The sequence below is a fragment of the Sander lucioperca genome, chromosome 20, assembly GCF_008315115.2.
Source record: "Sander lucioperca isolate FBNREF2018 chromosome 20, SLUC_FBN_1.2, whole genome shotgun sequence".
In the NCBI taxonomy this organism is placed as follows: Eukaryota; Metazoa; Chordata; class Actinopteri; order Perciformes; family Percidae; genus Sander; species Sander lucioperca.
Genome location: NC_050192.1, coordinates 28,445,424 through 28,701,043, shown reverse-complemented (window position 1 = coordinate 28,701,043; position 255,620 = coordinate 28,445,424). Strand labels below are relative to the sequence as shown.

The 255,620-nt window shown below is 40.9% G+C and overlaps 10 protein-coding genes, 3 long non-coding RNA genes and 2 other non-coding genes across 30 annotated transcripts in view; 6 read left to right on the top strand and 9 right to left on the bottom strand.

The window, feature by feature from the left end:
* Positions 1–24,853: 24,853 nt before the first annotated feature.
* LOC116062232 (nucleoprotein TPR-like) lies at positions 24,854–30,689 on the bottom strand. The gene is made up of 7 exons (XM_031316879.1): positions 30,492–30,689; positions 29,168–29,298; positions 28,494–28,689; positions 28,229–28,378; positions 27,805–27,876; positions 27,349–27,561; positions 24,854–24,979 (listed from the first exon to the last, which is right to left on the bottom strand). The coding sequence occupies exons 1-7, from the start codon at positions 30,687–30,689 to the stop codon at positions 24,875–24,877; spliced, it is 1,065 nt and encodes a 354-aa protein (XP_031172739.1). The 3' UTR covers positions 24,854–24,874.
* Positions 30,690–33,059: 2,370 nt separating this feature from the next.
* On the bottom strand, positions 33,060–65,735 carry caprin2 (caprin family member 2). Of its 4 annotated transcripts, none has more exons than XM_031316895.2 (21): positions 65,564–65,735; positions 64,090–64,347; positions 61,282–61,344; positions 60,631–60,717; positions 56,644–56,882; positions 54,509–54,591; positions 51,772–51,885; positions 51,518–51,555; positions 51,199–51,416; positions 46,740–46,785; positions 46,534–46,662; positions 46,315–46,399; positions 44,580–44,629; positions 44,367–44,474; positions 44,180–44,281; positions 43,128–43,268; positions 41,274–41,409; positions 40,999–41,175; positions 40,726–40,787; positions 36,921–36,975; positions 33,060–34,330 (listed from the first exon to the last, which is right to left on the bottom strand). In XM_031316895.2, the coding sequence occupies exons 2-21, from the start codon at positions 64,330–64,332 to the stop codon at positions 33,756–33,758; spliced, it is 2,751 nt and encodes a 916-aa protein (XP_031172755.1). In that variant the 5' UTR covers positions 64,333–64,347; positions 65,564–65,735; the 3' UTR covers positions 33,060–33,755. The 4 variants fall into 4 exon arrangements, with proteins under 4 accessions (XP_031172755.1, XP_031172751.1, XP_031172750.1 ...); XM_031316891.2 differs by having other exon boundaries at positions 41,274–41,418; positions 64,090–64,345; positions 65,547–65,734; XM_031316890.2 differs by having other exon boundaries at positions 41,274–41,418; positions 65,564–65,734.
* Positions 50,814–58,852, top strand: LOC116062257. The gene is made up of 3 exons (XR_004107905.2): positions 50,814–50,826; positions 54,610–54,612; positions 58,628–58,852. It is a non-coding gene; the product is annotated as an uncharacterized LOC116062257 (long non-coding RNA).
* On the bottom strand, positions 56,992–99,686 carry recql (RecQ helicase-like). Of its 5 annotated transcripts, XR_004107900.2 has the most exons (16): positions 99,409–99,686; positions 98,504–98,595; positions 95,516–95,752; positions 95,139–95,318; positions 93,611–93,717; positions 90,526–90,724; positions 89,127–89,293; positions 88,355–88,478; positions 88,076–88,224; positions 85,995–86,112; positions 85,749–85,887; positions 84,568–84,659; positions 84,251–84,467; positions 81,387–81,513; positions 74,499–75,361; positions 56,992–57,004 (listed from the first exon to the last, which is right to left on the bottom strand). XR_004107900.2 is itself a non-coding variant. In XM_031316897.2 (15 exons), the coding sequence occupies exons 2-15, from the start codon at positions 98,526–98,528 to the stop codon at positions 74,693–74,695; spliced, it is 2,550 nt and encodes an 849-aa protein (XP_031172757.1). In that variant the 5' UTR covers positions 98,529–98,595; positions 99,409–99,686; the 3' UTR covers positions 74,461–74,692. The 5 variants fall into 5 exon arrangements, 4 of the variants coding, with proteins under 4 accessions (XP_031172757.1, XP_031172759.1, XP_031172760.1 ...); XM_031316897.2 differs by lacking the exon at positions 56,992–57,004 and having other exon boundaries at positions 74,461–75,361; XM_031316899.2 differs by lacking the exon at positions 56,992–57,004 and having other exon boundaries at positions 74,462–75,361; positions 88,397–88,478; positions 99,409–99,685.
* On the top strand, positions 73,157–93,063 carry LOC116062255. Its single transcript, XR_004107903.1, has 3 exons — positions 73,157–73,167; positions 83,094–83,100; positions 92,874–93,063. It is a non-coding gene; the product is annotated as an uncharacterized LOC116062255 (long non-coding RNA).
* A 2,212-nt stretch (positions 99,687–101,898) lies between the features above and the next one.
* Positions 101,899–108,230, top strand: golt1ba (golgi transport 1Ba). Of its 3 annotated transcripts, XM_031316919.2 has the most exons (6): positions 101,936–102,088; positions 103,472–103,563; positions 105,021–105,199; positions 105,604–105,685; positions 106,141–106,175; positions 107,443–108,230. In XM_031316919.2, the coding sequence occupies exons 1-5, from the start codon at positions 102,064–102,066 to the stop codon at positions 106,147–106,149; spliced, it is 387 nt and encodes a 128-aa protein (XP_031172779.1). In that variant the 5' UTR covers positions 101,936–102,063; the 3' UTR covers positions 106,150–106,175; positions 107,443–108,230. The 3 variants fall into 3 exon arrangements, with proteins under 3 accessions (XP_031172778.1, XP_031172779.1, XP_031172776.1); XM_031316918.2 differs by lacking the exons at positions 101,936–102,088; positions 106,141–106,175 and adding an exon at positions 101,899–101,929; XM_031316916.2 differs by lacking the exon at positions 106,141–106,175.
* A 4,888-nt stretch (positions 108,231–113,118) lies between these two features.
* On the top strand, positions 113,119–117,701 carry spx (spexin hormone). The gene is made up of 6 exons (XM_031316920.2): positions 113,119–114,940; positions 115,693–115,782; positions 115,895–115,952; positions 116,473–116,535; positions 116,745–116,831; positions 117,515–117,701. The coding sequence occupies exons 1-6, from the start codon at positions 114,935–114,937 to the stop codon at positions 117,577–117,579; spliced, it is 369 nt and encodes a 122-aa protein (XP_031172780.1). The 5' UTR covers positions 113,119–114,934; the 3' UTR covers positions 117,580–117,701.
* A 4,054-nt stretch (positions 117,702–121,755) lies between these two features.
* Positions 121,756–152,543, bottom strand: gys2 (glycogen synthase 2). 3 transcript variants are annotated; one of them, XM_031316904.2, is made up of 17 exons: positions 152,449–152,543; positions 151,635–151,768; positions 145,499–145,680; positions 143,237–143,428; positions 142,881–143,066; positions 136,323–136,467; positions 134,281–134,398; positions 132,998–133,118; positions 132,709–132,815; positions 129,526–129,585; positions 129,354–129,432; positions 127,015–127,128; positions 125,442–125,568; positions 124,894–124,989; positions 124,588–124,751; positions 124,035–124,115; positions 121,756–122,049 (listed from the first exon to the last, which is right to left on the bottom strand). In XM_031316904.2, the coding sequence occupies exons 2-17, from the start codon at positions 151,756–151,758 to the stop codon at positions 121,828–121,830; spliced, it is 2,118 nt and encodes a 705-aa protein (XP_031172764.1). In that variant the 5' UTR covers positions 151,759–151,768; positions 152,449–152,543; the 3' UTR covers positions 121,756–121,827. The 3 variants fall into 3 exon arrangements, with proteins under 3 accessions (XP_031172764.1, XP_031172765.1, XP_031172766.1); XM_031316905.2 differs by lacking the exon at positions 152,449–152,543 and having other exon boundaries at positions 151,635–151,922; XM_031316906.2 differs by lacking the exons at positions 127,015–127,128; positions 152,449–152,543 and having other exon boundaries at positions 151,635–151,923.
* Positions 152,544–156,357: 3,814 nt separating this feature from the next.
* On the top strand, positions 156,358–158,075 carry kiss2 (kisspeptin 2). The gene is made up of 2 exons (XM_035996088.1): positions 156,358–156,590; positions 157,701–158,075. Exons 1-2 carry the CDS (start codon positions 156,488–156,490, stop codon positions 157,943–157,945), a joined length of 348 nt encoding a protein of 115 aa, XP_035851981.1. The 5' UTR covers positions 156,358–156,487; the 3' UTR covers positions 157,946–158,075.
* Positions 158,076–162,208: 4,133 nt separating this feature from the next.
* Positions 162,209–183,827, bottom strand: ldhba (lactate dehydrogenase Ba). The gene is made up of 8 exons (XM_031316913.2): positions 183,613–183,827; positions 169,687–169,823; positions 167,198–167,315; positions 166,408–166,581; positions 164,779–164,952; positions 163,876–163,993; positions 163,236–163,359; positions 162,209–162,637 (listed from the first exon to the last, which is right to left on the bottom strand). Exons 2-8 carry the CDS (start codon positions 169,813–169,815, stop codon positions 162,470–162,472), a joined length of 1,005 nt encoding a protein of 334 aa, XP_031172773.1. The 5' UTR covers positions 169,816–169,823; positions 183,613–183,827; the 3' UTR covers positions 162,209–162,469.
* A 26,055-nt stretch (positions 183,828–209,882) lies between these two features.
* On the bottom strand, positions 209,883–220,849 carry slc25a3a (solute carrier family 25 member 3a). 3 transcript variants are annotated; one of them, XM_031316911.2, is made up of 8 exons: positions 220,603–220,849; positions 219,920–220,091; positions 218,937–219,061; positions 216,756–216,935; positions 213,924–214,105; positions 212,343–212,515; positions 211,926–212,036; positions 209,883–210,356 (listed from the first exon to the last, which is right to left on the bottom strand). In XM_031316911.2, exons 2-8 carry the CDS (start codon positions 220,059–220,061, stop codon positions 210,196–210,198), a joined length of 1,074 nt encoding a protein of 357 aa, XP_031172771.1. In that variant the 5' UTR covers positions 220,062–220,091; positions 220,603–220,849; the 3' UTR covers positions 209,883–210,195. The 3 variants fall into 3 exon arrangements, with proteins under 3 accessions (XP_031172771.1, XP_031172770.1, XP_031172772.1); XM_031316910.2 differs by lacking the exon at positions 218,937–219,061 and adding an exon at positions 217,641–217,765; XM_031316912.2 differs by lacking the exon at positions 218,937–219,061 and adding an exon at positions 217,641–217,765 and having other exon boundaries at positions 219,920–220,086; positions 220,603–220,721.
* Positions 211,664–211,866, bottom strand: LOC116062273. Its single transcript, XR_004107918.1, has one exon. It is a non-coding gene; the product is annotated as a small nucleolar RNA SNORA53 (small nucleolar RNA).
* Positions 213,593–213,795, bottom strand: LOC116062269. The gene has a single exon (XR_004107914.1). It is a non-coding gene; the product is annotated as a small nucleolar RNA SNORA53 (small nucleolar RNA).
* On the top strand, positions 217,015–225,678 carry LOC116062256. Its single transcript, XR_004107904.2, has 3 exons — positions 217,015–217,143; positions 220,375–220,379; positions 225,668–225,678. It is a non-coding gene; the product is annotated as an uncharacterized LOC116062256 (long non-coding RNA).
* A 12,954-nt stretch (positions 225,679–238,632) lies between these two features.
* tmpoa (thymopoietin a) overlaps positions 238,633–255,620 on the bottom strand; it is a 36,157-nt gene continuing 19,169 nt past the window's right edge. Inside the window, exons 4-8 of one of the 3 annotated variants that reach the window (XM_031316907.2) lie at positions 255,542–255,620; positions 254,113–254,241; positions 250,197–250,289; positions 240,913–241,013; positions 238,633–239,725 (exon numbers count right to left, since the gene is read on the bottom strand). The exon at positions 255,542–255,620 is cut by the window's right edge and continues 49 nt beyond it. In XM_031316907.2, coding sequence (XP_031172767.1) covers positions 239,350–239,725; positions 240,913–241,013; positions 250,197–250,289; positions 254,113–254,241; positions 255,542–255,620 — 778 coding nt within the window. In that variant the 3' untranslated portion in view covers positions 238,633–239,349. The remainder of the gene's footprint in view (positions 239,726–240,912; positions 241,014–250,196; positions 250,290–254,112; positions 254,242–255,541) is intronic. The other 2 variants (XM_031316908.2, XM_031316909.2) reach the window with 2 other exon arrangements.

The window sequence follows — 255,620 nt, the reverse complement described above, 5'->3', positions numbered from 1 at the left end:
GCACACACACACATATACACACACACAGACACATACGCACACACACACACACACACACACACACACACACACACAGCCACACATATATATACACACTGAGGTACATCAATCAATGTGTCCCTGAAGTAAACACTTAACCCATACTTGCTCCAAAGGTGTGTTACCACTGACATATATGCTATTGAAAGTTGATTCCTTTTCTCTTTTTTCCTCTCGTTTTATCTTTCCTCTCTTTTTCCTCTCTCTCTCTCTTTCTGCTTGTTTGTTCTATGCAACGGATATGGCTGATAATAAGTCTTCTTAGTCAATTCATTGAAACGTCCACTTTTGACAGTATTACAGTTTAGCTTCCAGCTTTTCTAAAATGTATTTTAGCTCTTCACTTGGTTAATGCAGTTTAGCTTCCAACTCTAACAATTTTCCTGATTTTTTAGCGTGTAGTGCATTTGAGCTTTAAGATTTTTCGTACTATTTGTTTCATATTTCTGCATTTGTGAGTGATTATCGGTTAGAAAATGAACTCAGACCTCACAATGTTCTACGTGTTTTGTCATTATTCAACTTTTGAAGCCAACAGTTCAGTTTAGCATAAGCTTTTAACTTTTTAATGAAATTCATACGTATTAAAACGATTTCCACTTTTTCAACTATTCTCACTACTTCAACTTCTTCTTAATGATTTAAGCTATTCAACCAGTTTAGCTTTAGCAATTCAGCTATTCAGCATTCCCACGCATTTTCCGCAGGAAATGCATTTTCTAGTTACATGTTAAGACCTATTCCCAAACTGAAATAGACGCAATACATTAATGAATCAGAATCAGAATGAGAAAGGGTTTTATTGCCAAGTATATTTTTTAACACATACAAGGATTTTGTTTTGGTGTTGTTGGTGCACGTCACAAAAGCCATAAAAGCCAGCACTGTTGTGATACAATTAAAATATATGACTCTAATAACTCTTGTGCTTTTTGTTTGTCACGTGCAGAGAGAGACTGGTGGACCCAAATGCAGAGAGCAGGCAAGGAGTAATGAGCACGAGGATTTATTAAACACAAAAAGCAGAACAAACCAAAGGCGGTCCAAAAATGGAGCAGGCAGATAAAACTGAACAGGCTATGACGTGCTGACAGAAACAAAACCAGACACAAAACACGCAACATCAAACAATGATCCGACACCAGACAAAGAACAGCACAGGAACTAAATACACCAGGTAATGAACACTAACAACGGACAGGTGATACAAACAGGTGGAACACATCAGGGCGGGGCAGAACAATCAAACAGGCGGGAAAACAGAAAACAGGAAGTAAATTAGACAAGACAAGACAGACAAGACAGACTACAAAATAAAACAGGAAACCAAATACCAAAACCCTGACATTGTTTGTTTTTTGTAAAAAATGATTATAATGCCAAAAGGGATGGAAAGTCACCTCTACAGCTTAGCAGAAAGTATGAAGATGGAGAAAACGGTCAATCAACAAAAACAAGAAATCAGGGGTATACAGAGTATATAGTGATTGCATAATATGCCACATAATATGGTAATAGTTTGGTGATAATTAACATGTACTTTGACAACTATAAGCAGCAGTGTGCAAATGTGTCAAATGTCAGGTTTTGGTGTGCAGCAATGCAATATTGCTTGACATGAAGGTCTACAAGAATACCCAATTGATTTTGTTCCATGTTTACATACATTTTTGTATTGTTGTGCCATTTTTAAGGCATCAAGCAGCATATCTTCACTGAAAATGTAGTAAGTGCCTCCTCAATTAATATAAAAACTAAGTGATTATGATCACTTGCTACACTTACTGCAATATGTTATTGTATGGCCATGTAAGTATAAGCAGTAATGCAAAGGCAAAGCGCAGTATAGCCTATAAAACTACCAAAGCTTACAATTTCGAGGCAACAGTGTGCAACTTTTGTTCACAACAAGTTCTGGTACACTTTTCAAGATAACTTTATACTTCCAACTGTTGCTCACAACGTTTTAACAAAAAACCAACAAAACAATCTTACACACCTCTCTCCACTGCAGCTGATTGCAGACCACGCCCATCTCCACAATGGTGCCACAGCACAATAACGTCAAATTACTCCAGTTTAGGATAAATCAGCTCATGTTCAAAGTGAGAAAACAAAAGTTGAACCATAATAACATAACTAGATCTAATGTCACGGCTCTTGCAGAAAAGGTGGAAGCTCACAAAGAGACGGTGAAAGAGCTTGAAATCAAACTCAAGTTCAGCAAAGATGAAGCAGACAAAATGAGCCTTGAGAATGCACAGTTGCAGATAAATTTGGAAAAATGCAGACTACTAACTGAAAAGCAGAACTCTGTTATAGCGAGATTGCAAACAGTAGTTGAAAAGTCAGTACTTATGCTTGAGAAACAGAAAAAAAACACCAGTGGTTGAATTAGAAGAACGTAGATATACTACATTGCCTCGAGTGGAGATACAAGTGGAGTGCAAACCACTAGAAAGAGACAATCTCATTGCTAGAGAAAAAAAGATAAAGGATGATAGACAAATGGAAGAATTAATTAAGCGTAAAAACCTGCAGATTTGGGCATTACAGCATGCAGTGAAAGACAAACAAAATGTAATTGATCAAAGGAATCTGGAGATATCTAGTTTAATGGACCATAAACAATTAGCACAGGATGGCGCTAAACAAATGGACAACACTGTTCTACCTGTTAAATTAAACCAATTGAATGGCACACTCAAAGATGTTGAGGAAGATTTGAAAATTACACAGTCTGAGCTCAAAGAGACGAGAGAGGAGATGAGAAAGGCCAACCAAGAAAACACCAACCTGGATGAAACCGTCACACATCTACAACACAAAGTAAAGGCCTGTAATCCAGACCTGATTAAGAAGAGAGAGAAAAACAGAAACATGAGAAACTGTATGATGTGGTTCAAGGCCAAACTGCAGGCCTGCATGGGTAATACCTCTGACCCCAAGAACTGTATACAGAAAAGCATTGATGTCAAAAGACACTACATCGACAATGACACCAATGTGCAGATGGATGGAAACACTGAGGCTGGTCTTATAGAAACGGTTGCCAATAAAGACGTAATTATCAGCAGTTACAAAAAGTGCCTCAACGGTTCGTCCAGGGCCCTGAAACGTTGCGGACTACATCAATACTTGGACAGTGTCATTCACGTGAGGCCAGAGAGTAGTGGTCTCCCAAAAGTTGACATCTAAAACTCCCCTTAACCCTCTAGCAGTCACTACAGTGGACAGCTGTTTAAATGTAATTTTCTCCAAAATGCAATAGTTCCTATGGTGGAATTGCATATCAGCCATTAGAATGCTCTCTGCTGCCCTCCTCCATTGAGGTTTATTCAGTGGTTAGTTGTTGTAACTACAAGTGAACCTCCTCTGAATCCAAGATGGCCGACAGACAGTCACACTTGTTGACCACTGCTGGAATATCCTAGCCTGGTTCCGCCCTCCTACGTACTTCCGCTCAATTTTCATTTCCCTTCAGTGCTACGTCTGTGTTTGCGGTGTATTCGCGGGTTTTCTCCAGCCAAATATTTACCGGTCCAATCAGCGAACAGAGGAAGTGCCTGAGAACGATGACGTTGAAGTTGTGCGCTAGTTTGAGTTGTAGTTCCGTAATGGCAACGGAGAAAGATGCGAGCAAAGCTATTCGGTCCGTTGTGGCAACGCTGCCGAATATCCAGAAGTTAAAGCAAGAACAATCTTTGCTGAGTTTTGTTGGTGGCCATGATGTTGTGGACCTCCTCCCCACGGGGTTCGGGAAAAGTTTGATTTTCCAGCTTGCTCAGCTAGTGGTGAAGGAGTTGGCTAAGGCTAACGAAAATCTGGACTAACTTATTCTAGAGAGGCTAAAGATTCTTAAAAACACAGTTTCAGATTTGTGAAAGCTTTATTGTATTTGTGAAAATGCAATAAAGGGAAATTTTACAGGTTTTTTTTATCAGGCTCACAGATGTATGGACCCACAAATGCATGACTCAGGTACGTTGGAATGCCAAAAGTTTATTAAAGCAGACAGAATAAACTTACTGGCAACAGTGTCCAAAACGACAGGCAAAAGGGAGAATCCAAAATACAGTCAGTGGTCAAAATTTAAGGGAAACAATCAGGTAGATAACTCAGGACACAAGGAAAAACGCTCGAAGGCTGTACACAGGGGAAGCAGACAATCTCGCACTGGGGTAAGAGGAAGACTGAACTTAAATACACAAAACAGAGAAGACAATGAGACACAGGTGCAAAACATTAGGGCGGGGACAGGTAATCACTAACGGTGGGAAAAGGAAACAACAGGAAGTAAAACAAAGACAACACAAGGAAAACAGGGAATCTAAAAATAAAACAGGAAATGTGAAAACAACCCGAAAAAATGAGAATCTACAACAAAACAATAATTTGACATAGGAGCGGAATGTGACATTTTTCATATGTAGACCACATTAGACCAGGTCCAGATCCAAAACCACTGTACCTAGACTTGTCAAATCTGGAATAAATTATTCTAGAGAGGCTACATATTCTTAAAAACACAGTTTCAGATTTGTGAAAGCTTTATTGTATTTGTGAAAATGCAATAAAGGGAAATTTTAGTTTTTTTCATATGTAGACCACATTAGACCAGGTCCAGATCCAAAACCACTACACCTAGACTTGTCAAATCTGGACTAAATTATTCTAAATTATTTTGGCCGATATTTGGCCGATATGTGCTTGTTTTTAAATCTCTATTTGAAAGATAAAATGTAACACTAATATACACAGAATTTCTCAACAAAAACATTTATTGAACACTTCACCAATCTACACGTGTATACTTCAATTAAAAATGTATAATGTAAAAACATACTGTATATTCTATAAATAATGTATGAAAAATATATTAAATAAACGAAACAGGTAAGAAGAAAATAAACTTTGTCAAATAAACTTTTCAATGAAAAAATAAAGTTTAGTGCACTTAGCAGCATTTATTAAACTTCTGAGAATACAAATCTGCTTCACAGAAAGTGACATGTTATTATTAATCTCAACATAGCGGTTGCTGCTGCAACAGAGAGAGAATTGGTGTGGGAGAAAATTGCTGCTCGAGTCAATGCGTAAGCATTAACAGTGTATTAATTTCATATTTAATCACAGTTAACGTATAATATTACTAATGAAAACTGGAATTGTATTACACCTATAATTTCATTTGGGTGCAATCCTGCGGGCGAAAAAGTAAGATACTACTATATCCCATTCTGTGGCTGCAGCACCATGATCATTAACTATAATTCATAATCATTTATTTATTTTTAATGGCTCTCACTGGTTTGTGTCCAGGGAACAACTACAAAAAAGTTTCAGAGCGAGTCACTTTTCTGACGGCTACAGTGGCTTTACTATTACAGTATGATCTGCATGACCGCATCACCAATAAAGAAAACTGCCTTTTGCAAAAAACGTAATGCGACACAAAGAATCTGCTGGGATGTTAAAGCATGTCCACGATGGTGGATGTTAGTGATATGAGGACAGGTAAAGTATCTACATGTGTCGGCACGAGAGCAGACAGAATAGAGGAGGTGGTATTCTAGATGAAACCTACCTCAAATACACACCAACAACGCCACCCTGGGAATTTCACCCAGAGAATGATTTCAATTACTAATGAATGATTTTACTTCCAATTGCAAGATTATTGATATATTTAAGGTCACACAGGTAAGTATACAACGCAGCCAGAGACAAGGTTAAATTTTTAAGAGAAGCACATTTTATTTCAATCAATTTAAAAACAAAACAGTTTAAAACACATTCTTACCAAAAGGGGGAGAAAATAATTGTGACAATAAAAAATAAAATAAAAAAAATAACCAGTGGATGAGAAGGGAATACGAGGGCAGTGAGGGATCCCAGTGGGTCCAGGTATCGTTCGTTCATTTGTTTTTGCTTTCACATATGAAAACGAAAAAACAACTCCTTTTCCCGTTTTTTCGTTTTTTTTTTTAGAAAAACGAAAAAACGACTTGATTTTTGGTTTTCCCGTTCTTGCACGGAAATCAGAAAAAGCACTTGATATTCCGATTTTCCCCTGTGGGTGGTGCTAAATCTGATTGGCAGGATATGCATTCATTGTTTTTCAAATTAAGAGTTTACCCACACTGTATTTGTTAGCCTGTAAAATTAATAGTTTATATGCATGCTATTTGTCACCCAATTATTTGGCTTAACTGACTGAAAAAAATCTATTGAAATAGCCTAAATGTAAACATGTTCACGAATTGACAGTTGTCAGAAAAAAAGGCACGATCTGTTTTTGTAGGAGAGGGGAAGACCCATCTCATCGTTTAACCCTGTTGTGTACAATGTCATGTTAAACAATTTTTTGTTCCCGGTCAAAAATGACCATTCCATTAATACTCATAAAAATTTAAATAATACATTTATTCTTTGTTTTAGATGTTTTTATTAACTTAAATTCTTATGAATAATAAAAAAAAATGTAATGTCTATTTGTTATTTATGGCCTGTATGCCACATTGATCTGAGCTTATACATCTTGAATTCGAGTACTAAAAAACATAATTGCTGGATTATTTTGACTATAATAAGGGACCGTTCGGTATTTATGGAATGGACCACCGGAGGAAAATAGGGGAGGGTCATGTATTTTTATATTTTGCTGAGGGGAGGGTCATCCAACATTTTTTAGTCTGGGTAGGGGGGGTCACCCAACTTTTTTATTCATGAAAAGAGCAAAATTTTAAAGTGGCTTGTTTGGTGCATATTTATCCATGTAGCTCTCAGTCTCGGCCCCCTAGCAGATGGGTCTGACCGCATACGCGGAGTTTGCTGGGGGGGCAGGAGGAGCACTGCCCCCCTGGTGGCTCAAACAGGTAATTGCATTGTTTAAAAAATTAGTGGAATAATTACATCTGGCATGACCAGATATTAAATAAATATCTTAAATAACACAAAACAACTAAATGGTGATAGGTAATACATCTGATTTCATATACTGCTTTAGTAAAAAAAATATTACCTGGCTGACGATGGGAGCAGCAGGACGCAAAAAAAGAAAGTTACTGTTGCACTAGTCTGGACATCTTACCGTGCCAACCTTGCAATAAAGGTTTCCTAAATGCCCTGTATATAAATGTGATGTCAGCTTACTAATTGATTGCGGGTTTTGTGTAGATTTGGACTTTTATACGTTTATTCCACTTTGATTAAACGGCGAAGTGGCGAGGCCTCGTTCACCTGTTTGGAGCTGGCTGGTGAATGTGACGCTCATATCGGCCTTGCTGGATACACCGTGTCATTTACCTTTTTGTGGATCTACTGATTGCTGTGGATTACTTTTTTTTCCTGTCATTGCATTATGACAAAATGCGGATCTTTCTTCTCAACGTGTCTTAACGTTTTATGGTGTGACTGCGCTTGGTTTCTGCGTTTGGAGAGGCATCTCAACAGACTGGAGGTCCAACACTGATTGTTCACCGTTACATTTTAGTTGAATTTAAGCATCTGTCTATTGAGTTCCAAAACAGCCGTGCTGTGATTGGATTTCATAAGGGTGAATTGTTAAATTGTTACAATGTAACTTAAAAACTTTAAAAGTAAACATATGTGTTTTGTAATATAATGTTCAGCTTCGGCAGCTTTACCTATGTTCTAAAATATACAATGACGATAGTGACAAGTCCATAGCAACCAGTGTTGAATTGGTTATATCCCAGCGTCCTTTGCTGAATGGTCTCAATGTTTTATTGTTTTATTTCATATGAATACTAGTTTACTAGAGGAGTAACTTAGTATTTGAAGTAATGCAGTAATGCATGAAGTGTGCATTTAGTTTCCATGCTTATTGTGTTTCCACAACAATATTAGTGAGTAAATCTACTGAAATGGCCACCACACCATAACAGAGGAGAGTGATGTGTAAGATGAGAATGCAGAGGTTAACTCCTGTACATCATGGCTGTAAAAATCAAATGGTATCTGTATTTCTTTGCTAAGTGTAAACTTGTACGCAAGGGGAGGGTCATTCCTTTTTATCAAATCGTTTTGGAGGGTCATAGGAAAATTATTACTGATAAGTCCCTAAATAATCAGATGATTTATGTGTCTCTGATTATTCTTTCTGTACAAAGTAAATATATTTTTTCTCCATAAAACGACCCTGTGAATAATGTCTAATATGGATACAATGACAGTAAAATTATTTATTAATGGTAACAAAATAGGCAGTTGACATTTTTATAGTGACACTTATATACACATATAAAGTAAAACTTGTATGGTAAATACTATCAGGGTATACTTACACCATCTGCTGTTGTAGTAGTAACTGCATAATGGTGTCCACAGACACAGATGTCCAGCAATCCGTTACAAGGCTCCTCACAATCCAGTGCACATGAAATTAGGAACAATTCTTTGTTACATCAATGAGGTAGATCAAGGCCTCTTTGAAGGGAGCATAGTTGTAAAGTTGAAAAACAACTGAAAGGTCGGGGTAACAATGTGCAAAGTGCTGCTCTGCTCTCACTTTGTCTGCCTCAGACAGAAAGGGGTCACTTCCAAATGAAGATACTCTGGTGAGGGAGGATCCCATGTCCCTGTCATACATGTCAGCTGCAACTGTGGCATCTGGTAGAAGAACGGTTGTGATTTTTCTTGGTGTTCCAGTCCCTGCTAGGTGATTTGGTATCCCTCTCTCTTTAACAAAACAAGAAATGTTTGTTGTGATGTTCAATGATAAAACACTTAAACTGAGTAACCTGTAAGGGAAATGTGACATACCTGGAATCCTGTGAGCATTCCATGATTGCACAAATCTGTTTATGCCAATCTGGCACATCTGGCAGGTCAGATTAGATGTGCAGAACCTTGTCAGACTGTCCTCCATATCTATTGCTTCCTGATCTTGTAGCTGGATGAGGGCCTCCTTTAGTGGATAATTCACTCTGTATTTTTAATTTCTGGCCTAATCCTTTCCACTGTGTGATTCTGTGGTTGTTGTTTTTTTTAAAGGAGATGATAGAGGTCTGTTAACAATGTGTTTCTATGTTATTAACAGTTGGAAACTAGTGAATAGACTAAGAATAACCTTGTTGTGTAAAATCCCCAAGACCACACAATGTTGAAAACATCATAAGAAAAAGTTCTGTATTCAAAATCCTAGAATAAGTATTATATGAAGTACTGATTGTAACCACTCTTGACAGTTGGCCCAGGATATATTTGAAATTATTAGATTACTCATTATGTAGTGGAGTATAAAGTAGCAGGACATGGATATGCTCAAGTAAAGTACAAGTTCCTCAGACTTGTACTTAAGTGCATTACTTGGCTTAATATACTTAGTTACTTTTCACCAATGGTGTAATGTAGATGCAGATGGTTGACATTACCCTTGTTGACTGTGTTTGGAGGTATGGCTGTCTTTGCTGGTTGTGTCTATATTCTGACAGCCTCTCTTGCATGTAGAGGCACAGGTAAAACTCTTTGCTATGATCCACACAAAGTTGATCCCACATTCCATAATGTGTTACTGCAGGTCTACATAAACACATATGAAACGCTCAATTATTAATATTATTACAATTGATAAAATATGTTCGATCAAACATAACATACAACACTGACCTGTACACCTCTTCATAAATGGCAAGATTGTTTTTAGCAGGCATAGTTGCATTTGCAACCATTTTCTTGCTGTATCCATCTACAGCAATCACATGAGTCACTCCAAACATGACCAATTTTTCATTTTGGTCCATGTGCATCTTGTGTCCCATATACTCAGCATTATATGGGATTGGGTTAAAGTTACGGGAACCCTATGCAAGCAAGAAATATAAATATATTAGTCAGCATTAGATGTAGGCTAGGTATTATTAGGTATACATGTGCATGGTAGGCTACATGGCCAGAAGGGTCTGCCAGCAGACCTCTGTGGGACTCATCCCATCTGTCAGGACGGAAATTACATCAGAATCACTCACAACTCTGTAAACTAAAGGTAACCACCGTAATACATAAACAGTTCATGTCAAATATTTAAGTTGAAACAATAATGCACAGAATTAATTATTATATTATAAATATATAAATATATTATCTGGATGTGCACAGTTAAAAGGCCACAAAACACAAAGACTAATTCCATAGATTTCACGACTGGTTGACTGTGATTCAGAATATGTTGATATAGGATATGATTTAAAATACTATGTTGTGCAAGGTATTTTAACTGCAGAACTTTAATGTTAACTTAGGCTATATGACGGTTTAATGATATGACTTTGCGTTGGCTAATGAAATGCACAGGAGGTGTATCATCCCAATCTGTTATCTTAAACCTTTATAGAAAGGGGCATGGGGGGGGGGGAGTACTGCCCCCCCTGGCGGCTGAAGCGGGTAATTGCATTGTTTCATGGCATGACTAGATATTTTATAAATATTTTAAATAACAAAACAACTGAATTGTGGTAGGTAATACATCTGATTTCATATAGCCTAGGCCTACTACTTTAGTAAAAAAAATATTTTTCAGGGCTCTGGCTCTCACCTGAGACTATTGTTGACGCATATGCAGGACGCAAAAAATGAAAATGAATGTTGCACTAGTCTGGACATCTTACCGTGCCAACGTTGTAATAAAGGTTGCCTAAATGCCATGTAGCCTATATAAATTTGCTGTCAGCCTACTAATTGATTGCGCGTTTTGTGTAGATTTGGACTTTTATACGTTTTATTCCACATTGTTTAAACGGCGTGGATCTTCTGATCGCTGTGGATTACTTTTTTCCGTGTCATTGGATTACGGCAAAATACGGATCTTATTTCTTAACGGTTTATGGTGTGACTGCGCTTGGTTTCTGCGTTTGGAGATCATCTCAACAGACTGGAGGTCCAACACTGATTGGTCACTGTTACATTTTAGTTGAATTTAAGTGTCGGGGCATTCCGCCACATCTGTCTATTGTGTTCCAAGACAGCCGTGCCGCGATTGGATTTCATAAGGGCGAGTTGTTAAATTGTTAGAATGTAATTTAAAATCTTCTTTAAAAATAAACATATATGTTTATTTAGCATGTTTGTTTTATCCATATGTGCTCGTGCTGTGTTCCCCAAGTCGTAGGCCAGGTCTCAGCTTCTAATTCAATTCAATTCAATTCAATTCAATTTTATTTATAGTATCAAATCATAACAAGAGATATCTCGAGACACTTTACAGATAGAGTAGGTCTAGACCAAACTCTGTACTTTACGAAGCCCCAACTATTACAGTGGTTGCCTCAAGAGCAAGCATTAGCAGTAGCTATTGCAACAGTGGCAAGGAAAAACTCCCTTTTTTTGTTAGGAAGAAACCTCGGACAGACCCAGACTCTTGGTAGGCGGTGTCTGACGGCACCAGTTGGGGGAGTGGTGAATGGTGGCAATAATAGTCATAATAAAGATAGTGAAGCAGTGATCACAATGGTAGTCATAGTAGTTCATGTCATAGTAGGGCACAGCAGGGCGTTACGGGGTGTAGTGTGGCACAGCAGCCTGGGTGGACGCGGTTGGACGCGGCAGGACGCAGTCGGACACTGCGGGGAAACGCAGAGCGTAGCAGGGTGTAGTAAGTCCATAGCGTCAGCTGCACCCAGGACCCCGGTGTAGGTGCCACCCAATTCCAAGGCGATGTTCTGGGTGAAGAAGAAGCAAAGGGACTCCGGGGAGAAAACTCCCCAGAGCTAGGTTAGTAACAGGCATTTCTGGGACTAAGATGCACACAAAAGGAGACAAGTGAAAAGAGAGAAGAGGGAGCGGCTCATTGTGTCCTTGGAAGGAGCTTCCCACAGCAGTCTAGAGTTATAATAGCATAACTAAGAGAGGCAGGCTAAGGAGAGGGGCCCTGGACCGGGCTCGTACTCTCCCCTGCCGGAACGGGCTTGTACTTCCTGCCTCCCTCTACTCTACTATGCTGCAACTCCTCACTCCCTAACTATAAGCTTTATCAAAGATGATGGTTTTCAGTTTATTCTTAAATGTGGCGACGGTGTCAGCCCCCCGAACCCAAGTTGGGAGCTGGTTCCACAGGAGAGGAGCCTGGTAGCTGAAGGCTCTGGCTCCCATTCTACTTTTAGAGACTCTAGGAACCACAAGTAGCTCTGAGTTCTGGGAGCGCAGTGCTCTAGTGGGACAATAAGGTACTAAAAGCTCTTCTATGTATGATGGTGCTTGACCATTTAGTGCTTTGTAGGTCAGGAGAAGGATTTTAAATTCAATCCTGGATTTTACAGGAAGCCAATGCAGAGAAGCTAATACAGGAGAAATGTGATCTCTTTTGTTAGTTCTTGTCAGAACACGTGCTGCAGCATTCTGGATCAGCTGGAGGGTCTTGAGGGACTTATTTGAGCATCCTGATAGTAAAGAATTACAGTAGTCCAGCCGGGAAGTTACGAATGCATGGACTAGTTTTTCAGCATCGTTTTGAGACAGGATGTTCCTGATTTTGGCAATGTTACGAAGATGGAAAAAGGCTGTTCTTGAGGTTTGTTTTAAGTGGGCGTTAAAGGATAGATCCTGGTCAAAAATGACTCCTAGATTTCTGACAGTAGTGCTGGAGGCCAGGGCAATACCATCTAGGGTAGCTATATATTTAGATAATGAAGTTCGGTGGTGCTTGGGTCCCAGCACAATAACTTCCGTTTTGTTTGAGTTCAACATCAGAAAATTGTGGGTCATCCAGGATTTTATATCTTTAATGCACGCTTGAAGTTTAGCTAACTGACCGCTTTCGTCTGGCTTGATTGACAGATATAATTGGGTGTCGTCTGCGTAACAGTGAAAGTTAATTGAGTGTTTCCTAATAATATTGCCTAGAGGAAGCATATATAAAGAGAATAGAATTGGTCCAAGCACTGAGCCTTGAGGAACGCCATGGCTAACTTTAGCGTATTTGGATGGTTTATCGTTAATATTAACAAATTGGGATCGCTCAGAAAAATAGGACTTAAACCAGCTTAGTGCGATTCCTTTAATGCCAACTAAATGTTCCAGTCTCTGTAAGAGGATGGTATGGTCAATAGTGTCGAATGCAGCACTAAGATCTAATAAGACAAGTACGGAGACAAGTCCTTTGTCAGCAGCAGTTAGAAGGTCGTTAGTGATTTTCACCAGTGCCGTCTCTGTGCTATGATGCATTCTAAATCCTGACTGAAAGTCTTCAAATAGACTATTTCTATGCAGAAAGTCACACAATTGATTAGCGACTACCTTCTCAAGGATTTTGGAGAGAAACGGGAGGTTAGATATAGGTCTATAGTTGGCTAAGACCTCAGGGTCGAGGGTGGGTTTTTTCAGAATAGGTTTTATCACAGCTACTTTAAAAGACTGCGGTACGTGACCCGTTAATAAGGACATATTGATCGTATCTAGTAATGTGGTATTGACCACGGGTAGTGCTTCTTTAAGTAGCTTCGTTGGAATGGGGTCTAAGAGACAGGTAGTTGGCTTAGCTGAAGAGACCCTTAACATTAATTGTTGGAGGTCTAAAGGATAAAAGCCGTCTAAATAAGTATCAGGTCTTATCGTTCTCTCTAGCCCTCCTGCGCCCAATGGTGAGTCGTTGGAAGCTGTGGGCAGAAGGTGATGAATTTTTTCTCTAATTGTTATAATTTTATCATTAAAAAAGGTCATGAAGTCATCACTGCTCAGAGCTATAGGAATAGATGGCTCAATAGAGCTGTGACTATCTGTCAGCCTGGCTACAGTGCTGAAAAGAAACCTTGGGTTGTTCTTATTTTCTTCTATTAGTGTTGAGTAATAGTCTGATCTGGCATTTCTGAGGGCCCTCCTATAATTTTTTAGACTATCTTGCCAATCCACACGAGATTCTTCCAGTTTGGTGGAACGCCATTTACTTTCAAGTTTTCGTGAGATTTGTTTTAATTTGCGAGTTTGGGAGTTATACCAAGGTGCTAGTTTCCTTTCCTTCATCATCTTCTTTTTGAGAGGAGCAACCGAGTCTAAAGTAGTCCGTAGGCAGGCCGTAGCAGCGTCTACAAAGTTATCAAGTTGGGAGGGACTAGAGTTAACATAACAGTCCTCTGTTATATTAAGGCATGACATTGAGTTAAGTGCTGTTGGAATAGCTTCCTTAAATTTAGCTATAGCACTGTCAGATAAGCATCTAGTGTAGAAACTTTTATTTAATTTCGTATAGTCTGGTAGTAGGAATTCGAAAGTTATTAAAAAATGGTCTGATAATAAAGGATTCTGCGGAAATACTATTAAATCGTCAATTTTGATGCCATATTCTAGCACAAGGTCGAGGGTGTGGTTAAAACAGTGCGTGGCCTTATGCACCCTCTGACTGAAACCAATTGAATCTAGCAGTGAATTGAAAGCAGTACTAAGGCTATTGCTCTCAATGTCCACATGGATATTAAAATCACCTACAATAAGTACTTTGTCTGATTGAAGGACTACGCATGATAAAAACTCTGAGAATTCAGATAAAAACTCAGAATATGGACCTGGTGCTCGGTAAACAACAACAAATATAATTGGCTGTACTGTTTTCCATGTTGGGTGTTGAAGATTAAGAACAAGGCTTTCAAACGAGTTATAATTTAGTTTAGGTTTAGGATTAATTAACAGGCTCGAGTCTGTCTCATTCTACAATGAGTTTATTTATTTATTTATTTTTTTGCCCCCCCCCCCCCCCGGCTCGAATGTCAAACTCCGGCTATGCTAGTAACTAATGAAAAGGTGATCTCTACAGAGCCCTATAGATTGCAATGTCAAAAATGTGCAATTAGTTACTAGTAACTGATGGAATAGTTAGCCTACTAGTAACTAAAACGTGCTAGTATATAATCAAGTGTTACTAGTAAAACGGGAATACGTATTAGTAGTTAATGGAATAGTTAATAGTAACTAATAAGTACTAGTAGCATTTAAATAGCAACTAGTAAGTTTGAAAGAATAAATGGTAAAAGGGCTTGCCATAAAAACCTTGACATTTACATCCTGACAGATAAGTTGACACCCAGATTGCCTGAGCTCCACATAGGAGGTCTGCAGTCAGACCCTATTGGGCAAAACCCTGCCAGATAGCCAGAACGCACCCAACGCAGCATTCCCCTGCACGTACCCCAACTGAGGACAGGTAGCCTGTCATCATTTTACGACCATATGTTGATCCAGTCTGTTAAAACACACACATACACAGGCACACAATTGTTTGTCTACCATCAAATAGCCTAGGTCTAGTACAGTGGTATAGTCTAGTTTTTTGTAGTGAGTATACTGTGATTTTTCCCTCTCAACCTCAAACACCCCGTCCCAGAGCGACGTCCCATAAGCACCACTACACTGTAAACCCTATATGGGTACAGCAATCAAAACCACATATTTTGTTAATACAACTATAAACTACTAAGTCCTGTAAACGACAAATGTGCTTTTAATTGTATGTGGATTAATGTTTTTCAGTGTATATCAACATATTAATGACAACTTTTGAGTAAACAGGTGGACGAAACGTCTGACGTCATCAGCGTCTCGACGCAACTGGCTTCGTTCAAAACGATTCAAGAATGCTACCCGATGCGAGCGACTTCGCGGCTAGTAGCCATATGCAAAATCGGCAAAATAATGTCGTTGACGTCGGATTTGCAACAGTCATCAACCTTGGTCGTTTTTTAAAGTGTGTTGCTGCTGCTTCTGATAAGTGCTGTGTTGTGGTAAGTAAAAATAATGACGTTTATTTTGTCCGGTGCAATGAGAGAGTTGGAGCTAACTACTAACTTAGCTAGCTACGTTTTCAGTTGTAACCATGGTTGTAACGAGTAGCTAACTAGATCTTTAGAACTTTAGATCTTTTGCAGTCTCGTTATCCGTAACCTCGTTATTTTTTAATTGTATTTTTATTAATGCGTTTACGTTACTTCGTTAGAATAGATGAAGACGTTTATTCTCTACCATTGTCATTAACTTAAGGAATGCGCGCGTAACGTTAGGTCGGCTAGCAACATCTTAAACATAACGTTAGCCTTTTACATCGGCGAAGTAAGTAACAAATTGACCCAACTAGCTTGTATGTTGAATCACGGTATACTGTATGACATTGCATGTGTTTTTTTGTATTGTGCCAACTGCGTCGACTTTGTATGTAACGTTACAGTCTGTGGTGATACGTCAGAATGCTAACATTAGCTAGTGGCTATTTATGAAGGTAAATATGGTGCAAAAAGGGAGAGCTTGTAGAATACAATGTGAGAACTTGCAGAACAAAAAATCTGAACTTGTATGTTAAAATTTGCACTTGTAAAAATTGAATTTGCACTTGTAAAAATAAAATTTGCACTTGTAAAAAATATTCACACACATGTGATCTGAATTTGAAGTCATACAAAGAAAAAAAACATGAGAGCTTGTAAAAAAAATCTGAACTTGTAAGTTGAAATTTGCACTTGTAGAAAATGTTCACACACCTGTATTCTGAATGTGAAGTTACAGAAAAAATATTCACAAATGTGTAGATTGATATTTACATGAACACAATGACAGCTGCAAACTTATAATGCAACATTTACTCGTATACTTTTTTTTTACTCTGGTTCATTTTCCATCACAACCACAACTCAGTGATTACAACCTCTGGAATCTGTCACTGCAACTTCACATATGAGCTCTCTCGCATCACAAAGTGGCCAATCTGCGCACCTCGACTTTCACAACACTCTTGACGATACATTTGGTGCAAAACTAATTTGTACCTGTGGACTTAGGCTGTGGAGCTCTGAGCTAACAGAACGGGAAAAGCCTTCTTATATACAGTCTATGGGAAAATCAGGGTTTCTATCGCCAGATGAGGGACAACTCTGTCTGGCTTATTTATGTAGCATGGAAACTTGGTGGAATAGCATGCTAGCGTTAGCTAGCTAACTAGCAGCCAGCCCGCTTCTAAATAAATACCTTTTAATTGTCTAAACACTTTTTAACAGTCAAACTAAAACACTGGCGGTGAGCTCCACGGCCTGCAGCCGCAGACGGACCGTCATCAGTGGGGATCGACCAGCGTAGCAACACTGCTTTTGCCAGAAAGCTTTGCTGCCGACCTCGACCTGCAGTCGGAGCTCCAGCGGGACACGGAGAGCCCCACATCCGGTAGCAGCGGCCCATCCCCCGGCCATGACCAGAGCTTGCTTTGCTGATGTTGTGCATCCCTGCTAAGAATTGCACCCGCTTGGGTAGAAACAATAATTTCTGCAGAATGCATTGCTGCCGAAAATTGTATCTAGGTAGCAAGGAAATGCTACTACAGAGTCTGATAAAACATTGATGTCTCTAAACCTTCTAAAATTCTAATCATTATTGATGAACATGACAAAGAGATTTACTATTGCCTAGTTTTTAAACAGTACTTTGCCTTATAAAATCATTATTTTCCCTAGTGGATGCAATTCTCAGCAGGGATGCGAAACTTGGCACCTGTTACCCACTGATGACGGTCCGTCTGCGGCTGCAGGCCGTGGAGCTCACCGCCAGTGTTTTAGTTTGACTGTTAAAAATGTTTAGACAATTAAAAGGTATTTATTTAGAAGCGGGCTGGCTGCTAGTTAGCTAACGCTAGCATGCTATTCCACCAAGTTTCCATGCTACATAAATAAGCCAGACAGAGTTGTCCCTCATCTGGCGATAGAAACCCTGATTTTCCCATAGACTGTATATAAGAAGGCTTTTCCCGTTCTGTTAGCTCAGAGCTCCACAGCCTAAGTCCACAGGTACAAATTAGTTTTGCACCAAATGTATCGTCAAGAGTGTTGTGAAAGTCGAGGTGCGCAGATTGGCCACTTTGTGATGCGAGAGAGCACATATGTGAAGTTGCAGTGACAGATTCCAGAGGTTGTAAGTATACGAGTAAATGTTGCATTATAAGTTTGCAGCTGTCATTGTGTTCATGTAAATATCAATCTACACATTTGTGAATATTTTTTCTGTAACTTCACATTCAGAATACAGGTGTGTGAACATTTTCTACAAGTGCAAATTTCAACTTACAAGTTCAGATTTTTTTTACAAGCTCTCATGTTTTTTTTCTTTGTATGACTTCAAATTCAGATCACATGTGTGTGAATATTTTTTACAAGTGCAAATTTTATTTTTACAAGTGCAAATTCAATTTTTACAAGTGCAAATTTTAACATACAAGTTCAGATTTTTTGTTCTGCAAGTTCTCACATCGTATTCTACAAGCTCTCCCGTTTTGCACCATATTTACCTTCATAGCTATTGTCGCATGTACGGAGCACCGTTCTGCTTTTTGGGCTTCGCATCGAAGGCTCCAGTTTTCTCAAACTATGGGTCCAAAAGACAGTTATCAGATTGTAACCCAATCAATGGACATTCCCCCCCAAGAATGAGCTCACGAACGTTTTTGTTTAGCTCTCAACAACAGAGCAGTGCTTGCTGAGGTGTGCTGAAACGCGATAAAGTTAAGTGTATGAAACAGCATTAACATTACAGGTTTCAGATTTTTCATTGTCTTTAAAACAAGAATAAAAGTTGACTTTCAGATTTCAATTGATTGTATATGAATGTGTATGTGTTTCTTAAAGCATTTTATATTCGTATTTTAAGGTAACCTTGACTAATAGATTGATCTTTCATTGCAGGTGTTTGCTGAGTTCCATCGCCTTACAAATGTGAACCTTCGCAACCAATTCTACTGTGAGCTTGACCGACACACACTACGACTGATTGCCCTGTACAGGCAGAAGGCCTCCATGACAGGCAAGACGGCAGATTTGTTGAGAGAGATTTTAAGGATCTATGACCTGCAGGTGAGAATAAAATAAACATAGACATGAACACAATGTTGGGACTTTGAATGAAGTCTGTACTGAGTTCTAAATCCCTTGGAGTGTCATTTTTTGTTGTTGTTTTTTTAAGTATTTTTTTCACACTGGCCCTTCGGGCCCTCCCACTGTATCTGCGCGATGATGCCTCGGAGTTCTAAAAGACCTGCAATGTAAGTACTAGCATATATGTCAATTAATCACTACAGTATTAACATTGTATGGGAAACCAACCTTAATCACACATTATTCCCATCTGCACATACTACAATTGCAGCAAGTTGAAAATCAGCAAAATATTGTGTTGGTTTACTTAGTGCTGGGCGATATATCGATATACATAATTTTGACATTGTCCCTCGTGGTATATTGTTAATTGCTATATTGCAAATACCGATATGATGTCACACAATTTATTATGCCACTGACATGACAATCACTAGTGTTTGGCCTTTCTATCTCTCTCCTATGGTTCTCCTATGAATCTGTATGTGACTCGGCTCCGGCGAGTCACATACAGATTCAGAGTTTCATCTGTCAGGGCTCCAGACAGCATTTTGCGACCATTTTTTGAGACAGTGCAAGTAATTTTTAAAACTAGTCGCACATTTGCGACCTGCAAATTAGGTGACTTTTTTTAATTTCATGTTGAAAAGGAGGAGAGAGCGAGTCTGCCACAGGTGGCCAATGTGTGAAAGGGGGAGGGTCCATGAGTAATTGCGTGGTTAACGTCATCTAGACTCGTGTCTTGCTTTCGTACTCATCGTCTGCACATTGTTGCACAGCGCTGTTTTTACCATGTTTCCGTGAAAATCATGAGGTTGCAGTCCATAATACATTAACGTTAAATTAAACTTTGAAATGAAACACTTATTTTTAAGGGTCTTTCTTGAGCTTTTTAAAACAAGGCTGTATGGAGGCATAAACATGCCAAGTTATTTCTATTTCACTTCTTACAGTTTAAAAAAAAAAAATCAAATAGAAACCACTAATGAATATAAACAAATGTTATAATGCAAACATGTTGCCGAAACAACTAGAATTCTTATACAGGTGTGACTGTATGAACCAAGAAGTTCAATTGTGCATTTATGAGGACAAAATATTTCAAAACTATCAATACATATTTTGTATATTGTGGAATATGCTAAATATATCAAAATATTACGTCAAGGCCATATCATCCAGCACTAGGTTTTCTTGTTTTGAAAACAAAGCTACACTTGATTACTAAAGTTAGTGATGTGTGTTCTTAAAGACACCTCACCTTGTGGGGCCATGCACTGATGAGCAACACGTGGCTACAAGCACTAGGTATGCGGGGCCCCCTTGATTCCCACTCGCAACTGCAAAAGCATCGTAATAGCTTGTACTGATCTTAAAGTGTGGAGTGAGCACCGATGATCATATTGCAATATTTTAAACCTTGCATTTGAAATTATTCTCATATTTGGAATTGTTTGTCATTTGCAGCAGGGGGATGAACCAGATACTCCTGACACCCCAGTGGCTCTCCTTACCATGGTGACTGCCAGCACTTCTGCAATCCACTTCAACCCTGAGAGCATTTCTGTTGTCATTGAAGATGACATTGTTGTGAAGGATCTCCCCCAGTTGGCCGATGGGTTCGTAGTGTTGTTTGGTCTGATTTACGCATTGAATTTAGAATATCCAAAAAAAGTCATCCACACATTAACCTTTATTCAGAAAATAGTGATGTGTCTTGATGATAACAAACCACTCAAACCGTGCCTATTGAATCTGAAAAATGAGTTGTTCAAAGAGTGAACAAAGCAAGAGCTCTGAATGCAGACGTGCATTCACTGTTAATCCTCGTATGTGCCTCCAAGTGATAATGTTCAAGATGATGTAAATCAAACACTGGATTAAGTGCGTTCCTTAATGCAAATTTTCATATTAAATGTATAGTTTTTATACAGTTTTCATATTCATCTGCCTTATCTACCTCGCCTAAGAATGCACTTTGATTTTCTGTTTATCAACCGTTAATTAGTGGTTAACAAGGGAGTGATGTTGGAAAATCCAAATTAGCATTTTCAGTGACAACTTGAATTGTTTTATTTTATTTCACTTATATTTATTTTATTTGCCTTTTTCCAAGCACCTTGTTTCCGTAAGCTGAATATTTTGTGCATGGTCATTGCCTTAAAGGACATTCCGGGCCAAAACTAAACTAGGGGTTATTAACAGATGTGTACCCACTCGATCATTCTCTGGGACATGTTTTCATGCTAATCCAATGTGTTTGTAGCTTGAAACAAGCTAGCGCGAATCACTGCTTAGCTTACAACGCTAGTATTCGGGGCACAGGGAAAGTAAAAACAAATCACTATTTATACCACTAAAAAGGCTCAAAATATCACCACACTTCAACGGTAGCATAATGAGGGTCCATAAATGTTAACCGAAGCATTGAGAACTTTGTAACTGTACAGACAGGTTAGAAAGACTGTGCCTGAATACTAGCATTGTAAGCTAATCAGCGGTCCGCGCTAGCTTGTTTCAAGCTACAAACGCATTCCATTAGCATGAAAACATGTCCCAGAGAACGATTAAGTGGGTACACATCTGTTATTAACCCCTAGGGCCATTTTGCGCTGGAATTGTCCTTAAAAAATATTGAAATACAGTGCAGGTAGTAAAGGTAAAGTCCAGCTGGTAGGATTTTGCTGTCAGAGCAGTTTCTAATGTGTTTTTTGAAGATACTGTTTCACTAGTATGCTATTGGAAATTGTATTTTAATTGTTCCTGGAGAATATATGACCATAGGTGAGGGTAGGAACGAAAACTGACCGGTAGATTGAGAGCTTTGCCTTCTGGCTCAGCTCTCTTTTCGTCACAACGGTGTGATAAATTGAGTGTAATACCGCACCCGCTGCGCCGATTCTCCGACCAATCTCCCGCTCCATTGTTCCCTCACTCGTGAACAAGACTCCAAGGTACTTGAACTCCTTCACTTGGGGTAAAGACTCATTCCCTACCTGGAGAAGGCACTCCATCGGTTTCCTGCTGAGAACCATGGCCTCAGATTTAGAGGTGCTGATCCTCATCCCAGCCGCTTCACACTCGGCTGCGAACCGATCCAGTGAGTGCTGAAGGTCACAGGCCGACGATGCCATCAGGACCACATCATCTGCAAAAAGCAGCAATGAGATCCCCAGCTCACCAAACTGCAACCCCTCTCCACCCCGCCTACGCCTCGATATCCTGTCCATAAATACTACAAACAGGATTGGTGACAAAGCGCAGCCCTGGCGGAGGCCAACTCTCACCTGAAACGAGTCCGACTTACTGCCGAGAACCCAGACACAGCTCTCGCTTTGGTCGTACAGAGATTGGATGGCCCTGAGAAGGGACCCCCTCACCCCATACTCCTGCAGCACCTCCCACAGTGTCTCCCGGGGGACCCGGTCATACGCCTTCTCCAGATCCACAAAGCACATGTAGACCGGTTGGGCATACTCCCAGGCTCCCTCCAGGATCCTTGCGAGAGTAAAGATCTGGTCCGTTGTTCCACGACCAGGACGGAATCCGCATTGTTCCTCTTCAACCTGAGGTTCGACTATCGACCGAACCCTCCTTTCCAGCACCTTGGAGTAGACTTTACCGGGGAGGCTGAGAAGTGTGATACCCCTGTAATTGGCACACACCCTCTGGTCCCCCTTTTTGAAAAGGGGAACCACCACCCCGGTCTGCCACTCCTTAGGTACCGTCCCCGACTTCCACGCAATGTTGAAGAGGCGTGTCAACCAAGACAACCCCTCCACACCCAGAGCTTTAAGCATTTCTGGACGGATCTCATCAATCCCTGGGGCTTTGCCACTGTGGAGTTGTTTAACTACCTCAGCAACTTCCACCAGGGAAATTGACGACAATCCCCCATCATCCTCCAGCTCTGCCTCTACCATAGAGGGCGTATTAGTTGGATTTAGGAGTTCCTCAAAGTGCTCCTTCCACCGCCCTATTACCTCCTCAGTTGAGGTCAGCAGCGTCCCATCCTTACTGTACACAGCTTGGATGGTTCCCCGCTTCCCCCTCCTGAGGTGGCGAACGGTTTTCCAGAAGCACCTTGGTGCCGACCGAAAGTCCTTCTCCATGTCTTCTCCGAACTTCTCCCACACCCGCTGCTTTGCCTCTTTCACGGCAGAGGCTGCAGCCCTTCGGGCCCTTCGGTACCTTGCAACTGCCTCCGGAGTCCCCTGGGATAACATATCCCAGAAAGACTCCTTCAGTCGGACGGCTTCCCTGACCACCGGTGTCGGGTCATGACCGAAAGAACGAGATCCAGGGTACAAGCGGCCGAAATGGGTTTCCTCAGGAGGGTGGCTGGCGTCTCCCTTAGAGATAGGGTGAGAAGCTCAGTCATCTGTGAGGAACTCGGAGTAGAGCCGCTGCTCCTTCGCGTCGAAAGGAGCCAGTTGAGGTGGTTCGGGCATCTGGTAAGGATGCCCCCTGGGCGCCTCCCTAGGGAGGTTTTCCAGGCATGTCCAGCTGGGAGGAGGCCTCGGGGAAGACCCAGGACTAGGTGGAGGGATTATATCTCCAACCTGGCCTGGGAACGCCTCGGGATCCCCCAGTCGGAGCTGGTTAATGTGGCTCGGGAAAGGGAAGTTTGGGGTCCCCTGCTGGAGCTGCTACCCCCGCGACCCGTTACCGGATAAGCGGAAGAAGATGGATGGATGGATGGAGAATATATACATTTGCAGAAACATTTGCATTACTTTAGTAATGATTGTTAAGGGATTTGAAAAGGCAAACTGTTATTCCTTAATAAAAAAAAAAACTTGAATTGTAACATTGAAGTTGTATTTCTTTTGAGGATTATTAAGGGGAAATGTGGCATCTTGGTTATTTTAAATTGAGTTTTGAAAAACTTTATTTTCAGTAAGTTTGTCATACTAATTTGTACAAAATGACAATTATTCAGTTAAGGTATAGTCGGTAAAATCTAATCTTAATAGGTGTAATGGAATAAATGTTATTTAGTTGGCAGCACTGAAAACTATTAAAATAAATAAATAATACTTTTAAGAAATTTAAAAAAAAGTATAACAAAAATATGTTTTATGTCAAGAAAAATGTAACCTTTTAAGTAAAGAAACATTAAAAAAATGTAAAACTAAAGATACATTTTAAGTTAAATGAACAAATATGTTTTATTTATTTTTATTTATATATATATATATATATATATATATATATATATATATATATATATATTCAAAAAAATTAAAAGCATTACTTAAATATTTTCGAGTAATCAGTTACGTCAAATATTTTGAGTACTGTGAACTTATCAGGTTTTACAGTGTACAGTCACTAATACATACAGTATGCATGTACATGTAATATAGAGCATTCTGAAGGACCGCTTAGGCTGTGTGTTATCAACACTGCAAAGACTTTAACAGCCAATGACAGTTACAGGTGGGCAAGGGCGTCACTTTGTGTTGAACAGTGTTGGGGACATTTAACGGCTCAGATTAGAGTTGTGACAAAACACAGCATATGATAGACTACGTTACAATCGTGAATATTGGGGTCACAAGAACAAGACTAAAAGATGTTTTAATGCTATTTAAAGAAATATACGACTGGGGGATCTGGGGGTCCTTCCCCAGAATATTTTGAGCATTAAACACTTAATTTCCTGCATTCTGGAGACATTTTCTGCACCAATGTCTTTATTTATATAAAGGGAAACACAAAATTCAGTGGCAGGTGACAATTCAGAATATAAAAATATAATTGAATATAATGCAGTAATCAGTAAATATTTTTCTTTTAGCTTAAGTAATTTTGAGTTCAATCACTGATTAGTAGTAATTCAAAATCAGTTCATTTTAAAAGTATTAAACGCTAACATGTAATTGTAAACTCTTGGCTTACTAATTACACTCAACCCATAGCAAAGAGCTTCCATACATTCAATTCACATATAGTATATTATCCACACGTATCACCAAACATCATTGCACAGCACTTGTGCATGCAGTGCTGCTTCTAGATAAACTGACTGTAAAGCTTTTCCCAACCTTCTGCAGGCTGTCCAGTTGGCTCTGAAGCTCAGTCACCTGTCAGGAGGTAATCACACATCCACTACTTATTAGTTTAAGTATTGCACAAAATAATCCCAGGTTTTAATACAACAGCAGCAACCATTGAGGAAAAAAAAAAATCTGAAAATGACTTTTGTCTTTACTCACACAGAGTATTTGCAGTATAAGCATTAAGACTTAAACAAGCACTTACCAAATGTGCACAAAAGAAATGCATTACGCAGAATTTGTGCAGTTTCTTTTTTAGTTTTTTTTTTAAGAAATATCAAGGTAACAAAGTCTGCTTTTTTTTCGTCAGTGGAATTTGATGTGTTTGGATCTTAATTTTAACAAGTTTGTTATACATGTTTTGCTTGTTTACATTAGCTATCCATAAGTAGTAACGGTCACCAGCATCATTTAATGATTTACCTCACTGACATTGAATATTCATGTATCTTATGAGTAGGCCTGTCGCGATAGTCAATAAATCAATTAATCGCACGATAAAAAAAATGAACTCGATAATTTTTCCGGCCGCGATAATTTCCATTTGCATGCTTGTTTGTTTTCCTTGTCTCTCTCTCTCTCTCTCTCTCTCGCTCTCTCTCTCTCTCTACCAAAGAGACTGGAGGACCACTCTCGGTTCCTTAGCGTAACGAGGAGTGAACCCTCTTGTCAGTCAGTCGCATGGTCTTTGTGTGGAGGCGGGACTCCTGGCGGAGAGAGAGAGACCGAGAAAATGCGAGTAGTTGGAGCGGGGTTTCCCGCAGCACTTTGCCGTTAAGGCGCCGTCAAAAAAAGAAGACGTATATGAGCAATATCCGCCGTGTTACTCGGCGTCCGGTTTTCTCCCTTTCATTCCAAACCACGCAGTTGACAACCTGCAGGTGGAGGCGGTGGAGACAGGCTCGGACATACACGCCGCTGTGGACTTGTCAGTCTCGCAAGCGGTTTCAGGAAAGTTGCTGTATGTGTCCGACAATGCACAGAACATTAACCGGTACAAGCCTACAGCTGTCAGTGTGTCAGAGGCTCCCGGACGGGGAACTGAGACTCCGTTACCTGCTTGTCAAAAATTGCCACTTACTAGCTAGCTTTAGGGGTGGCAGTAGCTCAGTCCGTAGGGAGTTGGGTTGGGAACCGGCCAGTTCAAGTCCCAGTACGGACCAAAGTACAGAGTGTGGATTGGTAGCTGGAGAGATGCCAGTTCACCTCCTGGGCACTGCCAGGTGCTCTTGAGCAAGGCACCATAGCCCCACAACTGCTCAGGGTGCTGGTCCAGCACTGGCAGCCCACTCACTCTGACATCTCTCCATTTGTGCATGAATAGGTCCTGAGCACGTGTGTGTGTGTATTTCAGGCCTGTGTGTAGTGATTTCTAACAAACAGAGTGTAAATTGTAATTTCCCCACTGGGGATCAATAAACAGTATTAAAAAAAATTAAATAAAAAAAAATTGAATTAATGAATTAGCTTGAGGTAAACGCAGCTATCAGTAAACAGAAGTGACGGTGTGTGTGTGTGTGTGTGTGTGTGTGTGTGTGTGTGTGTGTGTGTGTGTCCGTGTCCATGTCCCGCCCCCGCAAAACTCCTACCTGCAGAGGAGCAGAAGAAAGTATAGCTGCACCTTCGCCAAAATGAAGACTGAAAAACAGAACTATTTTGGTACAAACATTTACTCGCCATGTGGCAGATAGCCATATAGATATTTAATTTATTAATTATATATTATTTAAATGTAATATTTAGTGTTTAATAAATAATTGTTAAATGCAGTACAGAGTCTGTAGTCTATCTCACAAACACTCGAGGAATGCTGCAAACATTTGACAGCCAGTATGAATTACCTGGGAGAACACACGTGTCACAAACGGCAATTCCACAACTGTAAACAGCGTGAAAGGCGACATACTGAAGGAGGTCAAAGACATATTGTGGATATTTAAAATGTCTTCCAGTTCCAGCGTTAAATATTCTTTAGAAATAAAAGTATATTGATCTTTGAAAAGGTGTACCTGCATTATTATGCCATTATCATTATATTAGATGAAAATGGTCTCAGAACGACAATATTATTTTTAGTTTATCGCAATCATTTCTGGGACAATTTATTGTCCAGCAAAATTTGTTATCGTGACAGGCCTACTTATGAGTCTTTAATAAAGTCTCTGCTGAAAAAAACTGTTGTGTAGGGGGTTAACATTTTCCCATTTCTCTCCATATGAGACAGCACGATTCTTTCCCCCAAAATGGGTATTGCCTGTCTGGTGTATTTTGTATAAGAAAGAACTATAAATGCTATCTAAATGTAAGTATGTATTGTAAGTATAACTATAAATATAGGTAAGTATTTAAACAAAAACAAACAAATCTACTCAGTAAAGAGAAAGAAGCCTCCTCACCTTGCTCTCTGCTTGGCTGAGAGCAGTCTTGATGTTGCTGATTTCCTGGTTGTGGCTCTGTTGACTGCTTTGTTGGATCTGCTGCAGCTCTTTCTGATTAGTGAGGTTCTGCTGAAGGGCTTCTTTAGCCTGCTGGAGCGCCCTCTGGATCTGCTGAATCTGGTTCTGACGGGCCTGAGCTTGAGACTGAGCTGATTTTAATTGGTTCTGTACCTTTAAATGAGAAAAGAGGAGGTTAGGTTCTGTGGGTCTATTTTCAGGTGAATCATCATAAAATCATCATAAAATCATCTTTATCAGGATGCATAGTATCCAGGATACTGGATACTTACATTACTATTCCATATTGGTGTTAATACCACCAAAATAGCCCAAAAGTAATTAACAGCAATTAACATTGTGTTTTTATTTGTATATATTATTGTGGTTCATTTTCTGTGTCAGCTGGTTTTGCACCTCCTGCAACTTTTCCACGGTCTGCTGGTTTTCCTTCCTGTACTCCTCAAACTCCTGCTGGGACTTCTGGGCCTGGTTGGGGAAAACATTATTTAAAAGAAATATAATCAATGTAAAAGGGGTCTTTACTGTACTGACAAGACAAAGCAACAAATGCATTATGTGACTACTGATATGTCTTGTTTTTGATATATCACTGTTTGTGTGTGTGTGTTCAGTTTAAAAATGGCTTTGTGCAGACAGCTGTTCCAGCAACCCGGCAGCAGAGGCAACTTTGCGCATAAGGTCAGTGCTAAAAATGGAGAAAAAAAAACTGGGCAGCCACAGACTGACAACTATGTGTACTCCATGTAAAGCAAAAAACTCATGGTGTTCTATATTTGTATGTTGGGTTAATAAAGACCTAAAATGTCTTCCTGCTCACCTCCTCCAGTTTTTTCTGCAATTCCGCTTTCAGTGTGTTTAGGTCCTCTCTGGCCTTATTGCGCTCCTCCTGGGTTTTAGTCAGCTCCTGCTGCACCTCCTGTCTTGGACCTGCCTCACTTCCTGCTTTAGCTGCTGTTTCCTCAACCAGCTGGAACACACAGAGAACACACAGCCATCACCATTTCACCCATACTAAACTTGTCTACTGCAGACTTTAACGTGAACCGATTCCACAACCGCAGTTCCACCTTGTCATGCTAGACTTTGAGCTCCTCATACTGGGTCTTGTAGCGTCGTCCAATCTTCTTGACCTGGGTTATGGTCTTGTTCTTCTCTAGAATGTCTGCTTTTTGTGTTTCCACGTCTTTGTTCAGAGTGTCTCTCTCCGCCGTCAGACGGGCCACGGAGTCTCTGAGGGCTTGCAGCTGAGACTGAGCTGAGTTACTGCTGGCACTGGATCTGATGCACACATAACAATAATTTCAGTATTTCTAGGGGTGATTGATCAATCTGCCACTTAGCATGATAGCTTCTAGAAGTTCTGATCTGGTCATTATAGCAGTCAAATTACAACAGTCTGGTACAAGACACAGGACACGTATAACAGTAATGAGACCCGAATAGAAAATATCTATTATTCCATCCTTAACAGCAGCAGATATTTTGCTGATTTCAGTCCAGCTCTGTGTCATGGCAGTGTGGACGGTGTGTTTAGATAAACAGTGTTTGGCTTCCATCCGTGTCGCCAGTGCACGTAACTCTCAGAGGAGCAGAGCAGGGGAGTTCTGTTGAGATCCGAGCTCCGTTCACTGGCGCCACGGAGGGAAGCCAAACGATGCTCATCTAAACACACTTCCCACATAAAGATGACACAGAGCTGGTTTAAAATTGGCATCTCTTTAACTAATACAAAATCAATGGTGTGTGTGTGTGTTACCTTGCCAGTTTAGTCTTCAGCTTGGCTCTCTCTTCAGCTAGCTGTGTGATGCGTTTCTGCTGAGCGTCTTTCTCAGTGGCGAGTTTCTGTCTCTCCTCAACATCGCCATCTTTCTGTTGGCTAAGCAGTTGCTGCAGATAGACAGTCAAGTTTAAGTTATACTAATAAGTTAACTGTAGACATTTGAAGTTAAAACTGACAAAATGGAACACTAAGCTGTATTAAAAACAACTCCAAAACCCTAAGCTGTATTAAAAACAAAACCCTAGAATGTATCAGGTAAATAATGATGGAAACACATGGAAAGTATATAAGAATGTGCAATAAAACAAGAAAATATAACAATATAGTGTATCTGCAGTAGGAATGGGAGACAAAATGCTATAAATGCAGGCAGAGGTGGACTTTACCATTAGGCAAAGGTCAGCAATTGCCTTGGGCCCCGAGCTACCTAGGGGCCCCCAAAATGCCCCATTAACTTATGCTTAAGGTTTTTTTTTTTTTTACTTTTCGCAAATTATATATTTCTAAAACTCCATTTGCGAAAAATGGCATCAAATCATTAGTTTCGCAGACCGGAGGGGCCCCCCCCACCTCACTACATGATTGGACTATTCCATTATCTCACTTACTGCGCATCTGTGAAAGTGACAAGGCTGTAATGCGCCAAAATACGGAGAAAAAAAAGTGACAGACAGACAGGGTGCGTGTGTAGAGTAACAGGCAGTGTACAGAGTAGAGCTACAATGAAGCCAAACTACCCAAGTGGTGCTGAAAAAAGGAGGAAGCGGGAGGAAAGCAAAACGTTTTTAAAAAAATTGCCGAAGTTAACAAAGTTTTTTGTGATGCCCGCCGCTGACAATGACAACAACGCTACAACCCATGCTACAACCACCATCACGACCGTTAGCACTGCTGCTAGCGAGGAGGAGCTACCTGTTGCTGCCGACAGTGCCAGCCCAGGCTGCTCAAGTCATATTGCTGCTAACGTTATGGATATGGAATCAGTGATAGCAAGATTTGCTGAGGCCAAAGCTCGCAAGGTCAGATTATAGCGCTTTAGACATGACAATACAGACACACACAGACACTCACAGTGAGTGTGTCTGTGTGAGAGTGTCTGTGTGTGAGTGAGTGTGTCTGTGTGAGTGAGTGAGTGGGTGAGTGTTTGTGTGAGTGAGTGAGTGAGTGAGTGTCTGTGTGTGAGTGAGTGTGTGAGTGTGTCTGTGTGAGAGTGTCTGTGTTTGAGTGAGTGAGTGTGTCTGTGTGAGTGAGTGTGTGAGTGAGTGTCTGTATTGTCATGTCTAAAGCGCTATAATCTGACCTTGCGAGCTTTGGCCTCAGCAAATCTTGCTATCACTGATTCCATATCCATAACGTTAGCAGCAATATGACTTGAGCAGCCTGGGCTGGCACTGTCGGCAGCAACAGGTAGCTCCTCCTCGCTAGCAGCAGTGCTAACGGTCGTGATGGTGGTTGTAGCATGGGTTGTAGCGTTGTTGTCATTGTCAGCGGCGGGCATCACAAAAAACTTTAACTTTGGCAATTTTTTAAAAAACGTTTTGCTTTCCTCCCGCTTCCTCCTTTTTTCAGCACCACTTGGGTAGTTTGGCTTCATTGTAGCTCTACTCTGTACACTGCCTGTTACTCTACACACGCACCCTGTCTGTCTGTCACTTTTTTTTCTCCGTATTTTGGCGCATTACAGCCTTGTCACTTTCACAGATGCGCAGTAAGTGAGATAATGGAATAGTCCAATCATGTAGTGAGGTGGGGGGGGCCCCTCCGGTCTGCGAAACTAATGATTTGATGCCATTTTTCGCAAATGGAGTTTTAGAAATATATAATTTGCGAAAAATAAAAAATAAAAAAAACCTTAAGCATAAGTTAATGGGGCATTTTGGGGGCCCCTAGGTAGCTCGGGGCCCAAGGCAATTGCCGACCTTTGCCTAATGGTAAAGTCCACCTCTGCCTATGGTATTGCTGGTATATTGTAATGATAGAGATGTACCACTGTGGTTGCTAGATTCATTCTTTTTAATTTATTTTTTTTAAAATCTTTTACTATTACCTATTTTGATTCCGGGTGTATGTATGGGACTTTATACATAATATTGTACCACAACAATGCCGTCAGTTCTGTTCTGATTGATTGACACTCATGTCAAAGTAAAAACTTGAATTATAAAAAAAAAAAAGTGACAGCAATGCCACAATAAGAGCCACTAAGGGTACACCAGTCTTATATGACTCCATCACTTCATTTTTTACCTGCATTTTCTCCCGCTCAGAGTTCAGAGCTTCCTCTAGCTCCTTCAGTTGTCTGTCTTGGTGCTCCACTCGCTGTTTGTAGCGAAGAGCTTCTCTATCAGACGAGTCACACCGAGCCACAGCAATCTCCTTTTCACTCCGCACAAATGTTCAGCTGATATTCCAACATTACTAAACGTAGATCAACCTTCTATTTCTATTGTGTGGTTTGAAGAAAAGCTTTGTGGAGAAATACGTAACGTATGGGTCACAGAGACCCAAAGGCCAGAGCTGTGGTAGTGGAGAAATACCATTGAATACTGGCCAGGGTCACAGTGACCCGAAGGCCAGAGCTGCGGTAGTGGAGAAATACCATAGAATATCGTGCGGGTCACAGTGACCCGAAGCGCAACGCCAGGCCAATACAAAAAGTCAAATAAACTGAACGGGTCATTGTGATCCGATGGACAACATAAGGGTTAAAGTTGTCAATTTTAATATCAATATTTCTTTTCTGAAAGGTTTCAATTTCCTAACGCATTTTTATTACAGAAGGCCACTTTTCATCTAAAAGGCTTAACATGACTGGCTCTGTCCTGTTTGTCTTGTGTGTTCCTAAGACCCAGGGCCCTCATTTATCAACAGTGTGTAGAAAAGGTTCTAAATTCTGGCTTACCAATGAAATGTAGTATGTGCTTTAGTAAAACAACAAAAAAAAAAAATCTGTATTTATCAAACGTGCCCAAGCCAATTGTATGCATATCAGTAATCAATCATGATAAATCCCACCTGCTCTTGACGACCATGCATGTTCACAATTAGGCCATTTGCATTCAGAAACGCCTGGTACTGGTAGATGAGGCTGAATCCAATCAACAAATATTGTTTGGTTCACTCAGTGCTGGAGGAATTACAAAAGAAAAAAATGTGCATGGGAGAATATAAACAATGTGGTTAATTCCGTTGGGTCTGAGGAAAGAACTCTCCCAGAAAAAAAAAAATGGTTTGACATTAAAGTAAAACACATCACAGTGGAGCACATTGTTTGCCAAGTCTTCCAGTAACACAAGATAAGCCATTGCACTTATATTTCAAACATTTGTCACAGCTCTCTTTTATAGGGTTTGACACCAATTAGGCAACTTGTCCATTTAAAACTAGACAAATTGAGTGTTTTCTAATTAAAGGAAACAGGAATATGTTGATTGCTTAATGCATACTGTGACACGCAATGCCTTTTCATTTGTAGTATCTCTATTCTACCTAGATTCTGTTCATAAGCAGGGCCATAGCTGTGCTTATTACACACATTCCGAAGTGTAAGTACACTTTGGTAAATTCCACACATTGCAAGGCAATGTTCTCACGCATTACATGTGCACACATCTGTTTGTACGCACGGTTGATAATGAGGCCCCCAGATTATCTTGTTGAGCAATGCTTTGACAATTCGTTTCTATCGCAGTACGGAAATTTAAGATTTTTAGCTTTGCAGCCCTGTCAAAGCATGAACACTAAAAAGGCCTACAGCCCCAGTGCTTGGAATACGTCAGCCAAGTAAATGGACCCAGCTGAAAGTAACAGATGCATGTCTAATTTAAACAAAACACCCATCTTCCATCCAAATTAAAGATTAAGCACCCAAACTTTACAGCGTATCTTTTATTTAGGCACATCAAGGAACCACTTCCATCTCTCCACAGTAGTCTGTTAGTGCAACAATTTGGCCTTAAGTGTTTAACACCATACCCACCACCAAGAACACAATCTTTCCTTCCTCAGCTTCACATTCACATACAGTAAGGTGAGACTGAATGCATAGGAGCCCAGCAACAAGCGAAGTGCTGACAGTAGGGTCAACTATTATTCATTGGATAAACCAGCCAATAATTCAGTTCATTAGCCATTTAACATCTGGTCAGTCATCCAAAGCCATTCAGAAAACAAGGCACAAATTCACAACATTGCATTTGGAGTTCTCACTGAAATAAGTGACCTGTGGGCTGAACAGGTGATATACTATGTGTTGATTCACAGCAAGATGACATATCAGTTGTACTTATTCACAGGGAGCACCACCATCATGTATACATTCACATGGAATCTTACATTTGGTTTATGTCAAGTAGTCAGTCCCCATTTCAAATATAGATAATGGCTGCGAGGACAGATCATACCATTTGGCAACTGACAACTTATTTATGAATGAGCTTTATGGTGAAAAGGCCATTGCCATGCAGCCTGACCACAATACTGAAATGTCAGTTTAAATCACCATTTAGTACAAAGTAAACAGTCCACACACTGGAAGAAGAAAGCCATTTGTTTGACCAAAAGTTCAATCCTGGTACAGCAGGAAGCCGGAGAAGGTGCTGTACTTCCAGGTGCTGCCATAGATGGCACCACGATGCAACCGGAGCCACACCTGATCTCCTTGGAAGAGTGGCAGGATGGCGTGGTTGCTGGCCGTCTCGTGATCTGGGGCTCCATCGTTGGCGTACGCTGACACCATCACCTCTTCGTTGCGCATGAGGTTAATGTAGAGAGGCACATTGATGGCAAGCTTCAGGATGTGGAAGATGAAGACATAGGTTCCGTTGACGGGGCAAGTGAAGCGGCCGATGTGGGTGTCGTACATCTCCCCTAGGTTGCTGTGCAGCTGGTCGAACACGATTGGCTGGTCGAGGTTGCCTGGGGCAAAGTTGGCAGTGCGAGAGGCGTTGAAGGCCACTCGCATTGGCTGGGAGAGCGGGTAGAGTTGCATGGGAAGCAGGGCGTGATGGTGGCCGTGGGGAGTGAGAGGGACATCCACGGTGGAAACCGACAGGGAATCCCCATGACCCGAGTCACCCACAATTGTAAACGTTCCCTCCCTGTCTGGGGTGCTCACCTGGGAAGAGTCACTCCAGGCTGCTGCGGGGTCGAGACAAAAAGCAGATTAGGAATGAACAATGTGGACTCTGTGCAGTACAGGGTGTTTTCAAAATTGCATTTAGTCTGGTCGGAATGTTTGCTTTCCTCTTGGTATGCTTACTTGGCTGCAGACCAAAATAACTTCACTGAAGAGCCTTTAGAGGAAGAGGTCTCCGTCCAGTCACTTACAAATTCTGGAGGGGTTTGTTGGAGGTGGGAACAGGACTCAACTTTGATCTGAGCAAACTACAAGGCATTAACCGGACATTTCAGCCAAACGGAGGTTTTAACACCCCATTATGCAAGCAGCTAGCCAGAGAATGAATTTGGGTCTGGTCTGGATTAACAATGAAGTATGCGGCCTTCTTGATATTTGGAGAGATAGGACGTTCTTCCTGAGGTTGCTTTCTCGCTCCCAGACAAATTTAACCAATGAGTGGAGTGAATGTTCTCACAAGGCTTTTAGTGATGCATTTTGGTTTGCTTGAATTTCTGAGTGAAGAAACTGAGCCAAAGGAAAATGCAACACATTTACCAACTCTTCCGCTGATTAAGACTAAACTATAGGTTTAAAAACAGCCTTAGAAAAGGGATGTCCAGCAAAAGCCAGAGTTTAATGTTACAAATCTATCTTCCAATCGTTTTTCTTTGTGTAGAAATACATCTATGACATTCACTTTGGCTCTAACAAATGGCTGATACTTTAGTTTAAAAAGGTGGCACCTGACGTGCAGGATGTTTTGAAGAAAATTTGGATCGTGCAACAAGGCAGGCCTGCTTAGTTCTTTCGGGGCATGATTGTAAAGGGTTTACAAAGAATGTTTACGACATTTACGGTTTGACATTTGGGACCGATTGTTGGGATTGCTGTGGACAAAGTACACACGCCGTTAAATGATGTTTAACTCTGTATCTAGCCAATTTAAATATTGCACATTATTGTATTGTGTGAACAGTTAACTTCCTTTAACTTTGTATGTGGCGTCTTCTTTTGCGGGGAGCAAATGTTCCACCAAAACAAGTTCCTTCCCAAAACTATTTTGCAGAGGCACCGTTCTGCAGCTGCCTCTGGATCTCAGCACCGCCCCAGACAATTGTATTTGGTTTCAGGAAATGCAAACAACCCAGGGCGTTTTTTTTTCCTCCTATCCCAGAATGTATGTGTGGTGTAGCCAGACTTTACTCCATAGCACTGTGGAGAAAGAGCTGGCAATGAGACCTATCCCTGTGCAATGACCCTATAACACCAAGCATCTACATCATCTCAGCATCTACCTTTCAATAAATGATATATCCAATAGTGTTAAACATGTAAATATCTGTCAAATACATTGTACTGTACATACTGTCATATCCATCTACCTTAGATAATAAGCAACCAGTTATATTAATAATTCTTTACTCTAGCACCATTTGCATTGCCCATTCTTATGGTTTACAATCCTCAGAGCTGTGTGTATGCATGTACATGTATATGTATACATATTCACTTCATAAAAACGTATCTGTACATAGTCAAATGTTTACCTTGTTCAGCTTGGTTGTCCTTGTTTTTAGCCATGTGTCTATTTCTGTGTATGTACTGTGAGAGCAACAAAGCTGGAGTCAAAATTCCCTGCACGTGTTCACTCTTACTTGGCCATTACAGCCGATTATGTTTGGAGAGACATGAGATGAAGCAAATAAAATGAAGCACATTTAACTTCATCTCAAAAAAACATTTTCACCTCCACAAATGCCGTCACTTATATGTATGCCCATACAAATGTTGCATTGGAGATATGAATGACATTTTGTGCATTTAACTACCAGGGCTGGATATCAAAATATGTTCTTCTGCTAAGAAACCATAAGTAGTAACAAACTACCAGACAGATAAGCAGTGCTGATAAGAGTGATAATAGTAGTATCTGTCGGTACACGATCCGTTCTGCCTGCACGATCCGTTCTGCACATGCGCAAGATAATACTGTTTTACGTATCCATACGACCTGCACGATCTGTTCCACGCTAGCCTATGGCTAGCCTCCACCGGGAAGCTAACGTTAGTTTAGCTAACAGCTAATTCGGCTAACCGCTAGCTGACAGCTAGATTCAGTCTAAAATAACGTTAACTCAAACGTAATGGGAAAAGCAGGCTACAGCTAAATTAAGACTTCACAGTAATAACAATAAAGACAAGTATTGAGTGATTGTATTTTAAATGAGCACAAGTAAAGTAGAACTGACGTAACAGCTGTTATATATGTTAGGTGTTTGTTATATATGTCAACATTTATTTTCAAGTTTTATTTTGAGGGTCTTTTAAAGTTATTACATGCTGTCTCAGCTAGCAGTTAGCCGAATTAGCTGTTAGCTAAACTAACGTTAGCTTGGCTGTCGACCGGAAGCGTGGAACAGATCGTGCAGTGTCGTAAATCCTCGTACAACCGCGCATGCGCGAACATTTTGCGCATGTGCAGAACGGATCGTGCAGGCAGAACGGATCGTGTACCGACAGTATCTTTTTGGGACAAAATTAGCATGTGTATGCTACAAAAGCCCTTCCCTGAGCAACAGATCAGTTTAGAGCTAGCACTTGTGTTCTTACCACTGGAGTGACGCCTTCCTCCTCCACGTCTATAGCTGTGTTGATATCCAGAGTCCTGAGAAAATACCACAGAGGAACTATAAAAACAGACAGACTGGACTTGTTAAGGGTAACTGGTTTTGTTTTTTCAAACTGGACCCCATTTTCCTACATTTGTGTCTAAGTGACTGATGGGAACAACAATCCTTGACATTGGTCCAGTATTAAGCGAGACGGCTGCAGTCGGCAGCTGTGAAACAAGCTACAATGTAACGTTAATGGGCAAATGCGCACCTTCAATTTACTACTAACTTACTAAAAATTGCTAGTTTTTCCACTGACATTCTTAGATTGTTATTCTAAGTTTTTAATGTTGTCAAAGAGTAAGATCCTTTACGTTTAACATGCAGAAAGAGTTCATTAAATTAAACTTATTTATAGGGCTGGGTACAGAATTTGACTTTTTAGGCACCGGCCAAATTGCCTCCTTAGTATCAAGTTTCGAATAAGTGCCTTGTCATTCAATAACCACATTTCAATACCTAACTGTGGATTTCCACAGGATGCAGAACGTCTGCGGACCGGCTCTGCTGCGGAACGGCTGCGTGCTCCGCCGTCCGCCAATACCCACCAGGTCCGGATTTGTTGCGGCCAGCTGACCACGAGATCTCGCGAATTCACGTATGTTCGCGCGATATAACAGGATGTAGTTTCTATAAACAGAACCACAAAACCAACAACAGTTTGTTTCCATCCAGAGAAGTAGAGGGGAAACAACTCTGTGCTGTGTTTTCAAGGTGTAGTGCAGGGAAATACGACCTGCTGTAAGCACGGTGTATTTTATTTTGAAAATTAACCGGATGCTTTATTTTGTTTCTGTGCTCGACTTCCTGTCCCGCACTATCTGCCGTGTGCTGAATTGCTGCGGAGCTCTCCGTCGTCCGTCAAAAATAGAAGCTCTGCGTATCTGCTCCGGAGGGCTGCGGGCTGACGGAACTGCGCCGGACTAGGGATGCAGACGTTCTGCAGTCAGTGGAAATACACACATTGACTTTAATGGAAACCTAATGACTCCGTCGACGTTCCGCAGACGTTCCGCATCCAGTGGAAATTGCCGGTGAGGCGCAAATGTCATCAGCGTCAGCAAGCCAATAAGCATGTAGCATGCTTCTACCAAGATCTAATAATGCTGGTGAATGGTTGCAGGGGAAATAGGGTCCAGGTTGAAAACCCCAAAATTACCCTTTAACACAGTATGCAGTTGCCTGTAGCATACTATTCTACATTACATACTAGTAACATGGTACTTTCAGTTTTGACGATATAGCTGGGGTCAGTTTTATAATGGGAGTGGGAAAAAAATATATATATACATTTTCCCTAGAATTGTGATTTTTTTCCCCCTCTCTTCTTTACACCAATGATTGACCTAAACATTGTGTTAATACGGTACCGTGGTCAGCGAATCATATTCGTTTTCTGACCGAATGACATTTATAACATAACATGGATTTTCTGCAGACTGACCGACATTTGTTTTTGTCTCTAGAAGTATATTATTCAACTTTTGTTTTTGTTAAAGTAAAAATTAAATGGCAATACTCAACAATATTGAATCGCAATACTTCTAGAATCACAATAAATGAAAATCACAATACAAATTGAATCGGCACCCATGTATCGTGAAGGAATTGAATTGGGCCAAAAGCATATTGTCCCAGCATTAGCTTATAATTCTGCTTAATTATCAACGATGGCCAAAACTATGAAAATAGGCCTCAGTTGCATCCGTTGTGATAACCTTGTATTGGCCAAAATAGAGAAAAAGGCAATGAGCAGTCATATGATCAGACAGGTTGTTCAGTCAATTTAGCCACATTTTCTAAACCACTTCACTATGTTGCTTATCTGCTGTCACTGCATATAGGGCTGGGCGATATGGCCCGAATCTTCTATCCAGACATCGGTCATTTCGTATCTCGATAACGATATCATGATATACAATGTTCTCTTGTAATTTAATTGTCTATATGAAATAACCACATGGTTAAGCCTAATTTTGTATACTTCTGTGTGAATTAAAGACTTGACAAATTTAAAGTACTAAGAATTTTCTAATTTAATTAAGAACTTTTGTGCAAAACGAACAGTGTCAAGTGAAGTAATAGAGAAAAATACAAGCAAGAAGAATTCTTGGGTGTAGGCAGGAGTCACTGCTGTTGGAAAACACTCACAATTTACTTTAAAAAAAAACAAAAAAACATTTGAGTTCCAATTGGACCTTTACGGATTATTCTCCACCATTTTTATGCAGAGAGAACAGTGTCCTGAGCTGTATGCACAGTTGTGTTCTGGGGACATGGAGCTGAAAGGTTGGAGAAGCTTGTGACCGGAAAGTTGCCATTCATAGTCCAGTTTATTATATTTAACCGAGTAGTGCTGTAAAAACAAAACGGTAACCTTTTCTTTAAATATTTCACATCAGATTTTAGAAATGTTAGAATTTGCTTGTTATCAATTGAGAACAATTATGTATCACTCTCGAAATATAAATACATTTTTAAATAAATAAAATATTTCCTCACAATAAGATTTTATTGAAAGAAATTATCACTGAATTATCGCATAGCCCTAACTGCATAAGAAAATCAGTTGAAGCTCGAACTGTAAACTCATGGATGTGTACAATGGACAGTTTGGGCATTCATTGTTTATTTAACCTTCATTTATTCAGGGAAGGTTCACTGAGAGGAAGTCTCCTTTGCAGGAACGCACTGATCACATTCACACAGTTCCACATTCATACCTGGAAGCTACCCGGTACAACCACAGTCTGATCTGCTGGCCACTGAGCAGCTCCACTGGAGTGGTTGGGGTTAAGGGCCTTGCTCACGGGCACCTCAGCGGTGGTAATAAGGGAGGGACAAGCGCTGCTCTTTCACTTTCCCCACCCAGATTTTATCTTGCCGGTCTGGGGGATTGAACCGACGACCTCCCGGTCACAAGCTTGCTTCTCCAATGTTACCATTTGCCTCAATTCTTTCTTCCAAATAAATGTACGTGGGACTTGGTGTTACCACATATTATGCCGACCTTACAAATGACTTTTCAAGTTATTCCACTGTCGCAGACTATTTTCCAATATCGGGATGAAAGCCTGAGTCTTGCTAGAGTTTGGGCTTTCCCGTCGTCTCAATTGTTTGGTGGGCATAAAACTCAGTCCCAGTCAGTGTTTTTTTTTTTTATTTTATCGTAAGTTTTAAGTCTTGGTAGGGAAGTTGAAGCACATGAACATTGTCAACAACCAATCTGTGCGCTCCCTCCAGCACCAAACAGGAAGCAGCAAACTGCTGAGCCAGTGTTTATGGTTGCTATGGCGCCATGCTAACTAAATGCTAAAGAGGGAAAGGTGCCGATTTTCAACTCTTCTGAAGCACATCATCCAACGGGAGTTTTACTGGCAGATAAACACAGACCTCTGGGTACTGGAGACATTCATCTGCATGTATGACAGAACAGAAAATCTGCAAACTTTCCATTATGCAGCTAATGCTAGCGGTAGCTGGCTACCTTGGTTACATTTTTCAGAATTAATCAAGTTGTAGTATTGCAATTTTTGACCCTGCAAGATCTCCAGTCTTCACATATGACAGTCTTTAACGTTAGATGATCAACTTTGATGTGAGATGGGGTCAGACTTTCGTCTTTTCAAAGTCTGCTCAAAGTCTTCTAGTGTATGATAGGCAGTAGTTGCAGTTACTTCCTCAGCCCCAAAGCAAATACAGTACGACTACTAAATAGAGAACATGGTGAATTATTTACTTACTCTAGCAGCATAGAGGACAGGTCCAGAGTCCCTTAGATGAGTCTGTGGGAGGTAGGATCCTCCTAAGGAGTAGATATCAGTGGTAAGCTTCAGAACTAACTCAGTCAGATCCATTTTAGCCAAACTTTAGCCAAGATGTGACAACTCCACCCTACAACACCTGATCCTAAACAGATATTTAGCAAAAATAGAGGAGAGAAATGCAAAAGGAGGAGAGAAATGCAGAAGTGTTGAAAACCCCAAAAGAGGAAAAGGAAAATTGAGGATAGATACCTCGATGCCAACCAGAAGAGCGAAAGGTTTGTGCCAGTCCTTTGGCGCCACGTGCCATACCTCTCACAGATCCTCTGGTGTAATATGACTGGCCAGGACGACCCACGCTTCCACTTGATTGGCCAGGGGACAGGAAGATCTGTCCACCGTTACCCACCGTATAATCTGCCTGGTACACTAGAGAGACACAGCAAGAAATGTGTCTTAGACAACTGGCTGTTGGACCATTCAGCCAATGCCAGTTGAGTTTAGGAACAAACATTTGATCAACATACCCAGCTGTAGTTCTTCTTCTGAGGGAGCCATCTCTGGTGGTGTTTGGGTACTGGCAGTGCTGTACTTGGGCTCATTGAAAACTGCAGAATCTGGTTTGTAGTTCAATTCCCCATTTTGAGGTAAAGAGGCATTCACCTTGAAGGCCTACAGTGAGAAAAGAAATGTCCATTAAAGAAGCTTGCAGACTGTGACTGCAAGCTTTTGTTCAGATTACATCTAGATCTAGTTGAAGCTGGGGTGTGGAACTTGTGTCTCCCCCCCTCTGGCGGTAAGACTTATTACACAAACACTAAAGCAGTCGGATTCAAAGCTGTGTAGTTGTGGTCTTTCAACCCTGCCTGTCAATGTATTGGGTAATACAGGTAGACTGACATACCGTGTAACCAATTAGAGAGCCAGAATAAGCAGCTATACTGTAAAGAACGCTCAATGGTGTTTTAAGCTTAAAACACAGATAAAGGTGAAGAACTGCAAGTGAGTTAGCAAGGTTGGTTGATGGCACTTTGTTTACTGTGCGACAATGTTGTGGAGTTAACGTCTCACTTTGAGTAAAATAAGCAGTATTGGCATCATTCTTGTATAAGAGCTAGGCTCAATCAGCACTGGGAACACGTTGGCAAGGGCTTGAACATAAGACGATCATCATCATCAAAAACTCCACATGCGTTAAGACTGTGGTTCACATCTGTCATCAGAATGCATCTTGAGTGATCACATGTAATTTGTTTATGCTTCTGTGCTCACATTTGTTTGATTTGTTCCGGTGGATTAAGGACATTTATAAAAATGGGTAGCTCAAATCAAGCCATGATAACAACCATATATGGCTATGAATTCTAATTCCTTTGCCCAATACATATCACTCCGCATCTAAGATTTTTTTTTTTTTTTTTTTTTTTTTTTTTTTAATGTTAGACAAAGTTCGCCAGCTAAAACCCAAAAAAAATTAAAACATTTACGGTTAACTTCGACCTCCCGAGTGGCCCAACGACGGAGGAGTAGCCCACACTGCCATGACACAGAACTTGTTTAAGTATCCCTTTAACTGTACGCTAGGGATAAAACAGTTAAAGGTTTAATGATAAACTATGGTGAAAGTCCTGACTTTGTATTACCATTTCAAATTTTTAAAATCACACTTTAAACCATGCTTGATTATAGTTACAAGTTCCTTCCCAAGACTATTTTGACGGTGGCGGAATGCCCCGACACTTAAATTCAACTAAAATGTAACACTAAACAGTCAGTGTTGGACCTCCAGTCTGTTGAGATGATCTCCAAACACAGAAACGAAGCGCAATCACACCATAAAACGTTAAGACACGTTAAGAAAAAACAGCCGTATTTTGCCGTAATCCAATGACACGAAAAAAAAGTAGATCAGTAGATCCACTTCACCGTTTAAACAATGTGGGGAAAAAAAAAAAAAAGTATAAAATTTCAAATCTACACAAAACACGCAATCAATTAGTAAGCTACAGCAAATTTATATACATGGAATTTAGGCAACCTTTATTTCAACGTTGGCACGGTAAGATGTCCAGACTAGTGCAATAGTAGTTTTTGTTTTTTGCATCCTGCATAAGAATTTTTTTATTTTTTTTACTAAAGCAGTAGGCCTATATGAAATCAGATGCATTACCTACCACAATTTAGTTGTTTTGTGTTATTTAAAATATTTATAAAATATCTGGTCATGCCAGAAGTAATTATTCCACTCCTTTAAAACAATGCAATTACCTGTTTCAGCCACCAGGGGGGGGGGGGGGGGTGTATGATCAGATATGTAAAGACAGAGCCTTAATGGCATAAAACCCAAAAGAAAAATGACGCACACTTTTGGTAAGACTTACTGACTGGATGTTCTCAAACTGTGCAGACGTCAGAGTTCGCCTGGTGGGGGGTGTTGAGAAACTTTGTCCCTGAGGGGGGGTGGAGGTGCCAGATGCCACCCCATTACAGGGGGACTGCTTCCCTGACTCAGTTACTGGTGTCTGGACACCAAGAGAGGAGGAAAATTCCATTAAAAGCATAGACAGACTTCTGGAAAGAGGTAGCGCAAATGATCTGTGTCTGTACATTTTCCTCTCCATCCCAAAGTATTTATCCTGGGGTTGTACCCAACTATCCCAATTTAACCCTTGTGTTGTCTTCCCGTCAACCTTGGAAAAAAAAAAAAAAAAAAACACTTTTTGATGCCTTTTTTCCACAGTTTGTTTTTGCTTTATCCAACGTTTTAAACTGTTACATTTTTTATTTTTTTTTATTTCTATTTCCCATATTTTCTGATATAAAACAAAAATTGAAAACTGGTCAATGTGACCCAAAGTCAACACAAGGGTTAAAAAATAAATACAAATAAATACTTCTAGACATGGGTTTATTGCAAGCAAAACAGTCGATTTCTCTCGCTTGGAAAAGTGTGAATAGGCCTAGTATTGCCGGTGGCTTAGAGAAATGTCTTTTTGCCCAACAATGGAAAGAATAACGTACACAGTTAAGGATAGACAAGATACTTTCAAACAGGTTTGGGGACCATTCTTGGACTTTGAACAAAATGATGTGGGTGATATACTGGCAAATGAGGGGAATTCTGAGAAATCTAGTATTTTTCATGTGGGAGAAAGAAGTTTATATTGGCTTGTGACAGTTTGATTTGTTGGATCAAGCCACTGTAAGGTCATTTTGTTTTCTTTATAATTTGTTGTTTTTATATTATAAAAAGGTTTTTCTTGTATTTTGTCTGTTGCTGTGATCGCTGTCAGTTTTTCAGGCTATGTCTACATTTCTGAATGTCTTGGTTAAAATGAAACTCAATTAACATTGTTTATAAAAAAATATGCATCAACACTTCACATCAGCCTAAGTACTTGGTCTGACGAAACGGACAAGAATGCTCATTTACCTGAGGACGGCTCTTCTCCTCCTGACCAACAGAGATGATCGACTCTCTGCGGTACAGCGGCGGTGAAGAAAACTTCTTTATTTCAGCCAACTGCAGTGGCTCCTGCAGAGACAAGACAGCTTGAACTGCTTAGTAATGCAGGCTAAACAATTTTATTGCATCTTATAGCCAATGTGCCGTTTCTCACATGAGGTAGGTCCATTGAGGAAAACGTCAGGTCACAGGTCTCCAGGCACTGATCCCCATTGGTCAGGCTGGCTTTGCGCTCCATAAGCCTGGCAGGCAGTGGGGTGGACTGAGTGGGGGATGAGGATGAAGTGATGACCAGTCCAAGTGATTTCAATTTTGATCATAACAGACTTATCGCAGAAAAATAGCAAGATAAGATAAGACAGCTTACATGCATTGGTTCGGACAGGTCTTCAACTGGGCTTCTCAAGTCTGTGTGACCTGGTTAGTATGAGGACATATCAAAACAAAAAAAGTTGATCAAGAAATTACACAAGACAAATTTCCATATACATTTTACTCCTCAATTGCATTTGCAGTCCATACCCAGTACCCTACCCGTTTACATTAACCATTATTTTGGAGAGGTCTGAACAAGTCTACAGTAATTTAATACAATACCATGGTCTGGCAGCACTGGGGGAGGCAGGGATGGAGTCTCCGGAGCTAACCCCCGTCACTCCACTCAGCAGCCGGGGAAACAACACACGGTACACCTCCGCTGGTCTTGTGGGGCTGCAGAATTTATTTGGGCGCAAACTGCAGACTCCAGCTACTGTACATTCACTTGATATCTTCACCGCTAGATGTCAAGTCTCCTGCTCCGATCGCTCTCGTTCGCTCACACCACATCTCCTGTCACTTTCTGCTTTTACAAGCAACCACAGAAAGACCTCAAACTGTCCCACTGACATGGTAGATAAGCTGATGCAAATATTCAAAAACTTATTTCAGCAAATGTCGCAAATTTGTCGCATTTGTGTAATTTATTCGTCATGCCCCTGCAGAGGCCTTGAGGCTAATGGGAAACCCATTAGTTTTGCAGGTAAACCAAAGTTTTGGGCAAATTGTATTGTGGTGGCACTAAAGGAAGTCAGGGGATTAATCAAGTCAGGATGTATGGCAATCCATCCAATAGATAGTGAAGATAGATTGCTAAACTATGTTAAGCTAGCCATCTTCGTTTTAGTGCATTTCATCAATAGTGTGAAATCTTTGGTTAGAATGCATATTTTATGTGGTACAGTGGTCAAAAACTCCACAGGGTACCTTTAACTTGACCATTACAGAGCCTTAGCATTGAAGATCATTTTCAACCTCAGAAATAGTTTGACAAAACAATCCCAACTAGTCCTCACAGCTCCCCCCCACCCCCCACCAATCTGCCTCTACCACAAAGAGATTAGTAGTCATGCCAGGCTTTATGGCTCACTTTTAACTGGGCTGGATCACCTAGGTAACCTATGTGGCATGGCTACCTTGTGGAGCACATTCATTTCAGATGCTCAAATCAAAACCTGGCAACAGCCCAACATCTGACCAATAAGACACTGAAAAAACTGGGGCATCATTCCTACACAATACCAACATAAGAGTTTTAAAGTAAAGTGACAAACAATAAAGAGCAACAGATTTTTTTTTTTTTATAGATCAGTACAATAATTTTGCCGTTCCAGGCTTTCCTCCTTTCTGGTTTTAGAGCATCTAAAGCTAGACCTCATCAGGCATTTGCAGCAGAAACTTTCAACTTTATGTGAATCACATATTAATACTAGAGTTTAAGTGTTTTTGCTTTGTCTGAAACCCTGCACTAAAGACATATTTCCTGCACACATCTATAGCCTTACTTTAAGGTTTAGAATAAGAAGCGGTAGAAATAGAAATATCTTCAAGTTATGTTATATTGTTTACATTTCACCTTGAATATCACGCATAGTCAATTGTCAAATATTGTTTTTAAGACCATTCCATTTGGATTTTAATTGGAGATTCAGTTCCATGAGCAATCTCCCATCAACTGATGAAGACCATGTGCTATGGGTTTACAGCTCCAGAAAAGTTAGTGAGTGGACCAGAGTTGCAATTGTCTGGCAAATTAGAAAACTTGTTGACTTGTTCCAAGTTACCCAGAGGAGATGGAGATCCAGACGGCCGTCTCTTCAGTCTGGGGTGGCCATTAGTGGGGGGGACCTCACCATCCAGAAGAGAGTCCTGAAGAGGACAGGATCATTTTAAAAACTTAGCTCCAACAACCACAAAGCAAACTCAAATACTCAGACCATAGTTTCATTTTGTACTGGTTGGTTAATAAGATTTCCTTGGGTTTGCAAACAGCTAAACTGCACCTGCATAAAACTGAAGGAACCATGGATCTTTGTCATGAGGTCCTCTAGGTGCTGCTTCCTCAGGACAGGGTCTTTGGGCAAGGTATATGGAGAGTTGAAAACCTCCACAGGAATATCCATGTCAACTGCCTGTTAGGAAGAGGATCGTCGCAAATGGTTTCCAGTAGAGATGTCTGCATATTTTAAACTAACCATTTCGTACTCACCAACTTGGCATGTTGCTCTCCATTGGCTCTCCTTTGTTTTCTCTGGGGAAAATATCACGCTATTAATCATTAAGTGGACACCATTGTTGAAAAATACACTTCTTGTACAATGGAGTTACAAATCAGACCAGCTCCACAGTTTGCAGGCACAGACAGACTATTTCTTTCCCCTCATGAGTTCATCGTGGGTAATTACTGTACAGTATAACCTATAGTCTTTCCATTCAGGGCAACTCCTGCATCTGCTGCTGAACCTAATCCTTAAAGTGCCCATATTATGCTCATTTTCAAGTTCATAATTGTATTTAGGTTATATCAGAATAGGTTTACATGGTTTAATTTTCAAAAAACACCATATTTATGTTGTACTGCACATTGCTGCAGCTCCTCTTTTCACCCTGTATGTTGAGCTCTCTGTTTTAGCTACAGAGTGAGGTATCTCACTTCTGTTCCATCTTTGTTGGGAGTCGCACATGCTCAGTACCTAGGCAAGGACTACTAGCCAGTCAGAAGCAGAGTATGAGGGAGTGCCATGCTAGCAGCTAGGCGAGCATTATAACGTGTGTTACAAAGTGACCACATTTGTCTCTGAAGTAAAGGCTGGACTACAATAGAGCTGTTTGGAGCAGTTTGTGAACAGTGTTTTCTGTTGGAGATGGTAAGTCCCTTTGGGGGAGACTTTGGGCTTTTTCACTTTGTAAACCTATAACGTGCATAAAAAAAGATAAACAATAAAAGGTAAGGGAAAAAGCAAAAAAGCATAATATGAGCACTTTTATGTCAGACCCACATATTTGTTTGCTGAGGTTGTGAGCAGACGACTGTTTCCAAAATAAGTTCCATTTTACACAGCTATTGCTCTTGAAAGCTAGAAATGACCACACAAATAGGGATTTCTTAATGTTTTTTTGTAGAGTCTCTTACATTAGGGTATACCAAAAGATACCAAATACTGAGCAGGACACTAAAGCTGCAAAATAAACTTCAGTCAGTGCTTCCGGTTGACAAACTAATGGAGCCACTAAATTACCTCAAACAACAAGCAATTTCTTAAAACTATATCATTCACTTATTGGGGGTGGCAGTAGCTCAGTCCGTAGGGAGTTGGGTTGGGAACCAGAAGGTCACTGGTTCAAGTCCGAAATACAGAGGTGGACTGGTAGCTGGAGAGGTGCCAGTTCACCTCCTGGTCACTGCCAATGTGCCCTTGAGCAAGGCTCGAACCCCCCCCGAACCGCTCAGGGCGCCTGTTCAGCAGTCGCAGCCCACTCACTCTGACATCTCTCCATTAGTGCATGTAAAAGGACCTGAGCATGTGTGTGTGTGTATTTCAGGCCTGTGTGTAATAACAGTGTAAATTGTAATTTCCCCATTGGGGATCAATAAAGAGTATAAATTATAAGTTATTATAAAATTATGCAAATAGAGCCTGTAAGGCTCAATGAGTAGAACTAGAAAACGCTATCGTGGCCTTTGACAACTCACTCTCTACCAACCAATCACCTGACTTACATAAAGACAGGATGGTACCTCTTACTGAGCTCGACCTCCTCTTGACAAAGGAAGCTGAACAAAACCTCCTTCGTGCGCAGGGATATATGTATGAGCATGGGGATAAAGCAAGTCTCCTCCTGGCCCACCAACTGAAGGCCAAGATGGCCTCAAATCAAAATTACACAGATAAAAGACGAAACTGGCTCCCTTACATCTGACCCAGAAACGATTAATGGTACTTTCAGAAAGTTCTACTTCCAGTTATATAAGTCAGAATGTTCTTATGATGAAGCTCAGTTGTCTTTTTTTTTTTTTTAATTTAAATTGGCCATGCCCAAAATATCTATTAGCGACTGTTGCAGAGGTGGAGCCGTCTACCGCTATCCCTAGCCGGAAGAGTACAGACTGTTAAGATGAATATACTTCCTAGATACCTATATTTTCCAATGTCTGCCCATCTTCTTACCCAGGTCATTTTCACTGCCATAGAAAGTATTATCCCTTTGTTTATTTGGGCTGGCAATCACGCCAGAGCCGGTAGATCACTATTGCAGAGGAGCAGATCCCTTGGGGGTCTTGAACTGCCTAGCCTTATTGGTTATTACTAGGCTGCAAATGCTCATAAGATTATGCTTTGGTTTACCTAAACTCATATGGGATGAAACCACAGAAGGCCATTTCTTTTAAAGAATTGTTCATTCTGAACACACAAAATGGATACTTATATTGTACTATGTTGCAAATATTGTTTGAACGCTGTATCCAATAAAACATATGAAAAAAACAAAAAACAAGCAATTTCTTGTTACTTATTGGCCGACAAACTTCTTTACATGCGATTTGTGATTTTTGTTAATATAACTGCCTGACCAATTTATTAGTCTGACTTGATTACGCAGTAATTTAACAGGTGTGCTTCTACAAGCACACCACTTTGCATGATTCATCCAGGAGTTACGACAGAGCAGAGACACTTGCCTTTAGATGTGGTTGAACTATATATTGTACAAACTTGTGTTGTCAACTGTCATAGCTTAATACTCAGACTTTGAAATTCCATTGTTATGATTTTTAGTGGCAGTTTCATTCCATAACTTTTCATACTAAAAATGACAATTTAACATTCAGCTGTAGGGCTAATACGTGTGAACAAAGCGGAGTGAGCAGAGTGCAAACTCTGTAAATGAAAGCCAAGCGGTTCAGGCTTGATGCAGGTCTCCATCCCAAAAATCATTGCAGAGAAACATTTAAAAAGGGCAGAATAACAAACTGTCCAAAACCCCCACGTAGATTATTTTGCCCATCTACAGTCCCTGAGGTTGCTTTGTCACTCTGGTGAAAATTAAAGCACACCGCAGGATTTGACTATAATGAGTGAAAAATACTTCATTATCGTTTTAATCAGGCTTTTATTTCAATCAGACATTAATTTGATTCCGTACAGACATTTGTCCGTTTACATTTGGCTAGTAAATGCCATCCTGAATGTTTATGATACAATTTATAAGTAGATAAAATGGTCTTTTTTGCTCCTACCACCACTAGAAGTATTCTACAGATAGGGCTTCAGGGCTTTAAGTTTAAATCCTTATGGAAGCCAAAATCATGAATGTGATAAAACTACACATTAAGTTATTTTTTTGTCCAACACAATTGCAATGCCAAGTTCGGTGCACCGATGGTTTGATGGTACCTAGTCTATATCCTCAACATTCCACTGCCAGGACTGCTTGTGTGCTGCAGGAAATTCCGTTGCATGAGTCATGACTAAAAACAACTTTTGAACGTACACGTTCCACCACAACAAGTTCCTTCCGAGCCCATTTTGCAGCGGCACCACGGCTTTTCTTCAGTGCTTAGCTCCGCCCAAGATGATTGTGATTGGTTTAAAGAAATCATACAGTTAAAGGGATACTTAAACAAGTTGTGTCATGGCAGTGTGGGCCACTCTTCTGTCGTTGGGCCACTCGGGAAGTCGAAGTTAAGCTTAAATGTTTTCATTTTTTTCGGGTTTTAGCTGGCGAACTTTGTCTAACATTTAAAAAAAAAAAATGATTAATAGCCATATATGGTTGTTATCATGGCTTGATTTGAGCTACCTGTTTTTATAAATTTCCTCCACCGGAACAAATCAAACAAATGTGAGCACAGAAGCATAAACAAATTACATGTGATCACTCAAGATGCATTCTGATGACAGATGTGAACTACAGTCTTAACGCATGTGGAGTTTTTACATATAATAATAATAATAATAATAATAATAATAATAATAATAATAATAATAATAATAATAATCTTCTGTTATGTTCAAGCCCTTGCCAACGTGTTCTCACAGTGCTGAGCCTAGCTCTTATACAAGAACGATGCAGATACTGCTTATTTTACTCAAAGTGAGACGTTAACTCCACAACAACGTTGTCACACAGTAAACAAAGTGCCATCAACCAAACTTGCTAACTCAGTTCTTCACCTTTATCAGTGTTTTAAGCCCCCAACGTTATCTTCCAGGCAGCGCTGCCTGGAAGGCACTAGGATTAGGGTGGTGATGGTGCAGTGGATATGACACATGCCTTTGGTGTGGGAGATCTGGGTTCGACTGTCACTGCGATACATCAACCAATGTGTCCCTGAGCAAGATACTTAACCCCTAGTTGCTCCAGAGGTGTGTGACCTCTAATATATAGCAATTGTAAGTCACTTTGGATAAAAGAGTCAGCTAAATAACATGTAATGTTAACGTAATGTAATGATTAGGCAATGGTTAGGGTTAAGGTTAGGTGCCTTGAAGTCAACGGTCGCAGCGCTGCCTTGAAGTAGACGTTGGGGGATTAAACACCATCGAGCACCAATAAACCAGGGCACATTGCTCTCCTTTCCTGGAATGCTGTGTGGACTAGCCAGACCCTCCTCTGCAGTGCTGTGGAGGAACGTCTGGCAAAGCGAGACTAGATGGTACCTCACCTTGCAGTCAGCATATTGCTTCTTGGTAGTGACTGGGACTTTGGGGATAAAAGTGGCAGCTCCTCTCCATGGTTTGTGGACTGCAGGTTGGGGTGATGTGGGTCCATCTGAGAACTCCATATCCCAGGAGTCAGGAGGCTCCCTCGTGGTCTGGAAGTCCCCCTTCCAGTTCAGAGTGGGAGGAGTCTCCGTATCGGTCAGGTACAGTCTGTTGAAAAACTGCCATATCACCAACAGAGCATCAGTGAATCCTGGAGCATGCTTACAAACAAACAGCACTGAAATATAGCTTTGAAAAACAAACTGGATATTAGTCTTACCTCCTTAGGAACTTCATTTGGTTTTGACTTTGATGTGGCTGACAGGAGCAAAAAGAAACAAATCCACAGTTTACCATATTTATACTCAGCAAAAGAGTATAGAGTAGTTTCAGTAGTCAATTAAAAGTCATACTGGCAAAGTTTTTTAAGGCCTAGCCCTAATCTTCAGTTTCACTAAATTATCCGTTTGAATAAATTCTCCCTCTTCACCCACAGGTGTTTTGTCACAGTAAATGTAAGCATGATCATCTTACTGCTGTGGCCGTTTGACTTCAGCAGCACCTCTGGAGACTTGTTGGGTGGAGGTGGAAGACAACTGAAGTACTTGCAGTTCAACAGCCTGGTGACTTCTTCTTTGAACAGCTTAACTGAAAAGTCCGTAAGAAAATCCACTTCAGATGACCCAAACAAGGAAATGTACGATTTATTAAAAGTTGGTTTGAATTTCTGTAGCTTGGGCCTTGCTTTCATCAAAGGATACTTTTCTCATATCTTCTAAGTAAGTTTTGTAAAGTATATGCCAAATCTGATGTTTTCTGATCTAGGCAGCCCACAAAAAAACAAAATTGGTCTTAGTACAGTTTGTGGGTTGGAAGGCACTCCATGTCCCCTTTTACTACCACTCCAACATAAAAAGCACATAGTAATCCCAGGATAATTACATCCAAGAGTGATAACTAAATTTGCCATCTACTGTACTTTTGAGGTTTGCCGCATGAGGATTAACAAATCATTAAACTGGATTAGTAAGGATGGGTGCTAGAGACGATATGCAATATAAACGATACAAAATTGGCCTACAATAGAGATTTTAATTAGATTGCACTATCGCGATAATTCATGTTGATGAATCTACCCGCGAAATTTAGAGCCACAAGCTGCAACGCGTCATCGTCATCTTGAGTAAACATGGTTGAAAGCAAAACAAGGAGCTGGTGAAAAAGACCGGTGCAACGTCCATTATTTGGACTTCGTTTGGATTTAAGCAGCTACAACGGACCTGTGGTCGAGCCGTACCATGAAGCCTTTCACCAGCCTTTCAATTTACTATATAACGGACGATTGGAATCTTGGCAGCCGGTGTTTGCAGACATCGTACTTCCCCGCTGAACATACGGCCGTGTGTGTGTGTGTGTGTGTGTGTGTGTGTGTGTGTGTGTGTGTGTGTGTGTGTGTGTGTGTGTGTGTGTGTGTGTGTGTGTGTGTTAGGGCTGTCAACAAATATTCTAAATTTGAATATATATTCGAATAGTTTTTAAAAAACAAATTTCGAAGGTGAAAATGAATATTCGAATAAAAAAAAAAAAAATGTGGAAAAAAAACACTCGTGGTAGCAGAGGCTGTCTGGCTAGTGCGCCTGAGGGTTCAGGGACAGGTCACAGGAGTCCCACTGTCTGGCACAGCGTCACTGCTGAAAGTTGACTTGTCTTGCATGGAAGATGGCAGAAAGTGCAGAGCCCAACTCGACCGCATCAGAGAAAGCGATTTTAACCCCCCAAAATCTAAAAAGCCATGTCTGGAAGTACTTGGGATTTTGGTCGGTAGGAGGTAAAATAGTTAAGCCGCGAGATAAAGTTGTATGCAAGCTATTCGACCACTAGCAACATGAGGTCACATCTCGAAAATGTGCACCCAAATGAGCATGGCATAATGTGTGGAACTCCAGCCAACAGTCACGTCTTGACATGTATTTTGCACCGCCTGCCACAAGCTCTTTGTCTGCAACACGACAAGAGGCCATAACGGAGAAATTAATTTCGTTCATTTGTAAGGACATGAGCCCAATCAGTGTCGTGGATGGGGCAGGCTTCAGGGAGTTCTGTCAAGCAATGGAACCAAGGCACCGTATCCGTGTAAACTTCAATTAATGTTATTAATATTTGTTTCAATCACTGAATGAAGCCTGCTATATTTGGGACAATAGTCGCGACCTTAAATTGCTTGCACAAAACTCTTGATCAGCACTGAAAATGTGTTTGTTGTTCATTTTAAACAGTTATGCGCACAGCCGCACATTGCGCAGAGAGCGTGAGGGCGAGAGAGAGAAAGTGCTCGAGTGAGCGAGCGAGCGTGAGGTCTGCGGCCTTGGCCATCATTTGATTTACTTGTTTTTGTGTAGGTAATACGTTGTCAAATATGTTTAAACTTCAATAGACTACCTATACAAATAGTTATGTCTCTTTGTATTAATTTGTCCTGTTATTCACGTAATGCGCGTCATTGACAAAATGTGCATGCACAACCAGATGTTCGAATAGTTCGAATATTGTTTCAATGTTTTTTTAGAGGGAATATTGGAACGTCACTTTTGAGCAATTTTGACAGCCCTAGTGTGTGTGTGTGTGTGTGTGTGTGTGTGTGTGTGTGTGTGTGTGTGTGTGTGTGTGTGTGTGTTCAAATGAGTTACATTAGGCTGCAGGTAAGAAATGGTTTGAAATATGTTTTTATTTAAATTATCTGTGCATCTTTGCCTAATACTGAAAGTATTTTCAGTACTGTGTCTGTTCCTTAACCAAACAGACACCAGTTTTTCCTGTTCTCTGCGTCTTAGGTGGCATTTAAGAACCAAGGACTTAAACTAACTAAGTGTAGTGCCTTTTAGAATGGTTTGCACTAAAGAGAAGACACCCAAAGCTTTTTCTTTGTCAAAGTCTCTGCAACTAGTGTACTTGAATTTTATTTATCTAACATTATGTTGTATAATTTCAGTTTTGAACAATAAATGTTCTCAAAACTGCATACTACGTTTCTTTCTCTTTAAAAATAAAATACATTTAGCAGTTTGGCTTTCCTTAGGGTCTATGTAACATGGTCTGAAATGGTTCCATTATAAATTTATATATCGCGATATATATCGTTATCGCAAGAGGCTGCAATGTATATCGCAATATGGATTTTAGGCCATATCGCCCATCCCTATGGATTAGCATAATGACATACAAAGTATGGGGCCCAGCAACTAAGCTCAGAAGTCTATGCTTTTATACTCACATGTGGATCCAGCCACAGGCTTGTCTTTGCCGTCTAGCAGGTCCAAGTAGGCCAGAGCCGCTTGCTCCATCTGCTCCTCTAAACTACAACAGTGAAGATAGAGGGTCCATGTGTAACAAGGAGCTCTGCTGTGGAGGCTTTATACCATCGTGTTTTTTTAGCTCCAACTACAATTTATATACAATAGCGCGCACACACACAAAGTTTAGTCCATTCAAACAAAACCTTAATTAGCATAATCCTCCACACGGAGCCACAGTGCCTCTGCAAAATAGTCTCAGGAAGAACTTGTTTTGGTGGAACATGTGTACATTCAAAAGTAGTTTTAGTCGTGCAACAGCAAACTCAGATTGGACAGATAGTCTAGCTAGCTGTCTGGATTTACCCTGCAGAGATCTGAGGAGCAGTTAACCATAGTCCTCACAAATCCAGTTTAGAACGCCAACACAAAAGAGGAAGGTAACAAAAATAAGGCCAAAAGGACATAAGGCAGAATTTCTGGCGGCAATGGAGCAATCCCGGAAGTGGAAGGTCGTGGATATGTACTATGCAGTGACTGACAGGGTTGGGTCAGATTACCTTGAAATGTAATCCATTACTGACTACAAATTACATGGCAATTTTCGTAATCCGTAACGTAATCAGTTGGATTACCCAAAACATGTAACGTAATGATTACTTTAAGATTACTCTTAGATCACAGTAACTTAGACTACTACCGCAGAACACTGCTGTATTAATGTTACCTAAGCTAACTAACAAGTCGAGTGATGTTACAATGAATCCCAGGATAACGTTGAGATCCATAAAAAAAAAAAAAAAAATCCAACATTATGGGCAGTCGACATAACGTTTAGCCTAACCATTGCTACCATGGTCAATACTGATGTGGCAAATGCAAATTTAACCTTCACGAAATGGTTAAATAACTGAAACCATTAGTTTATCATGATTGGATAACTTGATAGCTAGCAATGTTTGAACGATGCCGAGCATGTTCCTGTAATGTTAAAGTGCTCATATTATGCTTTTTAGCTTTTCCCCTTTCCTTTATTGCGTTATACATCTTTTTGTGCACGTTATAGGTTTACAAAGTGAAAAAGCCCAAAGTCCCCCCCAAAGGGACTTCCCATCTCCAACAGAAAACACTGTTCACAAACTGCTCCAAACAGCTCTATTGTAGTCCAGCCTTTACTTCAGAGACAAACGTGGTCACTTTGTAACACGTTATAATGCTCACCTAGCTGCTAGCATGGCACGCCCTCATACTCTGCTTCTGACTGGCTAGTAGTCCTTACCTAGGTACTGTCAGGGCACGCCCTCGTACTCTGCTTCTGACTGGCTAGTAGTCCTTACCTAGGTACTGTCAGGGAACGCCCTCATACTCTGCTTCTGACTGGCTAGTAGTCCTTACCTAGGTACTGTCGGGGAACGCCCTCATACTCTGCAACTGACTGGCTAGCAGTACTTACTGTGTGACTCCCAACAAAGATGGAATAGAAGTGAGATGCCTCACAACCGCAGTACAACAAAAATTATGCTTTCTGAAAATTAAACCACATAAACCTATTCTGGTACAACCTCTAAATACAATTATGAACCTGAAAATGAACAATATGAGCACTTTAATGTTAACATTCAATTTACCTGCAAGTGTCTCTTCAGATTTGAAGTAGATGTTAGCACTGTTGACAATACTTGCACTTTTGGTTTGCACAACTTGCACAACATACAAATTATTTCCCACCGTCTTTAAATTGAAGCTGTGGCGATATTGCCACTAGTAAACGCATTTTTCCCCAACTGAAACACGGCTGTCTTTCGACGTTGGCGGTTCCTCCATCTTGAGTTTTGATTTGAACCTTTTTCTTGTCAAGAAACTACACAGGCAGTTGGATGATAGTGACATCTAGTGGACAAATGAATGATCTGCTTGTGAAATTAAAACAGGCCATCACAAAAAAGTTGCATTGTTTGCATGATAAAATGTAATCTGGTACGCCTCAACAATGTAACTGTAATCTGATCACACATTTTATTGTAATCAGGTCTGATTATAGTTCCTTGATTTTTGTAATCTGATTACAGAATCCAGATTACATGCAATCCATTACTACCCAACCCTGGTGACTGACCTCAGCCGGTTATCCCTGTTGACTCCCAGCAGGGCAGCGAGCTGACCCAGGCTGTGCAGCCGTTGGGCTGGGATGAGGGGCGCCTGGTTGTGTCCAGCCAGCAGGTCCTGCCTGACGTGCTCCTGCTGCATGCTGTGGAGGAGGTGCTGGACCTGCAGCACGGTGCTCAGACGCCTCCTCTCCGCCTCCTCCTTCACCAGCAGCTGCTTCTTCACCACCTTCCTCTGGGCTCTCAGCAGCTGCAGTGGCAGGATGATTCAGGCAACGGTTTGAAAACATGGCATTCAACTAGTCACATTTACATCTGCAAAGATGAATGAATTAGTGGTCAAAAAATCCACTTTGACCCTCTTAAAATAATCTGTCTGGCTATCATTAAACTAGTCTGGACCCATCTTCCAATGTGCTTATTCTCCGATTCCAGCTTGTTAAATGTGAATATTTTCTAGTTTCTTCTCTCCTCTGTGACAGTTAACTGAATATCTGAGTTGTGGACAAAACAAGACATTTGAGGACGTCCTCTTGGGCTTTTTGGAAACACTGATCCACATTTGCGAATATTTCCTGACATTTTATAGACCAAACCCCTAATTGAGAAAATAATTGACTATTAAAATAACAGTTAGTTGCAGCCCTAGTCACAATAGAGACATTTGAGTACTACATCTGTTCATGCAATGTTTGGAAAGGCCACTGCTGGATGTTGGAGCACAAAACTCAAGTTTAAAAGACTAAACCCAGTGGTGTTGAAAAAGTAGAATGTTGGGCTGTGACAATAGTCGTTTCTTATTTAGTCATTTTTAATTGAAAAAGAGCATGTGTATCAATTTAAAGTAAATAGTTTGTGTGTGAAACTGACAGTCTTGTTTAAACGGTCCAAATTATTTATTTTTTAAGCCAATTAGTTAGCTAGCTGCTAACAGCACAGGGATAGAAAAAAAGCAAAGTCTTATTACTCTTTGAAACTGTCTTTAGTAAGCTAATGTTAACCAGAAGAAGTAGGCTAGTCTCAGGCAAAACACCCAGGCTTCATGTTGTGCCATCAACTCAGAATTGACATTTATTGGCTACAAAAACTCCAACAACATTGTCATTTTAGCGGACAGTCTCCAGCTAAAAACATGGCTGGTAACATTAGCCCCTTTGGTTATTTTAAATGCAGTGTGATCAAGCACCATGTGACTACCCCTTCCCATGAACGGGTTGATATCCTACGAAAATAGGCGTCCTCCGGCTGGTCACGCAACGCTGGCTAAGGAAAGCCATCGGTCATATCAGCGGCACTTGGTAGTAGAGTTTAGCCGAGAAAGGGGTACTGGGAGCAGGCTACAGGGGACTGCCAGATGTCATTTTAGGGGCCATGGCTGTTGAGTTTAGCTGACAAAAAATTTTGTGCCATGCGGCGACGACAATTAAGTTTAGGCACCAAAACGACTAGTTCGGTTTAGGAAAAAAAAAAATTGTGGTTTGAATTAAAACACTCCTCAGGAACACTTTTCCAGGGTGAAAATCTTGTGCTGAGTGTTTTCCTTGGGAAGCCAACTCCACCAGGCTACTGAACGAGACCGTAAGGACCGTAACCGAGGTTACTGCACGAGTCTATATTCAAACGGGTGTCTAGGTTCTCGGCAAGTTTGAGTTATCAACCGATCCCAGAAAGCCTTTATGTCTCATGCATTTTAGAATTGTGTTCATGGAAATTCATAGGCTACATTACCAAGGGGAAAGTATTATATCACATACAAATACAGGTAATATCATCTTGGTAGTTATGTTAAGTTAAATATTAGAAGTGAATGTGGCTACATGGTAGTTAGACTGTCACGAGGAGACTGCACACCAGGCTACCGAATGTAACCGTGGCCAGTGCATGAGTCTAGAGTAGGTCAGTATAATATGTCGAGACCGAATGTAACCGCAACCGCTCGAGTCTAAGGGTTTCTGGCGGGGGAAGTAAACGCGATCACCACCCCCCACGGGCAAGCGAACCGGTGACCGAATCTATTAACTCGGTAGGCCAACCTACGACCGTCCGGTTGAACCAACTCGCGTAAAAGAGTCGGTTGTCCCATCACTAGCCACCTCCACTCAGAAAATGTGTACATTTACAGTGGCGCCACTAGGTGGAGGTATTAAACTTTAATGAGATTGAGTTGTTGGATGACCGATGCTAACGAAAGGACAGCACAAACTGTAAAACAAACGCACCTCCCTGTCCTCCGAGGAAGAAAGAGGCAGAGTGCCTCATTCTGCTCCTGTTGATGAACTTGTGAAAAATTCATGAGACAAGGGTCTTGTGTACAGTTCTCAAGTCTGTAACTTTGATCTGCCTATTTGACAAGCCATGGCAAGTGCTACCTGTACGTCCTATACTCACATGCAGGTTTGTTGCTGTGACAAAACACTGCATTACACATACAACAAAAAAGATACCCATTTGATTTGGCCAACGGAGTCTGCTGAGACCTCATTAGTGTCAGCTACATTTTTGAATGCATATTTCCTGGAAGGATGACTGGATTTTGAAGTCTTTGCATGTGACAAGACAGCAAGGGGAAAATACTAAGTGCCACACTACATCCATGTTTCACCTTAGTCCATTCCTAAAGCCCAAGGTGATGTGCTGATATTGCTTGCTTTGCAGCAGTCCAAAATCCTAAAATATACAGTTCCATCACATCAGTCGATAGTCACATCGAGTAAAACCGCAAATCCTCACAATTATGAAGCTGGAGCTAGACAGCATTTGCCATTTCAGTTAAAAAAAAAAAAAAAAAAACAGTAGTTTTATAAGTTTGACAAGTACTGGATCAACAATGCAGTATTCCCAAAAAAAAAAAAAAAAAAAAGAAAAGAAAAAAAATCTAAAAACTTGATTGCAGATGTTCAACTATCAGGTCTGCTAACAGACATCTCCGATGCTCCAAAGCAAAGGTGCTTTGTGAGAAGAGGTAGGAATTCCAAGTCATTTAGCCTTTAGTGTAGGGCAGATATGGACGATTTATCAAAAATGCATCAACATTGAAATCCTGAAGCTTTTATCAACGCATTTTTCCCATGATAATTTCGATAATTTATATCTGTTGATAGGCCTACTTTCTCCTTAAAAACATTCTACTGTGTGTTCTGGGTCCAAAATAAAAGACTCAGTCGCCAAATGCGGGGGCGGGCCGACACGCACACACAGGCGCACACACCAGACACTACCTTCGGTTTACTGATAGCTAGCGTTTAACTCAGGCTAATTAATTAGCTAGTAAGTGGCATTTTTTGGCAGCCAGCCTTCCAAAAGAAAGCACAATGAAATTAAATCTTAACCGATCATTAACCGTTGACCAACAAGCAGGAAACCGAGTCTCAGTTCACCCGTCCGGTAGGCTCCGACACACTTTCCACACTCCGGGTCTGCTGACAGCTGTAGGCTTGTACCGGTGTTGATGTTCTGTGCATTGTTGGACACACACAGCCACTTTCCTGAAACCGCTTGTGGGACTGACGCAAGTCCACAGCGCCGTGTATGTCCGAGCCTGTCTCCAGCGCCTCCACCTGCACGTTGTCAGCTGCGTGTCTGCCTGCTATACTCTCAGACGGCCCTCATCAATATAGTTTCATGTGTCACGTAGCTCTCCACAAGCAGAAAAAAGAAGAGCTTAAAACCAAACTTGCTGGTTCAAAGTTAGGACTAAGTTAAGTAGCAGTTAAGAAATAGATTGTATGACCTATTTACATTTTTATCACACAAAGATGTTTTTTAAAATTTTGCAGTGTCTGTCGTTGAATCACAAAAAAAATTGTTCATTTATCGTTGGAGGTTGAATGTGCAATTAATGGTGATTAAAGGTCATATCGTGCAGCCCTACTTTAGTGCCATGTAAAATTACTTTTGAACTGAGAGCAGAGGATCCCCACTATGCTTGACATGCCAATACAACCCACCTGTTCTCACGCAAAAAGAAACCAAAGTAAAGAGTAGTCCGATTGCCATACCGTCTGAGTCAAGGTATCCAGAGTTTTGTGCAGCTCCCGTGCAAATGCCAGGTTATGCAGCACCTCCTCGTACTTTTCCAAAGCCGCCTGAAAAAACAAAGATGATACAAGATCATATTAATAAGTTGTGTCAATAGAGCTTAACAATGACAGCCTTCCTTTTGAAAGGCTCTGGAAGTGAATTTTCCTCTTTAACATCTCCATTGACGTTGTTGTATAAAGAGTTTTAAGCCTGGAACAAAGTCAACCAGCTGTGAGATGAATTGTGAGCATCAATGATTCAGCGCAAAAAAACATTTTTCAAAACTGAAAAAAAGGCAAAGGTACAAGACTGTGTACATCATGGACTTCAGTGGTAGCAGCTAGCTATAGCCGCTCACAGGTTCTGTAAATATTTCCATGGTAACAGCAAGCTCCACCAATCAGATGTCGCTGTCACGCTTAGGATCGTGGGTAGTGTAGTACTAAAACAATGTTGATATCATACAGACTTGTGGCTTCTACAGTGGCATAAACCATCATTTTACAATCTCGTAGCTCATTGGTCAGTCTACCTTGGATGGTTTAGCTATATGGCTTATAATCAAAACCCTTACAGGATTTTTGCTTCCGGAACCACACTGTTGAGCTCCATACATCGCCAGGTCTTACCATCTGATCCTTGTTAAGTTTCTTGCCCCAGTTCAGCCTCTTCTTGTAGTCTTCGAGTTTCAGCTGTGGGCACACAAGACACGTCACAAAAAATAAAACCATCTCACATGGAATTACATGACACCAATACAAGTAATTTCACTCACACGCACGCACACAGTAGTGTAACCCATAAATTGTCCAACAAGAACTAAAGTAAAATGAAACGGGGAATGTCACTTCCAGACAGAATCATCGATACAAAGCAGTCTTCCTTTCAGACCACACTTGTTCTAAAGTCTGCAAATATAAATGTTTTATGTTCAAACAGCCAAACTAACGGCTCTATATCATGCCTTCAACTTTGTTAAATAATTGCAATCTTAAAATCATGATAATATGGACAATACAAAGCTAAATTAACTTAATTTTCAATTTCATTGAGATCACATTAATAACAGTCTGTCTCCCTCACTAGTGCCTACGGAAGAGGATTAGGGCCACATGTGAAAAATGTATTTAAGTTTAAAGTCCGAAATCTTTTTTTTTTTTTGAACGTGTTTTTATTTGAGAAAATAAGTGTTGGTCACAGATATTCAACATACATAATTTTTCTTATTTTCTTTCCCCCACCCATCCCTGCCATGCAAAAAAAAAAATTTAATAATTAAAAAATATTAAATAGTGAGAATAAACTTGAAAAGCACACCTCCATCATTACACTGAAATGTTACAAGCATGAAAATATACAAGATTGAAACCACCCACCCACCCCCACACCCACACCCACACAAAAGTGGATATTGAAGTCAGTACAAGTAGGCTATATGCCTTCTGTGATTATCACTACGCAGGTTTTCTGAGGTCCCTGAGTCTCCAAGGAGGTACAAGCACAAACACAACAGGATTTATTCCTGATTAATTTTCAGTTTTGTGGGAGGACTTCAAGTTTCTCAAAATAAAACAGTAGAGGGGCCCATGTATCATGGAATTTTTGGGTCGACCCTCTAATGCAATATTTTATCTTTTCTAGCTTAAGGAATAGGATCAGGTCTTTCATCCAGGAGGAGGCTTTGGGTGGATGTGCTGCTTTCTGATTCTTCTCCGGGCCAGGAGAGTTGAGAAAGCAAGCACATTTTTAATTTTTATTTGTCATTGATATACCCTCCCCTGGAACTCCAAAAATAGCCATTACAGCACTGGGTTGAATATCTCTGCTAAAAGCTTCAGATAAAGTTCGAAATATTGTAGTCCAAAAATTATATAGCTTATTACAGGACCAGAACATATGGGCCAGATCGGCCTTAGCACCATGACAACGTTCACATTTTTCACTTACATTAGAATATATCTTAGAGAGTCTGACTCTACTATAATGGATTCGATGGAGAACCTTGAACTGAATCAATCCAAGGCGGGCACATGAGGTGGACCCATTTACTCTATATAATGCACCATCCCAGGTTGCATCTGAGATATTTATTCCAAGTTCTTCCACCCAATCTGCTCTGATCTTATCGAGCGATACTTTATTAAGTGGTGTGATACTATTATAGATTTTTGAGATGAGACCTCTATGATGCATGGGAATTTGCAGAATGATATCTATTCCTTTTTTTGGAGGTAAATTAGGAAAGCATGGGCTAATGGTACGAACAAACTGGCGAATCTGAAGATAGCGGAACAGGTTAGAGCGCTGTAAGTTAAATTTGGAGGAAAGAGCATCAAATGTAGCGAAAGTACCATCTATGTAGAGATCAGTGAATTTACTTAATCCTGCCCTCTGCCACTGGACAAAGACAGGATCTAATTTGGCTGGGAAAAAGACATGATTATTGCAGATGGGACTATAAAGAGAGAAGTCCGTCAAATTGAAATTTTGTCTAAATTGTGACCAAATTTTTAAGGTGGAGATTACAATAGGACATGAGGAGTATTGTTTAGGAGAGGGGGAGCTTCGAGGTAACTAATGCAGGGAGTGATGATATACACGCATCCATTTCTGATTGGCACCAATCAGCATCTGGTCTTTGAATCCAATAAACTATTTTTTGTAAGTTTGCTGCCCAATAATAATAATACATCAGATTGGGCAGGGCCATACCTCCCTTTGTTTTAAGCCTCTGAAGGAATGTCTTACGAATTCTAGGATGTTTGTTACCCCACAAGAATGAAGACAGCAGTTTATCAACAAATCTGAAGAATGACTTTGGGAGGAAGACTGGAATACTCTGAAAGAGATATAAAAACCTTGGCAATATGTTCATTTTAATACATGCTATTTTGCCTGGTAGGGATAGGTTCAGAACACTCCACTTCTGAAGATCGCATTTAAGATTATTTATCAGGGTAGTGAAATTTTTGTCATACAGACCAGAGAATGAACGGGTAACATTGATTCCCAAATATTTAAATCCTGATCTAGAGAAAGTGAAGGGCAAGTCTGTTTCTGCAATTTGGAGGGCTAAGTTGTTGATTGAAAAACATTCACTCTTTAAAAAAAATGAGATTTATATTCTGAAAACCTGCCAAATCTGTGTAGCATATTCACAATGTCAGAGGCAGATGACACTGGGTCTGAGATGTAAAGCAATAAGTCGTCTGCATATAAGGACACTATGTTCTAACCGTTTTCTGTAGATTACCTTAAAGCAATGTGGTCAGAAATCTTTTTCTCTGAATTCTGACTTTAAACTCAAACTATACATTTTTTCCACATGTGGCCCTGATCCTCTTCTGTAAGTGCCTGGCCATACCTATCCATTTAAAAAAACTCAAAAAAATAAAACCATCAAACCATAATTTACTCTGCCCTAAAAACAATCCTACCTTCTTTTTCTCCAAGTTGCGGACTTTGTGTTTGAGGCAGATGAGACCATCTTCTATGTAGGCCTCATAGCCGTGGTAGGTGGTGCAGGCCTCCAGGCTGAGCTGCAGGGCACTCAGACCACCGGGCGAGCCCACCTTGGGGCTTTCAGCCATCACCTGGTCCTCCAGTCTTTCCTGCCCCTCCTCCGAGCGCTCAGGTGGAGGGGTGACGTCCAGGGTAGGGGAAGGAGACAGCTGCACCATGTTGAGCTCCACACTACAAAGGGAGGGACACATTTTAGCAAAGAATTTAGTCATAATTGCAAATGTGGAGCCATGCGGTTTCTGTGCCATGCAGCTGCAACAGAGAAAAATAAAGGGGGGGGGGGTACCACCAATTATTTAGGAGAGATAGTATTGTCCCCCATCAAAACAACCCACACCCCAAAAGAGGTAAAAATAACCATTCAGGGGGCTCAAGACATGTACTGAAAACAAGAACTGTGTCTACATTTGGGGGGTTAAAAGACACAAACTAAAGAGATTTAAACCAAAGATTTAAACCAAAGAGATTTAAACTTTGGAGCTTCTGGCTTTAACAAGGCCCCCCCTCTAGATTTGCTGTTGAGATGTACATGATGATTTCTAAAAGAAAATCTTCGAAACACGTGATGTTTTGAATATGCAGAAAGTTTTGAACAATACAGGAGATAATTTACACCATAAACTGTAACATTAAAATTCACCAGAATTAAGTGTTTGACACATAGGTGTAATTTACAGTCAAAACTGGCCAGTGCAAATGTTTAACCTAAAGTTACGCCCTTGGATTTGACATGCAATTTTTTTTATTCTATTGGGGACGACGACCCCCCCCCCCCCAAAACCTACGCCCCTGGCTGGTACCAAGCTGAGTGTTTCTAGAGAAATGGAGCTGGACTCAACCCAGTTTGGGCAGCCGCCAACGCCGTGACGCTGCATTTCCAGCGGCTACAGAACTGCGTGTTCATTCTGGATCAATCATGACAGCAACAGAAGCCACAGCTCAAAACACCAACATAAACATCGTGCAAAAATAAAAACTACAAAAAAATGTAAGTAGCAGCTTCTATAGATCCCTGGTCTACCCTGAAATACATTCCCCAGCGTGCATGTGATACATCATTTTCCGCGAGTCATACTTCTGAGGGTCGGCTGTGGATTGGAGTATGGAAGTAGCCAATTAAGCAGGATATAATGCGCAATGTTAGCCTCGGAACGGGCTTGATCATGCTGCAGTCATGTCCTGATCATGCAGTCGATTAAAAACTAACTTTGCTGCAGAGATCCTTTAACAAGACAAGACACTCACGTTAGCATCTTCGAAACTTTCGCTCCTTATTTCCATTATTTCAAGTTTAATTACAACACACATAAGCATTTTATTAAAGACAAACGCCACGCTGACAAACTAACAAACAAACAAACAGCTGACGCACCTTGTAGCTTTGACTCGTGTGCGTTGGATCCTCTCCGGAGAGCCGCTGGATATCCGACAGAGCCGAACTGGGCGACCCCTCTCCAGCCGTGATGTCTGACTCGTAGAGGCCACGCCGGCGTCCGCTCATAGCTTTATATACCCGGCCACCGGCACACACACTCTCCGCCGGGGGCGAAAAGATCCACATCCGGTTCTGGCACCTGTCACGGTGCACGCACACCTACGCACGACTACACAAAATGCATCATAGGCCTAAATCTTTTTATTATTTCACATTCACAAAAGTAAATCATGTAACAGAAAACCTTAATTTTTTTTTAATGAATGAATCAACAATACTTACAAACCATTCAGCGCTGTACAAACCCTAACGCTTTAAAGACTCATATCAATTTCTTAATTGCATGAATTGCTAAAATATTAAATATATGTATTTTTCTTTTCTTTTTCGTTCATAACATATGTATCACTTAACCCCTGGTATAGCCTATTTGAGTTTTGGAATTTGTCATTGTACTTGTTTTGCAATAAAGATTTAAAGAATAAAAAGAATCACATTATTATAATATTAAACAGGGATTCACTGTTTGGTGATTTAAAGTGTACTTTTTATTGATTTAAAAAAAATAATTGTATTGTATCACACTATATGAAGGACAAAGATATGTTTACACATAAATAGTCTACATTTGGCATAACAAGTCAAAGGGAACTAAAACATTTGAATGTAGGCCTATGCTGTGCCTTTTCTTGCAGCGCTGTGAAGATAGGGCTGTGGAATTAAATTTGTGTCAATATATTCAGACAAAACATCTTAAAGCTATAGTGTGTAGTTTCTGTCGCCCCCATGAGGAATTCTAAGGATTAACAATTAAACTTTCGGCGTGTCCACATGATACACTCAGTTACTAGTAGCCGAGGAGGACACGGAGGATTAAAAAACATGATGGACTCTTCAGAAGAGGTCATTATCTTCACTTGAGTTTCTGCGCGGGAAAGTCGCCGGACGACACAATCTTCTGAACATAGTCATACTGAGAAATCCAGAGAGAGTTGTGTGGAGCTGATAGTCTTAATTAGCTTTGTAGCAAGTCATTTGGCAATGGCTTGAATGTAACGGCCGTTGATTAATATCAAAAAGTTACGCACTAAAGCTTTAAGTATCAAACAAAAATCCCTAACTGAAGCAAAGAAAACTCAACTCAAAAGTAAATATATATATATATATATGTGTGTGTGTGTGTGTGTGTGTGTGTGTGTGATGTAGCACAACGCTGTAGAGTAAGGTCTGGCATTGTGAGACTAATTCATATTGACATGAGGGCATTTACATTTTTAAATTCAAAATAAGAAACAACCTGACATTTTCCACAGTATTGATATTCTTTCTTAGTTGTTTTCTGATCAAAATGGTTTCTTTTTCTTGCCCACAGTTCACTATTAAGAATCGCCTAGTCATCGTGTTCCACAGTTAACAGAGACTCCTGTGACTAAACGTTCTCTTGGAGCTCCAGGCATGGCGTCCGCATGAAATGCTGTTTACCATTCCCAACTTACTTTGACAGGAATTTTGGTGTTGAGCTCAGAGAAGACATTACAAGCATATTCACTCTGTTTTGGCGGGGACTACATTGTTCAAAAAGCACAATTAATACATCAGACATAGAGACAGACCCGGTCTACTCGGAGGCATCAAGTTGATCTAATGATGCAACTAATCCAGAGGTGGATTAGTTGCTGCTGCTGCAAATCACAAACAGGAGTTTCTTTTACACAGAGAGATGACCACTGCCTAGCCTTTATCTTGCAGCGCCTGGTGTAAATATCCTTTAGGCAGGGTAGGGCACCGCCTACTGTATGTTCAGATGAACGAACCACTCTCTGCAGGGCCTTGCAGTCCTGTTCGGTGCCGTTTCTGTACCAGGAAGTGATGTTCCCCACCAGGACGCTCTCAAAGATGCAGGAGTTGAAATTCCTCAGTATTTGAGGGGATACCCAGAATTTCCTCAGGTGTCTGAGGTGAAACAGGCTCTGCATTGCCTTTCTCACCACTCTGTCAGTATGCAGCGCCTTAGTATTTCATGTATACAGGCAGGCACCATCTTGAGACAACAGTCATGACCAGTCGAACGACGAATGCCGTGTAATCAGTAACATAGCTCAAGCACGGCGTTCGTCGTTCGACTGGTCATGACTGTTTCCCCAAGATGGTGCCTGCCTGTATAGTGAACGGTACAGTCTTTATAAACTATATTTTTAATAAACTGTCTGTACACTTACAAAGTTATGCTACCGTGTAAGTGTGGTGCTATTTTGAGCCTTATTAGTGGTATAGAAATAGTGATTTCTTTTTTCTTTACCCGTGCCCCGACTACTAGCGTTATAAGCTATTTAGCGGTTTGCGATAAAACTGGTCACATTAGATTAGCATGAAAACATATCCAGAGAACAGTCGACTCAGTACACACGTGTTATTAACCCCTAGGTTCATTTTGCGCCGGAATTGTCCTTTAATTGTTGTCGTTGCATGACGCTCACGTTTTGTCGGCTAAACTCAACTGCAACGGCTACTGAAAGGACCATCACCTCAGGGTGCTCTGTACCCGGCTCACAGTCACCTTTTTCTCAGCTAAAGTTCACTGCAGGGTTCAACAATAAGGGTGTCCCGATGGCCCAGGGCAAGTAAAACACCACGTCGGGAAAGTAAATATAACAGCCCGTTCTCCTGCCCCCGTCGGAGAATGCTTGTTGAATGATTTGATTTGAATGTGCTGTTAGCCAATAAGTATTGAGTTGGTGCTTGACGCTTTTGACTTTTTTTTCGACATTTTTTTTTTTAGGTTTTTGTTTATGTTTTTGATGCCTTTTGAACTTTTTTTTCAACATTTTATTTTCAAAAAAAAGGGGCCAGTAGAAATTGACTTGGAGCAAGTAGATTTTTTTTCACTTGCCCGACCGGACAAGTGAAAAAAAATCTTAACATTGAACCATGAACTGTAGAGAACGCTCAAATTAACTGTCATGTGACCGGTCGCCTTAATTTCGTAGAATATCATACGAATTGCTGTGCATTCATTTTCCCATTCATGAGAATGCGTTGAACTGCAACAGGCAGATACAGGGGGGCCTTCAGTTTCAGCACCACTTTTTGTTAGCCTTTAAATGACAAGTCTTATTCTATATTTTTCTTATTAACAAATCCCATGAAAAACACAAATCAACAATGAATCCTACGAACAAGTAATGTGAGCCACACTGTGGCACTGGGGGACATGTTCCTTCAATACCATGAAAAACACACTGTAGTTCATTTTCAGTCAATCCCACATACACAGTCCTGCTGCCACAAATACTCACTAAAACACCAAATGTGGATTAATCCGCCGCTGAAAGTAGTCCCCAACAAATGGACTATTTCCTCCTGTTTGAGTAAACTTTGATAAAAAACGTCGGTTTAAAGGAATAACTGAATTTTTTAAATGAAAAAATGATATTTGTGAGGTGTTTTCAGAGGTACATGTTCAGAAGGAACCAATGGGCTTCGAGCTGTCAGACAGGGTAGGGAATTCAGAAAAGAAAGTATAAACAAAAATAGAAAAAGACCAGACATAATTGATTTGATTCAAACAATACAGCTGACTGAAATATGGACTCCTGTGTACAGTGGATCAACAATTTTTTTGTAAATTCTAATCTCACTGAGAACTCCAAATGACCACATGCATAGATAGTAGTTTCCAACCTTTAAAGGCAGTTGTTTCCAATCTGGGATTATACCTGAGGGGCAACGAGATGGTTAAAACAACGGACAGGAAAGCAGAAAAAAAAAATCATATTTCTGCTTTTAAAACTTATCTTTATTTTTTCAGACTTTCTTTGCTTTTCTCCCCGTGACCTCCTGGATGTTTTTACCTCATGCAGGTCCTACAAGTTACTCAAATAAAACAAGAGAGAAACAATCATGTGGTTAAACTGGTCATACTCTGGGACATAAGCAATGACATGGCTTTGTTTTCAGCAGTCACAAACCCAAAAGGTTGGGGACCACTGGTCTTATACCTGCCACAGAACTGCCGTTGTTGGTATGAACCTGGCAGGGGATTTCTGTTGCATGCCATGTTCTCTCCTGACATCCCAGAGTAAATAAAGCCTGGTTGCACTGACATTCATATACGGTGGCCGACAGGGGCAAACGCACTGCAACTTAATGAAACACACGCAAATAGACAAAACACAAGCAAATTAAGAAAACATCTTCATTAATTTGACAACACATGCGCAGCATTTAACAAACGCTCTGCAAAAACACACAACACAACCAAATACACAAACGCTCTGCAAATACAGAAACGATGCAAAAAGAAAATCACACAAACTCCGAAAACAGAAACAATGCAAAAAGAAGAGCACACAATCCCCGAAAACAAATGCAACAAAAACACTGCATCCAGATTACACAACGGAAGTTCTCCAGGCCTCTAGGGGAGCGCTAAGTGGAACAGCAGGGGCACGTTCAATCTCAGAGCGGTGTGCACCGTTGTGAAACGGTGTGTAACTGCTTTGAGATCATAGACTGTAAATATTAAGTCTATGTTTGAGATATGTTTTCTCTCGTTTGGTGGGTGTGTCTCTAGTTTATTGGCTCAGGTCACAGGTGATACCCAATCAGCAGAGACGTGTCTGTAAACTAAAAAGGCAGAGACCCTGTGGGGTCGAAAATCAAGCTGTTCCACTTTTTTGTTGCATTTGTTTTTGGGGATTGTGTGCTTTTCTTTTTGCATTGTTTATGTATTTGCAGCACGTTTATGTATTTGGTTGTGTTGTGTGTATTTGCAGCGCGTTTGTGTATTTGGTTGTGTTGTGTGTATTTGCAGCGCGTTTACTAAATGCTGCGCATGTGTTGTCAAATTTATGAAGTTGTTTTCTTAATTTGCTTGTGTTTTGTCTATTTGCATGTATTTCATTAAGTTGCAGTGCGTTTGCCCCTGTCGGCCACCGTATTAACAAGCTTGAGGATCCAGCTGTGGTCAAAGTGAACAGTCCAAGCACAAGATGATGGCAAAAGCAGAGTTTAGAACCTTTATGCCGTTATTTACAGGTCCCATTTCCTTCAGCTGTAACTTCAGTTCAAGAGAGCACACACTGCTGTTAGGAATGAAATATAATAACAAAAATGTCACAAAACCTAGAAGTTTGCCAAATTAAAAGATCTCAAGAATGGCATTATGAAATGAACAAACATTTTTACTTACTGTCTAACTGACAGTCATCCCTTTTTGTAGTCAAAAACATGTGATTTTTAAATGTATAGTATTTCTGTTTTTATTATTAAAAAGGAAGAAAAAAAGAAGAGATTTTGTCGTATTGCAGAATGTCTGCAAACTGATGTCAGCAGTCCATTTTTTAGCCTGGTGGATGTTTGGTTAGTAGCGCGTTCGACACGATTAGGAGCAACACAACGCTTCTCCTTTGATTAGTCAGAGGCTTGTTGTGTCTCAGGGTCAGGTTATGCTTCATCAGAACGTGTTTGTGCAAAAAATGTGTTTATATTTGCTCCCAACAGCCACAGTAGAAGGCAGAGTGCAAAGCCGACTGTCCTAGAGTTACGGGAGACAATACTGTTAAAACATTTTTAGACAGTTAGACATTCATCGTGTTGCAATCTGATATTCACATCAAAGGTGACATATTGTGTCAAGAATTAAAAAAAGAAGGCTGGCAAATCACACTGACAAATCACAGCATGGTTTCCAAAGCTAATTAACCATCCAACAAGCAGAAGCATATACTGGCAGCGTCAGGTTGCTGTCTCATTGTTATGCCGGCTTCAGAATACACAATTTTTTTCTGATACAATGGTCCCTGTTTTTAGGAAATTATATACTCTTCAATTCTTGCTTGAATTTGGCTGAGGGACTTGACGTACTACACAATGGTCCCTGACCAATCAAAGCTTGCCATCTTTCAGTTTAAGTATAAGACTTTACATGTTCTGGTTTCTCAGTAACTCCACTACATGTATGTGAAATCATCCCAATTATTTTAATAACCCTTGTGCCTCCCTTTAAAAACGATTCCTCTAGCGTTGCTAGAGAACAAAAATTTCCGCGTCAATAAAACTGCCATGAAAATATTATATATTAATATACCATGGTCTGGGTGAATTCTCGATTCTGATTGGCTGCAGGGTGTCAATTAAAAAGTGATGTAGCACACCTACTAAGAAACTGACTGTTAAACGTTTTAAATTAATTGCACTAAATTAAATGAGAAAAATGTTATTTCCAACTCTGTGTAGTTCTTCAGTGCCTCGTCCTCTGAACACCACAGGATGGCGCCAACACACAAGCTGCAAGAAGTACGTTACACTGCCCCTCTGAACTAACTTAGTATTACAATCAGAGAGTAAAGAACTAAAACTGCTATACAAATATTATATGCAGGGTTTTCCCTACCATTATAACCCTCAGGTGCAGCACCCAAGCCGTTTTGGGGACCACCTCAGCTAAACGAATGTGAAATCACTGTAAAATCAAAACAGACTCTTCTCAGATCTAATGGTTGTAGTCGGGTTAGTCTCGCTTTGCCAGACCCTCCTCCAAAGCACGCTGGAGGAGGGTCTGGCTACTTCTCATAGCATTCTGGGATGGGAGGAAAACGTGGTCTGGTTTATTGGCATTTATTTAAACCAATCACAATCGTTTTGGGTGGTGCTAAGCACCGGAGAAAAGCCGCGGTGCTGCCGCAAAATAGTCTCAGGAAGGAACTTGTTTTGGTGGAACATGTGTACGTTCAAAAGTAGTTTTAGTCGTGCAACAGAAAACTCAGATTGGACAGATAGTCTAGCTAGCTGTCTGGATTTACCCTGCAGAGATCTGAGGAGCAGTTAACCATAGTCCTCACAAATCCACCAGAGGTTAGAACGCCAACACAAAGGAAGCCCAAGGCGACAGATATCCGGCCTAAATGAGTGAAATCCGGCAAATTTTCCGGCAGCAATGGAGCAATCTCGGAAGTGGAACGTCAAGTATATTGACTATAGTCAGGTTAAAGAAGTCATTATTTTGCAAGTTTTGCCTTGAAGCTTTTTGAGTGTTATTCATTTATTTGCTCTAGCTTTTCCAACATTTAAGACATCATAATTATGGTACAAAATGTCAAAATGCATACTTTTTAATTGAAACACGTAACATTTTCTTGAGGGATTTATACCTAAACCCCCTGCCAAATATGTGCACAAAAGTCTTTCACAAACTAATGGAAACACTGATATGTTAAGTGCTCATATGTTCATTTTCAGGTTCATAATTGTATTTTGAGGTTGTACCAGAATAGGTTTACATGATTTAATTTTCAAAAAACTCCATATTTTTGTTGTACTGCCCATTGCTGCAGCTCCTCTTTTCACCCTGTGTTCAGGTCTCTGTTTTAGCTACAGAGTGAGACCTCTCACTGCTGTAACATCTTTGTTGGCAGTCGCACATGCTCAGTAGCTAGGTAAGATCACATTATCTAGCTGCAGGATAAGCCGGGAGACTTCTTCTAAACAAGAAACACTTCCAACTTTGCGTGGAATACCTGCAGAACAGGGACATGGAAGTAGTTATTTTGTAGATTGTGTTGTAGCAGTGTTTTGTCATTTAGAACAAGCTAGCATGCTACGGTTAGCCACCTCGTTTTGGCTAGTGACGTAGAAAGCCGTGCCGATTTTGACCAGCTCGGCCTGTAAATTATAGTGTCTATCTGTAAAGTGTCTTGAAATAACTTTGGTTATGATTTGACACAATATATAAAATTGAGTTTAGTTGAAATTGAATGTTTTAAATGATAGAAACACAAACCTAGAGAATGCTAGGGGGATTTTTGGGGGGGTTTAGAACAGTGTGGTAGATGTCAGTGATTAGCAACAGTAATTTTGATGCATTATCATTTTTTTGTGCAGTATATAATATCCAGTAAAATATGAAATAACTTCAAGTAAAATGCCCATTATTGCTTTATTACTTATATTACCCTTCAAAATCCTATAGCCTAATAACTTATTTTAGAAATTAAACAAAAATACAAGATCACTTTGAACAAAATATATATTTTTAAATGCCCAAAGTTTATCTCAATCTGTAATCCAAATCCTGCCCCTTTTTGGCATTTAGTCAATTTATTTAGTAGATGTTCCTTTAACAAAGATAAAGATAAAAAAGAGAAGTACAGCTTTAAATCAAGCTCCAAAACTTGATATTGTATTCATCAAGACATTCACATCATTGGCAACACAGCAGGTGAGGTATGAAAAATATCCAGAAGTTTATGAAGGGCATTTAAAGGCACTATGTGCTGATTCTTTGTGTGTGATTACAGTTTAACAGTCACTGTAACAACTCCTTGATATTAAACCTATCAGGGAAACTTCATTTTGTTTCAACCTGGACCCTATTTTCCTTTTTGTGTCTAGGTAAAACAATCTTTGAAATTGGTCCAGTATTACAAGAGGCTGCTGCGAAACAAGCTTCAATGCAAGTTATTTGGCAGCTGGTGTCTGACAACATTATGGCAAGGATCCCTACAGAGATAGACCTTTTAATATAAAACTGCTCCAAAATGGCCATCGTTAAACCCACCAGACTCCATGTAAATCAACAGTAATTTTATCATGGTAAAACACACTTCATTCAAAGTGGACAGAAACTAAATCAAACTATCAAAAGCCGTCTTGGTTCATCTTTCCACTGTTCCAACAATCACCACTCTGGTTTGGTTGAAATAAACCGTTAATTTACCCATTTACATGTGGAAATATGCTGGCTCTATACACGCTAAAAGTCCTGATTATTTACATGGAGTCTGGTGGGTTTGGTGATGGTGATTTCGGGTTTCACGTTAAACAAAAAGGATCTTACTCTTTAACAAAAAGGTCTATATCTGTAGGGATCCTTTCATAATGTTGTCAGACACTTAGAATAATCATCTGAGTCTGTCAGTGGCAGAAACAGAACTTTTAGTGGACGGACATTCATGGTGAACTGTTCTATATAATTACATTGCAGCCCATTTCACAGCTGCCACTTAAACACCAACGCACAGGAAAATAGGGTCCAGGTTGGAATAAAAAACAAAGTTACTCTTTAAGTCTAACTGCTGCTGTCACTAGTGAACCAGCTTCCGCCTGCCACTGACTCGAGTCCACAGGCTGCGGGCCGTCTGGGCGATGGTCACCCTGCGGGGCAGACGGAGGCTCCTCAGAGGCTCCCTGATACACGCCAGGACTCCTGGCTCTGCAGGCTGCCCCAGGTATTCATGGGAAATGTAGTTGATTCTCCTCAGCTGTTTGCTGTAGTAGTTCCTCAGGTCACAGAGCTCTTCGGCTGCCGTCTCAGAGATGATGGAGTTGTGTGACGGAGAGCTGGGCACGGTGTCACCACCCGGGGACGGAGAGGGAACCTCTGCTGCTGGCACGTCACTGCGGGGTTTCCTCCTCACTCTCTGAGGGGTGGTGGATTTGCGTTTGGAACAAGGTTTAACTGGATGTGATGGCGCTTTCTGACTATCGCGGTTATTCACAATGTTTATTTCAACATCAACCTCAATTTCATGTTGGGGCATGAAGGACCTCCTTTTATTCTCCTCAACCTCTGTCAGCTGTTGGTTTGCCCTCTGTGTCCATCTGTCTGTCTGGCTGACTGGCTTCAGGTCTCGTTTCCTGGACAGGTTCCTCTGCTCTTTAAATACTTTCTGTTTGGGCTGTGGGGGACAGCGGTTGTCCATGACAATGGGGTCAAAGGTCACATCAACCTCCTCCTCATTGGCTGATGTGTCCTGGAACTATGTGAAGAGATAGTGTCAGTGAACAGTGTCAGTTCAATCCGTCATCATACTATTCATTACTTATTGTCCTTTTAGAGTAATATAATATATAACAATTGATTATGTTAGCAGAGCCAGTGTGATGAAATGTTAGTGACAGTTAGTGGAAGCATGCTACATTAGCACCAGAGATCATAAGTAATAGGCTTGGGCGATACTAACATTTTACAACTGTCAGAATGTCAGAGTCAGGGGGGATCATTTATGCCCCAAAATGTCAGCAAACGGTGTTGTAAAGCTGTCACTTTTTATTCAAAAATTCAAAGTACTGTTCGCACGTCAAAATAAATTACATATTTGATTTGTAATGATCTGTTAGAATTTTAAATTCACAGTTTATATCTGCAAGGCTGTGCCTGGTAGACTACTCCTAAAATGCATTGTCTATCTGACCCACTGTATGTCCTGTTACAAGCTCTTGTTTTCTAATTAAAAAAAAGACATTTGGCGAAACAGATAATCATGAAACCAAGCAGTATGAGAAATAATGAAAGTAATAGCTGTTTTTAAAATGCAATTGCCAGTCACATTAACTTGTCACTCAAGCAAGGCAGCGGAGAACCCACAAATAAAAGAACATTCATTTTACATTAACATGTAGTTTAAGATTAGACTGCGTATGTTGCGTTTCTATAATTCAAACAAATAACGCTTTAGTTCTTCGCTGTAAATTATTCGGTTACACTTTACTTGAAGGTATCTACATAAGAGTGACATGACATTGTCATCAACGTGTCATAAACATTATAAACAAGTCATAAATGTTTATGACATAACGCTTCTTTTAGTAAGTGTCATTCGGTTTTTGTCATGACAAATTATGGTTAGAGTTAGGGTCCATGTGTCATGACTGTGTCATGTGTTCATGACAGTGTCATGTCACTCTTATGTAGATACCTTCAAGTGTTACCAATTATTTTTTCTAAAAGTGACAGCCTATACATAGCCACAGAATAATCTGTGATTCAGCAGCATAGCTTTCTTTATTTAGCCTTCATTTAAACTTTAACTATGCATATACAGTTCTAATGGGCACTGAATATTTGTAATCATAAAGCTGTGCATCTTTTTTTCTTTGTAAAAGGCAGCATCTTTAGACTATTGGTGACTAGCATGCTGAGCGACACAACGCATCACAGTTCCATTTTAAGCGGCCACATACAGCTGCACAACGTTTAATCATGCTAGCTGGCACCCTACATCCATCAGAAGAGCCAATGAATAAGAAGCCGATTAGTTGATCTTACATTTTCTTGCAATTAGTGCCCCCCAGGAAGATTGATCTAATTAAATTAACTCTTACAAAATAGCAAAAAGATGTTGCGGTGCCAATAATGTCCTTTTATCGCCCAAGCCTGCTGGTTAGGAACAATAAGATGATATCATGCTTATTATCTTACAACATTAAAAAGCACTTTAAATTACGTAAAGAGAGATTCCAATGGTACGTGTCCACTGACAAGCGTCATTTCCACGCTAAGATTTATTTATATATTTTGATTAGGACAATGCACATTAATCAACATTTCTGTAAATGCACCAGTGTTAGCCAGTTGGCTAATTTTCAACTGTAGTCCCAGTTGTATGCATGTCTTTATGGTGGGAAGAAACCGGAGCACCCGGAGGAAACCCACGCAAGCACGGGGAGAACACGCAAACTCCACACAGAAAGCCTGAGACGACCTGGGTTTGAACCTAGAACCTTCTTGCTGTGAGGCAGAAGTGCTAACCACTGAGCCACCATGCTGCCATTCATTATTTTTGTGTATTCGTAACGTCGTAACGGTAACGTCGCAATGACTCTCGAGGAAGCAGAGCGCTGTGTTCCCCGCTCCTAATTTGCATAAAGTTGAATCCAGGCTACAAAACAGGGTCGTCCAGCTCGCCTCTCGAAAACTCACAAAAATCTTTTAAACTAACCGGTGGAAATAAGGGAAAAAATCTAGTTGCGATTATTTTGACTGATATTGTGATTGTGATATGATTCACAATATCGGAAGGAATTATCATTTCTTTTAAAAAAATATTAAAATAAAAAAAAATTAAATGATCATAGTGGGATTTTTGTGAGGATTTGTACCAAACAAAGATTTTTCTTTAGTCTGTAGGATAGGCCTACGATTTGTAGGCCGGGACGTCTCTGCAGCACAGAAATACTTAATTCAGAATGGTTTGACACATATTTTTTTTAACAAATATTGCGCCCCCCTGCAATTTGGATATTGCACTAGTCCCTACTGCGATTTTGATAAAATTGCGATTAATTGTGCAGCCCTACCGGTGTCCATCTAAAATGAAGAAAGATTCAGCAGCTACAGATTATCTCTCGTGTAACATGTTTTTAGAAACACCTTTTGGTGAACTGTTTTCATAAAATAAGATAAAGTTTCCAAACGAGCCGCCATGTTGGTCTGTTTTAAAATCCGGGAGCAGACGGCGCCACGAGTAAAGTGTTGGTCCAATCAGGTGCAGCCATGGCCGTTGTAGGAGGGTGTAGTCTGTATTTTGATATCTGCTAGTGCTAGAGCAATGCTGGAAAGTGGTGCGATTCTCGCCGTCAAAAAAGGCCGCTGTGGACATGTACCATCAGTGTTTTTATCAACCCTTCAGCGCTAAGTCTGATCCAAAAGTGAAGCATGAAGTAAAGGTCTGAACAGTGTTATGCCGACAGAAGCAGTAGTGAACAGAATAAAGAATGATGGACTGTACTTTTTTTTGGGGGGGTGGGGCATTGTTAGGGAAGGTCTGTCTTGACTTTCTTGGACACAGGGGCGTCTCCACCACTTTGAACTGATCTCTTTCCCTCTTTGGCTTTGGCTTTGCCCTGGCCACCCGCAGCTTTTACCTGCAGGTCATTAACAACAGTCTTTATCTGAGAGGGTTCAAAGACCTACAGGGAGTGGACCAGGGAACACTAGAGGGGACACTCAAGTCTGCACATGGACATAAACAACCGGATCCTCCATTCATCATCACAATGGCCGAGGCTGGGGATCCCAGAGGCCTCTCTGTACTCCGATCATCTTTCAGGTTCCTTGCTCAATCTGTCCACATCTACATGGAACAGTTTTAGGACATGAGCTCAAAAATAAAATAAAATGGTCAAGAATGGTAGTCAAAAATGCCTATCGTAAGGGCTTAAGTGGTCTGAACAACCCCAAAATATTCCATTTAGAATAATATAAAAACAGACAAAAGCAGCTGACGGTTCCATTTGGCCTGCTGACTAAGGGAAAAATAAATAAAAAATAATCCATGTCCAAAACTTTCAACCCCATCTCATGGTCTTCATCATTATCACCATCAGTTCATACTTTGATCACGTGATGCTAAATCCATTACAATAGAGCCAACTTCAATTTGATGATGAAGACCGTGAAAAGCGTTTAAAAGTCCAGAAACAAAAAAAAAGATATTACGTGGACTATTCACTAAGTCAAATTTTAAAAATTTATCGTGTAAAATTGATCATTTTAAATATGACTTTTAAATTATTAAATCGAGTCAAAGTACTTAACAGACCGATAATTTCATTAGGGATGTCAGCTGGTCACTACTTGTGTACCATGATATAAATATATAAATAAGGTAAGGAAGTAAAAAGCCATAGGTAAACCTGCGTTCTATGCCAGTAATAGTTGTCATACCTTTTAAACAGCTGTGCAAATCAGTGGCAAAATTAAGATCAGCAGTGGAATCTACATCTACTATTTAATCTATGATTAATCATGTTATGGTACTAATGATCATTATCAGTAGCTGTGTGGTAGTGGTGTGAAGATGATTTATTTCACAGATTGTTAAATCTTGAAAACAAAAACACAAAAAACATCTAATCACAGTAGCTGTGTTTCCATTCAATTCAATTCAGCAATTCAAGCGAATTCCGAGCAAACTCAAAAAAGAATCGCGAATTAGGGGCGCTTCTATCGACTGGATTGGAGTGAATCCACTCGGCTACAGTATAGTTTGGTCAGAAGTTGGTGCCATAGGCTACGCATGGCTGTAATCCGCCAGTAAAGAGAGTGGAAGAAGTAAAAGGTTGCTAACCGGAAACAAAGCAAGTCGCCTTGGTTATCTAACCCATCTTTTATGTCAGCTACTATTGGCCATGTTTTTTGCTGTCCGAAGACGAAGACACGTTATGGGAATATCTGGGAAGACGCCGACAGGAAACAGCTGATCAGTCCTGTGAGTTAAATATTCGCTATTTCAGAACTTGTCCTGCAAAGGCGTTATCATATCTCATTTAGTGCATCAACTCTTTTTCGACAAAGGAAAAAAAAAAAACTCAAGGGAGTGGAGTCTCTTTTTATTGCGCAATTGAGGAATGATTTATTGAATTTTGCCGTTTTCGTACAGATTTTGAATGCGATACTTTAAAATGCGCATACAAATATGTGAATGGAAACGCGGCTACAGTATGTGGACAAACAGGCTTTTGTATAGACTGAATGATTATCAGTACGGTGTACAAATCCCAACATTTCGCTTCAATGACTTACCTCTATCGATTCTCAGAAACAATTAGATGCGTGACAACATTTTAAAATGACATTAGGACACATTGGAAGAAGAGGAAACTGGTTAGAGAGACTGCACAAAGAGAACAAAGAGAACTGGAAGAAGAGTCACATTAATACACAAACACAGGAGATACAGAAAAATGTTCAGTGGAGCACTAAAGAGAGGAGCCCGACATCTGCTGTAGTCACACTGTTTTTTCCCATTATTTGCTTGTCACAGCTAAATTGGTTTTACAGTATATGGTGGCCAATATGCCTGGCTGAATTGTTTAAAGCACGTCAGCCGGCAGAGAAAAGCAATAACTTTACTCATATGTGCATCATTATCAGACTGTTTTACACCCAAAACATGTCTGCTTTACAATACCAACAGCATCAGTCGGACTCTACTAAAGTTTTAACACTTTGCTCAAAAACACGTGAACTACCAAGCTGGCTCATATAGTAGCAGCTGCAGAGAGTAACAGATGCTATACTGGAAAACAGGACTCCTTCAAGTCAGTTAACATCTTCTAAAATCAATCTGAAAACAAAGTATCCCAACGCTCATGATATAGTGGGTTAAAATGTAACTAGAACTATCTGCAAAAGCTATTTGAACCAAGCCCGATGTTCACACGTATGATTCTAAATTAAAAAGATTTTTTCTGCCTAAAGAAAGTTTTTCCTCGCCACTAAATGCTTGCTCTGGGGGGGGGGGGAATTGTTGTGTCTCTGTAAGTTATAGTGTGTGGTCTAGACCTACTCTATCTGTAAAGTGCCTTGAGATAACTTATGATTTGATACTATAAATGAAATTGAATTGAATTGATTAGGGTTGGGCAATATTTTAACATGTATTGTCTTTTTTTTATATAGTAAACACTAAATAAAAAAACTAAACAAAAATGTTGCTGTTCAAATTACCACTTCAAAACAGTTCTTAAAATCCGACTATTCCCAGTGTGATTTCAACTTTGGCTCACTAACTTAAGGTGGACTGACCTTTAAGGTGGACCAGCTGAGTTTTGCTCTTCTCAGAAAGAAGAACAACAACAACACACTTTCAGTGGGAATCCTGAGAGTGATGATGCTTGATAAATATCCTAATCCAAACTGGAACCCGCTATCAGAGCCCAATCCTACACCCAGAAAATTCAAATGTGTATTTTCTAAACTGAAACAGACACTACGAATGACACCATTTGAAGGTCTTATGCTCATCTTTTTTTATTCATATTACCCAACCTTTACCAAAGGGAGGCTTTTTAAAAGTCACAAATACCACTTTGAAATGTTTTTTTCTACCCTGAGGACATAAAAGGGAGAACTGTAGATGTCTGAATAATTGGCACTTTTTTTTTTTAACTCCTTAACTCCTTACAGCAGCCTGTACATGCATATGATGCCATATGCCAGACACAGTGGAACATCTGTTTTGTAATATATCACTGTGGGCAGCATTTACTCACCACGGCAGATGCAGTCCCTGTTCTCATCTTCATGCTGAGTGTGTGAGTCTGGTTCTTCAGCAGAGGAGCTTTGCGGCCCAGCTTCATGTAGAAGTAGGTGGTGTACGGAGTGAAGCTGAAATCCTCTCTGAAGTTAACAGACAGAATTACATACCTATGTCAGACAGTCTAAACTGCCCCAAAAGATGTTCTTATCAACATCATGTAGAGGTGTCCGTAAGCAATGGAGGGACATTAAAACATTTCCAGCCAACTTTAGTCAACAAGAGCTACTCGGAGCACACGAGGAGGCCGTCCCTCCCGATGAGTGAGTCAGTTTAACACAGAACAAACCCCTCTAGAAGTAGGAAGGACATGCACTCATCCAGGCAAGCCAGTCTCGTTCTCACGTTGAACGCAACACGCAGGGAGAACGAGACGGGGGATTAGTGTTACGAGCTAGGTTAAACTTTAGAAGCTCTGTGCCTTTGTGTTTTAAGCCCACGATTTTTGAAATATTGAATATCTGCCGATACCAAGTCCCGATCCGTTTTTTTTGGTTCACAAAGTAAGCAAAGTAATTAAATATGTCTTAAGCTTTAATACATGTAACTTTTTAAACTTTTTGTAAATTATTCTTTTCTCTCAACACCAAAAACAGTTCTCTTTAGATCCCAGCAAACCCCAGACCAAAAAATTTTCCCCGCTGGACAACAAAAACTACACTTACACTTGCGCTCAATAGTCAATTTTGGATCAAACTAAACTAGTGACACCTCTTGCACTAAATCAAGCTTTGATTTTCTTCTTGTGTACTGATGTCGGCTCCAGGGAATAACAGCCTGTAAGTGTAGTTAAGAAGTGTGGAGAATTGGAGTAATCCGCTTCTGTAAAACGGATGACTAAAGACGGACTTGTTGCCCAGGGCTGGCAACATGGCTGGCAGGCTATGAGACACTCTCTGGACAGACACTGGTGTGTGTCCGTGCGCCATCTTGGTTTGAAAGTGCTGGCAGCGTTATTATGGATCCCACGTAACTTCAAGGCCCACCCTATGAAGTAGCTTGATTGGTTGGGGTTAGGCATTGACCTTGAGTGGTTAAGGTTAGGATAGCCAATTGGTCAGGGGATAAGACCTGAACAAATCGGGTTACGTTACCTTGCCTTAGCATGGCCGCCTGGCCAATAGTAGTGCGTGAATGCTGTTTAAGGGCGGGCCTTGCCTAGAAGTTGTGTGGGTTCCATAATAACGCGTGCAGGCATCCAGGCAGTCTGGCGGTGTGTCTGTGGTGCAGGGCGTGTGTGATTAGGCCTGTCGCGATAGTCAATAAATCAATTAATCGCACGATAAAAAAAATGAGCTCGATAATTTTTTCGGCCGCAATAATTCCCATTTGCATTCTCTCTCTCTCTCTCCCCCCCTGAGACTCCGTTACCTGCTTGTCAAAAATTGCCACTTACTAGCTAATGAATTAGCCTGAGATAAACGCTAGCTATCAGTAAACAGAAGTGACATGGTGGCTGGCATCTGTGTGTGCGCCAGTGTTTGTTTGTTTGCGTGTTTGTGTGTGTGTGTGTGTGTGTTGGCCCGCCCCCGCGAAGCTCCGACCTGCAGACAGCAGAGGAGCAAAAGAGACTGAAAAACAGAACTATTTTGGTACAAACATTTACTCGCCATGTGGCAGATAGCCACATAGAAATAGATAGATATAATTTATTAATTATTAGTGTGTCAGTTAAACGCGTTATTAACGGCGTTAACGCAAACCCATTTTAACGGCGTCAATTTCTTTATCGCAAGATTAACGTTCTTTTTGGCCTTAGTTTTTTTCACATGCTGTTGCAACAACTAGTAACGTTAGAAAAACTACAACACCACACCGGATCTAGCTAGACTGGAAACAAAACAACAGGCACACACTGGTTTGGGCTTGCGAACGTTACGTTTTGAGTGGATGGCGAGCGCGAGACGCAGAAATGGATGCCAATAAGATTCTGAATGGAAAGTTTACTTTTAAACTAGTAAAGTAAAGTTCATAAAGTAACTTTCTTTGCATTCATTTGATTCCCAATTAAGATACACTGGTTAGAATGGCTTTCCATTGTTAATATGTACTTAAAAACAGTTCTGAAATGCGAAATAATAGAAAAAATAATTTTATTCATGTGGTAAAACATGCGATTAATCACGATTAACTATAAGAATTTGGCTGAATGAATCGTTTGACAGCCATATTAATTATATATTATTATTTAAATTTAATATTGAGTGTTTAATAAATAATTGTTAAATGTAGTACACGAGTGAGTCTGTAGTCTATGGCACAAACACTCGAAGAATGCTGTAAACATTTGACAGCCAGTACGGCAATTCCACAACTGTAAACAGCGTGAAAGGCGACATACTGAAGGAGGTCAAAGACATATTGTGGATATTTAAAATGTCTTCCAGTTCCAGTGTTAAATATTCTTTAGAAATAAAAGTTTGAGCTTTGAAAAGGTGTACCTGCATTATTATGTCATTATCATTATATTAGATGAAAATGGTCTCAGAACGACAATATTATCGTTTATCGCAATCATTTCTGGGACAATTTATCGTCCAGCAAAATTTGTTATCGTGACAGGCCTATGTGTGATTAAAGGCAGCGATCACTACAAGCTGATGTACGTGATCGGAGTAAGGTAAAGTTAAAAAATGCCCATATCGGCTCCAATCCGACACCTGCAATCTGGATCAGGACATCCCAATTCAATAATCAAGTTGGTGGTAAAAACAAAACATCTTGTCCATGTCAAGCCAAAGTATGTTATCCCACTAATAACTTTAAACAGAAATTTGAAACAATCAAGCATGTAAAAATCCTAACAAAATGACGAGTCACCTGAGGTATCCCTGCAGCAGCAGCCGCACAATCACCGCTTCAGCCTGCAGCCGAGACAGTGTGGTGGTCTGGATCGTCTTCCTGTGCTTGGCTGGGCCTTTCCCCATCCACGCCTCCACCAGCTTCAGAGGAGTCAGCTTCTCATCCATTGACGCTGCTAGCTCCAAGATTTGCACCACCTGCTTGGCATGCTGTGTAATGTCCACGGTGGTGTAGTCTGGAGGGATAGAGGTCAGACGATTACTAACGCTTTTCACATCCCTAAAGGACACATGCAACCATGGATTTTATAAAACATATCACACACACACACACACCTTTTGCATGGCGACAAGTATCACACATCTGGTTGCATCCTTCATCGTCCCACACCTCATCAAAATGAACAGCCATGAGAGAGCGCCGACACCTTCATGCAGCAAACATGAGACATTCAAGTCATGGTGCGTAGGCACACACAAAATGTCACTGCATTACAACAAAGAGTGTTACGCTATGGCTACATTGAATGCGTAACATATGCGGACCGTTCGTGAAGCGGATGTGCCACGGAATGTATGTTTTATCTGTCGCCACCTGCAGCGCCACACAGCGTAGGATTGTGTGAGTCACAGGCGAGACGGAGAGCTTTTGCTTTGGGATTGTTGTTTCTTTAGTTTTTGGAGCCAACATAGCGCTGTGATACATCAATCTACTGTCAGCTGTTATCAGAGGACGCAGGGGAGGGAAATAAGAAATCAAAACACAAACTCTCAAAATGAAACTGCTAATATGCTCATTGACAACCATTAAGTCGTTTCCTGTATATCTGTAGTTTTTTTTTTTCAAGAAATAATGACACTGTATGAACCATTTCTGGATAAATATAAATAGAAGACTGTCCCATTTTTACACTTGTAGAGCGGATCTCCGCGGAGCATACGCACCACTACGCGCTGCTCTCGTGTCCGGTGTCGCCAGTTTCATTGATTATAGTGGAAGCATAGTGTTGGAGCGTCCGCTCCGCATACGTTACGCGTGTCCTTAGTCTGTGAACCAACTGTGACAATGACCTAAAACATGTAACAATTTATCCAAACATAAAAAACTCTTCAGAAACAAAATATTGAATCACTACGAGCTGGACCAGTGACTTCTTGTGTGGCTACTTCTTGTTTGTGGACTTCTTAACGGTTATTTGGTGTATCTGTACAGATCATTTTGTTCTTGTGTTGTCTAAAAGAGTTGATTTATTCAAGCCGACTGAGTTAAACATGGACACTGATGGATGCAAATTGAATTTCTAATATGAATAATGAAAATCAAGAGGGGGTAGGACTAAAAAAGTTCTCAACTTCTTCCTACCCCTTTTGAACATGAATATTATTTGAATTGCTTATTTGTCGCTGATGATCTTGTTTCTTTTTCTTTGCTGTATTTTAATATGTTCAAATAATTGACTAAATAACACTTTGTGAAGTACCGACAATGTGTGTGTGTGTTTGTGTGCGCGCACTACCTGTCGATATTCTGGCAGTAGTCGACCATCTGCAGCAGCTTCTGCTGACCAACGTTCTCCATCACCACCATGGTGCTGATCCTGAAGATATCAGGGAAGCCAAAGTAGACGATGCAGTCTGCTTGGCGGTCGTCTCGACCTGGAGATACACACACACACAGAGATTTTACAGAGAGATTTCTGCAAAAAAATACTAGAGCCGTATAAACTAGTATTCTGTCCTGATGGAAGTGAAACGGTGTCTACCTGCGCGTCCGCTCTCTTGGTAGTAGTTCTCGATGGACTTACTGATGGTGTGGTGGATGACAAACCTGACGTCAGGCTTGTCGATGCCCATGCCAAACGCCACTGTGGCTACCACCACCTATAGGACAACAAAATCACATGCTGTCACTAAGTGTGTGTGTTTTTAATTAAGAAGACGACACAGCAAATCAAAGCAAAGCAGTTTTTTTAATTGAGATTTAAAATTCACTCGTGCTGATTAAAGCCTCTGAACAGCACACAGGTGAATTCAGTTATTCTGGCTGATTAGACCTCTGCTCAGGTTAATGGTGGGCCGGAGCTTAGATGGGAATTCATTAGGTCACAAGTAGGCCTGTAACAATTCAACATTTTGCTGAACAATTAATTGTCTCAGAAATAATTGCGATTAACAATATAATTGTCTCTTTTAGTGAAATAATACATTTTTTTTAATTATTTATTACTTTTTCAAACAAATGAAAGTTTAAATGAATCCCAGGATACATCTTTTGTTATGACTGTTATGTGACCCAGATACGCAGGTTCACAGCCTATGAAGTAAACCACGCCTCTTTATTATCATAAAACATTGTATTTTTTGCTGAAATGAACAAAAAATTGAAAATAGAACATGTATTCCCATCAATAAAAAACAAAGAATTAATCATAAACAACAAACAAAAACAAAACAGCGTGTTTAATTTCTCTGTCTTTAGACGGCCACAAGTGACAGCTACAGCTAGCATAGCTTTAGCTAAACAGTCCAACCAATAATCACTTATATAATTACAATTTGGCACATCTAAACAAAATCAACAGTTACCATCAACAGTCATACCCCTTAGGACCTGAGCAAAAGTTAGCAAACAAGTTGTTCTTTTTTATTAGAAAAATAAAAGTAGAAATCCCCGTGGAACTACATTAGCATAATGTTAATGAATGGCGCTACAGCGTCGTCATTTACGGTAACGTTACTAATCAAACAAAACACCGAAAGCCGACTGGACTTGCAACTGCGGGCGGGGCGTCCTCTGATAGGAATCCATAGTATCATAGGCTAGCTAACGTTACTGTTAGGTGATGTGGTATTGCAAATGCATTTGATGGATCCAAACAATTTTGTGACCAATCTCATAAAAAAATGCTCTAATACTTTTTGTGGTTATTTTTTTAATTAATTTTTTTTATTAACCTTTATTTTACCAGGAAATAATCCCATTGAGATTCAGAATCTCTTTTTCAAGGGAGTCCTGGCCAAGACAGCAGTATAATAGTTCCATATTAAAATATCCAGTGAAAAACAGACAACATAAAACAGAAAAAGACAGTTGGCAATTTAACATCATCTCAACATAATCACCAGCAGCGCTCAGTAACAGCACATATGCATTTAGTACTCAAATAGTCCTTTATCCTAATTTTAAACTGTGTCATTGTTGGAAGGTAGTCTAATTTAAACTGATTCTGCAGTTTATACCAGGATGAGGGTGCAAAAACTTTAAAGGCACTTTCACCGAAGACAGTTCACGTTCGGGGAATGTCATACATGATTTGCCCATATGATCGAAATGCAAAATAACCGTGATTATGTAACAACGATTATTTATTTATATATATTGTCATAGGAAAAAACAATCATCGATCATCCTTTTAACCGTCGCTATACGATCTGATCTAATCCTTGTCATCCTTGGTTTGTTAAGCTTCATTTTGTAGTTACTGCATGCTGTTTACACAGAAATTATACATAGAAACAATTATCCATTAATCGGTTGGTTGATGGACTGAAAATGAATCGGTTCATTCATTTAATAAAGTTAAATGTTGGTTCAACCTTCTCCAATGTGAGGATTTGCTGCTTTCCTCTGTTTAAAACAGAACTTGCTTAACTATTTTGTGGACTTTTTATAGGCTAAATGATACATGGTAAATCAAAGATTTAGGTCATAATCAATTTTGACCAAATATGCAATTACTGTGTTTTGACTGCGTAATGATTCCTTCATGTGCTGAGGTTGCTGAACCATTTACTGGGATCATCCCAGTCATCATAACCCAAAGACCCCCCCCTCCCCCCTAACCTGGATTTTGTTGGAGGTCCATTTGCGGTGAACGCGGGATTTATCGTCGGGGTCCATGTGAGCGTGGTAGGGATAGGCCAGGATGTCTTTCTTCTGGAGTTCAGATGACACAGACTCTGCATCCTTCTGAGAGAACACATACACGATCCCTGTGGCACACACATCAGGAAATATTGAGTAGGACTGCTCTGTATGTGAATATATACTTTAAATCTAATCAGTCATATCTCATAATCACTTTGTAGATTTGAGCATATGGGCCTCTAAGTGATGCATTATATTTGCTTTTCTTTGAGTGTTCAGTCTTGCTTGCTGCAGTACCTGACTGGTCTTTGTATCTGTTCTTGATCAGAGAGGCAATGTCACTTATCGATGTCTCAGAGTTAGAATCTTTAATACGAACCTGAGAAACAAGCAGACTGTTAGGGTCACTGTAACATTTTAGTTTGACAGGTGTGAGGTAGTATTTATAAATTAATGTTATAGACATTTTAGGCTAATTAATTAATAGGCTAAACATGCAAATACACTAGTATGGTCTTTCATGTTTTATAAGCAGATGCAAGGCAGTGCAGATGATTTTACAGGGTCTGACAGGTGTGTTAGATGTGTGCAGAGCACATGAGAGCGTGTGCTTGACAAAGAGACATTCACTCATGACACAGGAATATGTGTATTTTTTTATTAAAAAAGAAGACACAGCAAACTGTGTTTTAAGTGAGTATTTAAAATTCACTCATCATTCGTTCTGATTAACGCGGCATAGCGGACGGACTTGCTGCTCTCCCAGAAACATCTCTAAATGCACAGCAGGGCGCAGATTCTAGATTATTTTATAACATCCAAGTTCTGACAGTAACTTAGTTAAAATCGCCTTAATATTGGCGAAGTAAAAAACATCATTGGTCACCCCTTTAATCGTTGATATACAATCTGATCGCCAATCGGCATAAGCCTACAAGGCAGCCATATAGTCCTTGTGTATGTGTTTGTGTAGGAAGCAAGTGGCTGAAAGGTGTGTGTAACAGAGTGTAGCAGCCATGGTTACCACCTCGTAGTAGAGATTAGTTCGGTTAAAGGATGCAGAGAGTGTGATTGGCCGGGGCACACACAGGATCTTCTCACAGTCCTTGAGGACGCTGCTGGTTGCTGTGGCTGTGAGCCCGAGCAATGGGACTTTGGGGAACTGCCTCTTTAGAATGCCCAGCAGTTTATAATCTGCACAGGGACACAGGGACATACACACAAATCAACTTTGAAGTAGAGATGCACCGATTACAACTTTCTAGGCCGATTCAGATTTCCGATTTTCTTTGAGTTAGGCCAGCCGATACCGATTTTAGCCGATTCCGATTTCATTTTTTCTAACCACTTTTTTTTTTTTTTTTTTCTAACCACACACAAATATTTATTTTCTATCTTTTCTTTAATAGAACATTTGCCACAGAACATAGAACATTTTTTTTGAACAGATAATGGATCACTATAAAATAGAACTATATAAATTACTCCTGGTGTGGGAAATTCACACACATCTAAAGTGCAATGTTAGAACCATTTCCTTCTTTTCATATCCAATATCCAACTAAAGAAATGTGATTTTGGTTTTTGGTGTCGTCCCTCCACGCCCTACTCTTTCCTTGCAGGTGTTGCATATTGCAAACTTGTTATCTTCTGCACACACGCTGAAGAATTCCCAAACAGCTGACATGTTGCAGGTTAATTCACGAGGTTCCCTACATGTGCGAGAATAGCGCGGATACGCGCTTCACACCACGAGCAGGTACACGCCACACACGGCGGAAAAGTTGAGAGAAAGGAAAAAGTGACTGTGCTGTCGCGTCCGTGTGTGCGTGTGTCCTTGAGAACTGTAACTGGTATAACTTATGTTGTCAGTTAATTGTAGCATTGACCAGCATGACATCACCATATGTCAGACTGACCTGCCGGTCACCGGTCATGGCCGAGCACGTGAAAACCGGCCAATTCCGGTCACCGGCCGGTCTATCGGTGCATCTCTACTTTGAAGATAAACCTAGGGGGTAAGTTAGGTTTCCTTAGAACAGGGGTGTCAAACTCAATTTCACTGAGGGCCACACTGGAAAATATGAATCACAATTAGCAAAACAATGCATTCTGATTACATTTTTAAAAGTAGTCTACCAGACTAACAACAACCTGTTTCACAGGCTGTGTGGGAATTTCTGCGTCTCAAATTGTGCTTTGAGTGTGGCGTAATTGCAGTTTGAAAAACATTTTTCTGTCTTTTTCGGTTTGGCGCACAACTACTGTATGAGGGCCAAAATGTATTGTGAATCTAAATTGATATGCGGGCCGGATCAGAATTTGCAAGGGGCCTTTTTTTGGTGCGAGGGCCTTGAGTTTGAAACCTGTGCCTTAGAAGAACTCTACATCTGCACCCCGCCATCCGAGTGAAGGAGACCTCTCACCTGGTCTGAAGTCATGTCCCCACTGGCTGCAGCAGTGCACCTCGTCCACAGCGATACGACTCAGCAGGTTTACGTTGTAGGCTTTCTCCAGACGAGACATGAACAGCTTGCTCTTGGCGATCTTCTCTGGAGTCACGTACAGCAGCTTGAAATCGGCCTTGGGATCCATCATGCCAGCCATGACGGTCTTGGCATGCTCCTAAAAGTTATATATATTTTTTTTCTACAATTTGCTTTTTCATTTTTTTCACACTATGAAAGCTGTCACACCAAAACATTAATATTATTCATACAAATGTATGTATATGTATAATATATATATGTATATGTATAATATATATATATATATATATATATATATATATATATATATATATATATATATATATATATATATATATATACATATACACACACATATACATACACACACACATATATATATACACACACATATACATATACACACACATATACATATATATACATATACATATACATATATATATATATATATATATATATATATATATATATATATATATATATATATATATATATAGTCTGGCTAGTCCACACAGCATTCTAGGGTGGTAAAAAAAAGTGCTCTGGTTTATTGGCATTTCTTTAAACCAATCATAATCGTCTTGGGCAGCGCTAAGTGCAGTACGGAGCAACTCTGCTAAATAGCCTCAGGAAGGAACTTGTTTTGGTGGAACATGTGTACGTTCAAAAGTAGTTTTAGTCGTGCAACAGAAAACTCAGATTGGACAGATAGTCTAGCTAGCTGTCTGGATTTACCCTGCAGAGATCTGAGGAGCAGTTAACCATAGTCCTCACAAATCCACCAGAGGTTAGAATTTAGAACACAAAGAAAGAGGAAGGGGACGGACATCCGGCGGAATTTCCGGCGGCACCGGAGCAATCCCGGAAGTGGAACGTCGTGGATATAGACTACAGTTGACATAATACAACAAAGTTCACATTTGTCAAATTACTCTACTGAGGCGGCTTTAAGTGATCTATTGCCTTTCAGCTACACTTTTTGTGGGCGATGCTACTTGGTAATACTAGCAAAGAGACAACCATGTGATTCACTGACACATTTTGATCAATGGCCAGTTGTAAAAATAAGACAAAGCACATGCATGTGTTCAGAAAGTAGCCTACAGACCTAAATAGGCCTGTCGTGATAATAACGTTATCGACTTATCGTACGATATATGGACATGACCAGGCTTGAACGCTGCGCCTAAGCTATTTTTCACGGTGCCTTAGCTGAAATGACAGACAAAAACGTTTTGCTGACACGCACACACACATACATACACAGCAACAGTGAACCAGGTGAACTGAAAATAACGAGGCTAATAGGTGTTTTTCCTGACGGCTACTGACCAGCCAGAACGTTTGGAAGAATTAGTATAAATGGACACAGCTCCGGTGTGAGAGCATTTTGGGGTTAAGGCGGATAAAAAGAGAGGCCATTAACGTGAACGAGCCGCTATGTCGACTTTAACATTAAAAGCAATGCCAAAGAAAAGTGGAAATACAACTTATTTTTGTGATCACATTTTTCTTTTACTGACATTTGTTTTTTAACAACATGTAACAAGCAAAAAACAATGCACAACAGCCTTTTTCAGACTGCTAGCCCAAATCCATTTTTTGGCATATCCAGACGGTGTCCAGATTGATTTTAGATGGTCTGGTCAGCAATAAACCACATTAACTGTGATTTTTGCAAATCGGGTTCAAACCACATTCGGAGGTGGTTTGAATTGCGATTCAGTCCGGCAGTTCTGGCCGCTCAAATCAGATTTCAAAGTCTTTTTCGTGTAACTCGTGTAGCTGAGGGTTATGAATTGTGCCTATAATTGTGCAGATAATAAAATAAATTCAAAGAGACTCTGTAGTCCGAGCCAGCGAGAAGTAAGAATTTATTTGAATTGAATTGAATTTATTTCAGGATAACCCCTTGAGATGTAGCATCTCATTTTCAAGGGGGTCCTGCACATATATACAAACACAAAGATTAGACATACAGTACATATACAAAAAAAAGAATTTACTTTACTTCCACATTGTCCACGGCAGCGCAGCTGTACTCTGTTTTTACCTTTCACAATAAAAGTCCAACTTAAATTCACTCTGAGCATTTCGCTAAAGAGGCAACTCAACAAAATAGAGACACACAACAACAATGTCAAGTCCAGAGTAACTAAAATGCTGAACAGATGCTGACAACATCAGTCCTGCACCACGACTTCACCGGGGACTTTGAGGGCGAAATGATGGACCTTCTTTTCTCAAGCTTCCTCGTTGGAAAGCCGCGTCAACCAGCGGAGCTACACTGACGCCTATGTCGTTACCACAGCAACCCATGCAGATAGGTTGGTGATGTTTGGACACACAAATCCCACTTGGATCACTTGAAAAGATCACTTGGAAATAACGAACATGTCGGATTTTCCTGCAGTCTGAATGTAATATAAAAACTCATCTAAAACAAAAGCATCCCATCCAGTATTCCGACCTGGGAACAAAAAACGCAGTTGGAGATGGACAGTTGGCAAAAATAGATGCATTTGCCCGAGTGCAAATTTAAATGTGACACTGTAAAAAGGAGAAGACCTTAACTGACATGTTACTTTGTTGTACTTGTTGTATTTACCTATATCTTACATATAGCTAATATATACTGCAGTTGTTACTTTGCACTTTTTATTAACAAAGGTCCTAACCATTGAGGAACTGGATTGGCAGTGTATAGCCTGTTAGGGAATGAATGACTCTCTATACCCCTGTGCCAAATGTCTAATATTTATTTAAGTGCAATTTAATTTAAGCCAGATAGTCTGTTTTGTTTACTGTTTTGCTTGTGTGGTTTTATTATTTATTTAGGATTTTTTTTCACATTTCAATTCCAATATGGGAATATTTTCAAGAATGAAAAGTGAATTGCTCTTTAAAAGGGTGTATGCGAAATCTAAGGCTCATGCAGTTTTGTCAAAGAGTAGCGTTGGAAGAGAGAACAGACTAAGAGGTGAGATGAAGTGAAATGAACACGTGAATACGTTGTTACCTTGCTACTGGAAGCATTCAGCATTACTGCGGACACATCAATGGACTTCAGGTACATGATCTGGTCCTCCATCAGGGACACCAGGGGAGTGACAACCAAGGTAAAACCTGACACACACACACACACACACACACACACACACGATTACATGTGATGTGATAACAGTAGGACAGACTGAGTCAATAAGCGTGTAGGTACTCCCAGGACAGAATTATTTTATAAACTGCAATGGTGGTGTGTTACACCGGGAACACACCGCAGGCGTAAGCGTTGCGTATAGCAGCATAGCACCGCTATTTTTATAACAGCGCCCATGTTATGCAATCTGCAATCACACCGGGCGTGGCGCGCTGCATATGCCCGCGCGCTGCAGGGGTAGTTTCGGCGTCTCCTCTATTTTTTACATGATACACAAGCGTATGTGTCAAGCCAGGCAGGTACTTACATACAGGAAGACCACAGTGCAGCCAGATACTTTACAAAAATAAAACACATTTCAAAATAAAACACCTAGGTTCATGGTGATTATGGCTGTCTTAACTTCTCACAGCGAGACACACGATCAGGCACACGGAGAGAGAGAGTGACGGACAGACAGAGAGACGCGCACGCACGCACGCACGCATATTAAGTGGCCATGCTGGGGGGAGGAGCCGGTTTGTCTCCGGCAGCAGCTAAGTTTCCAAAGATTAGTAGCAAACTAATAAACAGTTAGACTACAAACCGGAAGCTTTCCTTTTAGCTTGTTGGTAAAACATGGCTATTTGCAGAGTTGCATGCTGTAGTTGTGTAAAACAGCGCGGTGGACGAGAGCAGCAGACATTAGTTAGCTACCTTGTGTCTGGTTCGCCCCGTGGCATGGATGAGTAGACTGGATGTTTTTTTACAGAGATGATGTAGCAGCATGTTTGCAGCTTAAAATGATCCTAAACTTTCGGTCGTTTTCTCTCGCCTGTCTCTGTCTCTTCTCCTAACCCCTCACTATATTCGCCGTCTTCCTTCATTTTGTAATCTACGCTGTCAGTCTTGTGTCCAGCGTCAGCCCGTTGTGCGCTAGTAATAATTGTCCGTGCGGAAACACAGTGAGCCGTACAACGTTAGTTACACTGATTAAACGAAGCTTTGAGGCAAAGAATTTAGCATCAAGGATTTTAAGTAATTGAATTATTCGAGTTACTCAAAGAATCATTTGAGCCCTAGTTACAGCTCATTTCCATGTATTCCTTCAGCTGAGAATCTGTATCGCTCATAGACTGTATATTGACTATTGAGCGATGCTATTTCCAAAGCACTTGATAAGTGAAAGGAGCTTTGTAGCCGATATCAAGACAAAACCCAGAACAAAAACTGATCCGGACCAGGTCAGCGGAGCGACATAAGTTACCCTGGCGATATAGCCAGGTGAAAAGAGAGCCTCCTTCATGACACGGCAAACCCTGGCTTTAGACTCAACAGACTTCGCTAACCCTCTCATTAATCAGGTCACCTCAGTTTAGATCCAACACTGTGTATTTGTGTCTCAGTGTACCCTTGGAGCAGACTGCAGGCAGCTGGTAGCAGAGGCTTTTCCCTCTTCCTGTGGGCATCACCAGGTACAGATCTTTGCCTGACATGGTCAGGTTGATGGCCCTCAGCTGCAGTGGTCTGAACGTGGAGAGTTGGAACGAGTCCTTCAGGTGCTGCTCCACTTCTTTGGACCATGGAAAATCTACCAAACATCAAATGATCAGAATCAGAAAAGGGTTTATTGCCACAATAAGTTACACGTATGTGGAATTTGCCTTGGAGAATGGTGCATACATGAAAAAACAAATACATTAAACAATAATATAAAATAAACAATGAATACTTATGATTAACACAAGTCAACAACGTATTGACTAACTGTATATGTGTGTAGAGTACCTGTGCCATCATAGAGCTGCATCTCCTGCTTGCTCATTGCTGGATCAGCTCCAGATGATTTTGAGGAAGATGAGGATGAAGAGGAGGACGGCTGTGCAGCATCGCAGGCCTCCTCCAGCCGCTGCAGCAGTGCGTCTTTACGAGAAGTCAGCTCCGCCTGCTTCTGCAGGAGCTCTGCGATCTGCAGCTCCACCAACTCCAGCTCGGCCTCCACTGAGTCCAGCTCCGCCTGCACATCTGAACAGGAACAAACACAGCAGGAGAACTGTCAGCGATATGTTGATTCACTCTGCTCAGAGGGGGATTGGCTGCAATTTGCAGTTCCTCCAGCACCCTGAGGCGGGCAGGAAAGATTCCATCCAACGGTTGTCTATGTGTGTGTGTGTGTGTGTGTGTGTGTGTGTGTGTGTTTGTGTGTGTGGTCTGTCTTTGAACTATCTCATGAACCGTTTATCCAATCTACTTCTCACTTGGTTTCCTGGGTACCCAATGAACTTGGGGTTTGGAATTTGGAGCAGTTTGGACAGCATTGGATATTAATGTGAATAAACCTAAAAGACCACGGAAAAAGGGTGAGGGAAAAAAGCGCTGCCATAACGCTGGCTCTTCCGTGTCTACCCTTCACAATAAAGGTCCAGCTTAAATTCACTCAGCATTTCGCTAAGAGGAAACTCAATCAAAAGGCATTTTTGCTGACACTAGATCGTATAGATACAATGGGCCCTATCTTGCACCCGGCGCAAGTGTCTCTGCTATTTTAAGTGCCCTCATCGTTTAAAGAGGCGCTATGCAGTTTTGGCCATTTCTTTGCTGTTTTCTCTCTTTTTGATGGCAGGTTTCTCTATAGAGCTCCCCCTACAGCTTCGGAATAGATATTTGTCAGCTCCAATGTTTACTCGTGTCTGACTCCTCTCTCGGTCAGTCTGCCGTTTTCTCTTTCTCTGTTCCTCCGACAATGCTTTCCCAGCTTTCTGCTTCTTTTTTTGCCGGCTCAGCCATGACGATAGTGTGAAAAACTCCATCGCTACCTTGTTAGCCGGTTCCTGTATGTGTGCAGTGCCGTGAAGCAATTTGTTACATCGCAAGACCTGATATCACGCCATACTTTCTGACACTGAGGCCGCCGGCTCGCCGACTGAAAGTTGCAACGGCGCTAGGGGGAAGCGAGACGACCACCATTCAACTCGAAAAAAGTCATATAACCATTCCAATGACCCTGAAGCTGTTCAGTTAAAGTAAATTAAGCTAAAAAAACTGCATAGTTCCCCTTTAAATAGCAAATGCACCTGCACCCATCTGTGCGCCCATGGGCGTGCTGCTCTTACAGGGAGGTGTGTTCAGCCTTAAACACTGTTTTGGTCAGTTTGGCAAATTTTGTACAATAAAAAAAAATGGGTTTGTAGAAAAAAATAATAATTGAAAAATGTCGTTTTGGTATTGTTACTTAAACTAGTGTCACAAGCAGGGGCTGAAGTTAACTTGTTTGGCCACCAACTACTGTCTGGCAAGTGGATTTTTTTAAGATCCACTAGCCACACAGGCTATTGTTTTTGCTTCATACTGTAAAAGGTGAAATATAGGAAATGCATGAGCATCGTTCTTCAACTTGTTAAAGATACACATTAAATTGTTGTCAAGTCAATGTCACTGCATGTCGTTGTCGCCAACTGTCCACTTGGTATTAAAACGTCTTCTTTTACTGTTCTTTGAATCATCCTCTTCTTTTTGCTGGTTGCTTGTTTCAGCGGGACTCTTCACCCCTGTAATGTGTCGCCACACTTTTTTGAGCTCCAATCCAAGGATTGGATGGGCAGACTTGGTTGAAATGTGAAAGAACAGTGGCAAAGAAAACTAATGAATCACTTAATTCTCACTGGCTTCCCAAAATTTCAATAGGAGTGAGTTTCACACTACTTGTCACCAGGGCCTGAAATTAACACCCAACCACGCGCCAAATGCGGGTAAATGTTGCCACTGACGGGTGAATCTGTCAATCTACCTGCAACGTTGGCGGGCAGCCAATGAGAATTAAGTAATTCATTAGTTGTTGTTTTTTTGCCACTGTTCTTTCACATTTCAACCCAGTCCGCCTATCCAATCCTTGGATTTGAGAAACTTTAAGGCAGTTACACACCAACCAGACAGCTGACCGTTGGCAGAAAAGGCAGTTGGACTGATCAGTCTCCCCGAGTTGGTCAAAAAAGTGCCTCGGAACACACCAAAGAGACCAGACGTAATACGTCTCCATAACAGCATGCGGCGCTAATCTGTATTGTCGCCCAAAAAATTAAAACCGGCAGCTGATTGGACGAACGCGTCTAAAAGATTTTCGTCAGATTTTGAGAGGCTTAGTCACGCTCATCCCGCTTGCCATTTCCGGGTGAGTCCCGACTGCCCTGTCTCTGACTGAGCATGTCAGGTCAGCCAAAATGAAGGCCAACAGATCCTCCAACGGACGACGGCACGGAACACACCGAACAGACTCGAGTCACCGACCTCGCCAGACTGTCAGATGGCTGACTATCGGCCCGGTGTGTAGCTACCTTAGGCTACTTAGTCCTAGTGTTAAATTAGGAAACACGAATAGACAGTATGTTATAGAGTAGCATGTGCAGGAGGTTCTCTCAGTGGAGTTATCCTGATAGTGTTGACAAGGAATAAGACTGTCGGGTCTCACACCTGCACAGGTAGTAATCCTATGAGGATCACACCTCCACAGCTAATGACCTTCTCTTTGCACCTCCCCCGGTGTTTCTTTAAAGCTGAGGCAGGGTGTTATTTGTCATCAGTCCCCACAAAATCCCCATTCTCTCATTCAAAAACAACTGCAGGCTTATCCCAGAGGACCGTGCAACTGTTTACATCTTAGCACTGTTGGGTCTTTAATGAAGGCTGGCTCGTTTTTCATGCAAATAAAACTGACGCAAAGTAGTTTTGTGACAAAATATATCAACGGTTTGTTTCTTGGCATGGAAAGAACAGACCTACCTTTATTTCCGCCACCACCATCCATATTTCTTAGACTGATTTGCTCAGAAAGGAGCCAACCATCAGACTGTCAGAGATGTTGATATCATTTCCTGTAAGACAGAAAGGCATGCTAAGCTAAACTCCATTTTAAAGTACGGTTTCCTTTTAACATTGAACTGACTTTTCACAAATAAATATCTTATTTTTTATGCTGGTCCCTAGTTTGTTCAGATGAGAGGCACAAACTGGGGCTACTTCGGACTCCATTCATTTACAGTTATCTGACGGCAATTTTATTATAGGTGCTCATATTTACTATTTCGTTATTGCTTGTTTAAGTAAATGAATACCCTACTTCTACTTTTTGTTTAGCTAGTGTTTTGCATTCAGTAATTAGATTTTTATATAAATTATTCAGTTTTTATACATTAGATACATTATTTTCATTATTGTCCTGTGGAACATTCATATTATATTTAGCAACTGTCAGTTCCCCTATGAAGGCGCAATGTAACCAGAACAAAGATAACCAAATATGAATTGTGGTTACAACGTTAAATGCCACATTTTGTCTCATTATCATCAATCCACATAATTTAGCTGACCACAACTAGCTAGTTATCTTAACATAAGCTAATTTAGCTAATAGTCGACAACGCTGCACCTGTTTCATCCCACAGGGTGCAGCGAGTTACCGTTAACGTTAGCCGTTAGCTTGTTAATTGATCATTTACCCTTACAGAAGGATATTGGAGCATCATGTTTAAGCACTGCCATCTTCCCCAGCCAACTAGATTAAGCTAAAGATGCTCTAAACCACCTTCGCTACATGAAAAATACCCCTCTCTGTTGTGAGCAAAGTTAGCTAACGTTAATACGTCAGGGACAAGACTTTGAAAAAAGATAAAATACAAATGACTGACCACTTAGCAACCTCGTCCAGGTCAGTTTCTTTCCTGTTGGTGAGTCCACTTCACGGTTGCTATAGCAGACCATAGACCACACACCGCCCGGCAGAAACGATTAACGCCCTGAGTTTCACTTGCCAGGCTGCCTACAACTCCCGCCTCCTGCTGCAGGATTGACAAAATAAAAGTATATCATGAATAGAGCTTGTGCAATCTGTGTTGAATACATAACCTGGGAGACCAAAAACATCCTGTTATCTCATGTCAACATCGGCGCTGCCTGACAGACCAAACCCGGGAAAAGTGCATCCAAACAAATGTGTGTGGTGCATTCAACATAGGCTAGACGTTCAGTGGGAAAATGACCTTTCTAATTGAAATGTTGTAAATATTCATGTCATATGCAATTCAGTGCGCTATGTGTGCGTAGATGAAGATATATATTTCCAGCAGAGTATATATATATATATATATATATATGTTAAAAATGATTAATTATAACAAGTTGCAAAATGGGAGGAGTCGTTTGTTCCTTTTATAGTCCCATTCCGATTTGACTTTAAACGATATCCTAAATGTTACAGAGAAACACGAGACTCTCCCTAATGGGAATTATGTTATGGCCACCGATTTTAACTCGTTCAACTTTGTTTCTGAAAAACCATGTGCTGTCCAAAAGTTTGGCATGCTGAGACTTCCACAGAATGTTATTAAGGAGACAAGGCGCTTTACAACTTCAAGTCTCATAATTTAAAAAAAGGACTGTTGAAAAAAATGGAGGTCTGGAGATTCTAGATGTTAGTACTCTTAATAATTCTTTTAAGATTAAGTGGATTATTGAATACCTAAAAAACAAGGATAGCATTTGGAATATTTTTCCCAATCCAGATGGTGGTATCGATTTTCTACTAAAATGGGACTTCTCTGTTGATAAAATCCAGGGTTGGCAGATTTTCATAGGCAGTAACAGACACTGTGGTTACTAGCCTACAAACATAACTTTCCTCCCCATAGGCACTTCATATGGAACAATAGAAACATCTGATATACAAAATAGGACTATCTTCTATCACATGGTTTAAAAATGGAATACTGACAGTTGGTCAATAATCAAGATAGTTATTTTTATCAAATTTAAAATACATATAAAACCAAAAGACTATGCTATATTGTTTTCAATGCTATACCAGACGGTGTACTTATACTTTTACGGAACTCTGGAGCTGTACCTTTCAATTATGAAGACTTTGTGAGAAATATTTATATTAGTGGAACTAATATAAGCTATTGAAAGATAAGTGCTCTAACAAACATATTAGGTTACTGTCCCTTCACCTAGATGTTTTTGGAATTCCTTATTTAATGATATGCAGTGGGAGAAAGAATGGACAATTTGTGATAAATACTGTATCAATAACAAGATTAAGGAATTGTCTTTCAAGATATTACATAGAATTTACCCAGTTAAACTTGTGTTACCAAGATACAAAGTAAATATTGATTTTATGTGTGATTTTTGTTGACTAGAAGAAGAGAGTATTTCCTATTATTTTTTCACTGTATATGTACAAGAATATTCTGGATGGATGTAAAAAAGAAACTTAAGATAAATGTTGAAATAAACATGTTTGATGTGATGCTCTATTTTAGTCAAGAAAAGATTAAAAAAAAATAATAATAACATGATGTATTGTATATCATACAACTCTTTAGTATTTTTGTAAAATTGCCAAACCATAAGAAAAATGGCCAGGAACCAAGCCAACCTTCATGCACTTTATCAATACATTTAAGCAATATAGCACAATTTTATTTAATATTAAAAACAAAAAAAGCCATAAAGACCTTTAATTTATTAAATGATTACAATATGAAATTATATGACATAAACTCTGGCATTATTAAATGTAATTGTATTTTTTCATTTTGTTTATGGTACTGTCTTTTCTTTTGTTCCTGTTTTGTAAGGTCTATTCTATGTACATGTACTGCCTATGTTTGTACCTTTATGAACTTCTGTACAATAAAGAATTCATTGAAAGAAGAAAAAAAGAATCAGCGGTAAAACCATAGCAAGATGTTAAACATTCTCCTCAGGATAGTCATATTTGTAAGATGGGCTGTTTCTTACCGAAATGTCGATGAAAATCGTAGTAAGTAACGTCTATTGAGATGTTTTATGTAGGCCTACCAATACTTCTATCTTATTTTTCTTAAAGAACCCCCTAAAATGGAACCTTTTGAACAGGGGTTTAGAGGGGATTGAACCTGAGCCGGAGAACTCCGTAACGTTACCATAAACAGCTCCAACTGTGAGTCACATACCATTGTCTGGGAGAAACCATGAAACTTATGGTAACCCGGCCCATGTTCAATACAAAACGAGGGGCGTCCGAAATATCTCCTCCCACTTCGCCAGAACGAAGGTGTTTAGAGGATATGCCCATAGACAGTATATAAGAAGGATATGCCTATGGATAAAATCGCCACGTTGAATGCAACACGGCGCTGTTCCGGAAGATGACATCGCTAGAAGGTGTGTTTCCGGAAGACGTGGCTGTTGCTGCAGTGAGCAGCTGTCATCCAAATTATTGTTAGAGAAGTACTTGAATGCTACTTTAATATTTTCTCTTTTTCTATATTATCTTCACCCGTTTATTCGGCGTCAAGATGATTTCGCTCACGGACTCCCAAAGTAAGAGCCTTTGTATTTGAGCATATATGTCGCTGTCCCCTCTATGAAACCGGCTAAATCGGAGCTGCAGCAGTTCGTTAACTAGCGTTAGCAATTAGCAAGAAAGTTAGCTTGATTTTCTCTCTCATTGTGTTCCATAACCTGTAGCCCAAATAGCATAACACCAAACTCCCACTAACGTTACTAGTTGTGTGGCTCCATGCCAAGCCCCTGATTTGAAAGTAACATAAGTCCATGTTGTAAGTCCGTATTTAAAAACCTTTAAATAGAAAGTAAATACCCGAGGTCCAGTGAAAGCTCAAGTGAAATGAACGTTACTGTTTTCATTTTCACTGTGGCTTTCATTACAAATATTGACTTTAATTTGTTTTACCTTCTTGTTTTAATATGTATTAACAGGTTTGCTTGTTGTGGTACTTAAAATAAGCAAGCAGCCTATGGCATGGAAGTATGCAGGACCAGCTGTCCTGGCTTTATCACATCTATCTAGCTGGGAAGTTGATTGTGGTTTGGCCAGAAAAGCAGGTCATACAGTACATCATAATATAGATAGCATATAGCATAGATACATAATAACAAACACTTGATTTTGTTTTTGTGTTAACATGTCCGAAAAGGAGTGGGAAGAAGTATACACTTATTTAATCCCACCCCTTCGCTATAAATCCTAATTAATTTACAAACTTCTTCTGTCATATTTTTTTGAATCTTTAACTTTACCTAACAAGTATCTTACAAAATACAATTTATTTCTCATATATTAATATCAATTATATATTATAATTCCTTGCATATTTATTTTACTCAAAAATACTCATTGATATATTTTAGCATCAAAAATAGAAATTTGTTCAGAAATTCAAAAAAGAAATAAATATAAATACATTAAAATGAAAAGGGAAGCTTAGAACAAATCTAAATAAATAAACAATATACAAACAATCTTAATCAAACCCATTCATCCCCGTCCCCTGTGGTCATATGCACCTTTACAGTTTTACATTACATTTTACATTAATTGTGCTGTTTGAAATTGAACCAGATCTGCCAACTTTAATACTTCTAACTATAGGAATAATTCATTTATGTGATCCCTAATACCCAGCATTGAAAATGATAAACAAATCCTGACCTGTTCTCCCTCCATAGCACATCTCTGTGACAAGAAGTTTAGTTTATTCCTAATTGGCCACACATAATGCAATTTCCCCTTTCTAGGTGATTTTAATGTGTGCTTCAGAGTAAAACAATCAGTGACATGCAAACAAATTTAAGGTCAAATGGTAGCCAATCATATATTGGTTACCATATTGTCCAGCTGTCCACGTAAGGGACAAACTGGGATGGAATAATTGAACCCTGTGGTATTTGTGTGTCCTGTAGAGATTGGAATGGGATTAACAGGCTTCGGCGTGTTTTTCCTCTTCTTCGGGATGATCCTGTTCTTTGACAAAGCACTCCTGGCTATTGGAAATGTGAGTGTTCCTGCTTCATTAAACTGAAATGATGTGATGTTGAGAAGCACACAGTTAAACTTTCTTTTCTCCATATTAGCTGGTGCTGACACTGATTGCATTTCACTTGGTGTAAAATAAGTCTTAAAGTGCTCATATTCTGCTTTTTGGCTTTTCCCCTTTCCTTTATTGTGTTATACATCTTTTTGTGCACGTTATAGGTTTACAAAGTGAAAAAGCCCAAAGTCCCCCCCAAAGGGACTTTACCATCTCCAACAGAAAACACTGTTCACAAACTGCTCCAAACAGCTCTATTGTAGTCCAGCCTTTACTTCAGAGACAAACGTGGTCACTTTGGAACACACGTTATAATGCTCACCTAGCTGCTAGCATGGTACTCCCTCATACTCTGCAACTGACTAGCTAGCAGTACTTACTGCACATGTGCGACTCCCAACAAAGATGGAACAGAAGTGTGATGTCTCACTCTGTAGCTAAAACAGAGAGCTCAACACACAGGGTGAAAAGAGGAGCTGCAGCAATGTGCAGTACAACAAAAATATGGTGTTTTCTGAAAATTAAACCATGTAAACCTATTGTGATATAACCTCTAAATACAATTATGAACCTGAAAATGAGCATTATATGAGCACTTTAAGGATTTGGTCTAACATATCAGCAGTGTTTTGATGTAATATATTATCAACATGGAGACCCATCCTCTGCTTTTCCCAAAGTCAGTTGACGACTACCGGTAGTCTCGTTTTGCCAGACCCTCCTTCAAAGCGTGCTGGAGGAGGGTCTGGCTACTCCTCATAGCATTCTGGGATGGGAAAAAAACGTGCTCTGGTTTATTGGCATTTCTTTAAACCAATCACAATCGTCTTGGGCGGTGCTAAGCTCTGCACAGAGCCGCTGCAAAATATTCGTGCGAGAGAAAACTCAGATTGGACAGATAGTCCAGCCAGCTAAAATGATGTTAGAAATGATTTTATTTTAACTTTAAGAAATTTGCTGTATTTTAGCAGAATACTGAAAGCAACAGAGGCAGAACTGAGTACACTTTAATATCTGTTTATTTATTGCAAATAATATCGGGATATTCAACAACGTTATCGCATATTTTCGTTGTATCTACATACTTTGCTGTGAGCAGTTTAGCAAACCTTTTTGAGTGATTTGGGTGACTTTTTTTTTTTTTCTTCTTTCATTTGCACTGCCACCCATTCTCTTAGCTCCCTTGTTTTTAGATTATTCGAGTGCTTAGCTACACCACTGTTTAGAACATCAGTAACGTTAAATTCAGTTTCACCCCTAGTCCTAATATCACCAACCAATGCTTTCTTGCAGTCTACCCAAGATACTGAAAAAAGACTCTTTAGTCAAGATAAAAGAAAAGGTGGCGGTGTTCCTGCAGTTTCAATTGGCCTGTTTTGGACCACTCTCTAATATTGAACAACCCCCTTTTTTTACTACAGATCCTGTTTGTTGCTGGACTTGCCTTTGTCATCGGGCTGGAAAGGACCTTCCGCTTCTTCTTCCAGAAGCACAAGATGAAGGCCACCAGCTTCTTCCTGGGAGGTGTGTTTGTGGTGCTGATTGGCTGGCCCATTGTCGGAGTCGTGCTGGAGTTCTACGGCTTTTTCCTCCTGTTTAGGTAAGAGGAAACCAAGGCACAAACTGAGAAACGGACACAGCAGACTGACTGTGCTCACTGCACCTGCACAGTGGGGTATGGAACTGGGGGTATGAACCTCCCACTCAAGCTGTGTGTACCATGGACGTTGCACAGGATTGTCTTTACCCAACGGTGGATTTTGGAGTGACCCGTTCTGCCCTATTTGCCATGTTTTGATTGTGTTTAGAAGTTAAACTCAACATTGTAAGCTTAACGCTACTGAATTTCTGGGAATCATTCTAATATACACTAACAAATAATGGTCTTAAAAACTCTTAAATTTGACTTGGTGAAACCTGCAGAAACTCTGTGTTAGGACTCTGACTAACTTGTCTTTCTCTGTCTCCCCCCCCCTTGCTCTCTCTGTCACTCATCACACCCAGGGGTTTCTTCCCAGTTGTCGTGGGCTTTATCAGAAGAATACCAGTCCTGGGCTCCATCCTGAACCTGCCCTTCATCAGTGCAGTATGTATTACCCAGCACTGCAGCAGTCCTGCCTCTCTGCTTTGTTTACACACAGCATGGCTTTTTCTTGTTTATTAATCACCCAGGTTAAACACCAGCAACTATAACGGATTATCCAAAGGGCCCCCGATCCAGTGACCGCTCAGCTCCTGCACATTACAGCTAGTTTAATAAAACGATTTTTTTCTGGATTAGTGTCTGAATGAAGCTCTTACTACATTTACAAAGGACTCAAAATCAGAGTATTTAAATAACAAAAGTAGTCTGGAAATGAAGAGGTCAGGGTCATCTGGGTGTTATGTCTTTAAGATGTATGAAGTCTCCAATGGAGACTGTCACTGTTGTAGCACATAGTGAGTTTTGTGGCTAATAGACATCATGCTCCATGCTGTTGTGTGTGTGAAGCTTTGTTTTGAGGTGAATGTCTCTCTGTCTTTGTTTTTTTGATATTAAAGCCTTCGTAAGGCTCTGAGGACAATCAGCAGTCGTGGTCAGTCACTGCCGATTTTCCCTTGCATGCTAACCTATTTAATTCGCTTTACAATATTCATAAAACAAGTATCTCATGATGGAAGAGAAAGCATATGCTTTTGTTTAGCGAGCTGGTAACCCTTTAAATATTTTCTTATCTTAATTTACTCATTAGGCTTTAAAGGCACACACCGCAGGTAAAACAAGATTCAAAGGCAACTTTGAACTCCAAGTAATTCATTTAATGGTACTTTCAACAAGATAGCAGATTTTCTTGGCCCACTCTGATCTCAAATTGTTTTGCCGATTCCAATTTTCTTTTTTTCCCCCTAAGAGCTGTAACTGACAGGATACACAAATGTCTTTCTTTAATAGAAAATTCACTTATATGTTCATAATAAAACATTGACTATTTTCTACAACTCTGCACCAGGGTACAGGACCTTCTCTCACTTAAATACATCTCAAAATAAAAACGTGCTCCAGGTTAGTGGACAGAGCTTTTTTTTGTACAAATAAAATCCAACTGGAAATTAATTGCAGTATATCCCACTTTCAAAAATAATAAACAGATAATGAAAATATGAACTTTACATTGGCCAACATACACCTATCTAAAACTATGTATTTATCATTTATTTAAACAAACTATTTATGAATCAGTATCCAGGGCATGCTGGGAAACGCCTGGCTCTCTCAGCTGATCTATCAGCTGATTGGTTCAGAATCGACTCAACGACATTTCATTTTAACATTTAATTTGTTTTGATATTTGACTGCTTGAAGGCTAATTCTGTTAACAGAACACATGTTCAGATTACAAATCCTCTTCAGTCTGTTGTATATTAACATCAGCAACAGATCGCATGTAGAGCATTTTGACAGCTACTCTGTAATAATAAAAACAGCTAGAGACTGAGTACAAGCTGGTATATGGATCTGATAACATTTTATTAAATCAGACATAATAGGATGTGAGTGTTTCTGTGACTTTCTGTTCAGACTGAATCCCCAAAAAGAGACCAAAAATGAACCAAAATGACAGGAAGTAATTGTGTTTGTCCTGTTCACCTGAGGTGTGTTCCCTTTAGTCACGCATGCTTTCCATTTAAAAATGCTTTAGGATAGCGGGCAAATATTGTCCTCCAGGCATCGGTTTAATCCACTCTAACACTTTGCATCTCATTGGAAGCTCACAGCTCTGTGTGTCAGATCATGCTTTAGAAGAGAAGCTGAAAAGCAACCAGATTACACTTAACACGTTGTCTTTTTTTTTTTCCTTCCAGTATGTGGACAAAGTGGGCGAGAGCAACACCATGGTATAACGTTGACTTTTTGTACCCAGAGAAGGCTGTTTGAGGACAGCAGGTTTTTTAAAGCAACGCGATCTCCCATCGGGCTGATTTAAAACAGCTAAGGTTATACATTCAGATTCCTCCCCCCTCCAGCAGGCAAAGACTGCTTTCTGTCGGTCTGCAATTTCATTGGTCAGTGCTACCAATCAAAGGTTCATCAGAGAGAGCGTCGCACCACCAGTCTGTTACTAAAGGGTGGAGTTTCTAAGGTCACTACAATAAATATTCCAAATGCTATTGATCCTTCACCGTTGAGTGCATCTGGCATGAAAATGGATGGAGGGTGGAAGACCCCCTCAAAGCACCTTCGACTCCGTCTGCGTGACTTTCTTACTCTGTGGAACAAAAAGACAAAACCACTGACCCTCCACAAGGATGAGAAGGGGATCGACAGCTTGCCATGTTGCCACATTTCTGTGCCTGTGCTTTGACTTAATTTGGACAAAAGCTTTTAAGTCCAGCATTTTGTCTCTTTGCAGATATTCTGTGACACTTTGTTAATTTTTGTCCCGCAGCTGTTCAAATACCAAGTGTGGCGAGTGTAATATTTTCCCTTTGTTACATGTCATTTCTGTTTTACGGTTGGCTAATGAGTACTTCTGTATAAATTATTTTTTAAACAATCTGTGCTTTACTTCATGTATGGTGAGGTGCTATGGTAACATACTAGTATTTGTTACTATTGTTATTACTAATACTATTAAAGTCTGGTCACACCAGAAAATGGCAACACATGAATTCATGATGACACGTGGATGGTGAAGTTAATCCAGGTGGTGCTAGAAGCTTGGTGATATAGTGACTACTCATAAGGCTAGGTAGCAGGGTACACAATTAGCACCATCCACCAGCCAAAACATGGTAAAATATGCATGTGGCTGGTAGCTTTGCTTCACTCACCAGCCAAAAAAACAATGGTAATCTAATGAGTAGCTGGTAAAATTTGAACATTCACTAGCCATTTGGCTGGTGGACAAAAAAGGGGACTACAGATGAAAAATAGCCTTTTGGCTAATTCTGGCTTTTTTTTTAACCCATGGGAAATCATGTGTGTTATTAATTTGCGCTGTCCCCTTCCATAAATAAACTAAACTCAAACTCAAAAAATAATGTTGCACCCTGCTAGCTAGCAAGCTACTGTAGCTGGTGAGCTAACGGCTAACATACTAGCCAGCAGGGAACCAGCTAGCGCAAGTCGGTAATGATAATGCTCTCCAAGCTAGCTGGTTTGCCAACTGGCAGTAGCAAGCAAGGTAGCTCAGTCATTAACCAGTAAAAATACTGAAGGTTCAGGTTATTCAAGAAACATATTTGTAATCATGTCTCATAACTGTCTACACACCATGTCTCCTTGTAGAGCAGTTTACACCCAACCAGAGCTGGGTTACATGCAAGTGGATTTCTCTCCAGCTTTTATCTTTTTTAAATGCTGGTGTTGCCAGGCATTTTTAACTGTTTTCCTAAACCGCATCATCAGGTTTTGGACTTCCTGTCTTCCAAGAAGCAGCCATTGGTTTCACTTAATTGTACTACACTACTAGCAGACCCTTGAAACATGCTGCTTAAATCTAGTCTTTCACTGGAAACATGGTCATATTGGCAAAGTTAGCTTATTTCATGGTAAGTAGCAACCCTTCTAGTGCAAGGACAAGAAATGGGTGTCTTATAAAATGTAATAAAGTGCCTGTGATGAAGTACTCCCTACGGCACTGGTTCCCACCGGGGGGTCCCGACTAGCGATAGTCAAAGCTTCAGAGGCCTTTTTGATTAGTTTGATTGGGTGTAAGACAACTTTTTTTTAGTTGGCCTAAATCTCAGCATTTCATTAATTTCTGTGAAGAAAACTAAATGAAATTGTTATTTAAAAAAAGTTATGATTGTTATAAGAGATGTAAACAGGATAAGGGCACAGTGAAGATCTGAACACAAGCTACCAGCTTTCCCTCTCTGCTTAACGGCCTTGTCCTGCATCAGAAAAGTATAAACAACCAAAGAGCTAATAGAACAACGGCCAAGCATCACTGGGATGACAACACTGAGTTTGTCAATAAAGAAGCCTATTAAGTATGTATGATTAAAAAACAATTACAAAAAAACACAAAGAATTGTATAAAACATTCATAAAAATAAGAGGAAAACTCATCCTGCAATATTCACAGGAAATAATCTGAGCAAAATTCATCTAAATTGCTTGTTTTACACAAACCTGCAGATATTCCTTCACTATCTGGGGTAATTGTACAGTTTATCAGTTGCTCTGTATTGTTATGCATTAAAAATATATGAAATATCTATAACATATGTCACTGGTTCCAGGGTCGTCAGTTTACTCAATGATGCTCTTGGTTGTCCTTAAATGGAGAAAATTGGCAGAACAGGCAGTGACAGTACTCAGAGCCAATGAAAATCCTAATTGTCAGATTGACAGCACTCTTAGGGGGGGGGGCAAATCAGATTTAATGGGGGGCCGGTGCCACCCCATGCCCCCCTATCTAGCCCCACCCCTGATCTGGAAGGCACAGTGAATCCTTAAGCTTAACTGTACTATAGTGGCTACATTACCTAGGTAAGCTTACATTCAATGTGTAAATATTTTTTTCACAAATAGGTCAATGTATCTTTGCTATTGATATGTTGGATTCATATTAATGTACACTCATCTAAAGGATTATTAGGAACACCCTACTCGTGTTTGACCCCCTTTCGCCTTCAGAACTGCCTTAATTCTTTGTGGCATTGATTCAACAACATGCTGGAAGCATTCTTTAGAAATGTTGGCCCATATTGATAGGATAGCATCTTGCAGTTGATGGAGATTTGTGGGATGCACATCCAGGGCACAAAGCTCCCGTTCCACCACATCCCAAAGATGTTCTATTGGGTTGAGATCTGGTGACTGTGGAGGCCATTTTAGTACAGTGAGCTCATTGTCATGTTCAAGAAACCAATTTAAAATGATTCAAGCTTTGTGACATGGTGCATTATCCTGCTGGAAGTAGCCATCAGAGGATGGGTATATGGTGGTCATAAAGGGATGGACATGGTCAGAAACAATGCTCAGGTAGGCTGTGGCATTTAAACGATGCCCAATTGGTACTAAGGGACCGTTCAGTATTTATGGAATGGACCACCGGAGGAAAATAGGGGAGGGTCATGTATTTTTATATTTTGCTGAGGGGAGGGTCATCCAACATTTTTTAGTCTGGGCGGAGGGGTCACCCAACTTTTTTATTCATGAAAAGAGCAAAATTTTAAAGTGGCTTGTTTGGTGCATATTTATCCATGTAGCTCTCAGTCTCGGCCCCCTAGCAGATGGTCTGACCGCATACGCGGAGTTTGCTGGGGGGGCAGGAGGAGCACTGCCCCCCTGGTGGCTCAAACAGGTAATTGCATTGTTTAAAAAATTTGTGGAATAATTACATCTGGCATGACCAGATATTAAATAAATATCTTAAATAACACAAAACAACTAAATGGTGGTAGGTAATACATTTCATTTCATATACTGCTTTAGTAAAAAAAATATTACCTGGCTGACGATGGGAGCAGCAGGACGCAAAAAAAGAAAGTTACTGTTGCACTAGTCTGGACATCTCGCCGTGCCAACCTTGCAATAAAGGTTTCCTAAATGCCCTGTATATAAATGTGATGTCAGCTTACTAATTGATTGCGAGTTTTGTGTAGATTTGGACTTTTATACGTTTATTCCACTTTGTTTAAACGGCGAAGTGGAGAGGCCTCGTATGTGACGCTCATATCGGCCTTGCTGGATACACCGTGTCATTTACCTTTTTGTGGATCTCCTGATCTCTGTGGATTACTTTTTTTCCGTGTCATTGGATTACGACAAAATGCGGATCTTTCTTCTCAACGTGTCTTAACGTTTTATGGTGTGACTGCGCTTGGTTTCTGCGTTTGGAGAGGCATCTCAACAGACTGGAGGTCCAACACTGATTGTTCACCGTTACATTTTAGTTGAATTTAAGCATCTGTTTATTGAGTTCCAAAACAGCCGTGCTGTGATTGGATTTCATAAGGGCAAATTGTTAAATTGTTACAATGTAACTTAAAAACTTTAAAAGTAAACATATGTGTTTTGTAATATAATGTTCAGCTTCGGCAGCTTTACCTATGTTCTAAAATATACAATGACGATAGTGACAAGTCCATAGCAACCAGTGTTGAATTGGTTATATCCCAGCGTCCTTTGCTGAATGGTCTCAATGTTTTATTGTTTTATTTCATGTGAATACTAGTTTACTAGAGGAGTAACTTAGTATTTGAAGTAATGCAGTAATGCATGAAGTGTGCATTTAGTTTCCATGCTTATTGTGTTTCCACAACAATATTAGTGAGTAAATCTACTGAAATGGCCACCACACCATAACAGAGGAGAGTGATGTGTAAGATGAGAATGCAGAGGTTAACTCCTGTACATCATGGCTGTAAAAATCAAATGGTATCTGTATTTCTTTGCTAAGTGTAAACTTGTACGCAAGGGGAGGGCCATACCTCTTTTTCATATTGTTTTGGAGGGTCATAGGAAAATTATTACTGACGAGGGGAGGGTCATGTCTTTTTAGATTAGAGGCCACAAAACTCCTCCGGTGGCCCCTTAATTAAATAACAAACAGTCCCTAAGGGGCCTAAAATGTGCCAAGAAAACATCCCACACACCATTACACCACCACCACCACCAGCCTGCACAGTGGTAAGGCAAGACAAATCCATGTTCTCATTCTGTTTACGGCAAATTCTGACAGAAACAGAAAATTGAGACCAGGCAACACTTTTACAGTCTTCAACTGTATGGCACCTTTGTAAATAGCTATGGTAGTTAGCTTTTTATCTGCCATCCATCTTGCTTCTGGTCATTTATTCCTGTCTTGTCATTGACTCTTTATTGATTAATGTTATTGTAAATCCAATTTTTCAATATCCACATACCCAATATATATATATATATATATATTTGCATATAGTTCCACCACAAGGGGTGCTGATTTATGAATCAGCATTTATCCTTCCCTTAATTCTGACCAGTCTCCCTGTCCCCGGTGCTGAGACACACCATCACAGCATAATGTTGCCACCACCAGGCTTATGGTATTAGCTAGGTGAAGAGCAGTGTTTGTCAGACATAGTGCTTTGAGTTCTTCCCAAAGAGTGCAATCTTTGTGTCATTATGCCAGAGAATCTTTTTACTAATGCTGTCAGACTTCTTTATATGCTGTTAGCCAGTACAGTACAGACAGGCTGTCATATGCCTTTTACTCAAGAGTGACTTCTGTCTTCCCACTCTACCATAAAGGCCCGATTAATGGAGTGCTGCAGAGATGGTCATTCTTTCGGCAGGTTCTCCCATCTCTGCAGATGCAACCCATTTTCTCTCCCAACTCGTAAAATACTGACTTGTGGCTCTCAGTGTCAGATACTGATGCAGAAATCCCACTAGCGTATGTTTGGAATGCACCAGGCATAGCAACAGTTCTGACTATCTATTAAGGCGACAACGCTAGCTGGTAGTATGAAAGACAGAAAGGGAGCAGGTTGGAGTGGTGGAGGCAGGTTGGGGTGGTGGATGGATCAAACAACACAGGACTTTCACCCAAGAGACATGTCCAGTTCTTGTCCCGTGTGTCACTGAAACGAACATTTTGTAACCCCACCCAAACCTCAAGAGACCCAACCAAGCGCATCTAAATATGACGCCGAAGGGGTTGACGCTAAAGGAGATTTTTGCGTCAGTAACAAATGCCAAAGGCACGTGACCAAGCATTGCTTTTTGAGTGACCGCTGGGTTGTTGGTCACCTGCCTGACCAAGGCTATTCTTCCCCAGTTACTCAGTTTGGCCAAACAGCCAAATCTAGGAAGAGTCCTGGTGGTTCCAAACTTTATCCATTTCACAATTATTGAGGCCAGCTTTAAGAACGTTTTTATGCCCTTGCTCTGATCTATGCCTTGCCACAATTTTATCGTGGAAGTCTATAGAGAGTTATTTGGACTTCACAGGCAGACTCCAGTTCTCCAGTTCTACATCTTCATTAAAGCAACAGGATGCACCTGACCACAATTTGGATTGCCGTAGCAAATGGTTATGTAAATCAAAGATTTCAGTTTTGGATGTTTGATAGATTTACGGAATCCCCCAATATATTTCACAGATTTTAACAAAACCAACCAAAATGAAATGAAAAATCCACAGCGCTCTCCACCATCTGGAAACTCAGGGCACCCCAGTCCCACCTTCTGCTCCTCCTGTACAGGAGCATCATAGAACCAATCCTCCTCTACTGTTCCGCATACTTTACCATGGCCATTGTCACTAACAGGAACAAACTCAAAATCACACACAACGCCTCTAAAACCATTGGTTTCCTTACTCCCAACATCCCAGCCCTCATTGACACTGCCATCACACAATGCACTCACCATAGCACACGACCCCAGCCACCCTTTGAACTCATGCTTCATTTTACTCCCATCAGGAGATCTCTGATCTGTAAAAAAGCATGCTACAGCAAGAGCTTTGTGCCCTCTGCCATCACTGCCCTCAACAAACTGAAGCAATAATACTCAATGGACTCATGTTCTTGTGAGTACATTGTGTACATTGTGTTACTTGTGGCTATGCTTTTTTGTCTATCTATCTATCTCTCTATACATAATGCATTCTCTGGAAACAAAGCTACCCAACCACTTCTATATTTTTTGGTAAAGAAATGCAGCTTTTGTATGACAGTTTAATAAACTAATGAACTGTATCTGTCTTGGACTCATGACCTCAGTATTTCTTAAAGTCCTGGGGCTGCCCTGACAGTTAATGGTATCACTGTAGACTCTCTCACATCATTGTATTGACAGGAAAATGCAGTGCTACCAGTCTCTTTCACTCATGCAGGCTTTGGGTAATTACATTCATAATTGGAAGTGTGGCATTTTGATTCATAAAACCCAGCTCTCATCTCTCCGAGTTCTGCTCCAGTGAGCAAGGTGCAAACACATCAATATTCCCACAGAGGGGGAAATATAACTCCTACTCATATCGACGGTGACAGCAAGAGCTAATACACAATTAGTCAATAACGGCCTGAAGATCCAACATGTGTAATTTTGAAAAACTACATCAGGAAGCTGAAAGTGCTTATGGCAGCTGTTTTAATTCATAAGTATTTACAGTACACTACAGCTCTCATTGAATGGAGCTGAATCGATCGATGGCTCCGTTCATTCACTCTTCTCACCGCCCCCGTTCAAACAATGCATTGGCGTGACCTATTGCTGCTGGCATCATGAAGGAGAGCAGAGCACAGAGGGTTCCCCGCCCCAGAGGATATAAATACAGGGAGAGGGCAAGTATCCTGAACCTTTTACTTTCTCATCCTCTCTGCTGGACACCGGGCTCACAGGATCTCCGACACCATGAAAGTAAGTACTATTAGTTTAATTTGATGGGGGCTGCAATAAAGGAAATACGATTTTAAGAAATCACTATGTTAATTGCATTCTAGAAATTCTAAATGGGAGCCCAAGATTCTTTTGGCAAATAATGCATCATCTGAATGCTGATGAAAAAAAACATAATAAACTATTTTGCCCTTTAGTTTCAAAGTTCCTCCATGAATTAATTGCTTGGTTAAATTCTTCGGAATGTCTCCCTACGCGTTAATTATGGTTCATGTTTGAACTTTGCAAAGTTTTATCAAAAATAAAATGCATTGGAACATTGAAATGTATTGTTTAATTTCTTCCATTTCAGTTTGTTGAAACAAATGTATTTAATACAATAATCTGAAGGGACCACAAACAGCACTTTTTATATGAACAAATTATTTGAAGTAGCGTTAAGTAATGTTTAGTTTTGTGTTATATATTTCTTTGCTTGTTAACTTAAAATACTTATTTTAGACAAAATGACGTTAACTAATGATTTTGAGTAATGACTACTAATGTAAACCTGATTTGTCCACTGCATCAACTTAAGGTTCTGTGTTAATATAACTAAACCTGTTAAGTTTCACCTTGTGTAAAAACTCAAATGGTTTAATAACGGGTATCCACGCAATTTTGTAGTAAAGTCAACTAATTTGGGATAACAGTGCAGATTGAGTCTTTCTCTATGTTGCTGTTCCAAATTATGATTTTAAAAGTTTGTTCCGATATGACTTTATCTTCCACAGGGTTTGAGGACAATCACATTAACTTATGTAGGCCTACTCACCCTTTTACTGCTGGCCTCATTTATCTCGCAGTCGTGGAGCGCACCGAAGGTAAAGCTGCTCTATTTCTCTTTATTCAAATATAGACTGTGAGGTTTTCACTCAATATTTGAAGGAGAGGCATTACATGTATGCAAATTTAACATTTGTTTCTTCATTGAAGGGCTCTTTCCAACGGAGAAACTGGACCCCGCAGGCTATGCTGTACCTCAAGGGCACTCGTATGTGTTTACCGTATCTCATGATCCCATGTCTGTATGGAGACCCAAAGTATTCAATATTAGATAAATAAATACGACAATATGAAATAAATAATCATATGAACAAAAAGACCAACAGACACACTGTAATACAATCATGGCATTTTATTTAAAAAATATTATATATATATATTTCTTCTTCTAAAGTCTGTTTTATTTCATAATGCCAGTCTTTGTCCATCAATCAAGAGAAACAAGGCAGAGTTATGTTTACGTGAATTTGTAAAGTAAGTAATAAAAGTAATAAAACAACTCTTTTATTGTGCAAAGAATGAACTGATTTTGAAAAACGTACACAAACCCCACATAAACTCCACATAACCACTGAGCCACCGTGTCGCCACAATGTAAATGTGTTTTTATTTAAGAACACTCTGGGTCCCATATTGCTCGAGCTATACAAAGATAAAGTTCTTTAGTATGTGTTTGAACATTACATTCCAAAGTGTGGGATGCTTCTTTTTTTCTTTTTTTTTTCCAGAGGGACGAAGATTCATCTCAGAGGACCGAAAAGAAGGCGATGTCTATGACACATTACACTTAGGTAAAACTAATGTTACTAAGCAAAATTGTTTGTGTATTTTTGGAAATACTCTGTCAACCTTCTTTATTGGATGGGGATACTTAATTAGAGGGTTTGCCCAAGAGCATCCCAAAAAAGTCTTTGAACTGAAATCACCTATGGCCCATTATTAAGCAGGATGGATAATCAGACTGTAAAATAATCAGAGTTTGGTGTTTATTCCCTGTCAGAGACCCGCAGTCAGAACACAGAGAAGCTGAGCGTGGACCAGGCGGCCACCGTCCTGCTCAACTTCCTGCAGCAGGCCAGAGAGGCAGGTGAGAGCAGCATCAGTACCAGCTGCCACACAGCAGCTACATCCAGACTTAAGGGCTGCGGTTTGGTTTCAGTAGTGAGGGAAGACAATTAAGTCTGTATATTTATATCAATCTAGCATATAGCACATTATCATCACAATGATTATCATAATAATTATAGAAAACATTTTTTGAAAAGAAAACAAATGAAAAATCTATGTAAATTATTAAAGGGTAACTTTGTTTTTTTTCAACCTGGACCAACTAATCTGCATGTTCATGCTCACAATGTTTGTAGTTTGAATGGTTTTATACAGAAAAGCATCTGACCGTCTCTCTGGTCAGCCATTAAGACAGACTTTTAACAGGGGAAAGAAGCACAGGATCCCCACACACAGACATCAAATTTAAGGATCTTTCCAATATTTCAAGATTCATTTCATTTCATGCTTTTATTGATTAAAATTTAAGGAAACTGGGGTAAAAACATAACGAGGGTTATGAAGGTCTAATTTCAAATCACATAGAGACAAAATAGTTTCAAAAAAATCTATTTAATCCACATTTTAAGGACTTTCAAGGAATTCAAATGAAATATTCTGTGTCTTTTGCTCTGTCATTGACAACACTTATATTTTATTTACTATTATTATATTGGATATTCTAATTCCATAATTTAATGTTAATGTTTTTCTTTCTCATAGCCGATGAAAACCCAGATGAGGTGTATTTCCAGGAGCTGCCAGTGTGGAAGAGAGAATACTTCTGATCGTCTTTCATACATTTCTAAAGCTCATAGATAACACATCTTTGTTTTTGATTCTAAGCTTATGTAAGGGAGAAGAACAGCTGTTTTGTAAATATGAATTCTCTGACTATGTTTGAAATGTGGTGTTTTAATAAAAAGAGTTTGAAATCATAGCACTATTGGTCTGAAATTGTCTGAGTTTTTGAAACTTCCTTTTCAAAAATATGAAGGGTATCTTTCTCCCATTACTATCACAAAGTGTCAGATAAAAGTACATGCATATCAAGTATATAAATGAATCAAGGATGTAACCAAAGTGAGTTTCTGCTTTTCATCATCTATTTGTCACTTTTTAGGTCAAATTTATGTAAAGGAAAGATGCATTACATGCAGGAGTGGAGCCAGATGTTATAGAAATACAAATTATTTGATTGGAACAATATATCCAAATATTAACATTACTTCAACTGTAAGTTGTGAATGTGTGAAAACTACATGTAGTCAGTTAGTAGTAAATATAGCTAAAAGTAATGAATAAATGGTAGAAATAAATAGCTAAAAGTACTGACTAAACAGCTCGAATGATTAGCTAAAGTAATGGAGAAATGGTTAAAAAAGCTAAAAAAAATCTCCAAGTAGTAGTATCCTAGAAGGCTTGAAGTAGTAGGATTGCTGACCAAACCAACCTTAATATTGACAGTTCAATTGCATGAAAAAAATTAACAATATCCACTTTTATATAATGAATAGTGTTATACATTTAGAACATACATTCTGAATTGATGAAGGGGTACACTGTGTGTGTGGGGGTAGTCAGACATAAAAGGTTGGGAACCACTGCCATACACTATGGTGAAAAGTATACGGACACCTCTGTCCACACCCGACATCAGTGTTGGACCTCATTTGTTTATCAACCATGTAGTTTAACAGGAAAATTATTACATATAAACATACTTAAAAAATACTTTTTGACATGTATTTGACCAAGAGATAACTGAACAATAATCATTATGTATCATGAGCACACAGGGTTGAAACTTGAAAAATTGTAATTTCACTGTTAAAGTAACATTATTTTTTGCGATTTAGCGCCTCTACAGAGTGCAATTTATACAGCCGTATATTTACGACAGTCGTACACATGCATTTCTTATGATTACTCATGATCAAAAACTAACGAGCACAGCCACCTGATCTAACTAGCTGACAGCAGCTACAGTTAGGGACCGTTCGGTATTTATGGAATGGACCACCGGAGGAAAATAGGGGAGGGTCATGTCTTTTTATTCTTTGTTGAGGGGAGGGTCACCCAACATTTTTTATTCATGAAAAGAGCAAAATTTCAAAGTGGCTTGTTTGGTGCATATTTATCCATGTAGCTCTCAGTCTCGGCCCCCTAGCAGATGGGTCTGACAGCATACGCAGAGTTTGCTGGGGGGGGCAGGAGGAGCACTGCCTGGCTGAAACGGGTAATTGCATTGTTGCAATTGCAAATGAGGCGAATAATTACGTTTAGCATGACCAGATATTTTATAAATATTTTAAATAACACAAAACAACTAAATGGTGATAGGTAATACATCTGATTTCATATACTGCTTTAGTAAAAAAAATATTACCTGGCTGACGATGGGAGCAGCAGGACGCAAAAAAAGAAACTTACTGTTGCACTAGTCTGGACATCTTGCCGTGCCAACTTTGCAATAAAGGTTTCCTAAATGCCCTGTATATAAATGTGATGTTAGCTTACTAATTGATTGCGGGTTTTGTGTAAATTTGGACTTGTATATGTTTATTCCACTTTGTTTAAACGGCGAAGTGGAGAGGCCTCGTTCACCTGTTTGGAGCTGGCTGGCAGGGGCGTAGCAAGCTTTTCAAAAGTGAGGGGGATGGATGTGATTTGTTTATTAACAATAAAAACAATGGATTGTACTGTTTGTTAACATGGGCAAACGGAGCATAATCTAATTACGTATGTGCTAATTTGCATAAATAGCACAACAGATCAAAACATTGGGTATAGCCAGGTGAAAATGTCTTGTTGACATAACAGGAAAAGACTTAATATTAAGGTCTGAATGGAACCCATTTAGGCTACCCATGAGCATGAATACATAGAGGCAGGAAGAAGTGCTTTAAACCAGCCTTTATTAATTAGCCTATTATTGCAGAGATGGGGTTTGGGGCTGGGTCCGTGGGGTTTCTGGGGGTTCACTTTTTATTTTACCTACCTTTTGTTTTCTGCATTCTCCTTACCCTTGTTCTTCCCTCAGACTCATCCCCCAGAAACAGTCCCACTGACCCAGCCCCAAACCCCATCTCTGCAATAATAATATAATACTATACTATATAATAATAATACTGGTTTAATACACTCAATAATCAATACTGGTTTAAAGCACTTCTTCCTGCCTCTATGTATTAATGCTCATGGGTAGCCTAAATGGGTTCCATTCAGACCTTTACATTAAGTCTTTTACTGTTATATGTCAACAAGACATTTTCACCTGGCTATACCCAATGTTTAGATCTGTTGTGCTATTTATGCAAATTAGCACATACGTAATTTTATTATGATCCGTTTATTTTTTTTATTTATTATGAATGCTATAACGTAGCTAATGTTACGGAACGTTATAATTCTTACATGGGAAACTACTCGTACATAGTAGCTTTCATTTAACGTTGTTAGTGAAGTTAAAAACTTACTTTTTATATGCCGTTACTGTTAGCAGAGATTTAAAAAATGGTGTGTTTATCAGTTGTAACTACAGGATGGGAGGTAACTGCACCTTTTTAACTTCACTAACAACGTTAAATGAAAGCTAATATGTACGAGTAGTTTCCCATGTAAGAATTATAATATTCCGTAACATTAGCTACGTTATAGCATTCATAATAAATAAAAAAAATAAACGGATCATAATAAAATTACGTATGTGCTAATTTGCATAAATAGCAGATAGATCTCTGCATAACAGATCTAAACATTGGGTATGTACATATATGAGACAAATACATTTGCGAGATGGATATTATTTTCAGGAGTTATTACGCTGCGTTGAAGTGAGCTGTCCTGTTTCTGTTCCCGTGGTCAGAACCAGAACCAGAGACGGTACGGACAGCATGTATGTCCCAACAGGTGACGGTACGTCAGCGGCTGACAGATATAAACATGTCGGGAATTAATGTTGAGGCTTGCTACACGTAAATATCATTGCATTTTTATCAGCCGTGGAGAGTAACTATGCCTGTAGTGGAATGGCTTCGAATGACGACCAAAAACGCTTGTCTTTTACTGTGACCATTTACTGTTCAATATGTTGCAGTTTTACAAACAAGAAAGTGAACAACTTGAGCCTGACGGACATGTTGCTTCTCAGTAAGCTAGCAAGAGTAGGCTACACAACAGACAACTTCCGTGTAGCCTACTTCAAAATAAAAGCACTTTAAATAAGGTTGTGTAGGCTACCTTTTCATAAATCAGCTGTAAATCAAGTACTGTAAATAATGTTAATAGTGAGTTTTAATCACACTATAATTGAACATTTCCTTTAGAGTGTTTTAACCTAAACAACATGAATTTCTTATTGAAGTGCTATAAACAAACATTTTACAACAATGCCATACTTTTGAGTATTTTTATTTTCTCCTACTTGCCTATTATATGTTTTACTTATCTATTTTGTATAGCTTTAGTTACTTTGCATATTTATATTAATTACACAAAATATGAATAATCTATGATGTATTAAAGTGGATAAAGACGAGACTTTATTGATCCGGTAGTGAAATTCACAAGCTAGCTGCCAAATCAAACTTCCCCTGTTATTTTGGTGAAAGTAACTCAAAAGTAATGCAAAAGTAGTGTAACGCATTACAATTCAGAGACAGTAATATTGTAATATAACTAATTACTCTCAAATGACAGTAACTAGTAATCTATAATGTATTACATTTTGGAAGTAACTTGCCCAACACTGTTGAAAACCATAGTGGGCCAAGAATGGAGCCTTGGGGAACACCACAATTAAACTGAGCTTCAGAACAGGAGTCTGGATTTTGTGATGGACCTGGATCAGGGTATATTCCAAAACAGCACTATCAAGACCATCCATTTTCACAACATGTTCAGGCCTTTTATTTTTCTTAAATCCACAAACTTTCAAGAAACTTTTTTTTTTGTTTATTCTCTATAGATTCATCAGAAATGCTGGGTGACTGACTGTAAACCTGTGTATAATCTGCAGCTACTCATGGTAAATCTCAGTTTCCCGACTCCTCAGGTTGCTTATTCTTGCCCTCTGGCACAATGCCCAGCACAAAGGGAGCCTTGATGTTAAGTCGGTCCCTCTCAGCCTCCTCATCTTCATCGTAGGGCTCATCATCATCATCGTCCTCCACATCACTGTGGTGGGGAGTGGAGTGGATGGAGGCAGAGGGAGAGGGGGGCACCGAGTATGGCCGGGGGTAACGGAAACCCTCTGTCTGTGGATACAAAATGACTTACTTAATTACTTGCTAAACGTTTTATTAAGTATAACGTAAGATTTTCTGTCTTCTAAGCAGCTTTCGGTTTATGTCTAAACCACCTGGCAGAGACCTCAAACTTGCTGCAAATAGATTATCAGTTGCTTCGTGGATTGTAAATAGCTCAACAGTGACAGTGCACACTTTTTGAACTGCTCTGGTTCCGGAAGTGATTTTCTCTTTTCAGAAAATGCTTAAATAAAGAGTTTTAAGCTTGGACTTGTGGCTTCTACTGGGGCATAACCATCATATTAAAATATTGTAGCTCGTGGTAAGTCTACCTTGGATGGTTTAGACATCATGGCTAATGATCAAAATCCTTATGGAGAAAACGAATGGGATTTTCACTTCTGGAACCACACTGTTGAGCTCTGTTGTCCTCAGTTGGTGCATCCATGTGCTGAAGTTGAAACTTCAGAGATCTCAGACTATTTCAGTCTTCTCTTCTCATTTTCCCATCACTTTCATTCATCCCTTCTTTTCCCCTCTATCTTCCTTTCTCTCCCTTTTTCTAGCCCTCTGTCCTCTTCTTTTTTCCCTTCTTGCGTTTCATTCTATTTCTTACCTGCCCTTTCTTGCCTTTTGCTTTTTCCTTCTTTCCTTTCCTCCTTCCTTCCATATTTTTCCTTCTGTCGCTCCTTTCTTTCAATTTTTTCTTCACCTCCTTACTGCCGTCCTCCACTCCTTATTCCATTTTTCCTTTCTTTCTCCTTCATTTCATCCTCTTTCCAATCCTCCTTTTTCTCTTTGTTTCTCCCCTCTTCCCTTTTCTCTCGTTCCTCCCCTCCTGCCTTCCTTTCCTGCCCTCTTTCCTTCCTATTTCCCATCTTCCTTCCTTTCCTTCCTTTCTTATCCCTTTTTCTTTTTTTCCTTGCTTCTTTCCCCCCTTTGTTTTCAACTAGATAATTATAACTCTTGTATTGTACCGTTCATGTTAATGTCAAACTAAAATGTAATTTAATTGTGACTTTAAAATTAAAGTTTGTATCAAACCTGAAAATTGTGTATCAGATATCAGTCATAGTAATTGAATCAAAGAAGGAAGAGCAAAAGGAGAGAGGGGGAGTCTTGTTTTATGTAACTCTACAGGGATCGGCATCAGCACACTCCATGATGTCCTGTCAATCATCCAAATGTTAGACTGTCAATTAAAGCCTGACAAATCCAAAACCATCCACTGTGTGCATCAGTCACTACATGAGAGGGATTCTCATGTACATGCATGTGCAGTTAGAGGAAGACATTGTTACGGGTTCTCAGAGAACCACCAAAAGATGCTTTTTAGTTTGTAGCACCATTGAAATATTGTGTTTAACAACCCAAAGTTGTGTCAAGTTGTTACTTTTTTCCAGTCAAAACTCTTACTATATAAAATGAATAAGTCTGGCAGGCACGTAGCACTTTCATGCTTGGAAATTAGTATAATGTGTCTCAAATTTAAAGCCCAAATCGGACACAGACTTTTAAAAGACCCCCCTCCTAGTTGTAGTCGTTTTGTGTCTCTTTGTGGACAATTGATTGAATTTTTAACAACTAACAACAATACTAACAAGCAAATTACCTGCCTTATCTGCCTGTGTCATCCCTGGGCACCCCTCTGGACCCGTGTCTGAGCACTCTTAAGCAGTCACAAGGACTGCAGGAAAGGGGCATTGGGCATTTTAAATGAAAGGGAATAGGGGACAAACCCCCACATCCAAGAATTTTTAAAATCTTTTCTTAATATACAGTTGATGTGGCATTTTCACAAATTTCCCATGATACAGCAGTTGAATTGTACACTGTACAGTTGCCATTTTTTGTTGCAGATGCAAAATGTCCAAACTATTACCATTATTAAACTAACTAATTTAGATGACTTTGGGGCCTTGGTGGAGGTAGTCATTCTCTAGTATGGTCACTTATTCACAAACTCCCTCATTTTCTTGCACAGTATTTCTCACCTTCAGAGGAGCCATGGGGTCGATCTTGAACTTGTCTGGGAAAGCTCGGTTAAGTGCGAGATGGCGGGCGTGTATGTAGAACTGCAAATCACAAGTCAGCAGAGATGTACATCAACAACTAAACAACATTTGATCGCGCTAAGTTTTTCTCCTTTGTTTAGAGATTTTTCAAAAGGTATTTTACAATTTTGTTACTAACTGCAACATGAAAAAGGAGACGGGTTAAAGGCAAAAGGGAATACACTAAAGAAGACTTCCTGTTTCTGTCCCAAATTTACTTCCAGTAGAGGATTCAACTACACTATGCTTGTTCTAGAACTTGTCTACCACTCAACTTACAGTAAGTTGTCTTGACCACAGCTTATTCTCACACTATACAGTAATGGTTTAAATGAAAATCCCTTTCTAAATGTATTCATGTTTTATTGATTATTATTATGATTCATATCATGTGAATTGTGTGTGCAGACATGAATAAAGTATTCTGCCTGCTAGACGTTGTACTCTCTCCTCTATCAAACATCTATTTGGTGCTGGTGCAGCAAAAACAGACCCGGCCCAGGTATTTCCAGTCCAGCAGGTCAGACAGCCTCTCAGTTCGGTTCCGCTGGATGATGCGCTGACGCAGAGACTGCTGGCAGAAACTGAACATGAACTGGGTCAGCTGCTTACAGGACTCTTCAGGTGAACGGAACCGCCGGTCCACGATGTAAACGCCTGAGAGAGACAAGAGGGGAAGTAGAGGAGAGAACAGAAAAACAGACAGAAACACAATGTGTGTGTGTGTGTGTGTGTGTGTGTGTGTGTGTGTGTGTGTGTGCGTGTGTGTGCGTGTGTGTGCGTGTGTGTGTGTCCACACCATAGGCTGCAGGGTCTGACACATGCTCCTCCATGAAGCAGCCGAAACCTGACAGGTTGGTGGTCACACTGGGAATGCCCATTACAGTACATTCACCTGGGGAAATACAACACAGCTCAGAAAAGGTACAGTATTTGTATGTGTTGTACAGTTTTGTGTCATGTTATTGGTATCATGTGATAAAATACTCCATATAGAAGCCCTTTTGAAGGTCCTCAGCTCTTTGAGCCACCAAGACATGACCACCTAATGGCATTAAATAGTGTGCCGATTTATCAAGAGAGCTGCTTAATTGTTAGAATACCAGCAGGGTGCATTGCATATACCAGTCCACTAGCTAGTGATGGGCCTGGTGGCACTGGCCTGCAGCCAAGGTTGATCAAAACACATTTTTTTTTACAAAAAATATTCAAATGCTTCTTGGTCTCATGTGGATGCTGTAGAGATTTGTGTAACAACTGCAGTGCCTTTATATTTCAGGAACATGAAGCACCTGTGTGTTTTGATACATGTGCACTTGCATATTATAGGTTACGATGTGAGGTTACCAGGTGTGTATCCCCATGGTTCATAGTAGGAGGGGAATACTCCAAGGTTACAGCCACGGACAAAGTCCTCATAGTCCATCGGCAGCAGAGGACTGGTGGAGGACAGAAACTCAGGATGGAAGATAATCTGAGAGGAGGAGGACAGACAGGGTGACTTTTAGATATATAGAGTAGAAACATGAGGCTCTGGAAGTAAAAGCATTTTTTAGTAACCACTCGGACTTGTCATTAGTTGCAGTATGTGAAACACTAAATATTTTATGACCTATACTTTGCTGTGGGTGGTTCCCAGAGGATGAACCCTAATGTGTTCATTTCAGCTATTACCATTCCCTCAGACCAAATGTTTCCTCTTGTACACATAACAAATAATAAAAATAGGCAAATTGCCCTTACATTTTTCAAGCTTTTCATTTCGACATTTAAAAAAGTTTAATTTAGTGCCATTACTACAATTTTGTATTTGTATTTTGTTTTTGTATATGTATTACCGGAAGATGAATGTTTTGTAAAATAGTGGTGTCTGATGGGCCAGATGTTTGGCATGGCAAATTGTCAAGTTTGTATGTAACATATGATTTGCTTATGATTTGTTATAGATATTTATGTTGTGACATCCTGACCTTTCCATTATCACCACTCTTCAGACAAACATTTCACCTGTATCTCAAAATTGGCAGATTGCCATGGAATTTACTGAACACATCTATGCTCTCTACATCATCAAAAAATGTGACTACTGCATTACAACCTAGTGAATGGTAAACAAATCTAGAACTCATTAAATAGGCTTTCTTCTTTTCTTTTTTTTTTTATGAAGTGATGAATAGCTGGCTTCTCACCAAATAAACTGTGGCTACAGTGGCTTTATGAAGTTAGCATTTCACTTTCATCTTACAGAACAATTAAAAACAAAACAAGTATTTTATTACTTTGATACGTGATGCATTTGGCACTTATTTTTGCACTAGTTGACAATCTATCTAGTTACAGTAAATCTACCAACAGACCAATCAACAAAAAGAAAAAAAAAAAAAAAAAAAAATAGCCCAAAGTAATAGTCAGCTGAAGATTTGATTCTCTGCTGCACTTATCAGCAATGCTAACAGCAAAGTTGTTCCGTTGGCTGGTTGGTCAGTCCATCACTTTGGTCCAGACTAACATATCTCAACATCTTTTGGATGGATTGCCATGAGCTTATGAACAAACATTCATGGTTCCTAGAGGATGAATCCTACTGGCTTTGGTGAATCCCTGATTATTCCTATAGTGCCACCCACGGGTCAGAGTTTTCACTTATCCTGTAAAATATTTGCACATCTACAAGATGCATTGCATACATTTTTGTACAGACATTTACGGTTCCAAGACAATGAATCCTACTGACTTTTTCTACAAAATTCTCTTCAACATGTTCACACAAAGGCCTTCTTGTTCTGACCAAAATATTGTCAAACATTTTACTTGATCATCACCAGGCATCTCGTGACTAGACATTTCCCATAAATTGGCTAAAGAAGAGAAAACAATGATGGTGAACAAATAAAGGAAGCATACAGGATATGCTGTCTACCTTGACACGATCGTTCCTGGAGTTGAAGAGGCCGATGCGTCTCACGTTGGAAAGGATGGGATCTGTTGAGTCGTCCAGCATGTTGTGAGTGGTCACCGGAGGGAGGCTGTGTCTCTGCATACAGATTTTGTTTAAAAGACGGGTCAGGTCAGTTTGGTCTCTGGATTGTTTGGAGTTTTCAATCACCACATTTCTATACCAGATAAAATACATGACACTCCAGATTAGATTTGTATCATCATGTCAGTTTGAGGGGGTCAGGGTCCTGAATGATGTCCTGGTTTGATTTAAATCAATTTCCCTAATGAATAATGAATGAATCAATCAATCAATCAATCAATCAATCAATCAATCAATATATCTTATATTGCACCTGGATTTAAGACTGAAACTCCTGTGAACACCAATGGACAAAGAAATAATGTGTATTCAGTCTAGTTTCTCCTGAATCTATGCATACGTGTCTGGATTTCCATGAATGTAAATGTTTGCATGGCTGCATTTCATATACTATATAATATCACACACATACAAACACATATGCCTAAAGTGGGGTGAGGAGAAATGATTGAATGAGTCAGTGGTCCGCGACTAGTAACCTTTCAGAATGTGATTCTGAGAGGTATTGATCGTTGGGGCATTATCTAAACCGAACAATATCGGATTATTGTCTCACACCACATTAAGACACAAAACAAAACCAGTGACGCTTAATTTTATATTGACATTTCCTTGAAAGGAACTGTTAATTCACAGGAAGGTTCCTGAAGCAGACAATCTTGAGAAGTACTAATAGTATGGAAAATAGACATTTCAACCGGTACACTTCTTTAATTGCTATCATTACCCAGGGGGCCTCTTGGTCAGTGCACAACACTAGGTTTGGGAATATGCACCGCTAGGCTTAATCACAATATCAACTGACATGATAAAAACATTATGGTTTGTGAATTAACTAATGCTGGGGCCCTGTCTTGTAGAGTGGCCCTGTGTCAATATACTTTTAAAGGAGAATTCCGGTCAATTTCAACACGTAGCTCTGTTGTTTTGTAAATTTGGAGTGCTGTCAGTAGCGAGAAAAACGAACACAATCGGTGTCGCCTACACCGTGTTATCCTCCTGCTAGCATTAGCACCCAGGAGGCTGAAACTGGGCAAGTTTTAAACGTGCTTTTAGCCTCTTAACATGTTCTAAATATCATTACAAGTGCCTACCCATGTGGAGTAATTCCTTCCGAGTGAATACAGTGAATCTGACTGCAGTAGATGTGACAGAAATGCATAAAAGTTGTGCTAATTCAGCCTTGTTTAGTCTGGGATAGACGGTTTAGTAGTAGACGGTTGTAGTCTACAAACTACAACACCGAAAAGTGATACAAAAATATTTATTAATTTAATGATTAAATAAGGTAGTGTCTCCAAACTTACCTCAATTATAACTTGTCTCCAGCTAGTTGTACTACAGCACTTACTTTAAAAGAAATAAGCATATGCCTATTTTTGAAAATATTTTTGTATCTCTTTTTGGTGTTGTAGTTTTTAGACGGTCCCTAAGCACTCGTCTTGCCATCTCAACACCAGAACTAAACAGAGCTGAATTAGCACAACTTTTCTGCATTTCTTTCACATCTACTGCAGTCAGAATCACTGTGTTCACTCGGAAGGAATCACTTCACATGGGTAGGCACTTGTAATGACATTTCGAACATGTTAAGAGGCTGAAAGCATGTTTAAAACTTGACCCGTTTCAGCCTCCTGGATGCTAACGCTAGCAGGAGGATAACACGGTGTAGGCAACACCGATTGTTTTCATTTTTCTCGCTACTGACAGCACTCCAAATTTACAAAACAACAGAGCTATGTGTTGAAATCGACCGTAATTCTCATTTAAGACATGTTTGATCAAACGTGAATTTTTCTTTCTCCTTTATAGCGATTTTTTCTCTCTCCTTCCTTTCCACCTTTATACATTTATATACATTGTTCTGCCAACCACTCGCCTTATTTACAATTTACATTGTCTACATATACGTTTAACACTCACCACATAGGCCTACAGGTAACCGCATAGGATAATCTGGCCGACTTTGCACAGTATCTTTTGTCAGCCCAGTCTTATCCTATAAAGTATGTAGGCCTAATGTTGTTCATAGTCTTTGTTTGAAAGCTCTGAGGTGACAGCTCTGTCTAATCACCCACTCTGTGATGTTCTGTCTTGTTCATGTTTTGTTTTTTTTTCATTTTTGCAAAAATAAAAAAGAGTTATGGAAGAGAAACAACTCAAAATGATGCCAGTATTTGTTAACAGAAGAAACGAAGAGAAGAGAAAAGCGGCAGTACCTGAGTAGCGTAGATGGCTCTCTTCATAATAGTAAAGTCGTCTCGATCCAGAATGGAGTTCATGTCAGGGATCTGCCCTCTGAGGACAAACATAGATCATGCGTAATCATAAGTCATCACAGAGAACCAGTGTTGATGTACACGGGTTCACTTACAGTGCCCATTTACTTACTTTAACAGAGCATCATACAGTTTTTTACCAAACTTCTCCTTCACAGTGTGAGCTGTATCCCTGTGAAAGTCAAAAGGAAACCTTCTTTAGAATTGTACCTTTTTATTTCCCTTTACCCAAAACTCATGAACTTCACCAGCATTGGGATGACATTAGTAGCCGTGATTTTGAAGGACCATTGTGTATGTTTTTAGTCTAGAGATTCAAAAAACTTGGGACTGGAACATTGCCTGTAAGATCCCCAAACCAAACGTGGTTTATATATCTGTTTCCTGAGCTGCCACTGCTATGGTTAAGGTTTAGTTTAGACCAGTGGTTCTCAAACTTTTTCGGTCATTCCCCACTTTGGACAAGGGGGAATTTTCAAGCCCCACCTGCCCCCATCGCCCCAACACAATGCTAATGAAATACGCAACAAGCTTAAAATGTTCCAATTTATTTAAGTAACAAGTAGTATCAGTAGCCTATAGTAACATGTTGTATCTAAATACAAACTAACTATCTAGGCTACATCAAATAACAGCAAGTTCAAAAATAAAGAAAATAAAAGTGCAGCTGTGTCAAAATTTGTATCAAGTTCAAAAATAGAAAAGAAATAAATGTGCCACTTTGCAATCCGTTAAAAAAAAGAAAAGAAGAGAAATCCGAATCTCTGCCCTGAGCTCAAAGACGCGCGACAGCACTTTTCCCCGGGAGAGCCACCTTACTTCACTGTGAAACAGCACAGATGTGTGATCAGCTCCCATTTCCTCACGAAGTGCGGAGAACAGTCTCACTTTCAGGGGTCGGGTTTTGATAAAATTTACCACGCTCACAACTTCTGTCAAAACCTCATTTAGTTCAGGGCTGAGCTGCCTTGACGCGAGCGCTTCCCTGTGAATGACAGTGCGTCCAGTGTGCATCTGGCGCAACCCTCTTTATTAGTGCCTGCAGCCCGTTTCCTGACCCTGCCATGGTCTGTGCGCCATCAGAGCAAAAGCCCACACAGTTTTCCCATTTAAGGCCGTGTTCTTTGAGGTAGGCTAACTGTCCATGATCTTAAACAGCTCATCAGCTGTGGCTCTATTTTTTATGTAGGCCTATTTGCAAAACAGCAAATCCTCGCACAGTGACTCGCCATTCACAAAGCGGACGTACGAGATGAACAAGCTGTCAGTAGCTTCGTCCACTTGTAATGCAAAACGACTGTCTTTTAATTTTTCTATGAGTTGTTCCTCAAGATCACTTGAAATGTTGCATATACGTCTCGCAACTGTGTCGTTGGACAGGGGGGCAGCTTTTAATTTTGCTGCGCTTGTCTCGTCAAGCATAACTGACACCATGTCTAGAGCAGCGGGGAGAATGAGCTGCTCTGCAATTGTGTTTGTGTGTTTTTTGCATTGTGCAATTCTGTATGCCACTCTATATGAAGCCATCTGTTCTTTACTGTTTACTGATGCAGCTTTTACCATGCCAGTCTCCTGTTGACGGTATTCTGCCTGATTTCTTTGAAAGAAATCAAGTGGCTTATTGACGTGACCGGGGTGTGTGGTCTTGATAAAGGGGTGGGGGTGGGGAGGGGAATTTCTGTTACACTTGGTGTCGCCCCCGGGGGTGATCAGTCTAATAAGCGGCAACACACATCTCTAAGGACGGTTTGCTCTCACACGCGCTGCATTTATAGTCACACACACACACGCACACGCACACGCACACACACACGCACACACACACACACACACACACACACACACACACACACACACACACGCAGTCACTCTCTAGTCTAGTGCGCGGTCTTGCTCCAGATTTCGGGAGATTGGATCTCATTTGCGGGCGTCAAGGAGCCGCTATCAATATGCGGGAGACTCCCGGAACTTCCGGGACAGTTGGGATGTCTGGATAAAAATATAAAAGGCATAAAAAGGAAAATATCCTCCCGTTAGGTGCGCCCCACCTGTCACGTCTCTATTCCCCACCAGTGGGGCGCGCCCCACACTTTGAGAAGCGCTGGTTTAGACACAAAAATACACACTACATGTCCACATGGGCATTTTTTACCGGCAGGGGTCGCCCCAATTCCCAGCACTGGACACTTGGTGGGCTTGCAAATAGCAGGTATTACATTTTCTTTAAAGATCACTGACAAGCAAAGAAAACAGGCTACACCGTCCTGCAACCGCGAGAATTGCCCCTGATTGGATGAACACTTCACTCGTAGGCTATTAGCTCCCGAATTTCAAAACGGACCAACATGGCGGCTCGTTTGAAAACTCTCTCTTATTTTACGAAAATAGTTCACCAAGATGTAAACAACATTTTATGCGAGAAAAAAGCTGCAGTTGCTGAATCTGTCTTCATTTTAGATCGTCAACAGTCAGTTTAAAAGATTCTCGTGAGTTTTCCAGAGGCAGCGAGTCGAGCTGGACGCCCCTGATTTGTACAAAGTAGCCTGGATCCAACTTTATGCAAATGAGGAGCAACTCAACGTCCCGCTTCTCGAAAGTGGCTGCAACATTACCAGAATGCGTTGCATTGTTGTTGTGACAAATGTTCAAATTTCCATGGACGCTGAACCTGCATAGCTTTCAAACAAGTTAAAGTTGAATGTGGAATATTTATTATGTCCATAGTTATTATTAAGCTTTTTCTTCAGCTAATCCTACAGCATGGATGACAGCAGCGGTACGGAGGCAAATGTGAGTCAAACGGAGACAAAAGGTAGTCGCATTTCAACTGAGAACAGACAGGATGTTTCAATAAGGTTTTGGACAATCAAATGTTTCCCCTTGACCTTTTTTGAAATCCTAATTGAACCTTTAGCCAGCTCTACATGTTGTAACAAACTGCTAGATTGTGATTGATCTTATATAGTAAACCAACATTGGCCATAAACAGAAAAATGTCAAATGATTATGTTTTTTTTTAACTATATAGCAATAATGATGAGAGTTGATGAGGTTTTTTATTGATTTTCAATGTTTGCTTACCCTATGAAGTGGTTGCATTAATGTACGATTTGTCTGAGACCAGATTGTAATGCAGTATGAAAAATGTGACAATATCATTGCATGCATGTACAGTTTTGCTTCTAAAATTAGCAAGGTTATGCTTTATTGTTTTAGAATTTTTTGAAATTTGTTTTAAGGTTATCATCTCTTTATGTTGACAATGGACTGTTATGCAAACCACATGAGGGCATACCAGAGCTGCTTGCGTACTGCCTGTCCCTTCAGTGACTCCACATTGAAGTTATTGGTTTTAGCTGGCATGATGAAGAAAACTACCACTGTCATATCATTTCTGTGAACCTGTGGATAGAGTGAGAAAATGAAAAAGGGGAACAGAATGAAGGTTTTGGACATGAATGCATGCTGAAGAATATACACTTATCCTTCTCTTTACAAGGTCAAATTCTTTTCAAAGTACTTTTTACAACTTTTGCACATGTAATGCATACAGCTACTGAATGCAAAAGACTAAAGGACCTTACCCGCAGTAGGTAGTTGAGTCTGGACAGTGATTCAAGGAAAATATCAGCTCCCTTGTTGGAAAATTCATAGCGTCCAGCGATAAAGAAGAAAAGGGTTTTCTCCAGGTTAAAGTCCAGATGACTACCAGAAGGAGACAAATTGAGAATTACAATCAGGTTTAAAGCGACAACTCTCCACTCAAGAATAGGGGTACGACTTTGAAAGTTGATCCGATGCCAGTGTTTAATTAATAAGCTGTATGCCTCACTGTGTGGAAGTGACTGGGATCATTCTTTGATGTTTAGGGAAACATCATTAGAAGTGCACCTGAATGCACCATGAAGTCCTGTCGTAGCCCACACGCAATAGCTTCTGTTGTTTGTTTACATTACTCACTTTTGCAAAACTGGTGACTTTGGGGCATGGATATGTAATAATAACGGATATCTGATCCCAAAATGGCGCCTATTCAGTTCAATAAGAATTGCTCGCATGATGCATTTGCCACGTTCAGAAGTTTCTGGGTTTACTTCTGTGATATGTGGCACACTGAACATGCGCAGTAGGGTTTCTCCCACTGGCCCAGCCCGCGAGTTCCCAGACGGCCCAAAGACTTTATATTGTGGTGAAGTCACAGGTTTTTTTAAATCACTTTTGTTGGTTTGAGGAAAGTTTTTCAAATGTATAAAAAGTATATATGGATGAAAAATTCTTATAAGAAATAGTTATAATCAACTTTTTTTGCGGTTCGAGGTGTCCTGTCAACAGTTTTACAGATGTCTCTTTTACAGTGGTGGTCCACGGAGTGCATTTTGGGCCGTTCTTATTATACATCCATTAGCAGGAGGATTTTCCAGTTTTGTTGTTTCTCTGTCATTTCCAGCTGTGGCCATGGTGTCTCGAAAAGTGCAGCAGCAGGTTTTAGGTAAGCTGACGTCAACCTGTGTCTTTAGCTGCATGCTACCAGCCGGTAAGCTATGCCGTGTCATAGGTGTTTTGTTTTTGTTTTTTCTGGTGAGTGCAACTATGCAGGGGTGGAGTGAAAAAAAAAATATAAACAACTGGCCCCATTGTCATCGATACCCAATCCAGCTAATTGGGTCAATCCGATATCTAATATCGGTATCCAATCAGTGCATCCCTAGTCAAGACCTAATTTTCTAAAGTAGATTGTTTCAGGCAATATGTGAATGGCCCTCTCCTGTAATGGAAAATTCAAAATCGAGAGCCCCCAAGTAAAATAAAAACACTGGGCTACCTCTACATAAGATGGATCAAAACTACATTAATAAACTCCACCCACCCATAGAAGTGTCCTCTGACAAACTCCTGGATGCGGGCCTTGCTGGTGGAGTGCAGGTTTTGAAACTCATGCATGGCCGAGAACTTCTTCACATTCAGCCCGTTTGGTGTCACCACATCTGTACATCAACACAGCAATAGTAGAGATTTAGTTTCAGCTTCAAGTTTCAAGTTATTTATTGTCATGTAGCCTACACAACAATTCCAGAGAAGCAGTCTACACCTGTAGATAGTAGCCTGTATAATTGCTTTGGTTATCCTTGATGCGCATGGTTTAGACCATTGCACAAGGGGGGGAGATCATAAGAAATTTAACAAAAAATAAAAATGTAAAGACGTGTAGATGCCATAATAGGGAGGTGTGTAAAATGTATGAAAAACTTTAATTAAATTCCAGACTGCTGTAGCTGATAAGTGATCAAAGCATTAACTACAGCACCGAAACAGAGCCAGAACTTGTTCTTTGTATTTTACCATTTGGTCAAGTGTCTCAAAGAGAGAGGAAAAAAAAATAAAACTCATGTAGCCTACATGTGAACATCTCTTGTCTCTGAAACCCAGAGCTTCAGTCAGCTCACAGCGGGGTCTTTGACCAGATATCTAGCTACTCCCGCAGAGCTAGCTGGCGTCAGGCAGTTTATGGAGCTTCTACACTCCGAAGCAAATTTGGAGCAAATTTTAATTTGCCATACATTTTCATAACACCGCCTATATTCGACATCTACACAAGCTATGTTTCCATCCACAGGTTTTTATTCGAATGAAGTGATATCGAATGAAAAATGGCTTGTGGAAACAGTATAATTCGATTGAATTTCATGAATATTGACTCAAAGTTTATACGTTCGGTCTCATCTGATTTTCTCTTGATTGATTTACGGCTTATACGATAAACGCAGATGGAAACGTTATTTGCCGAATAAATAATGAATTGCGATAAAATTTGAGGTCATTTGATGGTTAAACAGATGCACCTGTACAGGTCAGAGGTGGTGAAGTCCAATGCGCACTACCGGGAGTGCCAACGCAAATGTGCCTTAAGATGCAACGACCGTCTACTACGGCCTGTAGTACGATTGATGGCCAGCCCTTTCTATTGAAAAAAAAATCACTTCAGCCTTCAGCAAGGGGTCTAATCGCGGGACTGTGTGGAGTTTGCATGTTCTCCCCATGTTTGCGTGGGTTTCCCCCACCATCAAAACACATGTACTAGGTTCTCCAGTCAGTAACCTTGATCAAGGTACTGGCTCAGATCTAGAGTTGGTCCCCGGGCGCTGTAAGTGGCTGCCCACTGCTCCCTTGAGGGATGGGTTAAATGAAGGGAATGAATTTCGCTACATGTATGTGTATGTGACAATAAAGTACCTTTACTTTTATAGCAATGTGTTGGTGGCGTAGTCGTTTTCTTATTATAGCTTGATATGTCGCTATCAGCTGGCACATAAGCACTATTACAACTTGTGCAATATGAATCATTTGTAGGTAGATGGCGCGATCCATTTTGTCTGGCAAAACTTTGTTCGCAAAAGTTAGCTTGAATGTTGTGAGATTCAGCGCAAAAATGAATGGAAACACCATAAAATGTCTCAAATCAATTCGATATACCAATTTGACTGCAAAACAGCATGTGATGTCATTACGCACAGGTTTTTATTTGCTTTAAAGCCGTTGGATGGAAATACACTTTCACCAGCTTTATTTGCTTGAATTTTTGTACCAAACTTCAGATAATTTGATTGACAAGACTATTGACTAAGCTAACAGTTAATTTCTTGCCTAAAACATTCTCAGAAGTGAATTTAATAATGAAATAGGAGACGAAAAATGTCTTTGTGTTTGCCTGTGCTTCTGATTGAATGCCGAAAAGAATGCTGGGAATCCTGGGGCTGTGAAGGATACAACAGATGGGTCCTCCAAATTCTGTAAAAAGGAGGCCGCATTTGTGGACCGCATTTGAAGGAGCCTACGAAATTAAATTAAATGGGCCTTTGTTGCGCTGGAGTGACGCAATCGGTCAACGAATGCAGTGAAAAGCTTCCCCACCTGGCTTCCTGTGCAGCATGTGGCTGGCTTCCACAGCTGTGATCTGGGAAACTGTGGTGAAGACATGAGCACAGTGGACCGCTGCTCTCTCCAGGCAGTAACGATGGTAGATCTGCCTCTCACCCGCCTCTTTGTCAATGTCGAACTACAATACACACACACACACACACACACACACACACACACACACACACACACACACACACACACACACACACAGTCTAAACAAAAGAAGTCTCTTGAATGAGAGACGAAATGTCTTCAGAGCACCTTTAACCAAGTCCAGTTGTCCTTTATTTTTAACCCTTCCCTGGATGTATAGTCGGTTTACATTTTTCCATCGTTCAGCGCTACGTCATGTTTCGTTGCTCTAATTGGTTGCAGGTCTATCCATTTGCATTCAGAGGCATTTTGCTCTACGGTTGTTGACAACGCCCCTTGGGAATTGAAAGTAAACGGAGAGGGGGAAGTCAGGGTATCATCCCACTGCTAATTACATTTCAAAATGTATGATTACATAACAGTACCAGTCAAAGGTTTGGACACACTTTCACATTCACTTGAATGATAAAATATGTCTTTTGACTGGTACTGTATTTATTTTTGTATTTTGTATGTATTTTGTATTCCCTGTATTTTACAAAATTTGTATTATTAGTTGTTCTTTTGTTTGTTTGCCATGTTTTCCCTGCTTAGAATTCTATATTTGGTGTGGTGTTGGGGTGGCTGAGTGCAATGCTGGTGTGCTTCTCGGCCGGTACAGAGAGCGGTCTCTGTATTGATTAGGCACCAGTTTATTGGTTGTGAGCCCCCCACACTGTTTGACATTGCTAGCTGAGCAGCTTCACATCGCTAGAGCAACCTCTCTCTCCTCTGTCGTCATCCTTCAGGACCTTTCTGCTTTCTGCCTTTGACACAGTGAACCACCAGATCCTCATTTCGACACTTCAGGATCTGGGTGTCTCAGGCTCTGCGCTCTCTTTGCTCACATCTTACATGGCAGACTGCACCTACCGGGTAACTTGGAGAGGATCTGTCTCAGAATCTTGCCCACTCACAATTGGGGGTCCCTCAGGGTTCAGTCCTGGGTCCCCTCTTTTCTCTGTACACCAACTCTATCGGGTCTGTCATTCATTTGGATGGCATTTCCTACCACAGCTACGCAGATGACACCCATCTAATTCTTTCCTTTCCCCAGTCTGAAATGCAGGTAGCAGCACGTAGCTCAGCCTTTCTGACTGGCATTTCTTCTTGGATGTCCACATACCACCTGAAACTCAACTTCGAAAAGACTGAGCTCCTTTTCCTTCCAGGGAAGGGCTCTCCTACCCAGGATCTTACTATAACAATTGACAACTCTGTGGTAGTCCCTACCCAGACTGCTAGGAACCTGGGTGTAACACTCGACGACCAACTCTCCCTTACTACCAACATACCAAAGACAACTGCCACTACCCGATCGTGTAGATACATGCTGCACAACATCAGAAGGATGCGTCCCCTTCTAACTCAGAAAGTGGCTCTGGTTTTGGTTCAGGCTCTAGTCATCTCACGTCTAGACTACTGCAACTCTCTCCTGGCTGGCCTGCCTGCATGTGCCATCCGACCCCTGCAGCTCATTCAGAATGCAGCAGCTTGACTGGTCTTGAACCTACCCAAGATCTCTCACACTACACTCCCTTCACTGGTTATCAGTTTCTGCCTGCATCTGGTTCAAGACACTAGTACTTGCATACAGGGCCAAAAACTCCCTCCTGGCTGGCCTGCATCAGCCAACCTGCCTGCTGCCCCCTCACGGCAAGGGACAACTAATCACTCAACAAAATCCTGACGTTTGCTCCCTTGGCTCCTAAATGGTGGAATGAGCTCCCCATTGACATCAGGACGGCCGAAAGCCTACAAATCTTCTGCCTCAGGTTAAAAACACATCTCTTCCAACTGCACCTTGGATAATAAAAAAAAACAGTTGCACTTTGATATGGCTCTTTGTTGTTTGGCTTACTTAAAGCTAATGTACTTGCACTTACTTATTGTGTCCGGAGTTTGTGCCATTAAGGTTGAAAGCACTTAATTGGAAGTCACTTTGGATAAAAGCGTCAGCTAGATGACATGTAATGTTTGCTTTTTTCTCGCTGGACAGAAACTGTTGGGCCTAAGTGGGATGATCCTCTGGTGGTGGTGTCCCTTTGCTGATCCCTTACTAAAGAGCACTCTGGGTGTCATTTGGATGGTGTGTAGTGTTCACGTGTGGTGTGTAGAATAACCACGCATTCTCATGAACGGGTTCATATGATATTGTATGAAAACTTAGTCACACCAATTCATATGATATCCTACGAAATTACAACGACCGCTGACTAGTCACATGATGACCGGTCACATGACAGTTAAGGTGAGCGTTATTTACAGAAAAACAGGTTACTGTGAGCCGGGTACCAGGCACAGTGAGGTGCCGGTCCTTTCAGCGGCTGTTGCAGTTGAGTTTAGCCGACAAAAGGTGATCGTCGTGCGGTGACGACAGTTAAGTTTAGAAACCAAAAGGGATAGTTAGGATTAAAAAAAAAGATAGTGGTTTGGATTAAAACACCATTCCCTTTAAGTAGTGTGTTTCGTGGGTGAAAATCTTGAGTTTTTCCCTGGGACACAAACAAAGCTGCAGTCAATGTGGTGCATACAGCAATAAAGACGTGGAATACATACGACTTACTGTACAGTGCATTACTTTTCTATGCGACAGTATACATTTAGGTCCGGAAATATTTGGACAGTGACACAATTTTCATAATTTTGGCCCTGTGCGCTAACACAATGGATTTGAAAAGAAATCATCGAGATGAAATTGTAGTGCAGACTTTCAGCTTTATTTTTAGGGTATTTACGTCAAAATTGGAGGAAGGGTTTAGGAATTACACATATTTTCATACATAGTCCCCTTATTTCAAGGAACCTAAAGTGATTGGACAAATTAATATAATCATAAATAAAATGTTCATTCTTAATTCTTTGTTGAGAATCCTTTGCAGGCGATGACTGCCTGAAGTCTGGAACCCATAGACATCACCAAACGTTGGGTTTCCTCCTTTGTGATGCTTTGCCAGGCCTTGACAGCAGCTGTCTTCAGCTGTTTGTTTGCAGGTCTTTTGTCTTAAGCAAGTGGAATGCATGCTCGATCGGATTGAGATCAGGTGACTGACTCGGCCATTGTAGAATATTCCACTTCTTTGCCTTGAAAAACTCCTGGGTTGCTTTTGCAGTATGTTTTGGGTCATCGTCCATCTGTACTGTGAAGCGCCGTCCAATCAACTTTGTTGAATTTGGCTGAATATGAACAGACAGAATGTTCCTATAGATTTTAGAATTCATGCGGCTGCTTCCATCTTCTGTCATATCATCAATAAACACTAGTGACCCAGTGCCACTGGAAGCCATGCATGCCCATGCCATTACACTGCCTACACCATGTTTTATAGATGATGTGTGTGCCTCGGTTCAAAAGTCGTCCCAAGCCTTCTCCATACTTTTCTCTTCCCATCATTCTGGTACAGGTTGATCTTAGTTTCATCAGTCCAAAGAATGCTGTTCCAGAACTGGGCTGGCTTTTTTAGATGTCTTCTGGCAAACTCTAATCTGACTTTTCTATTCTTGAGGCTTATAAATGGTTTGCACCTTGTGGTGAACCCTCTGTATTTGCTCTCGTGAAGTCTTCTCTTTATGGTAGACTTGGATAATGATACGTCTACTTCCTGGAGAGTCTTCTTCACTTCACTAGATGTTGTGAAGGGGTTCTTCTTTACCATGGAGAGGATCCTGCGATCATCAACCACTGTTGTCTTCCATGGACGTCTGGGCTTTTTAGTATTGCTGATCTCACCGGTGCGTTTGACTCAATTGTCCAATTACTTTAGGTTCCTTGAAATAAGGGGACTATGTATGAAAATGTGTGTAATTCCTAAACCCTTCCTCCAATTTTGATGTAAATACCGGCAAATTAAAGCTGAAAGTCTGCACTACAATTTCATCTCGATGATTTTATTTCAAATCCATTGTGTTAGCGCACAGGGCCAAACTTATGAAAATTGTGTCACTGTCCAAATATTTCCAGCCCTAACTGTATGTATGAATGGTTCATGAGAACAGCCTTAGAATCACAAACTAAGCCCTGCTCACCTGTCTGCCATTTTAAGGAAAGAGAATATATTGTTAATAAAATGTATATTTATTTTTGGAATCACGTCTCCAGTTAAGTGTTTTCAAACTTGTGTAACCTTTCTGAATCTCAAAGTGATTTTCCTGGGGGTAAAATTCCCCCAGGTGGCGTTGTCGAAACTACTACAAACTAATCCCCACCACTGCCACATAAGCAAAGGGGATACAACTACTAAACATGTAACATGAAACAAAAAAAAATTAAGATTCATTTAGTTTTTTTTAAACCATTTTCATTTAAACTAATTCATTTATTTTACCTATTTATGTTGATTTCATTTGCAATATGTATTTCTATTACTTAATACAGCTCTCTGGGTCCATGGACTGCTTCGTTTCCTCTATTCTGGCTGCATAGTGTGTCACTGTCAACAAAACTGAAAATGCATATTGATATGATTCCATCAATAGAATGGATGTTAAGTTCCTATGGACCTTCTTATCAGGTTGAGGGTTACAAACACCTTGTCTGTCAATTATCCATTCAGCCAGTGCGTGGCCTTTACCTCCATGCTGACCTTTAGAATGTGAGCAGAACAGAGCCAATTACAAACATCACATCGACCCCTCCACACACAGCTCAACATCACTAATGATGCACGAAGTCTCTGTAAAAGGCTAAGATTTTTTGGCATGAACCTTTGAAAGTGAAAATGAATCTAATGCAAGAGAACGTGAATGTGTGTGTGTGTGTGTGTGTGTGTGTGTGTGTGTGTGTGTGCGCAAGTTCAGAATTTTTCAAGCTTTCAAGTTCAAGTTTGTTAATTTTAATATGTTGTTCATATGGACAAGCAGACGTGTATGGGAAATCTCAATGTCCATATGTGATCATCACTCGTGGTGAATCACATAAGCAGTATGGATTGTGTATGTACTCTGAATAATATGACACTGTATCATGATGTATGTGTAAAAGAATACTTTGATTATTGCTGTAACACCCATGACGATCTCATGTTCTTTGTACATGTTCTTTGTACATGTATGTAAATAAATAAATTTAAAAAATTAAATAAAAAACTACTGAATGCTGGCTTCAAAGACCTACACAAAGTCAATGTGGTCAGTGGTCAGTGGTCTGTTATCCATTCATTATCCCAACTTACTCAAATCAATCATTTTGTTATACAAGATGTTTGGATCCTTGTTGCTAATTTCACTCCTTTGAGTGTCCATTGAGTTTTTCTTTCTGCCTGTGATTTTGAAAATAATTGTTTTACAGCCACAGAGTCAGCTTTTGTTGCAAGAGCTAAGATTTTCTGGCTCCAGTAATGATAGAGACAAGACTTAAACACAGACTCCAGACTTCCCCTTAGAAACCCATGGCCTAAGTGCTACTAAATATATTCATTGTGTGTATATCCTGTCACCTTAAAGTACCCATCAAGTACAGTGGCCACAGCAGATCACACAGCATCTTCATGGTATTTCCTTAGAACCACAGAAATTAAAGTTATTGCACCACCATGTAAGGACAATATTAACGTTTGTAGCTTCTAACTGAATCGTTGTGGTTTGAAGTGCTATAGCTGCTTTATTTCGATTATGAGTTGTGTTACATTACTGCTTATGAAGACCCAACTTTACTGATTTTGCCGCTTCATAATAAAAGCATTTAAATAACAAAATAACTGAGAACTTTTATTGTGAAAGATTTAAAGGAAATTAAACCTTTTTACAGCCACTGCTTTGTGTACACAGTGCTGTATAGCTCTGGCAATGCGAGACTAATACATACAGATAACATAAGAGCAGGAATGTCTGTAGTGAATTTGGGTTTTTATAAAACTAAAAATAAGGTTATTGTATACTTGCGGCTGCTTTTTTCAATCAACAGCGCTGCAGAAAGCTGCCAAGAGCTCCAGACAGCCGGGGGTATAAGAGCAGGCAGCACTGGAACAAAGCCAGAGACACATCACAGACAGGATGATAACTTCCAAAACACACAACGTACTCTCAGTGGTTTCTTTGGCAAGAAAAAATACTTTGAATGAGTAGTAGTTACACTCACAGTTGAGTAGGTGGTCCTTAATGTGTCCCAGGACACATTCCTGTTCTCACTGCTATAAGAATGTGGCCACATGGGGCCTAAACCACCTCCGAATGTGGTCTGAGTGATTAGATCTCAATGTGTTGGCCATGACACATGAGTTTTCACCTGTACCTAGAGCCGATCACTCAGATCCAATTTTACAACAAGGTCAGAACGGGGCCTATGAGAAAATGAATGCAGGATCTGCATCATCACCCACATTAATAATGTGGCAATTGCCTGCTTTGTGTCCATATTTGTTACAATGTAGTTTTCAGCAGCGACAGTATGTGTCATGGCCAACCCTCCTAACCTCTCACCTTGTCCAGGTTGTTGTAAAAGTCGGCATTCCCAGCACAGAGATATCGTCCCAGCAGAGTGGCGTGTGTAGTGAAGACCGTTGCCATGGGAATCTTGCGGGAGCGAGAGAGAATAACCCCTGGACCCGCCTGCCACTCGTGGAAATGACCGATGACATTGAGCTTGTCTCCCAGCTGGTCTGTCAACTGGAGAACAAAAGATGCATCTGAGTTGGAAATACAAGTGTTTACCTATAAGTTCATATTGTAACTTAAAGCTGCACCAGGCAATTTCACACGTTTGTAGCCACAAATGGCAGCAGGAGGGAAATGACGGATAAGCAGTGTGCTGAACAGCAGGCTGAACACCAGCTCACCTCTTTGAAGAACCAGGCGATCAGGGATCCCAGGATGAGCGAGTCGTTGGCCTCTCGGTCGTGGTAGGGCAGGCCTATCCTGCAGGTTTCCCACAGGTCCCCCTTCCAGCGGTCCAGGTTCCAGGCTGCAGAGCCAATGTCAAACAGGATCACAAAGGGGCTGCCCTCAATCAGCCAGCGGCCAAAATGAACCTGCAACAACAAAGGAAGCCCAGTGAGAGAGGTACCATTTTAGAAATATATTTTCAAAATCTAATTCCAGTGTGCTTGGGTACACTGAAATCATACTGTGATGAGAGTGCCAATTTGTCAATTTCTTGCTCACACACAGCTTGCTGGCACTTTTCTGGCAAGTAAAAGTGGTAGACAAAGTTTTCAGTGTCTTTACTTAAGTAGAAATAGAATCCCTACATGTACTAGTTTTTTGGTTGAAGCTTTAGCGCGTAACGTTTTGCCATTGCCAAATGAGTTGCTACAAAGCTAATTAAGACTATCAGCTCCACACAACTCTCTCTGGAGTTCGCAGCATGGCTATGTTCAGAAGATTGTGTCGACCGGTGACTTTCAGGTTATCTTTATGTGGTCAGGCACTGTTGGCTGCTCATGTTCTCTTGAGGTTTGCAGGGTTGAAACATAAAATCTGATGTTTCTAACAAATCATGGACTCATAAATGTAGTGATGATTCATTTTATCAGCCAATCAGCTGCCTATAGCACACAGAAATGGTGTATAGCATGTTGACCATACGGGAGTATATAATTTGTCTATTCCCCTGGATCATCAGGGTCTTTGGTTTATGACCGCCATCTAGTGGCCAGTTATTGGTGGATAGAGCTAGACTGCATCAGCCCCCTCAGTGAGATTTTGGTTAACAGTAACATACACAGTACACAGTGACACTGTTGGAAGGGTTGAATGAAAGTTCTCAAAGCTCTAGTTTAGCACCTTGGTATTGCATATATGCAAATAGAAAATATCAATAGTAAAAAAAAAAAAAAATCAATGTTGAACACCAACTTCATAGTACGGAAGAGGATTAGGGCCACATGGGCAACAAATGTATTGAATTCTGAGATTAAAATCATCTGACACAAAAGTCAGAATTCTGACTTAAATCTCAGAATTCTAACTTTATTCTCAGAATTAGGGCTTTTTTTTTACTTAAAAATGTTTAGACTTTGAACTCAGACCTCAAATACATTTTTCACATGTGGCCCTAATCCTCTTCCGTATGATAGAATGCTCCCTCTACAATTACTGAGAAAAAACATTGGTAATCTGATTTATTATTAGAGTAATGGTTTAGCAGTAATGCTAATTCGTATCATATAGTTTTTTTATGGTGCTAGTACAGTAGTAGTTGAAGTGGTTAAAAGCAGTACAGTAGTAGTGGTGGTGGTGTTAGCTGTAGTAGCTAGCATGCTAGTAGTACTACTTACAAAAAGATGTGAGCTTATGTACAGCAGTTGTGCTGTATGAGAAGTTTTGGAAAAATGAACTCAGTTACATTATGTATTTGACAGAAGCTTTTGTCCAAGGTGAATGACAACTCCTCCCCTTCACATACAAACACATGGAGAGCAATTTGAGGTTCATTGCCTTGCTGAAGGATGCTAGAAGTTTTAAAAACTCTGCCTATTATTATTATAAATTGAATTGAATCAAATTGAATATCCTCTGTCCCCAAACACCTAGTCAGATGTGCACTGAACCCAGCAGCAAGCGCAGCTCAAATCACGTTGTGTCTGAAAGGGCTTTAATGGACAACCCGCTCCAGACTCTGCTATGATTGATATATTTGTTTAACCTGGTTTTCCCACATAAAAAGTTTGAAAAAACTCTGAAAAGGGGCACACCTACTCTCTCTCCCTCATTTATATATTGCTTTTATTGTCGGGGCTGATCACACCCCTGGCTTCTCTTTTGATACCCCTTTGTTTAGCGTAGCTTGCTGGTTTCGCCTTAGCATTATGCTAATGTTGACAGGTGAGGTTCTTTAGTCTGGGACGTTTGACTTTTCCCTGGCTGTCTAAATTCATTTTTTGAGACCGTCATTGGTACCTTGCAGTTTCAAGGCTGAAATGCTCAGCCATGGCGTTGACTGCATATTTCGCTCATATGTCTTGTAGCATATAAAAAATGTTAACAAGATTAAATACTTGGTTTTCGTTGGAGGGGGTCTTTAAATGATATTAAAACTAAGACAGCACTCCCCATTTCCTGAAACAAGTTAGACATAAGACAATTTGTCTCTCTCCCACCTGGCAGCCGTTGTGGATGAGAGCGTCCATGGCCTTCCTGATGGCGGGGTTTGGCGGCTCGCAGGCCTCCACCTGGGTCTTAAAGTTGTGTTCGAAGTAGGGCCCCATCATGTAGTAGTTCTCCCCCCATTCATCCACTGTGATCTTGGCTTTGGTCTGGATCACTGTGTAGATTCCTCCAACTGCAGGTTCACAATCAATGAATGGAAAAGACAGCTCTGAAGTTGTGTTTTTTAACTTCTCAAGATAAAATTCGTGCAGATTTACATTTGGGACCCTGTTCTACCTTTTTTATGACAGTTAAACTGACATGTGCACATCAATATTTGGTTGTGTCCCATTCTTCTTAATATAAGAAGTGGCTTTACTAAACCATTGTCTGTTATGTATTTGTTATGATGCTTTTAGCAAACTTTTCATATTTTAGGTGTGGGCCCTTGATCCATATGAAGTCAGAAAGCTCAGTGACATGGGCTGCGTTTCAATAGTGGTTCAACATGCCCTCGTTCACTTCCCCTAAACACTTCGGGGGAATCCCCGCCGCCATCTTAAGTGTCGCTCCAATTGTCTGACAAACTGAAGTGAACTGGGTGAGATCGACCCTCGGAGGGCTGAGGGAGCGAGTTAACAACGATAGTCACTCCAGAGGTGGATATCACCCACACTGCATTGCAGTTATGCATTTGGTGCAAGAAAATACATCATGGTTATGTGGCAGTAATGTACAACAGCTAAAACTCTGGTTGCTGACCACCAAAGAAGGAGAAGATGAATAATTTAAACTTTTTAGTTTCCTCATTGTTAGCTTGATATTTTACTGCACCATGTAATATAACTAATGTCAATTAATATTTACTTTATACATTGTATTTACTAGATAGTTGTATGTGTGATTTCTTTATTTCCAACATTATCTGTAAATGCATGGAAGAAATTCTGTTTTTGCGAGATGTAAGCATTAATATGATTAATCATGATACAGATCACAAACTTTCTAAATCTGAAACTCATGCAGTTGATTACTATCTTTACTGCAGGTATTTATGATGCGTAAAAAGCAGTAATAATACTTTCTATAAATATTTGTATTGTGCCTTTCATATAAGAAATAGGCCTACTGTACAATAAGGAAATTGCATGACTTAAGCAGACATAGAATGAACATAAAAACGGGGATAGAATGCGATAATTAATAGAAAATAAGATGGATAATAAAACACACTCGAAGCAGTAGGGCTAAGCCTACAACTGGCGGTCGATCCGTGTAGTTTGGGCTGAAAGTGAACGAGGGCAGGTGTGTTCCATTTCACTCCCCCACTCCTGCCCCGCCCACTTTACCTCTGCTCTCCAAGTGGCCTCCGTGCGACGAATGCTATGACGTCATACCAAGGGCTGAGGGGAAGTGAAGGAGGGCATGTTGAAAAACTAATGAAACACAGCCATAGTTTGACTGGAGTAAAATGTTTGTTGTTGCATTTTTCCATTTGTGTTATTTATTAGTTATATGATGCTGTTGTATAGTTGACCTCACAGTCAAAGTCATTAGTTTTGTCACTGTTCTGTTATAAGCTGTCATATCTGATACGGTTTTTATAGGTAAACCTAAATTCTAAGTGTATATAATCCATCATATATTTTGAATGCAAATGTTTCTTCATTTTCAAAAAAGCCCTTGTTATTGTGACAAAGGAAATATGCAATACATCCATATTTGGAGCTATTAAGAGACTTGAGAGGCACGTGTCCCAAGACAAAAGTTAATTTCAGAGCTTTTATGCAGTCGACTTTGAAATTTTTATTTATCTGTTTGTTTTGGATCTTAAAAGTCAGGAAAAATCTGATAATAACGAAAAGTCTGAAATCAAATTGAGACGGTCCTTGGGAGGATTTTTATGCAGATAAAAAAAAACTCCAAACTCATCTCAGGATATCCCCTTCACCAGTTCAATATTAAATTTCTTTCATATCACGTTTTTAACTTTTTTATTTAATTTCTACATGTCAAATGATGAAGCATACTTTTTCACAATCTACTTGGTGCCCCTAAATTCCAAATTGTACAGTAACTCCCACCAATCCACTAAATCAATTAAACATTAATAAACCAGTAGACATGCGTCTGTAAACCGTGTACATGAAAAGATTGCTGTAGGTGTAGACAAACTCAAAAAATGTAAAGTCTGTGCCTAAAGCTTTAGTGCAGGGGTCCAACGTTTTTTAGGCCTAGGACCCCTTAGCTGAAAGTGAGACCGAGCAGGGACCCCCTACTACAAATATTGTATAAAAATGTAGTTGCATATTAAACTCGGACAGATGGATGAAAATGGATATATGGATATAATACATTATTTAAACATTATGTTTTAATGTTAAACACATGGGACCCTTTTTAGGGGGTAAGTCCCCTTAAATTTCATCTCAGCCCCCCTAAAAATTACAATAATAAAAAAACTTTTTTTTTTCAAATCAATTTTGGTACTTCAAGTGAGAGTTTGTGAACTTGTCTGTTAGTGACAGAGGACAAACAATTACAGGTTCAAAGGGCTTGAAACAGGTTTAATATAAGGAAAGGGTTAACAGAAACGTAGTTTCAGCCAATCAGAGGAGGTTGTGCCAGACTCCCTCCTTTGGCTGAGTCTCTATCTGATCTGTCAGAGGGAGAGCAGGAGACGGTTGTGAAGTTTAACGTTGGTAGTCCCCAGAGAAGAAGTTGGTCATTTAATGGTGAAGATTAGATTAAATTGCTGAATGTTAGAACATTGTGTTACTAAACTGTCCGGTTTAGTTAAAAACGTTAGCTGACGTTGTTGTTCAGTAGCTAGCTCAGAGATTATCAGATAATTAAATTACTGATTTAGCGGGGGGGCACTGTATCCGTGTAACATTCTCATTAGGGGCTGAGCCCTCCTAAAGGTCTGATCATAGAATCGCCCCTGGTTAAACATACATGTGGAAGGTAAAGTAAGTCCTTAAGCTTTAAGGTAAACTTTATCTGCGGATGGCTACTATAATGGCTACTTACTTAGTAAGTATATCATCAATGTTGTGTAAATTAAATGGGTTTTTTGTACGAATAGGCCAATTCATCTTTACAATACAATATGTTGGATTCATGGTGATGTATATTTTTAGACATATTTTAATTTAAAAAAACAAACTTTCAAATAATATACATCAAACTATATTTTGGCTGCGCCCCTGCAGTAACTCTGACGACCCCCTAGGGGTCACAGACCCCCTGTTGAAGATCTCTGATTTAGTGCGTAACTTTTTGATATTAATGAACATCCATTACATTCAAGCCATTGCCAAATGAGTTGATACAACGGTAATTAAGACTATCAGCTCCACACAACTCTCTCTGGATTTCTCAGTATGACTATGTTCAGAAGATTGTGTCGTCCGGCGACTTTCCCGCGCAGAAACTCAAGTGAAGATAATGACCTCTTCTGAAGAGTCCATTATGTTTTTTTAATCCTCCTTGTCCTCCTCGGCTACTAGTAACTGCATGGAGGAGGGGTGGGGGTGGTGCGCGATCACGGAAGGCTTGTATCATGTGGACATGCCGACAGTTTTGTTGTCATTCCTTAGAATTACTCATGGGTGAGACAGAAACTACGCACTATAGCTTTAAAATACTCTTTTATTAAACCTAAATGCTCAAATGGGTCTCCAGTAATCTTGAGGTTGATACTGGGCTATTTAGTGTAGTTTGTCGAACACAAACAGAATTTTCTATTTTGCAACAGGCCAGAACACGTGGAAGTGTTTTTCCCAGTCTCTCACGTGGAAACAAAAAGACAAATATTGATTATGAACGGCCATCAACAATCAGTGAGCCCATAATGACGTCTAAACTGCATCAGAGAGCAGGCGTTACATAACAGCTGAGGGCAGAGAAAACAGCAGAATGGCCAATAACCTTTAACTGTTTTACAACATGACCACGTACTGCATAGAAGCAGAAGAACTCACTTAGACTTACAGTATATTCACGACTGTGAAAAAGACTGCACAGATATTCAACATGTAGATTCATGCAGGTTTTACTGATGCAAGGGCTGCAGTTGCTGTCAAGTCAAAATCAAAGTTTACAGGAAAGAAGGGCATTTTAGAAATACTTTAGAGGTTATGACTCTTCATGGGGCTTTCTGGATAAGAAGGGTTTTGGTTGGTTTTACTGTTTTTGGTTGTTAAAGCTTCAGTGTGTAACTTTTTGATATTAATGAACGTCAGTTACATTCAAGCCATTGCCAAATTAGTTGCTACAAAGCTAATTAAGACCATCAGCTCCACACAACTCTCTCTGGATTTCTCAGTATGACTATGTTCAGAAGATTGTGTCGTCCAGTGACTTTCCCACGCAGAAACTCAAGTGAAGATAATGACCTCTTCTGAAGAGTCCATCATGTTTTTTTAATCCTCCGTGTCCTCCTTGGCTATTAGTAACTGGGTGGAGGAGGGGTGGGGGTGAAGCACAATTACTTAACGTGCCACAGGGTTGTCATTTCTTAGAATTTCTCATGGGGGTGACAGAAACTATGCACTATAGCTTTAATTTTGTTTTAGTAATCAGATATGGTATCTGTGACAGTTGTCTTTCAACCAAACCATTACAAAATGGCAGAGGTGGAAAGTAATGAATTACAATTACTCACATTACTGTAACTGAGTAGTTTCTTTGTGTACTTTTTTTTTTTTTGTTTGAAGTATTGTACTTTGCTAAATTTTAAATCACATTCGTAACTGAGTAAAAAACATTGCTTTGGCAAAGTAGATTTTTTAACCGGTCATTTTTCTTGTACTTAAGTAAAAGTTCATCAAAGTAATAGTATGTTTACTTAAGTAGAATGTTTGTGTACTCTTTCCACCTCTGCAAAATGGTTATACTCCGTTAGGCCTTATACACCACAGGATACTGTATTAGACGTATTGGTGCCAAAATCAACATTTCATGTAGTCACTGGCAGACCATTTCCACACCTGATTTGCCTAAATTGAATGTTACACATAGTTACAAAACCTCTACATTCCCCAGAGTACAGAGATCATGACCTCAGCATCCTTTGTAGTATGGCTCTGTCTCTGTCTCAGTCAAGGCTAAAGTCAAGTCAAGTCAATTATTAGAAATGGTGACACAGGGTGACACACTGTCACCAACAAGCATATTTTGACCCCTCTTGTCCAGGAATTAATATATCCAGTTTGTTCAGTGTCAAATTTGTTCACGTTTGTGCCTTTGACTTTATACATGTCAGGCCAAGGCTAAAACGGCCAAAGTAAAAGCTGTTCCTCTTTCACAACGTATCTGCAGTTTAATGTTTAACTCTTCAGAGGGAACAGGCTCTGTCTCCATGCTCACTGGATTTCAACATTTGCTCTCTCAGGGGTTAAGAGGCACAGTGTTACACAAAATAATACAAATACTGCCAGACTTTTGAAGTGCTAAGTTATAAGCATCAGTGGATATATTTGATTTATTACTTTTAATGAAATTCTCTGTATGGAATTATTATTTAACCGTTGTTGTTATGCATTTAGAGGAATCTTTCCTGCCAAAGTCGATGAATTTTTTCACATGATTATGACGGATTTTGATCCAAAATGGATTCAAATAGTTGAAATTAGTTTGCTACAGGTGCTTTAAGTATCGTAAAATATTGCATAGTTTTGCAATACTTTGTAGAGCTCCAAAGATGAATTGATTAGTTGTCAACTTTTAAATGAATCACTAACTATTTTGATTAATAAATCTGCTTGAGTACATTTTTTTTAAAGAAATTTCTGATTCCAGCTTCTTGAATGTGATTTTGTTTTCTAGTTTCTTCTCTCATCTCTGACAGTAAACTGAATATCTTTGAGTTGTGGACAAAACAAGACATTTGAGGACATCATCTTGGGCTTTGGGAAACACTGTTCCACATTTTTATGCCATTTTCTGACATTTTAGAGACCAAATAACTAATCAAATAATTGAGAAAATAATAGACAGATTAATCGACTATGAAAATAATCATTAGTTGCAGCCCTAATACTTTGAAAGAAAGGATTGAACTCATGCTTACTGCATGGATACATAATTTCAAACATCTGATTTCTTTTGGAAATGAAAGCATCATAACGCTTGTGATCTGACCTTTGTTGGTGACCTCCCAGGCCACCTCAAAGAGCAGCAGGTCCTCCACAGGCAGCTCGGCTTCCTCCCAGGCCGGCAGCACCCCGCTCAGGGACGTCATGGACAGGGAACGGGACAACGGCATCTTAAAATGTCTGCAGGTCAGACAGACACCAGCTGGAATTTAGAACTGTGGCAGTCTGTAGATAAATCCTTTAAACAGGCCTGAGCTCAGCTGGGACAGTCCTCCAGGACAAGATAATAGAGACTGATGGGAGCAAAGAGCTTCCACCACAACTACTATGGCTGAGCCAGCCAGCCAGCAGGACACACACACACACACACACACACACACACACACACACACACACACACACACACACACACACACACACACACACATCTGGGTGAAAGGTTTGGTAAAGTTGTTGCTGGGCTGAACTGAATGGGATTGTGAAATGTAAATGAATGAAACTAGGTCTCGGGACGGAATGCTATTATATTCTCAAAGAATGTCACTATGGCAGTGTATCCAATCAGGAATTTACAGTAAGCATCAGTACTGGACTGTTGGCTACGTTAGCTTTTCATTTTTCTGTGTTTAGTTTATTTGACATGGACAGTGCTTGTTGATCAGTGGAAACTGTAAATGAGCCAGTGTTAGCCTGTAAGGTTATAGTAGCACGTCTCAGCACATAGCAAAGCCAAGACAAGCAACAGTCTTTGTTTTGACTGCTCACACACTTTAAACATAAATTTACAGCCTTACATTCCATGGCGCATGGTCCCATTGCTCACAATTTTCTAACAAAGAACAAAAAAAAAAATCTCTCACAGTCCAGTGTGCTGACTCTGTGGTGTGTGGCAGTCCTCTGAAGGTCCAGCACGCTACTGCATATAAAGTGAGAGTGTAATTAGTCCAACAAGAATCAGCTGAGACAAATAACGCACCTGACACTGCTCTCATGAGCTATCCCCACACTTCTCTCCACTGCAGCTGATTGCAGACCACGCCCACCTCCACAGTTATATGCTAACAAGGCTCTGAATTTCTGAATTTGTACGTTGTACGTTTTTAATGGTACAATTACAATAAAGACGTTCTATTCCATTCTATTCTATTTTCATCTGTTATCCCTGGCCAGATATTACAGGTTTTTGCATCGGGCAATACTGAAAACACTTTTTCAAAACTCTTCATACAGCCTGCATTACCAACATGCATCTTGGCCAATCTCACCTCCAAAACTCACTCAAACCACCAAACCACTCCATACATGTCTCAGAATCAGCTCGGAGGACCAAAACACTGGCAACACCTCTCACTCAGAAAGCAACCATCATCACTCATTACACACTGACCTAAGAAACGTAAACAACGGGAGCATTACAAAAATGATGAACTTCATCATCACTTCATTCATTGAAGTTTGCATGATTTTGAACGATATCAGTATTTCATTATATAGTAAGAATCATACCTTTTCATTTGACAGTACTAAAGTTTAAGAAACAAGAATGAATCAGAAACTTGCTTTAATGTCCTTTATTTTTTCTATATCTTTGCATATAGTAATTTACTTACAAAAAATAACTCATGAAATTCCAGGGCTGCAAAAAACAACTAAATGTGTAGTATAATGACTCATACTGTGCAGTACTGGTGGGTTTTTGGCCTCAAGTTCTCATCAACATCACAATGAAATCAGCTGGTTGGAATGATTATTACTTCATTTTATTGTAAATATTCTGCTAAGATTTTCCATATATTTAAATCTAGTCCTGCTGAAATGCACAAAATTTGCATCAATCTGTTTTGAATGTGTTTTTTACAGGTTTTTTTTACAACTGCTTACACACAAAAAATGTACATATCACACCCTTTTTTGAAACCTCAAAGAGCAAAACTACACACCAAATCTCCAAAACCATCAGCTATTTCTCAGCCTTTCACTCAGTTTTCAATTGCATAAAACACTTTTTTCAAAACACTACAGACGATTCTCTACCTAAGACACAAACATCTGACAGGAAGTTACTTGCTCTTCTTTTCCAAACACAACCAATCAAAATGCTACACTTATTCACACACACACACACACACACACACACACACACACACACACACACACACACACACACACACACACTCCTCACATGTACAACAATCATTGCTTTAGTAAAGGTCAAAGGTCAGATTACCTGTTTTGAACAATGGATGCCAACAATGGACAGAGAGCTAGGGGAAGAGGAGGGAGAGGCAGGGGACGACAACGAGGACAAATTTAAGGAGGAAGAGTTGGAAGAAGAGGAGGAGGAGGAGGGGGGCAAGGAAGAGAAGGAAGGAGGGCCATCTCTGATAAGATCAGGGCCACATTTATTGATCACTGGTGATTCCCCCACCCTAAAAATAGTATAAAATGAAATAACTTATACAATTTATATACACAACCTAATATATAAAATAAATATTTGACACTTCACAGTAGAGATAGACAAGAAATATGGGGAGAGAGCAAGAAAGGGGGTGATATTGGAGGATGTTGCAGTTGCATGGTTTGCATCAGACCAGACTACCAGGCCACGGAGACTACTTTTGTTGTTGCGGTCCTATGGAGCCCTCTGGCTTGTCATACGTGTGGTGCAACGATGTCTAAAATTCTTTTTTCCCATGAGAGCATGTCAAAAATGATATGACCACAGACATTTTGTGGAAAACTGAGAATTGAATACAACTTGAATATAAAAACAATAGTTTATTGATGAAAGAATTCATGTTTTGCTGGCAATGTACATGGCAATTTCATACTTATTCAATGTTTTCATGATCTATTTCCTGAACCTTAGATTTCTGGTGATTGTGACATTTGCCCAGAAAATAATTCACTTATAAGGGTGGAATAATTTACACATGTATACAAAATTGCAATATTGCAATTCATGTTAAAAATGTTTACAGTAGACATAGATCATCATCATCACCATTACAGTCATCAGCAGCACTGTTGTCATCATCAGCATCTCTAATTATCCTGGTTCATCATCATAGTCATCATCATTTTCTTTTTCATCATCATCATCGTCATCGTCATCATCATCATCATCATCATCATCATCATCATCATCATCATCATCATCATCATCGTCGTCATCATACACCTTGGGACCCATCATTGATACAAACTGTGAAGCTGTGTGCCAAACGGGTCAACAGCACTTATATTGATAAAGGAAACTCGTTTTTTCATATTAATCAAACCATAATGACCATGTTTATCATGCTTTTATTGAGTCAATCCTGTCCTTTTCTTTTGTGTCATGGTTGGGTCACACATCCTTAAAGGAGATGAATTCAACCTTTATAGAACTGGCTCAGGTTTGCCTTGCACCAGCTCTTAATTATGCTGTTATAGTTTTAGACTGCTGGGGGACTTCCTTTGACACACTGAGCTCCTCTCTCCTCTCTCTTTCCATCTGTGTGCATCCATGTCCCAGAAATGCTTGTTACTAACCTAGCTCTGGGGAGCTTATTCCCCAGAGTCCTTGTGCTATCTCGCATCGCAGTTTTACTGGGATAAGGGTGGCACCTAAATCATGGTTGCAGCTGTCGCCGTGGTACTGCTCGGAGCCCTGCTACGCCTTGCCATGCCCTGCTACGCCCTGAACTGCTACAACTATTTTTTCTAGTCATAGTTCCATTATCTTTATTGTTAACCTGCTATGCCATGCAGTGCCCTGCTACGCCCTGCAGTTCCCTGCTACGCCATGAACTACTACAACTACTATTTCTAGTCATAGTCCCATTATCTTTATTGTCACTATAATTGCCACTGTTCATCGCCCACCAAGAGCCTGGGTCTGTTTGAGGTTTCCCCCTAAAAGGGAGTTTTTCCTCGCCACTGTTGAACTAAATGCTTGCTCTTGGGGGAATTACTGGAATTGTTGGTTCTTTGTAAATTATATTTGAGTGTTGAATTGAATTGAATTACTATAATTGCCACTGTTCATCCTACCCCCAACCGGCACCAGCAGACACCCGCCCACCAAGAGCCTGGGTCTGTTCGAGGTTTCTGCCTAAAAGGAAATTTGTCTTCATCACTGTTGCACTAAATGCTTGCTCGTAGGAAATTGTTGGGTCTTTGTAAATTATAGTGTGGTCTAGACCTACTCTATCTTTAAAGTGTCTTGAGATAACTCTTGTTATGATTTGATACTATAAATAAAATTGAATTGAATTGACTTGAATTCCTTAAACAACAAAACTACCTACGGGTACAAATAAAGTAACTTTATCTGACCCTGAACCTGAACTTGAACCCATACAATGTAAAGCCAGCAATGTGATGCTTACTTTGTACGTTGGGCCTCCCTCCCTGCAACACATTGCTGTATTACACGCATGGAAGTCTAGAATTAAAATAGAATAGAGTTAAAGCACAGTTTACTCAGCCCACCATCTTTGCATTACTGTAGCCAAACTGGAACCTGGATTGTGCAATTACGCGTCCTGATGTTCCAGCCCTGTTTCCATCACTTATTTGATTTTAAAATGTTCACGACTTTGCCATTTTTCAACATAACATATTATCTTGTACTGGATGAATGATCCCAGTAGCAAACTGGCATCATTTCCCAGAAATTATGATACATTTCAACACCACCAGCAGCGGACAGCGCTGCAATTTACAGCGCAGAGACGCAGGCGGCTGTGATTGGCTATCAGCTGCAAGAGCACAAGGTCACCTGGTGGAAATATAAAACAGGTCTGATAGGAGTGAACGTGTTAGTACCTGGTGAGGGAGGTAAAAGGAAGAACTTTAATCTGCACTGTTTGGACGAAGAGAGAGAGAGAGGATTTGTGTCTTCTGTCCAACATGAGACTCGTGGCTCTGGTTGTGGTGTGCGGGCTGATTGTTGGAGGGAGTGTGGGAGCAGCTCCGCCAGGATTCAACTCTGCACAGAGGACACATGCAATAGGTGGGCAACCTCATAAGATGAATTTGAACTAATAAATATACTATAACAATTTTATCGGATTTTATTTTTCATAGAAAGAGTGCATTTTACTTGACTGGTGGGAGGTTACTAGGTAGGATTTATTTACCTGAGTACTTGAATACAATTTTAGGTACTTGTGCCTTGCTTGAATATTTCCATTTTATGCTAATTTCTATATGTCAGTACTTTCCACTCTACTACATTTAGTTGACAGTTATAGTTTTTTTGCTGATTACTTTTCTTTAGAAAACATATATGTTCAACTTATGAAATCTAATTCCATTAACCCTACAGTCTATGAAACCGTTCAAATCAGCTCAACCTACAACAGTACAATTCTGCAGTAATAATCCAATAACATTATACATGTAATAATAATAATAATAATAAGACTCTAAAGTGGGACATTCTTCGCAATAAGTCATTTGTCTAATATTATTATCGTTCGTTAGACTTTCTTGAACGCAGGACTTTTGCTTTTTGTTTGAGGGGGGTTTACATTACAGTCAACATTTTTTTAAAGAAATCTCTGGTTCTGAAACAGCATTTAGGAATTCATGTTGGGTACCAAGATTTACAGAAAATGTCGTTAAACAGTTAACTGAATAAATAAAATATTATATTAACTTCTACTATATATGTGTGCGTGCATGTCTTAAATATGAATAGTAGAAGTGAATTTTGTTATTTAGTATAAATGACTTGAAATAGTGATAGTGCAGATGAGTTTTTCTGTGTTTTACTTGCTGTCTTTATCTCATATGTAGTGTTATGCATTGTACCTGTGTGAATATTACTCTGTATATTGCTTTCACGGGCTGACTGTAATAAGTCTTTTTTTTTTTTAGTTTGTTATTTTAAAACTGGCCTTGGGACAAGAGATGGAAATTAGCCTGTTAAGCTAACTCTGGCTCATTTACAGTTACTTTGCTGTTGATTAATAAGCACTGTTTCTGTCAAATAAACAAATGAATGAAATGTGTTTTATTGTCCTGATCCCAGCAGCAGGCTGCAGCTGCATGTATTCAGCTGCATGTATTCAGCTGATGTGTCCAGCTGTGAGCTGATGTTTGCTGCTGTTGTCCTCAGGATCAGTCCTCTCTGCACTCAGGAGAAGAACGGCAGGAGACTTGTTGGCGGAGGACGCCAACCCGTGTTTCTCCCTGAGAGAGAATGAAGACCAGCGGCAGCTCCTGTGCAACGACCGCAGGAGTAAATTCAACTTCAACCCGTTCGGCCTCCGCTTCGGGAAACGCTACAATGGCTACGTTTACAGGAGAGCCGTTAAAACAGCCAGGACAGATAAAGTTTCACCTCTTTCTCTCTTCTCGTGAGATTTGGAGGTGCCTACATGAAACAGATGTGTCTTCTACTGAGGACTTGTGTCCCATTGGTCCATTTGTGTTTAGAAAGGCCTTTTTCTTCAGATAAAAATGTTTCTGTGAATAAAACTTTTGTACCTACCTTTACTGTGAATTTCTTTTAAGAATTACGAGAGGTTAATAAAAGAAACGATCACAAAAAATACATTAAGATAAGGAAACCTAATGAATTAACATTTTGTAACATTTGTTTGCTCTTAGTCATCTCAGTATTTAGGAAATGCAATTGAAACAGTCCAGTCAGTGGACTTTTATGATGAAGGGGAAGACGTCTTAAATTACACAATAAAAGCACTCTATGGTGACCCAATTGTCATTTTCTGCAGTGGCTTTATCCAACCATATAAATGACACAACTGACGTACAGACGTCCTTCAGCAGCCAGATTTGTGGTGCATTATTGTGCAAATAAGCATCATATATGTTTGTATAAAGTAAATTAAAATAATCAAAATACAAAACTATTTAAAGGGTAACTTTTTTTCAACCTGGCCCCTATTTACCCATGTTTTTGTGTCTAAGTGACCGATGGTAACAACAATCTTTAAAATTGGTCTTGAAACGTTGAAATGGAAAGGATCCCTACGGAGGCCAACCTTTGTAAGGTCCTTTTTCTTTAACATTAAACTGAAAAATCGTATTGCTAAACACACGTCTCCATATAAATAAACAGTGATTTTTTCATCGAGAAACACACTTCATTCAAATTCGACAGAAACAAAATTAAACCAAAATCCAAATCACAAGCCGTCTTGCTGAGCACTCTCAGTCGGCGATGGTAAGAGCTCATCTTCGGGGTGGAGGATGTGCGACGGCTCAGATAAAACTCTGTGCTTGTCTGAGATTGGCTGAACGGAGAGGTTCTCAGCCCTTCTTCATCACCTTCATGGTAGACTGTACCAGACGAGCAAGTTTAGATTTTAGCTGAACAGAGAGTTTACCAAACCACACCGATAACTTTCTGATTGACACCAAACACCCCAAGTCTACGTAAAAAGTATTTGCTGTAAATGAGAGCACAAATAATCAACGCAAACTTTCCAACTGAACTGGTTATCGAGGTGAATACCAAGATGCCTGTAGGAATTGGTGGGGTTTTTTTGCTGTTAATGAATAATGGAGTATTATTTATTTTTATTTATTTGTTAATTTGACGAGGACAATGCACAGCTCCTTAGCAGTACCAGAGTTAGCTATAAGCTAATTTTTATCTGTAGTCCCGGACAATAACATCTCTGTCAAAAGGAAGGAGTATGATCCCCCACTGACCAAGGGTCCAGCACCTTCTCCTCAGTTTTCTTTACATTAATGATGAGGTGATTGCATCACACCACTGAACAAAAGTTTGGGGTAGACCAGGTACAGTTGGTACAGTTGAAACACCTTAATAAACGTGTGTGCACAAGCTTGAGCTGTAATTTTTGCTTCGGACACGCGTATTAGCATCCTCTTTGATCGTGGCAAATTTGAAGTACATGGGTTTCTCCAGTCCGAAGATCTCGGCAAAGTTGTTTTTCTAAGGTAAGTTTTTCACTTCATCACGTCCCTTCCACATTGAATAGCTTCTCATCCTCCAAGTTAACTTAGATTTTCATAAACCTTAATCTGTGCTCTATAACATATTGCATGACTTTGTATCATGCAAGTCATTGTAAAATCTAGAGAAATGTTCGAGGTAGTCAGCGGTGTACAGTTGAGACACAATGTATCAAAGAGTTGGCACTGCAGAGAGAGGGGGGGGTCCTTGTTACCATGGCTTTGGCAGGAAATGCCCCACATTAGGAGTTTGCGGTCCATCAGGAACTCACGCCATAAAAACAGTTTCTTCCATTCTGCAGTCAACCTCGTTAACAAGGCCCCGGACCCCCACTGACATTGACTCTCACCCCCCCCCCCCCCCCAACCCTAAACCCTACACTTTGCACTAACCTTCATCCTGGACTATATATCTGTCCATTGCACACAGTGCTTCATCTACTTAAAGAGCTATTTTCAATAATTTGTTTCCATTTTTGTAGTTATTGTTTATTCTTTTAAATGTATAATGTGTTTGTTTGTGTATGTATGCAATCACCAAGGCAAATTCCACGTAGGGTAACTACTGTGGCAATAAATTCCTTTCTGATTCTGATGGATGTCATTGATTATTAATATTTTAGTAGACAAGTAAAGGAAATGTCATATGAAAAATCACTTCTTTTCACTGTACCTGGTCTACCTCTACCTCGGAAAAAATATATAGAGGGGTCTGTGTACTGATACAACAGGCTGAGGATGGCAGTGTCATCAGAGAATTTAAAAACAAAATTTCCTAAGTGGCTGTGGGTGCAATTATTTGTGTACAAAGTAAAATGGACCGCTGACACATCCCTGAGGTGCACCTGTACTTTGGTAGATTTGGAGTCAGAGAGCGTGTTGTTAACCCTGACATTCTGGGTTTGTTCAAAAGGAATAAAACTTTACATTCATCCGATTCATTTTCTTGATCAGCAGCCGAGGCTGCAACGTATTAAAAGCAGAACTAAAATAATTTGAAAAAAAGCGGAGAATAGGCCTCAAGGACCTCAAGGTGCTTAAGAACAAGGTGAGTGCTATTGATTGCATCATCTGTACCCGTCCCTGCCTATAAGCAAATTATAGTGGATCCAAATAAGAATTTCTCTCTACTTTCAATGACGACATGTTTTTTTCAAAGCATTTCATGACAACTGACATTAAAGCCACCGGTCTATAATCATTTTCTGTAGGACAGGAGTTCTTTGGAATAGGATTTTTTCCAGACGGAAGGTACTGTGTGTAAATCGACCGACTGCTGGAAAACAGGGCCCCAGGCTGGAGGGAGCTCTTCAGCAAAGGTCTTTAAAAGAAGAGCTGAGATACCATCAGGGCCTGTAGATTTCCTTTTGCATACATGGCTGAATGTATGCAACGTATGTAGGTGTGAATTTTAAGAGGGTCAACTACTAACCTATAGGGATCAGTAGTTGTAATGCTAAAAGTTAAATTAAATGGAGTCTTGTTAGTTTGGCGATGTTGATTTCGGAGCAGTTTCATGTTAAAAAGGATTTTACTCTTTAACTAAAAAGGTCTCTATCTGAAGGGATCCTTTCTATAATGTTGTCAGACACTTAGAATAATAATCTGAGCCTGTCGGCAGCAAAAACATAACTTTTAGTGGACGGAAAGTGTCGATTTGCTCTTTGATTACACTGCAGCCCGGTTTGCGGCTGACAGCGTTCTCGCTCAATACTGCTGAACCAATTTCAAAGATTTTTGTTCCCATTAGTGACTTAGATACCAGTGCATGGGAAAATAGGGTGAACCCCCCCTCCCCCCCCAAAAAAAATAAAAATAAATTACCCTTCAACTACAACTGACATTAGTAGTGAAATAAGTGAAAACGCAAAATAACAGGTAACTCACCAAGGGGCCTCACCAAACAACTCTTCATAATATATAGGCTACACCTTTTGTTTTTGGGTGCTTTTAAGAAACGTATGTATAAGTATAATTCTATTAAACAGAAAATATATTAGGGAGAGATGTAGAAAATAATATAATATAAATGCTCCGGTTATCCGTCCAAAACCTACTTGATTACAGAAAAATCACAAAATAAATGCAGAACTGCTTCAGGCTCCATATCACAAAATGTATGTACGTATTAATATCAGTACATTTTCAAACATTGATTCTTCTCCTCACAGGTTGCATCATTAACAAAAGGTGACACTATTTGAGTAATTTTAGAAAAATCAAAACACATATAAACACTACCCTTTATCAGGTTCAAATTTATTAAGTTACACACAACACAAGGTCAGACAGTAACAACTGATGTTTCCACTCCTCTCCTGCTACTCCATCTGCCTTTGCCAACACTGAGGAAACAGGAGGGCAAGAAAAATCCACCTTCACACTCACAATGTCAGAGTGTTGACCCAAGTGTGCGGGCGTACCACATTTAGACGAATGCGGGAAGAAAACAGCGTCCTTTTAGGGTCTTTCTCTATACGTTAAGGGTCTTTCTCTTAGTGATTCCCTGTAGGGAACTAAAGGAACGACGCAGTACACTAAGTGCTGGAGGAGGACAGTGACCGTTTTGAGGGTTGTGTTTGATCCTGGTCCAAACAGTTGAAAGTACACAGGTCAGCTTACATCTCTTAACACTAACACAGCAACTTCAGCCTACTAACTGTTGGGTAGCCAATTTGGGTATTTTTTTTAAAGGAGCATACCAGTTTAGACTTAAAAAGTGATTTGCAGGAAGTAGATGGTGACCTAATGACAAACCAGGCTGGATGACATACGTGTAAACCTGAAATTCTCTCTGGCACAATCTCTAAAAATCACTGGTATTCTCCTTCAAAATAAAGAGTGTTACAGTCTAAGAGAGAGGGGACGTTATAAAAAGGAGTGTGTGCGTGTCGACAAGCCTCTCTGCATCATGGTGTTGTATTACGCACACGGGTGTGTTCAGATGTCCTTCAGGTCCTTCTGGATGCCCCACAGCGTGTCGGCGCTCTTCTTCAGCTGGCCCACCTCGCCGTCCGTCAGGGTCATGTTGACCACACTGCTCACGCCGCTGCTGTTCAGCACGCAGGGCAGAGAAAGGAAGACCTCCTCACCAATACCATACATGTCCTGGGAAAAAGACACACACACACACACAAACTTGAACAAAACGCAGTATGAAGGTATCCAAGCAGGTTTATAGGGCGAATAGTTTGTCTTCGGAAATACGCATTACCTAATGTTTACAACTTCCAGACATGCCCTATGTTGATTCGGATCTGCTGAATGGATGGATGGACAAACTTTTGTAAATACACTTTTTAAAACCTGAACTACAACAACAAGGAAGAGCGGGGCTGGCCCGGCGAAAACACTGATGGAGCGGAACCCGAAGCTACGTCGTGGTCACCGGAACAAGCAGCCATCTTCAGAAGTGAAACCATGCAGATTTTGGGTGAGTCAGTTTAACACAGGACAAACCCTTCTAGCAGTAGGAAAGACATACACTCATCCAGGCAAGTTAGTCTCATTCTCACGTTGAACGCAACACGTAGGGAGAGCGAGACAGGGGGATTAGTGTTACCGGCTAGGTTAACCTTTAAGCTGCTGTGTGCCTTTGTGTAACGAGCCCAGGTTAGCTTTAGCCATTTGTAACTGTGTGTGTGTGTGTGTGTGTGTGTGTGTGTGTGTGTGTGTGTGTGTGTGTGTGTGTGTGTGTGTGTCAGACCTTGACCATGGTGGAGACAGGATGGACACGGCTCATGTTCTTGACGATGCTCTCAGTCAGGTCTGCCACGCTCAGACCAATGGCCCAGTTAGTGTAGCCTTTCAGCTTGATCACCTCGTAGGCACTGTGATACAAAGCAGCACTGTCTTAAGGGCTGTGCAGTGTGCACTCACTCATTATGTCATGTATGTACATTAAAGACCAGGGTGTTTCAGCTTAAATTACTTTCTACAATCACTGATTAAGATGGCATAATATATTGATTATTATTCAACAACCTATGTTATTACAGTTTTGTTACACATAAGATTTACTAATGGTAAATATGCTTATGACGTCACTTGAAAATACACATGGGCTAAACAGAAAGACATCAGGACTTTGGCTTCTTATAGATATCTTTGTGATATGATTAGTCCAGTCTACTGGATGTTTAATTGGCTGTATAGCTTAGTTACTCAAAAGATATACCAAAATGTTTGTGTGATGGAAGTAAAAACAATGTAACTACCACATATTAGAGATATTTAGATTAAATATCAATTCAGTTTTTTGAAACTCAATCCTAACTCGTTTTATTAGCTGGTCATACTTCTGTCTCTCTGGATACTCCTCTCTCACATTCAAACACAAACCATACCTGTCCACTACTGCCTTGTGTGTGGCCTTCCACTGTTCTTTATCATTATCAGTGCCAATATCAGGATTCAGCTTCTGCAGGTTGACTCCTGCCACGTTAGCACCGCTCCACACTGGCACTGAAAACACACACACACACACACACACACACACTTATGACATCACTTGAAATCACACTGTGATGTAACTGTCAAATATGTTAGAATGTAAGATGTAAGAATACAATGAATGCCATGCTTGCTATGGTGTTCCTGAGGGTTGCTAGTGCGATAAAAGTAGGTTGCTAGTAAATATATAAATGTATGTGAACTTTTATTTGCAATCTTCCTGTAAGATCAGCACGCACGCACATACGCACAGGGTATGTTTTTCAAGTCACTCACTTTTTCAGTGTAACTTCAGAGAAACTACCCTGATGATGTCCTGCACACAACATATCTGACACATATCGATGCATGGTTACTGTAAAACCGATAAATGTGTACAAAAAAAAAAAAAAAAAAAACGTGATTCAATTTTTACTACTTTTGATTATGCTTGCTTGACATCTGACGTCACTATGTGTTCTTACTTTATTTGAAGATTTCCCTCAGTTATTTTGATGTGAGATTTGTTTCAAAAATCTAATTATTATTTTTTTATTTAATTTTTGTTAAAGATAAAATACAATTTCAGTTGCTCAGGACTGTTTGATCTGTTTCCACAATTTATATAAGAAATATTTTTTAGTCATTTGTTTGCAGCTCATTCTGTTAAAACAACTCCAAAGAAAAGTGTATTGTAAACTTAAAATCGTGTATCGAATTGTGCGAGGAGTGTTATGTTACATCCAAATTGACAGATATTCCTATGACTGTTAAGTGATAATAACAGATATAAACAGTCTGGCCCCGTGTGTACCTACCGCTGGTGTCTCCATGCTCTCCTAGCACCCAGCCGTTAAAGGAGCTGGCGTGGATGCCGAGGCGTTCGGCCATCATGTAGCGGAAGCGGGCTGAGTCCAGGTTGGTGCCGCTGCCGATGACGCGGTGCTTGGGCAGACCACTCAGCTTCCAGGTCACATAGGTCAACACGTCAACTGTGGAGGGAGTGTCACAACCAGAAGTCATTTAAACAAACAAACCTGTTCTCCCTAACAAGTCAAATACTAACGCTTTGTCAGTGGCGCTCATCAGATTCAGACGCAAAAGGCAGCCTTGTAGCATCGTCTACATAGTATGATGAGCAACAACGGTAGTGAGTAGTATTAGAGACAAAAAATCAGCGTAAGGAGGTAGGTTGGTGGGTGGATGGGTCAAACAACACAGGACTTTCACCCATGGGTTCATCTTCCGTTCTTGACCGACGTGTCACTGAAACATATATTTTGTAACCTAGTCTCGCTTTGTCAGACCATCCACATGCTGTGGAGCGGAGGAGGGTCTGACTAGTCCACGCAGCATTCCTGGATGGGAGAAAAACGTGCTCTAGTTTATTGGCATTTCTTTAAACCAATCACAATTGTCTTGGGCGGCGCTACGTGGCGGACGGAGCTGCTGAAAAAGAGTCATGCGAGAGAAAACTCAGATTGGACGGATAGTCTAGCTAACTGTCACGTTTCCCCAAGCGCGTTGAAAAAGGACGCCAAAGGGGTACCCAGAGCATCAGATATCGTCGCAGATGGGATAACATTGGAATTAGTTAAAAGCCCCCTGCGTCTGACAGGAGCCTTTCTGCGTCAGTAACTAACGCCAAAAGACCCCTGACCGCTGGGAGTAAGACTGTTGACCAAACCTAAAGACGATAATGTGTGTAGGGATGTCCCAATCAGCTTTTTTGCCCCCCGAACCCTGATCCGATTTTTTAAATATTGCCGAGTCCTGATCCGATACTTTTTTCAATTAAATTTTATTTATAGAATCAAATTATAACAAGAGTTATCTCAAGACACTTTACAGAGAGTAGGTCTAGATCAAGATCACTCTATAATTTACAAAGACCCAACAATTCCAGAAATTCCCCCAAGAGCAAGCAGTTAGTGCGACAGTGGTGAGGAAAAACTCCTTTTAGGAAGAAACCTTGGGTGGTGAGGAAAACTTCCTTTTAGGGAGAAACCTCCGACAGACCCAGGCTCTTGGTCTGACGGTGTCGGTTGGGGTGTGATGAACAATAAAGATAATGGAACTATGACTAGAAATAGTAGTTGTAGTTCATGGCGGAGCAGGGCACTGCAGGGCGTTACAGGATGTACACACTTTTATTTGCCTAGATTTTAAAGCTGCACACAGTTATTTGTTTACAAAAATAACTAACAAACTAAAAGATTCCTTCAGCTTAATACATTTAACTAAGTGCAGCTAGCATTTTTGTAAAAGTCATAAAATCAACTTCTACTTAGAATGGTGAAGAACTTTCTGGCGTTAATGATTGGAGTAAGGTGATCGGGGTGACTGTGGATCCCCAATCAGTTAAAACAAAATGCCCATATCGGCTCCGATCCGATACTTCCCGATCCGATCGGGACGTCCCTTAATGCGTGTGTTACTGTATTCACCTGGGTTGGAGACCACGATGATTGTGCAGTTGGGGCTGTACTTGATGATCTGGGGGATGATGGCCTTAAAGACGTTGACGTTCCTCTGCACCAGGTTAAGGCGGCTCTCACCCTCCTGCTGGCGAACGCCGGCCGTCACCACAACCAGGCGAGAGTTGGCTGTGACTGCGTAGTCTGGAGGAAGAGGAGAGAGAGAGAAACAAGATTTGATGAGGGATGTCTGGGGACGTTTTTCTTTGCAGTGCAGCAAAAAGAAGGGTTGGGTATCGTTTGGGTTTTTTCCGATACCGGTGCTAAAGCGATACTTTTAAAACAGACACACACAACGACAGTCGGCGACATTAAAGAACAGCTTGTTTATTGCTGAGGCCATATGTTAAAAACGAAATAATTTATTAAAAATGTAATAACTTAACACTAACTTATTTCACCATTAAACGACAAAAACTACCACCACATGGGAAAAGGGTATTTTACAATAACTTTGAATGCACCACGAGGCTACCTGCATTCTGTCAGCATTTTAACTGTTTAATCCAGCTGCTAGCTAGCGATAGGCTAACATTACCTGCTGCCAAGTGTAATGTGAACTAGCATCACGTGCAACGATGCTTCTGTTGCCTTCAACGTCTGTTTCGGAGCATCAGAAAGTAGCGTAGTCATTTAAGTGGCACTGAAATTAGGCACACAAATCCGCGTTGCTATTCGGTCCGGTAGATACTGAACCTTTAGCCACCGGTGCCGTATTAGCACCGGGTTTCAGTACCCAACCCTGGCAGCAGGTACTGACCTTTGTCAGCGACTATCTTGGAGGTCTTGAGGAAGAGACTGCCATGCTGCAAGTCCATCATCTCTCCTTTGAGACGGTCCTCCATCACATCCACCAGGGCCAGCTCATCACACAGGTCCTGTCCGCAGGAGGAAGAGGAGAGAGATGAGGAGAGGGAGGGCAGTAGGGCTGGGACCATATGCTTTTGTCCCGATTCGATTCTTTCCCGATACATGGGTGCCGATTCGATTGCCATTTATTGTGATTGTAGAATTATTGTGAATCATTAGTATTGAGTATTGCCATTTTCTTTTAGGTGAAACAGAAAATATTTAGGTGAAACATTGGTAAAAAAATGTATTCAAAAAGTATCGATTCTGGGGAAAAAAATGCCGAAAAATACAATTTTCAATTTGAGGGCAAGAACATAATTATGGAGGAGAGGCCATTTCCCATTCAATTTGGCAGGGGTATACTTTGTCAGTAGGGGTTTCATTTTTCAATTTGAAGGTTGATGGTAATGATGCATTTTATAACATCAACTTTATATTTTGGAATTGTAATGTTGTCATACACCATGCACATAAATATGACAAATGGAATTTCAATTTAACCAAAACATTTAAAAACACACCTGAGCTTCTACAGTTTGTGATTCACATCTTATCAAATTAGCTTGTTTTGACAGATCTACTGGGAAATATTAAGACATTTATAAATCATTAAAGAAAATAAAAATCACCTTACAAAACTAAACTACATTTTAAATCAATATCTGCTTTGTATTATGCTTTTCACATGCATACAAACTATATTTGATTACAAGTAACCAAAATATTACTGTAGTTTTGTACATTTTATTACACAGGCCTTTATGAGGCAGATAACAGGCCAACGTCAGCTATTTTCCATCCTAACGTAACTTCACTAAGCAAACAAGTACACATTTTCTGGTAAGTTAGTACTTTTACTGAAGTGTTAAAATAAATTGAGCTGGTATCACGTCAGTTTAAGTCTTCCACCATTGTGTAGGCTACATCTGGTTTTGCGAACACACACACACACACAACTTAATCTTAGTGCTGTGAGTTAAACGCGTTATTAACAGCGTTAACGCAAACCCATTTTAACGGCGTCAATTTTTTTTAATCGCAAGATTAATGTTCTTTTTGGCCTAGAAAACTTTGTAGTTTTTTTTCACATGCTGTTGCAACAACTAGTAACGTTAGAAAAACTACAACACCATACCGGATCTAGCTAGACTGGAAACAACAGGAACACCGCACACACTTGTTTGGGCTTGCGAGCCGGCCAAAGAGTAGTAGGCTAACGTTACGTTTTGAGTGGATGGCGAGACACAGAAATGGATGCCAATAAGATTCTGAACGGAAAGTTTACTTTTAAAAAGTTGTCGAGGGGGACAGTAGTTTCACTCATACACAGCCTGTACGACACGGAGAAAGCAGCCACACTCGAACTGCTGCAAAGTGCTGCAAACGCTGTCTCATTAACCGGTGATCACTGGACGTCAGTGAGTAATCAAAATGATTTAGAAGTTACTGCACACTAGATTGACTATGTATGTCAGCATATGGTTTTAGGACTGTGTTTGTATCGTTTTTTTGACTGTTTTTGTCATTTGGGACATTGTCCTCCCCCTTTTCTGTCCAGGAGAATTGTTACATTCCTTATTAGAAAAATGTAAAGGTTACAAATGTCCTGCTCTGGCATCCAGGGTTTTTTTTGTACTGTATACTGTTTGTACTGTATACACAAAGTGTTAGTGTTACATCTCAGTTAGGTTAGGTAATTGGAGGAATTGTGCGATAATGACAGAGTCACACGTTTCTTTTGTTTACAGTAAATAAAAAATAAACAAATACAAATCTTTGCATTAATTTGATTCCCAATCAAGATACACTGGTAAGAATTGCTTTCCATTGTTAATATGTACTTAAAAACAGTTCTGAAATGCAAAATAATACAATCTTATTCATGTGATAAAACATGCGATTAATCGTAACTATAGAAATTTGGCGATTAATCGCGATTAAAAAAAAAATAATCATTTGACAGCCCTACTTAATATTAATGATATAGGATATGCTATTTAAAATAAAATACAGTGTGTTCAATGGAGGAAAAGAAGTTTTTTACCCAGACATTTCTGTTTTGATGAAGTTTATCATACCGTCAGAATCTCATACCGAATAAAAGCCTTGCATTGGTCAATGAGTGGTTAGCACTGTTGCCTCACAACAAGAAGGTCCTGAGTTTGGGTCTAATAAATGTAAGGAACAATATATCAGCATTATTAGTATCTGTAAAGATATATTGGATCCATTAAAATGGCCATGTGACTGTTGGATATTGGATATTAGTAAAGGACATAACACTGACAGCTACTATACAGTATATTATATATGATATTTACACATGTGGCAAAGTATTAGATTTTTTTTTTTTTTTAATGGCTCCCCCCAACACATTCTGAACGTGTTGTGTCTTACCCGCAGCAGGATGCTGATGGCGCAGGCCATGCCCACCTGGCCCACCCCGACCACCGTCACCTTGTTCCTGGGGGGCTCAGCAGGGCTGCTGGCCAGAGGGCTGATCAGCTTCTGTAGGACTGAGGACATGATCACAGCTGCAGGGAGACACAGAAGACATGTCCCGGTTAGCGGGTCCCACAGCACAGGAGCTCCAACAGGACACAATCTGCTTCAATCTGTCTAAACTCATTAAGTATAACATACAGCCTCCAATACAACACACAGCCTGCAGCCTGTACAACAGCAGTGTACCTAAATGGAGGAGGAAGACTCACTTTTATATTTAAAAATATTCCAGTTCAGCACTGTTTGAGCAAAAGTAAAAAAGTAATCAAGCAGATAGTACTTGTCCTCAGGCTATTGATTATATCACTCCAATCAAGCTCCTTCAAATAACCATTTAAATCTACCAAAACCATTTCCCAAACCCAAAATAAACCATTTCTTTAATAGAAGTATTTGGCACCTGGGAATGCTACAAGGCATGATGGAAACTTTAAAGTTGTGTTATGTAATGCACTGCATTAATTTTTCTGGCTAGCTAAGTGCACAAGCTAGCGCCTACTGAGATTGCCATGAAAACATCCATGAAAACCTAAGAGATACCTATTCTCATTTTTTATGCTCATGTTGACTGACGTATCCGGTTGCTTGGCGTAAAAAACGTAATGTATGTAATGTTTTATATAGCGTGTATAACATTAGCTAATTATCTAACGTTAAATGGAAGCTACGCTGATTTTCAACTGGTTTTTGTGTCATTGCAGTGTGGGTTAATAGATGAACGGTGTTTGGCTTCCCTCCATTGCACTTAAAGCCCAGTTCAGACCAAAGATTCGCGACGAGACAAAACCATTTTAGAACATCGCAGGGAAAAGTTGTAGCGGTCTGAACTAGCCCGTCTCAGCGCAACTCAAACCAGCTGATGGTGTGGCTGCGACTCAGCTGTTCAAGTTGCAGAGGCTGGTTTTAGAACGTAAGGGTAGCCAATAGAGAAGTCAGCTGGTAAAGTCAGCTTTAAACTATAGAAATAAAATTATCCATAATCCATTTTATTTTTATGTTATAAACAGCAGAGTTTGACGGAGTCTCAACGACCGCCCGAAAGCACGGTAACGTTTTATGGTCAAGTGAGATAGAGAATGACTGAAGAGAGGGAGCGCCCAGCGGTGTTAGAACAAAGCCGTGAATCAGAAATAAAACGTGTTTTTTGCCGATTCATCACTAGAAATGCAACTGTAGCAATTAACTCAATATCACTATCCACATTCATATTTAGACGAAACAAATGATATATCCAGCTACAAAAAGTCAGAAGTTAAGACGGAAGTACAAAGAGGCGTTGTTATGGAGATGATACGTCTCGTCAGACAGAGACCGTATATAAAATGGACCAACAGATCCTGTTGCTCTGGATGGAGACCAGTGAAGGATAATAGAAGCACTTTTCCGGTGAGCGCTGAGCGTTACTGAGCAGCCTCCAACTGAGAGAGACGACGTAAATGTGACGTGAGCAACCTGTCTGAAAGTTGGAAGTCTTCTGGTAGCTGTGCCAAGAGAAATCTCAATCATTCCCAATCTAGCAGAGACGGAGAGCGTAGGTATATGTAAGGAGATAACATAGACACAGGCTAATTATTGATCACTAAAATGATAGTTAACATTAGTAATTAAACAGCTAATGGAAGTCCAAACTGCCTGAGAGCTTCTCCTGTACTATACGGTAATTCCTCTACTATGCGACAGTAAGTCTCGTGGTTATGACAATCGTTATTCTATTTTTATAAAAACATCTGCTACGGAGCCATAATGTGAGATACAAGGTAATGGAGCCTTTTATACATTGACGTGTTTCTTTAGAAATAAACAATGGACAAATAGTCTTTAAACGCTTCAGATGTAAAGTTATTCTCTGTCAAAGTGACGTCAAAATGAATGGCAGTCAATGGAATGCTAACGTCGGGTGATCGTTTGGTAGCATCAAAATGGCGCCATAGGAGGTTCGAGCTCTGAAGCAAAGCTTACCCCCTTGGTGTCAACTGGCAGGTTTCAGAACGCTGCAGACCAGTGCGTTGCAAGAAGTTGCAAGTTTCAACTTGTCTCATATCGAATCTTTAGTCTGAACTGGGCTTATCGTTAAATGCCAAACTACATAATCTTCTTAACAAAAATAAGAGTACCAACGCTGTGCTCCAAATGTACCTTTTGTTTTTATTCATTTAGCTAACTGTATTTACCTTACTTTTTAGCTCAAATCAAACTTTCGTAACAATAACTTATGACTACAAGAGGTAGTGCTGGGCGGTATACAGGTTCATACCATATACCGGTATTAATTTCCTGTATGATATGAATTTTTCATATACCGTAATGCATTGCCGCAAAGAGCGCTATGGCCAAAGTAATCTGCGAGTGACTTGAGAACGAGAACCCTGTTAACTGCATACCCTTCTCACTCATGGTCAGGGCATGAAATTGGCACCCGCCCACCCGCCAAATGCGGTTAACTTTTGTGATTGGCGGGTGAAACTGTCAATCTACCTGCCACGCTGGCGGGTAGCCAATGAGAATTGAGTGAATCAGACACCTAACTATCAGTAAGCAGGGTACGCCGTTGCTTATGGGCCTGGTCCAATCAGGGGCCTGCATCACTGGAAGACATTGATTGACAGCCGGGGCCCCCTATCGCATTTTCATTACTCACACAATCCCAGCAGTGCCATGTGCAGCCACTGACCAAGCGGGAGTGAGAACGGGTAAAATTAATTTCCTAGTTTCTGATATGAAGACGAGATGTGTGTGTGACTCGAACATCTCACATTTACCAACAAAACGTACAGCAAAAGACCGTGCAAAACATTTCAGACCGTCCTGCCAACATGTATAAATTTTAACATCAATGTACGCTGTAACGATTTTTCACTCTAAAGTCAGCGGCTGCTGTTTCAATCTGTCGGCTCTCTGCAGCGGGCGGGGCTGCTCCGTTTCCCCCGCGACTGACGTGCACACACAATCACACACGGACACACACACACACACACACACACACACGTACACGGTGGATGCAGGAAAAAATGCAGATGAGATGTACAGGATGACAAATTGAGGACAGCTACACTCGTTATTGTAAGTCCAATAAGTACTTTATTAAACCGTATGAATGTGTGTCCCAGGCCAGGTTAGGAAATTAACTAACAATGTAAAGATCAACAAGCCACTGACAATGACAGATATGTTCATATTTGATTCATTCAATACATTCTTATTTTGTGTCTTAAATCCACCAGCCTTTCATATTTTACCAACTTTTGCAGCATCCTGAGCCTTTTTGGTAAGGTTCCTAGGAAATCTCAGCCCAGAGTAATGAATTAATAGTAATAAGTATTATTCTCCCCAAAACAAGTTTCCTTTTTATTTATTTTTTTATTTTTAAGAACTATACAAAAAAAGAAAGTTCTTGTGTTATGGTGCGCATTCACCAGTGTTTTGTTGTTGTGGTGCGCGTAGGCTACTCCTGATTTTGTCAGTCATCTCATCTCTTATATGCAGTGGCGTAACGAGCCAACACCGGGCCCCTATGCAGGATTATCAAGGCGGGCCCCCATACAGCACGTGATGACGCCGCAATGTCCACGAGTAGGCTACCATCAGTAGGACAGGATAGGATCATAGAGACACAGCAATTCCTGTTTTTCACCTTTATGACACAAAAAAAAAAAACGTGGCTGGTGGTCAAAAAAGTTAACTTCATGCCCTGCTCACGGTAGTAACTTTATAACACAACAATTAATAACTAACTATCTTTAAACAGGATAAAACACCATAGCACACAACAATGTGTGACTTAAACAATTTCTAACACTAATAATTTTACATTTACAAACTTACACCGCCGGACGACATGTTGGGTAACATTAAAGCTGCTAGCTAGCCAGGTAGCATAACAGTCTGTTAAGCTGGGAGAGGCTCCAGTTGCTACTGCACATTCAAGAACAGAGAAGAAACCACTGTTGTTGCCAGTCGCTCTAACATTACTTGGTTGCGCTAACGTAACTCGGCCGTAATAACGTTAAAGACGTTAATGTCACTTCAAGCATGCAGCGGAGCAACATTATGAACGCAATAACAATCCACCTACGGTCCCGCTACAGACATGGAGAAAGACGGGTTCAATGATTAAAACACTGGATTTAAGATGTCTTGCCTCGCTGAAATACGTCCGCCAACCTACTAACATCATTCAAACATCAAAAGGAGGCTGACAGCGGCGCTACGTTCAGTCGCCCACTTTTCTACAACAATCTAACTTACCTGTGGCCAAGGTAGTGTTTATACAACTATCTTACAACTATTTTGTTTTGAAAGGGAAACAATGTTAAAGTTGTTGTGGAGCCAAGCAAACCCTTTAGTAATCAAAGCTTTTAGTAAATATGATGACAATAAAATGTTTGTGATATACTATGTACTCCTGACAGTAGAATAAGCCATTATAAACCTATATAAACCGCCAGAATCTTAAAAAATACAGTGATAAAATGTTTTGGTCATACCACCCAGCACTAACAAGTAGAGATGTCACGAGAACCGATACTACCGATACCTTCCAGTTCTAAAATTACAAAACACCAACGATGCCCATTTTTTGAAGCACCGTAGGCACCGTTTGCGACGATGCCAGTGTTAGCAGCATCGGTGCTGCGCCTCTTCCGGAACTGATGGGGGCAGTATACGCTTCAGAGTGTTCCAGTCGATCGATTCAGGAGGTGGTGGTCACGAAGAAGTGGCCAAAGTCACGTCCTTCTACTTCCGGTACATACGAGAGTCAACTCTACCCGACCTAAGAAACGGCATGTTCACTGCAAAACTCACGGTCCTCTTTCCAATTTAGCTACAGCCCTCCTCTCTTGGCTTCAAATAACTCACCGTTGTCGGCTACGGCCGTTGAACAGGCTACACGTTGTAAACAGCCGTGGCTCACTTGGCTGCTCCTCAGGTAACATTAGCCGTTAGCATGGCAGCGTTAGCCAGGACCAGTCGGGATCACTTTACTGGCAGTGTCTCAATTGTTTTTGCGAGTAACCAACTCGGGTACTCTAGCTATATAATTCAATGCGAAATGACAAAATGCCCATCCCTTGTAGCCGTGATAAATTAGCCTGAAGCTAATGCTTAGCTACCTGTTCAGGAGGAAATTAGCCATCTCGGCGTCCTTTTGGACTCTAAGCTGCCAATATTTACCCAGGGTTTGTAACATCTCTGGGCATGCAACTGTTAGAAACACTTGTTTTTGCACAGTACCTTTTGAAAAGATGCCTGTAAGTCTGGAATGTGTCTGGGGACACTAGTTGTTACACTATGACCATTCATTACACTTATGTTATATGCTCTATTGCACATGTTTTGTATGTCTTCTGACATTTTGATATTTTTCAATATATTTTAATAAAGAAGTTCATGTTTCAAGGTAAAGTACATGGAATCTTAGAAAAAAAAAAAACGTGATTTTACCGTGGTATCGAAAGCGGCATTGAGAATCGTGTTATTTTACTGGTATTAGCACCGACTACGCCTGCACGATATTGGAAAAAACTTACATTGCGATATTGTTTTTCCTTGCGATATATATTGCGATATGAAAAAAAGACAATTTTTTACATAAATAGCCCCATTTAGAAATACTAAATCATTCTCAACTACTGGGGTGATTTTGTAGGGGAGTGCATCTACAAAGAAAATAAAGGAAATTTTCTTATGTGAACCAGTCTTTGAACTTTAATGCTTTACAAAAACCACAGCAAGTAAGCGCTGTGATTACTCTTCTGAAGTGATTTTGGAGAGGGAAATTAGAAAGAAATACACTGGTTGACTGACATGACACCATTGTATTCATATAATATCAATCCAGGCTAAAGTGAATGATATAAATAATGCATGCATGTTGCTTCCTCTAAATTTCAGGTTGTGGTCGACTAGCGGGGCCTGCTTTGGTTGTTTGATAAATTGATTAAAATTGATCATGATTGTTGGTTTGCTGTGCATGCAGAGCCTGCATATCACACAGCAACAAACTGTATCCAAGAGCACTTAAATCAGTGTAAATTACATTATATCAGAAACAGACTGCTGTTGTAGATTAGTGCTACGTTTCCAGTAGGGCTGCAACTAACGATTATTTTCATAGTCGATTAACCTGTCAATTATTTTCTCGATTAATCGATTAGTTGTTTGATCTATAAAAATGTCAAAACATGGTGAAAAATGTGGATCAGTCTTTCCCAAAGCCTAAGATGACGTCCTCAAATGTCTTGTTTCGTCCAAAACTCAAAGATATTCAGTAGAGGTCGACCGATTCATCGGTTTTGCCGATTAATCGGCACCGATAGTTGATTGGTGGAACTATCGTCATCGGCAAAAATCCATACCGACAGTTTTTCCTGGTTGTGTCCGTTGCTGGAGCGGCTGAGAAGCGCGCGCTGTCATTCATTACACAGTACGCGAGAGCTGAGAAGGGTCTGCTGGCATCATGCATTACAATAGCGGCCTCTAGAGGCGAAATAAAAACTATCACTGATGCCTCGTGTTGTTTATTTGACACGTGTTACTGCTGGAGCTGTGTGCTCCTGGTAGGGTCTCCCAAGGCAAAGTGGTCTCAGGTGAGGGGCCAGACAAAGAATGGTTCAAAAACCCCCATGAAAAAACCGAGGTAGAGATGGAGTGACCCTGCCCGGAGGAAGCCCGGGGCCCCCGTCTGGAGCCAGGCCCAGATGGAGGGCTCGTCAGCGAGCGTCTGGTGGCCGGGTTTGCCACGGAGCCCGGCCGGGCACAGCCCGAAAAAGCTACGTGGCATCCATCTCTCCAACCCACGGGCCCACCACCTGTGGGAGGAACCGCTGGGGTCGGGTGCGCTGCCACATGGGTGGCAGTGAAGGTCAGGGGCCTCGACGGACCAGACCCGGGCAGCAGACGCTGGCTCTGGGGACGTGGAACGTCACCTCTCTGTGGGGGAAGGAGGCGGAACTTGTGCGGGAGGTGGAGCGCTACCGGTTAGATCTGGTGGGGCTTACCTCTACGTACAGTCTCGGTTCTGGAACCATACTCCTGGATAGGGGTTGGACTCTTTTCTTCTCTGGAGCTGCCCAGGGTGTGAGGCGCCGGGCGGGTGTGGGGATACTCACAAGCCCCCGGCTGAGCGCCGCTACATTGGAGTTTACCCCGGTGGACGAGAGGGTCGCCTCCCTACGCCTGCGGGTTGTGGGGGGGAAAACTCTGACTGTTTGTGCATATGCACCAAACAAGAGTTCGGAGTATTCGGCCTTCTTGGAGACCTTGAATGGAGTCCTGCATGGGGCTCCAGTGGGGGGACTCCATAGTTCTGCTGGGGGACTTCAACGCACATGTGGGCAATGATGGAGACACATGGAGAGGCGTGATTGGGAGGAACGGCCTCCCTGATCTAAACCAGAGTGGTTGTTTGTTGTTGGACTTCTGTGCTAGTCATGGATTGTCTATAACGAACACCATGTTCGAACATAGGGATGCTCATAAGTGTACTTGGTACCAGAGCACCCGAGGCCAAAGGTCAATGATCGATTTTATAATCGTTTCATCTGATCTGAGGCCGTATGTTTTGGACACTCGGGTGAGGAGAGGGGCGGAGCTGTCTGGTGGTGAGTTGGGTCAGGGGGTGAGGAAGACTCTGGACAGACCTGGTAAGCCCAAACGGTTAGTGCGGGTAAATTGGGAACGTCTGGAGGAGGCCCCTGTCCGACAGACTTTCAACTCACACCTCCGGCGGAGCTTTTCGTGCATCCCTGTGGAGGCTGGGGGCATTGAACCCGAGTGGACAATGTTCAAAGTTTCCAATGCTGACGCTGCGGCGAGGAGCTGTGGTCTTAGGTGCCTCAAGGGGCGGTAACCCACGAACACCGTGGTGGACACCGGTGGTCAGGGAAGCCGTCCGACTGAAGGAGTCTTTCCGGGATATGTTATCCCAGAGGACTCCGGAGGCAGTTGCAAGGTACCGAAGGGCTGCAGTCTTTGCCGTGAAAGAGGCAAAGCAGCGGGTGTGGGAGAAGACATGGAGAAGGACTTTCGGTCGGCACCAAGGTGCTTCTAGAAAACCGTTCGCCACCTCAGGAGGGGGAACCGGGGAACCATCCAAGCTGTGTACAGTAAAGATGGGACGCTGTTGACCTCGACTGAGGAAGTAATAGGGCGGTGGAAGGAGCACTTTGAGGAACTCCTGAATCCGACTAATACGCCCTCTATATTAGAGGCAGACCTGGAGGATGATGGGGGATTGTTGTCAATGTCCCAGGCGGAAGTCACTGATGTAGTCAAACAACTCCACAGTAGCAAAGCCCCTGTGATTGTTGAGATCCCTCCAGAAATGCTCAAGGCTCTGGGTGTGGAGGGGCTGTCTTGGTTGACACGCCTCTTCAACATTGCGTGGAAGTCTGGGACGGTGCCTAAGGAGTGGCAGACCGCGGTGGTGTGTGCCAATTACAGGGGTATCACACTTCTCAGCCTCCCCGGTAAAGTCTACTCCAAGGTGCTGGAAAGGAGGGTTCGGCCGATAGTCGAACCTCAGATTGAAGAGGAACAACGTGGATTCCGTCCTGGTCGTGGAACAATGGACCAGATCTTTACTCTCGCAAGGATCCTGGAGGAGCCTGGGAGTATGCCCAACCGGTCCACGTGCGTTTCGTGGATTTGGAGAAGGCGTATGACCGGGTCCCCCGGGAGATACTGTGGGAGGTGCTGCGGGAGTATGGGGTGAGGGGGTCTCTTCTCAGGGCCATCCAATCTCTGTACGACCAAAGCGAGAGCTGTGTCCGGGTTCTCGGCAGTAAGTCGGACTCGTTTCAGGTGAGGGTTGGCCTCCGCCAGGGATGCGCTTTGTCACCAATCCTGTTTGTAATATTTATGGACAGGATATCAAGGCGTAGTCGGGGTGGAGAGGGGTTGCAGTTCGGTGGGCTGGGGATCTCATCGCTGCTTTTTGCGGATGATGTGGTCCTGATGGCATCATCGGCTTGTGACCTTCAGCACTCACTGGATCAGTTCGCAGCCGAGTGTGAAGAGGCTGGGATGAGGATCAGCACCTCTAAATCTGAGGCCATGGTTCTCAGCAGGAAACCGATGGAGTGCCTTCTCCAGGTAGTGAAAGAGTCCTTACCCCAAGTGAAGGAGTTCAAATACCTTGGTGTCTTGTTCGCGAGTGGGGGGACAATGGAGCGGGAGATTGGCCGGAGAATCGGCGCAGCGGGTGCGGTATTATATTCAATTTATCGCACCGTTGTGACGAAAAGAGAGCTGAGCCAGAAGGCAAAGCTCTCGATCTACCGGTCAGTTTTCGTTCCTACCCTCACCTATGGTCATGAAGGCTGGGTCATGACCGAAAGAACGAGATCCAGGGTACAAGCGGCCGAAATGGGTTTCCTCAGGAGGGTGGCTGGCGTCTCCCTTAGAGATAGGGTAAGAAGCTCAGTCATCCGTGAGGAGCTCGGAGTAGAGCCGCTGCTCCTTCGCGTCGAAAGGAGCCAGTTGAGGTGGTTTGGGCATCTGGTAAGGATGCCCCCTGGGCGCCTCCCTAGGGAGGTGTTCCAGGCACGTCCAGCTGGGAGGAGGCCTCGGGGAAGACCCAGGACTAGGTGGAGGGATTATATCTCCAACCTGGCCAGGGAACGCCTCGGGATCCCCCAGTCGGAGCTGGTTAATGTGGCTCGGGAAAGGGAAGTGTGGGGTCCCCTGCTGGAGCTGCTCCCCCCGCGACCCGACACCGGATAAGCGGACGAAGATGGATGGATGGATGGACGTGTTACTGCGCGCTGCACGGAGAGCACATGCTGTGCGGAGAAGGCTGACATCAGATGCGCGTTTAAAGCATCGACAGCAAAAAGGTATGTATACAGTACATATTAATTTGTTGAATAGATGCTGCATTAGTAGAGAAAGAACAGCACAACAGTATGTTTGTTTGCTTTCGAGGCTGAGATGACGCTAAACATTAGTAGTAGGCTAACTTACCTCAAGCGGTTAAAACACTGACAAAAATAAACGCAAGTCCGACCCAAATGTCAGAATCAGAACCCTAAAGGATTGTCCACGATCCCAAACGGCACCTCTGATTCATATTTAGATAATTTAATAACAGTTAAACGTAGAGACTTACTGATTGCTGCAGCTAAAAGCTAACGAGTTAGCCGTCACGGGGGTGTCTTTGGTGTCTTTTTAGCCTTTACAGGTGATTTTCTATCTTTTTTCGGGGTTGTTGATCATTAAATCCAAACTATTACATCCAAGATTTATCCACTTGATGTCCATAATTCATCACGTTTTCGGTCATTTCTGCCGCTAACTCCGTGCTACCCATAGACAGTAGGTGCTACCGACAAGGGGATCTCCCATGATGCCTTTGTTTATGTTTTCAACCAATGGGAAGGGAGGTATGTCACATTACGCCTTATATGGGCATCCAAGCGAGAACAAAGAGTATAAAGTGGGAAAGATAGATCCCTCCAGGTCAGAGATCGTCTGTTACCGTTCTACAGAGAAGAATGGCGTCACTGTTTTGAGATTGTTTGTCCTTTATATGAATTATAATGCTCATTATGTTAGTATGTTTTGCACTGGATGACTCCAAATATTTAGGAGAACTGTTTTAGACAACACACATGCTTGTGTAGCATTGCTATGGGTGTAATATCAATAAATATGACATTATTATTTTGATTATTGGCAAAAGCATCTGGACTTTTGAAACAATGTATGTATTTTGTCAACTGTATAAGTTATAAATACTATCGGTCGATTAATCGGTTATCGGCAAATACGGCTCAACCTAGCTATCGGTAAAATCCACTATCGGTCAACCTCTAATATTCAGTTTACTGTCACAAAGGAGAGAAGAAACTAGAAGATAGTCACATTTAATAAGCTGGAATCAGACAAATCTTATTTTTTTTTAATAAAAAAAATGACAAATAATCGATTATCAAAACAGTTGCCGATTTAATATTTGACAACTAATCGATTAAATTGATTCATCGTTGCACCTCTAGTTTCCAGCGTCGCAGCTCCGAACCATAACGTTAGTTGGGACAGACGCCTTGTTTCTTTAGGCTAACTATGTTAGCTTTAGCCTGGCTGGTAGCAGCTTTCTGCGGTGAAAAATGGTTGGGAGACGTCGTGATGACGTTGCATTAATCAGGTGATTTAGTTTGTCTTTGCATCGAACATAAAACACTGACTACTGTAGCTTCACTACCCATGGAGAAGCATGTGCATCACTGTGTAAGCTGCCGCTTACCGTACTTTTCTACTCACGAGAGAGCCTCACGTCCCATAACATCCCCTCCCCGTCGGACTAACGTTATGTCACATGACCACCTGTCTTAAAGGGGAAGGGTCAGCCGGTAACTATCATGGAAAAGGAGAACAGTGAAAGTATACTTTTTTTTTTTTTTTTTTTTTTTAAAATCAAGCAGCAAAGAAGTTGTAGCGTCAACATCGCAAAGTCCTGCGATGTGACTATCGCGCATGCACACATCATGATGTAGACAAAACAAAATATCGTGCAGCCCTAGCACCAACTACTGAATTTTTGGTATCATGACACCCCTACTAACAAGAGGGCATTAGAACTGTTCTTCTCAAAGCCCAGGAATGTCCAAATTCAAATTGCAAAGTTTGTCAATAGGGATGTAGGAAGAATTATTTATTATTTAATTAACCTAATAACCCCCTAAAATATCCACTGACTAAATACCTTTAACACAGAGGTCTCTCAATCCACTCCCACAGGGTCGGAGGTCCATCCCCCAATTGTTGCACAAAAACCTGTGGGAAACACTGCTGAACTATACTTTGTTCGATACTAATTATAGTATAGAATGAAATAAAAACCACTACACCAATTACACCGAGGTGACACACACTGTAGTCAAGCCTCTCAAAACACAGCACCACACACATGTGAGCACAGCATTATTAGATCTTGGTAGAAGCATGCTGCAGCTGACTCACTGACGCTCACGAGATTTACTCAATTTACGATAAATTTGGAACTGAATGGCTGACCCCTCCACCCCGGCCCCCGTAAAATATCCACTGACTAAATACCTTCAACACACACAGAGGTCTCTCAATCCCCCACCCCTTTCTCACTATCTGTACAACTCATGACTCTTTCCTTCTCTCACATTCCACTCTTACTACGTTTCTCCCACTTTTCTGTCATTCCTTCCTACTGAGATGGCTATGTTCAGTTTACTGTTTCACATGCCAGCTATGCATGACACTCAGGGCAGTAAATGATATCTGGGTTACAGCATATATTAACTTCAATGTATTCCCACATTGGTTTATGCCGGTCTGTTACTACACAAACATTTCCAACTTGTGTCACAAGTTCATTTCGTCCTTCAGTGTTGAACTTCCTCATAGACAGTAGTGCTCATGTGCACTCTGTCAGCAAGTTGTAATATCAACAGGAAAAAAACAAAAGGTCAAAGGGACATTACATGATAAATTATAGGAAGCCCAGAGACTACAAAGTATTTGAGCAAAAACACAAAAATAACTGAACTGAGATAAATCAATTACAGTGTGTTAATCTTATTGTGCATAACTCAAACACAGCACTGTTTAGCTGTCAGTAAAAGGGTAATAACAGGCTGATATCATATATCAAGGTCAGATTACTGTAACACTTAAAATGGTGGTACAAAAAGAAGGTGCTGTTCAAAGAATGGGACACAGTCAGTGTACAACTGAGAGGAAAATCATACTAGTTATTACATATTATACATAACCATTATACAAAAAAAACAGAGATCCCTGAAGGGCCCAAGGCCCTCTGCTTGGGAACCACTGACCTTAGTTCAGTGTGCAGAAAGAACAAAGCCCTGTGAGCTCAGTTGTCCTGTAATATTTAGCCTGCCGTCACATGCTGCCAACAAGTTCAGATATCAGCTCAAATCAAGGACATATGGACACTTGAAATAGGCGTGAAGGGGAGGGGCTTTATGTCCAGAAATGGACACACCTCGTGGCTCTATGGGACTGTCCCGCTATCTGGCATATTCAGGAGACAATAAGCTACTGAACCACACAATGCCTCACTTCACCCTCCCCAACATCAATTACATAATCGGTTCACCAGCCTCATTGCTTAGTGCATGCGTCCTTTGATTTAAGTGAGGGGACATGCTGTGTTGTTCCTCTCTTTTACGTGGTTTTGGGTTATGTAACAGCCCGGCCTCGGCCATGCAGTAGCCCTCGATTTTGATGACAGTGATGAGAGACTGTAGCTTCTTAGTTGGAACAACATGAAAGGTTAAACTATGCAGTTAACATGAATACAGCGCTTCTAACTCTTAATTGAGAGGGGAAATTCAAGTTCACTGCCAGTTCATTAGGATGGTGTTTATTGCCTGTGTGGCGCACTCTTACTCTGCTGCACAGCGGGAAGACAGCCACACGTGATCGTAAATACAGATACGTAGACGTTAAAGTGATGGAATGTAAAAGAAAAGCCCAAGCATCTTTAATTGCACCAAATACCTAGATTAATGAGCTACAACAGCTGCACCTCGAACACCTAGTAGTATCAGATGTTGAAATCATCCAAATTTCGACATCATAAAACAATAATTCATGACGCTAGGCTGCCCGGTCTTTGTTCTAATGACTCCACTAATAACCACTAATGACACCTTAGTTTAACTTGGTATTCGATTGAAAATGGTTTCTTGCAGCGGGCATTTCAACTCTGAGCATCCATTGCTGCTGAGGCGTTCGGCACGCAGGCACTGTTCGGCAGCCCCGAACCTGCCAAAGAAAAAATAAAACAATACATTGAAAAATAAGCAGAATACTTACGTTTTTACACACGTTTCTGCAGGATAATATGATCCGTTATCTGGTCCGGTGGAGGAGAGCGTGCGGAGTCCAGCGGCTGGCAGAGAAATGGAGAGAGAAGGCTGGTGTGGAGCCGAACGGGTTTCAGTGGTGAGGAGGAGAAGGAGGGTGGGGGGAGGGGAAGGGTTAGGGGAGGAGGGGGGAAGGGGGAGGTTGGTTGCCAATGTGACCTAGATGGGTTCACATGTAGGGGTCAAAAAGCTTAAGTTGTAATTGCAATGAAAATACAATAAAAACATTGTTTAAAAAAAGTGCATACAACACAGATTTTTCATAGATACAGTACACTAGCTAGCCTTTTAATTTTGCTCTCAAAGTGCACCAGGTCCACCCCCATTGTCACACAAAAACCTGCGGGAAACACTGCTCAACAATACTTTTTTCGACACTACTTCCAATAAAATCAATACACCAATAACTCCTAGGTGACACACACACTGTAGACAAGCCTCTCAAAACACAGCACCACACACACGCGAGCCTCTGTGTGTTAGTTTTTCTTGCAGCTGAACACAATGACTGGATTGCTGACGTCCTCATTGAACCCAACAAGGGCAATTGATTGTCTGTGCACTGACTCGCAGCTGGGCTCAATTACAGCAGAAAGCCCTACTCTCCTTGAATAAATGAGCCAGAGCACAACTTTCATTTTACAAAACGATCTTAGTCCAACTTCACTGCTTAAGACTTACGTACCTGAACTATCCTACTGATATATGTTTCTGGTTACACCTGCTTTCGGAAAGACAGAGTGTAAATAAATGTACTGAAGCTAATTTGGATCCCTTATGCTTGGAATGTTTGATTTTAAAGGTGGTTTTATCACCCAACATTAATTTTAACAATCACTTTATACAATCCACCTACATATAGGCCTAATACAACTTTTTACCAGGATTTTGATAATTTGCTTAAAGGATCTGAAAATATTGTGCTTGGAGATTTCAATATAAACTGGATAAAAACAACAGGCAAAAAATGATAACATTTAAACATACATTGCACCAAGTAATACAATTACCAACAAGAATTACTAAGACAAGTAAAACTTTAATAGACCTAATTGTTACAAATAAACCTGAGCGAGTGACAAAAACATATGATTTACTAACAGGTCTATCTGATCATAACATGATTCTGATGATTAGGAAACTTACTAAAAAATACTACATTTTCCTTCAAACAGAATCATAATTATGTGAACTAGAATTCCTAAAAAAATAAATCACTTTCAGAATGAATTACAAAATATACATTGGGATAGTGTCTTGCAAACCAGCCTGGTCTCACAGAATTCTATGAAATTATTAACTGTTAACTGTTAACAGCGCATTACGTGGTGGTGGCATGGAATGTGTGAAAATTCTGTGTGGCCAACCACGGAAAACAACGCCAATGTAAAGTCAATGAGAAGATGACGTAGCATTAGGAGCGACTACGGTAGCGAGTAGTATGAAAGCCCAAAAATCCGCGTAGGGAGGTTGGTTGGGATGGTGGATGGGTCAACCAACACAGGACTTTCACCCAGGAGACCGGGGATCATGTCCCACGTGTCACGTTTCCTAAACCCAACTGTAACCATCTTTTCTTCTTTTCCTAAACCCAACCGTCCCGTTGTTGTCCTGCGTGTCATGGAAACGTAAGCCCACCCATGACCTTTTCCTTAACTTAAGGGGCCGTGTTCATTTCACGGAATTCTTCCGTGGGCCCATCACGGAATTTTCAGTGATTCGTGTTCATTTCACGGAATTCTTCCGTGGGCCCATCACGGAATTTTTTGCGATTCCGTGAAACTGCCACAGATTTTGAGTTAAGGGGCCGTGTTCATTTCACGGAAGTGAGATCAGGATGCCGACAAATGTTGTGACATCCTAATACTGTAGCAGGAGTAATTCAAAAGTTCACATGGCCTCTTAAGTGTAGACGTAGAAGGACTCTGCCATGGATAAATGATGACGTCTGTCAGTTAATGAAAAAGAGGGACCAAGCGTTAAAAACATCATTGTTTACTAAATTGCATACAGATATTTTTAATTACAAGGGACTACGAAAGCGAGTTGAGAAAGGCAAAGACAAACTACTTCATACAATTAATAGGTGAGTCAGGTGGGAATCGTTCATATCTTTGGAAGCATATAAATACAATCTTAAATCACAAACCAAATCAATACAGAGAAATAAAGGAACTTAATATTGGAGGGGTGGTAACCACCGACATTAAGGAAATTGCTAACGAACTAAATATATACTTCATACAATCTGAATCAATCAATCTAAATGGACATACATCAAACTTTCAACAATCACAAAGTGGGAATGATGTATAGCTAGCAGTCAGCTCTCTTCCTTTCATATTGTACATGCCAATCATCCAAAAACACACGCCATTTTCATAGTACCATTGCTTCACTTGATAAATCTTTTTATTGATGAGGGGAAATTCCCGCAAAGCTTTGAGACGGCTATTATCACCCCGGTTTATAAGTCCAGTGCAATGACCGAGGTTAGTAATTACAGACCAATATCAATTCTTCCAGTAATGTTAAAAGTACTTGAAAAGTTAATTGCTGACCAACTAATGAGCTATCTTGAAAGTAATCAATTTTTACATTCTATGCAATTTGGATTCCGTAAAAAGTGTTCAACTGAATTGGCACTGTGTCACTTCACTGAGAAGATAAAACGCTAACTCGATCAGATTAAACATGGTAGGAGCAGTACTTTTGGACTTGAAAAAAGCCTTTGAAACCTTGAAACTGAAAAGTCATGAGATACTTGTCAGCAAACTGAAATACCAGGCTGTTAGCTGGCTTATCTTATATTTGGAACATCGACAGCAGTGTGTCAGATTAAGGAATATAAAAACATCACTCCTGAATAGCAGAAATGGTCTGCTGCAGGGATCAGTTTTGAGTCCTATTCTATTTTGCTTGTGCATAAACTATCTACCAAATATATGTAAAGAGAGTGAATGTCAGATGTACGCAGACAACAGTCTTTTATGTATCTGCAAATACTTCCTGTCTGGCCTTGGAGATCTTGGGGAGACAGATGCTTGCGGTTTCAGAATGGCTACAAAGGAATCATCTAATGCTGTGTCAATGTGCATTTCAATAAGAAAGAAAATTAATGAGAAATTTCAAATCACTATTGATACAAAAGAAATAGAGATTGTAAACAAGTTTAAATACTTAAGTGTCCTCAGTTAAAGTTCGATAGACATATAAAGAAACTATCCAAAACTGTCAAAACCAATCTGAATTGTTTTAGGCTTATACGGTCGTGCTTATCCTTCAAGGCAGCTAGTCTGTACCTGCATGCTATTATTTTTTCACACCTATCTTATTGTACTACTGCCTGGGGTCAGGCTTCAGAGTCAGACCTCTATCATTACTTTATAAACAAGTTCTAAAAATATTAAACCCATAAAATGGTATCACTGCAAAATTATACAGAAATACAATCTACCTACTTTTAACAATTTTATAAACTTTGCATTTTTAAAACTTATTTTTAAGTGTTTAAATGGGCTGGCCCCAGACGTGGTGTCTGAACTCATTACACAGAGAAATGATGGTCGGACCATGACAAGAGGAGTAGTTAACCAGAATTGTAGAGTCCAAATATGCAGAACAACTTTTGGTCAATCCTCCTGATCAGTTAATCATTTATGGAACACAAAAGCCAAACTATGGCTTAAACAACAACAGAGATGGGAGCACTAATGGTGTCCTTTGGCGACACAATTTTTATGTAAATTCTGTTTTTATTTGATTTTATTCTTTGACAATGTAATAAACTGTTTGTTGTGCTGTGTTTGATGTGATTGTTTTTGTAAAAGCCTGACCAGGGACAAGGACTGCAAATTAGCAGAGGCCAGACGTCCTGAAAAAACCTTGCATCTCTCACATTTGGTTGTGATAATGCTATAGGTAATGTCCCTGATAAATAAACAATAAATAAATAAAAAATAAAATGAGATTCACTCCTTTATTGAAATTGAGTACTGAATGGCCGACCCCTCTGAAATAACCACTGACTAAATACCTTCAACACACACAGAGGTCTCTCAATCCCTAGTCAATGTCCTTGACGTTCCACTTGGCGCGCTCCGTTGGCGCTGAAAAATCCGCCGGATTCCACTCATTTAGGCCGGATATCCATTACCTTGGGCTTCCTCTGTGTTGGCGTTCTAACCTCTGGTGGATTTGTGAGGACTATGGTTAACTGCTCCTCAGATCTCTGCAGGGTAAATCCAGACAGCTAGCTAGACTATCTGTCCAATCTGAGTTTTCTGTTGCACGACTAAAGCTACTTTTGAACGTCTACATGTTCCACCAAAAAAAGCTCCTTCCCGAGGCTATTTTGCAGAGGCACCGCGGCTTTTCTCCGGTGCTTAGCACCACCCAAGACAATTGTCATTGGTTTAAAGAAATGGCAATAAACCAGACCACGTTTTCCTCGCATCCCTGAATGCTATGAGGAGTAGCCATACTCTCCTCCAGTGCGCTTTGGAGGAGGGTCTGGGCATAGCGTAACTACTCAATCCTCCACCCCCTTTCACTAACTGTACAACTCATGACTCTTTCCTTATGGAAGACTGTGTGTCATTTAACCGTTTGCCATGGAAGATTGGGAAATATGGTTAGAGTTCAGAACTGTAATTCGTTATCCCTCCCTGTCTCTAGGCCTATGAGATATCTTCTTTTTTTGGAGTTTCCACTCATCAATCAGGCAGACCCATGACAACCACCAATGAATGGTAGCATGTTAGTTAGACTACTCAGGTAGCATTTCACTTTCTGAAGTGGGTGGCACATTTCATTTCCATTTTACTGTAACACAGAAGAGATCCATGAGCCTAAATGCATCGCTTTTCATGGAAGAGAGGTCATTTTAAAAATTGCACCCCAAACTATAATCATCTCTTCATAAATGTGGTAGGATTGGATGCCAAAATGTGATTGATGGTGCTCCACAGTCTGTTATATTAAGGGCAGAACATTTCATTTTTAATTTCATTCTCATAGCTGCAGCAGCAGAGTTTTCCAAACAAAAAGACAAAAGTAAAATAAATAAAAACTATAGGCTATGCATTATAAATACAACAGTAACAATTTCAGTATTATAATATATAATAATATAACACAGACTGGGGCCTTTTTTGGACTAAGAAATAGTCACTGTAAGCTAGACAGGCTGTTACTCCTTATCAGGGTGGACCTGGACACAGATGGACTTTCACCTGTAAATTTAACATCATAATGCTTCAGGGAGAGTCTCATTGTAGTGGATAAAATACTTATCTCAACTCAGTGATGCACTTTGTCCAGTCTGCATAAACATGTGGTTCCACCTGTTAATATAATGTGACCTATATATTATTATATGATTACAGAGGCTTCGCTCTCTCTCTCTCTCTCTCCCCATACCCACTGGACTCTGTGTAATAATCCTTCAAGGACTATGCAGTACTTTGTATTGGCCTTTTTTATTTTTTTTATTTGACTGTTAAAGTAATTTTGTGTGAGCTATACTGGACACCTGAATTTCCTCAAGGGGAAAATTAAGTATCTATCCATCTACCTATCTATTTGATCAAGATTCTTTTATAATTTGTGATACAGTCACATGTGAATAACATCATCCTCTTCAGCCTTGTCTTCCTTAAAAAAAACGTCTCTGCTATCAACAAGGTTTGAAGGTCAGTTGTCTCAAGCGTCTCATGGGTTCAACGGTAACTAGGTCACAGAGAAGAAGAGAATTGCAGACAATATTTAACTCCTAAGAGCCTCTCCTCCTTTTCCTTCCCTCTTCACTGATCAGAACAGCTCTGGTTGATGTATTTACTGTAATTATTTGCTACATTCACCTTACTGTTATTTATTCACAAATATGAGGCAAGATGACTATATTTTTTGGAATAAAAAGTTTCTTTCAATGTTAGAAGCTGATTGTTCATTTCATTTTGCAATGTGAACACATTGCAGTTTGCTCCAACAATAAAAATGACAGCCAATGGTGGCCCATACATCCATATAAACAGGCTGTTCCCTGCATGTCTCTGCTGATGCTGCACGTCACACATGATGATGGTGATGGTGGTGGTGATGATACAGGCTGGCACCCAATAGGCTGCTGCAGTTGTGTCTCACTCTTCCTCCAACGGGTAAAGAACACTGATCTCTTAAAGGAGCTCACTCAGCTGCGTCCAAGGTCATTGTGTGTGTGTGTGTGTGTGTGTGTGTGTGTGTGTGTGTGTGTGTATGCGTGCGTGCGTGTGTGTTGGAGAGACCGTTGCATGTGAAGAGTGAGGAGAGTGACGGAGGGATTAGATTGGCCAGTGGAGGAAGGCGGGGCTAACAGGCAGTTACATAACACAAAGCCCCCCTACAAAGCAGCCTCACTCTATCTTTACCACTGTGCCTCATGCAAACATACTCAACGGTTTCACATATTTCTCACAATATTCTGTCTAAATAGTCCTCATGTTGTGTGTCTGTGATGAGCAAACACGCTGCTCTGTCCTTGAGGCTGCTGGGTTAAATGTAGAGAGAACAAGGCTTCATTGGGGAGAGATAGTGAACAAGGCAAAGCTGGTTGAGGCTGCAACCAAAATGGATGTCGATATTTTTAAGTTTAAGTTTATACTATATATTTGTTTATACCTGTTAATTTAAAGTGACTTTAGTTGCCATTTGCACAGGTACACGCACAGTGGAATTCTTGCCATTTAAACAAAGAAAAGACCAACAAAGAAGGGATGAGAAAAAGGGAGATAGAAATATTGCCAAAAAGAAGCAACACAGAGAACAACATTAAGAACAACATTAAGGTCGCACACTAAAATAACATTAAAAGTAAAGTTAATTATCGTTTTTTTCTACCGGACCGTATTTTCCCATGCATTGGTGTCTAAGTGCCGCGGACCAGGCTGCAATATATCCTACAGATTCACAATCAATTAGCGTCCACTAAAAGCGTTGTTTTTGTCACTGACAGGCTCAGATTATTATTCTAAGTTTCTGACAACATTAAAGAAAGGATCTCTACAGAGATAGACCTTTAGTAAGATCCTTTTTGACTCACTATACTCCATTTAAACCAGCATATTTTCACATGTAAATGGCTTTATTAAGGGTTTATTTCAACCAAACCAGAGTAGTGATTGTTGGAACAGTGGAAAGATGAATCAAGACTGCTTTTGATAGTTTTATTTTGTTTCTGTCGACTTTGAATGAAGTGTGTTTAACGATGATAAAAGTGTCATTTATTTAAATGGACTGTGGAAAGATTGTAGAATGATAACGTTGCCACCAGTAATTTAGTTCCTTCCTGTTAAAAGCCTTGTTTCCCCAATGGATATTTCTATTCTAACGCCGACCCTGTTACTACTTATTTACTGTGTACTTCTACTTCAGAGGAAAATATTGTACTACTACCTGATAGAGACATGTTACTTGTTACATTGCATATTCTGATTTTACTCCCAAACTATGACAATTCAAATATGATGCATTATTATTCATTAAACTATCCAGCATTATATGATAATGACAATGCCTCTCTTTTACTTAAAGTAAACATTTAATTGCAAGACTTTTACTGTTGCGGGATAAATAGTTTTTCTATTGATAGTTAACAGTTTTGTTTCAGAAAAAGTTTTGAGTAGTAGGGTACTTGTTCTACCACAGCCAACCTTGCCAGCTACAGAAAGAGAGAAAAGTACAGCAAGATGGCATTTGCCTGGGGCCCCCAAAATCACTACATCCGCATCTGAAAAACATACCCAAGTCGCGGCTGCTCAAAGACCGGGGAAATACATTTAGCGGAGGTATTAAAGGCATAATATGTAGTGAGTATCGCTAACTGTTTGTAAACACAACGTTCAAAGTTGGTAGAAAGAGAGGAATGAAACATTATTTTTGGATTGTTTCAGGGTGGTTATATTCTAAAGCCCAAATAAACACACAATCACCTCTGCGGGAAAGGTGCCACATTGTCGGATTATGAGTGAATGCAGAGCTTCATCTTGTCTGTGTATGTGTGTCTGTGTCAGTTAAACTTGTGCGTCGGTATGTGAGACGCTAAGGGGCAAAGTGGCAGTATTGGGAATGAGAAGGGGCTGCACAACCTGCACGCTGTTATTGGCTAGGGGGTTACATACCCACGTGGGGCCCAGTGGCTTTTGCTGACACCCAGAAACGTCACGGCAGAGGGCAGGGTTTCTGCACATACAGACACCACCACACACTTCTAGTGGGTCATAAGGGACCGTCCCAGCTGCTGCACAGAGGGCTGTTTATTCAAAGTTTATTAATATTGAACATGTCCAAATTTGACATTGAATGTTCTTGGGTCCTCTGCAATAAACCTGCCAATTATAAAGAAGATCATATGAGCAATACTTGAGAGGACACACAAACACACAAACTATTTTGAAATGTAAAAAGCCCAAATGTAAAAGCTTTTTACATTTGAAATGTAAAAAGCCCATATTGTGGTTTTAGGGGGAAATATTTCTTCGCCTAGCACTGTGCAGCGTCCTTGGGCTACAGTGAGGGTTGGCAGATATGGTCTGTGAGTACATTTTAACATGTCACTCTCAGAAAAAAAGTAAACAAGCATTTTCCTTTAAAGTAGGTTATTTGTTGGATAATACATTGTATTAGTGTATATTATTCGTTTTTGCACAATGCAGTGCATTCTGTATTATTTAGAATAGTAATTTAACATAAAAGTGGAAGTGATCTGTAACAGCTTTGTAACTTTTTTTTTCAGCTTAACTGATAATTAGCAACTATTCAATTATTTTATTTGCTGAAACTCTGATGTCTTTCTTTTTCTTCATGTAAACAGCCAGGTAAGCTGCAGTGCACTGCAGCTGTGTGAATGTACACAATGCTGGGTATCAAAAACAAAATCACATACAGGTCAGGATTACATAATGAGAGGTAAGCTGCTGTATGTGTTAAATTGTGCAGTAATTACTGTAAATAAAGAAGTGAAATTGACTATGTGCACCAATGTTTACACTTTACTGACACTGCAAGGGCAGCCTGCTTACCCAGAGAGGCAATGTTAAAACCTCTGGCCAATCAGAATGCATGCAGCTCCCGGACAGCAGCACCTACCAATCATAAATCAGCGTGTGGACAAAAGCACCATTTGTTTTTTGTCAGTAAGGGATAACGTTTGGCAGGCCTAGGGGCCAAGTGGGTCAGACGGAACAATTCCACCTTCCACAACTGCAGCTTATGGTTTAAAGTTAGATCTTAACTGTATCTTCACATAGAGCAGTTCTGTCCGCTAGGTTTTCAACTTTTTTCTACCATTTCTACATTTTAAAATATTAAAGTGTCTATATGTAACTTTCAGTCTATGTTGATTCTAGCAGCCGCTTTGGACAGAAGCAGTAGTGTTTTTAGAAAAGATCTTTATGACAGCAGGTGTTGTCATAAAGATCAGTTATGTGATTTTCTACATAGCAATAGCTTATTTGAGGACTTTCAGTCAGGATTTAGAAAGCATCATAGCACAGAGACAGCACTGGTGAAAATCACTAATGTACGGTGTTCATTTTAGGACATCCTCAGATCTCAGACTCAGGTGTCAGACTCAAACGAAACGGCCTCAGCGTCACAAAAACCTCTCTCATCCTCAGACCAAACGGCATCAGCCTCAGACCAAACGGCATCAGCCTCAGACCAAACGGCATCAGCCTCAGACCAAACGGCATCAGCCTCAGACCAAACGGCATCAGCCTCAGACCAAACGGCGTCAGCCTCAGACCAAACGGCATCAGCCTCAGACCAAACGGCATCAGCCTCAGACCAAACGGCATCAGCCTCAGACAAAACGGCATCAGAAAAACCTCTGTCAGCCTCAGACCAAACGGTGTCAGGCTCAGACCAAACAGCATCAGCCTCAGACCAAACGGTGTCAGCCTCAGACCAAACGGTGTCAGGCTCAGACCAAACGGTGTCAGCCTCAGACCAAACGGTGTCAGGCTCAGACCAAACGGTGTCAGGCTCAGACCAAACGGTGTCAGCCTCAGACAAAACGGCGTCAGAAAAACCTCTCTCAGCCTCAGACAAAAAGTTGTCGAATTAGCTGTTAGCTATACTAACGTTAGCTTGCCTGTGGAGGCTAACGGCAGACCGCTACAATCAGCTAGCGGTTAGCCGAATGAGCCGTTAGCTAAACTAACGTTAGCTTGGCTGTCAACCGGAAGCGTGGAACAGATCGTGCAGTGTCGTAAATCCTCGTATAACAGCGCACACATCCAAGTCAGTCATTTTTTTTTTTTTTTTTTGCTTACGTCATTCCCCATACGCTCTAACGGACCAAGACCGTTCTCTTAATACATCCATGACCAAGACAGCCTGGTAGAATTTTTTTACTATGAAGAAAATTATTTGGATAAATGACATGTTTTTTATTTTGAATCTTTTAATTTTATTTGAAAATTTTATATCTATAAATGTAAATGATCTGAAAGAAAACCGAATAGGCTAGTCACCAATTTAAAAATGACATGAAATTATATTTTAAAACCTTAAAAAAGGACTGACAAATAAGAAAGCCATCCGGACTCTGAACATTTACAATGCCTTACAACCTCTTTAATGTAAATTTAATGCGCCCCTTTTTCGTGTATGTATGTATGCATTTAATGTTTTCAATGTGTTTATGGATCTGTACTTGAATAATAAAGTTTTTTGAAGACAAAGACAGCCTGGTAGCGAAGCTGATATAGCCTCTTGATTCACATTAGATAGAAACTGATGATTTAGGCTAAACAAACGATATTTCATGCAACAGTGAAGTTTTCATGTAGTTACTACTGATTTCTGATTTTGAAATGATATCCAAATTTGAAAAATGGGTCATTTTAAACCTTGTTAATATTGATGACAATGTGGTCAAACGGAAAACGAGCCATATTTCATTTAATTTAGCCCTCAAAAGTAGAATGGTGTGTTGTTTCGTTATGGACTTTCATATTAACAGCAAGAATTCAGTCACAACCAAATGTACAAAGGGGCGATTTTGCTTTAACAATTAACAGGTGAACCAGAAGCATACAGGTGAAACTCGAAAAATTTGAATATTGTGCAAAAGTTCATTTATTTCAGTAATTCAACTTAAAAGGTAAAACTAATTATATAGACTTATTACATGCAAAGCGAGATATTTCAAGCCTGTATTTGTTATCATTTTGATGACTATGGCTTACAGTTTATGAAAACCCTCAGAAAATTTGAATATTGTGAAAAGGTTCAATATTTTAGGCTCAAAGTGTCCCACTCTAATCAGCTAATTAATCCAAAACACCTGCAAAGGGTTCCTGAGTCTTTAAATGGTCTCAGTCTGGTTCAGGAGAACTCACAATCATGCAAAAACGCTCCTCGGATATTACCTGCACAGTAACACACCTAATCTAAGTATTTCAAAAGGTCGAACACACATACAGATGTCTAGATACAGTAAAATCGCTACGTGATTACCGTTATATCCGAGTTGCATTTTAACGGGGCAGTGCAAGTTGCTGCTGTGGTTTAGCTGAAGCTAACGCAGCCTGAGCTTTCACGTTACAATATAAAAGGTGTTGACCGTTGACTTAACTAGCACGCAAACAGTTCATTTACATGTCTACGAGCATGTTAGCAAACTACACCAAAAGACAAATACTGAGGAATATTGATAGAAAGCAGGGGAAACTAGTAGGCTACTTCCATACTTTTTAGCATTGGCTAATTAGCAACCTGCCTTCCATCAGATGTAGCTTCCGAGCTAGCTAGCAGCTAGCCCCAGAAGCTCATGAAAACAAGGCTTTCACCGGAGCAGTCTTACGTTATTTCCGAACCACTCTTTTCGTTTCAAAGTCGGAAATCAAATGAACGAAAAAGTACACGGACCCAATTACAGTTCACTGTTGTTGCATGAAATGTCGTTTGTGTTTAGCTTACATCAGTTTCTGTCATCTAATGTGAAACAAGAGGATATGAGGTTTGCTACCGTCTTGGTCCGTTCGAGCCATAGACTGTATGGTTCGAGCTGATGCCGTTTGGTCTGAGGCTGATGCCGTTTGGTCTGAGGCTGATGCCGTTTGGTCTGAGGCTGACACCGTTTGGTCTGAGGCTGACACCGTTTGGTCTGAGGCTGACAGAGGTTTTTCTGATGCCGTTTTGTCTGAGGCTGATGCCGTTTGGTCTGAGGCTGACGCCGTTTGGTCTGAGGCTGATGCCGTTTGGTCTGAGGCTGACGCCGTTTGGTCTGAGGCTGATGCCGTTTGGTCTGAGGATGAGAGAGGTTTTTGTGACGCTGAGGCCGTTTCGTTTGAGTCTGACACCTGAGTCTGAGATCTGAGGATGTCCTAAAATGAACACCGTACTAATGATCTTCTAACTGCATCAGACAAAGGACTTGTCTCCGTACTTGTCTTATTAGATCTTAGTGCTGCATTCGATACTATTGACCATACCATCCTCTTACAGAGACTGGAACATTTAGTTGGCATTAAAGGAATCGCACTAAACTGGTTTAAGTCCTACTTCTCTGATCGATCGCAATTTGTTAATGTTAACAATAAACCCTCCAATTACGCTAAAATTAACCATGGCGTTCCTCAAGGCTCAGTGCTTGGACCAATTCTATTCTCCTTATATATGCTTCCTCTAGGCAATATTATTAGGAAACACTCAATTAACTTTCACTGTTATGCGGATGACACCCAATTATATCTGTCAATCAAGCCAGACGAAACCAGCCAGCTAGCTAAACTTCAAGCTTGCATTAAAGATATAAAATCATGGATGGCCTACAATTTCCTGATGTTAAACTCAAACAAAACCGAAGTTATTGTGCTGGGCTCCAAACCCCTACGAACCTCATTAGCCGAAGATATAATTACTCTGGATGGCATTGCCTTGGCCTCCAGTACTACTGTCAGAAATCTAGGAGTTATTTTTGATCAGGATCTATCCTTTAACGCCCATCTAAAACAAACCTCTAGAACAGCCTTTTTTCACCTTCGTAACATTGCTAAAATTAGGAACATCCTATCTCAAAATGATGCAGAAAAACTAGTCCATGCATTCGTTACTTCCAGGCTGGACTACTGTAATTCCTTATTATCAGGATGCTCAAATAAGTCCCTTAGGACTCTCCAGCTGATCCAGAATGCTGCAGCGTGTGTTCTGACAAGAACTAAGAAAAGAGATCATATTTCTCCTGTATTAGCTTCTCTCCATTGACTTCCTGTAAAATCCAGGATTGAATTTAAAATCCTTCTTCTGACCTATAAAGCTCTAAATGGTCAAGCTCCTTCATATCTTGAGGACCTCTTAGTACCTTATTGTCCCACTAGAGCACTACGCTCCCAGAATGCAGAGTTACTTGTGGTTCCTAGAGTCTCTAAAAGTAGAATGGGAGGCAGAGCCTTCAGCTATCAGGCTCCTCTCCTGTGGAACCAGCTCCCAATCTGGGTTCGGGGGGCAGACACCATCGCTACATTTAAGACTAAACTGAAAACTCTCCTCTTTGATAAAGCTTATAGTTAGGGAGTGAGGAGTTGCAGTGAACGCCTAGACCGGCGGGGCAGGGTGTATTGCTGCAGACACAGCACCCCTGCTTTTCTCTGCTTCTCTTTACAGTCATCAGATTTACCTATCGTATAATCAATAATATAGTGCCTCTCCTAGTTATGCTGTTATAATTCTAGATCTAATCTAATGGCTATGGACCTGCTACACCCTGCTACGCTCTGCGATTCCCTGCAATGCCCGGCTACGTCCTGCTGCGTCCACCGCGTCCACCCATGCTCTGCTGTGCCACGCTATATCCTGTACCGTCATAACCCCAACCGTCAGACACCGCCCACCAAGAGTCTGGGTCTGCCGAGGTTTCTTCCTAAAAGGGAGTTTTTCCTCGCCACTGTCGCAATAGCCACTGCTAATGCTTGCTCTTGGGGGAACTATTGGAATTGTTGGGGCTTTATAGAGTGTGGTCTAGACCTACTCTATCTGTAAAGTGTCTCGAGATAACTCTTGTTATGATTTGATACTATAAATAAAATTGAATTGAATTGAATCTTTTCTTTATGGTGATGTATTGCCCACTGTAGATTACTGAGTTAGTGTTACCGAGAGGTCATAGTTGCGATCGAACGAGCAAACAGATGCATCGTTGCATTTCAAGTGTTGCATACGGTAACTTAGCCTACTTAGGATGTATCGTGAGCTAAACAGGGTAACAACGTTATCACTGTCACTGTGTCACGATCCAAAGCATTAAAGGTTTGTTGTCGCAACCAACGTAGTAATAACTTCCATCCATCCATCCATTTTCGTCTGCTTATCCGGGGTTGGGTCGCGAGGGGAGCAGCTTCAGCAGGGGACCCCAAACTTCCCTTTCCCAAGCCACATTAACCAGCTCCGACTGGGGGATCCCGAGGCGTTCCCAGGCCAGGTTGAAGATATAATCCCTCCACCTTCCTGGAACACCTCCCTAAGGAGGCGCCCAGGGGGCATCCTTACCAGATGCCCGAACCACCTCAACTGGTTCCTTCCGAGCTCCTCACGGATGACTGAGCTTCTCACCCTATCTCTAAGGGCGACGCCAGCCACCCTCCTGAGGAAACCCATTTCGGCCGCTTGTACCCTGGATCTCGTTCTTTCGGTCATGACCCAGCCTTCATGACCATAGGTGAGGGTAGGAACTGACCGGTAGATCGAGAGCTTTGCCTTCTGGCTCAGCTCTCTTTTCGTCACAACAGTGCAATAAATGGAATGTAATACCGCCCCCGCTGCGCCGATTCTCCGACCAATCTCCCGCTCCATTGTCCCCTCACTCGCGAACAATACCCCAAGGTACTTGAACTCCTTCACTTGGGGTAAAGACTCATTCCCTACCTGGAGAAGGCACTCCATCGGTTTCCTGCTGAGAACCATGGCCTCAGATTTAGAGGTGCTGATCCTCATCCCAGCCGCTTCACACTCGGCTGCGAACCGATCCAGTGAGTGCTGAAGGTCACAGGCCGATGATGCCATCTGGACCACATCATCTGCAAAAAGCAGCGATGAGATCCCCAGCCCACCGAACTGCAACCCCTCTCCACCCCGACTACGCCTCGATATCCTGTCCATAAATATTACAAACAGGATTGGTGACAAAGTGCAGCCCTGGCGGAGGCCAACTCTCACCTGAAACGAGTCCGACTTACTGCAGAGAACCCAGACACAGCTCTCGCTTTGGTCGTACAGAGATTGGATGGCCCTGAGAGGGACCCCCTCACCCCATACTCCCGCAGCACCTCCCACAGTATCTCCCGGGGAACCCAGTCATATGCCTTCTTCAGATCCACAAAACACATGTAGACCGGATGGGCATGCTCCCAGGCTCCCTCCAGGATCCTTGCGAGAGTACGCACAAAACGGGGCTGAAAATGTGCGTACACCACTTCCCACGCAAAGGTTGTGATTTATAAAAAACAAACTTGATGGGAGAATGTGCGGTCCTCCACGCAAACTCTGACCCATGCATACGCACATTTTGGAGACAATGGGAATTGGCGACGCAAATGGTGAGGTGGTGAATTGATGGCTCACGCACATTTTTTCACTCCATATCATCCACGTTACCATGAAGATTAAATCCAGCAGTGCTATTTGCGCTTGTACTTAGTGATACTTGTTCCATAAACACCTTGTAAAATCCAACTCAAATCTTTAATAAAAATTTGTTATTAATGTTAAATCGGGGCTGTCTCACCATCACATTGTCCACTACGGAGCGCAGGAGGAGGAGATGGCCCGACTGCATGGAATACAGGATAGCATTTACATACCCTAGCATTAGATAACAGAGAGAACAGTGTAAATAACTAAATATCTGTCTTTAATACTGTGCACATATCATCAAATGTCAAAGTCTGGAAATATAGCCGATAAGCTCTCGCGCTGTTCGTGACAAAACCTGCATGAAGAAAAGTGTGTTTGCCTATTAGACTTTCGTCTTCAAATTGTATCTCGGGGTTGGGCCACTAGTTGATGCTGTGATTTTGGCAAGGTGTTAACAGTCACAATATGATGTAAACATATAAGAACTGCGGTGAACCCATGCGTAATGCTGCATGATGGCACTGCTTGCCCTGCAGGTGTCATATGGTTCAGAGAATAGTAGGAACCAAATGCAGAGACAGCCAGGTAAAAGTGATTAGCTTGAGGATTTAATCACCAACAAAACATATACAAACAAAAGGAGTCCTGGATACAGCAGGCAAAAGAATGTACTCTAAGTCAAAACAGGAATCACAGGAAACAGGAACCAGGAAAATTGAGACAGACTCCCCCCCACCAGAGAGTCCCAAAACACAAGGGGCAGAAACAACCCAGGGAGGGCGGAGGGGTACCGGAGGAGGGACAAGCAAAAGTCAACCCAGGGAGGGTGGACAGAGTCCAGAGGAGGGACGACAAAAAGTCAAAACCCAACCCATGGAGGGCGAAGGGATGTATGTATGTTGCATGTTCCTTACAAATGGGGCACCATTTGAAAGGGAACTAAACAGGCTTTCCAACGGTATAAGATTTATTGCCAAAAAGCATTGTTACCACAGAGAAATAATCTACCAAACACAAATTTCCTTACTTTTTGTGCTAAGTTTATAATCTTCAACTTTATCACTACAGTAAGGCTTGTTTGGATATAATATATAGTTCTGTTAAATCTTATCATATAGGCCTGGTATATCGAAGCTGTCCCTGAGTGCCGTAATGTCTGCCATTTTGGACGGTATTATTAATATAGGTAGTCTATAGATCAGGTTTCCCTACACTGTGCACTACACACTAAGAACAGGCCGCATTTATAACTCAATTTGCAGCAATTGCTGAATGTCTGAGAAGTTTTTTGCTTTTTCCCCGCCAGTCGTCATGATTCGGCGTAACGAAAGAACAACTGCCAGGGTCATTAACATACTGATCAGCATTCATGAGGTGCTTTGACTTGACTATTTATGGTTAAAAATGGGCGTGTACAGGGAGGGATAAGAGGCTGATTCACGTGTGCACACTTGTGGGTAATCTGTGATTTATAAAGGGAACATTGCTTACAGATTTTATAAATCTGAATTGTTTTTGGCGTACGCCATTTTTGGCTTTTGGCTGTACGTACACTTTTAGTAAGGATCCTACGCACTACGTTTTATAAATGAGACTCCCGATCTGTTGTTCCACAACCAGGACGGAATCTGCATTGTTCCTCTTCAACCTGAGGTTCAACTATCGACCGAACCCTCCTTTCCAGCACCTTGGAGTAGACTTTACCAGGGAGGCTGAGAAGTGTGATACCCCTGTAATTGGCACACACCCTCTGGTCCCCCTTTCTGAACAGGGGAACCACCACCGCGGTCTGCCACTCCTTTGGCACCGTCCCAGACTTCCACGCAATGTTGAAGAGGCGTGTCATCCAAGATAACCCCTCCACACCCAGAGCTTTCAGCATTTCTGGACGGATCTCATCAATCCCTGGGGCTTTGCCACTGTGGAGTTGTTTGACTACCTTAGTTACCTCCACCAGGGAAATCGACAACAATCCCCCATCATCCTCCAGCTCTGCCTCTACCATAGAGGGCGTATTAGCTGGATTTAGGAGTTCCTCAAAGTGCTCCTTCCACCACCCTATTACCTCCTCAGTTGAGGTCAACAGAGTACCATCCTTACTGTATACAGCTTGGATGGTTCCCCGCTTTTCCAGTTTTCTAGAAGCACATTGGTGCCGACCGAAAGTCCTTCTCCATGTCTTCTCCGAACTTCTCCCACACCCGCTGCTTTGCCTCTTTCACGGCAGAGGCTGCAGCCCTTCGGGCCCTTCGGTACCCTGCAACTGCCACCGGTGTCCTCTGGGATAACATATCCTGGAAAGACTCCTTCTTCAGTCGGACAGCTTGTAAATGTATAAACTAATTATTTTATATTACACTAAACTAATGATAAAATAACAAATTATAACATTACTTATAACAAGGGAAACATTATAAATCATTATTTCATTGTTTGTAAACAGTAAAATAACTATTAACTAAAGTTGAATTAACTATCAATTTACCATTTATTAATGATGGTTTATTATAAAATGTTACCCCATTTTTCTAACCAGCTCTGACTCTCATATATTTGACACCACCAACATAAAAACTACGTCCATGTGTTCGGAGGAGACTTTTCTCTCTGGTGATAATATTTTGCCGATTGGACTCGATAAGTGCCACAAATTACATCCAGCGTCTTGCTACTTAGACTGCTTACCACAGCCTTTACTACGACTACTCCTTAAAGGTCCAGTGTGGAACGTGTTTAGTTGGTCATTATCAAAATCTGTGTTGCCCGTTCACAAACTTGTCCTTTATCATGAATATTTACCACCACCATCAATTCCAAGTATTCCTTTTGGCTTGAAATTTTATATTTGCATTCTCATGAACTGGGGTAGACGCTCCATATTCATGCGCCATCTTGAAATATGTTAGCCGGTAAGGGACATACAGGACATACTGCTCCGCCTTTCGCATTTCGCTGTCACATGATAAACTCACAGCTGCTGCTAATGCTGCTAATGGGTATCGTAGCTTCCTGGCCCCGGCAAGTTTGAAGAAGGAAACATGGAGGATCACACGTATTCAAAATCCAAATTTCAGGAACAGGAGTCTTCTTCTTCGCCCATAAAAAGAAAAAGGAGATTGAAAAGAGCAAGAGACCGGCTTTTTGAAGCGTGAAGGCTACCGTAGCTGTAATACGTACTTTGAACTGCGTGGCGCGAGAGAGTTGATTGCGATATATGATCTCAACGCTAGATGGGAGAAATTCCTACACATTGGACCTTTAATGTAGGCCATTTTGTCCTCTCCTTGCAGGACAGGTGTTAACAATTATACTACAATATATACCTGTGGTGACAATAGCCTTTACTCACCAATTGTCTCTCACTGACACACACACACAGCCTAAGAACCTTGATAATGATACAGCCTCCTTGGTTCTGGTAATATTGCACCAAATAGCAGGCGCACTGTCAAAATGTCTTGCGAAATGTTTTAGTTTTATTAACATGCAACAAAATGCATTGCTGCTCCTACTTTTGACAGCTTTTGCAACAGTACTGTTGACACAACCTCACACATTTGACTAACTCAGTAGTGTAGTTGTGTAACAGAAGTTTTACATTTCATCCATTTTTACTGATGATGTTTTTTGAGTGTTTCCCCTTGCTCTGATTGTAGGTCAATGGTCAGGTCACGATTAGCTTTGGTTACATAATGAGGCCACATTGAAGTCCTGTGAAACTCTAACTGTGATCAAGAGCACTGGTTACAACAGCTTCACAGATCTTGGCTGTGAGACAGCAGAACCCCAGCTGTATGCAGTGACAGATGTAACATGAATGTAGTTACAAGCTTGTCCTTCTCATGACTCCGCTGAGCCTGTAGTCCATCTGACATGTCTTGTGAGCTTCCTCCCTGCTTTGCAGAGACTTCCCAGGCCATCTGTGGAGTGGATACCTCCCACTGCAAATTCCTCACAGCAAGCCAAGCCAAGCCCCTCGTTCACGTGACCAGAAACATCGGTTGGTATTTTAGAGTGACCTCCAAAAGTCAGCACAGGGCAGTAAGGACAATGGCTAGATGCATGACTGCATATGTCTGCACATGTGCTAATGCCGTCTCCTCTGCTCCAGGTCCCTCTCTCTGTAGAGCGGTGGAGTCAGTGTTGACGCTGCCTCTCTTTCCTGCCAACAGTAACAGGCTGAGCTCCCACTCTCTCTGAGGCATCAAGATCTCTGCAAACACTTCCACGGTTTTATTTGGTTAATAAAAAAAGTGTCAAAATTCCAAGACACTTGTCAAGTAAACATGGTGAGCTCACTAAAAATATAAACTATAGTCCAAGTATCATGTAAACGTCCAAATCTGTTTGCTCCTTTGACAAGCCTGAATTACTGGTTCACTGCATGTCAGGTGGATTTGGTCATTTGATTCAATTATACTATTAATGTCAGGCCTGCAAACTTAAGTAGGTTGAAAAAGTTGACCGTTTTGAAACCAAGCCCTTATAGGGAAATCCAGGGACACTCTCCTTGTTATTAACTCTTTGACATTTTACACACTGAACGATTAGTCACAAGAACGAAAGTCAAAACAAATCAACAACAATAAAATAAGAATTGGGGGGCTGGGGGTATATTCTAATAAGTCTGCATAGTAGGCACCCAAGATACCCAAATATATGTGCACAATCGCTGAAAAAGTTTTTCATGGTATGTACCCTAAAGGGGACATGCATATATGACATGCATCAAGCATTATTGGCAACAATGCCTTGAGAAGAAAATCGCTCACATCCCATGGGACACTTTCTGAAACACTGCATACTATCCAGTGGGACACCGCTCTCACTGGGCCAAAAAAACTCTTGTATGTTTTTAAAGTTTTCATATTTCAAAATGCAACTTGTTTTCAGGTCTGTAAAGTACAATACCAAGGAAGGCAGGTTTTTGCATTGTTAGCTATTCTCGTGGCTCTGTGTTGTAGAGGGACCTTGTTCGTTTTTATTGTGCTCACATGGTGCCGATTCCTATAATATATAATAAAACTCTGTTTAATCAAATAATTACAAACTGAAAACCTTAGGGCCAGGTTCAGCATAGGGGTACTAGTTGGTGTATGTAATAATATAGATGCCATGTGTATTCTGCTTTGGCCTGTGTACTTAATGGGGACTTTGAGGCAACAGGGTATATGCACAAAGCACAGAGGGATGGAGGTGGGGCCCAACAGCAAATCTTTGGCCTACAGCCCCCTAACAGATTACTCTGCTAATGTGTACAAAGTGTCATCTGAACATGCCTTAAGGTAAATTTGTTTAAAAGGATCTTTACTCTTCCTTAGTCTGAAGAACTCTGGCATCAGGATTTCTTGGTATGGCAGCCTAAAATATTGTCATCTAAATGTAAGTTTAAAGCTGTACTAACCAATATTATAGCAATGGATCACATTTCTATTGTATTGTAAAAGTGGCCACTTGTAGTGACAAACCTCCATTAAATTATTACCAACTCTGCAGTTTCCCTTAGCTCCAGGGGAGCTTTTAGCATCTTTCAACTCATTGTTTTGGTTTTAGGACACACAACTTCGCTCTCATCAACCTTTTTTCCAGTTGTAACTCACAACGTTACTGCCTACTATAATTAAGGATAATCTTTTTATTATTTTTTCGAATCTAGTGGTGGAGTGAAAACATTGATTCCTTAGCAGCTATGCAATGACACACAAAAATAAGCATATTGTCAGAGTCCAAACTCTTGGAGAAATGTGTATTGTAGCTGAAAACAATCTGAATTGCAGTTAAGTAGTAGTAGTTTCCTTGGTAAATCAAAACCAATAATCATTATCCTAATGCCCTGCAAAATAGAGATTGTTGTTTCAGAAATAATTATTCAGCCTTCGCTGCGAGCAAAACTCTTGTCGAAAATGCATTAAAGCTGGAGGTTCATGGGGGTCGTGGCTGTGTAATATCTCACTCTGCCTTGGCACAGTGTGATGGAAACATTTGTATTGTCCCTGATAATAAAGGCTGAAGCCTAACTGTCCCTGATGGAGCCAACAGCTGTTTCCATCAGCAGTCAGATATGCTGGAGATGGAGCCCTAAAATAGACCACAGATACTGTTAGCAAGGACAATGCTAACAGGGGAACAGACAGGCCTGTGGATTGTGAATATGGAACAAATCAATGGAGTACACATATTTACACATTATCACTAAATGTGGAAATTACTGCTGTGCTGAGACCAAAAAAGAGGGTATCTGCACAGCATAGCACTGGGAAATCTTTTTTATCCCTCATATTGTAGATGTTTTATTCAATGAGACAGCAATAACATTATGATCTCACAAACAGGCAAAACGTAAATGGAATCCATTTCCCATGACCCCTTGCAACCTTACCCTGTCAGCAACACCTGTTAGGCGCAAGTGTACAAACTGCCTATTTTATGAGCAAACAAATGGATTCTAATGACAGCAGCTGTACATCCACATACTCTGTGTGTGTGTGTGTGTGTGTGTGTGTGTGTGTGTGTGTGTGTGTGTGTGTGTGTGTGTGTGTGTGTGTGTGTGTAGGATTGCTGTGACCCGGACCAGGGTAGGGTGCATTAGATGATGCAGATCTCAGTGTGCAGCAGCAGGTAAACCTGCTCACTCCTCTTTCCATGTGATACATTACGCTTACACACACACACACACGCACACACACATTAGCCGCTTTGAACCCAGTGTGAAATCTGGTGTGTGATTTTTATGATGCACCTTTGCTCCCCTAAGGTTTACCAAAAGCTCTGTTATTACCAGCATGAGGATGTGGTGTTTTAATACAACACAAACAGGCAGGTACAGTGGATGCATGCAAATCAAAAATAGTGACTGGAATTCAGCCAAAGCTACAGAAACCTGAGACAGACCTTCAAATAAGGAGTTGTTGTTACTCTTGTTGAACTTTATTCTCTCTTCTTTCAAGATACAGATGCTCATTTCTCAAAAAGTCCTAAACTAAAAACATGTTCAAATGTTCTTACTGTTCTGATCGATTGTTTTGTGAAAATACATTATTAGTAAGCAGTGGTGGAATGTTACTAAGTGCATTTACTCAAGTACTGTACTTAAGTACACAATTGAGGTTCTTGTACTTGACTTGAGTCTTTTCTTTTCATGCCACTTTCTACTTCTACTCCGCTACATTTCAGAGAGAAATATTGTACTTTTTACTCCATTACATTCATCTGTTACAGCTTTAGTTACTAGTTACTTTAAACATTAAGATGTTTGTACACAAAACACATGTAGTTTATAAAATCTGTTGTTTTATTATAAAGTAAACTAGCCAACAATATAACGGCCTACAAGTCCAGCTGAAATGATTAGACCATTAAATTGAGGATTTTACTGCATTGAGTACTTTTACTTTTAATACTTAAAGTACATGTTCCTGATGATACTTACATACTTTTACTTAAGTAACATTTTCAATGCAGGACTTCTACTTGTAACAGTGTTTTTACAGTGTTGTATTGGTACTTTTACTGCAGTAAAGGATATGAATAGTTCTTCCACCGCTGTTAGTAAGATACTGAATTTTTTTTTTGTACATTATTGTCATTAAAGGAAAGGAGCTAAATACTTCTCGCATCTCTGCTCAACAACTGAAGGGTGAAGTCGCTTGTCCACCAAATGGTAAACAGTGGAGCAAACATACACTCTAGTGGTGGAAAATAAGAACAACCTGAGAACACAGGAGCCACTCTAAGATGGAGACCAATTAAGCTAAGTACTCTACTGAATTATAATTTTGAGGCAGTGATGCTATACCTGAGAAATTCCATTTGTCATATTCCCACTTCAAGCTTTCACCCTCAACTACAAAATATGTATACTTAAAGGACAAATCCGGCGCAAAATGACCCTAGGGGTTAATAACACATGTACCAAGTCGACCGTTCTCTGGGATATGTTTTCTTGCTAATCGCATGTGACCAGTTTTATCGCAAACCGCTAATTAGCTTATAACGCTAGTCGTTGGTGCACGGATAAAGTAAAAAGAAATCACTATTTCTATACCACTAACAAGGCTGAAAATATCACCACACTAGTGGTATAGAAATAGCAATTCATTGTAAGACATTTTTGTTAACCATTTTCAAGAGCATTCAAGAGGGTTTCTGCAAGTTTCACCAAGTCAAATTTAAGACATTTTAAAACCTTTTTAAGACCATTATGAATGAAATGTAAGACATACTATATCACGACATTAAAAACAAAACAAAAAATGTCAGATGTCAGTTTTTTCCGATACCGGTCTTAAAACGATACTTTTAAAATGGTGTTGGTGCCTGAATCAATACTTTAAAATAAAGAAGAGCACGACTTGTGTATTGCTAAGGCCATATGATCAAATTCAAATTATTTATTTAAAATGTAATAACAATTACATATATAAAACCTATTCTTCTTACCATTTCTGTATAAGATGAAAATCAGTCAGCACTCTTTGAGACCTGCTTGAATTGGGTTGTCCTACACAGTAACACAAAACCTGCATTCCTTTTGACAATGTTACATTGGAGTTGTTTAATAATGCAGTTTAATTGCAGGCTGATTTGAATTAAAGGTCCCATGTGGTGTTTCTGACCTCTTGTTAGCAGTATGCTAGTCTCGTTTTGCCAGACCCTCCTCCAAAGCGCGCTGGAGGAGGGTCTGGCTAGTTCTCATAGCATTCTGGGATGGGAGGAAAACTGCTCTGGTTTATTGGCATTTCTTTAAACCAATCACAATCGTCTTGGGCGGTGCTAAGCACCGGAGAAAAGCCGCGGTGCCGCTGCAAAATAGCCTCGGGAAGGAACTTGTTTGTGTGGATAATGTGTGCGTTCAAAAGTAGTTTTAGTCGTCACGGCAATAAGGCTGCACAAATTAAACCAGGTGACATCCTTTACTGTCAAAGTGCGAAAACAACAAATACAATGGGATTAAGAAGGCTAGTCTAAACATAACTGTTGTGTGCATGTAATACATCTCTTCTGATTTTGTTTGTTAGGCTACTTATTGGCTACAGGGCCCTACAGTGTAATGTAATAAAAGGATAGCCAGAGCTTTCCACATCTTGACTTTTGCAGGCCAGAGTAGCTGGAGATATTAGCTGAAGTGTAGAAGTGGGGATATTGCCAGCCAAGAAAATTCTGAGTAGTGCACAGGACGAAGAGAAGGAGGGAAATGAAGAAGGAGAAGGCAGTAAACTGGAGAGACCAGGCGGGTCAGAGCAGGAGAAGACCACAGAAGGAGATGCAGAAATAAGTGACAGAGAAGAGGGAATGGAAGAATTGACTGTGATGGATGAAGAGGAGGCTGCAGATTCAGAGGGACAGAGGCAGAGAGTGATCAGGAGGAGGCAGATGAAGATGACAGGGAGGAAGAGGAGGCTGCAGTTACCCCTGGACCATATGGTTTGTTTATATTCTCCTTTCATATAAATTGCAGTACAGTAGCATAACATGTCATGTCACTCAGTAAAATGACATGTTTTCAGTTTTTGGCTATTTCTATTCTGTTGTATACGTTATAGGGTTAGCTATGTAAAGAATTACATATACCATAGATTATCTAATGATGTTTTACAGTTTCTTTATCATAGCATTTGTTTGATCATAATTACTGATTAAATAGGACACATTCTATTTTCTATTCTATTTGTCTGTATTAGTAAATATGATCAAGCCATTTAATTCAATTTCAGCTAAATTCAATTTTATTTATAGTATCAAATCGTAACAAGAGTTCACTCTTCAAGACTAGACCGCAACTTCCTTTTAGTGAGAAACCTCAGACAGACCCAGGGTCTTGGTGGGCGGCCATCTGCTGCTGCTGCCGGTTGGGAAACCGACGCTGATAGTTATACAGAAAAAGAGAATTATGATTCATAATAATTATAGCAGTTCAGGGCATAGCAGGGTGTTGCGGGGCATAGTAGGCCATAGCAGTGTGTTTACATATGGCTGTTCTCATGTACTGTCTTCCCCTGCAAAGATCTCTTGCTACCCCTTTGCCACCCCATGTAAAATTTTCTAGATCCGCCACTGGTGAAATCTTCTGCGAGGGTAATCTGTGTATCCTCTATTTCAACTCCTCCGAGGAGCCTCCTCGATCCGCATTTTTGGAATTGGTGCGTCCTTCAACATGGCGCGCTGAGAACGATTTCCGGGTCACAAGCCGGAGAATCGAGGAGGTACAAATTTGGGAATTGGGAAAAGCCCAATGTGTTTTGGTGAGCAACACTGTCTTGGAGTTTTCTTGTAAGCAAACATCTGTTCACATTCAGACTTATTGTTCCCTGCAAAGCTGGCAAAAGTACTTGAATAAAAACAAACCACAGCATGGTCTCCATGTACAGTTATCAAATTACAAAGTAGATAAATTATTGACCTCCAAATGAGGTAAATACTGTATTACATATGTCAGTGCTAAATTCAAAACATTTTATCATCAACTGATCTATATTTTAGAAATGCAAAAATCTATGGCCATGTACAGAACAAAGTTGTATTACCTGAATAATTTCTGGCTTGAAATCTTTTAAACTGATTAAACGCAAATTAATGTAAGACTTAAAAATGAAGAGCAGACAGCCAATGTTTTCCAGGGAATTCAATTCTTTTATTAGAATTTCAACAATTTTCTAATGACAGGACTTGATAAAACCAGACGGGTGTTTCTACAGAGGAATATTTTCTGTGACTCATGGTAAACCAAGAGCGACAGCTCCATCTTCTCTCCTTGCTTGTTTTCTGATTTTAAAATAGACATTAGTAGCAGCCCTGTGCTCGGTGTAGAGCAGCGGGAGTGGAGGACATAAATATAGAAAACTGCTGTGCACTCGAAGTTTGGAGGGGGTTCAGATGTGTCTGCTGGAGACTGGGGCTCAGTGGAGGGCTGGAGGGGGGAGAGTTACTCTGTGAGGCCGAGCTTCTTCTTCAGGGACTCAGGCATCTCTGGGGGAGGGGGACGGGGCAGGCGGAAGTAGACCTTGACAGAGTCGTAGATGAACCACTGCAGGGCGGTCAGAGTACCAATCATGATGATACGGGCAACCAGACCCTTCCACACACCTGAACAGGAGACATACAACATTAGATTCAGACATATTGCTGACCTCACAGTAAACTAAGTGGTTCAGACAATGAGCTACACAACACTGGGAGCACTTTGCCATTAATGGATAATGGTATGAGGTCAATAATGAGTAACTGAAAAGGCTCTGCATGGAATCCAACATATCACGGTAGGACCCATGGCCCAGGAGTGAGCCAGCATGACTGAGGGTCACAGGTGAAATACATGATGTGATGGTAAAATGTTGAAGACATGGAAAGGAAAAAATAAAAATTGGGTAAGAGAATCCTTTTACATTTCTATGTATGTCTCTAGTGCACATGGAAACGACAGCATTTCTTTTGGAGGCTGTAGTCTGATCTTGTATTGAATGGCACATCAATGATAAATGTTAGACTTCACTTGGTGTTGGAATTTTATACTTCTGCCTTAAAAAAATAATTTGTCCACTTTTCAACAGGGGCGAGTACATGGATCAATTTACAGCAAGACAAAAAAACATGTCTGTTAATTCACTGAAATAAAAAAAATTGATGCAAAAACATTTTAAATTCAATAACCGCAAATTAGCAAATTAGTCCTGTTCATTGTTTTGCCAAACTGCCCATATGGCATAAAGAGAGCGCTAACTCAGTATTAACTGTACAAAAAAATCTGGCAATTGACAAATGTGTATATCATGCTGCCCTGCCTACAGACTCAAATGTCCATTGTCAATTTGAATAAAAAAAATTCCCTCCAGACAGGTTTAACATGTATATAAATTGCTCTACTTATTTGTATTAAACATTTTCACACAAAAAGTTCCATTATCCTGTTAGAATCTTGGAAATATAACCTACTTCTTTCTTCATTAAAAATCCAGACTCTACAAATGTAGGTGGACAACAGGCGTTTCCTACTTCCCTATAAAGTCCATTCTCACGTGCGCTTAGAGGCCTAAAGTTTTCACATCACACTTTTGCAAGTTGAATATTTGACCAGAATTGGCATTTAAACTATTTGGGATATTTGGGATACTTGTAGGTCCATCCCTGAAAATGGGACTTGAATGAGCACATAGACTTCCTATTTCAGCAGTTGAATGTGAAAACATCCTTCAAGTGTAAAACACTGTAGATACTTTCTGTACAGTGAAGCCTAAACATTCAACTGTAAGAACAAGAAAAAAGACATTTGAAGGGAGGGGGACATTTTACAACATTTTTTTTTAGTTCAGTTATGTCTGATCCTGTTACAGCAACAAGATGATAGAGTATTTCCTAAGCAAAGCAATACGTTAATCAGTTAACTGGTCTTGGATCATGTCCGTCCCCCAGGCTTGCAGCACTGGGAGATCCCTGTCTTTAGAGGACAGGGTTGCCAGTGTTGCAGTTGGGCTGGGGGACAGGTAGACTGTTCTCACACGCCAATGACTCAAGCACCTCCAACTGTACAGCCAGCAAGCTGCTGAGGAGCTCTGCTCAGAGCACAGCGTCCTCCAGAGGTGGATCTAAGGAGCGTGTTGATGTTTCACTATGCTTTCTGCTGAAGTTACTTTGGACTGGGGGTGTGGTGTTACAGACCTTTGGGTCCCAGCTTCTTGAGGACCTGGACAGCAGTGCTGCCCTGCTCCTTGTTCAGCACAGAGACCACAGAGTCAGCAGGGTGGGACACGATGGCACAGAACACACCAGCTGCACAAAGAGCAAACAAAAACCACATCAGAGAATTGGAAACAGCAGATCAGCTGGTATAACTTCTCTATCTAAACTAACATTTAAAAACAAGTTCAAAGGAATGATGCATTACTGGAATTACATTAAACCAATAAATGCCATTTCACTTACATTAGTAAGAAATTCTTATTGCCGTAAATTTTCCCAACCGCCATGATTTCATAACGTCTCCATTGTTACTGCTTTATTAACGGATTATTTGGTTTTCTAGCTTTATTAAGCATCATGATTTGTAGTGTCCCGTTAAGATGTTCTGTTACTCACCGATATAACCGGCCACAAAGGTGACCACCAGCTGCTCAGGTTTGCTGCACTCACTGCGGGGCTTGGGAACAACATACTTGTAGAGCAACTCCACAGTGCGCTCGAAGCAGGAAAACTTCATCATGGTGTAGGGGATCTGCCTCATCCACAGGGGCACCACACCCTTATAGAAACTGGAGTGAAAGCAAGAATGAGATGTGAGCTCACAAGTAGCATATCTGTCTACACATCAACGTATCTACATTCAGGGTTTTCCTTGCCATTATAAAACTTGGACCGTCAGAAAGAGGATGCTGTAATTTACCGATATGTTAACGTCCTTTCTGTACACTACAGCAATGTTATAGCAATGAGAAGCTACAGTGTTTCCTAAGAAAAGCAATACATTATCAGTCAGCTGGTCTTGGATCAGCAGCATGTCCACCCCCCAGGCTTGCAGTATTGGGAGCTCCCTGTCTGTAGATGTGTTATAGTTGGGCTAGGGGACAAACATGCCAATGACTCAAGCACCTCCAACTGTACAGCCAGCAAGCTGTTGAACAGCTTCATATCTTCCTCTCACCTTTTCCCAGCATTGTATTGTACAGCATCTTCAAAAACAAAGGACTTATTTATCTATTATTTTAAAGGATTGTGACTGTAGGCTATAGAGCTAGCTAGCATTTTTTTAACACAGTGAAGCAGCTGAGCCCTCTAGACAAGTGAACTTTTCTCAACTAGTCAGCAAAAAGTTGACAGTGTGAGAACTGGTAAAATTGTGTAAATCTCACTGAAGGGGGATAAATTAGTTGACTAGAAAGTATACTAGCCTTAGTAGAAAGCAGTACATAAAATCGCTAATGAAAGCAAATCATTTAACTCCGTTAGAATGTTGGGTCAGAACTTCTTGTTTACTAATGCAGTGGTTCCAAACTGGGGGGACGTGCAGCAATGCTAAATGTAAATGAATAGGCTAATGCATGGTTCTGCAGCACTGCTAGCAAAGCATGTAAACGTTTGTGAAAGGACTGCTAGGTAAACGTAAAGCAGAGACAACAACAATTTGATCTAAAGGGCCAATCTCTCAGTGGAGTCGTCACATTGTCGTCTTCCAAAGCTCTAGAACAACATACATTTTCAGTTTTTAAACAAACAAAAAATTCTAGGGTTTTGCCACCAAATAAAATGTAATTAGTTCATTATTTAATAGACTGTAAATGACCACACATATTTCAAAAGCTTTCCAGCTCTGTGCACTAACTAATGTGAAATGTGTCCGTCCCCCAGGCTTGCAGCACTGGGAGATCCCTGTCTTTAGAGGACAGGGTTGCCAGTGTTGCAGTTGGGCTGGGGGACAGGTAGACTGTTGTCACACGCCAATGACTCAAGCACCTCCAACTGTACAGCCAGCAAGCTGCTGAGGAGCTCTGCTCAGAGCACAGCGTCCTCCAGAGGTGGATCTAAGGAGCGTGTTGTCATCAGAAATACATTTTCCATTTATCAATTATTCAATCACTAATGCATCTATTCCTACATCTGAAATCCTGGCAGCCATTCAAATTAACTTACTGACAGTGACTGGTAACAAAACGGAATGCTTACGCCCAGAGTCCCTCCTCGGCATACATCTTGGGGACACACTGTCTGAGGGTGTTGGCATAGCCCGGCTGGGTCTGGATACGAACTTTAACAGCCTCCATGGGAGCCAGGGCAATGTCTGCAAAAAACTCTGCGCTGGCTGAGGCAGCCAGGTACAGTGATGTCCTCCAGAGGTAGGTGTTCTCCTGTTGGGTGAAAACAAATGGTCAAAAAGACATTTTTATATTGTTTTAAAAGATATCATCACTAGGGTTGGGTACCGAACCCTGTACTTTTACCAGTACCGGCCGAATCACATCAGTATTACCGAGTATTGGTTCACGTAAAATAAACGGTGCCAAATTTGGGTACCTGACAGCGCATAAGCGCAAGCTTATCTGTCCTCTCTGCATGTTGACAGAGAGCGCAGCTCCAACACACACGCAGAGGTGCGGACGGCGCAAACTACGTGGGCTCTGCAGTTTTGTTGAAGTCAGTGAGTCACAGCAATGCCGATAAAGTGGTTTCAAGTGTGGTTACAGTTTTTCCAAACTTCACGCAGACACCATTCGCTGTGATGTGACATTAATGGCGAGCCGAAAGCAGTCACGGTGCTGTTGACTTCCTGTGAGACAAGCAGGCACAACAGTGGTTTCTATGCCCTGGGGACTGACTGACAGGCTGTTGTAAGGCAAGGCAACTTTATTTCTACAGCACCTTTCAGCAACAAGGCAATTCAAAGTGCTTTACATGAAACATTAAAGAGCAGTTAAAAACAGTCATGATGAAAATAAAACAGGCTAAAAAAAAGAATATACAAATACAAGAATAAAAATGTAATAATTATTCAATTTAATAGGTTGTAGGGACGGGTTTGGGAGGAGAGGGAGGGTTTTATTTAATTTCTGTCAGTGTAAAATATTCTAAATAAACATAATGTTCTAAGTAAATAGGATAAATAGGCTTGTAATTATTTTTTACAACTGAATTTTTTTTTGGTAATTACAGAAGAAAAGTACCGAAAAAAGTACTGTTGGTTACCGGGAACCGAATTTCAGGTACCGGTACCGATATTGGTTCAGATGCGAAAGGTACCCAACCCTAATCATCACCCAGCCCTATGAAGGCTTTAATTCAAATGATGTTAAGCATTGAGGTCAGTGTCAATTACCGCTTTCACCGGTCCAGTCCGGTGTATTAGGCTAAACTGGTTTGATTGGCAAACCCCTTGAACCTGAATTTGTCACTATGACACCTAGCAAATTCAAAAAGGAACCTACATTAGCAACCTGTGAAAAACACGCCACGGCACTAAATCCAACTTGTATTGGAAGGAATGTTGGGCAGTAACGTTACTAGTTTCACTTCTAAATAGTGTCAACGTTATCTGAATCAAAAAGCTTTTCAGTAGCTTAGCTATTTTATTAGTAATGGAGTAGCGATAAACATATCTTTACATACAAGCTACATTTGCCCGATCATTTCTGAAGCTCAAGTGCTGCGTCTGAAATAAAACTGCTAAGGATCACAGACATTGCCTTTCATGGACGTGTATGGCCTGTAAATGGATGTATCAAAAATAGCTCTGATGTAGTAAACTACTTTTGCCATGTAGCTTAGCTTGCTATTATTTGGGGGCCAACGTTAGCTTCTGTGTAGTGAAGCTTCCATTTAATGTAAGAATAACTGGTAGCTTAGCTCTCTACACTTTCCACTAGCTTGTCCAACACTGGTATTAAGCAATATGACAACGTGATTAAGATATTATGTTAATTCATAACTAGACAAACAAGTGCCTAAATTGGACCCAGATCCACAAAAAAAAAAAAAATGCAGCAGGCATGCGCCGAAAAGATCGACTCAACTTTTGGAGAAACGCAACCCCACGTCACGCTGTGGTGGCCAATCTTGTAACAGGAGATCAGACTTGTCAGTGTGTTTTGAGCTATGGTTTGAGAGAGTCCCGTACAGTCAACAGGAAATATCACTGCCTCAATGGCTGCCACAAGAAAGTTTTAATACACTTTGAGGGTAAAAAACTAAACACAAGCACTTCACTGTCCGGGGGTTTGTGTAATAGCTGAATGTTTCATGCTTCAACAAGGAATTTCTCTCTTCTGTGAAATAAAGCTGTGGTCGGACACGTTGAGATCTATAATGATCTGACGCAAAACAGTAACTGTGAAACAAAGTCTAATTACACTACATTGAGGGGTTAAGGAACACAACAGGACGTCACACAAATGGGCCATTTCATTGACTCTCCTGCGGCAAATCGCGGGATTGCTTTTTTTGGTCTGAATGCACCTTTTGGTCACATACACACAATGTAGTGAAATTTTATTTTTGCATTCTTAACCCATCGTAGTATTTAGGACCAATGGACAGCCATTTATACAGCATCCATGAAGCAATTTGGGGTTTAGGGTCTTGCTCAGGGATCGCCAACCTTGTGGTTATGGGGCGACCACTACCTCCAAGCCACCCCAAGGATCATTTCAGTAGTGGTGGGACATATGAAAGGGACTGTCAAAGAACTATTGGTGTAAATTGAACATGGAACCCTCTAACCTGGTGCATTATCAAACAAATTAGTGTATGCATGTATGTATGTATAAAGCAGTTACGTTAATGTAATTTTTATTTAACATGAACACACAGCAGGCAACACAATCTTTGTTGACTGACATCCAGCTGCTTGCTGATTGTGTTTTGACCATTTGTGAACTGCAAAACTCCGTCTAATTACAATGCTTTCTAGGTGTGACTTTCTTTGCTGTGTCATACCCCATTCATATCTATACAACCAATGTATTTATGTAAATAAAGTGTATTGAAAGCTGTAACTAGACTCACCTCTCCCAGCAAGTCACTGTAGAAGATCTTGAACACTTCATAGAAGCCAAACTTGCACAGTCCCTGCATGGAATAGCCAATGAAGGTGGGAGCCCAGCCCTTTGCCAGGCCTCTGACACCATCTTCCCTCAATGTCACTTTAAAGCCGTTGCCGATGCTCTTGAACTTATCTGGGTCCACCTGAAGAGGAGAATTAACACTTATGAAGCATGTTATTAAATCATTGGCAACTCTGGGATCTGGTGTTTTATGCAGATATGTATAGGCTTATCGGATGGCTAGTCATTGGTATGGCCCAATGACTGAGTCGCAAATCTAGTGTTTTTCTTGATTGTGTTTAAGTGTCAAGTGCTTTGGGGGAATTGCATTTTCTAGACTGCAATTTAGAGTTTTTTTGGTCAAGTCATGGTTACTGTTAATCAAATTCCCATCATCATAATAGGTGAAATGTTAGAATGACCTATAAACTAAGCCATGCCTACAACAGTGTGGTATATGATAACATTTTACTTAAACCATTTCTGCAGGTGATTATGTGTAGCATAAGTATAAAAGCACTGATACACAAGGGTCAGACAACTCAAGTTTCAAATTTAAGCCATTTAATTGGGAAATATGAATTATGAACTAGGTGACTGACCTAAATTGAAATGTAGACGTACCATTTGAGTTTTGCATATATACAATGAGGCTAGATACAAATCAGCAACAGCTAAATAGTGAACTTGCACAGCCCTTTGAAAGTTGCCCGTTAATTATTAATAGGTCACTTCAATGTCATGGACAACTATTACTCTGAAGATTGTACATGAAGCCATGGGGCTGAGAGGTTGGAGTAGCTGCTGGCAACTCGTTGCTACTGTGAGGTTTAGCTTCCATACAAACCTGCAGGCGGCACTTGACAAGGTCGAGGGGCACCACTGCTGTATGTGTGATGCCGCAGCTCAGGATACCCCCAAAGCCACACAGGGCATAGTACTTTGAGGAGCCAAACTCGCAGCTGACATCCTCTGTAGTAGAAGGGAGGGGACACATACATGCAACATGCAGGATTACATGCAGCACAGAACAAAAATCAACACCAAACCAGAGCCACATAATGGAAGAGTTGCCACTACAGAAGGAAAATCTTTCTTGAGACCAGTTTCCCCATGTCCCAGCTGTGGACAGTTTGAATTCAGTGCCAGGACTCTCCCATTAGATGGCTCCACCACCAACATGCCACCATTTATTAGGATCACACACACCAAAGGTTGATAAAATCATTGTACTCAAGTGATTACAGTATGGAGTTCCATGGGCCATCGTGGTGGATTGCAAGTTGTCACATTGACTACAAAATATTACATTTCTGCTCATGATTTTTAACACAAGTTTCTAGATTTGTTTCTTACCTTACATGTAGCCACTGATTTCAACTGACCTCAGTAACAATGCAAGTTAATGTACATGACTTGTAAACTTGCCACAGATATCTGTATTTTTTGTAACATGGTTAACACCTATGGCTGCCTAGAAGGTAGAAATGACCAGAAGCCTGTTGAACATGCTCTGGCAACAGCACAAGTTTAAGTGATTTTATAGTTTATTATAACGTACGGTTGAGATAACAGATTACCAGCAATAGCATATTTAATTATTTTTTTCCACATTATTTTGTTTATCATCACCATAATACCTGTCTTAACAAATGTACTTTTGACTTTTTAATACAAGTTACCTGACAGTACAAGGTTAATCAGTCAGTGTGATAATTAACAATCAATGACTTCAAATGTCAGCATCAATCTGTTTCATATCTCTAATTAAATAAATAAAAATCTCATAGGTCATCTATACATTCAGACAGACACCCTTGATGGTGTCAAATAGCATGGTGAACATATAGGACATTCTTCCTCAGGTCTGGCACTCCTGACCTTTAAGAGTCCTCTACTGTGGACTGAGCGGGGCGGCGAGGTGGGTAGAAATCATTCAACTCACATAGGAACATGTGTGCAGAATCATGCAACCATGTTATGATCACTAACACACATTAGAATCAATACACAATGACAAAAATGGGGACGATATTTCTCCCATGCAAATTGGTGAATTTTCAAAAAAACCAAACAAAATTACAGCCATGGGTAAATGAGGCGGGACGTTAAAAAAACAGGGCATCGAGCCATGGAGACAGACCTGCAATCTGCATTTGACCAGATCGAGGGGAACGACCGCTGTGTGTGTGGTGCCACAGCTCAGAATCCCACCAAAGCCGCACAGGATCAAATACTTCTGAGAGCCGAACTCACAACTGTCTCCCTCTAAAGAAACACAGGTGAAACTTTAAGAACAGGACATCTTGGAGTTCAGAAAGGTTGGCACTTTCTTTAACTATTTGGATGTCTAACTGGTTAAGGGTTTAAAGAATCGAATTGGTCTAAAGTAGGTCGGTGCCTTCAATCCAGCTAGATTGATGACCAACCAAAAGCCTTTACTAGAAAAACAACTTATTTTAACAATCTCTCCCTTATGCAACAGGTTTAAACTTGCCTACCAGCAAGCGTTTAGTCTGAAAATAAAGTATGTACGCCCTTTAACATGCCCTCTTTGAAAAAAAAATTAAAAATGTGATCCACTCCTAAATTACAAACAATTGAAATGTATAAATAAATAAATCTACTGGTAACTTTAACAACCTGTCATAAATATTTAAAATTAGGACACTTTGTTCATGTCAGCCCCTGAGCAGCTCATAGTTAGGGGTCACATGCATTTGACTAGTTTGCCATTACAAGTTAATTACTGACGCTCCACTAAAACCGTTTAATTCATCTAACATCCACCATTTGCAAGTGCGACCCTTCATATACAGTTTGCTGCAGTGCAAAGGAGAGATACCACTTTGTCCTTCCTTGTCCTCCACAGGCAGCTTGTGTGCAGCAAAGGCCTAGCAGCTAACTGCCTGAGCAAACACATCCCTTATCATTCATAACGATAAAAAAAAGGAGTTTAAACTATAACGTACAACCCGCACAGTGAATTGTACTTAACACATGAATCTATGCTGAAATAACGCAGTAAAGTTGGCTGCAACCGGACGAATCTGTTCGGATAAGCTAATGCAGCTAACGCTAGCACTTTAGCCAGCCTGCGGAGTCCGGACTCTGCGCCGAGGTTACCTTGTGCGGTGGCGGCTGCTGCCAGTCTGCGTGTCCTCTGTCCATGAGGGCTTTGTTGGGGTTCTTCCACTTTTTGGAGGCTGAACAGGGGGGCGCTGAACGGGTTGCCCCGGGCCAGCTGTGTCAAAGCGGTCGGGTACATGGTGGTGTCCTGCCTGCTGGCGGAGCTACGCTGCAATGAGCAACAAGTTAGCGGTGTTTTAGCTCGAGCTAAAAGGCAGATGTGACGCCGACACCTAAACTGAGGGATGCCATGTCACGTGCTGGTTAGCTTAGTTTAACATCTGAATGACCACGGACAGGAATGCTTGACTAGCTTATAGAAAACACATAGCTAGCACTAACCTAACGTTACACGAATACGCACGTAATGTCCATGCAAGTTACTGGTTCGTCGTTGTAACACCTATCTCAAAAGTCCCAAAGCTGCATGCCTACACATTCACGTAACTCAGCATTTGTCTTGTCCTATTTTAGCATAGCTGATGCTAAAATGCTATGCAAAAATTCGTGCTAAGCTAAGTGGACCGGTGCAAGGTCTCCTCTCAACAGAAGTGGTAACCTTAAACATCGCATAAACAAAGCGGCTAACAAAAGTCACATATCCGTAAAATACGTTCTCTTTAAAGAAGTGGCGATGTAATATTTCATGTGTACTATTTTAAATGAATAACAGCACTCACTCTCTCAGTGTCTTAAGATGGCGCCTCCACTTAGCTGCAACTGGCTGCTCGGAGAGGGCTGAATGACCTCGCGGTAAACCGATTTGTCCTTTCGTGACGTCACCTCCAAGCCTGGGCGGGTCCCTTCATTTCTCTGTCCTGTAAGGAAACGCAGCAGAGCTGCCAATCAACACCTCTGGTCCAATTACAAAACTGGTCTCTTCTTCTTATTGTTCTTTGTCTTTTACGGCGGTTGGCATCCAGTTTATGGGTGCGTTACCGCCACCTTGTGCCTCAGAGTGTGGATCTACACAATCTAAATCCCTTCAAAAAACAAAACAAAACGCACACACACACCCTGAACTACCCTGAGTTTTATCGTCCATGCTATCCATGTCAGCAGCCCTAGCACCCTATTCCTGTTTTCCATCATATCCTATTAACCATAACCCCTGTGTCCCTTAGAAAAGCTAACAGTACCCTGACTTTTTCTCTCTTACCCATGCTCAGTAATTTTTTTAATGTGAATTCCTGCACCCTTAATTCCCTCAGATAAAGGTCCTTGGATAATTCCTCATCATCTCTCTCTCTGTGTTCCCTGTCTCTTCTTCCTGACATCCCTCACACAAGCCTATCTGGTACTTCCCTACCATATTTAGTGTTGTGTTTAGTGCACAGTGCTCTAACCTTAATCTTGTCAACACTGTTTCCTCTCTCCTCTGTCCACTACCTACCCTAGTCATTTTTTTTTACATTTTTACATTTTTTACAATTTTATATAGATGTCTCCCTCTTTGTCCCACCTTTCTTGCCATACTTGATTATTTTGTCCCCCCAGATCAAACATTTAACCTCTGCTTTACTAATACTAATTTGCATTTCTATATTTCCTTTCTTTAAAGCCCTCATCCCCCCTCTGATTTCCCCTAACCCCTACATGCACTGGAACCCACAGACATTTTACCTGACATCTATGATAAATTAGGAAGCATTATATTCATCAAATTCCAGTTTGTTTATTTTATTACCTTTGGCCTACTTGGTATCAGGTAGAAATTATTTCATATCATTATGTCTTGACTGTCCATCACCATATTTAAGTTAAATAAGTTATTCTATTTAGCATAGTATCATAGTTTAGCAGCAAAACTTTCAAAACAGTCAAACCAAGTGTAGCACTTTGCGAAGCACCAGTGATGTTTGAAGCTTAGGACGTCATCAGTCACGTGGTATTCCTCATTTGATACACAACAAGTCCTCCTTGACATTTGGGAATGTGACTGAGGACAAACCAGGCCTGTGATCCTGTATGCATACATCTATGTATGCTAATAATGTGCAACAGTCCACACATAAATACAGCTATGTATGCTAAATAATGAGCAATAATACCTGCACACACGTGTGTGTGTGTGTGTGTGTGTGTGTGTGTGTGTGTGTGTGTGTGTGTGTGTGTGTGTGTAAAAGCATGTGCAATATGGGGCATTGTGCAATCTATATTAGCATGTTATGAACTTCTGCAATAGGGCAATGTGCAATAACACTAGCACTCTTAATACCTTAGCACTTAAGCACTTAACACCAAATTAATTTGGTCCCCCAAATCCTGGGTTGTCGTGAGCAACACTTATTGTTTGTCTGTTAGTTTATTGCACTCTTTTACTGTTATTTTTCTTATTGATCTATTGTGTTGGAACTTGTTATTTTAACATCAACCTGCCAAACAGACTAAAGATGTAAATTAGCCAACGGCTATAATCTTGGATATTTATATACATGTTCATTAATATGCAATTTCCCTATTTTAAATAAATCTCAAAATCTCAAATCTCCAAACCATACGACAATATAGGTTGTTTATTCCTATCCTGTAATACATATCGCTGTAATAACCCACGGGAGCGTTTTCCGTCCTCATATCTAAACCAGAGAATGCAACAGTGCCGTTTTTAAACACGTCGTTAATGTTGTGAAACTGTCACAGTTTGGTTAGGTTTAGGCACCAAAACTACTGAATTAAGTTTAGAAAAACATCATGGTTTGGGTTCAAATCTGACGTAACTTTTCTATCAGCTACGCATGTGTTGCCGAACGTAACATAGCTTGTTCCGTCTGTTCTGTAAATAAATAAAAAAACTCGCTGTTTACTTTTTTCTTCTAACATGACACAAATCTGTCTACTGGGTGAAAGTTCTTTGTTTGTTTGACCATTCACCACCCCAACCTACCCCCTTACGTGAAACTTGGTGCTCTTATACTTTGTCAAATTACTTTCTGCTTTTCTTCCATTACAATTACTACGGCCGCTAGAGGGCATCACCACTATGAAAGTTAATATGAGTCGTAATTGCTGCTTGAACAGACGACCTATGAGAACGTTTTTCAGGGGAAAACAATCTCTTGCAAGATCTGTATGGCTTCAACACAATGTATTAAAACTGTGCACTTCACAGGAGTGAAACAAGTTTCAGAGCTTCGCTGTCACCCACCCATCTCTAGTTCTTTAACCCCCCCAATGCAGCACAGGTAGACTTTATATTTCGCAATTGTTGTTTTCAGTCAGATTGTTTATAGATCTCGACGTTTCTGACCGCACTTTAAGGCAGCTGCATTTCACAGATAAAGAGAGAAATAAAAGAGACAAAGGGACTGTGCTTTGTCAAAAAGTAACAGATGACAAATATGTTCTTTTTGCGCAACAGCTACAGCGTGGCCGCCATTTTGGACTAAATGCTGCCCTGATTATTGCTTGAGTGCAGTAAATCAATGGGAAACATACATGTGTCCAGACAAGGCTAGCAGCAGCAGCGCCGCGTCAGACACGTTTCTGGTGTGTAAAGACATAGAAAAATCCACGCAGCCGCCACGCAGCTGACACGCAACAGAAACGCCACGCTCACGCAACGCAGCCAGTGTGTGGCCGGCCTCAGTTCTGAAAAACCAAAGTCTTGCCTCTTATTATTGTAACCTCTTTGGCTTTGTGCTGGAGCTTGTTGCAGGAAACACAAACTATTACACAAACTTCTGGGCAGTGTAAGTTACTGATTTAGTTTTTTACCCTCAAAGTGTTTTGAAACTTTATTGTGGCAGCGATAGAGGCAGTGATGTTTACTGTACGGGACTCTCACACCGCCTCAAAACAAACTGACAAGTCTGACATGATTGGCCACCGCAGGGTGACGTCGGGTTGTGTTTTAACTTGTGAATTGAAAGACTTGCGTTTTCGCCGGACTGCCTGGCGACTGCCTGACGACTACCTGAGTGTATGTGAACACAGCCTTAAGGCAGTGCTTGTAGGAAACTTCAGAGGGAATTCTTTCAACCAATGTAAGTTATAAGTTTTCCCTCTTAGGTAGATTAATACTTTTGTGTGCGTGTGTGTGTGTGTGTTAGTTATACAAATAGAGGAGATATGTGTGTGTGAAAATGACTCCTAAATGAGAGGAGCACAAAGTGGATTACCTGTTGGCAGCTGCTCTATTCTTGTCCACAGTAATGTGGCTGAGAGCGAAGCCCCCCTCTAGAGATCATCACACCTGAGGGCTGTATTACAGCGATAGTAGGCTAGAAAGTATGACTAGAAAGGATCTGTCTTGTGTAAATATGAAGTCACATATTTGTTGTAATCAGAGCGACTCAGAAGGGCTCAGGTTGCATCTATCGTTTTTTTTGCAACCCACTTTAGATGAAACCAGGACCACTTTGATATGACGAAAAAGCCATGACTCTGTCTTGATGAATTTACCGTTTACCAGACTACAAATTAGACAAGAATTAGCTAGTTAGCACACCCCATGGTCTCTCCCCGCGGCTGGCAGACTATGCACCAGGAGGAGAGCAGAGCAACAGTCCGCTCCTCTGCCTCCCTGCTGCCACCAGCAGGAGAGCAGAAGCAAAGAGGAGGCGATAGTTGCGTTCTTTTTGAGCAACAGCTACTTAAAGCACGGCCGCTATTTTGGACTGAATGCTGCCCTGATTAAAACTATAGTGCATAGTTTCTGTCTCCCCCATGAGGAATTCTAAGTAATGACAACAACACTCGTTGCACCCCCTCTCCTCCTCCACGCAGTTGCTTGTAGCCAAGGAGAACACAGAGGATTAAAAATCCATGATGGACTCTTCAGAAGAGGTTATTATCTTCACTCGAGCTTCTGCGTTTTGTTGAGCTGATAGGCTTAATTAGCTTTGTAGAAACTCATTTGGCAATGGCTTGAATGAATGTCCATTAATATAAAATATTTGCGCACTATAGCTTTAATATCAAAGTACCGAAGCATAAGCATCAGCTACATGTATGTCAGTCATGAAGAACCATCCACAGAAGATGGCGCACACTAGACCTGTTTGAGCCGCGATTCACTCTGAGTCTTTAAATTGACTCATGAATCGCGAGTCTCTTGTATAACTCGGATCAGCGGAGTCCTACTACAATTCAATCTAAAATAAGGTGACCAGATTTCTGAGGACATCCGGGGACATTTTCAGCTCTGAAGCGTAAATACCTCCAAAACAGGTAATGTTTTTATCTTTGTAAAACTTAAAACGGGGACACTGCCCCAGGGGCGTCACTAGACCTTGTGCTGCACTGGGGCAGAAGCCCCCCTAGGGGGGTCCATGGGCATGCTCCCCTGTAAGAAAATGTCTATTTTAACGTTTAAATGCATCAATCTGGTGCACTTTGAAAAGAAATTCAGAGGTTAGACTTGATTATTCTTATTTATGGATGGAAATATTTGTGCTGTAGCCTTTTCTTCATATTTTTGCATTAATGTAACTAGGAAGCATACCAGTAGAAATATATATTCATATTTGTAAGTGGGATATATTTTTATATATATATATATATATATATATATACAGCAATACAGCAAGTTTAAAAGAGGAAAAGCATGCTATACTGTAGGTGTGGATCTACTCAGCATAAGGCTAACTTCCAGGGATGTCCTGCAAAGGAGGCGAGCTGCAACCTGCAAAAAGAAAGGACACTTCGCAAACTTCTGTAGGAGAAGCACACTTGTGAGCGAGGTTGCTGTCCCAGAAGTGATCCTGAATGTGAATACAGGTGACGTTAGCAGCATGTGTACAGTTAAAGTGAGTGTGACAGGGGTAGATGACCAGGACATTGAGTTAATGGTAGACACGGGCTCAGCTGTATCTATACTACCAGCGTCAAAGTTAACTGAGCTATTTCCTAGTATTTCCCTTAAAGTGCCCATATTATGAAGAAATCACTTTTTCTGGGATTTGGGGTGTTATGTTGTGTCTCTGGTGCTTCCACACACATACAAACTTTGAAAAAAATCCACCCATGCTGTTTAGAGTGAGATACGGTTTCTGAATGTGTCCTGCCTTCAGTCTCTGGGTGAGCTGTTCAAAATCGGCACGGCTTGTGACGTCACAAGCCGAAACGAGCAGGCTAACCGCAACCATTAGCTCGTAGCGTTAGCATGCTAACGCTATGGCTAACGCTAGCATGCTAACGCTAGCATACTACCTCGTTCTCAATAGCAAAGCACTGCTACAACACACACAAGTTCACCATAATCTACAAAAGAACTACTTACATGTGCGCCCTCATTTAGAAGTCTCCCAGCTAATCCTGCCTTGTAACTGACCAAAGTTGTAGAAACAGCCTTTCTTTTACTGTCTATGGAGCTAGCTAGCTGACATGATCTACATCTGAGCTACTGGGCATGTGCAGTGCAATCAAAGATAGTACAGAAGAAGAAGAAGAAAAGAGGTCTCACTCTGTAGCTAAAACAGAGACCAGGTGAAAAGAGGATCTGCAGCAGTGAGATAGAGCACTGCAGTACAACACAAATATGGTGTTTTTTGAAAATTAAACCATGTAAACCTATTCTGGTACAACCTTAAAATACAATTATGAACCTGAAAATGAGCATAATATGGCTGCTTTAAGGAACCAACACTCAGGCTGAAGGGCTATGGAAGAAGTGCTATTCCTGTACAGGGATGCTTAAAAGCTAACGTAGCATTTGGGAGCCACAATTCTGACATAGACCTCTACATCGTAAAACATGGGTGCTAGGCAGAGACTTATTTGCATTAAAAATGCAGATAACAGATGGTCAGGTCACTTTAGCTCCGTGTGTCCAGTTTGACCCTATGGTTGCAAAAGTGGCAGTGGAGGCATTAGGATGTGCTAAGGGATTTACTCACAGAGTTAAAGTACGCCCAGACATTAAACCAGTACAGCAGAAACTGCGCAGGTTACCCCTCTCAGTTAGAGCAGCAGTGTCTGAGGAGCTAAAAAACTGGTAGAGCAGGATGTTATTAAGCCCGTAGATTCATCAGAATGGATCTCGCCTATAGTAGTCAACCAGCTGCTTCCAATGAATGATGTAATCTATTCTCAAGGGCTTGTCAGGGGTCCAGGCGTTATTATGGAACCCACGCAATTTGTAGGCCAGACCCGCCCTTCAAAAGCATTCACACGCTACTATTGGCCAGGCGTCAATGCTTACGCTAGGTAACGTAACCCGATTTGTTCAGGTCCTATCCAATGACCAATCGGCTATCCTAACCTTAACCACTCAAGGTCAATGCCTAACCCCAACCCAAACAATTGGCCTGCTTCGTAGGGCGGGACTTGCCTAGAAGTTACGTAGGATCCATAATAACGCGGGGTCCAGTGCTACCTTGATGACATCATAGTCTCTGGCGCGACACCTCAGTAACATGATGAAAGTCTGACGGCTGTGCTCCGGTGCATTGAAAATGCTGGATTCCTGAGACCCAACAGAGCTTTGAGACTGTAAAATAATTTTTTTTTACAAAATCAGGCATTTTGGGCCACAGCAATCTCAAAAAAAGGCCGCAAAATCCTGGAGGGACTGACTGTTGTCACAACAATGTTGATTATGGTCTGGGTGCGGTCCTCACTAGTGGTGTGCAATACTGCAAAATTTAGTATCGATCCGATACCAAGTAAATACAGGGCCATTATCGCCAATACCGATACGATACCAATACTTTTTAATAACTAAGGTGGATTCATCATCAAGTTTCTAAATCTGAATGAATTTTCATGACCTTTAAGTGTTTTGTGATTTTTCCTTTGGATTGTTAATAAGTTAAAACCCAGGACAGAATTTTCATATGCTTGTATACATTTGTTGTGTTACCACTGTATCTTTCCCTGCCTTTCTACAAATTAAACAGCTTGCCGTTGTTTCATTTTTGAAGAGAAGAGAAGAGAAAAGTGGAGCACCTACTTATGGGGGAGACCTTTCACGCTCCGCACGGACCACAGCCCTCTGACCACGCTGCTTGCTTCTAAGGGCCAGGGCAGAGCAGGGATGTGAATAGCCAGGTGGTCGTCTAGATGCTAGCATTCAACTACGACATGCAGTACAAGCCAGGCCGAGAGAATGTATCTGCAGACTGGTTATCTCGGCTCCCACTGCTAAGCTACTGAAATGTTGAATTTGAGTCTGCTTGCACTGTCTTTCCTGTGCAGAATACACTGCGTGAGCTGCTCACCTCAAGATGGCCTATGACAGCAAAAAGCCTTGATCCAAAAAATCAGCCCTTCTTCAAAATCCGGCACAAGCTCTCCCTACAAGGTGACTGCGTGGTACGTGGCACACATTGACTCCTGGTGCCAGACCCACTGCAGCCAAAATTGATCGCCCTGGCTCATGACACACACCAGGGAATTGTGAGAACAAAACTCAAAGAAGTATATTGGTGGCCTGGCATGTGTCACATGCCAGTCACACGACAAGTCTGCAGTCACACTCACTCCTCCACTACAGTCTGTGCCATATCCAGAAGCAGCATGAGAAAAAGTGGCCATTGATGCGGTGGGACCCTTTGATAAGTTGTCAATAGACTGCCGCAACGCAATCACGCTCATTGATTATCACAGTAAATTCAATTCAATTAAATTTTATTTATAGTATCAAATCATAACAAGAGTTATCTCTAGACACTTCACAGATAGAGTAGGTCTAGACCACACTATAATTTACAAAGACCCAAAAATTCCAGTAATTCCCACAAGAGCAAGCATTTAGTGCGACAGTGGTGAGGAGAAACCTAGGACAGACCCAGGCTCTTGGTAGGTGGTGGGTGACAGTGCCGGTTGGGGGTGTGATGAACAGTGGCAATAATAGTAACAATAAAGATAATGGAACTATGACTAGAAATAGTAGTTGTTGTAGTAATTCATGGCGTAGCAGGGCACTGCAGGGCGTAGCAGGGTGTAGCAGGGCACTGCAGGGTGTAGCTGGACTTAGCAGGGCACTGCACGATGTAGCAGGGCATAGCAGGGCGCCTAGCAGGACCACGCTGCAACCATGATTTAGGTGCCACCCTAATCCAGGGAAAACTGCGGGGCGAGAAAACATAAGGGCTCCAGGGAACAAGCTCCCCAGAGCTAGGTTAGTAACAAGCATTTGCCCACAGATGAAAAGACACACCCACCCCTGCCGGTCTAGGCCAAGGTTATAATCGTTAACGAAAATGAACGGGAAAAAACATTGTCATTAACTGAATTAAAATAAAAACGAGGCATTACAAAAAAACGATAACTAAACTAAAACTGTAATGTCCGTTTGCAAAACTAACTAAAATAAAATAAAATAATCGAGTAAATGTCCTTAGTTTTCGTCTTTGTCGATCTTTCATAGAGCAAATAACGTTATATCTCTCCGACCATGACATTTCCCGTAGACATGTATAGTTTCTGACTGGGAACACAGAAATTCCGACATTCCACGTCAAATTGAACACAACATGTCCGTGGCTCCGTGCCATCATAGCGGTACTGAAAGTCGGAAGAAAGCGGCAGTCCTATTTGATAATGACTGTGTCAGATAAAAGCGCCTTGCAGTGGAAGGTGGTAAAATATGTGGCCAATTTATTACAGGGAAAAATCCCACGAATTTTAAAGTACATTTGGGAAGCGCACACAAGCTAGGAGGCTAACCTAGCTTACCTTAACAAGGTAAAGAAGAACGCAAAGCCCCCTTTCCCCGAAACAGAAGCTAACCTCGGTAACGTAAGGCATGGATGTATGGATACAGGGCATGGATGTATGGATACAGGGCATGGATGTATGGATACAGGGCATGGATGTATGGATACAGGGCATGGATGTATGGATACAGGGCATGGATGTATGGGTACAGGGCATGGATGTATGGATACAGGGCATGGATGTATGGATACAGGGCATGGATGTATGGATACAGGGCATGGATGTATGGATACAGGGCATGGATGTATGGATACAGGGCATGGATGTATGGGTACAGGGCATGGATGTATGGATACAGGGCATGGATGTATGGGTACAGGGCATGGATGTATTGATACAGGGCATGGATGTATGGATACAGGGCATGGATGTATGGGTACAGGGCATGGATGTATGGATACAGGGCATGGATGTATGGGTACAGGGCATGGATGTATGGATACAGGGCATGGATGTATGGGTACAGGGCATGGATGTATGGATACAGGGCATGGATGTATGGGTACAGGGCATGGATGTATTGATACAGGGCATGGATGTATTGATACAGGGCATGGATGTATGGGTACAGGGCATGGATGTATGGATACAGGGCATGGATGTATGGGTACAGGGCATGGATGTATTGATACAGGGCATGGATGTATTGATACAGGGCATGGATGTATGGGTACAGGGCATGGATGTATGGATACAGGGCATGGATGTATGGGTACAGGGCATGGATGTATGGATACAGGGCATGGATGTATGGGTACAGGGCATGGATGTATTGATACAGGGCATGGATGTATTGATACAGGGCATGGATGTATGGGTACAGGGCATGGATGTATGGGTACAGGGCATGGATGTATGGGTACAGGGCCAGCTGCAGCATGACAGAGAACACTACAGGAAGGCTTTCATCGGCGACCTGACAGCTGCTGGTTAGTACATACGCAGGAACACCAAAAACAGGAGGAAGCGTGGGTTAATATGTGGATTGATACTGGGACGTCTACACAACTGTGTGAGTCGATTGACTTCAAAAAGTTCGCCACTTTACTCGAACCAAAGTTGAAAACACCTGTTCATGTATGTCTTCTTTAGTCTGTTGGCTGTTTAGTTTTTTTTCCTGGAACACGTCACTTACACATTTTGCACTTACTGCTGCATCTTGTGTAGACTGTTTACATATTTATGACCATATGTAGGCTACATTTTATTTACTGGTGTTATTGTTGAATACATTGTGAATACATATTTCTAAAATTGTATGATGTTTTTGTTGAGTTATTATTACACAATACTTGTTCTGATCTTTTTGAATCCCCGGACAAATAACCCATATTACACAAAAAGACTAAAACTAATAAAAACTAAACTAAAACTAAGCATTTTCAAAAAATAAAAACTAAACTAGCAAACCCGCTATAAAAGCTAATTAAAACTAAACTGAATTTGAAAACAAAAAGTCAAAACGAAATAAAAATAAAAACTTATGAAAAATGCAAAACTATAATAACCTTGGTCTAGGCGAAAGCTGCTACTCCTCACTCCCTAAATACATGTATAAGCTTTCTATGAAGAGAAGCAGAGATAGGGAGGGGGCGCGCCATGACTATGGCTACACACCCTCCCCCGCCAGTCTAGGTGAACGCTGCAACTCCTCACTTCCTAATTATAAGCTTTATCAAAGAGGAGAGTTTTAAGTTTACTCTTAAATGTGATGAGGGGTGTCTGCCCCCCGAACCGAGACTGGGAGCTGGTTCCACAGGAGAGGAGCCTGATAGCTAAAGGCTCTGTCTCCCATTCTAACTCTGCATTCTGGGAGCGCAGTGCTCCAGTGGGACAATACGTACTATGATAGGGTGACCAGACGTCCCCGGAAATATCCCCGGTTTTCACTGTGACTGACAGACCCGAAATTGGAATGAAAGACAGAAAACATTGACCAAACGCGCACCCTACACGTGCAGGCTCAAGACCACCGAGCAAGAGCAAGCGCTGCTCAGAGCTCAGAGATGTTCTAGAATGCCCATATTTTACATGCTAAAATTACTGTTTATTTACATGGAGTCTGGTGGGTTTAGCAAATGCAATTTCGTGGACTTTTTATGTTTTAAAAAAGGATCTTACTCTTTAACAGTAAGGTCGCCCTCCTTAGAAATCCTTTCCATAATGTTGTCAGACACTTAGAATATTAATCTGAGTCTGTCAGTGGCAAAAACGAGCACCTGTATGAACGTAAATACAAGCTGGACAGTTGACGTCCTATTAACTTACATTGTAGCTTGTTTCGCCGTTGCCGACTGCAGTGATCTCGTTTAATACTGGACCAATGTCAAAGGAAAATATTTCCTCAATAGTTTTAACTGTATCTGATACTCAATGAGCTGTTGCAGAAACAAGCCCAGCCTGAAGCAATAAAGCAAAAGCTGTCAGATAAATGTAGTGCAGTAAACATTACAACATTTCCCTCTGAGGTGTAGTGGAGTACTTGTGAAGTAGCAGCAGGGGCGATTCTAGAATCAGACCTTTAGGGGGGCTCAGCCCCTAATGAGAATGTGACATGGATATAGTGCATGCAAAAGTGTTAATCTGCGCCATGAAATTACCAAGTTCTTCACAACCGCACTCCTGCTCTTCCTCTGACAGATAGAGACTCAGCCAGAGGCGTGAGTCTGGCACTTCAACCAGAATCTAAGCTTTCCAATGATATTAGCGCCAGTTGCTGTGACAAATGGTTTGCAAGAAAATTAACATTGAACTTACATGAAATGTTATCATATTTGCATCCTGCATAAATCTCTGCACACCCATTACTCTCTGTGAAATATCTCACAAACTCTTCACTCAACACATGCATCGGTACAACAAGCAGTTCCCAGGTAATCCGTTTTTGAAATTGCAACAAAATTTCTACATGGTCTCCAACTTTGGACCAAAACTATAATGTATTCTCATGTAAACTATTTATGTCAGCACAACATTTTTGTAAATTGCTTAGCCAGTGTATCCCACTATAATGGTTATTATATTGCCAGATTCCAGACAATCCCACTTACTTATATATATCCCACTTACAAATTAGAGTTTAGATTCTCGGCCCAAGCCCGAGCCCGACCCGAGCCCAACCGGACCTCGGGTCGGGCTCGGGCCGTTATTTTCCGCCACATCCTCGGGCCGGGCCGGACCCTTGATCAAGCAATTATTTTTTATCCATTACCTTATTATCCTATTTGGGTGGGGAGATAGCTATGCCATAATCAGAAATATTATAAAGATATATATAGGCTATATAAAAGTAACAAATGTGTATAAAAGTTAGGCTGCAGTTAGAAAATGCAGCACGTGTCATGCGCGGAGTCTCCTCCTCTCACACGCATCACACCGGGAGCTGGAAGATGTAAAGAAAAAAAGAAAAACAGGAGAATTAACTTTGAGCAAGTGTGGAGGAAAGTCGGAGGTATGGAAGCAGTTTAAACAAGTCGTGGGCAGTGACAACAATATGTTGTTCATCATTGTTTTGTTTTTTTTACGTTTCTTCATTCGGATCCACTTGCGATCTGTTCCATTCTAAACAAACAGCAGTTTACAGCTTCGTCCTTGTTGTATTCTTCTAAACAGATTTCTGCAGTTCAAACAACTCTGAATTGTAGTTGAGAACGTCAGTTATAACGGCCCACGTATTAAAACATTGTCGGGTTTAAATCGGGCTCGGGCTCATAATTACAGTTAATGTGCCGGGCCGGGCTCGGACGCAACGTGCTCGGGCTCGGGCAGGTTCGGGCTTGATTTTTGGGCCGATCTAAGCTCTATTACAAATATGAATATATATTTCTACTGTTATGCTTCCTAGTGACATTAATGCAAAAATATGAAGAAAAAACTATTCCACAAAATTCTGAAGTGCAAAATAGTTCAGGCTACAGCACAAATATTTCCATCCATAGATAAGAATAATCAAGTCTAACCTCTTCTTTTCAAAGTGCACCAGATTGATGCATTTAAACGTTAAAATAGACATTTTCTTACAGGGGAGCATGCCCATGGACCCCCCTAGGGGGGCTTGTGCCCCAGTGCAGCTCTAGGTCTAGTGACGCCCCTGGGGCAGTGTCCCCGTTTTAAGTTTACAAAGATAAAAAAATTACCTGTTTTGGAGGTTTATTATTCATTTATGCTTCTGAGCTGAAAATGTCCCTGGATATGGTCTCAGAAATCTGGTCACCTTATACTATGAGCTCTTCAAGATATGATGGTGCTAGACCATTTAGAGCTTTGTAGGTCAGAAGAAGGATTTTAAATTCAATCCTGGATTTTAGCCAATGCAGAGAAGCTACTACAGGAGAAATATGATCTCTTTTCGTAGTTCTTGTCAGAAGACGCACTGCAGCATTCTGGATCAGCTGGAGAGGGACTTATTTGAGCATCCTGATAGTAAGTAATTACAGTAGTCCAGCCTGGAAGTAACAAATACATGGATACAGATACTAGATACACTAGTTTTTCAGCATTGTTTTGAGACAGGATGTGCCTAATTTTGGCGATGTTACGAAGATGAAAAAAGGCTGTTCTTGAGGTGGCCTGAGATAGCCTTTGTTTCACAGGTCACCACACAGACTGTCATACAGTTCCTTTCTACAGTCTTCAGTGAGAAGGTAACCCCAAGGAGCTTGTTTCAGACAACAGCTCACAATTTGTGTCGCAGGAGTTTGACACGTTTCTCCAGGATAGGGCATTGTGCATAGAAAGTCATCCGTCTACTACCTGAGGAGAAATGGTGAGATTGAATGCTTCAACCGCAGCCTGAAGGACAGTTTGCAGACTGCCCTGCTGGAGGGTAGGCACTGGAAGGAGTTCACAAGGGAATTCCTGCATGTGCATGTGGCAGGACGTCCACTTCCACAGAGCAAAGCACTGTCCTCAAGGCAGCTTGCAGTCAGAGTCAGAGAAAACAAGGAAAAAACCAAGACATACACAGACCACAAGAGAGGGGCCACAGGTGTGTCCTTCCAGTGTGGGTCATATGTTCGGGTGAAGAAACCTGGCATCCTTCCTAAATCTCACTGCAAACACTCTACGTAAACACTTCCAGACCACTCAGGGTGGTGGAAAAGAGAGGACAGTATACCTACCTGCTGTCGGATGGGCGCTGCTGGAACGCATCTCACCTTGTGCTAGCTTCTCCCCAGGAAAGAGGGGGTGACAGTGAACTGCCGCCCCTGGACCGTGAAACTGCACCAGCTACACCTCAGGCAGGTGCACCTACCTCACCTGCCAGACCGGTCAGGCTCAGAAGAGCCTCAGAATGGACTAAGGACTTTGTGTTGTGATAACCTCAACAAGCACAAATGTAGAGGCTGAACCTGCTATATTCCACTGTTCATGTTTGGTGTAATACCCCTAAAATTTAAGCATTATTAATAATTCAGATAAGTTAATCAATTTATTGATATTAATGAACTGGTGGCGAACAGAGAGGTATGATTTGAACCAGGAGAGGGCTCCTAATGCTTAGGATAGGTTAAATGCAGAGATTGAATTTCACTACATTGTACTGTACGATTGTATGTGACAAATAATAAAGTTTCTTCTCTTTCATCTTCTTCTTCTGAGGGAGGGCTCAAGGCAGGTGAGGAGGATGGAGTGATTGATGATGTCAAAGGCAGCACTGAGGTAAAGATAAAGATGTATTGAATGATTGGTTGCTACAACCCCCAACACAATACTGTAATTCCAACAGTCCTGTAGAGTTTAGCATTTATCAGTTATCCAATATTCGTCACCACTTGTTGCTACTGCTCAAGTTACATTAAATGAAGTTATTTAGAAACATTGCTAGATTATTGGTATGCTTCCTAGTATGCACTGTATTTGGGTTAAAATTCCCAAGGCCTTTGTCCTTATTTGAACAAGGTTACATAGTGGTGTAACGGACCATAGTTGATCTGTGGTCTGTATGGATCAGCACTCACGATTTGGCACGTCGGAACCACGGATTAATTGCAAAGTTTAAGCATAATAATAGTGTGAAATACATTTTTACTGTCGCTTTTAAAGTAGGCTGATAAATCTCTATGGAGGGTTGCCATGAAAAGATACAGGCAACGCAATTTTCTGTTCCCATGAACGGGGCATGTTAAATTTACTAAATGTAACTTTTTAATGTTTCAGAAAATGTGTAATTTTTCATCTGATGATCATAAATGACCTGTAACAGCAAACAAGACTAACAGTGAAAAGAATGCTATTTTCATATAGTTTTTATTAATGCCTCTGCCCGGGTCCGATTTTTCCCGCAAAGTCACAAAAAGATTTACGGCAGGCAGACCGGCTCTACAGTAACACATTCTGACCGGTGGCAGATTTCGGTGTAACACCGAAAAAGCCTGTTAGTGTATCCAGCCAGGTAAAAGGTAGCAGAAGATTTCTTTATTCTAATTGTGTTTTTATTTTATTTTAGAAGTTATGGCTGATACTAGGGCAGGGCCATCACAGAAACAAAGGAAATTAAAAGAAGAAACAACTAAAAGCTAAAAGGGAAAGTGACAGATGACGGTCGGCCTTTCAACAGATGGAAACAATAACGAGATTATAAATGATTCAGAGCCCACCACGAATTGGCCCTCAGGTATGTAATATGTCTTTACAATGCACGATGTGGTTGTAGTCAGTAACCTACATTAAATTACGTCCCCCTTCCATTTAGCGTGGACGTTTCATTCCTTTTCAATCCGTGTTTGTTTTGGCCTACTATTTTCTTTTCCCTTATGTCCCCCTTTACTTGTGTAAAGCGTCCTTGAGTTTAATGAAATGCACTATATGAATCTAAGTTATTATTATTACTTTGGTTGCTACAGGGGGGCAAGGGGGGGGCAGCACTGTAGGGCCTTGCCCCCCCAGCTGCCCCCCTAACTTTGGTGTTCAAAGAACTGTGCTTGTAAAAACAAACTGCCACTATGTCCACAAGCTTCTTAAAATAAATGGAAAGCTTTTAAAAAAATAATTATTGTCCCGACTTTTTTGTGCTGATCCGAAAATGTATCCAATCCGTGGCTCAAAACTGTGACCCGATCCGAACCGTGAGTTTTGTGATCCATTGCACCCCTAAAGTTACATGATGGAGTCCTGCAATGCCTCTTTTTATATATATGAGGAATCACAAAGTCTTAGTGTAATTCCGAGTTGTGAGCAGTCAACCAATTCATATTTTTTCCTTTCTTAAATAGTTTGATTTGGAAGGATTTCGGAGGCCTGAAGAAGTGAAAGTATCCAGTATTTCAAAGGAAAGTAGCACAGATAAGAAAATAAAAGTATTCTTTCTTAATTTCTTTTAAATATCTTGACCTCTCAGCAGTGGCGGAGCTAGAAAATTTTACATTGGGTGGCATAGGGGTAGCGAGAGATCTTGGCAGGGTGGCAGGGGTAGATGGTACATGGGAACCCCCATATGTAAACGCACTGCTATGGCCTACTATGCCCCGCAATTGTAATATTTTGAATTATGCTGTTCTTGTCTTTACTAAATTTAACAAAACTAATCCAAGGGCAGAATGCTCTTACAAATCACAAGGGGGCAATTTGACTTTTGGCTGTCAAATAACTGTAATAGCTGTTGTTGTTGATGAATCGCCTTTAGCATACATTACATTTATTACAAATTACAGTTTAAACTTCACCTGGGGAAACTGACTTCACTTTCAGAGGCTCGGGGGCAGCTCAGTCGCTCTAGTCTTTACCGGGATGCAGGGCCACCACCCCGCAGCAGACTCGCTGTGTGTGAACGCCACTCTGCACATTTGATGCAGGGACGTAGCTAAGTATTTGAGGGGTAGGGGGTTAGGATTACATCTACAATTATTATTTATTATTAATTAATATAAATGAATTGTTTGTTTCAATGTTTTAGGAAGCTTGTGGACATAGTGGCAGTTTTTTGAACACCAAAGTTAGGGGGCAAGGCCCTACAGTGGGGGTCAGCTGCCCCCCTTTGCCCCCCTATAGATCCACCCCTAGCCCTCTCAGATTTATCCTTGTTGTGTCCAGACCCCCAGGTTAAAAAAGTGTGACAAAGTCAAATTGGAAGTGACAAACCCAGAGGCAAAATCTAACTATAAAGCGAGGAATGTCTGTCTTTCTGTTTGTCCTTTGCATATCTCGAGAAACATTCATCCAATCTACTTCACACTTGGCGGGTGTATTGCTGACGTGCAGTGTTGAGTGCTGGTGCAATATGGACATGTGACATGTTTAATATTAAACACGTCGCATGCGCATAAGAACAATAACAAAGACGTCCCATGCAGCACGCTGTCGTATGGATGTAAACATAGAGGCCACTGAAGTCAGCAGATGTGTCCAAAATGAACTACGTACCCAATATGTGTACTGTTGTTCAACATACTTCTGTGTGAATAAACAACAGAAGTTGTTGGTATGAGGAAATTCAGTTAAATTGTCTCACTAAAACATGTATTGAAGTTATTCAGTTTTTTAAGATTATCCATAGACATAAATTTTCTGCCTGGGTAGCTCACCTGGTAGAGCGTGCACCCATATACAGAGGCTGAGTCCTTACCGCAGCGGCTGCGGGTTCGCTTCCGACCTGCGGCCCTTTGCTGTATGTCATCCCCTCCCTCTCTCTCTCATTTCAGGTCTCAAGCTGTCCTATCTAGTAAAGGCCTAAAATGCCCAAAAAATAATCATAATGAATAAATAAAGTTGGCAATGATGTCCACGTTACTGCTGAATTGCTTTTTTGTTTTCTCAAACTACAGAGCGACACGAGGCCCAAATCACAGAACACGCGTGAGTTAATCGCTCCTCCTTCCCATCCTCTAAGTGGATTTTGTCGCTTTTCAGGCCGCCATTGTAAAGAACTTGTTCTTAATGACCTGCCTGTAAAAATAAAGGTGTAAAAAATATATATATCACGCAGATAAAAAAAATTGTGGCGTTAAAAGGAAGTTACGTTAACTTATCGCGTTCATTTTGACAGTCCTAACGTTTTTACAGTGCACACATTTTACATCCTCATGAATAAAATGCTCTTACAGGAAAAGTAACAACATTATAGTTTATTGAGTGGATTTTCAATATTTGTGACAGTGAATACATAATTAAGTAGAATAAACAGGGACATTCAATTTATTACAAGAGAACATTAAGAAAATATTGGTGTAGCGTTTAAGAAGATTTAGAAGTATTTGGATTATAATAACAAGCCTCCCTGTCTCATTAACAAAGATGGTCAAGTAAGGTTCAAAACAAAAATACAGGTTCAAGGCTGTTAACAGACAGAGACAGACACTAAGGCATGGTGTGAAAAGAATCTCTCTCTCTCACAAACACACACACACACACACACACACACACACACACACACACACAAAATGAACATGATAATAAAAGGTGAGTCCACATATTTTTAAGAAAGCTACTGTGTGTGGCTGGCTTTGTCATAACCTCACAGACTATTAGTCAAAGATCAAGAATGGACCAAAACAACAACAGCACAGGAGGTACTGTCCTTTCACAACATGATATGGAGATCCTTGAAGTGTCGATGAAAGGGCTACGTCGCTTCTCTTAAAGGGATTCACTGTCAATTGATTTAGAAATAAAAGGAAAAAAGAAAAGACAATCTTGAGGAAAAAACGGCGAAGATGTCAGGTAATTTCACAGCGGCCATGAATAAAATGGCTACAACGCAGATTCACACTTGAAAAAAATAGAAGTAGACAGATTTCTATTCCCCCCTCAGGCCCTTCCTGTGCTCTCTACGCTGTGCTGTCACTGGTCACTTCTGTGTCTTGGCCTCCAAAAGGGCTGATGCTGTCGGTCTCCATGGCTTGGTAAACCAAGAACAGGAAAGCAGCCACAACGGCCAGCAGGAACAGCTTTATCCACAGAGACACACTGCGGGGCGCTGCCTTGGTCGGACCTGCAGGGGGAGCTGCAGACAGAAGCCTGGAGGAGGAGTTGGATGGGGGCAGGCTGGTGACTCTGTTCACAGTGCAGCTCTCTGTGTAGGAGGAGGAAGAGCTGGTTGTCTTGGTGGTTTTTGGAGAGAAGAGGCAGTTTTCATCATTCCACAGATCACTGGACTTCACTGGGCGACCGGCGGCTCCTTTAATGGGTCGTCGACAGGTGGCGCTACAAGAGACAAGGTTTTACAGTCATTGTTGTATGAGGGTTAGATAAATTGTTTATGTCTCGGAAAACACAGCAAACATTCTTATAGATACATAAAAGCTCCATCATTGTCTTAATGACAATGATGGCAATACAATGACAATACGATGACAATATCTTAATTCTGGTCTGTGTCTTGTTCACACAGAATTATCACAAGTGAACCAAGAGCTGTAAACATGAAGTCAAATGAACCGACGGCACAGTTTTAGTGATGTCATACTGCATCATCAGCCTTACATGGACACACTAATTCTTAATGGAGGAACTGATCGAATTTCTAAATTCGGAACGTTATCTCTAGATTAACTAAATCGGCCTAACTCTACCTGCGATGTGTGTCAACCAAAGTACACATCACTACCTGAGGCCAGCGTATCTTTTAAAATTCTTTGCAATGGGAGCACCGCATATTTACGCGATGCTACAAACGCAGCAGTGTCTCAGCTGAAAAAACTCTTTGCTTCCAAAGTGCAGTCTAGCACTCCCAGCTGGGCATTTTCAAATAGCAGTTTCAGTTGTCAGCTAGGAAGAAAGGCTTTGGTGGACATAGGTGGTGTATATACACTATCACACAGTCACAAGCAATCTGCTACTATTGGCGACATTAGTGGCACAGCATGCACTTGATCCTAGTGCTAGTGGAATGCACTGAGTAGAGATGAGACGAATTGGACTGTATATCTAAGTGCGTAATACTTAAAAACCAACAATTAAAGCAAGGGGAGCCTTTCCTACACTGGCTGCATAGGGACTATAGATGCTTTTTCATAGTCCTAACAACAGCAATTGCAAATTTCTGTAAAATAATTGTGTGTGCAGCTTCCAGAAGCAAACTTCCACTCTTAATTTTTTATGGTTGCATTAAGGGAGGTTAGAATAGTGGTTGCAAAAGTGGGGTCTGGGGACCCCATGGGGTCCTAGAGGGGGTCCCCAGCAAAAACAGGAATTTTTTTTCACACAATGACGGAATGTATGACTTTGGTCATGGGTATCATACACTTTCAGATGGGGAAAAAAAAGTTTGGGAAGTCTTGTGAGTCCCCAAACTTTATGAGAATACAAAAATAAATTGCTGAAGTGTCTGTTTAATTGTTTTGTAAAGTGTTATTTTTGATTGATAACAAAAATAACCATTGGTTACTTACGTGATTCCTGTTGGACTACTGATGTCATTGGGGAAGAGCTCCTTTAGAACGTCATTCTCCTGCACTTTCGGGGCTTGGTCGCCGGCTGCAATCTTCTCCACCTAAAAGACAAAACAAGCATGGAGAGCATGATTTAAAGAGCAAGCAGATGCAAAGGAAATATTCCCCATTACTTCATGATTATCACCTGTACATGCATGTTTGGACCAGCAGGGGTACCTTGTTTGATATTAGACACCTCTCACCATGTGACCACTTCAAACAAAATGCTGGGCCAACCACTCTTGTTGACTCCTGAACCACCCATAGACAGTTAAAGAAATAGACCAACAGATCCCGTGTCTCTGGACGGAGACCAGTGAAGGATATTAGAAGCTCTTTTCCAGTGAGCGCTGAGCTTTACTGTGCAGCCTCCAACAGAGAGACGACGTAAATGTGCCGTGAGCAACCTGTCTGAAAGTTGGAAGTCTTCTGGTAGCTGTGCCAAGAGAAATCTCAATCATTCCCAATCTAGCAGAGACGGAGAGCGTAGGTATATGTTAAAGAGATAACATAGGCACAGGCTAATTATTGATCACTAAAATGATAGTTAACATTAGTAATTAAACTTAAACAGCTAATGGAAGTCGAAACAGCCTGCGAGCTTCTCCTGTACTATACGGTAATTCCTCTACTGTGCGACAGAAAGTCGCATGGTTTTTATAAAAAACGTCTGCTACGGAGCCATAACGTGAGGTACAAGGTAATGGAGCCTTTTACACATTGTCGTGTTTCTTTAGAAATAAACAATGGACAAATAGAGTCTTTAAACGCTTCAGATGTAAAGTTATTCTCTGTCAAAGTGACGTCAAAATGAATGGCAGTCAATGGGATGCTAACGACCGGTGAGTGTTAAGTAGCATCAAAATGGCGCCATAGGAGCTACGCTTTGTGGACGCTCGCTTACCCCCTTGGAACCACCTTGTGAACGTGACACAGAACACAGTCCCTGCAGTCCCATACCGCTTTCACACCAATGACCCGGGTTGGACCAGGGTTGTCTGACCAGTGTTCAACCCTTTTTTTGTCAATTCAAACCAAGCCAGTCAACTAGTGTTGATCCCTGGCCATGACAATTCAGATACGACCTGGGTTTAGGGATGGGTACGAGACTAATATGGCACTGGTTCCATAATGACCGGTATCTACCGGACTGAATGACAATGCAGATCTCTGTGCCTCATTTCAGTGCTACTTACAGAGGCTTGCAAAAGTATTCATACCCCTTGAACTTTTCCACATTTTGTCACGTTACAACCGTAAATGTATTACATTGGGATTTTATGTGATAGACCAACACAAAGCGCCGCATATTGGGAAGTGGAAGGAAAATGATACATGGTTTTCAAAATGTTTTCAAATAAAAAACTGTGTGGCGTGCAAAAGTATTCAGCCCCCTTTACTCTGATACCCCTAAATAAAATCCAGTGCAACTAATTGCCTTCAGAAGTCACCTAATTAGTAAATAGAGTCCACCTGTGTGTAATCTAAAATCAGTACAAATACAGCTGTTCTGTGAAGGCCTCATAGGTTTGTTAGAGTGAACAAACAGCATCATGAAGCCCAAGGAACATACCAGACAGGTCAGGGATAAAAGTTGTGTAGTTTAAAGCAGGGTTAGGTTATAAAAAAAATATCCCAAGCTTTGAACATCTCACGGAGCACTGTTCAATCCATCATCCGAACATGGAAAGAGCATGGCACAACCGCAAACCTACCAAGACATGGCCGTCCACCTAAACTGACAGGCCGGGCAAGGACAGCATTGATCAGAGAAGCAGCCAAGAGGCCCATGGTAATTCTGGAGGAGCTGCAGAGATCCACAGCTCAGGTGGGAGAATCTCTCCACAGGACAACTATTAGTCGTGCACTCCACAAATCAGGCCTTTATGGAACACTCTTCCATAAAGGCCTGATTTGCAGAAGAAAGCCATTGTTGAAACAAAGCCATAAGAAGTCCCGTTTGCCGTTTGCCATAAGCCATGTGGGGGGGACAGCAAACGTGGAGGAAGGTGCTCTGGTCAGATGAGACCGAATTTGAAGTTTTTGGCCTAAATGCAAAGCGCTGTGTGTGGCGGAAAACTAACACTGCACATCACCCTGAACACAACATCCCCACCGTGAAACATGGTGGTGGCAGCATCATGCTGTGGGGATGCTTTTCTTCAGCAGGGACAGGGAAGCTGGTCAGAGTTGATGGGAATGGAGCCAAATACAGGGCAATCTTAGGAGAAAACCTGTGGTTCACCTTCCAGCAGGACAACGACCCTAAATATACAGCCATAGCTACAATGGAATGGTTTAGACCAAAGCATATTCATGTGTTAGAATGGCCCAGTCAAAATCCAAACCTAAATCCAATTGAGAATCTCTGGCAAGACTTGAAAATTGCTGTTCACAGATGCTTTCAATCCAATCTGACTGAGCTTGAGCTCAAATAAGAATGGGGAAAAATGTCAGATGTACAAAGCTGGTAGAGACATACCCCAAAAGACTTGCAGCTGTAATTGCAGCGAAAGGTGGTTTTACAAAGTATTGAATCAGGGAGGCTGAATACTTTTGCATGCCACACTTTTCAGTTTTTTATTTGTAAAAAAAAAAAAATCATTTTCCTTCCACTTCACAATTATGCGCCACTTTGTGTTGGTCTATCACATAAAAATCCCAATAAAATACATTTACGTTTGTGGTTGTAACGTGACAAAATGTGGAAAAGTTCAAGGGGTATGAATACTTGTGCAAGCCTCTGTAAATGCCTGCGCTGCTCTCTGGTGCTCCAAAACGGACGTTAGAGGCAGCAGAAGCATCACTGCACAACGTGACGCTAGTTCACATTACACTTGGCAGCAGGTAACGTTAGCCTACCGTTAGCTAGTAGCTGGCTTAAACACAGTTAAAATGCTGACAGTTAAACGGTCTAATGTGTGGCTGTATTTCGCTGGAAAGGATTCCAACACCGGGACGTCCAACAGTCTGCAGCTAAAGACACAAAGTAGCCTAGCTGCACCATGGAGTTGTTGGAGAAACAACACTGATGGGATTTGATTGGGTTCAATTGCACCTCGTAAGCTCATGGTGCATTCAATGCTATTGTAAAGTACCCTTCTGCCATCTAGAGATTCTTCTTTTTGTCGTTTAACAGCAATTAACTGGTGAAATAAGTTATTACATTTAAATAAATCATTTAAATTTGACCATATGTTCTTTAATGTCACCGACGGTCGTTGTGTGTTCTTATTTTTTTTTTTACAGTAGGCTCTCTCTGTAGCCTGGGCCCAGGCGAGCGAGAGAGAGAGAGAGAGAGAGAGAGAGAGAGAGAGAGAGAGAGAGAGAGAGAGAGAGAGAGAGAGAGAGAGAGAGAGAGAGAGAGAGAGAGAGAGAGAGAGAGAGAGAGAGAGAGAGAGAGGTGAATAAGATAAATAACAGTATTTCCTGATTGTTTCACAGCGATTACGTTCTAAAGCACAAATAAATAACCATAAACACTTAACAGATGATTTTGTGAAGACAGTCTGTCTTTAATTTAAGTCTCCATTCTTTTAGGTGCAGCAGTAAACAAGGAAGTAGGCTACTCTAGTGTCGATTTATCACCATTTTAGGCGAGGGCAGAACATTTCTTTTTGTTTGATAACATTAAAAGTATATCAGTATATCGTTTCAGCATCGATGTGCACATGTGCAATAGTCACATCGCAGGTCATGCAATGTAAATGCTATAACTTTTTTGCTGCTTAATACAAAAGGAAAACTTGCACTGTTCTCATTTTCCATAACTAATGTTATCGGCCGACCCATTCCCTTTAAGACAGGTGGCCATGTGGGCTACGTGTGTTTGTGACGTAGTGTGGCGGGGTTTGTTATGGGAAGTGAGGCTCTCCCGTGTGTGTAGAAAAGTGCCACAGACACAGTAAAGCGCATGCTTTTCCATAGGTAGTGAATAGGGGTGTGAAGAGACAGCCAGCTGATGAGATGAGACATGACACGAGATTGGGTTCATAAGATCGAGACGAGAAATTCGAATTTATTCAAATTGAAAATCACAAAATAAAAAACGACCACTGAAAGGTTTTGCCACAAACTCAAATGACTGGCTTCTCTCCTGTATAACTAACAGTTACACCGATACTAGGGCTGGGCAATATATCGATATTATATTGATATCGTGATACATGAGACATATCGTCTTAGATTTTGGATATTGCAATATCGTAATATGACATAAGCGTCGTCTTTTCCTGGTTTTACAAGCTACATTACAGTTAAGTTATGTCATTTTCTAAACCTACCAGACTGTTCCAGCTGTTCTATTATTTGCCTTTACCCACTTAATCATTATAGCCACATTACTGAGGATTATCACAAATGTCACTGTGTAAATATTTTGGGAAAGCAGCAATTGTCAACCCTACAATATCTTTGCAATATCAATATCGAAGTATTTGGTCAAAAATATTGTGATATGAGTTTCTCCACATCGCCCAGCCATAACCGATACTTATTCCATATGTACGGTATGTAGAGATAGTCTCTTCACTCAGAGAACCAAGGTTACAATGTAACCAAGCGTATTCTGGCAGTAGTTGAGACCAGTTGTTTTGTATTTTACAATTTGTCATTGTACAGTAGACAGAGAGAAATAAAGCTTATTTTATTGTTTCACATTGATTATGTTCTAAAGCACAAATAAATGACCACCAAACACTCAACAGATGATTTTTGTAAAGACAGATGGTCTTTTCTCCTCCTCTGCATTTTATTCATTGCAGCACTAAACAAGGAAATAGGCTACTCTAGTATTGATTTATGACCGTTATAGGACGAACGGAGAACATTTCTCTTTGTTTAATATGATTAAAAGTAAAGTTATGTTTTGCTGTCCGCTTCCAGACTCATTTCAGACTCAGAGACGTTGAGTGGTCTGCGCGAGACAGCGCCATAGTGAACTGCACGCTGTAGACGCTTGTGTCTCGGCCGTGAGAGAGAGGGAGCTAGAGAGAGGCGGTACCCTAACGTTCTAACGCTGGGTTTTACAGTCGGCTTTTTTCATCCGCTATTGCTCTGCAAAAGTTAACTCGGAGTCAACTTTGGAGAACGGGCGGGGGATCTTCTATGCTAATTTCGAGGTCAAAGTCAGACTCATCTGTCATGCTGGCTGTTGCTCTGCACTTGTGTACGGATATTGTGAGACACTTTGTAGCTCAACGAGAAATCTTGTCATGTTTAATCTCGTTACACCTCTAGTAGTGAAGCAACAGTAGTCAGTGTTTTTTTTTTTTGTTTAATGCAAAGAAGAAATAAAGCACTGGCCATTCTTCACAGCAGAGTTGCCAGACTAAAAGCTAGTTACCAGCTAAGAGCCAGGTTAAAGCTTTGAGTTATTCTAAAGAAACAAGGGGTCTGTCTAAACTAGTAATGCGGTTTGAGCCGCAAAGCTGGAAACGTAATACTAATCCACAAGAGAAGTCTGTGTCTGATATTACGTCATTTACACAAATGTAAGGGTTCTTGGATACACAGTTTGTTGCTAGTGCGTGACATGCAGGCTCTGTATGCACAGGGAACCACCAATCACAATCAATGTTGATCAATTTATCAAAGAGAGAGTAGCGGTGCTGAGAATGAGAGAATAAAAAAAACTTATTTTCATATATTTATGTTTTAAGACACAGTGAGACAAAATGTATGTTGTTGTTTTTTCAAACTGTTGGCCCCCAATTCCAGCCAATGACAATTTGTCCCGCCCCGGCTGTTTGCCCCCCTGTTCGTGTGCACTTCCCATTGAAATCGACCCACCACTCGACCGGAGTTGCAAGAAAAAAACACAAAGTCAACCCTGGTTCATCCCTGGTTAAACCCTCAGGTGTGAAAGGGGAATAACAGTACCTGTCTCACTAACATCCTTGGACAGTGTGGATGTGCAACTGAGTGCCTTCACAGGGCTGCAAGAGGACAGGAAGCTGGTCATTTTCTGCTGCCTCCTTTTATGCAGCAGGACATCTGGAGGGGCACACTCCTGCTCACAATGTGTGCGACTGTGTGTCAAGGTTGTTTAACCAGCCAACAGTTGTCACACAACAGTCCCTGCAGAGAGCCAACAGCTGCACACACAACTGGCTGATTGTTCATTAACAACCCTATACTGTAAACTGTAGATTTTGAGAGTTTGAACTCTTCATGTTTAACCACAGATACCATCCGTATAGTGTCAGTGAGAAGCCTGAGTGAAGGATAGGGAAAAAAAGAGAAATTAAGAATCATCAGACCTTATTTATTATTTGTCATTTATTTATTGACGCCTTCACTGTAAGGTTTATCGAGACATGCCACAATGATGATTCATGCATAGTTTTACTAGAAACACATTACTGCACAAAGTTCCATTACATGATTTTTATTGATTTATTTATTTTTTTTAAATGTGACTTAGTTTGCATAAGTGGTTAATGGCCAAAAAAATAAATAAAAAAAAGCGTTGACAGTATGAGGCTGAGGCATAGCCTACTTTCCTCATATGACACAGGGCTGTTACTGAAGTAGCAGGCTGGACATACAGAGAAGGCGGCTGTTTTGCCAGCAGCCAACGCTGAAAAGCCCCGGTATTATACGTGTCCAGATATATACGGAAATTAAGGAAAAACTTGCTGTTTTAACAGACTATTTATTAAATAGTTTTAGTGAATAATTTAACTCCATTGCACCCTATCTGCTGGTCTTAAAAGGTTCAGTACATGGCTCAGGTTCCTGAGACCCAAAATACACAAGGTAACTGCTCCGTGGACTGGGTGGTAACATTAGACTGGATGCTTTCTGCTGAGATGCTGAAGTAGGACTGGGCAATATATCGATATTATATCAATATATGAGGCTAGATATCGTCTTAAATTTTGGATATCGTAATATATGTGTTGTCTTTTCCTGGTTTTAAAGGCTGCTTTATAGTAAAGTGATGTCATTTTACTCTTTATTCTTACCAGACTGTTCTAGCTAGGGCTGAACGATTAATTGCATTTGCGATAATATCGCGATATGTTAAAACGCGATTTCCTAATCGCAAAGGCTGCGATTTTGTCACATGACTCGCGAGAGCAAATCAGTCTGCACTCCGTAGAGAAAGCATCAACTTAGCATGCTAACGCTACACTGTACCTTGAGCTGATTTCTGTCATTCAAACAACTCTGAGTTGTAGTTTAAAACTTTTACAGCCATTTTAATAAAATGAAGGGTTTTATTCTGGTTCGAGTCCATACGTGCAGTTAATGGATACAGACACACAGAACTGAAGGCTCGGTTGGCAACTAGCTCTGATTAGCGGTTAGCTCCGGTTAGCGGTTAGCTAGCTCCGTTATAAAGATATGGAGTGGAGGAGCTGCCACTGAGAGGGGTAACAACCAGACTGATAAATGACGTTCGGGGAGCTTTCACAGCAGCGTGGCCGCGGTGTTTCAACAGTTTTATTAGTACAGTTAATCCCACGACAAGAACACCAGCAACTAGCTAACGTAACGATAGCCTCTCTGAACAAGTGCACACGGCAGCACGCAACTTCACGAGGGGGAGGGGCTGGAGGCAGCTCCTCTCTGTGCACTGTAAAAAATTACACTGTTGTGTGTGTGTGTATACTATATTTTTACTTGTTTAATTGTCTAGTGTGTAATTGTGTGTTCATACTATAAAATGATTTATTGTTTGTCTTTGTTGAATAATACAGAAGACAAAGAGCTTAAAAAAAATAATCGAAATTGCAATATTTGGGAAAAAAATCGCAATTAGATTATTTTCAAAAATCGTTCAGCCCTAGTTCTAGCTGTTCAATATTTTGTCTTGAAAAGTTATTGTCCATAAGATTTTCATCTAGTTAACTGTCTAGAAAGTACCTATCTATCAAAAAGTGAGTTAAAACAATGGTGATTGAGCATATGATCCACTGATGAAAGCGCTTGTATTTGCTGCTTTGTCAAGTAATACAATCTGACTGTCTGTGGCGACTTTCCTGCCCTAAATTCAAATTCAGCACACAGTTAGTGACGCATTTTACGTCAGTCAGCAGCGGTTGGTCTTTCCCCGTCTGCCCAGGTGGAGCTTGGCAGTGCCGGTTATGCTGCGTTTTATTGTACACGGAAATTGGAAACTTCCAACAAGGAAAGATGCAAAGAAATAGCACGTCAATCGGTTGGGCGCTACATTTAATTACTGCTAACTCACAATGGTGGACCAACAGACAGAGAATGAAGACCGTTCAACTTCAAATCCAATTTAAAAAATATTAAATAAAAAATAAACTCCCACACCCACAAGAGGACCGAACTGATGCTGGCTGAGATGCTGCCTAATCTAGTTAGGTTTTACATGATTGTACATGAGTTTTCGTTTTGTATCAGCTCGAAATGATCCCAAACCTTTTTTCTATGGCCTGTCTCTTCCTCACTATTTTCTCTCTCTTCCTCCATTTTGCAAACTGCACCGTCTTCCCCACATCACCTGTACACACAACACCATATCCATGGTTGTATGAAAACATGACACACGTAGTTTTCAAAACATTCTGTTGACATGTGGACAGCATTATAAAAAACCTGGATACAGCTTTCGAGACGGAACCCTGTTCATTCCTATGAGAGTTAGACAGTGCAGGCGCACTAAAGACTTCCGCTAGCCAAGCCGGCTACTTCCGATTTAGCGATCCGCTAACTTGAATGGGGATTCAATGATTTAATCGTGCGGCTCTTCTAAACTGAATAGATGAAATTCTGATAGTGAAACGGGTCATTTTGCGGGGGTTGTGACTCTCAAAAGAGTATATCCCATGATTTAAAGACGCATCTTCCGTCATATAAGTCAATGCCCCATGGCATCACGTCACGGATGCGTTTGGCCGCTATGTCACAATGGCTTTAAAGCCCAGCACATTTCCTGGGGGCCTGTTTATCTCAAAATGGCACTAATCGGCCGGATTAATTGGTCTATCGCTAGTGGCTACATGGCTGATGTAGACATGTGTGATGGACAAAAGCAACAGCACATAAAGGAATGCATCACTGAACCACCCCATCACCTGTGATTAGAAGCCTTAGGTTAAAAAACAAAGCCCAGTGTTCACCATCCTAAAATGCACTATTCCCCGCAATTCATCACCAGTGTGTTGACTAATTAAGCCTTACTCAAGTGTGTTGACATGACATTGTGGACACTGATTTTGTGAAAAACGTATTTTGGTTAAGACATGGCAGATAGACAAAAGGCTAACCTCTAACAGAGCAGTGTTTAGCAGAGCAACTGGCTTGTGGAATGAATCCTTGCTGGGTCTGGGAAGACGCAGCCCCAGTTCTTCCTCTTGGAGCTACAGGTTTCAAACAGAAAGTGAGCAAGCACACTATTTCTTTTAGGATTCTAAGAACTGGATTTCCAACTTAAACCACTGTGTCAAAGCTGGTTACGCCTCAGTATGCTTCAAACAAAGTGCTTGTCAGAACTGAGTGTGACAATTTGCGTGACTAGTCTAAAGTAGACAACCTGACCATCACAACCCCATTACACAGTGATTGGCCAGGTGTGTAAGTATGCATCATTTAAAGTGCTCATATTATGCTTTTTGGCTTTTCCTCTTTCCTTTATTGTGTTATATCTTTTTGTGCACGTTATAGGTTTACAAAGTGAAAAAGCCCACTTTGGAACACACGTTATAATGCTCGCCTATGCTAGCATGCCACTCCCTCATACTCTGCAACTGACTAGCTAGCAGGACTTACTTCGCATGTGTGACTCCCAACAAAGATGGAACAGAAGTGTGATGTCTCACTCTGTAGCTAAAACAGAGAGCTCAACACACAGGGTGAAAAGAGGAGCTGCAGTACAACAAATATATGGTGTTTTCTGAAAATTAAACCATGTAAACCTATTGTGATATAACCTCTAAATACAATTATGAACCTGAAAATGAGCATAATGAGCACTAAACTTCTCTCTCACTTTTTGTAAGGAGCTCTTCAGACCTTGGATGTATATTGGGCAGCCATCTTCAAAGATCAGGCCTTAGTTTGTGGCCCACCTTACAAGACAATGTGCCTGTTTTGACCTGGTTTTAACATCTGTCCTGAGTGATCCAATCACAAGTGGACAACTCTGAATACATGAGTTTACACCTGAGAGCAGAATGGGTCTCCAAATATGGAGCTAAAAGAGTCTCAATAAAGATAATGCACACACTACATTCACATATGCACACACAGGATTCATACATGCACACATGATTCATAAATACACACAGGATACACAAATGCACACAAAATTCACAAAAATACACACAAAATTTAAAAAGCACAGAAGATTCAGAAATGCATACAAAATTCAGAAATGCATACAAGATTCAGAAATGCACACACAATTCAGAAATGCAAACAACATTTACAAATGCACACAAGATTCAGAAATGCACAGGACAAGATTCAGAAATGTATTTCTGATGCACACACAAATATATCTTGATTTACAAACTGCTTGCGGTCTGTGAACTTCACTGCATTTGTGTGTGAATTTTGAGACTGCACTGACTTGGCTCGACACACAAATGCCTTTTTTTAAAACAGGGAATGATCTACAACCAATCAGATATCTCCCTTGTTTTAGCCAATCACAAGAACGCACCCCACGTGGGGGATTGTTTACTTATAAGCCAATCACATGAACACGTTCACACAGCGCTATATGAAAGTGATGTAGGAGTCATTGGTCAAACTTATAAGTCACGCCCACTGCCAACTCGGAACTTGCAGACAGAGCAACAACCAACAACGGGACATTTTTAAGAATTTTCACCATCTTATTCATCATTAAATTCACTTCTGACAACATTTTAGGCGAGAAATCAACTATGTAGAGGTCAAATATGGGCCGTTTTACGAAAATTGATGGCTAATTGCAAATTTTGTCCGACTGTGTGTCGGGAGTTCAGCGGCCGGTGCTGCCTGTGTTGCTGCCTCGCCGCCCGGCCTGCTGGGAGGTAGATGGAGCTCCGTCACGGCTGGCAGCCCACGGCACTCCATACCCACGCAAAGTCACAGTTTTTTGGGTTAATGGACTTCCAAACGCCGCTGCCCTGACAGAGCTCCAGGGCCTGCAGCTCCCCTCTTCCTGCTAAATGGCCGCTGTGTGTGAGTGAGAGCGCGGTCAGCGAGCTTGTTATGCCCGCAATCTCTTACCACAGGTTCCAGTTAATCTTATAATGGATATGTGTGTTGAGTTATTTAAACAAACGATCATGGAAATAAACGCCTCTTGTCCGCGATTCTCATTGATAGAGCCTGCGGCTGGATGGAGCTCTATCAATGAGAGCTAGCTAGCCTCCTCTTAGACCTCTGAAACGAAACCCCTAATGTTCACAAAAAAGCATTGCATTGAAATCGGACACCATAGTTAGCTTCATAAGACCTTGAGGTAGATGTTCTATAAGTGGCATGACGAAATTCAAACTGTAAATATACGAAAATTATGCCGAAAGTGTAGCAACGATCTTTCCCATAGGATTAAATGGGACACATAGCTAGCCTAGCTAGCAGCTCCTCCTAAGGAGACCCCTAATGTTCACAAAAATGCATTAAATTGAAATCGGACACCATAGTTAGCTTTATAAGACTTTGGGGTAGATGTTCTATAAGTGGCGTGACGAAATTCAAACTGTAAATATACGAAAGTTATGCCGGCAGCTGACAGCCAGCCAGCTCCGGAGCTCCGCGGAGCCCCGAGCCCCGAGCGTCCAATAACCGAGAAACGGTGACTTTCACTGGGTATGGAGTTTGCTGCTTTCTCGTCAGACTGTGTGGAGCTCCTAAAGTTGAGCAAAACATTACGTGAATTACTACGAGAATGGATGACTCCACCCACATTCATATAGCGCTGTGTGAACGCGTTCATGTGATTGGCTTATAAGTAAACAATCCCCCACGTGGGGTGCGTTCTTGTGATTGGCTAAAACAAGGGAGATATCTGATTGGTTGTAGATCATTCCCTGTTTAAAAAAAGGCATTTGTGTGTCGAGCCAAGTCAGGGGAGTCTCAAAATTCACACACAAATGCAGTGAAGTTCACAGACTGCAAGCAGTTTGTAAATCAAGATATATTTGTGTGTGCATCAGAAATACATTTCTGAATCTTGTCCTGTGCATTTCTGAATCTTGAGTGCATTTGTAAATGTTGTTTGCATTTCTGAATTGTGTGTGCTTTTCTGAATTTTGTATGCGTTTGTGAATCTTCTGTGCTTTTTAAATTTTGTGTGTATTTGTGAATTTTGTGCGCATTTGTGTATCCTGTGTGTGTATTTATGAATCATGTGTGTGCATATGTGAATGTAGTGTGTGCATTTATCTTTATTGAGACTCTTTTAGCTCCATATCCAAATGCGTCTTTGAGTGACCACTTGCGATCGGATCTCACTTTCCCGCTCTTTATGCATATAAACACGTACGTCATTATATCTATATATATATATATATTTTACTATTTCATGTTTGCTCTTAGGAGTCGTGATACATTACTGCTGATGAAGACCTAACATTCCCCGATTTTGTTGCAGCACTGACCACTCGGGCTCGCCAGCTTACTCCAGCGCTGACACGGCGCTGTGGAGACAGGTCTTGCAATGTGAGACTACTAAATAACAAAATAGCAAAATGGGTAGTGGGGAAGTTTTATGAAACAAAAAATAAGGTTATGGTAAACCGGCAGCTGCCTTTTTTCAGGCAACCGCGGGGACAGAGCTCCAGACACTCGGTGGTATAAGAGCAGGCAGCACCGGATGATTCGATCACTCAATTTTAATACCAGGTATTAAAAAAACAGGGCTAGATTTTTGTCTTGCTCTACTTTGAAGCAGCTATATCAGCAAATGAAACAAACCTGAGAATTTGCAGTGAATCTCACCAAGGAGTGATAGCCCTAACAGTTTCTGATGACTGTGAAAAAATCTAACCCATTTGTGACCATCAGTCCGGTTGATAACACACATATTTGCCAACAGATGCCCACCCTTAAGTGCAGTTAAAGTCGAAATGACAGGAAACAGGAGAAGCGCATTTTCTGATCTACAGATCAGCAGATATTGGAACCAACCGCCCTGTGAGTCCATACTCAATGAGTGAAACGGCCACCATGGCCAAGGCCCAGAGCTACCTGAGAAGGTCTAGATGAGGTGGAGGGAGGTTCAGCCCGAGCTGGACTGTCCAGTCTGTGGTGAACCCTCTTGTTAGATTTCAACTGGACCTGATCTGTCAACACAGGCCTGAGATCCTCAGCCACTATCTGCTAGGACAGAAAAAACAGAGCTATCGACAAAGCACAGAAAGAACGGACCAGGGTCACACACACCGACACAACACACACACACACACACACACACACACACACACACACACACACACACACACACACACACACACACACACACACACACACACACACACACACACACACACACACACACACCTCTTCTTCCTCCACCACAGTACAGCACATATAATTGTATTGTTGGCAGCCTACAAATTTACACGTGCCTGTCATTCCTCAAGGCCTCAGCTCAACAGGTGCACATTCACAGTGGGAACAGCAGGAGGAGCTGCTCACAATCACATTCAGAGCAGCAACACTGCTGAATAACACCCTCACATATGGGAGATGAGTTCACACTGACATTTCCTCAAAAGAGACTATAACACATTGTACTTATGTAAAAATATACTTTACGAAATGAAATGGAGTGAGGATGGTTTTATGATTACAATAACTGCATAAAAAAACGTGGACGCCAAATATCAGAAGAAAAGGAAAAGAACAGATGGAGGTAAGGGACAGAGATCAACACTTAAGCACTGAAGAGAAAAGTCAGTGTGTGAAGAGGTCCGGTTGTTCCAGCATGTGCACAGCAATAGCTAATCCACATCATGTGCTTTGAGTCTGACATGCAGTGAGCAGCACTGATACACTGAACCTACAGGTTCACACTGAGCGGGGTGTGACTACACTCCAAATGAAAAACCACTTCTTTCGGAAACCGTATAATCAACCCCAGCTGTTGGGTGTCCCATCCTATCTGCTTAAGTACACACTGCACACCAACATCTGAACTGCAGCTCAGACTTGCAAAGATGCTTAATTTAATTGCCTTCCTTCTTTCTTTGCAAATCTGGCTTAGAGTTAATCCATGCCGCCTGCAACTGATAGTGTTAAATAAGAGGTCTTGGTTGAAGTGTTGGAATGTGATTAATGAAGTGGATTCCAAGCTGGGTGATACTGCTGCTGAAGTCAGTGACCAGCTGTGTGCTGCTCTTTTAGGGGGCTTTCCTACCTCATCTCGTTCAGTTGAATCACACTAGAGTTCGTTTTAAACATCAGCAGCAGAGAAGTCACATTTAGAATAAACAGAATATTATTATGATCACTATGACAATAGATGGAGTTTTGGATAAACCAGGAACATTTCCCCAGGTAGTGCAAGGACAGTCCATGTTAAGGTATATAGACTGATGTGCTGACTTGTTGTCACTGTATGTAAATGAAGTTGAGAAATAACTCTGAAGTTGGCTTGTTGAAAAGCGGTTCTTACCATGTGGTGCTGACTGCTTCGGGTACGGGTGGTGACGGGCGTCTTCCCTCTGCTCCTCACCGGTCTCTCCACCACTGGA

Coding starts and splice junctions, on each gene's coding strand:
- ldhba (XM_031316913.2), bottom strand. CDS start 169,815: ATGTCCTCAGTCCTACAGAAGCTGATCAGCCCTCTGGCCAGCAGCCCT. Junction 167,316..169,686: donor CCATCAGCATCCTGCTGCGG/GTAAGACACAAC, acceptor TCCTGCGGACAG/GACCTGTGTGATGAGCTGGC. Junction 163,994..164,778: donor AGAGCATGGAGACACCAGCG/GTAGGTACACAC, acceptor GTGTGTTTTCAG/TGCCAGTGTGGAGCGGTGCT.
- slc25a3a (XM_031316911.2), bottom strand. CDS start 220,061: ATGTACCCGACCGCTTTGACACAGCTGGCCCGGGGCAACCCGTTCAGC. Junction 214,106..216,755: donor ACAGTGACTTGCTGGGAGAG/GTGAGTCTAGTT, acceptor TTCACCCAACAG/GAGAACACCTACCTCTGGAG. Junction 212,037..212,342: donor CTTTGTGGCCGGTTATATCG/GTGAGTAACAGA, acceptor CTCTTTGTGCAG/CTGGTGTGTTCTGTGCCATC.
- recql (XM_031316897.2), bottom strand. CDS start 98,528: ATGGATGGTGGTGGCGGAAATAAAG. Junction 95,319..95,515: donor GCAGCTCTATGATGGCACAG/GTACTCTACACA, acceptor GATGTTTGGTAG/ATTTTCCATGGTCCAAAGAA. Junction 86,113..88,075: donor GGACCTCCAACAAAATCCAG/GTTAGGGGGGAG, acceptor GTTGTCCTATAG/GTGGTGGTAGCCACAGTGGC.
- spx (XM_031316920.2), top strand. Junction 116,536..116,744: donor CTATGACACATTACACTTAG/GTAAAACTAATG, acceptor ATTCCCTGTCAG/AGACCCGCAGTCAGAACACA. Junction 116,832..117,514: donor GCAGCAGGCCAGAGAGGCAG/GTGAGAGCAGCA, acceptor TCTTTCTCATAG/CCGATGAAAACCCAGATGAG.
- caprin2 (XM_031316891.2), bottom strand. CDS start 64,332: ATGGTGCAGCTGTCTCCTTCCCCTACCCTGGACGTCACCCCTCCACCT. Junction 61,345..64,089: donor GCAACTTGGAGAAAAAGAAG/GTAGGATTGTTT, acceptor GTGTGCCCACAG/CTGAAACTCGAAGACTACAA. Junction 44,475..44,579: donor ACCTGTCCGAACCAATGCAT/GTAAGCTGTCTT, acceptor TCCCCCACTCAG/TCCACCCCACTGCCTGCCAG.
- gys2 (XM_031316904.2), bottom strand. CDS start 151,758: ATGCCGTTGTCCCGTTCCCTGTCCATGACGTCCCTGAGCGGGGTGCTG. Junction 133,119..134,280: donor GTCAGAGGACACTTCTATGG/GTGGGTGGAGTT, acceptor TCCTTCTGGTAG/TCATCTGGACTTTAACCTGG. Junction 132,816..132,997: donor GACTCAACTACCTACTGCGG/GTAAGGTCCTTT, acceptor CTCTATCCACAG/GTTCACAGAAATGATATGAC.
- kiss2 (XM_035996088.1), top strand. CDS start 156,488: ATGAGACTCGTGGCTCTGGTTGTGGTGTGCGGGCTGATTGTTGGAGGG. Junction 156,591..157,700: donor ACAGAGGACACATGCAATAG/GTGGGCAACCTC, acceptor TGTTGTCCTCAG/GATCAGTCCTCTCTGCACTC.
- LOC116062232 (XM_031316879.1), bottom strand. CDS start 30,689: ATGCCCGCCGCTGACAATGACAACAACGCTACAACCCATGCTACAACC. Junction 29,299..30,491: donor CTGAGGCCAAAGCTCGCAAG/GTCAGATTATAG, acceptor GTCTATCTGCAG/CAACTGCTTAGCCAACAGAA. Junction 24,980..27,348: donor TCAGCCAAGCAGAGAGCAAG/GTGAGGAGGCTT, acceptor ACCTCCTGACAG/GTGACTGAGCTTCAGAGCCA.
- golt1ba (XM_031316916.2), top strand. CDS start 102,064: ATGATTTCGCTCACGGACTCCCAAA. Junction 105,200..105,603: donor GGCTTTTTCCTCCTGTTTAG/GTAAGAGGAAAC, acceptor CATCACACCCAG/GGGTTTCTTCCCAGTTGTCG. Junction 105,686..107,442: donor ACCTGCCCTTCATCAGTGCA/GTATGTATTACC, acceptor TTTTCCTTCCAG/TATGTGGACAAAGTGGGCGA.